The sequence below is a fragment of the Equus przewalskii genome, chromosome 13, assembly GCF_037783145.1.
Source record: "Equus przewalskii isolate Varuska chromosome 13, EquPr2, whole genome shotgun sequence".
NCBI lineage: Eukaryota > Metazoa > Chordata > Mammalia > Perissodactyla > Equidae > Equus > Equus przewalskii.
Window position 1 is genome coordinate 20,859,333 of NC_091843.1, and position 263,950 is coordinate 21,123,282.

At 43.5% G+C, this 263,950-nt stretch overlaps 5 protein-coding genes and 1 long non-coding RNA gene across 23 annotated transcripts; 4 read left to right on the forward strand and 2 right to left on the reverse strand.

Moving 5' to 3' along the window:
* Positions 1-12,291: 12,291 nt before the first annotated feature.
* Positions 12,292-137,538, reverse strand: CYFIP2 (cytoplasmic FMR1 interacting protein 2). 11 transcript variants are annotated; one of them, XM_070570390.1, is made up of 33 exons: positions 137,394-137,461; positions 136,980-137,146; positions 117,409-117,548; positions 115,819-115,908; positions 111,883-111,960; positions 110,248-110,349; positions 106,591-106,772; positions 104,711-104,807; positions 103,232-103,360; positions 100,496-100,600; positions 98,275-98,366; positions 96,358-96,475; positions 93,813-93,932; positions 93,161-93,286; positions 85,766-85,932; positions 84,857-85,004; positions 82,557-82,631; positions 81,470-81,623; positions 80,337-80,493; positions 79,685-79,781; positions 76,776-76,852; positions 73,813-73,921; positions 71,820-71,939; positions 66,493-66,692; positions 64,719-64,806; positions 49,690-49,833; positions 47,846-47,936; positions 46,572-46,702; positions 23,413-23,485; positions 22,854-22,948; positions 19,142-19,380; positions 17,445-17,592; positions 12,292-15,167 (listed from the first exon to the last, which is right to left on the reverse strand). In XM_070570390.1, the coding sequence occupies exons 3-33, from the start codon at positions 117,523-117,525 to the stop codon at positions 15,000-15,002; spliced, it is 3,837 nt and encodes a 1,278-aa protein (XP_070426491.1). In that variant the 5' UTR covers positions 117,526-117,548; positions 136,980-137,146; positions 137,394-137,461; the 3' UTR covers positions 12,292-14,999. The 11 variants fall into 11 exon arrangements, with proteins under 11 accessions (XP_070426491.1, XP_070426490.1, XP_070426494.1 ...); XM_070570389.1 differs by lacking the exon at positions 136,980-137,146 and having other exon boundaries at positions 137,394-137,538; XM_070570393.1 differs by lacking the exon at positions 136,980-137,146 and having other exon boundaries at positions 98,275-98,363; positions 137,394-137,531.
* On the forward strand, positions 59,807-64,590 carry FNDC9 (fibronectin type III domain containing 9). The gene is made up of 2 exons (XM_008514958.2): positions 59,807-60,103; positions 62,115-64,590. The coding sequence occupies exon 2, from the start codon at positions 62,122-62,124 to the stop codon at positions 62,794-62,796; it is 675 nt and encodes a 224-aa protein (XP_008513180.1). The 5' UTR covers positions 59,807-60,103; positions 62,115-62,121; the 3' UTR covers positions 62,797-64,590.
* On the forward strand, positions 136,278-151,862 carry LOC139075263 (uncharacterized). 3 transcript variants are annotated; one of them, XR_011525471.1, is made up of 3 exons: positions 136,278-136,412; positions 136,568-136,628; positions 151,736-151,862. It is a non-coding gene; the product is annotated as an uncharacterized lncRNA (long non-coding RNA). The 3 variants fall into 3 exon arrangements; XR_011525470.1 differs by lacking the exon at positions 151,736-151,862 and adding an exon at positions 138,142-144,580; XR_011525472.1 differs by lacking the exon at positions 151,736-151,862 and adding an exon at positions 138,109-138,241.
* ITK (IL2 inducible T cell kinase) lies at positions 146,467-212,846 on the reverse strand. 2 transcript variants are annotated; one of them, XM_008514945.2, is made up of 17 exons: positions 212,430-212,846; positions 190,390-190,494; positions 188,537-188,618; positions 186,632-186,760; positions 183,468-183,508; positions 179,318-179,469; positions 175,485-175,550; positions 171,623-171,677; positions 161,949-162,031; positions 159,934-160,067; positions 159,472-159,546; positions 157,364-157,535; positions 156,782-156,974; positions 155,437-155,501; positions 155,228-155,346; positions 152,296-152,453; positions 146,467-149,104 (listed from the first exon to the last, which is right to left on the reverse strand). In XM_008514945.2, exons 1-17 carry the CDS (start codon positions 212,565-212,567, stop codon positions 149,033-149,035), a joined length of 1,839 nt encoding a protein of 612 aa, XP_008513167.1. In that variant the 5' UTR covers positions 212,568-212,846; the 3' UTR covers positions 146,467-149,032. The 2 variants fall into 2 exon arrangements, with proteins under 2 accessions (XP_008513167.1, XP_008513157.1); XM_008514935.2 differs by having other exon boundaries at positions 156,758-156,974.
* An 11,849-nt stretch (positions 212,847-224,695) lies between these two features.
* Positions 224,696-227,477, forward strand: GARIN3 (golgi associated RAB2 interactor family member 3). The gene is made up of 2 exons (XM_008514898.2): positions 224,696-225,412; positions 226,215-227,477. The coding sequence occupies exons 1-2, from the start codon at positions 224,792-224,794 to the stop codon at positions 227,367-227,369; spliced, it is 1,776 nt and encodes a 591-aa protein (XP_008513120.2). The 5' UTR covers positions 224,696-224,791; the 3' UTR covers positions 227,370-227,477.
* A 15,444-nt stretch (positions 227,478-242,921) lies between these two features.
* On the forward strand, positions 242,922-248,619 carry MED7 (mediator complex subunit 7). Of its 5 annotated transcripts, none has more exons than XM_008514911.2 (2): positions 242,922-243,052; positions 247,513-248,619. In XM_008514911.2, exon 2 carries the CDS (start codon positions 247,530-247,532, stop codon positions 248,229-248,231), a length of 702 nt encoding a protein of 233 aa, XP_008513133.1. In that variant the 5' UTR covers positions 242,922-243,052; positions 247,513-247,529; the 3' UTR covers positions 248,232-248,619. The 5 variants fall into 5 exon arrangements, with proteins under 5 accessions (XP_008513133.1, XP_070426500.1, XP_070426501.1 ...); XM_070570399.1 differs by having other exon boundaries at positions 243,039-243,251; XM_070570400.1 differs by lacking the exon at positions 242,922-243,052 and adding an exon at positions 243,061-243,232.
* The last annotated feature ends 15,331 nt before the right edge of the window (positions 248,620-263,950 follow it).

A 263,950-nucleotide genomic window follows, 5' to 3' on the forward strand; every position in this document is an offset into this window, starting at 1 on the left:
GCTACCCGGTGGTAGCTTCTTTTGTAAATGAAGCCTTGTTCTCAAACTCACTACTGAGCTGCAGGGTAGAGAAGAGGTTAAGGGCAGGACCCTGGAGTTGGACAGGCTGGGCTTGTATCCTGCTTCCACCATTCTCTAGCCGCGTGCCCTTGAGCAGGTTACTTAATCTCCCTGGGCCTCGATTTCCTCATCAGTTATATGGGGACAATATGGCATACACCTCATCAGGCTAACTTGGGGGTTCCGTGAGTTAATATATGAAAAGTGTTTGGAACAGGAGCTGGAATGAAGTAAGAAGTTAGTTATCACTGTCTCTGCTGGAGTTTGCATAAAATGAAGCTCACCAGAGGGACGGTGGCACTGCAGGCGAGGTCTGCTACTTTGGAGTCTGTGGCCAGCCAGGCCTTGCCAGAGGGAGGCTGGCCATTGGCTGGTGCCTCTGGGGAGCCCCTTCTCCAGCCGAAGCTCCCAGGAGTAGGGTGCTCCTACCCACCTCCCCCTGTGGCCAGGCCTCTAGGTGCTGCCAGACCAGACAGTTTCCACGAGTCTGCCTCCTCTCCCTGTCTCTTCTCCAAGCTCCGGGAATCCTCACTGCAGTGGTCAGTTTGTGAGGCCAGACAGGTCCAGGAGCTGCGGTAAGCAGGAAGCCCTGTACAAGAGGCATGGGCTTTGGAGCCAGATGGCCCTGACACCAAACCCAGGCTCTGAGACTTCCCACTTGGGTGATTTCAGCCAAATCACTTAACTTCTCTGATTCTCAGTTCCTGCACTTCTAACATGGGGATAATAATGGCACCTACTTTCTAAGTTTGCTGTGAGGTACCAAGCAATAACAACCAATGTTTAGAAGGTGCTTACAACATGTCAGGCAGTGTTCTAGCAACCAGGGTTAGCTAATGTCATACGGATAAGACCCTGCTCTCATGGAGGTTACATTTTAGAAGCTTACGTTCTTATGCTACAAATAAGCAAATAAATAAAAAATAAATCAGAACATAAATAATAGATATAAAGAAAATAAAAAAGGATAAAGGGCAGAGAATGACTGATAAAATGGTCTGGGAAGGCCTCACTGAGGTGGTGATATTTAAACTGAGATCTGATTAACAAGGAGTGAACCATGGGAAAATCTGGGGGAAGAGCCTTCCAGACAAAGGGAACCACCAGTGCAAAGGCCCTGAGGTGTGAGCAAGCCTGGTTTGTTTGAGGGACAGAAGGAAGGGCCTTTTGACCAGGAAGGGGAGAGTGGTACAAGATAAAATCCTCCACTCCTAATATACACCCAAGAGAAGTGAGAATATGCATCCATACAAAAACTTGTACACAAATGTTCACAGCAGCATTATTCACAATAGCCCCAAAGTGGAAATACCCTAAATGTCCATCAGCTGATAAACGGATAAGGAAAGTGTAGTGCATCCATTCAATGGAATATTATTTGGTTGTAAAGAGGAATGAGGTCCTGATGCATGCTGCAACATGCACGAACTTTGAAAATCTTATGCTGAGAGGAAAAGGTCAGACACAAAAGGCCATGCATTATATGATCATATTTACATGAAAGGGGCAAAATAGGTAAATTCATAGAGACAAAAAGTAGATGAATGACTTCCAGGGGCTAGGAGGAGGGGGGAATGGGAAGGGATTGCTAATGGGCATGCGGTTTCTTTTCAGGATGATGAAAATGTCTGGCATTAGGTAGTGCCAACTGGTGCACAACTTTGAGAATATACAAAAAACCCACTGAGCTGTACACTTGAGAAGGATAAGCTCTATAGTAAGTGTATTGTATCTCAATTTTTTAAAAAATCAGAGAGCTAGGCAGGAGCCAGCTTAGAAGCTATGCTGAAGAGTTTAGGGTTGGTACTACTGTTACACCCATTTCTACAGAGGACGGTCGTAGCACACAGAGAGAGTAAGCAACTGGCCTGGGGCCACACAGCTACAAAGCGGCTGAGCTGGGATTCACCTAGGTTGTCTGGTTCAGAGCCCATTCTTTCACGCAAAGCTTTTAGATAGCACAGGGCCTGGTATATATCCAACCAGCACTCAATATACACAAGACACGAATACATTTTGGGGGTGAGGTTTCAGTTTCTGGATTCCCACCCCGTGGGGCTTTCACTCCCATTGCTAGCCTCCAATCTCTGAGCTGCCTTCCTCCCATCTGCCAAGAAGAGAGATGGAAGATGAGGCGCCTAGCCCTGCTCGCTTGGAAAGAGCCATTGCAGCTGGCGCCCTGGCCTCCTTGCTGCTGGTTAACTTTCTGCCAACATAGCCACACTGGAAATTCTGGTTTGCCAGCCGGGCCTGGATGAGAAGCGCCAAAGGAATCCAGAGCGTGGGTTAAGGTTTCTTCCCAGCTTGTCAGGTGGGGCAGGGGGCTAAGGAGGACCTCCGCCCCGATGGGGATGGGGACGCGGGGGAGGGGGCGCGGGCAGAGCCGCCCGCCTCGGGATTGGCTGCAGACCAAGGCGCTGGGCCAATAGAAAGACACACCTTTTTTTCAGTAGAGCTAAAGATCAACTAGTGATAATTATCTGCACTTTACTCCGCAAAGAAAAATGCAGTTGTTTATTTTACAGCCGGTCTGATAAAGATGTTTGTGCCTCTCCATCTCGCATCCCGCGTTCCCTGAAAGCCTGGTCTGCACAGAGTGGTCCGACCTTTAGTCAAATCCCAGCAGAACTACGAGTGAGTGTCCTTATTTTAGGAAAGCGCCTCACTGATAATTTTTAGAGGTCCCACCTCCCTTTAAGAATCTGATAAAAATTGTAAATGCTTTCCCCAGAAAGATGCACACACTTCCCTGCACACACCACTTTGCACTGAATTTCTGGGGTGTTTTGCTTAGTAAGCCTTGGTTTTTGGATAAAGAAAAAAATCCTAAAGTTTGCATGTACATTTCATAAAGAATAGTGCACAAATCTTGAAATGCTCAGCGTGATCAATGGATTTTTACGTATGTATACACCCTTGTAACTGCCATCCAGATAAGAGAGAGAACATTTCCAGCCCTCACGATGACAGAAGGAAATTTTTTTTTTTTTAATAGAACCACTCTGAGCATTTTGATGTTTGGTGTCAGTTTCTTTCCCTTATGTGGTTGCTTTTTTAAATTTAATTTTTATTTATTTTCTTTTCTCCCCAAAGCCCCCCAGTACATAGTTGTATATTCTTCGTTGTGGGTCCTTCCAGTTGTGGCATGTGGGACGCCGTCTCAGCATGGTCTGATGAGCAGTGCCATGCCCGCACCCAGGATTCGCACCCAGGATTCGAACAGACGAAACACTGGGCCGCCTGCAGCGGAGCGCGCAAACTTAACCACTCGGCCACGGGGCCAGCCCCTGACCCAAGGAAATTTTGACAACACTTTTCTGAAGCCTTCATAACATCTACTCCTAACCCAGACAGAGATAATTGCTCTCCATATTAGCACCACCCCATACACACAAGACTGTTACACTCATTACTTTGTATGGGAGCTATTTATTTAGGTGACTACCTCTCCCACCACACTGGGGTGCTTTGGAAGCCCAATCTTGCCATATGAATCCTGGCGTCCCTAGTGCTGATGACACCAGGCACCAAGACACTCAAAATGTACGTGTTGATCTAACTGAAGTCCCTCCTCTGGAATTCTTATGGCCTGCTCTGATTCAGTCGATCTTATTGATGATAACAACCACAAGGCAGTGAGTGCTAAGCCCTGTGCGGGAGTAACCTGTCAACTTTAACTCTCACATCGACCCTAGGCGGTAAGTGGTATTATCACCATTTCACACTGAGGTTTACTGAGGTTAAGGGTCTTGCCCAAGACCACAAAGCTGTCAGTGGTAGCCCTGGGATGCAAACCCAGGCCTGTGTGACACCAAAGCTGCACAGTGGTGTACGAACTGTCTTCTTTTCTTAGCTCCTCTTGCAGTAGGGGGATGAGGGCAGGGGGAGTGGGGGCAGGAGGGGGCTGAGGCTGAAGTTACAGGAAGAGGAGACTGGTCCTCTCCCTCATGCAGCCAGATCCTAGCTTCCTGCAGATGACCGCAGAGCTGTGACCCCACCCCCACTCCTTTTTTGGTCAAAGTGCTGAATTTCAGTTGGAACATATATTCTTTAAATGATAAAAGTCATACACACTTTTAGTTTAAAAAAAATAAATTGCAGTTCAGAAGAGTATAAAATGAAGGCTAAAAGTCCCCTGGCTCCCCTCCAATCAAGACACAGGCATTGCCACTAACAGATTCTTTCGTCTCCATCCAAATATTACACACATAGACCCAAAAGCGTGTATCCTTTTAAAAAATGGGATCACGTTATACTGATTGTATTTCAATCTGTTTTTCTCATTTTAGAATGTATCTTGCAGACTTTTTAATGTTAGTATTTATGAATATACTTTATTTTTCAAATACTGCATCTTTTTAGAATATTCTAATGTATGAATATTCTATCGCTTATTTAATTACATTTCTACTGATTATCAATAGGACAGCTTGTTTCAGGTTTCATTATTATAAACTCTGCTGTAACGGACGTTCTTGAACATACATCTTTATACATGCGTACAGTTATACCTATAGGAGAAATTCCGAAAATGGATTTGCTGAGTTAAAGGGTATGATTATTCAAAATGTTGATTCCTCCCAAAGGGCTTGTGGTAGGCTGAATATCATCCCCTCCCCCAAGTACCCACATCCTAGTCCCTGCTTCTGAATTTGTTACCTTACACCATAAAAAGGACTTTGCAGAGGTGATTAAGTTAAGAATCTTGAGGTGGGGGGATTAGCTTGGATTACCTAGGTGGGTCTGACCTGATCACTAGGGTCCTTATAAGAGGCTGCAGGAGGTCAGAGTCAGAGAAGGCCCTGCGAGCATGAAGCAAGATTAAAGAGATGGGGCCCTGGGCTACAGCCTCCAGAAGCTGCAAGAGGCCAGGAGGACATTGTTCCCTGGAGCCTCAAGAAGGAACCAGCTCTGCTGACATCTTGATTCTTGGTTTTGGCCTAGTGACTAAGTCAGAAGACTTCCATGTGCTGATGTCCATAATTGTAAGATAATAAATTTATGTTGCTTTAAGCCCTTAAATTGGTGGTAATTTGTTAAAGCAGCAATAGAAGCCTGATATAGGGCTGCATCCTCTCTCATGTGCACCGAGAGAGGAGGAGGGTGTTTGATTCCCCAAATCTTTTCAAATACTGGAAATAGGCTCTAAACTTTGCCAGTTTAGAGCACAAGTTGTTAACCTGTTTGGATCCCATTGAGAATCTGAGGCAATCTATGAACCACTGTCTCTAAAGGAGAAAAGAATGCACATATATGTGTGTCTGCTGTTTTCAGAGAGACCATGGACCCCAGAAGCTTGTCCCTGGACCTCTTAAGGTTCAAGCTGTCCTTTTAGGACCTCAGACTCCCCTTCCCTTGCCAGCTCCTCCAAGGCAGGCTGAGATTCACATCCATGGTCTCAGTTTGGGAAATCTCAGACTGTTGGGGCAGGAAGAGTCCTTAGAGGTCACCTGGGATACCATGCTCATTTTAAAGATGCAGAAATTGAGGCCCAAGGTAGAAAAAGACTAGTCCTGGGCCTCAGGACTCGTGGTCCTGTGTATTCTTTGTCTGCACATGCTCTGTCTGTGGGGGAGGAGGAGGAATGGGGAAGCATTCCTGGGTGAAGCCGGGGCTTGGAAACAACTTGGCAGCCAAGACCAGCTTTCTTAACTGATCAACCCCAGGAGGGAAAGGCCTCCCATGGCCTGGCTTTGCCCACTGCTGGGGTGGGGAATGGGTACAAAGACCCAGCACGGACCCCTAGCCTCAGGCTCCAGGTCCTTCGAATGATTTCTGGGTTCCTCTTGGGAGCTAAAGAGCCTGCCAAGGAGGGGCTGGGATGGGGAAATAGGCCCTGCCTTCTCCCCTCCAGTGCATTTTCTCCCCTCTGGTTTTTAGGAACAACCCAATCTAACCTCCTGGCTTCCCGGGTTCTGTGACAGTCGTCTCCAACTGGTTTCTTCTTCCTCATCCAGGCTTTTTGGTTTTTGAATCTGTTGGAAGATAGCTTTGGACTGAATGGGGAGTGAGGATGACGAAATCTCCCAAGATGTACTTCGACCTTCCCTGTGGAGTCCTGAGTGGAAACCCAGGTGGGAGAGAAGGAAATGGCACCTGGCTGCAGAGGGAAACAATGAGGGACTCTGGCTGGCTGAACCCTCTTCTCTGAATCCGTCCCAGTTACTGAGCACCAACAACATGCCAGGCGCTGTGCTTAGGTGATTTTGTGCATGCTCTCATTCAGTCCTTGCAACAGCTGCAGAGTAGGTATTATCACTGTTACTATTCTTTTTTTTGGTGAGGAAGATTGGCCCTGAGCTAACATCTGTTGCCAATCTTCCTCTTTTTACTTGAGGAAGATTGTCGCTGAGCTAACATTCATGCCAATCTTCCTCTGTTGTGTATGTGGGATACTGCCACAGCATGGCTTGATGAGCAGTATGTAGGTTCGTGCCCGGAATCCAAACCTGCAAACCCCAGGCTGCCAAAGCAGAGCACAGGAACTTAACCACTACACCATCGGGCCAGCCCCTCACTTTTGCTATTCTTATCCATAAGAAACCTGATGTTCAGAGATTAAGAATTTACTAATTCCTGGCAGAGCTGGGTTTTCAACCCTGCTTTTAACCAGTTACTCTCTTTCACCCCCATTCTTGGCTGAGAAGGGTCCCAAAAGAGAGAAAATTCACAGCACCACAAACTCCTCCCAGTAGGCTCTGCCTCCACGCTATCCCCCCCAAATCATGCCCGTCCCTTACTCTGTTCCTTTATGGGGCTTGTCCCTGTCCTTCCTGCCTCCATCCCACCTCCACAGTCTTCCCAACCCCGTGTATAGTACAACCGTAAAGCTTGACGCCAGACAATTAGTCCTTTATTCTCTTCTCTTTCATGACAGCTGCTGCTGTAAGGCAGGCTAACTTGTTGACACCAATTACATGGCCAGCTTTTTTGAGGGGGTAGGGGATTGATTCGTTCAGCAGACATAGATGGAACACTTTCGGTGTGTCACCTGCTGTGAGAGGCACAGGCACTATGATGGGGAGCAAGACAGATGCAATCCCTGTACTCACGGACTGTATCCATTCAATGGTCACGCAATAAACATTGAATTATAACTCTGATACATGGCAAGAAGGTCAAGCACAGAATGCACGGAGAGTATTTTACGGAGCAATTGGGACCTAGGCTTCTGGGAGGAAGAGGCCTTTCAAGTGAGACTTGAAGGATGATGGAAGGCCTTAGTCTATGAAGACAGGGAGGTGAGTGGGGTTGGGGGGGCGAATGTTCCTGGCAGGTGTGAGCCTCTGGCGGTGCAAGGGGGAGCCTGGGGCCCCAGGATGAACTGAAATAAGCCAGTGGTATGGTTAACTTCTATTGTTTTCTGAGTCTGGGTCCTTAAGTATAAAAAGGGAATGCTGATGGTGGTGGAGTAAATTAAATGAGAATATGCGGTAGGCGTGGATGGGCTGACCCCAGGCTGCCCTGCTGAGAGTCAGCCCCTTGACCAATGCGGTCACGCATGAGCCCAGTGAGCTTTCTCCAGCTCAGGGCTGGGATCCTTGCCAAGAAGTGTTTAAGAAAAGCCCCAATCAGGCGCTCTTTGATTTCCCCTGTTCTTGTTGGTCTGAAACTCCAGAAGGCAGAAATCCCTGGGTTTTCTTCTGACTAATGAAGGTGGAGCTTAGGGGCCGCATATTTTTAGCTCTGATAGCATCTCACAGCATATTTTCCCAGGGAAACCCTCCTCTTTCCCCATTCTGCCGGAAGCTCCGGGCTAGCCAGACGGTGCAGCATCTGGGAATGGCGGGAATAGGCTGAGAAGGAGCTCAGACTGAGGAAATCAGAGTAAATCAAACCAGATGGGGAAGTGGGGGCTGGCTTTGGGGCTGGTTACTCTGCTTCTCGCCTAGAGGGAAGCAAACGCATCTTTGTCCCTTTCCCACCTCCAGCTTTATGCTTATTAGGGAAACTGAAGGCAGGATCAGAGCCAGCCCCCTCCCACCATCTGCAGGGTCTGGGACAAAAGTACCACATACCATATGCCTCTAAATAATTAAAAGTTCTAAATCACGCTACTAAACTGTTACAAAATGTGCTCTGTCTTCCTGACAACAAAATGTATCTTTATAACACAAAATAAGGCATACGTAAAGTCATGGGTTTTATATGACTGAAAGTTGGCAAAAATACCAAAGATCACTCAATTATCATTGCATATTTCTAGGTGTTCTGTTGTTGGGCCAGTGATGTTCAGACTGGATAAAATAAAGACATATGTAATTCATAAGTTAATATGTATTTATACCACAAATTTTACTTTCTTGACTTCATTTTAGCAACATTATGCTTCATAATCAAGACCTCCCCTGGCTTTATTGAGATACAATTGACAAATAAAAATTGTATATATTTAAGGTGTACAAAATGATGTTTTGATAGATGTATACATTGTGAAATGATCGCTACAATCAATTTAAGTAACACATCCATCAACTCACATGGTTACTGGGTTTTTTTGGTGTTGCAAGAACACTTAAGATCTGCTATGATCAAGATTTTATTTTATTATTTTTAAATTTTTTTAAATTTATTTTTTTATTTTTCGAGGAAGATGAGCCCTGAGCTAACATTTGCCAATCCTCCTCTTTTTTCTGAGGAAGACTGGCCCTGAGCTAACATCCAAGCCCATCTTCCTCTACTTTATATGTGGGATGCCTACCACAGCATGGCTTGCCACGAGGTGCCATGTCCGCACCCGGGATCCGAACCCGTGAACCCTGGGCCGCTGAAGCGGAACATGCACACTTAACCACTGAGCCTCCGGGCCAGCCCCTGATCAAGATTTTTATATAATTTGTGTTCTGTTGTCAGTAATGCCAAATTAGACAACCTTTCTTGAGTCATTGTAACTCTTAGTTTTTTTTTCATTAATTTCAATTTGAAGAAATTCTGCTAAGGGGTAGAATCTGAAACTATCAATAAGATTTTTAAAGCAACACTTAAATTCAGAAATGAACCATGTTACATTCAACCACTGTACTGGGGTCACATACAATTATTGTTATTACAGAAAATATTACAAATATGCATTTTATTATATAAATCATTTATATAAATATCCCTTATATGACAATTTTCACTGTCTCATAAAGCAGTATCTAGAGCATATGGTATTTCTTATTCTTTCAAATTCTTCAATTCTGGGATTTATAAGGAAACCTCCCTAAAAGCAGTATGTGGCTCAATTTGTTCTGAACTCCTCTAATCAAGATTTTACTTTGACCTATAATGGCCAAAAAGTAGTTTGTAAACATGTTACTTTGGAATTATTTGTATGTGACTCTTCTCCTCCTTAGTCATGTAAAATATTTTTGTTTTACTGTTTCAATTTCTTTATATTTTATTGGAAGTTCATTTTGTTGTATATTTCACATGCATTTTCATTTAGGAAAGTCAGTTTCTCTAAAATTTGTAAAAAAATATGTAAAAATTTGTAAAAGTATATTTAATTATTCTTAAAATAAATTAGACAAACTTAAATGCCTTTGTTTGTAATGTGAATAGTAAACACTAGTTCCTACCAAATAGCTATAGTTAGTGTAAATTCAAAATTAATTTTATTTTCCCTCAGGACCACAACTCACTTTATTCGAGGATCTTCTGTGATTTTATTTAACTCTTTTAGTGCATCTTTTACTTTGTCTAAATTAAATCTAATTACTTTAACAGCATTTTGTCAGCAACTCCGCTGAGCGTCAGAAAGTGGTTATAATGTGAAATCTGATATGCATTCCATCAAATGCTCTTTGAACAGCTCCATATTACACATAATCTTTTATGTTCCAAAAATGGTGACATCATTAGAGACACTCTTGTAACCACATCTTCTAGTAACAAATTCAAGCTATATGCTGTACATGGCACAAAAAAGTCCTCCTGGAATTTTGGCTAAAAGTGCCATTATCATAGGCTTGCCCTTTTTCTCTTACCTACATCTTCCAAGCAGGGTTCATCCCAGGGATCAGTGGCAGCATCCACAAACCTTTATTGCACTTGGACTCTCCATCTGTGAGAGCTGTGCCTCAGTATCTTCATCTGCAAAATGGGGGTAAATAACAGCACCTACCTCCTACATGCTGCTGTGAAGCTTAAATGAATGAAGCATTTGAAGCACTTTTTCTGATGCCTGGCATGGAGAAAGCTCAGTAAATGCTAGTGATTATTACGATCACCATAGTCTCCTTCACACTCTAGTTCACTGCATGCATTTTTTACCCCTCCCATGATTTCATGAGTTCCTTTAGGTCTGTGCCATGACTAATTTTTAATCTTATATAGAATCTTGCAAGCGTGAAAATATTCAGTATTCAAGAAGTATTTCTCAAAGCAATGGCACCCCAGGGTCCCCAGAGACAGCATCTTTCTCAAATGTATCCTTCCTCTTCCCCAGTGTTATGGGCTGAATTGTGTTCCCCCCATTTCCAAATTCAGAAATTAAAGTCCTAAACCCCAGTACCTCAGAATGGACTGTATTTGGAGATAGAGGCTTTAACGAGGTAATTTAGGTAAAAAGAGGTCATATGAATGGGTCTTAATCCAACATGACTCAACTCTTTATAAGAGAAGATTAGGACACTGTCACACCCAGAAGACCAGGTGAAGACACAGGGAGGAGACAGCCATCTATCAGACAAGGAGAGAGGCCTGAGAAGAAACCAACCCTGCTGACACCTTGATCTTGGACTTCTAGCCTCCAGAATTGTTGAGACAATAAATTTCTGGTGTTTTAATCCACCTAGTCTGTAGTATTTCATTATGGCAGCCCTAGCAAACGAATACGCTCCCCTACCCTATTCTCTCCCATCATGAAAATGCTTCTCCTTTCCATCTGAAATCCTTCAGTACTTTGCCAGGTCCCTGCTTCCCTAACTGTGCCCAGGTGTCATGACTGCCTGCACGTCCAGTGGTCTTTCTGTAGGAATTTTTTTAATATCTTAAAATGGACTTCCATGTCCTTAGCCTAGTGCTTTTCAAAGCACATTCCAGGAGAGGGTCATTAGTGTTGCAGAGAAAGTGGTTTCTGAGGTCATGGCCACTAGGAGATGTGGTGTTATTTCAGGCTGATTAGGTTCCGCAGGGCTCCTCAAAGCCGCAGATCTCCAAGAGGGGAAAGCGCATGGTGTGTTCCCCAAATTTATTTGACCACTGAGCATCTCTCAGGATTAACAGTCCTCCAACTACATTAGGTCAAATATATGACCTCTAATGATGAGAATCTTTGGAGGTGGTAACACGTGGCTGGAAAGATTTTGAGTTTGTAAAGCAGTCAGGCCCCTCGAAGAAAACGACTGAGAAATTACCTAGAATCAGGATATAAGGGCTGGAAGGGAGCTCGGATTACTTTGTCCAACTTGAAGATGAGGAAGCCGAGGGCCTGAGAGATGAGAGGGCTGCCCAGGCCACAGCAGTGGGGGAGTCACTAATGGCCTAGACTATCTCTGTGGATGGTCTTCAGGAAAGCTGATGCTGTGTGAAACGAGGCTCCAAGCACTGGAGCTGGTTTTAAACACACCCTTCTGGGTTCTTCTAGTGTCATCCTTTCTGACAAGGAACCGTCAGCCTGGGAACTCCCCAGCCACCATGCTGGGCCTCTCGGATACCAGGCTCCGCTCAATCTTATTGACCCAAAGACTGAAAAGTCCAGTGACCAAGTCCCTAAGTCTAGTTTTGGGGTCTAGGCTGGCTGATCAGTTCACTATAGTGTGAAAGCAACAGGCCAGGCTTTGGAACTGGGTTCAAATCCCAGCTGTCACCTACTAACTGTGAAAACAAACACACGGTACAGCCTCTCGTCAAAGTGAGGATATAACACATACAGTGACTGCGGTTGATGCAAAGGAATGGGTGAATAGGGTTTAGCATGTCTGCACACATCAGGCTTCATTAAATACTAGTTCCTATTCTTCCTCTTAAAACTGGAGACCTAGGGTGTTGAGTTACTCAGCGAGACTGTGAAATCCCTAAGCGCAGGAAGCATCTCCTAAATCTTGCCCAGTGCACATCAATTTGTAAAGAGGCAATTCCCTCAGTGAGAAAGCAAAACAAACCATTCATCTGGGATGCACTGATCTGCTCTATCTCCATCTCCTCCCATTCTCTTTCAGATTGTTTCCTTAGTCATTAGTCTTAACGTGGCCCACAGATCAGCTAGGACTGGAATACGACCGAGAATCAAGACCAAGACGCTGGTTTCACTAGTTTGGAAGCAGTTTTAATGGAGATGGAAATGTTTATCAACTCAACACAGGTACCCCAAAATACAAAGCAAAATATCATCTTCAGCTGCATAGCAAATACGATTTAAGAATTTAACATCATTATTTGATCACAAGCGTAAATATAAGTCACCATAAATAAATGTAAATTCATTGTACAAAAATCCCCAACTCTTAATACAAATATGGTACATTTGACAGTTTCTGAAACAGATTTTTTTTTTTTAACTTTTTAAAACCTAAGATTTTTTTTCCTGGTTCTTAAGACACACAAAAAATCAAAACTGGGGCAGTAATACCAAGAAGGAAAGAATATTAAATGTAGTCGGGGTTCCTAAATAAATGCTGCTGGCGAGTCAGGGAAATGAAACGTCTCCCTCCAGAAGGTGAAGACCTCAATTTATTGGGATTAAGCTTCTTGAGGATAATGGGATTCTACCCAGACGTCAAACTCAAGGTTTTGAATGCAGGGCGGGAGGGTGGGTTGTTCTTGAAATAGCAATCTCATCAAATGGATGATGCAAATCTCCACAAAAGCAATGGTCAAGGATTTGGAATGAACTCTAGGACTGAAGAGCTGGTCATCTATCTGAAAGAGCTACTGTTCCCAGACAGGACTGAAGATTTAGAAGGCTCTGGAGCTGAGAGGTTTTATGCGGGTTTTGAAGGCATTTTCTACTGTGCACTTCTATCATGTGCTGTAACTCTCCCTTTGGCCTTTGGGACACATCTATGGTCATCAACAGGGAAAAGATAAGAAGTCAGAATAGGAAGTGGCAGCTCCAGACAGGAGGATCTGCCAGCTTCCACTCCGAACCACTTTCCTTCCCTACAAATATTTTCTTTCATGGCTCAGAGGGAGCTCAAAGCCCAAGGTTAGCAGTGGAGAGAACCTCTATAGCTGTGGTCCTCAGACGTCCACGTGGAACAGAATAACTCTGATAGCTTGTGGAAAGTGATTTCCTGCCCCTACTCCAAGAGACGCACAATCAGTGAGTTTGAGGTGGGGCACGAGAATCTGCCTCAGATGTGCTAATCTCAGGAAGTCCTGATGTTGGTGGCCTTTGGACCACACTTGGTGATCCCCCTCTCTCTCCTCCCTGTTGTGCATGAATACATTACACAAATCTCTTACTACGGACACTTCCATGCTCTTTCCATGGGGTTAAAACGGGCCATCTGGTTAATAGCAACCATTTCCGTTCATCTTCCCTGAGGGAGGGGACCATTACTGCTCTATTTTCTTTTCCTCCCTTGGCTGGGGAGAAATATCAAATGTCTCATTTTATATGTTCTCACAAGCTCAGGGTCACAGACTCCCTTTGAAGATGAGATGCTCTGTAATAAGACATTCACTTCCCAAAGGCTTCCGTCCTAAGCTTAGTGGGAGATTCTGCAAGGAATTCTGGTTCAGTCTGGGAAATGGAAGTAGACTGTCCCTGTGAGATATGCTGCATACCTCAAAATCTAAGTTAAGGAACATTAAGGAAATTGAGAGCAAAAGATAAAACGTCCTCAGAATCTTTTAGGACAATGAAAGTCCTGATTCACTAAAACAGGACTCCTCTTTGGGGGAGTATCTTAGTATTAAGAACTCACTGACAAATATTATTTATACCCCTTACCTCTTTGATCCCAAGATATTTCTGGCTTCTGCTAAAATAACTCCTTAATATTTTCTTTCTCATGGGAGTTTTCCTTGATGAGAGAGTCTGGGCAAAGAGGTGGTCCCTAATTTGGTCGCCAGCTAATGCTGTGGGCAACACATGCCTGACTTGTTCAATGCTGCATCCCCAGTGTCCATCACCCTATGTGGCTTGGTGCTCACTAAGTATTTGCTTAATGAATAAAGGACCATCGCACCATCAAGCTGATAAGACGGCTGAAGAGCTTTCTCTTTGGGGCCATGGAATTCCTGGCTGTGTTCATAAATACTGCTTCAACAGCAGGCCTGACCATCTTCCTACCCCAGTTTCACTCGGTGAGATACAGTTGTGAATGCCTTTCGAAGTTCTCTAGGAGTGCCCTGTGGTTTTTGGGACTCTATGGAAGGCCAGAACCAACACATCTACCACGGCACCAATACCAGGAACCTCATTCTCTGTACACTATGGCTCAGTGTCTGGTCCAGGAGTACTCTTGGCAGTAGAATCTCTGGTATCCAGAGCAGGAGGAGATGCCACCTGGGGAACTGGAGGGAGGGAGCCACAGGAGGTGAAGAAGCCAGAAAGTGGACACATGCCCATCAGGCCAAGCTGACATTTTATGGCATGGCCACACCCTTTTCATGATCTCTGAGACTTCAGTCCTGGGGTTACATGTGGGCACCGGGCAGGAGGTCACATCTTGGGAAACAACCATGGATGTGGGGTGGGGCCATGAGATGAAGAAAGGGTGAAACTAGGGCTCTTAACACAGCTGAGGCAAAAAAGAAGAAAAAAGCACATACTGCCATTTCTTTTCTTTTTTTTTCATTTACACTATGGAAAAACCACCATGGAGATGTCATGGGAGAGCATGCACAGGCCCAGCCCTTGGGTGTAGATGTGTTTGGGGAGGTTCTTGTTTGCTTCTAGGTCCATCCCACACGCTGTCCAGTCGGACCCTGTTGCAGGCTGGCCGTGGCCTTCTCTCTCCTGCTTCTTCTCCCTCTCCAGGTTGAGGGTCTGCAGGACTTTCCGCCTAGCAGGTGGTGGCCAAGGACTGGTGGATGGGGGGCTGGAAGCAGCGCACATGCTCCACGGTGGAACTGTCTGTCTCCACGGACTTCATGTACTTATTCAGGATGGCAAAAACCTCATTGTTCAAAATCTGGTACTTCCTAATTCTGTCTGCCATCTTCTTCAGGGGCTGTAGCAGGACAGGGAGGAGCAGGTTAGGGGTGGGAGGAGGGGATAGAGAAATAAATCAAGAGCAAGAGAAGAATTCAGTGAGGGTGTGGTCCAGGGTGCTGATGCTTCAGTGATCATGTCACTCTCCTGCTTAAAGGCCTTCTATGGGTTCTCAGAGGTCAGCAATCAAATGTTAACTTGGTGATAAAACTCTCTGAGTTTGCAAACTTACTACAAAGCTACAGGAATCAAAACAGTGTGCTAGTGGCATGAAGACGGACATATAGACAATGGAATAGACAGCCCAGAAATAAACTCTTCCATATACGGTCAAATGATTTTTGACAAGGGTGCCTAGAACATTCAATGGAGAAAGGATGGTCTTTTCAACAAATGGTGCTGGGAAAACTGGATATCCATATGCAAAAGAATGAAGTTAGATCCTTATGTTACATCATATACAAAAAACTAGCTCAAAATAGTTTGGAGACCTAAACATAAGAGCTACAACTATAAAATTCTTAGAAGAAAACATCGAGGAAAAGGTTTATGATATTGAATTTGGCAATGACTTCTTGGATATGACACCAAAAGCACAGGTAATAAAAGAAAAAATAAATTGGACTACATCAAAATTAAAAACCTGTCTGCATCAAAGGACATCATCAACAGAGTGAAAGGACAAACCATGGAATGGGAGAAAATATTTACAAATCATACAACTGATAAGAGATTAATATCCAGAATATATAAAGAATTCCTACAATTCAACAACAACAAAAAACAAACAATCCAATTAAAAAGTCAGCAAAAGACTTGAATAGACATTTCTCCAAAGAAGATAAACAAACAGCCAGTAAGCACATAAAAAGATGCTAACATCACTAATCACTAAGGAAATGCAAATCAAAACCACAATGAGATACCACTTAACACCCATTAGGATAGCTATTATCAAAAAAACCCAGAAAATAATACATTCTGGGAAGGATATGGAGAAATTGGAACTCTTGTGCATTGCTGGTAGGAATGTAAAATGGTGCAGCCACTATGGAAAACAGTAGGTTGGTTCCTCAAAAATGAATAGAATTACCAAATAATCCAGCAATTCCAACTTCTAGGTATACACCCAAAAGAAATGAAAGCAGTGACTCGAACGGGTATTTGTACACTCATGATTATAGTAACATTATTCACAAGAGCCAAAAAGTGGAAGCAACTCAAGTGTTCATTAACGAATGAAGGGATAAACAGAGTGTAATATATCTACAATGGAATATTATTCAGCCTTGAGCAGGAAGGAAATTCTTACACATGCTACAACATGGTGAACCTTGAACACATTATGCTAAGTGAAATATGCCAGTCACAAAAAGACAATTATTATAGGATTCCACTTATCTGAAGTACATAGAGTAGTCAAATTCATAGAGACAGAAAGTAGAAGGGTGGTTACCGAAGGCTGGGAGGAGGGAATAATGGGGAGCTGTTTAACGGGTACAGAGTTTCAGACGTGGAAGATGCAGAAGTACTGGAGAAGGATGTTTGTGATGGCTGCACAACAATGTGAGTGCACCTAGCGACGCTGAACTGTATCCTTAAAATTGGTTAAAATGGCAAATTTTGTTATATATATTCCACCATAACGGAAAAAAAATCCTTTATGAGGTGGCTTCTGCCTCTTCCTCCTCTCAGCTGGTCCCGGAGACTCACCCTTTGTTCCAGCCATACATCTTCACGCCTCTGTGCCTTTGTTCTGGCTGTTCCTTTTGTCTGGAACATTCTCCCAACCTTCACCCCATATTCTGCCTGGCTATTTGCTGCTGGTCATTCTGGACTTAGCCCTGGCATCACCGCTACAGGAAGCCTTTCCTGGCCAACCTTCCCGGAGGCCTCAGCCAGGTTCAGACAGCCCTCTTGATGCTCCCACAGCAGCCCTGCTTACCCCATGACAGTGCTTCTCCCATCCTGGCGCCTGCACAACTTTCGCACTGAGTGAAAGTTTGTGCAGATGAGGAAGCAGCATCAGCAGACTGTGACTGGCACTGGGAGGGTGTATTTCAGGTCTGGAGCCCAGCCCTGCCCTGCAGGTGACCTGATTCATCCCAGTGGGTTATGAGCAAGTGACTCATGGCTTCCTATGAGAAGGTCCCCCTAGGAGAAGGCTGCTGAGTGTCATTGGACCTACCTGCAGTGTGGGGTGTTGGCCTCCATAAGCAGCTCACCCTCCTTTTCAGGTGAACGCCTGCTTTCAGGCCTGGCCCCATCTCCCAGGCCCCAGCCACGAGCTGCTTACCACATTCTTAATGATTTCATCCTTCCCGTCCTGCCTCTGTACTTTTAGCAGGTGGTAACAGAAGTCAAACAGGTCGAAGCGACGCTGCTGGCCCAGCAGGACGATGATGGAGCAGCCAGCCCAGTTCAAGCCATCACCGAAACACTGCCTGGGAGTGGGGAGAAGAAGCAGCTGGAGTGAGAGGCAGGGGAGGGAGGGAGCAGGGGCCCTCATCTTGGACCAGGAGTACAGCGAGTGAGCAGGGCCCATCTCTGGGCCAAGTCTCTTAATCCGTAAAATGGATACAAATGAAGCTGCAAGTGTGGATTCACTTGTTCCAGGGACTGTGGTTATATGATAAGCCCTTCTAACTGCAAAGGGGTGTCAGCCTGTCACCCCACTGATGTAAGAAAAACTACTTTTGAAGACAAATTTGCAAGGAAAAAATCCAACCAGCCCTTCAGATTTATGTGGCTGATTATTTTGGGCAAATCAAAGGAGAATCTGTCTTGGCTCCATAATGGAGCCAGAGGGACACCTGTGAGGGGAAGGGCCATTTCAAACCAGGAGACCAACTGGCCAGCGCACGCTGAGAGGACAGGGACGGGGCCTGGTGGGCGCAGGAGCCGATGCTGCTGGCGTGAGGGGGCTGTGAGTCTTCTTGGGCCTGGTAAAGCTCAGCCTGCAGGCCCCCAACCCTCACCAGCAATTTGGGAGGCTGTGGACTCATCTCTCGGCTGTTTCTTTCTCCTGAAGCAGCAGCCACAGCCTAGACTGGGCAGAGTTTCTGGCTTCCCCATTACTGGGGCTGAAAGGGCGGCCCCAGCAGCTGCTCTGGACACAGCCTCCCATCCCAGTCCCAGCGCCGTCCCTCCAAGAAGCCTTCTCTGGCCCTCATGTGCTTCCTCTCTAGAGCTCTGGGCTCCTGGAGGGCAGGCCGTGTGTGCCCCCTTTACCACTCTGTTCTTGAGGCGTAGCTGGGTGAGCGAAGGAAGAACTGGGCTCTGTGTCTGTCTTCTCTGGGGACAGGACTGGGTTACTCTTAAAGGCCTCCTGTTTATCAGGAGGAGAGGCCTCACGAGCCAGGCCACCATGGGCAAGTTAGGGCCTGACCTCCGCCAGGGAAGCCTTTATTGTTCTATGAAGCCTGGAGTCTTGTGGGGGGTGAGGTGGACAGTGAGGTTCCTACTGACAAACCCTCACCAGAGCTCCCTCCTGCCCTCTTAACCTGCTCAGCTTCCAGTCTCAGAAAGAGAGGCCCTGATGCACACACTCACAGGCACATGCTCCATCTCTGCCTCCAACGACTTGTTGCTTTTCCTGGAATGTCCCCTTCTCCCCTCTAGGATCTGAATTCCAGGCAATGTTCAAGCTCAATTCTAGTCTGTGAATTAAATTCCTTTAACCCACTCATCTCTCTTCTTGGGCATCGGTCGCCCTTCCTGCCCTTCCTGCAAAGCAGCCTCAAAGGGTGCACCTTACATCTGTTTTTTGTCTCCCCCTGGCCCCGTAAACCCCACAAAGTCAGAAACCGTCTACTTTTGCTCAGCATTGGTGCATGTCCAGCACCCAGCAGTGACCGACATGCAGTACATGCTCAATAAACAGTAGTTGGGCAGCCCACCCCGTCCACCTCTCTGGCTGAGCTCTGGTGGCCTGATGCCTCTTGGGGGAGAAGCAGGTTGAGGGGTGACCTTGCCTTCCCTGGGGGTACTCACTCAGCTGTGAACTCGTTGGTCCCCACGGGGATGCAGTAGACGAACTGCATGGCACTCCAGAGCCGGTGGAACTCCACGCACTCGTCAACGTGCATGACGCCGTTGGTGGGCGGTGGGCCCCGCCAGATGGGGTCCTGCAGGTAGCTCCGGATGCGGGTCAGGATGACCTCGAACATGGACAGGCCGCAGCATAGCCGCTCCTTGGTCAGCAGGTCACCCTCTCGAGCGATGGCGATTTGCTGGGAACGGAAGGGTGCGTAAACCTTCTATCCTCATCTCAGACCCCGTCTTCTACCCCTCACCAGAGATTCCTGAACCCTGGAGCTGGCTGCACCTGGAGTCCGTTCACCAGGACTGATGTCTGCCCAGAGCAGGGCGCTAACTTTACAAACCTGAGTGCAGCAGCAGTGAAGTCTTGTGCTAAGTAAAACCTAATGGGAAGTAAATACCATTCATGGAGGAATAGTTTAAAAAAATTTCAACCTATGCATGTAACGAAATACTAGAGGCCACTGAAAAGACTGAGATAGACTACTGCCAGGATTATTACTACTGTACTATTATTACTGCCCTAGCTCATACTCACTGAGTGTGTGTAATACACTAGGCTCTGTTCTCAGTACTCGATAAAAGTATTGACTCCATTTATTCCTCACATCAACCCCATGAAGTAGGGGTCATTATCATCCCCATTTTACAGATGAAGAAATTAAGGTTCAGAGGCAGCCACCGGTGGTAAAGCTGGGATTTGAATCCTGTTAGTCTAGATCTGTTGGCTAAACTGTTAAGCGAATAGAGTAAGCTGCAGAAAAGGATGTATACTGCAACCCTGTTAAAAGATATCAACAACACAGAATCCCACAAACAGACACACAAAACTGTCCATGGGGTGTGTGTGTAAACCATTTTAGAAGGACTAACAGCAGCTGTGGGAGCAGACGGGCTTGGAGAATCAGGTGGGACGCTCACCTTGTACTTTAAATACTTCTGTACAGTTGAATGTGCAACAGTGAGTGTATGTCACTCTTTCCAAATTTGCCGTTGACTTACAGACTTATTTCCCTCCAATTAGAAGTCCTCTGACCTTTGTAAACGATCTCCACTAATAATTTACACTGGCTTCTCAACCGGCTTCTGGTTACTGCATCTCTAATAATCAGCTGGCTGGACGAGCACATCAGAACACATTACTGTCTGCCTTGTGAAGAAAAATGTCTAGGAGCAGAGGGCTCCAAAGCTATCTGCCACGTAAGATAGAGAGATAGACAGTCAAATCTAAGGTCAAAGTAAGGTCTCCAAATCTAAGGACAAAGCTAATGAGAGTTGCTTTCTGAGAATGGGAGGTCCCAAGGCACTCATGGGGTCAGCAGCCCAGACGGAGGTCTCCCAAGGGAGCTAATTTACAGAGCGACTTCTCCTCTATGAATTGTCTCTGTCCTTCTTCTCTGAGTTAACAAGGGAACAGAAAAAGCATCTGCGAAAATCAATTTCTGCCTGGAGGACTCGGATACAGGGAGTACCCTTTGGAGAAGGCTGGTATCTGGATACTCCTTCTTTATATAATTCCGTGTGTTTTCTGGAAGTCTTGTACTTATTTGTTCATCTTAACGACCATGTAAGGTACCCCAACTAAGGATGCAAAACAGTGATTAGCCCATTTTATAGATGAGAGAACTGAGATTGAGACATGAATTGTCTAGCACTAGATTATGTGACAATTCAGGGGTGAAGGGGGAACAAGGACCCCTGCCAGAATGTTCTTTCCATGACAGCACTGGAAAACAAAATTGGCCACCTCAATCTGTCCCAGAAACAAATGCAAACAATGCAATACTGCGAACGCCTCCTGGCTTTCAATGTGCAGCAGACTCACGCTGTCACTGACTGAGATGTTACGTTAGTCCACTGAACCCCAGCTAGCTTAGAAACCAATAATTTGTTAACTTTTCTTTGGTCTCTGGGACATCTACGTTTTAGACTAGTATTCCTTGAGGGCTGGGAGATTTACAAAAGTGGCATTTCCTCTCCGGCAGAATGTCTAGGCTTTTGTTTGTTAAATACTCAGCACTTGATAAATTGAGATTTCTATCAGTTCCAAGGAAAAATGGGGTTCACCAGAACAGGGGAGGAATTCAGTGTTCTAACTGGAAACACATGCCAAACCCTGGGTGCGAGAGGCCAGATTCTTGCAGGATGACACCAACCGTGGAGCAGACACATTTATATGTTGCTGGCTTGGGGGATTTCTCCCTAAAAGGAAATCTTTAGAGGACCTCCTCTGTTCAGCCCCTGAAGACCAAAAAAGAAAATGTGTGCACTCCACAGCATCTGAATTCTGTCTGCGGTGACTCAAAGAACCCAAATGCCACTCAACGTCTAGTCATCGTTTTCAGTAGGAAGTGGGTGGCACGCAGGGGGTCTGCTAGGGTTGGTCATCCGCTTGACACCTCGCAGATCGCGTTCTGCAATGTGCTCCAAATACTTGCCACGTTTTCCCAGAGAAGAGGCTGCCTTCTGCCCTCTGCTGAGGATGTGAGTCCTCAGACTCATACGCTTTTGTGATAACAGGAGAGAGGACGGCTGGAATGCAAGTCCAAGAATGGATTTGAATGCTAAACCTCTTAAACAGTCGGCTTTGGGGAACAAAACAAACCAGCTTGGCTTGTTTCACCACAGTGCCCTGTTTCTCTTCTTCCTGAATCCTTCCCCCGGTGCCCCTAAAATGTCAGCTTGCTTAAAGCAACTTACAGGAGAACCACATTCTTTTTGTTGTCTCTCTTTCTACCCATTTCTCTTCTTTCCTGACTCCCTGCAGAGTCTCTGAGTTCTCTGAAGACAGGGGTCCTGTCTTACTCATCTCCACGTTCACAGCGACTGGCACAGGTTTGTAAAAATTAGCTTTAATTACAGAATTAACACATGAGCTCATTCACCTTTGAAAACATTAAACATTACAGATAAAGCTGAAGTCTCCTTTGATCCCCCCAACTCTGTCTCTTTCATCTCTCTTCAGAGGTCGCCACCATTATGAATGAGGCGTGTATGATTTTCTAGGAAAAGTTTTACTTATGTGGTTTTGTTGCGTGTGTTTTAAAAAAATAAAAATGGCACCATCCTCTATGAATTGGAGGGCAACTTGCTTTATTTACCTACCCACGTGTTATGATTTATCCACAGGGATGCATCAAGATCTAATTTTTCCTTTTCATTATTATATGGCGAGTACTTAGCATTTAGATGACTTTACCACATTTTATTTAGTCGATCCTTTACTGGTTGACATTTAGGTCGTTTCCAGTTTTTGCTTTAACAAACAATGCTACAGTAAACATCTTGTCTTCCTGTAAGTGTTTTTCTAGCAAAGATATCCAGAAGTGAACTGCTGGCTCACAGGATGTGGAGTTGTAATTCTGAGAGATAACTTAGCGGAATTCTTGATACCTAACAGGGAAATAATAGATACTTGTCTGACTTCCTCCTTTCGTGGCAAGAAGGATGATACAGTGGGTAGAAGAAACAACTCAGGCCTGAGAGTCAGCAAATCTCATTCTAGACCTGCCCCTGCCACTGACAGACTTTGTGGTGTCAGACATTCTTTGTCTACCTCTCCCTGGGCCTCAGTTTCCCCACCTGTAAAATGAGGGTGTTGGACCAAATGCTCTCCCTCTGAAGTTCCCTTTGGCTCTCAGAGTCCACAGTAGAAGGATCCTACCTGAGGGGTCCCCAGCCGCTCGATCAGAGGGACCAGGTGAAGCGGGGCGTACTTGGCTTCCAGGCGTTTCATCCGGACCTCCAGACGCTCCCCCTCTGCAAAAGTAGTAGGAGGCAGAAAATGAGATTCAGGTCACACCAGGGCAGCTGCGGGAGGAAACGCTCTCAGAGGACCTGGTGATGTATTATTCTAAAACTTGGAGGAAGTGTGTAGAACCTTCTCTTGGAGCTGGCAAGTGTGATCAAGACTCACTTCAAGGAAAAAATGTTCTATTATCTCTGTCCAACAATGGAATCATCTACCTCATGGGGTGGTGAGTTCCCCATCACTCAAAGGACTTAAACCAAGGCTAGACAGAAACAAACTAGGGATGTTCTAGAAGGAGCAAGGAACAAGGCTGGGAGTATCATTTCCAATTCTACCATTCTCTGACTATTCAATGGCTGCCCAAAGTTTTAACCTTCCCCCTTTTTGACTGGAGATCTGAGTTTACCGGGACTAAGTGAGCATGAGGTTCAAACTCAAGTTGGCTACTGAGCTGCTGTTAGCGCTTTCTTACCTTTGATGTAGACTCGAGGCAGGATGTTCTGGAAGGGTGCAGCATGGAGCAAATCACAGACTTCCTCCTGAGACTGCAAACAGAGATGGGGGGAAACAAAGAGAAAATCAATTTCATTTTAAACCAGGAAGAATTTTCATTCCTAAAAACTTGAGCACTGGAATCAGCCAGACCTGGGTTCAAATCCTGGCTCTTTCACTCACTGGCTGAAGGATCTTAGGCAAGTTGCTTAACCTCTCTGAGTCTATTTATTTATGTGCAAAATGAGGATGAGAATAGTACCTATTTTAATGGGTTGTTGTGAGGATTAAGTGAGAGAATGCCTAGCCTCCTAGGGTAGTCCCTGGCACATAATGAGTATAATACATTTTCATTATAATCTTACAAGAAATTTGTTGAAGAATTCAAATGAGTGGCAGTGGGATCAAAGAGAGATGATGGGCCCCAGACTGTGTTTATCTGGTTGACTGTGAGGCCTGTGGGTTCAAAGCAGGTAGCTGGGCCAATCCTCCAGCCCACTAATCCGGGATGATTCTGTGAAAAGGCTCATGTCTAGTTGGTTTTCTCCACACAAGACTCCAACTAGTGAGAGAATAGGGACTAAAACCCAGGACAGACAGGTTTTGATGGTGACTTGTCATGCATAAAAGCAAGCTTAAAAGCAAACATAGATCACAAGGTTGGAGGGAAAAGTCTGGGGGAGGACAGGCCTAGAGGCTATGGTCTAATGGGCTTAGTGCCCCAGGACCAGCTCATGATCACTGGATTTCAGAATAGAGGGTTAGGGACAGGGACCCAGAGAAGCCACCCTCTACTGGGTTTCGGTTTTTCTTCTTTAAATTGTTGGGATTTGTATTAGGTAAGATCCAGGCTTCATTCAACTCTGACACTCTTGGATCCTAAGCATCTGAGAAAAATCAGGATTGTGAGTGTCCTTGGCTTTCTTTACCCAGGCATGGGTGGAACATGGATCATCCTAGAAATCTATAGGCCAGCTGCTCAAGAAGGGAACCCCCAACCTCCTTTCTGTAGTAAAGATCAGTCCTTGAAGTGAGGACAGCAGAGGGAGGACAAGCGAACTCTTCAGAGGGACCTGCCTAATCTGACTGACTGTAATTCTCAGTCTCTTAGCTAGAGGGGAAATTTTCCCTTTCTTAATTAAGCTGTTTCTCTCCTAACCAGTGAATCAAATAACCTGTTGCTCATTGCTCTAAGTTAGATCCTTTGACGCATCACATGACTTGAGGACTTGGCTTATTAATCATTCAGGCTATTCTTTATTAATATGGTGAGTTCTACTGATTGAGTTTTGAATGTTGAACCAGGCTTGCATTCTTCGGATAAACCTCACTTGGTTGTGAGGTGTTATCCTTTTTAAGTACCGCTGGATTTTATTTGCCATTTTTTTGTTGTTGTTGAGGATTTTTACTCTATCTTCATTAGAGACATTGATTTGCAGTTTACAAATGTTTTTGGTTTTGGTATTAACATAATGCTGACCTCATAAAATAAGCTGGGAAGAGTTTCCCTCTTTCCTATTTTCTGAAGAGATTGTGCAGAATTGGCATTATTTCTTCCTTAAAGGTTTGGTAGAATTCACAAGTGAAATCATCTGCCTCTAGAATTTTCTTTGTGGGAAGTTTTTTTTCCTTAACTAGGTATAAAATTTCTTTAGTACCATTAGGTACTAATGGTACTGAATTAGGACCATTCAGGTCATTGATTCTTTTCCTGAGTGAGTTTTGAGGGTTTGTGTGTCTCAAGGACTTGGCTCCTTTCATCCAATTTATGGGCAGAGTTGTCTGTCGTACATCTTTATTATCCTTTTGATGCCTGTGGGATCTATAGTGATGTCCCTATTTCATTCCTGATATTGGTAATTTGTGTCTTCTCTTTTTGTTCTTGGTCAGTCTGGCTAGAGGTTTATCAATTTTGCTGATTTTTTCCAAAGAACTAGCTTTTAGTTTCATTCATATTTCTCTGTAGTTTTTCTGTTTTCAATGTTACTGATTTCTGTTCTTATCTTTATTATGTCCTTCCTTCTGCCTGCTTTGTGTGTAATTTACTTTTCTTTCTCTAGATTCTTATGGTAGAAGCCAAGATTACTGATTTAACATCTTATTCTTTTCTTAATCTAACATTCAGGCTATTCTTTGATACCTCCAGTAGTCAAGAGCTCAGCACAGAACTGGAGGCAGCGCAATCCATTTTTGAACAATGATAATGGTTAGAAAGTTTGATTTTGTATTACACCAAGGCTGCCTCCCAGTAGTTTCCTTTCATGATCTTTGTTCTGCTCCAGAGCATCAATGAATGTGTTTCTCTAGCCAGTATCTTCAGGCACTCCTCTCTCCTCCTTTCAGCGATGAGCTCCTTACAAGAGTTTTCTACATCTTTCTCCATTTCCCAGTCTTTACTTCTCTCCACAGCAAACAGAAATACCATTCTAGCTATATTGCATCATGGCAACGGCAATGGCCAACATTACCAAGGACTGCTCTGTCACCAAGTTCAATGGACACCTTCCAGTCCTCATCTTATTATGGCATCTCTACTCTATTAGGCACTGTCCTTCCTCAGCTACTATGACAATGAGTTCTGCTGTTTTCCATCATTTTAGTTTCTCCTTTTTAGACTCTTCAGCAGGTTTGACTTCTAACTAGCCCTTAAATGTTGGTTTTCACCAAGGTCTCACTTTGTTTCCTTTTTCTCCTCACTTTATTCTACCTGGTTTGTCTTACCTGCTCCCAAGACTACAAGCATTGCCTTTGATTCATCAACTTTGTATTTCCAGCCAGACTTCTCTCAAGCTCCAGACTTGGACATCCACCTCCTTGCTAGATTATCTCCACTTGGATATTCCACAGCTCGACATTTCTAAAGCTGACCTTCTTCCCTTCTCACCTGTGGTTCCTTTGCTCAGAGAATGGCACAATCACCTCCTCATCTGCCCAAGCCTAAAACCTGGGGCTCATTTTCTCTCTCTTCTTCACTTCCCATGACCAATTAGTCCTCATGTCTCTTGATTCTCTCCACCTTGACCACAATGCTATGATGTTCTTAGGGGTAGGGACGCCTTCTCTATTTTTGCCTCTTAGTCCCAGTGCCTAGAATATAATAGTTTCTCAATAATTACTTATTAAATGAACAACTATTTGTTATCCCATATGTTTCTTAGATGAATAAATGAATTTATTTATCCACATGACTATCCTCCAAGTATGAGAATGCTATTACATCCATTCATCCAACAAATATTTATTGAGCACCAGGCCCTGCTCTAGGCTTTGCAGATATGATGTTGAACAAGTTAGACTAGATCTTTGCACTCATGGAATTTACATTCTAGTTGACAGAGACAAACAAAAACATGTAAACAAATCAGAAAATTTCAGATTGTGATAAAACACAACAGACAAGCTAGAGAGTGACTGGGAGTGGGGAAAGCTCTACTTGAGACAGTGGTTAGGGAAAATATTTTTGAGGGGGAGATTCTTGCGCAGAGAATGGAATGAAGTGAGGGAGCCAGCCATGTAGACATGAGGTAAGAGCATTCCAGTGCACAAACTCTGGGTGGACAGTAAACTGAACTATAACGATGCAGGGAGTCATAGCACAGTCTGAAGCCCCAACGGCAGGGAGGGACTAGATCAGAGGGGGCCTCACAGGCACGGGATGAAGTCTGGCTTTTCTTTTGAGTTAATGAGGAACTACAGAAGCATCCCACGCAGAGGATTGGTACACAAGGCTCCACTGCCAAGTTTTCTTATCTTTCCTTCAAAAATTCAGTTGCTCCTAGAAATGTCTTCTTACTAGAAAAGTTGACCATTGCATGAACTATCAACTTTCTATTTTGTTAATGTGAGTAAAATCGATCTTGGGAGCCACTTAGGGGACGGAGGAAGGGGATGAAGGCTCCGGTCCTCTCCAAGGAGAGCAATGCTGCTGCTTTATTCATTTTACGCGATGAGCTTCCACTTCAGATTTCTTTGGGGGAGACAAGAGTGGTCCATTTATCCCCCTCTGCACTGCCCCCTCCACCCTCTTACCGCAGTTTTGCAAACTGCAGGACCAGAGGCTCGGGTGGGGGTGGGGCGGGGGAGGGGTGTCTCTTCCTGTTGGCATGCTTCCTATGTGTTCCCTACCTTGTAATGCCACTTGTTGATGAAGGTGAGGAAAGAGAGAAGAACGTGGTTTCCCAATAGAGGTGGGACAGCATTTGCCTGGAAGGTCTCAGAGGATGAACTATGTGGCCATTTGCATAATGAGGTGGCTGTACACTCTGCAACACCTTTTGTGGAAGGTATTCGTTTGGCATTCGTTAGTTAGATGAGGCCATTGTGACTGACAAAAATGTCCAGTTTGGAGCACACAAAGGCTTCTGTTGGGGATCCACATAAGCTTCCATTGTGGGCACCCATGCCAATAGCTGACCTCCCTCTTGTCTAATCTCTATCTTAAAGGATCCACACTTGGCCTTCCACTCTGCCCAGGAACCTATCTAGCCGTGAAGTGCACTGAGAGTAGGTTTGTCCCCTACTTGCCCCCTGGCTCTTTCTGCTCTAGCCGGGGCAGCTTTTTGTTGTTTGAATGCACCATCTGTGCACACATCACAGAATTTCTGCCTTCTCTCTGGAATGCTCTCTAACCTCTTTCCTCTACCCGCTTTGCTTAGCAAATGTCCACTCTTCCTTCAGATCTTAATTCAAAGCATCATTCCTTCCAGGAAGACTTCCTGGACTCCTGTACAACCTCCCTGCATGTGCAGGTTCCTTTGCTATGTGTCCACAAAGAACCAAATTCTTTTCCTTTTCAGTAGTTGAACTCAATCTGTATTATACATGCCTAGGTGTCACTATCTGATTAACATCTACCTCCCCCTACTGGAATGTAACCTTCATGAAGGTAGGGACAGTGTCCATTTTTTACCATATTTTATTCCCAATAGTCAGTACAGTGCCTGACAGAGTAGATGCTCGGTAAGTATGTGGAATAAAAGTTGAATGCCTGTGGTGTGAAGGGAATCGAGACTTAGAACAGAATCTCTCCTATTTTGGGTTTTCTTACAGAAGCCTAGGTGTTTCCCCTTATCATTAAGGGAAGTATTTTCTCTTCAATGTTATTGATCGCTCTGTATGAACAGTGTGAAGTATTTTAAAGAAATGCCCCATGTAGTAAGACTTTCAGGTGTTTTTAATTTTCTATCCCTCTCTCTCTTCCTTCGTTTTTCACTAGTATGTATTTACTAAATTTTCTACATTGAACATATATTTAAAAAAATTGAAAAAAACTCTGAAAGTAACCAACTCTTTATTTTAAAATAAGGAGCTTTTGGGGTCTAGATGCTGGAATCAGAGGGAAGGAAATAAAATCCATTTGATCCAGCAAGAGTTGCATAGGTTTAATAATGTAAATGGTAGTTGTTTTTGTTTTCCGTTTTTTAGGCTACACTTAAGGAGAAATCAAAGATGCGGAACAAAATACAAATCTTACAAAAATTACAGCTGTGACGATATAAAAGTGAAAGTGTAGCTGACAGGAAGCAGGAGGTGTTAAATGTCAGGAGGGGAAGTCAGGAGTGTTAATTTCCTCCTCTTCCATGGAAAGGAGTCAAGATACTAAATAATGTTACCAAACAAACTAACAGAGGTGTAAGTGTATTATCTATGATCACATGAGAAAACAACAGAAGTAAAAAGTAACATAATCCAATACTGAGAGGAAGAGAGGGGAGAGATGTAAATGAGCTAAAATCTCATCTTTCCAACTAGGGAGTCAGTAAGTATTGTCTACAGTTGCTAATTGAGGAATAGTTTAGCCTCATATTATTAAGCATTATGGTGGTAACAAGTGGAAGAACCAAAAACAGAAATCATTAAAACAGGCTGCCTTGGGGATTGGAATGCAGGTGGGGAGAGGTGCAGTGGAGCCAAGAATGATGTTTTTCATCATAAGCTCATCTGATTATTTGATTTGTTAGCAAGTGCAATTAAGATCAGTTTAACGGAACAAAATGAAGAGGTTGGAATAAATGGTCTCGAAGGATCCTTCTGTAGAACTGAGAGTCTGTCACAACATAATCGCCCTGTCCTTCAGGGATGGAGGGGAATGAACGTTTACTGAGCACTAACTATGTGCCAGGCGCTTTTTACCCATTGTCGGCTTTGTGCTTCAGAGCATCCTGTGAGGCAGGTAGCTCTCACGACCCCAACCCAATGGCAAGGCTGTTGAGATGCTCAGGAAGGTGCAGTTTCCTCATCAGGTCTACCCAGCAATAAGGAAGCAGATGGGCTGATATGGAGACCCGGGGCCACCTCACTTCCACACCCACTGCATTTCCATGGCAGCCCATGCAGTCCAAGCTTTGGAAAGCTTGAAATATTTTTCCCTGTCATTATACATACACGTTATGAAAAAAAGGGTAAAATTATCACAAACAGAAACAGGAGAAAATTACTTAAAATCTTACCACCTAAGAAACTTTTTACCCTCACTCATATCTGATAGGATCACATCATTTGTTGTTTTGTTTACTGGGTTTCTAGTCATAGCTACTAACATTCTTTACACACAAAAAATTGTGACATATATATGCAGTCTGAAGAAGAATGAAGAGTCTTCATCTTCTAGCGGAAGAAACAGGAAATTACTGAAACCTCTGTTCTCCAACCCCCAGAGGTGACTTCCATCCTGAATTTGTGTAAACAATTTCTTTGCAGACAACAAAGTTTTGAAGATCTGCCATTGTGACTCCACGGTAAATAACCAGACCACTCACGTGGTCACTTTATACCTACAAATTCCTTCTTTCTTGATCCTCCAACCAAAGTTCTCCGTTCATTCTTATCCATCCCTCAAAGACACATTCAAGTTTCACCTTCTAGGATTCTTTCAAGTCCCTCCAGTCTACAGGTTTTCTTTTTAAAAACTGATCAGAGCCCTTATTCATTCAGGGCGCCCACCAACCTGTCTGCAGGTTGAGCTGTCTAATCTCGCCCCAGCCCAGGGTCCTGAAGTCTGTGCTTCTGATGGAGAATCAGAGCAGTGCTTCATATGTCATGCAAACACTGATTGAGAGAGAGTCTTCTCGGAGAGACCGGCCATACTCAGGCCCTGCATTTAGTCTGATATGAGAGGCCAACAAGAAGAATATGGAGAATCCAGGTATAACATTATCTAGAGATCAAACAAGGACATGCCAAATTTTGAACACTTTCATTCTGACTAAGCTATAGCCTGAACAGAAATTAAGTCATTTATTCATTCAACAAACAATAAGCATCTATTACACACAAGTCTCCTGCAAGGTGCTAGGGATAAAACAGTAAGTGAGGGAGACCTGATGCACGGTCCTTACCAAGATGATGAGGAAAACAAATAAACGGGCACTTCTAGTCAATACTACAATTGGGGTATGCATGGAGGCTATGGGAATACACAAGAGGGGCAACCAGCCCAGGGTTCTGGGGAGAATGATAGGGAAGGCTTTCTGGGGAAGGAAATGCTCGGCTCAGACCTGAACCAGGAGTGAGTGTTGGACAAGCGAGGGGGAACAGCATGTGCAAAGGCCCCAAAGCAAGAGGGACCACGATGGGTGAGGGACCGACAGCAGCTATCAGTGCTGGGGGAAGGTGACATGAGATAAGGAAGGAGGGATAAGCAGGAGGCAGATGAGCAAGGATCTTGTAAACCTCGCTTAGGCACTTGGATGCTATCTTGATGGTTCCATCAAAGAAACGGCATGATCAGTCCTGCAGTTTCACCTTCTGGTTTCAGGTGAGAGAGAAAGGATGGCAGGGCATGAAAGGGGTGTTGGGATGGCCCAAGCAAGAGATAGTAGGGCCCAGAGTAGTGGCAAAGGAGATGGAGAGTGGGGAGCAGAAATCGGAGACCCAATAACAGACTGGCTGTGAGGGCAGAGAGAAGGGAATGACGTCCATGCTCATTCACGGGCTCAAAGGACAGAGCGAGCATGCAGGCAGGAGGAAGCTGAGATCAGGTCTGGGCAAGGAGAACTTCTGATGTCTGTAGACATCCAAGAGAGGTTTAAAAGGCAACTATATATAAGGTCTGGGGCCCCGCAGAGCCTGGGGAGTGGACACCAACTTGGGAATCATCAGCAGGAGGATGGAAACTGACTCCAGGGGGAGGAAATACACAAGTGCCAGGCTAGGTGTGGGTGGGCACTTCTCAAGGTGGCCTGACCCTTCCAGATATTTCAATTCCTCTGACTCTATGAGACCAAAGAGAAGGTGCAAAGTGCCACATGAGATCAAGGGGAGACTGATAAATTCTGGGCACTTCCATGTCTACCAACACACAACCTGAACAGGATGCCAGGCCTCTTTTCGAGCTAAGTGTGGAGAAGAATGCTACTCCTGTGCATTCGGTGCTACCTCCTCCTTCCTTCCTTTAGTTCACCAAACATCTACTGAGTGCTTGCTCTGTGAGCTGACAGACACGCCCAAGACACAGAGACAAGGACGGTGTGCTCCACATGCCGCAGAGGGGCCTGGATGCTGCAGGAAACACAATGACAGGTAAGACAGGAAAAACTAGATTGTAATGAAGTGACATTACAGTGGGGGAAGACAGCCAAGGACACCTGTGACTGGGAAATAGAACAGACTCGCTAGGTGCAAGAGAAGTTGGCAAAAAAGGGCTCTGGGGATGCGGAGTTGGGAGAAGCACCACCAAGGTCCTTGCAGAGAACAGGCATCTGATAAAGTGTGTGCTGCGTAAGAGAAGTGAGGGAATGAGGGAATGATGGCTCTGAGATGGGCCTGAGAGGATGGGCAGGGTTTTGAAGAGCAGGAAAGGTACAACTGCAAATAGATGGGAGATAAGATCAAAGTCAAGGTGGCTGCTATGAAGAGAGCAGGAAGTCACTGGCTCAGCTTGTGAGGGAGGGGTGGCTGGTGGTGCAGGAGGCAGGCAGGAGCCAGGCTCTCGGGCCTTATGGGATGAGGCCAAGCCCCCTTGCTGTGGCGGAGGAGGAAAGGGGACTCCTGGTACCTGAGGGACTACCTATTAAGCTCCGAGGACTTTCTATTCATTACCCCATTTAATACAAGGATTCTAGGAAGTAGATCCTTAAGCCCAGCCTTTTTAGGGTACGGAAAATAAGGCTCAGAGATTTAATCACTTTCCCAGAGTCTCAGAGCGATCAAGTACAGAGGCAAGACTGGAACCCGGGGTTTCCAAATCCAAAGATACGCCCTTTCCATTAGAGCGCCTGGAATCAACCTGACATCAGGCCGAGACAACCCAATGTGACCCACCCTTGCCTTCTCCTCTGCGCCTCGATACCATTTTGGTCCTGTTCTGTGTAACGCTCTCTAGACTCAGTGACACGATGTCTTTAATGTAAGGCACGGTGCATTCCTTGGGAATACGCATAGTATAAGTAAATACTGTGATACTTCTTACTAATTGAAGAAATGGGTGAAAAACTGGAGCTGAGGTCTCTCAGGATTTTCTTGCTGACCTAGGCCTGGCGTGACCTGTAAGTGGGCCACGGGGCCTACAGGACAATCATCTCTTCCAAATCCGGCCCTACCCTGCTCTTTCATTCTGCTCCACTTGCTGAGTTTTACAGCCTGGATGTAGCATTGATCTTTCCTGAGAGGGACAAAGGCATGAGGATTCCCCTGGGCATGTAGCAAGTCTCAATTTGGGACTGTTGATTTTAAAACTCTACGTAGCCAATTAGAACCTGTGGGGTGGTAAATGTCCTCACCATCTGAGTTTCCCTTACTTATTAGGCCCACCGGGCCCTGTCCCCTAGAATACATCTCCCTCAGAATCATTAGATTACACACCCAAAATGCTGGGTGTTGGGAGGGAAAGGCTGGGCCTGCAATGTGGCCAATACAACAGCAAAGGCCCCAGGGAGCTCTGTTCATGGCAAATCACTGGAATGCGAAATCAGCAAATTCATGGTCTGGAACAAAAAATGGAATTAAGTCTGAGTTTTAATTGGAACAAAGATCCAGGGTCTTCCTTCCATCAGGCTGCTTTGACATGGAAACAGCTGACTGGTTCATAACATCGTTAGTGTCCTATGCCTTGCTATATGGCCTTGTTATGCTGGACTGTGCATCTGACCAAGAGCAAGTGGATATTTCAGTTGCCTCCCAGATACCAAAGCAGGACAAAGTCCAGTGCTAGACTGTCAGGGCAATCGGGCAGTGTCGAGGGGTCTCAGACCACTCTGCTTTCACTGGGAGATAAGGATACCAACTCGTCAGGGTTTGTGTTTATTTTGGGGGAGGAGGATTGATTTCCAACAGAGATGACAAAAAAGTATCACCCAGGGCTGCTGTGCATGGCTTCTGCAGACGGTGTACTGCCCAAGGGCATCCCATCCTACAGGGAGCCAAACATATAGATGTGAGAGATGGCTTGTTTATAATGTAATCATTTTCTGGCAGTTGTATTTTGTTCTTTAAAAATCAATATATGATGATAATATTTCAAAAGCAGGAGGTGAACCATCTTGAGGAAGGATACCTGTTATGACTGGCCTGAAGGCAACATATGTGCTAGTGTTGGCCCTGGGGTCATCTCATGTACCAACCATGATTATGAGGCAGTGGTTGCTTTTGGAGAGAAGTCTGGCACCACATTTGGGCTCAGCAGGATCAATTATTAATGTCTGCCTTGGCCTAGAAAAGGGGAAGTGGCACTAAAGCTACAAATTTTTTATCCTTGATTTCCAAGACCATCAACAACAACAACATTTTAGTTACTTTACATGTATTATTTGACTTGACATTCGTCATTTTCTTCTGGAAATGCACCCAATACTTAATTCACTTTCTGGGCAAAGGCTATCCTTTGAAAAACTGTTAATTTAGTAGATATGGGTTCTTTTTTCCAGCGTTATTGAGATATAATTGACCTATAATATTGTGTAAGTTTAAGATGTACAATGTGATGATTTGATACACATATATGTTGAGAAATGATTACCACAATACAACTCGTTAATACACTCTTCCCCTCACACAATTACCACTTTGTTGTTGTGGTGGTGGTGAGAACATTTAGGATCTACTCTCTTCGCAGCTTTTAAGTATACAATATAGTCTTGTTACCTAGAGGCACATTAGAGTACATTAGATCCAGGAAACAGGTTTTTATAATTGCTACTCTAGCCCTGTTCTTTTTGTTAGCTAAGCATTTATATTTATTTTTGAAAAAATAGAAAATATAAATTTTTTTTTAAAAAGGAAAAAATTTATAATTCCATCACCTAGGGGCCATCACTGATAACCTTTCAGGTTTATCCTGCTGCATTCTTCCTTGCAAAGAACACTGAAGCATCTATTTTAAAATAAGGATGGGATATAATTTACCTACTCCTCTGTAATCTATTTTTATCACTTCGTGTATACTACGAACATCTCATCACGTGCGGTGCAGAGTTTCTACTTTAATGTTTTTCTTCGGTCTGTTTTTGGTTGTTTTTGGCCTGGAGGAGTCTTTTCGGCCCCTACACCCTTTCCTGAGTGACCATCCTACCGCTCAAAATGATTTGATAAATGAATATCCACTAAAGTACATGCTCTCACAGCATTCTCTTTCTCCCAACCCATCTCAGCAGGCTTTGCATTTTAGTGGGGCTTTTAAAGATCAGATAACATTTCAAATCAATGGAGTGAGTCTTTAAGAGGAGAATTTCAGACACCGTGAGAGAAAGTAGCAGGGAGGCATATGTTTTGGGGGAGGTCCTCTTGGTGCCCCTTGAATTATAATACCAAGGAGGTAAATGTAACAAGCTTAGGGTAGAAGCCAAACACACCTTGGGCCTGCTGCAGATCTTTAGCGTGCCTCAGTTTCTCGACCTGTAACCTGACCTTCAGTCTGCTGTGTGGTTGGGCTGCACAGCCAGGGAGAGGGTGGTAATAAGAGACGGGGCTGGAGGAGAAGGCATGCCTGAATTCCCGGGCCTTGCGGGTCAAAGTTGGGAGTTAGAACATTAAGTACAATGAGAAGCCACCTGTCAGCTTTAAGCGGGAGAGTAACATGATCTGATTTATAATTGTATGAAGGTCCTTTCGCTGCTATATTGAAAAATCAGCTGTCATTTTATCCACTAATGCTTCACTTATTAGCAAATTCCACCTTTAGCAAGAAGGGAAAGGCAGTAACCCTCAAAGATGCTGGGCTTGAGACAATCCTCTTAAATTGAGCACAGGAAGAAGGCATTATTGGTTCTTTTTTTCTCTAGAAGACCCTGAAACAGAGGTAAAGTCTGCCGACCCTGGCCCACGGGAAGAGGGCAGCCGACAGCGGTGTCTGGTGTTCTCTCAGGACCACTCGCAAATCCCGCGTGGCCCCCTTCTAATTTGGACTGGCCGGCTTCCCTAGCTTCATCTGCGTTCCACGATCCTGAACTGATATTGCCTGCTGGTACATCAAAGAGATGGGCAGCATGAGAGTTGAGGCTGAGTCTGGCGCTAGCAGATGCCTCTATAAATTTAAAAAATGAGGTCAAAAGTAGCTCCTGGGCATATGTTACCAAGAATAAATCTCACCAACTAACAGAAGTAGCTGGAAAAAACCAAAAACTCTCCTAACTTTTCTTCCTCCTTATACATCGTGACCTTGTCTGCTCAGTGATCCTTTTTCTTCTTAACTTTCCAGGTTCCATGATGAAGTTTCCTTTTTCCCCTTCAAATTTACGTTAAGAAAAATATTAAACATATAAAGTATTTGAAAGAACAGTGAACATCTTTATACTCTTGATTTAGAGTCACAGTGAACACCTGCCATATCTGCTTTGACTCTTTCTGTTTTACTGAATCATGTGAAAATAAGTTGAAGTCACTGCATTTCTTCAGCCTTAAATACTTCCACATGCAACTCCTAAGAACAAAGACATCCTCCTATGTCACCTCAGTATTGTGATCACCTACATTTCTTAACATTATATGATATACAGTCATTCTTCAAACGTTTCTTTTAAACATGTTTTTTGGGAACCAGGATCCAACCATAATGAGTTTTCTCCAGTACGAATATGAAGCTATTGCTCTAGAAAAGGACCTCAGTGATTCCCGTTTGCGAACTGCCGTGTGCTTCTGCAGAGGGTCTCCCGAGGAGGAGCTGATGAGTGACGACTGCTAATTGGTGACTTGTGCACTCACCAGGTGCCACACTAATGCTTATCATTCCTATTGCTTAGGGCAAGCGCCAAGGTATTATGGTTATGGGAGAAGTAATCATTAGATGATTAATAAGAACCAAGAGCTTCTGTAAAATTGCTCTTCGTCAAATAGCAAGCAAAAGCAAAGAGGTTTTTGGCATCAGGATGCAAAAAAATTTCATTGTAAGGAAGCTACATCGGAATTCTACCAGGGACGAGTATTTTATTTTGGCATCGCTTTCAGTCTTAAAATGTTTCTTTCATATTATTCTTAATTTAAAACTGATGGACCATGAGGGATTCCCATCAAATAGCACAAAACCTCAAGAGTTCCCAACTCACTTAGTCTAGGAGGCTAACTGGGGACTTGATTTCTCCAGGCTAAAGGATACCACAAAGATTCAGGATACAAATTTAAAAAACAGGGTCCACGTGATCCTACGCATGTCAGATTCATGGAGAACAGCATTAGACTACCTTTAGGCTCTGCTCCTAGATGAAAAACTATGCACTATTTTCAGCTGATTTCCTAAAAGGAATCATCAAACCAATCTCAAAGCAACATTTTCTTAAATAATATTTTGTGCTGGGTTTTGAAGCAACAAAATATAAATAATGTTAATACTACTGCAGTATCTCTGTCAAGTGAATGCAGAGAAATGAGCGGAAAACCTGAGGTTGAGCACCCACAGGAATCCCCATTCCAGTTTTCCAGCGGGAGGGGCCTCGGGGGACAGGGCCTAGCCAGAGAGCCCAGCGTTGCCAACCTTTCCTTATATGGATGCACACCACTTGTTAGTGTAAGTGTTTCCTGCATGCTGATGCTAAGCCCCAAGGATACAGGGCCTGGGGAGCAGGCACGAAATTAGGCTTCCCACATCCACCATGACCTTTCTTTGTACAGAAAGTATGAGCTGCAGCTTCCAGCCCCTCATTTGGGACTCCAGGTGCAGCAGAAAGCTCAGCTGAGCTATGCTCCATCTGCTCCTGCTCTGTGGGCCCCTCACTTCCAGGAGCTCTCTGTAGCCCTGGCAAATAAATCAGTAATTTAATCTTATCTCATTCTCTGAGCGTGTGGTCTTTCCCACCAATCTGTGCCTCACTGGAATAATGCTACACATGACTATGTCTCACCTCCACCCCTTCCCCCACCCCTCGAATTGTCCAGGGGAAAAAGAATTGTTATTCTGGATCAGAACCATGTCTGGTCAACTGGGAGAGATCCACAGCCAAGAAACTTGCCTAGAAAGTAGCTCTGCCTTTCCCTCCAAATGCATGTCAATGTCTTCCGAGGGTGGCATGTCCCAAAGGGTGGGAACTGGGGGTACAGGGAAATGGTATTTAATGACAGTGAGTCATACTGTGAGACAGTTATTTCCTCTTCCGTTTCCTATCCATCTTTCTGACAACTTTAATGAGCAAGTCTCCATACGGAACCAGCACGAGTTAACACCTCTCTAACATTTGCTAATCCCCATTTTTAACAGAGAGAGGAAGCAGGCCTCAGCTGCAGAGGGCTGGGCAGGCAACAGCTGGAATCCTACGACTTTGCTTCATTTTGATTGAATTTATTATTCTGGTTGCTGTCTAGTGGTAGTAAGAGAGAATTTTTTAAGAGAAGTGATATAAAGTTTCCCCTTAAAATAAGTTTAAGTTAAAAAAGTAAGTTAATAAAAATATTATGTAAATAAACAGGACCAGTGGTCTGCAGATATGGCAAGAATTGTGACAAGGACACATCAATGACTAACCTTGGAAACACTAGTTCAAGAAGAGACAATCAGTGATTCTCCAACCTGGCTGCACATTAGAATCAAGTGTGGAGGTTTTAAAAAGCCTGGGCCCACTTATAAAGATTTTGTTTTCTGGGGCTGGCCTGGTGGCACAGTGGTTAAGTTTGCACATTATGCTTCAGCGGCCCGGGGTTTGCTGGTTTGGATCCTGGGTGTGGACTTATGCACTACTTGTCAGGCCATGCTGTGGCAGGCATCCCACATATAAAGTAGAGGAAGATGGGCACAGATGTTAGCTCAGGGCCAGTCTTCCTCAGCAAAAATGAGGAGGATTGGTGGCAGATGTTAGCTCAGAGCTAATCTTTCTCAAAAAAAAAAATAGATTTTGTTTTCCTTGGAGTGGAATGGGGCTCAGACAACAGGGTATTTTAGGAGCTTTCTGTGTGATTTTAATGAGCAGCCGCAGCTGAGACCCCCGACACTCCCTCCCAAGTGTTTGGAGATGTCCACTGGACAGTAACACTCAGTAAAGCAAACAAGGCATTCTACCCATTGGGATTCCTCACAGGAAAGTCATCAACACAGAATTGAATCACCAAGCTCTTATCTCTTGGCGATTATTGGCAAGGCTAATGAAATGAGCATGGCACATTTCAAGGACTGAGGTAGCTTTGGACAAAGGTGATTCTGTCTCAAACTGAACGGCAGTATCTTGAAGATTTTAGAGGATAACCAGGTACACTTCTATTCATCATCTACGACTGAGCTGAAACGCTCCTCCCTCATTCATTTAGGCCATAGATAATGAGCCCTGTGTTAGGTGTGGAGGATACAAAAATGACCCCCACCCAGGAAATCTTTCCACCATCTTCTCCTCTCTGTTCCCACAGATCAATTCTTGTTTTAGGCCATTTTTCATTCTGTTGTTGTGGACCTAGGCCGGTGGTCTCCATTTTTTTGTTTTTTTTTTTTTGCAGGGAAAGATTCACCCTGAGCTAACATCTGTTGCCCATCTTCCTCTTTTTTTTTTTTTTTCTCCCCAAAGCCCTAGCACACGGTTGTATATTCTAGTTGTAAGTCCTTCTAGTTCTTTTTGTGAGCCGCTGCCACAGTGTGGCAACTGACAGACGGGTGGCGTGGTTCCATGACCGGGAAACTCACCCGGGCCGCCGAAGCAGTGGGTGCTGAACTTTAACCACTAGGCCACCAGGGCTGGCTCTCTCCAAACTTTTCTGACCATATACTTTCATCAGTAAAATTCTGAGCAAACATCTCAACTGACAAGTATTTATTTTATCAATTCTGAACAGCTGTCATTTTCAAAGTGTGTTAATATAAACAGGAGGCTTAATTTCTTTCTTATTCTTTTTAGTAAATAAATAGTTAAAAGCTCTGAGATTATCCTGCCCACCCCCTGGAGGGTTAACTCTCTATGCTGAAGACTGAGGGTGTAGACGGTGAATGACGCCATCAGGGAAGGGACTGTGATCAACGATCTGTGAGCCCTGGAGTCTCACACACTGCCTGGCCCATGGGGGCTCTCGGTCATGTCTGCAGAGGCCACAGCTCATACCTGTCTGACCATCTTTGCCAGGTACCTGACATGCTGACAGGCCTAGCACGTTTGTTTTGCAGATTAGGACATGTCTGAAAGGAGGTAAAAATAATTAAAAACTGTAAAGTCACAGAAAGGAAAGATATTACTGGGAGTCAAGATGCCTCCTTTCCACAAAGCCTGGCTCATTTTCTATCAAGGACACCACGGGGCTCTGGGTCTGGGCTGAGAAAATGCTCATATGCAAAGGTGGAAGGGCGCTGCTCAAGGAGCCTGGGTGCAGGGACAGAATGCGCGTCCTGGGGACATGCAGGAGTCTTTTCTAGGGTGAGGGGCAAAATAACCCTGGATCTGGTAGAGGTGGCAACACGGAGGGAGGGTCTGAGATGGTGGTGGAGGCTGGGCTCTTGCTTTTTACTTCCCAAGCATCAGGATTGTTTACATTTGTTATGTGAGTATTTCTTCTTAAAGGAAAAAAGCAATAAATTCAAACAACAATTTAGAGTGTAAAGTAAAAAGTGGAAGACCCCTGTCTCCTGCCCCTGTTCATACCCCATGGAGGTAACCGCTCCTCTCAGTTTGGTGAATATTACTTTTATAACTAAACAAATAAACTAAAGCAAATATACACATGAGAAAAATTAATATTAATACGCTGGAACATAAAAACATCTGGAAGGATATCCTGTGGAATGTGAACAGTGGTTATCTTAGTGTAGCATTGTGGCTTTTGTTTTCTTTCTGTTTTTCTGGGTTTCAAGCAATGAATTTATTTCAGATATGCAATAAGAAAAGCAAAAATAAAGAAAAGGGACTATAAAGAGGAAGCAGGACATAGAGGTGGTCACATGCGGAGCTGGAACTAATACAAAAACCAACATGGCAATGTGCAGAGCTCAGGGAGCAGCTCTCTGTCACTGAGGATGCTGACCATAAGGACCTTTGGTCCTCGCCCCAACTCCCGCACTAGCTGTAACCCTGGGAAGGTCATCTCTTTTCTGGGGCCTCAGTTTCCTAGCTGCAAAATGGGCAACTGCACTAGATCAGTGGTTCTCAACAGGGGGAGGTTCTGTCCTCCGGAGGAATATTAGGCAATATCTGGAGACACTTTTGGTTGTCACAACTGGGGAGGGTGCTACCAGCACCTGGTGGGTAGAGCCCAGAGATGCTGCTCAGCATCCTACAAAGCACAAGACAGGCTCCAACAAGAAAGGGTTATCTGGCCCAAAATGTCAGTGCCCTGGATGGCCTCTGACAGCTTTCCCAGATCTGACAGCATTTGATTCTGTGAGTTAGGATTCAGACTCTCCTCGCCTCCTGTAAGAGAAGTAATGCTCTCATGATTGACCAGAGTGTGACCGTGGCCCACTCAACTATAAGGAGGGGAGAAGAACCAAACAACAGGGCCAAAGGCAGAGAACACTCAAGGCCTCGGCGGGAGGCCCTGCAGTAAAACGCAGACAGAAGGGCAGCCTCCTTCCCCGGGGCTCGGGCCCTCCCTTGCTCACATGAATAAATAGCGCCCTCCTCTGGTGAGTGGTGGCATAACAAACAATGGACTGATGGCCCGAAAACCACACAAAATTTGAAGAAAAACTTGCTGACTGTGGAGTATTTCCCTGACGACCACCTTATGATTTCTCAGGGTAGGAGACAGTGGAGGAAACACTAGTCGCCAAGAGCAGAATTCCTTTAAAAACATACCAGACTTCTAAATACATACTTAACAAATGTTGATTCATTTCAGATTAGACCCAACAAATATTTAAGAGCCTGCCATGACCAGACACTGTGTGGTTGCTTGATAAACACCAGATCACTGCAGAGAGGGGTGAAGGTGGTCTTCTCAGGCAGTGGTGCTGGGACAACTTGCAAAGAAAGAAAACTGGGTTTCTACCTCCCACCAAACACAAACATCAATTCCAGGGGAATAAAGGTCTGTTAAGTCTTGAAAGGCTAAACTCTAAAACTTTCAGAGATAAAATATCTTCCTGACTTTAGAGTAGCGAAGATTTTTTAAACAAGTCAAAAAAGCACCAACCATACAGGGAAAAAAATGATAAATACACTAAGCCTTAGGAACTTCTGTTCATCAAAAGACAGGCCACAGATATACATCTGCAATACATGCTCCATAATATATCAATAATGCCTACAAATCCATAAGAAAAAGATAACTCAGTTAAAAAACAGGCAAAATATTGAAGAGCATTTCACAAATGAGGCTGACAAAATAGCAATGCCATATGGAAAAAGGTCCAGCATCATCAGTCACCAGGGAAATCAAAGCCATAAGGAGATATCACCACACATCCCCCAGAATAACTATGACTGAAAAGATGGACAAATCCAAGTGTTCATGAGGATGCGAAGACATTAACTCCATACTTTGCTGAATGGGAGAATAAACGGGTACAACTGCTTTGTAAAATTGTTTGGCAGTATCTACTGAAGGTAAATATATGTCTACACATTGACCCAGCCATTCCACGATGAGGTAAATTTACCTAATAAAAATGAGTGCATATATCTACCAAAAGAAATGTACAAGGATAGTCACGACATCTTTATTCCTAACAGCGGCACTCTGTAAACAACCCAAATGTCCATCCACGTAAAACAGACGATTCGATTAGTCTATGCAGTGAGAATCCTGCATATTCCATATATTACTGTATATATGCTAGACCTTAATTAAAAACACGAAGCAACCCAACAACCCGCTCCTAGGTATATGGGTTTCTGTACTAATACTGCACCCTGAATTCTGAGAAACATTTATAAGCACCTAACTTAAAGAAAAAAATATACTTTTGCCCAAGTAATCAACCTTTTCAATTTATATTCCCTCCACTTACAAGTTAATGACATATTAATAATCCCTGTTAAAAACAAAAAGGCAAGCCACAGAATGAGAGAAGGTATTCATAGCATATACATCTCTATGGAACCCACAACCAGAAAGAACCCTGCAAATCTATTAGAAAAAGATGACATAGGAGAAAAATGGGCAAAAGACTTCTCACTTTGTACTTTTTGGTATCCTTACAGTTTTTCTAAAGCTATTATACACTACTTCTATTTTTTAAATTCATTTTTAGTTCAATAATAATATAGTTATGCACTGCATAACGACATTTCGATCAATGACAGATGACATATATGACAATGGTCCCATAAGATTAGTATCATACAGCCTAGGTGTGTAGGAGGTGATACCATCTAGGTTCGTGTACGTGCACTCTATGATGTTCGTATAATGAAGAAATTGCCTAATGATGCATTTCTCAGAACGCATTCCCATCATTAAGGGACATGTGACCTCACGTGAATATACTTTCCTTCTAAAATATCAGACATTCCAGACAAAGCGAAAGTCCCTGTGGACCTCTAATCCTAGTTCCCTCCCTGAACCTGGAGACAATGACTGAATTATTTGGTACGTTTTTCTCTAAAATTTTTTTCAATGCAGTGTTTGTTTTTTTTAAAGATTGGCACCTGAGCTAACAACTGTTGCCAATCTTCTTTTTTTTCTGCTTTTTCTCCCCAAATCCCTCCAGTACATAGTTGTATATTTTACTTATGGGTCCTTCTAGTTGTGGCATGTGGGATACCACCTCAACATGGCCTGATGAGTGCTGCCTTGTCCGCAGCCAGGATCTAAACCGGTGAAACCCTGGGCCGTGGAAGCGGAGCATGTGAACTTAACCACTAGGCCGCGGGGCTGGCCCCAAATGCAGGGTTATTTTGTGAGTTTTATTTTTTATTTGTTTATTTTACATGTATGGCATCACAATGTGTATCTAGTCCTAGGACTTGCTTTTTTTCACTCAACATTATGTCTTTCACTATGTTCTATGTTAGTATGTGCAAAGCTCCTCTAGTACCTTATTCTTTTTAACTGCTTCTGAGTCCTCCTATAAGAACGGATGTTCCAGTTGAAATAGCCCTTTCCCTATGGATGGCCATTAATGCTTACTTCTTTCCTTATTTCCTCCCCTCCCCCCCCTTTCCTCCTTCCTTTCTTTTTTTTCCTATTAGTACTCCTCTTTAATGAGAAAGATTGTCATGTCATTTAAATATTTATTTTATTTCAGCTTCATAAACCAAAAGGCTCCAGAAAGCTCACGCCTCATTCTAAACTCAGAGAGCATCATCTTAGCCTGGGGATTAGCCCCACTTGTCTAAGCAGAAAGCATAGCACACAGCTTTGCGGAGCCCTGATCCTTGCTATGTGTCTCACCCTCTGCCCAGGGCTGGGATCAGTACTGGAAACCTATGCTGTCATTCTTCCCCCTCTGCTGCTGATGTGCTGTGTGACCCCAAGAGTTGCTCCCCTCTCTGGTTCTCTATTTCCTCACTTACGAATGCAGGAGGTTGGAACACATATACTGTTGGGGTCTCCCTCCCTCAGCTCTGAAGGTCTTTGATCCTGAGTATCCTGTTGTCCTCAGTGATATATGCAAGCGAACACCCAGGCAGGGATGCTTGGGAAAAATTTCTCCTTTCCTGTGGCCCCACCAATAATCTGCCTCTTGGGGTCTGCACAGGCGACACTGTCCCAGCTCCTCTTGAGAGGAGGTGCTAACAGAAGACACGTCAGCACTGAGGCCTCATGGCCGTCCTCTCCCACCTCCACCCTTCTGGAGCCCCTGAAGCTTCTCTTCATCTTCCTGAGGCCTGGAGCAGAGCAACGTTTCTTCCTTATCCCTGTGACTTCTGAAGGCTCAGTTGCCATAGCAACCCAGACCCACTGAACCATGTTAAAAACCTGTCACCATAAAGCGGAACACTGAGCTGTCTCGAGAGTCCATTTGAAGGGGAACAGAAAGGCAATTACTCCTTACAAAGGATGAGTAAAACAGTGCGCATTTCAGAGGCTCTGGTGGGAAGGGTCTGCGAGAGCACTGGGCACACATCCCTTGTTGCAGAGATGGGGACCCCGAAGCATGGAGTGAACAGCTCACTGCAGGTCACAGACAATGAGAGGCAAGAATCTTCTGGGGCTCTTATTCTGAGCTCTTGCTATTATCACTTCCTTCCCACCTCTCTCTACTTTTGTTCCATCTCCTTCCTAATTCCTTTCTTTTCCCTTCCCTCTCCACGTGCTTCCTGCCTCCAAGATGATCCCTGGACTGGACAAGTGCACACAGCCTCGGCCTTCATTAACCGTCCAGTTGATTCTTCTCCCAATGGCAAAAAGGGCCTTTAAAAAGAGTAAATCAGACGCCTTCTCCCACCTTCTCCCCGCCATCTCACAGTGCTTCAATGGCTTCCTGCAGTGGCTCACAAGCCCCGGGGCTGCGGCCACCTGCCTCTCCCTCCTCAGTCCTACCTCGTCCCTTTGCCTCTTCACTCCAGCTCACTGTGTGGTTCTTTCTGTTTCTACGACATCAAGCTCCATCCTCTCCAAAGACAGCACATCCCTCCTGGCACCCATCCCTCCCCATCCTATTTCCCTGTTTATTCCTCCATAGCAAGGACCAGCAGCTGAATTCGCAGTCTTTGGTTGTACACTTCTTCAGTCGTCTCCCTCTCCGGAATAAAAATGGTAAGAATGTGTCTCTCTTATTCACAGCCATTTGCCCACAACCTAGAACTGCGCCAGGTAACGAGCGGGTTCTCAACGCCCTCTTGCTGAATGAGCATATGGAGAGACCAATGCGGGAATGGATGCCAGAAGACAGTCCCGCTGCGCCTGAGGATTCGGCCTCCCCAGGGCAAGATCTCTCTCTATTTCCTGCCACCGCTCAGGCTGTACCAGTTACCCCATGCCTGTAGGACTGGGCCCACCTGAGGACACCACACATGGAGAAGAGCAGAGACAAACTGAGCACACTGGGAAGAATGTGGAGGACGCAGTCTCTGTGCATAAACCGTGAGCGCTGGCGGATACAGGCGAACAGTCAGGTCGGAAAAAGTGTGCTAGTTCTGTGTGGTCCTGAGAGGTGGAAGCACAGGGAGGCACGCTTTTGCTCATTATGATAACTACGACCAATTGTTTAGTTCTTACTGCGTGCACTTTACGTGTGTGACCTCCTTTCAGCCTTTAAACTACCCCGAAGGGCAGAATCAGTCTCCCATCACAACAAATGAAGATGGCACTACACCCTCTTCCCTCAGCCTGGAACAGCTGTCCTGCTTCCTCACCAGGCGGATTCCTGGTCATTCTCCAGGTCACCTCCCTCACCCCCAAGACCGTGTCAGGTTCTTGGTTTTATGCTCCTGCTGGACCCTGCACTGGTCCCTCATAGCACTTGCTGTGAGTGTAGACACATCATTTCTTTGCAAATACTTGTTCAGTGCAGGTCTCTCCTCTATTGTACAGGACATGAGGCAGGGACTGGCCACTGCTATGTCTATATCCCCCAGCACAGTGCCTGGCCTAGGGCAGCCAAGGAGGAGTTATTTGTTTAATGAGTGGATAGAAAACGAAGACTCTGATGGGTCACCAAGATCCTACAGCCAGTGAAGGTGGAGCTGGGATGGGAACCCAGGTCTGTCTCACTCCAGGGTCTGTGTTCCTCCCAGTGTTCGAAAGGTTGGAGCTGTCTGAAGATGGAACGGAGAAGTACTACGTGCCCCACACTGGAAGAACATGAATCTGCCTTGCAGGGCCTCCGGGCCAGGGTGCGCTAGAGGGGCCTCAAGTATCTGGTTGGGGTGTGGGTCCCTTCCAGCCTGGAGACACGCCAATCCCTTTGGGTTCAGAACTCACCAGAGCTTGCTCTATAAGCAGGCAGAACAGGATGGCATTGCCCACCTCCCTCAGGCTCTGGAACACGTCTGTTTTGAGCTCTGCGTACTCAATGATGTCCTTCAGCTGGTGGTGGAAGAACTCCAGGATCCCTGGAAGATGAAGGGGGTGGTCAGCGGGAAGCGGACACAGCTCAGCCAGGTTTATGGGGAGTGCCAAATGAGGAGCAGCCCCGGACCTGACGCTGGGGTTGCAAAGGCCAAACCATACACCCCTCTACATGTGGACTCAGGGGTGAGACTTCTCTCAGGGCTCAGTATGCAGAAAGCTCAGGAGGCTGGCTCAAATATTTTTTGCAACAAACCAAAACACACACACACACACACACACACACACACACACACACAAATAGCAGCCCTGAATCTTTCCTAGTCCCTCTAAAAAGTCGTCTTAACTCCTAATAATAACAGGAATTAATATTTGTTTATAGGTGTTAGATACTGTGCTAAGCACTTTATCAGCACTATCTAACACTCATAACAATACCATGAACTAGCCACTATTACCCCTGTTTTCAGATGAGGCTCAGAGAGGGCAAGTGGCATGCCCATAGTCACACAGCTAGTAAGTGGGGCAGCCAGGACTGAAAACCGAGCTTTTGACCCCAGCCCTTTCCTATTCTGAATCACACTGACTTAGCATGTGACATTGTGGTTTTACAAAAAAACCACCAGGTACCAAACTCATAGACTCCATCTTTCCCCATTCCCCAGGCTCCAAATTCAGCCTCTGCTCCATTCACTATCAGGGAAAGAAAGAATTATTTCTCTGCCCAGAAGCGGGGTGGCAAAAACTCCTGTTTCCTGACTCACCTTAGAAATGTCACTTTGTACCACCACCTGGGCACCTGCCTCCTCCTAACTGGGCAAACGGAGGAAGAAATCCTGGAGATGCTGAGCTAATGAAGACTTTTACAAGTAAACTTCTATTCATTATTTAAATGCTCTCCCATTTGCTATCTTCCTCCAGTCTCCAGCAGTCCTGTGAGGCAGGCCCAGCAGGCATCACTTACCATCACTTACACTGATGGAAGATTATTGCCTAGAGGGACTGGAAATGGCTCAAGGCTACCCAGCCAGGGGCAGAGGTAGGATGCAGAGGCAGTGCTCTGCCAGCTCCCTGACGTTAGAGGAGCAGACACTCCAAGGCAGATGGCCAGAGGCCCCTTCCCACCGTGGGATGGGTTTGGATGATTTTCCCAGCACCACCCCCGCCCCTGCTTCCCCATCACCCACCTGGGGAGCCGTACTCGTGCCGGGGCAAGCGGCATATCTTGGGCATCACCTCGATCAGCGTTTTCACGTACTGGAGAATGGTGCCCTGGAGCTGACAAAACGAGAGCACACGAGGAGTGAAATAATCCTCTGCTGCTGCATTTGTGCATCTCCAGACTGAATGTGGGCTACTGGGGTGGAGGGGGTTCTGTTGGGACCTGTGGGAAGTGCTACGGACTGAATGTTTGTGTCCTCCTAAATTCGTATGTTGTAACCCTCATCCCCAATGTGATGGTATTAGGAGGTAGTTAGGTCAGGAGTGCGGAGCCCTCCTGATGGGCTTAGTACCCTGCCATGTGAGGACACAGTGAGAAGGCAGCCTGAACCAGGAGGAGCGTCCCCACCAGAACCTGCCCATGGTTGCACCCTGCCTTTGGACTTGCAGCCTCCAGAACTGTGAGAAATAAACATGTGTTGTTTAAGCCCCCAGCAAGCTGCCCAAGACAGTAAGGTACCGCTCCCTGGAAGGAGGGAGCAGCTTCTCCCCTAAAGGCGAGGGACAGCCCACTGCCCTTTATAAGGGAAAATGGGCCTTTCTAAGACAGAAAAGAGCACTCTCTCATTACTCTCTTGGGCTTATGGACTTCAAGGAGGGCAATTTCTAGGCATGGGGTCCTTCCTGGGGTTGGGGTACTTACATAAGATCCAGGTAAAGCGCTAAAATGACATGGGGCAAGGGAGCTGTGGAGACTGAGATGCATTATCTAATTTAAGCATGGACGATACATGGCATATTCATCCCTCCTGTGTCCAAGGCAGACATCTTTAATCAATTACCACATTTTCCTGTTTAACTCTGGATTTAGCTTCACAATCCATAACAACCGTTGGTTCCACACAGTTGCTACCAGATGACTGGAGTTAGCAGGTCAATCCTGTTTGCTAATCCTGACATGGTTATACATTACTTTGTTTATTTCTCTTTTGTCATCTCAAATTTTCAGGGAAATCTTGTTTAAATGTTTCAGCCTTTCTTCAACAGTGTTCTGGGAAATTAAACGAAGGTTCAGATGACTATACTTGGGGTGGGTACAGAATGTTGGCAAAGGGATAGAGAAGTCCCTTGAGGCCAGTGCAGTATTGGTAGCAGCTTTTAGCAAGAAATCCCACGGGGAAGAAGTGTGGTGATTGATTAGAGATGTCTGCCATGGGCATGGGAGGGAGGAATGACAGCCCATGTGTCAAGGATTTGCCATGCTCAAGTCAGATAACAAAGCAGAGGAGGGGAACATGAGCAGTCATTAGTAGGTCTTAAATGTCAAAATCAAGATTTCTGAGCTCAGTTATCAAATACAAGGAGTGGGCTCAGGCTGGGAAACTGAGAGGGAAAGTCATGGGTCAGAATGTCCACAGAAATGTTACAGACAACAGGCAAGAGGAACAGAGGGATAAAGGCAAAGGATTCCCTGGGTGAGGCCTACAGACAGACCCAAGGTGCCTGTAATTGGATTTTATAGGCCAGGCGAAAAGTAAAAGCAGGGGCTGGCCCTGTGGTGTAGTGGTTAAATCTGGCACACTCTGCTTTGGTGGCCCAGGGTTCATGGGTTCAGGTCTCAGGTGTGGACCCACACTACTCATCAGCCATGCTGTAGTGACGACCCACATACAAAATAGAGGAAGACTGGCACAGATGTTAGCTCAGGGCTAATCTTCCTCAAGCAAAAAAAGAAGAAGATTGGCAACAGATGTGAGCTCAGAGCAAATCTTCCTCACCAAAAAAAAAACCAAAAAAAAAGTGAAAGCAGATCTTGTTCCTATCAACCCCACCTGGGCGCATCCCAGGCCTCACTGAGGCCCCTTCTTACCAAGCTCTTGACGATCTTCAGCAGTTCTTCCATGACCACAGCGATGCCCTGGTAACCCAGGAGCCTGCAGATGGTCTTGAAATGAGGAGGCCCCACGAAGTTTCTGTAGGAGCTGTAGATGTGGCTGTAGGCAATGTTGAGAGGCTGGAAAACAGAGATTGTGGCAAAGTAAGAGACTGAGTACCAAATGGATGCTGGGGGGAGTCCTGGTGGGAGATATTTCTCTGACAGAAGGGATGGAAACCTGATGTCACCTGCACTCTCTTACTGGGGACCCCTGTGAATATGGTTGCAAGATGCTAGCCATGGAGAGAGGTGTGGTCAGTGACCACAGAATGGAGCAATGGTCGCCAGATGGAGCAGTGATTCTGTGGCACAAGAGGACAAAAGACCTCCAGGAGAATATCTTTTTTACAGAGATTCCTGCCACCCACCACTGTCACTCCACAAACCAGGACTTTCACAAATTGAGCCACGGGGTGGGGGTAAAACAGATGATTTTCTTTCTCTAGAGGCATTTTTGGTAGTAGGAACTGGCTGGAAGAACATGTGAAAACTCAGAAGCTGATTCAATGTTGTCTTCTTTCTACTTTTAGATTTCTCCATCTATAACAGGGTGGGGTCTTGGGACCGAACAGGGCTGGGTGTCAGAAGACCTCTGCTGCGGGCATGGGAAATCACTTAGGTTTTCTGAGCCCCCATTTCTTCATCAATGAAATGAGCGGGATGGACTAAATCAGTGGTTTCATAACTTTCCAAGTAGTGGTCCAAAGGAAAGATGTCATGGAAACTAGTATGTGAAACAGACAAAAGCAGAGCTGTTCTGTGTGGGTGCTGGTTGGGGGCTCAGAGACCTGGCCACTGACTGGCGACCTCCATTGTCCCCTGAACCCCATGAGATACCTTCACTGAATTAGCAGAACTTCTTTAAGATCTCTTTCTGTCCGAGAACATATAACCAAAATATAGAGCCCTAAATTGGTCTCATCTGGTTGATGAGACTATAAAATTATCATTGACTTTGTCTTTGAAATGCTGCCACTTATGGAGCACCTTGTGCCAGGCTTTGTGAAGCCCTCCCTGTGTATTCTCATTTAATCCACACAACAAACATACGGACACAGACAATTCTTAGCCCCATTTCACAGATGAGGAAACTGAGGGTCAAGGTGGTAAGTGGCTTGATCAGGGTCACACAGTTCATAGGTAACTGATCTGAACCCAGGTAGGTCTGATTCCAACGCCTGTGTTTTTAACCTCTACCTAAAACGGCAGATTTTGGAAGGTGAATTCTTATCTGAAGAACTGGACAGAGTTTACATAAGGTTTCATTTCCAAACTTAGTTCTGAGTGTAGTTTTCCTACCTGGAATTGGAAAAATCTTGTAAACGGAACATGCAAATATGGGAAGACCACATCTGATCTTGCATTAGCTGAAATTCTCTACTTGTTGGCTAACTAGAAATTCTACATGAATTGAATAGGAACTGTAATGATGATTTCCAAGGACTGAAGGCTTCTCAACTACCTTTGGAGCCATCGAGGGAAGATTAAATTATGTTCAGACCAGGTTTTGCATTAAGTATGTTCTACCAAATACAAATGATTCTAAACTTTACAAAACAAGCATCACCATTATAGTCCCCTCTAGTAACAAGGATCCATGAAGAACACAAGTAGAGTCCTCACTAATAACACGGATTCGTGAGGAATCAGAACACCCACCCCTCCAGCAGGTTGAATATAGCCGGTTTGGTAAGCTAATGCCTGCATATGGGAGGCCTGGAACGTGAGAAAGTGCAGCGTCCGCATGCAACGCTGATGGGCTGTCACAGTAGACTCTGCCTGAAGCCGGGGGAGGGATATCTTAATGCAGTTACTAGAGAATTCTCAATGTTATGGGGGAGGAATTGTTTCTGTAAGGAGGGGAACATAACTCACTTAAAACCATGATGTTCACTGAAGTCAATGTTCACCAAATCCTGGAAGTACAGGAATGGTTGAGTTTGATTTAGCCAACCGTGGGGCCAGGCCACGCCACACAATCGACTGTGTGTGGAGCAAACCATTTTCGTGTCTCTGTAACAGGCCACCCTGTCAAACAGGCTGGGACTAGGGTGAGGTGAGCGAGGTGACAAGAGCACAAAATGATAGGAGGCGTCACTCTCCTATAAGAGAGCATCTGAGTTCTGGCCCTGTAATCAAAGTCCTAATCTGTTTGCAGGGAGGAGTATACAGCAAACACCAAACAAGCCATAGCTTACCTCTGCTTGGGGAAGGAGACTGACTAGAAAGGGGCCTGGGAGGACTTTCTGGGTGACGGAAATGCCCTACATGTTGATTGGGCTGACTACACCGATGCATACATTTGCCAAAACTCAGGAAACTATATGGACACTTAGGATTTTGTATACGTTACAAACTGAATGGTTGTATCCCCCCAAATTCAAATGTTGAAATCCTAACCCCTACTGTGATGGCAGAAGGAGGTGGGACCTCTGGGAGGTAATTAAGTCATGAGGGTGGATTCCTCACGAATGAGATTAGCGTCCTTGTAAGAAGACAAATGAGAGCTGGCTCCCTCCTTCTCTGCTCTCCATCATGTAGGATATAAGAAGCAGCCTACGTGCAAACCAGGAAGTGGGCCCTCACCAGACATGTGATCTGCTGACACCATGATCTCGGACTTCCCAGCTTCTAGGTGATAAAAACGTTGGTGAAGCCACCCAGTCTACAGTATTCCTGTTACAGCAGCCTGAACTGATTAAGACACTGTATTTTAGTGTATATGATTATAGCTCAATAAAAAAGTAAATTAAAAAAAACCCCACTGGGCTATATCATAACCTAATTTACTTCCCAACATTTGTTTACAAAGATTAAAAACAAAACCATGATTTGAACTTTCTCCCAAAGATGGCTGCAGCTCAAGCCTATACAGGCACGAGGGAATGGTGACCTGATGTGCTCACGGCCATGAGGGGCACTGACAAGGCTCATGAACTGCCAGGACTACCTTCTCATTCTTCTTCTCTCCTTTCAAATATCCTATAAAAGGAATTACTGAGCAGCAGGGAGCTTTCAAAAGGATATCCCTGAAGGGAACATAAAGCAATCAGCTTCTTTTTTTCCTGTCTGATTCTCTGGGTTTTTTTTTTTTGGTGGGAAGATTGGCCCTGAGCTAACATCTGTGCCACTCTTCCTCTACTTTGTATGTGGAATGCTGCCGCAGCATGGCTTGATGAGCAGTGTGTAGGTCTGTGCGCAGGATCTGAACCCATGCCTGGGCTGCACTTAACCACTACACCACTGGGCTGGTCCCTGACTTTGCTGATTTCTTTTCTTGCTTTATCTGAGTCTACAGGACAGGCTCTGGGGTGGGTGGACCTAGGTTCAAATCCCAGGTCCATAAATTTACTAGCTAGATGATCTACAGCAAATTACTTAAACTCTCTAAGCCTTGGTTTTCCCGAAGTAAAGATAGTAATACCAACTCCCATAGGGTTGTTGGAGGTTTAAATGAGACAACATATATAAAGCACTGGGCATGGTACCTGGCATCCTGGAAGCACTCACTGCAACGACAGCCATTAATATTACTTCGTTTGATGATTCGGTAAATAAAGACTAAGAAAACACAGCTTCCTGGTCAAATTTCTTCCAGTAGCTTGGGCTACAGTCATGAGTCTCTGAATGTGGAGAGGGGAGTACATACGTAGGGTACAATTTTATCCCACATGGGGATGTGACCAAGGTCACAGCTGGGACCAGGAGATGGCATGCACCCAAAATGCAGATTTTGCTCAATAGTGACAATATTATAACAATGAGGGCTGTCCAAGAACAGACTGTGCTGGGTAGAGGCCCTCACCACTGCAAGTGTCCGTGTGGAGGCTGAGAAACACTGCACAGAGTTGAGAGAAAGGAACCCTGCCTGGGGCTCAGGGTTGGAAGAGATGCCCTTAACCTCCCTTCAGAAGCTCAAGCTGCAATGCCATCTGCCTGGATGCTCATCCTTCTTAGCAGTGTTCTTAACTCTCACTCCCACCCAAAGAGCTTCTAGTCCCAAGATTCCCTTAGCACTTCCAAGCAAGCACAAATAAAAATGTATTCCAGTGGATGGAAACTGCTCAGCAGCCCTCCCCAGTTCTAGGTAGAGGAGGTGAATAATTTTGGAATTGTTTTACCATGCTTGTTAAGGGGGTTTCAAAAAATCCCCCTTACAGACCTGCTCAGTGCACACAGGGGCCCTCTTGTTGACGTCCCCTCATTGGTCTTGGATTCTGGTCTAGGCCAGAAGTTTAGGCCTTAGTTGATGGCCCAAGCTCAGGAAGGACCAGCATGAAATGAGCAGAATTCAAAATTGTCCTAAGTCAACAAACTCCCCTCACTCCCCTCCCACCCCCAAGATACACCACACCCATGCAAGAGGAAACGCACACGCATGCTGGAAAGAACACGCACACGCACCCCCGGAGGGCACCCATCTGACCTGCTGGCTCTGGAGGAGGCTGGGCCCTATTGAGAAAATGTGGGAATATGGGAGCCTGGGCATTTTCTGAGGTTTGGCAAAGAAAAACAGGAAGGCAACAGGACTTGAGACACTGGAAACTTGCTACAAATCTCTTACACTGAACCAGTCCTACTAACTGAGTCAGGTTACAACTCTGGGCCTGCCTTTAGAAACTAATTATGCATCTTTTTTACGATGGCTCACTTAAAATCAAGCTTGTTTCAATCTACACTGCACAAAGCAGATAACTTTATGAGAGCTGAAGAAATAAACGATCTTGATTCAGGAATTAGAGCCATATTAACGTGAGACACAGATGTGCATTTTTTTAGAAAAAGGCAAAACTATTTTAAGGAGAGAACAAATAGAGAGAGTTTGATCTGGCAGATCCTGGGCACTGTATCTGTATATAGACTTTAAAAAAAATTGTGGTGAAATATCTGTAGCATAAAAGCTACGATTTTAACCACTTTTAAGTGTTGTACATGGACTTTTAGTCAGAAGGCCTCCATCTCTCACCAGATGGTAAACAAGGCCAGCCACGTCAAACAATGCGGCCTATTTATTTAGCAAACGGAATTTGCAAGCAATTTGCATCTCTGCTTTCTGGAATCACAATTGCTGTTTTCACAGATCCCAAGGGGAATTAAAACTGTTTATAATTTCCTGTTTTAGTCACAATTTCTCTAATGTTCTTTGAGCAATTTGAACACCATCAGCACATAAACACAGCTCCCTAATTCAGGTTGGAGAGCTGCGGGCCAACTCTCTGAAACCACTGCAGGTAAATAAAGACTCAGGTAAATGAATAAAACAGCAAGACCGTCCTTGTTGGGAAAGATCACAGGGTATGATGGGTTAAAGCACTGATAACTCCTGAGCGACAGGTTCAAATCCATCGCTAGGGTGTGGGTAAAACTACTCATGTGTCTGTCTGTCCCTTACTGACATCTGCTGATCTAGAGGGCTGGGTCTCCAATATGTGGGTTTCCTTCTTGGCCTGCTCAGCTCAGAGGCTGAAAGATCCAAGGGAGTTGCTGTAGAGACCTCAAGAAATGATGCTCTTCTCTTTCTTGTCTCACTAACAAAGTCCTTGGAGAAGGCAAGACGGAGAACAGGAACTGAGCCTTTCCTGTTCAGAGACACCACATCAACCCTATAATACTTAGAGATGCCCAAATTTTTGGAGGAAACCAATGCTATCACTTTGTAAATAATCTGTACCATATGATCATATGTAAGTGTATAATGTTTCTCTGTTTATGAATGTTTTTACATAATTCCTTCATAACTTGCCCAGGTATATTTGTTCTCTGTGGCTATTACAAATTTCCACAAACCTGGTGGCTTAAAACAATAGAAATTTATTCTTGCATAGTTCTGGAAGCCATAATCCAAAGTCAGTATCACTGGGCCAAAATTAAAGCATCAGCAGGGCCACACTCCCTCCAGATGCTCTAGGGGACAACCCATCCCTTGCCTCTTCCAGCTCCTGGTGGCTGCCAGCATTCCTGGACTTGTGGCTGCATCACTCCAATCTTCAGATCTCTCTGCTGAGATCTGGCCTTCTCCTCTGTATGCATGTCACCTCCCTCTGCCTCCCTCTCATCAGGACACTTGTGATGGCATTTAGGACCCATCCTGATAATCCAGGATAATCTGCCCATCTCAAGATCCTTTACCTAATCACATTTGCAAAGCCCTTTTTCCAAATAAGGTAATATTTGCAGGTTCCAGGATTAGGACCTGCTGTCTTGGGGGCCGTTATCAGCCTACTAGACCAGGGAAGGCAGGCACAATGATCCCCATTTAGCAGAGGAGGAATCGAAAGCCCAAATGAAGTGAGAGACTTGCCTGAAATACAAGATGATAGTCTGCCTTATGTACCCACTGCCAAATGACCGAAATTCTTCTAGACTGGTGGGTAAGTAACGTTGGGTAGCCTGGGAGTGGGACCACGCAGACATGGAGGGGGGGTGGCACTGCTAGTGCTGAGACAGACTCCCTTGGTCAGGCTACGTGGGAAGTGCTGGCACCCAGGAATGGCCCCAGCTGTGACGTACCCAGCTTGCTGCAGCAAAGCACTGGGTCCTCGGTCCCATGGACCATGACCTAATGGGGAAGGCACTGCCAGAGTAGGATAAATTTCTAAGGTCAAATCCTGACTCACAGGGGCATCACTTAGCAAGTGACGACCACACCAAACACAAGATCACACCAACAATTTCCAAAGACCGAAACATTAATGGGAAATTATTAGCATAATTTAAGGGATGATTTGTGCCACAATCTCTATCACTCGGAAGGCAGTTTTATGATAGACTCTATATAATTTATTTAGAGAATATTTTTAAAGTTTTGACTCATATGCAAATTTTGAATCCTGAAGCAGTTGCTAAAGGTTTTTTAGATTCAATGTCACCCCTAACCCTGAGTGACAGAGCTCTTAGGCAGGGGTACTTGGACTCCAGACTCCAGAGGAGGAAACACTTGCTGGCCATATTTTTCCAAATGTATTTGATGTTTTCTCTGTCGGCTACATTCAGGTGGCTCGATGCTCTCTCTGAGGTATTTAAGTTCCTTGCCTGTTCCCATCATTCTAGAATCCACTAAACAGCAAAGTCCTGTCTCTACCTCTCCGGAGAAGGTAACATAAGGCAAAGAGCTCTCGTTGACCATTGTTGACTGCAGAACGGCACGAGCAGAGCAGCAGCGCATCCGAGAGGCCAGCTGGAAGCTCGGGCTCTGGACCAACAGACCTCGGCTTGGAGCCCTGCTCTGCCACAACCTCGCTCTGTGCTCACGGTCAAGTTAATGAACCCCTCTGAGCCTCGGTTTCTCCCTTTGTACAATGGTGATAAGAGGGCCTACCTCAAAGAGTTCCCCATGGGTAAAACGAGAAAACATATGTAAAATGCACCAAAAAGTTCTTAGTGGTTATTTCTGAGCTGTACAAGTTTTACTGTCATCTTTGAACTTTTCTATATTCCTTAATTTATGTACAATAAGCATATATGTTTTTTTTAAAAAACAAAGCTGTTTCAAGAATAAAAATAAAGGGAAGCAAGTACCATCCAGGGTGCCAACCTTGCCCATTACAGCCTCTGGATGAAGCTACAACCAACTCAGGAAACGGCTCTGAGCCACTGACCTTCTGTTCTTAGTAATAACAGCTGCTTCTCCTAAGCCCAGCACTGCACAGAGATGGGCTCATCTCTCTGCTGCAACAACGCTGTAAGGCAGGTATTATTGATATTCCCATTTTACAGAAGAGTTAATCAAGGCACAGAAGAGTCAGGGAATTTGTCCAAGGCCACACAGGCAGGATGTGAACCCAGTCTGGGGGTATCAGGACCTGCACTCTGAACCACTACCTTCCTCTGGGTGCCCTGACATCATTCCTTCACTGCCACCTGCAGGAAGGACTCAGGGACCCCGCTCTTGGCTGATGTCCTCTGGCAGTAATTTATCACTGGTGTAAACCAACCAGGCACCTCCTGGCCAGACAGCTGAAGAGGCTACAACTTGGATCCCACAGAAGGGTCCTTCCTGATTGAGGACAAAGAGTGGGCTGGGCTGGGGTGCCATCTCCTGAGCAAGTGTCCCCAGGGGATCAGTCTCATTCACCAAGGGCTGCACTGGCTCCTCTGGGTGCTGCTGGTGAATGGTGACAGCCCAGAGGAGCAGGACAAGCCCTGGACTCGGAGTCAGGGACTCGGTTTCCACTCCTGACTCTGCCACTAATCAGGTGCGCAGCCTGAGGAACGCCATCTCTTCTCCTGGAATCTGTGAGACAAGAGAAGTTCTAGGCCTCGTGTTCTCTGAGCGTCTCGACTTCTCAAATAAAAAGCTCAGTGTCAAAATGGCATCCAGGAGGATTAAAAATAAATTCCCACTTTCGGTGGCAAAGGCTTCAGTTCTGTCTCGTCACTCCACAGGCCCCTAACTCTGGTATTTTTATTCCCCTCAAAATAACCTTTTCAAAAGGCACCTGTAAACTGCTGCCCTGGCCTTTCTGTGGGGAGGACGCTTTTACGCTCTGCAGGCAGTCATCATCAGCACGTATTCCAGCAGATCACAGACAGGCCCCTGGAAAGGCCAAACGCCGCAGGAAAGCCACGGAACAAGTGTCTAATCGAGGACGACGGACATCCCGAGACTCCAAGGCGCACAGAGAGCCCTGGCCCGGGGAGGGTCTCTGGCTCACCAGGCAACGCCCCATAACTTTCTGATTATCACAGGGAGATTTTCCTAGGTTCACGTGGATACTCTGACCAAGAACCAAGAAGAAAAAGGCTGACTTTTTAAAACACATCATTTGTGTAAAATAATTCAGGTCTAAATCGATCCGACCGAGGGGCGCCGTAACAAATGACCACAAACTTGGTGGCTGAACTTTATTCTCTATTTCAGACACGCTCTGGAGTCTCCCCAACGGAACGGTGGCAACATGTTATTTTAAGGCTGAGGGGAACAGGAAGGGGTGGAATTTCAGAGGCAGATAAACCTTTATGGGAAATGGAAACAGGCGAGGAAGCAAAGTCAGGATTCTTGAAAGAAAAGGAACTTTGGGGATCATCCAACCCAGGAACAGTAAACAGTTTCCATTTCTGGTGTCAACTCCAACTGATTGAGTGGTTAAGCAGCTTCTTGGGATGCCTGTGTTGAGAAGGACTCTGAGGCTGTGTTTCTGAGCCCAGCTGGAAGGACTGCTGTATTAGTTTCCTAGGGCTGCAGAACAAGTTACCACAAATGTGGTGACTTAAAACAAGAGACATTTATCTCACAGTTGTGGAGCCCAGAAGCCTGAAATCACGGTGCTAGCAAGGCCACACTCCCTCTGCAGGCTCTAGGGGAGCATCCTTCCTTGCATCCTCCAGCTCCTGGTGGCTCCTGGCATTCCTTGGCTTATGGCAGCAGCACTCTAGTCTCTTTCTTTGTCTTCACATGGCTTCTTCCCTTTGTATCCCTCTGTGTGCAAATCTCCCTCTCCTTCCTCTTATAAGGACACCAGTCACTGGATTTAGGGCTTCTCCTAAATCCAGGATGATATCATTTCGAGATCCTTAACTAATTAAATCCAAAAAGAGTCTATTTCCAAATAAGGTCACATTCTGAGGTTCTGGGTGGACCTGAATTTTGGGGGGACACTCAAACCCCCACGGCACAAGTGCCATGATAGTTTAGCAAGCCTGACACGGGTTCAGGACTAGGCAGAAGTAGTATTCAAATTTTCTATCTGCCATCCTGATCTCGCCCAAACCCACAGATTTAGAGATGATGGAATTGAGGTTCAGAAAATAAAGAGTCTTGACTAGTGCCACGGGAGACAAGAATAAAGAAAAAAGAGGACCTAAGGGTGGGTAGGAGGCAAGGCAGAATTTGGGGGGGGAGCGGGTAGGAGGGGATGAGGATGATATTACTGTTTTAGTTGTGGGATAACTGAGAAGGGCATCTTTGCATTTGAAACCATTGTCCAAAGAGGGTCTAGAGGGGGCAAAAAGAAAAAGATAACTAGCCAATTAGAGAGAAAATTTAGGAGCCTTGGAAGAATTAGCACTATTCTGAGGATGAGTTTGCAGGAGACTGTTTGCCTTTTTTCAGCCAAAGGGATGAGAGCTCCTCTCACTGGGCAAAAGCCTTTCCAGACTGGTCCCTGACAGCATCGTGCGTACAGATGCATGCTGGTTGCCATGGTGAATGATGCTGATCTGAAGAAATGAATAATGTGAGCGTTGGGGGCGACAGTGGGATTACTCAGACAGTGGCGAGAGAGACACCAAGGAGAGCCCAGAGCACAGGAGGGGAGAAGGCACCATTCTGACAGCTTTGGTCCACTCTGCCTCTGAGAGCTGCGCTCTATCCAGATCCATCATTAACCAGATCCACTACAAGCATCAGGTAAGGGACACAAATGGCTCTTCTTGGAAATGGAAATGGCTTTTCCTTTCACACTCTGCTTGGAGGAGGGCCAGGCAATGGTAATATGAATAGCTAAAAACTGGGGAAATTTAGAAACAGAAGCAGAGGAAGAAAAATAAGGGAAACTGACTTGGTCCTAAAAGCTGAGGATGCTGCTAGCATCTTCACAGAAAGCTCTTAAAAATGTCTGCTGTAGGGAACTCAGTGTGCAAAGACAGTGGCAGATACGAGGCAAATAGGAGAACTGATTCATGACAAGAAATGGGATTCCTGATCACTCCGGATGGAAGGGGTTTACAAAGGCCGTTGCTTCTGTATCATAAGTAAATGAATTAAGATCTTTTTTCATTGTAGTCGGAAGCATATTTATAGGGATGTGTGGGGTGCTGGGGTGGAGCGGAGGGAGTGTATGAGAAGGGGCACAAATACTCTGTCTCCTTTGCAATGACCTTGCCTGGAGGGATCTGAGCACATCTGTCTCGTCCCTTTCATTACCTATTTCTCAGGGAAGAAATTTCCAGCCAAACAGAAAGGAACTATTCCCATTCCTGAGCATCTCAGTTCACTGTCATCCTTAGAGAAGAAGAACAAGGATCGGAAAATCACTCAGTGCTGTGCGTCTTTCTGCAGCTCCACTACTCTAGGAATACGCGCACGAAAACAGAAGGTTGGAGGGAGGCAGGAAGGAGAGAGAACAGCTCATAACAGAAATCAGTTTGGCGTAATATCCAATTCAGGTTAAAGTCGGATCGACTGTTTTTTTACTATGTCACCACAATCTACAATAAAACCTGTATTTCGTGTGAGAGAGGAGGGGCAGAGAACAGAGCTGCGTGAGACCTGTACGTGAGCAGACACAGGTTGAATACGGCTGTGCCTGAATTTTAGCTCAGGGGAAATTCAGTGGAGGGGAACTGTATCTCTCAAAGGGAATTAAAGAGAAACTAAGAAGCTTAAAGATGGTGCTCTCTTACCAAAGCGAGAGGGCTGGCCATCTGAAGAGGGCTCATTTGATTTGTCTGGAAAAACAGCAAGTGGGTCTTAGCACCAGCACCTCGTTTTGCGATAACATTGTATTGCTAAACCCAGCAGCCCTGCATGTGGAAATCTGGCGGTAAAGTAGCTTTGAGTCTTGTACTTATTAACTGAGTGACCTCAGATTGCTCATCTGTAAAAGGGGGATCTAGCTCGGAGGGTGCAATGAAAAATAAATGAAATTTATTATTGTATGCCAAGCAACTAGCATGACCTGTGACGCAGCAACCACTAGCTAACTGTTGGAGGTTATCAGCATTATTAACGCTCATAGTACAGTAGTACTAAATAGCAGTTATGCTTGTATCGGGAGCTGATTATCTTGACCTAGGAAACTAATTTCCTGGGTTCCTCTGGTTTTGAACAAACAAACTGTGAGCAGAGGCTTTGGGGAGAAATCAGTTACCAATGAGTGACAAAGCAAATTTCCTCCTGCCATGAGCAACAGAACTGGGAGGCTAAAAAAGCAGTGGGCAGAATGTTCTAGATGACTGACCTCACAGCACTTGGAGAAGCCAGAGGTCCAGAAAGGAAATTTTAGGTGAAACAATTGCCTGACTTGGAGGTCACAGACCTGTGGTAACTAACATGGGGACTCTGAGTTTGTACTGATTTCTCCTTTTATTGCCTTTCTTCTTCTCTTTTTCCAGGGCTGGGAACAATGTTGTATTTAAAGGATCTGAGTCAGGGCAGCATGAGGCTAGGGGATGTGGGTGCATCTTTTTCAGCCTGAAGGTCTCCAGCTTTGGTATGAGACAACCCTGATTTGAACTTTTGTTCTGCCATTTCTTAGCTATGCCTAGCTAAGTAATGTCACCTCTTGACTCCCATTTCTTTGTAAAATGAGGTAATATCAGTGCTCATCTTGAATGCTCAATAAATGGCGGCGATGATTATCATAAATAAGTACTTAAATAAGGGGATAAGTTACTCTTCACTTTGATTCTGATTTCAGAATCAGGATGAACATCGAGGTTGGGAACGTTTCTTATACGGGAGCCATCATTTCCTGGTCGTCCTCGGAGCCCTGCCTGGAGGACTATTACCATATTATGTATAGGCCCAATTGGAACAGCATCTTCTCTGGCTATCTTCGCTACAGCTTCCACCACGAGGAGAAGGTGCCTCGATCTATCAGCTCCGTGGTGCTGGAACACCTCGCCCCTTCCACTCTCTACTTCCTGTGCATCAGCTGTAAGAAGGCTGCATTCCCCTACAGGCACTACTGCACCATGTTCCACACCCTGGATAAGAGTCCACTGGCTGCTGGAAGCTCCCTGGTGGACCCCCAAATCTCCCTTTGGGTCTTGATGGCCATTCTGCTGGCCTGCTTCACAGCCGTCTTAGCCTTCATCTGCCTCCAGTTCTGGTGCATCCGTTGCCATGAGCCTCGATGGTCTTACAGAGCTGGTCACATGGAGGAAGCCAATGGGTTGGTGAGATGGCCAGAAGAGGCCCCAGCTCTCGGTCAGAGGGAGGAAGACCTGCAGGGGCTCCCCCTGGTGGAAATGCCACGCAAGAACTCCAGAGCTGGAGCAGAACCGGAAGCCGAAGCTGACCAGGAAGCCCCGGATGTGGGTGCCTTACAGAGAGAGGGTGGTGACCAACCCGCCCTACTGCCTCATTTTGGGGAGTAAGAAGTAGAGAGGAGGCAGCCTGCATCATACAGCCTAAAGTCGCATCCCTCCCGCCACTGCCCCCCTAAGCAGTAGGTCTTCTGGCTACAGACTACTCATTCGTCTTCCCTCAACGTCAGTGTTCCAGTGAATCACCTGGGTTGGATGACTGCTCTATCACAAAGCTTCTCAAGCTGGAAAACATACACCCCCATGTGCTGAGGGAGTAATGTGGCACCTCTTAGGCAAGTCCATTTTAGGGGGAGCCAGTTAGGAATTAAAAACATTATCTTAATACTAAAACAAACATGAATATATCATGATGTAGAAAGTGAGATGTGCATGGCTTAAATAAAACACCATACTTCAAGGAAATTTTTGAGTTGAAGAACGGGCTCTTTGAGTTATGCTTTCAGTCATACTGGGGGGAGTTATTCTAGAAAGCTGTGAGGAGACTTGTTCGTGAGTGTTTTCCAACTTTCAGGCCATCACGTACCACCTTGTACCCCACCTTCATTTTTTTTTAAACCATAGACTACCTTTACTATTACGAACAATAGTTCTTTAAATTCACTTATTTTTAAAACTTCAAACTTTATTTTAAGAGATAGCCCTGTATTACTCTAAAAGTGAAAAACTAGCAGCCCACTGCTATAAATAGAAGGGAAGAGACATAAGAATAAATATAATGAAAACATAATATTAAATTTGACAGATGCTATTGCCTACTAAAGACTGAGCTTAAGGCCTGCTCTTTTATCTTCGATTAAAAGGGAGATTAGATTAGCAAACATTGGAAAGGTAGTAAGGAAACAATAGCACCAGCTTAAGTCTTTCTCCTGTGAGAAAGTCCATGAACGATCTAAAATGCTATCTGTAAGAGTCCCTTGATTTGAGAAAGTTGCTTTGACCAGATTGGTTGTTCTGAAGAAGATACCCACACTCTCCCAGCATCAGTCCAAGACCCTCTGAGCTCTACCTTAGGCCAAGCGGTGGGAACTTGTCTTGCTTCATCACACTTCCAAATCTAGGGCTCCTCGACCTAGACGAGTACTTTGTCTACCAACGTTATATTTATCCGGCCAGTTCCTCTTCTAAGTCCCTCTGTGCTTACTTTTCGCAAATGGGGTAAAAGGTGGCCATTTTTATTCCATCACAAAGAAAAATGTTGGCTTTTTTTGTTGTTGTTGACAACAGTGGCATTCTTTAGTCGGCCTGTACCAACCCCCAGGGTAGAAAATGAATCTCCTACATATGTCATCGTGTTGGTGAGACTTTGTGAACCTTGCTCCCCTGTCCCTACCATGGATGTGGAAATGGAACTTGAGGAGGGCAGGGATGATGTCTGTTTTAGTCTCTGATATATCCCCAGCATGTAGAGGACTAGAGTAGGTGCTTAATGCCTGGGAATGGCAAAGGATAGAAGAAGGCACCATTTGAGAGGTTTAGTTTGTGTTAAGATGTGTACATATCAGCAAAGCAGCAAAGAGATGGGAGAAGACCTGTCTCTTTGCTCTAGCTCCAGCCATCTGGGATTTCCTTCAAAGCTCCACCTCCTCAACCACTTCCTGTCTGCAAATCCCTTATATTTATGGAGCACAACATCCCAGAATCACAGGACAATACTGCAATCAATCAGCTGAGAAACAGGAGGAGATGGGACACCAAGACGAGAAGCCCCACACACCCATTTCCCTGCTCACCTCAGTGAAGTCCTCCCCAGACAGCCCTGCCCAGCATCCAGCCCCACCAGGTCTGTGTTAACCCGCATCCTTGCCAATTGTGAACAAATAAAGATGAATATCCTCGCAGTCATTTCCGCCTGGGTCTCACTACTGCCTCTTTATCCCCACACCTTCCTGCTTTTCTGACTCACGAACAACTCTGCTATTTGCTTTTGCTCACTAGCCCTCTTAGAAGTAGGACCGGGCAAGACTACTCACCTTGGACCCATAGAGGTAATAAGGCTGGACGTTGGCAGGTTTATCTCTTTGTGGCTCTTGGGTAAAAGGAATGGCAGTTCGGACAAAACTAGTAGAAGAAAAGAGATGGGAGGGGAGTTAACCAGGTCCTAACATTATTCTTCACAGGACATGATATAGTGGGAGCCCTTCTTGACCAGGTGTGACCTCACTATTTCTTAGGTGGTTGCCTATAAAGGTAATAAAGTCCTCTGACATCCTCCTGTTCAACTACTGCTTCCCTTCCATAGATGGGAAACCTGTAGTCCAGATTCACAGGCTCGATGCTGGGCTTGCGGCTGCTCAGAAGGACAGCAGGCAAGAAAGCGAGAATGGGCTGGGCCTGAAAACGGCCTTCTCCAGAGCTCCGTCCCTCCACCCCCAGGGTGGTTTCTCAAAAGCAGGGTTCTGCAAACTCTTTCCGTAAAGGCCCAGATAGCAAATATTTTCAGCTTTGCAAGCCAGATGGTCTCTGTTACAATTACTCAGCTCTGCTGGTAGTGTGAAAGCACCCATAAACGGGAGTAAATGAATGAGCATGGCTGAGTTCCAATAAAACTTTATGAATTTCAAACAATTTCTGCTTGTCACCCAATTATAATTCTTTGGATTCTCCCCTATTTAAAACGTCAATACCATTCTTAGCTCATGGGCTGTACAAAAACATTTGCCAACTAGATGTGGTGCGTGGGCTGTAGTTTGCAGAATTCTGCTTGAGAGGATTAAAAGTCCCAAATCTTAAGAGAAGGAGAAGTCTGTCTTGCTGAGTGTGTGGATTTATGCACATTTGTAGATTCCTCCCAGACCCTTCCATTCATTCGATGCATAGTGGCCAGGAGCCAGGCCCTGAGGATCCTGAGAAGATGTGTAAATATACATTTTTGCACATCCTTATGTACTTGTTTTGTACGTGAATATGTCTCACCCCTTCCATCAGGTTTTGAACCTCTTTGGGGATAAGAGATTAGGTGTGGTCTCTATCTTGGTGGCTGGCCTGGCGCCATGTGCCCCTTGCAGGAGACACATTCCATTTTGCCACGCATGTGTGTGCTCTGCAAATGTATGCCTGTTTTGCACACATGCGTTCACATATGTGGACCTCCTCATAAAAGTACCATCTGATCATGTCGCTCCTCCTCCTCAAACTCTGCCAAAGTTCATAAACGCTCCATCCTATGTGGCCTATGGACTCATGCATGGTCTAGTTCCTGCTTCCTCCTGTGTCCGGCCTTATCTTTCATGGCACCGTTCCCCATCCCAGCTCCACCCTCACCAGCCTCTCAGTTCCTTAGAAACTTTGGCTGGAAGATTCTTCTCCTGCCTTTTGCCTTATTTATGCCTATTCTTCCTTCGCATCCCAACTCTACCATTATATCCTCAGAGGAGGAAGCTTCCTTTGAGGTTTGCATCACTTCCTGGACGGGATCAAGTGGTGCCGTTCTCTCTCTCAGGTTGTGGGCTCTCCTCCATCTCCAGGTTGGCTGTTTATAGCAGTACATTTATCATACAATTGTTTGATCACCTGCACCCTCCTCTAGCCTGAAGGCTCCGAGAACCAGGAAGGAGTCTGCTTGTTCACTGTGGCATCCTTGCTTCCAACACAGAGCCTGTGCCCAGGAGGGGCTCCACAAGGTGCCTCTTGCAGGAGTAAACTGACAACCTGCACTGGGCCTAGTGTGGAGGGGGCAGCTGGCTGCTCCCTCGCCCCACCCCATCCCACTCCGCCCCAGCCCCCTTTGCACAGGGATTTCCTTACCGGTTGGTGGACCCATTGTAGCAGTAGTTAGGGAGGAAGTCGAAGTTCAGCTCCCAGAAGACGTGCAGGGTGATGCGTCCGTAGGGGGCAGACACGTTGTGATTGGCCTCCCGGAACATGGCATCGAAGCTGTCCAGGGTCATGTGCTTACACAGCAGCCGGTGTGTGAGCCGGTTGATCTCCAGCAACCACTCCAGCTCCTGCCCGGAGAGAGAACCCGTGGCTACTGAGGATGTTCACACAGACCTTGCACTCATGCATCACTTTGTCTTACAGATTCCTCTCATGCAGGCAAGAGCCCCTCAGACAACCTCCTGACTGCTGACACGAGGACTAGGACCCTTGTGGTGGCATGTGACAACACTCCCTTCTTTTGAGGAGTGGAAGGAACTGCCAGCCTATGCTGAGGGAGGCTGCAAGCCTGTCCCGGGAAGGGGACCAGAGACCATGTGCGAATCCCCTGTCTATCCCCCTTTGGGTAGAAAGCACGCCTACTTGCTTTCCAGATTCCATATTGCTGAGGAAACAGCTGGTCCCTCAGTGTCTCCTGTAAAGTAAAAGAGAGCTGTGACTGGCTGTCACCAGAGGCCCTATCTCCGCCCTGCAGATGTAACCTTAAGAGCTACCAACTACTAAGTACTTGCTATTAGGTCAGACCACATGAAACTGCTGTTTTTTTAGGTCAAACACTATAGAATATTAGTAATTTCATATGGTTCAATCTAATATGTATGAAGGAGTATTCTAAGCACTTTATATGGATTAACTCATTTAATGCTCAAGAAAATCCCTATGAAGTCAGTATTACGACTGTCTTTATGCATACAGAAACCGAGGCTTTGAGAAGTTAAGTAACTTGGCTTCAAATCCAGGAAGTCGGGCTCCACAATCCACATTTTTCACCACTGTATACTATAGAAACTTAAAAAAGAGCTGGAAGCAGTACACCCCCTCCTTTGGAATCCTCCTGTGTCCCTCAGTCACAGTGGGTTGGTCACACGTGTTGGCAAAGGTGCGGCTGGAAGCCGTGGACCATGGCCCTGTGTGAGCTGTGGGCCCTGAGCATTTGGAATCCCATCTTCATGCAAATAACGGGAGCTGGGTGGTTATACCCGGACACAGCAGGTCACTGCATTGGGTGGGAAGGAAAAGGAGAGTGAAACCCTTTGGGCTTGCTTTAGAATCTTGTTGCACTGCTATCAAAAAGAATCAAAGGACAGTCTTGTGCAGAGAAGACATACCTCTACGTGACACTCTAGGACACTCCTACATGGTTTTGGTTAAGCTGTCTTTTGAGATGCCCCTGTTTCATAGAGAGAAAAACTGAGGCTTGGCAGGTTAAGTAACTTGCCCAAGGTCACATAGTGAATATAGAATAGGGCTTAGGATGCGAGCCCCGGTCTTCTGATTCCAAATCACGTTTGGCCCCTGTGACACAGAAAGGGCAGTTTCCCAGAGCACGGCCAGGACATGAGATGGCCAGAGGGCCAGCTTTAACAGCTGGGGTATGGAGCTCAGCTGTCTACAGTCACAGGAAGCAGCCCCACACCAGGGATTCAACTTTATTCTCATCAGCCCCAAGGCCCCCCTAACCCTGGCTGGGGTCCAGTGTGTGGTCAGGAGAAGGCCCCAGACCATTCTTCTAATCTTGGAGCTTTGCCTCTCTGAAACTCAGATTCTATGGCTCTAAACTGGAGATAGAGAATTAGATCAAAGGTTGCACACTTAAATAGCTGCAGGGGCCAGAAAGGTCAGGTACAGAGATAAGCTGGGGCAGGCGTGAGACCTGGGGCTGGGCTGTCTGTGGCAAACTGGAGAGCCCCTGCCCAGACCAAGGCAGAGCTGGTACTTGACTGCATCTGAGGGTTGCCACTCGAAATGGGGCTTAGTGATGGCAGATCCTGCAATCTTCCAAAAGAAGGTCAAAATCTGGATTTCAATTCTGGAATGGCACACTGAGGTACCCTGTTACCAGGAAGATGAGTGTAGATGAGAAACCGAGGGATGGTTTCTGTTCTAATACTCAGCGATTTTAACAGTCTCACAAACACGTGCCAGTGTTCACAAGGAAGATGAAGGAGAGTCCTCAGCTCTGCAGATGCAGGGCTGCTGGAAAGGAAGGTCCACGTCTTGCACCTTGCAACAGCACAGGGGTTTTTGTTATGTTAATCCAAACTGTGCCTTTGCATCAGCATGTTCTTCTGGCCTTTAAATCAGGAGAGGGCCCTTGCCTACTGGCCGCAGGGCTCAGTGATGCAGGGCACAGAAGGTTTAAACGGCCTCGGGAGTGTTCAGGTGCCTTCTGAGAGGATATCAGCTTTTGATAGTGAAGCCAGTTTACTGAGGGGCAACAAAGAAGCAGAACTGGGGAAACAAAACACCCCCATGGGCAAACTTCTGTTAAGTAGTGGAAAGAGCTATGCAATGGGAACCAGGAAACCGGATTGTCGGATTGTTAATCTGCTCTGAGACCCCAGGCAGGTGAGGAGAGCAGGCTGAGTTTCAAACTCAGGCACAGCAAGGGCTGGTAGGTCATACATATGAATGAAGTGCACCAGTGGGGCTTGCAGCAAACCAAAGACAGCACAGCCCAGCTGACAGGAACGACTAGTCATTTCTAGGCAATTGTTGCCATCTGGGAAGGCTGGTCTGCAGTTTTATTCGAATCCTTCCAAATGTTAAATGTTGGCTCAAAGTTTCAAATATGCTCTGCAGCCTAAACAAAACACAGCCTGCAGGCTGCCGGCTGTTGTCAGCATCAGCTCTCCTGGAGACTATCTGCTCAGCTGTGCAGGATGAGGGCGACTGATGGAAGAAATGTCTGTAACCCTTCAGCTTGGACTCAAGCCGCCTCCCCATCTCAGATAAGAGTTTCTAAGGTGGAGGGAAGGGCTGAGGGGAGCACATTCTGCGGTTTGTTTCTCAGAAGAGGGGGGCCTCCTGACCCCACCGGAGAGCGTGTCCCTGGGGGCCCCTCTTCATGGGCTTCAGGGGAAGCGGCTACTCTCCCAGGGTCTGTTGCCCTCACCTGATAAACATGCGCTTTTGTGCTTGTTTTGATTTTGTTCCCAGCCAGAAGAACATTCAGTGCCTTTCAAGGGGTGGGAACAGGCCACGGACACATAGACACACCCCAAACCAGTGTTTCCATAAGAGATATTCATTTATTACTGGAAGACCAGAAGATACAGATGAAAACAAAAATCCCACCACTTGGAGATAATCACTGCTAACATTTTGGCATAAACAAAGAAAAATCTATTTCTTAAAATAGGTCTCCCAGAATGTGTGCTATGTTATAGTCTCTTAAAGGAAGTGACCTAGGACTGAGGTGGGCAGTGGGTCAAGTCCTCTTACAAAATGCTGAAAATTTCCCGAGAACGTTTCATTGCAGCCCAAGATTTCTATGTTCCTCTCACCTTTTTTTTCATAAGCTACTAAGTGCAAGGAACTATGCAAAGCTCTTTCGAGGCAGTCTCTCCTTTCATCCTTATAACAATGCCATGAGGTGGATTCTAATAGTTCCTCCATTGTGTAGATGGGGACACAGGTTTGTAGATGATAAGTAACTTGCCCAAGATCACCTAGCTAGTCAGCGGTAGGGCCAGGACTGGGACCCCAGGTCTTTCTGACTCTAGAGGCCTAGTTCTTAGTCCTCCATTTTTTTTTTTTTAAACCACTTTGTACAAAAAAAAAAAAAATTATTTTGAAATAATTTGAAACGTACAGAAAAAAAGTTGTCAAAACAGCAGAGTTCCTGCATATCCTTGACCTGGTTTCTCCAATGGTAACACGTTACATAACCATTGTATAATTATCAAAAGTGGGAAATTAACACTGGTACAATTCTATCAACTAAATGATAGACCGTGTTCAGAGGTCCCCAGTTTTTCCATGAAGGTCCATTTTTCTGTTCTAGGACTCAATCCAGAATCCCATGTTGCGATTAGTCGTCATGTTGCCTCAGTCTTTTCCAATCTCTAACCGTTTCCAGTCTGCCTTCGTCTTCTATGATCTGGATGCTTTTAAAAGTACCATTCACTTTTTTTTTTGAATGCCCATTCAATTTGGGGTTATCTGGTACTTTCTCCTGCTTAGATTGAGATGATATCTTTTGGCAAGAATACTACAGAAGAATACATACCAGGGGATGTGTGAATAAATCTTATTACTGGTGATATCAACCTTTGAGGCTTGGTTAAGATGGTGTCTGGCAGTTTCTCCATTGTAAAGTTATTATTCTTCCCTTTGGAGTTAATAAATATCTTGAAGGAGACACTTTGAGATTACGCACATATCCTGTTTCTTCTCAAAGTTCTTTTCATTTTTGAGTAATTTTTTTATTGTGGTAAAATATAAATAACAAATTTTACCATTTTAACCATTTTTAAATGTATGGTTCTGTGCCATTAATCATCTTTACATTGTTGTGCAACCATCACCACCATCCAGCTCCAGAACTTAATCTTCCTCAACTCAAACTCTGTACCCATTAAACACCAAGTCCCTATTCCCCGGCCACCACCATTCCACTTTCTGTCTCTATGAATTTCACTGCTCTAGGAACCTCATTAATAAGAGGAATCATAAAATATTCTTCTCAAAGTTCTGCCCACTAATTTTAGTATCCATTGCTGGATCTTGCCCACAACAACTGGAGATTTTCTATTTTTCTCATTCCTTCTACTTATCTGCTTTTGAAAGCATTAAAATTTTCCTTTGATTCACATAAAGACTGATCAATCAGGCTTATTCTAACTCTTGGAGAGAGAGAATTAGTGGACAGTACTTCAAATTGCTGTTTAAAAGGAGAAGAGAGCAGGCCTGTTCCATGCTTGTGCATTAGGACTAAGCACGTAAATTTGCAGGTCCCAGTGCAAAATGAAAATGTGGGACCATTGTTTAAAAATTATTCAGAATTTCAAGATGGCGGCAGCAGAGCATTAAACCAAGCACAGAGTCCTTCTGGGCCCTGTACTACTGCACACTCATGAAGCTGACCCCGTTGTGCATCCTTTCCTAGCTCCTTAGTACCATCCCCCTTCTTACTCGGATCTGAAGACTCCTAAGGGCAAGCAGCTGGGCCCTAGGGTTGGCCATCTCTAAAGATTTCAAGATTCCCCTCCACTCCCACACTCCAGCCAATCAGGAGGGTAAGATTACCCTCATACATTTCAAGTCTTTTTTTTTTCCTGCTCCATTCAGATGGGAAAGAGATTCACTGCTTCTCTTTAACTAGCTCAATACTAGACTAACAACGGCCCCCAACTAGGCTTCTCGTCTGAGGAATCCCAGAACAGAACTCCCACCAGCCCCCAGTCTCTTACCACGATGGAGGTCAGGTCCTCACTCTCAAAGCGGCTGATGGCCTGGTCCAAGGATTTATACATGGCGGCAGAGATGCGCTGGGTAATGAGTCTGTTCAAGTCAATAGATCTACCTAACAGCTGGATGGGAAAGAGAGAGAGAAAAGTTACTTAAGATTCGCACAGGCACATGACAACTACATGCAATGCACTAACAGGAAATTGGATTAAAAGTATAAAGGACATTACTGGACAAATGGGGACTCTATGTAGAAAGCAGTATTGTTAAATTTCCCGAATATGATAATTCTATTTTGATTCCGAGAGAATGTCCTTGTCCTTAAGAGACGTGCGCTGAGGGATTCAGGGCTGAGTGTCATGATGCCTGCAACTTACCCTCAAATGGCTAAGAGAAAAGGTATGTATATATTTTAATATATTAAATAATATATTAATTTAATATATTATTATATTTATAGGTAAATATATTTTTATAAGCTATTTATATATACTATGAATATATATTTACAGTACATTTACTGTATTTGTGAGAGAGAAAAAACACATACATAAGAAAGAGAAAGTGAAGCAAATGTGGTAGAACATTAATAATCATGAATCTGGCTATAGAGTATACACGTGTTCATCTTGTTATTCCTTCAACTTTGCTGTAGGTTTGAAATACAGAAAGTTGAGGAAAAGTACGATTCATTCAGACTGCAGGAAGAGGCTAGGATGGGCTCCGGTACCCTGTGCTATACCAACATCCTAAATTTACCCCCGATGTTTCTTCCTGCATAGGTCCTGTGCCCCAATTCACCATCACCAGGAATAGCAGCCCCTCAGCAAGGACCTACTGTGTGCCTTTATGGGGATGAGTTTAAAAGCATGAGGATGCATGGCTGGTTATAGGATGGAAAATATAGCTTATGATAATTCCCACTGGGGTACACGTGGGCACTGTTGCAGATGCTATGTAGATAGCAATAAATATTAATTGAGTACCTGCTGTGTACAGTGCACTTGGCTAGGCGCCCAAGGATTATTCTTAACTATTTTATTTTTTCCAACTTCCCTTTTGGGAGAGAATTTCCACCAACAGACTAGGGCTCCTTAGCCATCTCTTTACGTGCAGACATAAAGCCCTCAGTATTTAATGTCCTGTGACTAATTCTGGCAGCATTGGGAACTGATAACTGTAATCTTCTGAGATGCTGGAGGAAAGGCATTGAGCCCCCGCTGTTGGCTGAGGTGACAATGTTCTTTTTTCTTCTATGAGTATCCATTTCCCTGGGGTTTCTCATAGCAATGGGAATGTCCAGGGCTTCCAGGTAAATCCTTTGCTCCTCACCCAGGGCATCTTCTCAGCCTCAGCCCTGCCCCTCTTCACTGGAGTTTTCTCCACAAACACCACGGACCACACAATAAACACACAGAAGCCACAGTGTACTGGCCATTTTGCCACTGTGTGGCTGATGGTACAGCCTAGGAGTGGAGTGCAAAGTCTGCGGGAGCATCTCTTGTTTTGTCTGGCCGGCTCACATTCCTATTTTGAAGCAGGATGTGTTTCTGAGCTCCTGGCAGCATTTCCTCTACATCTGAGGTCAAATGTTAACAGAAACCAACTCCACAAACACAAACCGTCATTTCTACCCTGGGTTTAGCCTGATATGCTTCCCTTCAAAGGCCCCACAGCCGCCTTCACTCAGGCCAGCATTCGTGCTGTTCAGAGATGGAGTCACCCAGCCCCAACTGAAGGAAGGGGCCTGCAGCTTATGCTGCAAAGGCAAAGGCCTGGGTGGCCACCACTACTCCCAGAGGTGAGCGGCAGATGGGCTGAGAAGCCTAGAACTTGAACCAAAGGAAGCCCAATGCCTTTTTACTGTTTGTAACATTCTGAGGCTGCGTTCCACCTGTGCTCAGAAGTCCACATGGGGCAATACACAGGGCAGACAGTAGGCAGTCCTGATCTCAGAGCTCCATTCCCCCTCCACTGGGGCTCCTGTCATCGTACCTGCACGTGTCTCTGCTTCAGTAGCGTTTCATAGCGGTTGGACGGTGGGTACGGAATGATGACTCCATAATTCTTACATTCGGCCCTAAAACGTTTATCCAACAGGACACTGAAAGGGATAAAACTTACATAAGGCCAGTAAACATGACAACGAATGGTTTTCAATCACCCAGTCGCATCTATTTCAGACCATAGGATCTACTCATGAAGCGCTATCTTATATATTTTAAATATAATTTTTTTTCTGCTCTAGAGCAAAGTTCTCCAAATTTTTTTTTCAGCCAAAGCAGCTCAGTATGTGAAACAGAATTTCTAAGTTAAAGACAAGCAACACAGAAGTTGAGCCGCTTTCCCCTTTTATTCATTTACCAAAAAAGCAATTGAGTGCACACTTGGTCAATCCTAGGAAACACTCTAGGTACTGGGGATACAAAGTTTCTGTCCTCATGGAGCTTTGGGGCCAGTGAAGAGAGACCGATACTAAGCAACTAAGCAGAGGAATAAAATGATTTCAGACAATGGTAAACATCTGCATAGTATTTGCTATTTACCAGGCGTACACATGCACACACACACAGTCATTTTTTTTATCTCATAACAACCCTAGAACTTAGATGTGCTATTATTATCTTTCATACAGAGGCATGGATTGAAGAGTAATAAGTGTTCTGAAAATAATAAAAGGATCACTTGGGGCTAGGACGTCAAGGAAAGCCTCTCTAAAGAGGTTTTGTTGGACAGAGACCTAAATGCTAAAAATGGAAAGATCTTGGGAAAGATTCTTTCAGGCACAATAAGCTTGATTAGATGTTAGATGTTTTCTAGACGTAATTGGAAGCCATTAAAAGGTTTTAAGCAGGAAAGTGATGATCTAAATCTACGATGTCCAGTATAGATAGCAGCCACCAGCCACATGAGCCTACTGAGCACCCAAAACATGGCGGGTCCAAGTTGAGATGTGTTATAAGTATAAAATGTACACTAGGTTTCAAAGACTTAGGAAAAAACCAATGAAAACTAGCTCCTTAGTAATTTTTAAATTGATTACATGTTGAAACTACAGTATTTTAGATAGACTGGACTACATAAAACATATTAAAATTAATTTCACCTGTTTATTTTTCCTTTTTTAAATACGGCTACTAAAAATCTTAAAATTACATTTGTGGCTCACGTTTGCAGTTGCATCATATTTCTAATGGACAGCACTGATCTAGATCATTCTTTCCCTCCTGTGCTTTCTCTGACTCTCCCAACCTCTCTCAACCTCCCCCAATTTCCAATACTTTTGAAAACCACAGATCTTATAGGGAGGGGTAAAGATGAAGGATCCCATTTCTGATAAGGATATTTTATAAACTAAATATAGAGAGGACCCAGGGCTTGATGAGTCTCAGCAGGTTTATACAGACAATGGATCTGCATATTTGAAAAGAGAACTGTCTTAGAGAAGCTGGAAGCCCAGCTCACTGGTATAACCACATCCAGTTCAATCCACAGACACTTATTAAGCAACTGCTTCGTGAAAGGCTGTGTTCTCTTAGCTTTCCCTGAAATTCTAAGCTTTCTATGCTTTCTATACTTGCCATCATTAAGAGCCATTCACCTCATTTAATACACATTCTGTGATAACAGAAACTTGTGCATTCCGCACATTGACTCCTGCCTGAACTATGTCAGAGCCTCTCTAGCTGTTGAAAGCAAAATGATGCAAATCCTTTCTGCAGAAGGAAAAATAATTTATTAAGGTAAGTAACTATCCTTGAAATTATTGGTTTGTACATGTGGATTTCCAATAAGAGGGGAAACACCTATATATATATATATTTTGAGGTTTTTCTTCCTGTTAAAGGTTCTTAAAACCCAGAAATTCACAGGGGTCTAAATCAATACATATCAGCAATACCAACGAGATCTAAAACTTGACACATTTCTTAGCCAGACTTCCTCACCGGCCTCCTATCTGGCCTTCACACACCACTCCTGCTCACCTCCAATCTATTCCCCACGTTTTTACGTTTTTAAAAGAAAAACTTTTAAAAATAAAAATCAAATTGTGTCCCTGCTGCCTTCTGAAATCTTTCCGTGGTGTTCCATTCCGCCCAGGGTAAGTGCCGACCAGGCCTGCACGATCTGGGCCCTGCCCTCCTCTCCAGCTTCACCATGCAGCCCGCCCCCTCCTGTGTCTGTGTACATGTACTAACTCACGTTAATCCTCTCCACAGCCCTACGAGGTAGGCATGCTACTGTTATTATACTTCGGCCAAAGGAACTTTGCACAAGTAGTTCCTTTTGCCTGCTGTTTCCTGTCCCACCCTTCACCTAGTTTTACTTAACTCCTATCGACTTCAGATATGAACTCAACTGCTACTTTCTCAGGATACTTTTCTGTTCCTCACCCCAAAGACTGGTTCAGGTTTAACTATCATACATCCCCATATTCACATGAACTTTTCCTTCTTCAGGAGCATGTCACCTCCCTGGTCACTGTGCATTCAGTAGTTTTTTTTTTTAAAGATTTTATTTTTCCTTTTTCTCCCAAATCCTCCCGGTACATAGTTGTGTATTTTTTTTAGTTGTGGGTCCTTCCAGCTGCAGCACGTGGGACGCCGCCCTGGCATGGCCCGACGAGCAGCGCCACGTCCGCACCTAGACTTGAACCGGGGAAACCCTGGGCCACCAAAGCAGAGCGGGCAAACCCAACTACTCGGCCACGGGGCCGGCCCCCATTCAGTAGTTTTTATTGATGTCTCTCTTCCCATCTAGGCTGCAGGCTCCATGAAGTCCAGCACCATAGCTGCTTATTTTCCTTTCTCATATATTCTAGCACCCACTCCAGGCCCATGGAATTGCTCAGATTTCCTTAGGTGCTAAAGAAGAAGGGAGGTTTTGCAACAGAAAACCTTGTCTTCCAGGTGGCGATCTTAGGAAAGTTTGCGGCTCATAGCTCTGGGCTCTCATACCTGCCGGCCATGGCTTTGTAGTAAGCGAAGATCTGGTCCGCCAGCTTGTAGACAAACTGATCAAAGCACAGGTTCACCTGGAGAAGAGGAAGCAGGAAATGTCAAGAATGTCTGTCTAGCTTATCACAGAAACTTAGGCAACTGAAGAAGGCAGGATTGCCCAGAGCGTGTTGTAGGGCAAGACGTAAAGGAAAAGAAGAAGCTTCTGTGGCCAAGTAAGTTTGGGAAGTCTAGTCCTTGCTCTCGAGGTCCTCAGTTAGACATAGATAAGATAAAATTCAAAAAGCTACTCAGGAACCACCCTCCCCAGTGGTCCCCTCCTCACTGTTACAAGGTGCCTGCCCAGGGGGAAGCCAACAGATAATCTTCGTACCCTGTAATGACTCACATCAGCCTCCCCACATCTCTCCTGATAGACTTTCTGGTCTTTTCACTTCATTTTACTTTGCTTTGCAAATGAAGAAGTTGATGGTCATTAGAAATTTAATCTTTGGTTTTGAAGGAACAAGCCACCATCTTGCCATTTGGGTGGCAGATTGTGATGTTCAGGTGAGAAGAAAGTTCACATCAGAAACAGAGAATCAAAGCCAAACGCTGCAGCGATGGCAAGAGCAGGAAATGGGCGAGGGCCAGACTTTAAAGACGGGGCTGTGGCCTCAGCAGGGCGTAACTCCAAAGGAAACATTCGCATTTAGGTATTAATCTTGGTTCTTTTCTCACCACATTTGCAGCTCCATAAGGTGAAGTCTTTATTCAAAGAGCTTTCATATCTTTTATGTTACACCCCAGACTGTTATTCTGAACATAAAACCACAGTGCTGTGTGCAGTGCTGTCCTCACATGCAGGTAACCAAGGCCTCTGCCCTGGACTTTAAACTTCAGGGGTCCCCTCCAGGTAAGAACCTGCAGGGTCCAGGTAGCGATGCCCACTCATACCCTACACTCCCCTTCTAGAACCAGCTTTGAGAATGTTTGCCCAAATGGCTGAAGGTCCTTCCAGGCCTCGTGTGTTCTTCTCCCTGGGTTCACCCCTCATGGTGGACTGTACTGCAGGTCTGTGTGCCCTTGCCCCCAGGTTGGCCTGGGGGCCGCTGTTTGTGGGCTGGGGTGTAGACAAAGCTTGGGTCTCCACACACATGCACACCAGGCCCTTCATGGTGCAGAGGGGAGTTGGGGAATGGCAAGAGAAAGGGGCAGGCCACCAGCTGGGGGTCTCAAGTTGTACTTTTGCTCCATGCTCCCCAATGTTACTCAGGGCCTAGCTGTGTGCTTTCTTTTATTTTAAAAATCTCACTTTGACAGATGATACACTAGATTTCTTGTTTTCAATCTACTGGAGAACATGACCAGCTAAAATCTTGTCAGAAAATGGACTTGTCAGAGCAAAGATGCAACCAATTAGCCTGTCTCCTGGAATCTCGCTTCCAAGTTTGCGTAGTACTCAGGAGACAGGTTTGCATTGGGGTCCATCAAGGTTTTCAACTCCTGTAGAAATCAGAGGGTTTAGGAAAAAAGCAGCATCTACACTAGCTTTCCTTTGAAATATACAAACTTTCAACCTAATTTGGTGGTCATGCTTATCCCAAAACATTCGTGTCTTTCCTTTATAAATAAAAATGCCTTATGTTTTGTATGACAGTTTTACCTAACGGGTCTTACTCTGTGTTTATATACAACCTCATGCAGTTAAGTAGAGCAGAGACTATCATTCCAATTTCTAGAAGACAAAATGGAGACATTTCGGTAGTCACGAGTGCTTCTGGTCCTTGCGCGTAGTAGGACCACACTCCCTTGCTCCTCTTTGAAGGGAGGCACAGCCACGTGACTTGCTTAGACCGGTGACATGTTTCACTTCCAGGCGGAAGCTTTAAGTACCAGAGTGTGATTCATCCTAACGCTTCTCCTTGCCATGGCAACTATTGCATGTTCCAGATGGGTCCCAGATCGAAGGCCACATGGAACAGAGACCCCAGCCAACCCACAAGGGAGAAATGAATCTTTTGTTTCAAGCTATTAAGAATTTTGGGTTGTCTGTGACTGCACCATAACCTAGCTTATCCTGACCATTACAAAAATAAAGCTGTTGAGTGACTATTAAGTAGCTTAATAGGTGAGAGGATGGCTGCTTCAGTCCTACCAGCAGTAGAACGTGACTCTGTAAGCTGTATGACCTTGGGGTAATGACACTTGCCCACTTTAAGTCTCAAATTTATTATCTGTAAAATACATAGTAGCCCACACTTCTTTAAATTGTTATAAACATTATTTCAAAGGTGTCTCTATATAGTGCTTAGCACTGTGACTGGCGAATGATAAATATGTAACAGTTGATAGGCAGTATTACTTTGCTGTTATTAGCCAAGTAACTGAACCATAAAAAATCCATTAGAAAATTAATTTTACCCACATGGTCCTATCATTTGCCATTCCTTAATATATTTGAAAAAGAAAGACCATCATCCCAATCTAGATCCTTTTTGATGATCACAATGTTTACAAAAATCACTCTCCAGAACAAGTCATTGATGCCCCATGCTGTGGTCTGGATGTTTGTGTCCCCCTAAAGGTGAGGGTAAGGAGGTGGGGCCTTTGGGAGGTAATTAGGTCACGAAGGTTGAGGCCTCAGAGAGCTCCCTCACCCCCTTCTGCCATGTGAGGACACAATGAGAAGCCTGCGACCAGAAGAGGGCTCTCACCTGACCATACCGGCACCCTGATCTCAGATTTCCAGCCTCCAGAACTGTGAGAAATAAAATTCTGTTGTTTATAACCCACTCATTCTGTGACATTTTATGAGAGCAGCCCAAACGGACGAAGACAACCCCACTTTGTGCCAACAGCTAAAGATGTGAAAAGTCCAGACTCTCGGAACAAGGTCACGGGAACAAAAGGACAAGCTCTCCACTTGCCTCGGCTTCGATCTCATCGTACAGGAACTGCTTTTTGAACTTGGTCAGAGCATAGTAGGCGCTGTCGTTGTACAGATCCAAAGGGTACAGGACGTACCTGGGGAGGGAAGAACAATGGCCAGCAGCTTACGAATGATCTCTCTTACAGAAGGCAGATTTATACTTGCTCGGGAAATGGAAAGGGTTGGGGGAAAGATGAACAAGTTCAGAGTTGGAAAAAGAGAACCTTTCAGCTCTCCACGATGCTTCCAGCCTCCATTAATCATTAGGAAGGACTTACTTTACAGCCTGCCCACAGCAATCGAAAGTCCATGATGCTAATAAATCCAAGGCCTGAAAACTTAGTCTGGACTAGAAGAAATCGGGTGGTAATTGAGGATACTAGCTTCCTGATCCCCAGAGATAATCATTTTCCAAGCACAGCTATTAAGAGACAGAAAAGTATAGAAAGAGGGCAGTTGGGCTGGTAGACTTCTGAACTTGTCTGTAAGGCTGAGTCAGGTCTGGTGTGACCTGATCTTGGCCCTGAGCTCTCTCCCTGGTGGGGCACACTGCCTCATCTGGAAAATTCTGGGACGAACAGAGCTTGCTGGCAAACCACTCTCCACCTGCACCCTGGGAACCTCGTTGCTGGCCCAATCCTGCCTCTTACTCCATCATGGAAGGTTCTTTGGTTTCCAGGATATGGTCTGTTAGAATCCAGGGCATGGACATCTCAATGGGAAACTGGATTCGCCGACCCATGGTTAACTCCAGGAAGAATTCTCGGAACCAGAGCTGGGAGAGGTCGCAACACTGCTGCAGGGCTTCTGGAAGAATGATGGAAAGAGCCTTGGGTTACACATAGGAAGCACCAAAAGATCTTCATTATTGTTTTTATTAACTTTTATTGTTCTTCTTATTGCTGTGCCAGGCACACAGAAGGCACCCATAAACACGACTTGATCAGTAAATCCTGCTCTCTGGTACTGGAAGGCCAGCTTAACGTCTGTTTAGAAGACAGCATTCGTTAAGCTTCAGAGACAGCGGCACCGTGTGGGCAAAGGGGGCAGTGATGTTTTAGAGCTTTAGATGCCTGTACAATTTCCACCATCCCCCAACAAAGCCGTCCTGAAAACACACAATCTAAGAGTAAAAGTGTGCTTTATACAAACGTAGTGTCAAGACAGGTCCCCGGGTGCCAGCTTTTAACTGGACTGCAGCTCCTTGACCCCCTGTATGTGGAATTCTGGATCCCTTACTGCTCAGAGGTCTCGGAGGCCCTTCTAAGGCTGTGCTCCACGGAGACATTGGGACTGTCTGAGATCCTCTTTTCAATACCACTCCCTGGATGCTGCTCTCCCTCTACCCTGCCCTGCCCCACCTTGGCATGCATCCTCTCAGCGGAGAGGAGGAGTGGAGGACACAGGGTCAGGGTACAGCCTGGGAGCCTCCTTTGCTAGGAGTAACAAGCACGGATTGGCTCAGAGCTGCTGCTTAGAAGCAAAGACTGATCCAGTGCTGGCTGTGTCTGCATGTGTATTCCTGGTTCTCATCTCGCTCTACTAAGGACCTCACGACAAATTACCAGACAGATATTCCCTGCTAAGTCAGAATAGTTGGACTGAGCCTGGCCTTTCCGAGCTCCCAGAGTCCACTGGAAAGTGTGTACTTTTTCCCTGGTGGCAAAATGTGGCCCTTTGGGTCCATGATCACATCTCTTTGCAACTTCTGGCCTGCCAGCCCTACTTGCTATGGGCCCTGGGACCCCCGTGCTCTCCCCACTGCCCAGACACGGCGGCTCACCACTGATGTTGAGCAGGTGCGTGAAGAAGAATGACTGCTTGTGGAAGTCCTCTATGGCGAGGACAATGGGTCCGTCCAGGCTGCTCCTCAGAGTCTTCTTGGAGCCACTTTTGTCTGCGATGAGTGACTCAAGCATGGTCCGCACCATGTACAGCTTGAAAAAGAAAGTAAGATGGGAAGGTCAGGGGCTGGACTTCTGTCCTGGGGAGGGGCTGCTTTGTGTTGTATTTATAGTTTTCTTTTTTTCCTGCAAATATCTGCTCTTAAAAAGCATTGTCTTAAAGAAGCATCAGTTTAGGGTTGGAGAAGTGACTTTGGAACACGTAAACCTTCAAGAGGAAGACTGGCCAGCCCAGGAAGGAAATTCTTCCCAGGCCCAGGAGCATCCTTGGGTAGGTGGACCTGGTAATATCAGCTAGTTCAAGGCCCAGGTTCCTGCCTGCGCTGCTCGGCCAAGGGCGTGGGCATCAGAGGAAAACCTCATTCCACGTCATTCTGGAGTCACTCCCCATCTTACTGGACAGCCACAGTGGCTCCATGAGTGGAGCACTGGACTGAGAGTCAAAACACTGGGGTTTCAAGGTCAGGCACTACTGCTGACTTGCTGTGTGACCTTGGGCAACAAAGTCCCACTCTGGGCCTCAGTTTTCTTATCTGCTAACATGAGAGGATTGTACAAGATGCTTTCTCAAACAAGTCCCTTTCAGCTCTAATATTCTGAGGAACTGTGAAATGGGGTATGATCAGAACGAGCCCCCCCAACCACCTCAAGTTTCTGACCCTCAGCATTTCGAATCCATTACCGAGGGATGGCGCCCTCTGGTGGCGCCAGCTGCACAGCACAACCTGCTGAAATCCTGGTCGGAAAGCGGGTGAGATTGGTACTTACACAGGAGGCCTACTAGACAATTAACTCCTGCTTACAGAGGGCCTTAAGTGCAAAGGGCGCAAGTGCTAATCTAGATCTTTCCACATCATTTGTCTTTGAATCTTAGGGCTGGAAAGGGCCTTGAGGAGCCAGGCTAGTCCATTCCTGCTGCCTCCTGGAGAAGTGCACCCAAACCAACCCAGCCAGGCGGTGTTATACCAGGGATCGGCAGCCTCTTCGGCCCTGTGTGCCACCAGTGGGGTGAAACAAAGCCCGCGGGGACCACTGGCAGGCCTAAGACATAGATAGGAGAGAGGAGGAGGGAATGGGAGGGCAGGAGAGACAGGGAAGAGGGAGAGAGAGGAGAGAGAGAGAGAGAGAGAAAAGCGAGAGGTATTGTATACGGTGGGAAAGCCGCGGCGACTGCTAGGGGCCACTTGCCGACCACCTCTGAGATGCTCCAACCTCCCTCTGCCACCACGTCCATCCTCGCTGCCTCGGATCTCCTCTAGGACCTTACCCACCACGCACCTGGCACCGGGCTGGGCAGTGCGGCCACAGGAAGCACTGGCGCCTCGCCCCTCCCACTGCACTTCCATTCAAGGTAAAAGACCTACTGTGGCTGCTGGTTTATTCGACAGGCCACCCTCTGCAACCCCATGGATGGGCGTGGCTGGTTGTCCCTAAGAATCGAGAAGCACTGTTCTAGTGATGGCCTTTGGATTCCTCAAAGAAAGGATTCTTCAAGTCCAAGCCGCGCGGGTGTTGACTGATTTGTATCAAATTCTACCTATTTGAAAATGTGTTTCGTCCATAAGGGGGGAGCTCTTTTCTCACCTACTTTTGTGGAACAGAGCATTTAATTCACCAGAACAGTCAACATGCCGGCTGTGCTAGATGCCCATGTCTACTGTGTGCCGAAGGCTCTCACAGAGCCTGGGGGGGAGTCAGGAGACCTGGTTCTTGTCTCACCTCCACCTGTGACTCACCTTGTGGCTTGGCCAAGTCACTTCCCCTCTCTGGACCTCAGTTTCCCCATCTGTAAAATAGGGGGAGGGCTGGGACTAGTTTGTTTCTAAGGGCTCTTCCAGCTCTGACCGTCTAGGAGTCTATTCAAGGCAGGTCTGTGTCACCTGACACCACGCGGTGGTGATGGGGGCCGGGATTAAGCGGGGGTCACGCTCCCCTCTCATTTGCGTAAACGCTCCTTCCTCTCCTCTCCTCTCTCTCTGTCATTCTCTCTTCCTGTGCGTCCCCCTCCCTATCCTCCTTCTTTCCAGCTTCTCTTTGCCTTGTCTGTCTCTTCCTCTCTCAGGTCTCAGCACTTACAGAAACACCGGAAAGCCCTGCTCAGCCCCCCGGGGAAGGTCTTCAGAACCGTTTGTAGAAGCTTCCTCGGGATGTCCCACAACCAGCAGGCCAGATTAGTGCAACTGGCCCTCGGGCTGTGAAGCCAAGAGAAGTTACAATGAGGCTGCTGAGACCCCATCTCGCCCCTGTCCCTCCTGCCCGCCCCCTGCCCAGACACAGACACACACACAGGGAGGGGGGTCAGGGGGTGGGCCTCAGATGGCTCATCTCAGAGACTCATGGGCTCAGGATTTCAGAGCTGAGAAAGGCTTAGAGGTCATGGGAAGAGAGAGCTCCCAGCCTGGAGCTTCTGAGGCCTGCAAGACCTTTAAAAGCTGCAATAGGTGGATACACTTTTCCCCAATACCTCAAAAAGCCTACCAGAAGGTATTTATCCTTAAGCAGGTGGCAATGGTCTAACTAAGATGCCCAGATTCTGTACTTTGTTTTCCTGTAATTTTATCACTGCTTTGGATAAGCCACAGGCAACCTCTTGCTGTTCAGAAGCTCCAGTTGGCAACTCTGAATATCTGTGATTCTCCACTTTCTCTAAGGGATCAAGGGCTTTTGAACCTTGTGCTTTTGGAGGGCTATACAGAATAATAAAAGGGGTGTTTTGTCAGTAACATGATCTCATCCAAAGTTTTCATTTTATGGAGAAGAGATAATGAGAGCTCAGAGAGGTCAAGGCACTTGCCCAAGATCACACAGCAGGTCAGAGGCAAGACTTGTGAATTCCCAAGCTAGGATATCACTGCAGGGGAAGGGGCCAAGGTTCATTAAAGAGGGACACGATAGATGCATATAGATTCCACTTTAAACTTTTCCTACGCTTTGGAACCTGTAATTTGCCAGGCTAGGAGATAGCCAGTCCTAATATTACCCCCATTTGCCAGATTAGATAACTGAGGCACAAAGAGATTGTGTAACATGCCCAAGGTCACACAGGTATCTAGGACTAGAATCCAGGTCTCCTGAATCTTAAGCCAGCAGTCCACCCCCCCAATACAAAAATAAGATGGCAGAATAAGACTAGAGCAGCTGCTTGACCCTGCCCCTCCTGCCTGAGGACCCCCAGCCCTATGGTCCCACGGCCCAGCCAGGATGACCTACCATGGCCTGGCCGGCCGCTGAGTCAACTGAGCCGGCCTGTGCCTGGAGCCACTTACCTGTGTGCTGGAGGGCCCCACAGCACGCCGGGGCACCTTGATGTCAAAGCCACCTTTGGGATCCTTCTCCCCTCTCAAGCACGGGTCATTGGGGGGCTCTCGGCCCCCCTCCCAGTCACAGATGGTTTTCCGAATTGCCTGCAGGACACTGGAGAAGGAGGAACGGAGACAGGCCAGGTTTCACCATAGGAAGGAAGCATTCCCAGCCTGTTTCTAGAGGCCATGGGTCCCAGGACCACGTGCCTTAGAATTCCTGGGGTGCTTGGGAAACATGCTCCTTCCTGGGCCCCACCCCAGAGACGCTGGTTTAACAGATTTAAGGTGCGGTCCAGACACCTGCCTTTCACAAGTGCCCTGGGTAATTCTGACACCCAGTGGCTGCCTGAGAACACAGCTCTGAGCCCGCGAAGTGGGAGGAAACTTGAGCGAGGCAGGCTGGCTAGTTTTCTTCTTGGTTATAGGAGAGTCTCATTAGTCAAATCAGATCTCTGTATATTTCAAGTTTTATTAACAGCTCATATTTGTTACATACTTACTCCATGCTGCTGTGTGCTTGGGTCTACACAGAGATTATCCCATTTCATCATCCCAACAGCTTATGAAGTAGCTACCATTCTCATCCACATTTTACAAATGAGGGGAACTGAGCTTCAGAGAGGGTAACTTGACTAAGTTCACATAGCTGATGGATGATGGATAGGGGCTTCAAACCCAGAGACTGAAGCTTAATTCATCCCAAATGTCCCATCTCCTAAAAAGGTCTCCTAGAACTTGCTGGAAGTTGCTGGAAGGGTCTGTGTGTGTTCAGAGGCTTCCAGGAAAGCTGGCTGTGCCAGGGACTTCCTCTGTGGCCTTTACCTAGCACCCTGATTTTTGACGCACCCCTGATAAAGGCCATCCAAGACCCACCTGATGAGGACGTTCTTTTTCTTTCGCACTGCCTGCCTCAGGGGCTCGCGCAGGGTCACCTGGGCAAAGTCCTGCAGAGCCGCGTAGATGGTGTTCCTGATGGCCTGGTTGAAGACACTCTCCATCCTGCCCATGAGCACCTGCAGGCCTTTGATCATGGCGATCACCTGGCCAGGCACAGATCAAGGTCAGACCTACAGCCTCGGCACAGCTGTCTGTCTAGTACCCTTCACCACGCTGCAGGGAGGGTTCTGGGTGGGACGTCCAGAAGCACAAGGCCAGCCAGCGCTACCCAAAGGGCTGGTTCATGGCTAAGTTCAGGCAAGAAACATGTGCCAGATGGAAATCAATGCACTGCTTCCTTCATCAAGAAAGCCCTCCTCCAAAGCAACGATGTCAGCTGAACTGAACAGAGTGCCTCAGGACGCGGCTGATTTTCATCCCGGCACCAGCACCCTATCTTGTTGCTGACTGTGGCAAGTGGCAGCCAGTCCATGGACCATGTTTTGAGTATCACTCTGACTTCTGGAGGGCTCTCCACCTACCACGCACCCAGAGACCATATCAAATGCAGCTTTTTTTTACCATAACATTTTTGAAAGAATTTTTACAATCTTTGCTTTCAAAATAACTTGGCCAGTTGCTACTTGAGTCCATAAAGTAGGATTTCTGTAGAAGTCTTGTGGGGGAAGCCTCCGTCCTTCTCTTTGCCTCCTCCCTGGCCCCTTAACTCACTTATCCGTCTGCAGAGGTGGGGAGACGGGGGTCTGTGATGAGTACAGCCCGACCTTGGCGCTCTCTCTTGGGATCTGCCTGCCTGCAGGGTGTGTGCCCTCTCCTCTGGGTTCCAGCCTGCTCTTGCAGTAATCAGCCCCTCCCCAACCGAGGAAGGGAGGCACATATTTATGCAGCTGTTTTGCCTGTTTCCCAGTGGGAAAGTCTAATGGGATAAGGGAGGAATAGAAAGTCTGGTGTGGCCTTGGGTGCAAGCCACATTCTCCTGTCTAGCTTTACCAGCAACAAACTTGATCCTTTGACCCCTCATCAGCCTCAAGTGCTAACTTCTAGATTGGTTCGGAATTCAGAGAGGAAAATGTGCCAAATCAGCCTCCTGACAACTGCCTTACTTATCATACCCATCGTGACATGTTTCACTTCCTCCTTCTGCACCAGACTGTAGGTATTGCAGGGGCAAGGCCTGGCTGTGCTGTGCACGTCCCGGCCACACTGTGCATGCCCTGGTCACACTGTGCATGTCCTGGCCTGGCTGCGCTGTGCACGCCCCATCCCCAGGGCCTGGGCCCATGGTGGGCCGTCAAGAAAATTTTGTTGAAAAGGAATGAATGAATGAGCTTTGATGCTAAGCCTTTTTCTTCCTCTAAACCTTAAAGGAAGAAAAAGAACATCTGAGGTAGGGGAAATGGTGAGAACAGAGTTCAGGAGGTGAGGATTTTCACTGGAACCAACAGTGTAACAGTTTTGCTGAAGAAAACCTTTATTGTAGAGAAGTTACAGCAAAGACGCTTTAAAAGAACTTTAGGCCATAAAAGAATCTGGGCTCCTGGCTAGTGATGTAAAAAGGAAATATTGGGACAAAGGAAGGACTAATTAATAAAGAAGTTTCAGAATAAATCCAAACACAGAAGAGTGTACAGATCTGTTAGACCTAACGGAAAACCTTCGCAAATTTGGACTAAGCAGGTTCTTAGCTAGAACACAAAAACTACAAACCATAAAATAACATAAGTCGGACTTTATCAAAATTAAAAACAATTGCTCTTTAAAAGGCATCCCTAAGAAAATGAAAAGGCAAGGTCACCAATTAGAAAAAATATTTGCAACATACACATGACTAAGGACTTGTATCTAGAATATATAAAGAATTTTCACAATTCAATAAGAAGACAGAAACCCAATTTAAAGAGTGGGCAAAAGATTTCAACAAACACTTCACAAAGGAAGATATATGAGTGGCCAATAAGCACACGAAAAGATGCTCAATATCATTAGTCTTCAGGGAATGCAAATTGAAATCTCAATGAGATTTCACTAAACACCCATTAGAATGGTTAAAACTAATAAGATTGACAATATCAAGGACCGTGAGAGTATGCAGCAGCAGAACTCTTAAATATAATTGGTGGGTATATAAAATGGTACACCCACTTTGAAAAACTGTTTGGCAGTTTCTCAATAAGTTAAACATACACCTTCCATATGACCATTCCAAGAGAAATAAAAACCTATGTGCACACCAAGACTTATACTCAAATATTTAAAGTAACTTTATTCATATTGGCCAAAAACTGGAAATGGCCCAATGTTCATCAACAATTGAGTGGATTAACTAATTGTAGTATATCCACATGATGGAATTATACTCAGCAATAAAAAGGAACAAACATTGATATTCAAAACAAGGTGGATGACACTCAAATTATGCTGAGTAAAAGAAGCCAAACATAACTCATAAAATTCTAGAAAATGCAAACAAATCCAGGATGACAAAAACAGTGATTGTCTGGGGCAAAGGATGGAGGGAAGGATAGACTGCAAATGGCACAAAAAGTCTTTAGGAAAACGGAAATGTCATATATGGTGTTTGTGGTTTCACAGGAGAGTATACAACTATCAAAACTCTTTGAATCATACAATTTAAACAGATGCAGTTTATTGAAGATAAATTATACCTTAATAAACCTGATTCCAAAAAACTATAATATCCTCATGGAGATATCACATTCATGATACAAGAGCAGGGTGCTATAAAAAAGGAACATTCAGAGAACAAGATGGAGCTTTTAGACATTAAAAATATGATAGGCAAAATAAATACTATAGAGTTAAAGTTGAATTTAACAGAATATCTCACAAAGCAGAACAAAAATAAGTGACGTACGATAAGAGAGGAAAGATAAGAAAATTAGACACTAAAGCCTGGGTGCCCAACATCTGACAAACAGAAAACCCAGAAAGACACAAGAGAAAATAGAGAGGAGGAAATTATCAAAATTAAAATACAAGGAAATTTCCCAGACCTAAAGAACACGTATTCCACATTGAAATGGCCTATTTAGTATCTAAAACAATGACACAAAAGGCCCTCATCATAATGTCTCACAGTGAAACTTCAGAAACACAAGGATAAAGAGATGAGATGATAAAATTCTAGAGAGGAAAAAGAATAAAGTTGGAGGACTCACATTTCCCGATTTCAAAACTTACTACAAAGCTACAGTAATCAAAATGGTGTGGTACTGGCACACAGATAGATATACAGACAAACCACCCAAGTGAAAAAATGGGCAAGGAATTTGAATAGATGTTTCTCCAAAGAAGATATGCAGATGGCCAATAAGTACATAAAAAGATGCTCAATATCATTAGCTACTAGGAACATACAAATCAAAACCACAAGGAGAAACCGCTTCACATCCACCAAGATGGTGAAAGTTAAAAAGACAATAACAAATGATGGTGAGGGTGAAGAAATCACAACCCTCACACACTGCGGGTGGAACTGTAAAATGGTGCAGCTGCTTCGGAAAAAAATCGGCAGATCCTCAAATTTTTAAACATACAGTTACTGCATGACCCAGAAATTCCACTCCTAGGTATATATCCAAGAGAATTGCAAACATATTTCTACACAAAAACTTGTACATGAGTGTACATATCAGCATTATTCATAACAGCCAAAAAAGCTGAAAGAACCCAAATGTTCATCAGTTTATGAATATACAAACAAATGTGATACGGCCATACAATGGAGGAGGATTCCACCATACAGGAATGGAGTACTGATAAATATGCTACAACATGGATGAACTCTGAAAACATCATGCCAAGTGAAAGAAGTCGGTCACAAAGGATCACATATTATACCATTCCATTTATATAAAATCTCCAGAATATGCAAATCTATGGTGACAGAAAGTAGACTAGTGGTTGCCAGAGGCCGGAGGGATGGGGAAAGGGAGGTATGGGTTTCTTTTGGGGGTGATAAAAATGTCATAAAACTAGACAGTGGTAATGGTTTCACAACTCTGAATATATTAAAAATGACCAAATTGTATACTCAAAAGGGTGGATTTTTTTTTTAAAGATTGGCACTTGAGGTAACAACTGTTGCCAATCTTCTTTTTTTTCCCTGCTTTTTTCTCCTCAAATTCCCCCAGCACATAGTTGCATATTTTAGTTGTGGGTCCTTCTAGCTGTGGCATGTGGGATGCCACCTCACCGTGGCCTGATGAGCAGTGCCATGTCCGTGGCCAGGAGCCAAACCAGCGAAACCCTGGGCCGCCGAAGCAGAGCGGGTGAACTTAACGACTTGGCCATGGGGCCGGCCCCAAAAGGGTGGATTTTATGGTCTGTGAATTATATCTCAATAATGCTATTATTAAAAAAATTCTAGAGAGGAAAAAATAACAGGGAATCAGGGATTAGAACAGAATCTAGCTTTTCAACAACACTGAAAACTAGAAGACAATGGAAGAAAATCTTCAAAATTCTGAAAAAAACACTTTATAATTTAGAATTCTATACCTATATCTATAAGTGAGGGTAGAAGTGAAACATTTTCAGACATTCAAGATCTCAAAAACTTTCTCTCCCATAATTCCTTCCTGAGACAGCTCTTGGAGGATTTCCTCCACCAACATAAAGAAAGAGGCAGCCCTGGGATCAACAGAGAGAGAAAGGGAATCCCCAGGACAAGGATGAGGACACATCTCAGAGTTGTGGCCCGGCAGCAGGTCTAGAGACAAACCAGCTGGGATTGGAAAGAAGAAAAATGGGCTTCAGCAGCAAGGGCTTCAAGAAAAAATAATAGGATTCATAAAATAATGATTGTGATTGACTATTTTGTAAGAAACTTCACATTTTGTTGCTATGTTTGAGGTTTCCTTTTTGATAGGTTCATAGAAAACTAAATAAACAAAAAATAAGGCATTGTAAATTCTAGGAAAAACCAAAGTTGTATGAGAAATGCGCTGACATTAGACCATGTGACTCAGTGATGAACCACAGTTTCTTGATTATAATAATATAGAGTAGTTATTAATTTAAGCAAAAATTAATTAAACCAATAAACTAAATTCCCACTTTGGGAAGATGGGAAATGGGAACCGGGTGTGCTGGGAGGTGGAGATGAGAGAGCTGAATCGTTATCTCCCACAGTAGGAAATCAACAGAAAATGCCATAAATAGAAAAACCAAGAAACGGCCTCCTAAGCCTGTCACTTAGAAATAGCGAGATAAAAACCAGAAGAAATAGCTTAATGAGGTGAAAGACGTTTCTTATTTTGGGATTCAGGGAGGAGTGTGGTGGCACAGGTTACTACTCTTGCCTTGTTTTATTGTTGTTAAATGCCATGTAGAACTACTTTTCTTAAATTTTTTTTGCATATTTTACTAACAAAATAAAAATTATAAAACCTCTCAAAGTACAGTAAAGTAAGGACTAGAATAAAATGCAGCAAAATGTTACTGGTGGTTGTCTTCAGATGATTTTATGAGGCTGTGGGAAGGTGAGGGTAGCAGGGGGTTGGGAGGAGTGTTTTCTAAATTACTTCCTGTGCATATGTATCCCTTTTATTAAAGAAAGAACAGTGTACACACTTTTACCAAGTTGCATGTCCCCTCTGACTGTAAGTGTCACTTTAAATAGGTTTGAGAAGGATTTTCTCTCCTAGTGATGACGATGGGGATACTGTCTTCCTGGCTGACTATCAGCAATGGAAATGCCAGGTCACTGGACCACGCAGTGCGATGCCAAGTATGATTACAAATTGTCTCCTGCCTGAATTACACCCCTGAGCCTCAGTCCTTTAAAGTGCAGCTTGGAGATCTGCTAAAGAACATCTCTAACCCATTACATGTGTCTGACCCTTCACAGCTTTCACAGCTCATCTGCATCATTATCTCTGACAATTATTGCTTGATTCTCAACAATAACTCTGGGATGAAAGTGGGTAGAGATTATCAGCTCCATTTTACAGATAAGGAAGCTGAGACTGAGAGAGATGAGGTGACTTTAGGGCCCAGGGTAGGATGCAGGTCTCTGACTTCTAGGCTTCAGATGGTCATGAAAGAGGTAGCTGTCACTCACAACCTAGTGTGAAGGAATTTTTTCCCCCAAATAGAAATATCTTTTTGAAATTGAACAAACAAAAAAACAAATGAGAAGGTTATAAAGCAGGAAGTTAAGAGTCTTCTCTCTAGAAATTACTCCCGTTAATGGGTTGGTAAAAATGAAAATAAATACTTAAGTTCTTCAGATTTGAGCAAATATGTAAAAGTACATTAATTTCAGTGTAAACGGGATCACTTTACATGCTGTTCTTTATTTTTTTATTTCATTTTATTTTTTGGTGAGGAAGATTCGCCCTAACATCTGTTGCCAATCTTCCTCTTTTGCTTGAGGAAGATTGGCTGAGATAACATTCGTGCCAATTTCTATTTTGTATGTGGGATGCCTCCACAGCATGGCTGATGAGTGGAGCAGGTCTGCACCCAGGATCTAAACCTCTGAACTTGGGCCATGGAAGCAGAGTGCGCAGAAATTTAACCACTCAGCCACGGGGCCAGCCCCCTACATGCTGTTCTTTAACCTGTTTTTTTTAACTTAACAATATACTGTGCATATCTTTCCATGCAGCTACATCCATTTCAGAGGCTGCAGAGCATCAACAAATGACATAGCTGTACTGGGATTTATTTTACCTGGTGCCATATTAAAGAACATGTCAGTTGTTTCACACATTTTGGTGAAAACATATAAACAACACTGTGATAAATATCCCTGTACATACATCTCGGTACAGTTGGCTTATTTTCCTCGGATATATTCCCAGAACTTCTGAGTCAAAGGGAATGCACGATAAAAAAAATAGAATACATATGATCAGATTGCCCTCACAGAAAGCCTGTAAAATGCAGACTGGCCACCCAAAGTATCTGAGAAGGGCTATTTCCCACACTTCAACCAGCCAAAGGCACCACCGACCTTCTAAATCTTTACCATCCTGCCTGGTAAACACCACCTCTCCTTTTAGGTTTTATTCGTAGTTCTTTGAGCACTCAGCACTTTGCACACTTTTCTTATCTCTTTAGCCTTTTGTTTTTCTCTGCTTCTTCAGTCGGTTTCCTTTTGCTCATTTTTCTAACGGAGTGACCCCTTTCCCTCAGATTTTTAAGAACAGAATGAGTTTCTAATCATTTCTGACTAGTAACTTTTGACAGAGACGAATTCGGCGGGAGGACGGTGGACAGGGCAGTCCACGCACGCGAGGAGGACCAAGGCTGCCGTCTGGCTCAACCACTCCTGGAACCACCACAACCGAGAGTGAGCAGCCGCCGCTGGGGGCGGAGGAGACCCAGGGAGTCAGCACCCACCTCGACAAAGGCAAACTTCTCCTCGCTGGTGTAGTTGTAGCGCGTGGCTCGCTCGTACTCCTCTGCCGTGCCGGGGCAGTCCTTGTTGCAGAACTTGTCGGTGGGGTGAACCAGCTTCCAGGAGTACTGGGGAGAGTGGAAACAACCCAAATGCCCATCAGCAGATGAACAGATGCACAAAATGTGGTGTGCTCATGAGTGGAATATTATTCAGCCATAACAGGGAATGAAGCCCTGATTGGTATTACAACACAGATGGATCTTGAACACATACGAAGTGAAAGAAGCCAGACACGAAAGATCATATATTCCATGATTTACTTACAGGAAACATCCAAATAGGGAAACCTATAGGGACAGGAAGTAGATTGCTTAGGACTAGGGGGATAGGGAGTGGGAGAGGATCATACGGGGTTTCTCTTAGAGGTGACGAAAATGTTCTAAATTTGACTATGCTTGCACACCTCTGTGGATATACCAAAAACCAACAAATCGACATTTTAAATGGATGAATAGTATGGTATGTGAATCATATCTTAATACAGCTGTTAAAAAAAAAGTCCTGGGAGAGGCAGAGGCAGACAGATTCCAAGTGAACAGAGGTGAGTCCGGGGCGGGGGTGGGTGGGAGGCCCTCGGTCCAGGACACCTACCACCTCCATGACGTGGGCGCTCCACTTGGATAAAAGCTGCAGGCCCCGCAGGGCCAGGTCGAAGAGCTCGCGGTACTCCTCGTCCGACTTCTGGCTGTCCAGCCCGGAGCCTGTCACCACCTGGGGAACATCGGCTGTCACCCTCACTGTCTATGTGCCTGGCACTTTCATCCATTATTCCACTGATTCTCCCAAGAGCACTACGAGGCAGGTGCTATTGCTACACCCCCTTGACAGGTGAACTGAGGCTCAGACGGGTGCCTTCCTGAAGGCCACGTGGCTTGTCAATGGTTGAGGGTGCAAAGTGAGGTGGCGTGATGCCAGAGCCCCACTCACAGCCACCCCAGGATATCGCAGAGCAGCAGCTCTCCATATTTTCCGACTGCAATTTATAGTAGGAAGTAAATTTTATACAGTGACTCAGGAACATGTACCTACCCAGAGATATTAAATATAGACATGAAACATTTTTCCAGAAGCAATTTTACTCTTAATACATGGGATTTCCTCTGATTTTCTATTTTACTTCGTACAACAATGCTAATCACAAACCACTAAACTGATTTCACAACTCACTAACTAGACATGACTCACTGATTGAAAAGCACTGGTGAAGACAAACATCTATTTCAATGTGTAATATTCCACAGTGAAATATAATACGTATGTATGCATGGGCATATGCACGAACACACGTGTATATATGTGTGTATGTACACACACACATACATAGAGAGCCAGTCCTCACTATTTGTGGATTCCGTATTTGTGAATCTGCCTACTCCACTAAAATTTATTCATACCCTCAACATCACCACTCACAGCACTTTCTCGGTCATGTGCAGACGTGCACAGAGCTGCAAAAAAAAGAGCTGGTCACGTTCCCAGCTGAGGTTGAACAAAGCAATGCTGATTTCTTGTTTAAGCTCTGAACTGTAAACAAGTGTCCTTTTTGTGGTCTATTTAGTGCCACATTTTCCACATTTTGTACTTTTTACTGATGATTTCACTATTTAAAATGGCCCCAGTGCAGTGCTGAAGTTTGGCCTGGCATTCCTAACAGTAAGAGGGTTATGAAGTGCCTTATGCAGAAAATCGGTTTTAGATCAGCTTTGTCAGACATGAGTTATAGTGCCATTGGCTGTGAGTCAATGTTAATGAATCAACAATATGTATTACATAAGGTGTCTTTAAACAGAAAAGCACATGAAACAAGGTTACGTATTGATTGGTTGATGAAAATGTTGTAACCAGAGGCTCACAAGAACCTAATCCTGCATTTCCTCTAGGGAGAATGGTTCAGTATTTGCTAATTCAGAGTTTATGCCCACTTTATAGAACACAATTGCAGCAAATAACAAGAATCGTCTGTATACACACATGTATAAAGTGTATAATTTAAAAAATAACTTTGAGCCAGATTCATTCTTAGACCACACCAAAACTTGACAAGGAATGAAGGAGGCCCCTGCATTTAAATTATTCCCATAGCTTTAGCTCAATTGATTGGCACATATGGTTATGAAAGCCAAAGGTCTGGGCTTGATCCTGGTCCATGTCCACCAGGAGCCCTCCCAAGAACGTGGGTCACTGGTCCAACAAGCACACCACCTGCATTTGTCTGACTGTCTTCATTTCAAACATGTTGCCTGTTGATCAAAGATCTTTTCTGAGTTAGGATTTGGAAAACCGGACCACTCTGGCCACCAGCCACATGGTGGAACCAGTGAGCACACATGGGATAGTGAGTCACCCAGGACTGCCAGGGGATGAAGGCATTCAAATCAGGGGACCTGTGTTTGTTAAATCAACATGTATAGTTATTGGAAGGGTTTATGTGGGAACAGATCCAGAAGGCTATATAAACCCAAGTATTAATCATAGTTGGTTCCGGGTGGTAGGATTTCACGTGACTGATTTTCCCACCTTTTGCATATCTGTATTTTTTCTGAGGTTTGCGCATTGATCATGTCTCTGTACTCAGAAAAAGAAAATTTCAATGCTAGTAAAAATGCAATTAGTGGGATTACAGCAGATTTTTATGGCCTTCTTTTGCTCTTAATTGTTATTTTCTGGCTTATTACAACGATCATTTATTACTGTGTAGTTTTAAAATACTTAGATGGTGCCATGAGCATGAGTGTCGAGAGCTGTTTCTCTTGCCATCCAGAGTGGAGATGGTTGGATCATAAAGAGATAGAACAACGACTGGGCCATTGCTATCTGCTGGGCACAAGGCATGCTCCATGAATCATGGGTTTAATCCTCTCAATGAACCTTTCAGGATACTGTTATTACTCGCATTTTACAGATGAGGAAACTGATGCATAGAGATATTGAATAACTTGTGAAGGTCAGCAGAAGAACCAGAATGAAACCCAGTTCTGTCTGACTGTAAAATCCGTGCTCTTGGCCATTCTGCCCTCCTGCCTCTGACGGACATCCTCTCACTCCTGCTCTCCATTATCCCCTGTGAACATTTCCTTCTTGACTTCTCACCCTGGGCCCATGCAGGGCTCCACCCTGGCAGCCAGAGCGAGCTCACCTCACTGTTGCTGTAGCGAGCAAGTTCGGAGATGAAGCGGATGTGGTCATCCCGGATCTGAACCATCTGCTCGCAGATGTTGTACTGGGGGCTGATGCTGCTCTGGGTGCACGTCCACCTGGGCAGAAAATCATGAGGTCGGATGGGTCCTGGCCTTAGGTGCCTGGGCGGGACAGGCTCTTTCTACTCACTAGTTGCTCCTGGTGCGCAGCCAATGGGGAAAGCTTCCCTGGGTGGAACCAAGAGGCGTTCCAGCCACAGCAAGAGAGCCTGCTAGATCCCATGCCGTGGGGACTGCAGGCTGAATGGAATAGCCCTTCTTCCTTCCCTGAGACCCAACCCCAGGCTCTTCTAGCTATCCTGTGGCCACGGTACTTACCAGTTATATGAGCGAGGAGGGACTTGCAGCCTCTCTAGGGCTACAAAAGGCTGGAATCCAAGCAAACAAAAATCAAGGTGGGCGACCTCCCACAACCTATCTACTGACTCTGACAGCACTGATAGCCTGTGGTTGAAGCTGGCTTCGGAGGGGGCCTTTGGGGAAAAACCTAAAGGGACTGTGCCTGTTTTTCCACAGTGACCTGGCAACATGGAAGCACTCCATGTGGAGGGATGCCATGATCATTCTGAGAGGCACTGCTGGAACGTGTGCTCACACTCTCTCTCTCTGTACTCCTCCTCTTCCTCCTTCCTCTCCAATTCTTTTTTGAAAGATACCATTGGGAAAACCAATGGAAATGAATGAATGAAAACCTTCACTCTCCTTCCCCAAGAGAAAAACGACAGTACCCTTCACCCGCTTCCACCATCCCATGCCGGGTGACCCAGGAGACAGACTAAAAGCATGGGCACCAAACGAGGCAGATAAACGTTTTGGAAAGAATTTAATATTTCAAAAGAAGCCCCCAAATGGCCCTCATTAGGCTACACAGAGGGTGACGGACTTCGTCACACTTACACTTTGGTGTTACTCTGAGTTACTTGTGTGGGATGGGGACATGCTCACTGGAACCTCTGACCCCCGACCCTGGCCACATCACTATTCCCAACCAACATCAGGTGGTTGAGAATTGATGCAGGAAACATGAGCAGATGAGTTCAGCATTCTCGACTCCATGCTTTTCCCAGAAAACCTCCGCCCACTCTTGCAGTGGGCAGGTTTTAAAGAGACTAAACCACCTTTCCTTGGTGAAGGTCATTCACAGGTGCTCGAAGCTGGTGGAGTTCAAGGACACTCCATTTACGTATTTTTAAGGTGGTAACACCCTCAGCCCTGACTAAAGGACAGTCGGCCCCTCTGTACAGAAAGGCCAGAGTCACTCGGCTTTGGGAAGAGATGCAGGCAGAAGCAGCCTCCTTAACACCTCAAAGGTCAAAGGGATGGTCAAGGCTATAGCAGGATGTCCCCCAACTTCCCTGAGGCACTGACACACCAGATCTTAGCACAGATTACCTAGGACGGTGGTTTGTAAGATGACCTAAGGTGAGGCCATCAACCCACTTCACAGGTGGAACTGCAGGAACCACTCAGTGACATACTTACTGGCTGGACACAAAACCTGAGGGGAGGATCAGGGTGCCGAAGAGCGATGAAGCTGCCCTGCTCCACCTGACCTCGAGGGCCAGCCATTCCTCCCCCTTCTCGAGCAGAGGAGGACTCCAGCTGGCCACGGTGGGGCGTGGCTCCACGCTGGGACAGGAGGGGCGGGTGGCTGCGCTCTGAGCCCTTTTGAACCCCGGCAGCAAAGGGCGGATACAACCGGGCTCAGAGTGCCCTCCATGGCCCCCCTGCAGAGTTCCGATGGGATCCACTTGTCCAGGGCTCTGGGGAGGGAGGAGGGGCTGAAGTGGCCCCTCGCCCCCTGCCCGGGCTGGGCATCCTCACAGGAGCCGAGAGACATTACGGCAGGCACTCACTTGGACTTGTTCTCTTCATAGTGAGCACTGGTCTTAATGTATCTGGCCAGCTCTATCTGCATGTCGCCGAAAAGGGGCACCACCTGCAGCTGCTGCAAAGGAAGCAAACACAGGCGTGAGATGCTGAGGGAGGGAGGGGCCGGGGCTGCCTTGCACCAGGCCAGGCTGGCTTCCATGTGCCTCTGGGCCAATCCCTAGTTTCTGCTTCCCATGATGCTACCGTGGGACCCTGGGACCAAAAAGAGCCCCAGTCAGTGTACAGGTCCTCCCCTGCCTCCAACCAACCCTATGTTCTAGCAACTGAGCCCAGAGGGGCAAAGTGACTTGTCTAAGGTCACCCAGCGGGCAGAACAGATGAAGGATGAGGACCAGATGGCCTGCTCCTCAGGCAGGGTCCTTTCTGCTCCAATTTTCCTCTGGTTAGAGGACTCTTGCTGCTTCAAACATCGGACTAGGAGTGAGTACCCGGATGCGGATGGCAGGGTGTGGCCTTCCTGAGAAACTCCACAGTGTGAAGTAATTGGAGCCATATCACCTAACACGAGAGGGCAGACGACTCTCATCGGAAGGCCAGGTCAAGTGGAGGGGAGGCCGGGATTACCGTCTGCTGCTGATGCACTAGGCACTGTGCCAAGCGCTTCAAAACCAGGATTTTTAGGGTAGTGAAACTGTTCTGTACGATAGCATCAGGGTGGATACATGTTCTGCAGTTGTCAAAACACAAAGAATGTACACCAAGAGGGACCCTAATGTAAACTACAGACTTCGGGTGGTTATGATGTTATCAATGTGGGGTCCTCGATTTAACAATGTACCACTCCACTGGGGGATTTTAATAATGGGAGGGGCTGTGCATGAGGAGGGGCAGGGGGTATACGGGGAATCGCTGTACTTTCTGCTCGATTTCACTATGAACCTAAAACAGTTCTAAAAAACACTGCATTAAACAAAACAAGAAACAGTCCATACAATAACCCTGTGAGGTCAGTACTATTATGATCCCCATTTCACAGATGAACAAACTGAAGCTTAGGCAGCTTAAGGGATTTTTTCCTACAAAGTCAGAACAGTCAAGGAGCCAGCATTACAACCCAGGGCTCTGACTCACCTACGGAATCCTACCGAATCCTCCAGGGAACCCTACGAAGGAGACACTCTTAGCATTCATATTTTTTCAGGCTGGGGAACTCAGTTTCAGAGAGGTTTTGTAACTTTCTCAAAGTTATCCAGCTATTAAGAGGCAGAGCCAGCCTAAAACCCAGCCCGTGTGAGCGAGGTGGAGTTCCCCCACCCCACCACCATCTCATCCGCGCTGACTTCGGGCAGAGGCAGGTTTTCTAAGGGTCTCGTGAGACAAGCCCTGTTTTCATTCCGGGCAGCTCCAGAGATAAGTGAAAGTTCTAGCCTCGAAAAGAAACCAAGCTAAGCCACAGGATGCCTTCTGGTGACTTATTTCCCCTCGCTCTCGAATAGTCGGGGGACCCTGGCCCAGCCTGTATCCCCTCTACACCACACCGCCGAGGGGTTCTGCTCTGCATGGTAGGCCTGGCTTTTCCATGTCTGACCTGAGGCTCCACTCCCTGCCTGAAGTGCCCAACACTGGAACAAACTGACAACATGGAATTCAATTGCAAATAGGAAATCCCTTTGCGAAAACCTCAAAGGCTTAATCTATCCATGAGGTTTTATTTTTAAAGACTCGGGGCCAGAAGATCCCATCTCTGAGGCACTGGAATGGACAGAGCGTGTGATGGACGCTGATAAGGCATTCGGCCCAGAGGCAGGGGCAGCAGAGGGGGCCTCAGCTTTTCGCAAATGTGAATCCATTTAAAATCCAGTCTTTAACTCCTGCTTCTGTGACTTCTGATTTATATTAAAAATTAAAGCAGGCGCTGTCTTCTGGGATGCACTCCTTTCTTTAGAAGGCAAGGGATTTCAGGAATGGGAAAAAGCACTATGGGAAGAATCGTAAGGCCTCCTGGCTGAATTCCAGCTGAATCCTGAGGCTGGGAAGTGTCTGACTTTCGGAATCAGCCTTCTATCGTGTAGATTCCCCTGCTGAGGGCAGCTGGAGGCCCTGTCATTCTTTCTCCTCCTCCTCTCCTGGTCTTTAGAGCTACAGTGCAATCAACAGGCCCCACTGCTTGCTGGCTAATTTCATTCCTTTCCCCAGAGAGACCACCCCCGGGCGCCCTGCCTGGTCCCAGCTTCAGGCGCTGACCTTAAAGAACTTATCAATTTTGCTGAGGTTGATTCTCTTCTTGGCATCCAGTTTGTAAATGTTACTGACATTTCCATCCATCAGGTAGAGACCAAAACCCATTACCTGGAGCGAGAAGGGGCAAGCACAGAAGAAAGTCACATCCACTGGAAAAGTTACAAAATCAAAAACAGTAGGTCTGTGCATGTGGACATGCACACACCTTGTAGAGAGACATTCTTTCTTTCTTTCTTTTTGTGAGGAAGATTGGCCTTGAGCTAACATCTGTTGCCAATCTTCCTTTTTGCTTGAGGAAGATTGTCACTGAGCTAACATCTGTGCCAATCCTCCTCTATTTTACATGGGATGCCACCACAGTGTGGTTTGATGAGCAGGGCTAGGTCCGCACCCAGGATTCGAACCTGTGAACCCTGAGCTGCTGAAGCAAGGTGTGCAAACCTAACCGCTACACCACCAGGCCAGCCCCAAGACAGACGCATTCTGTTATAAAAACCCACGCATCTTCAAATAAAGGACACATAGGTCTCCTTTCAACAAGAAATTTGATTTCTGTTAAGAAATGCAGACAGCCCTTTAGTAAATTGTGACAGTGGCCACTACTTGAGTCCTTACTATGGGCCAGAGTCTGTGCTTAGGGCTTTTAACAGGCATTGTCCTTAATTCTCACAACAATCGTGAAGTTCTACACAATAACCTTATTCTATAGATGAAGAATTGGAGACGCAGAGAGGTTAGGCAGCATGCAAAGGTCACACAGCTAGTAATTTGCAGAGACGGATCTGAACCCGGACCCAAATGACAACAATGTTTATGAACTCAAGAGGCTTCTTGAGACAAACGAATGAATCTTGCTCATTGTTGCATCCCTGGGGTCTAGCAGTCACAGGCACTTGACGAAAACCTGCTAAATGTTGAATGAATGTGAAACATTCATCTCTTTCCCCAAGGAAACTATAAGAATGTAAAGATTCCTAAGGAGCCATTGGTGACTTCATTAAAAAAAGTAACAGTTTTACCTGACAATGCTCTACAAGCAGGCTGATAGGCCAACACTTGATATTCCAGCCCATTAACAGTTTTCTGAATGCTGGCTTGTTTTGCTCTTTCTGTCAAATGTACATACAGCAAGCCTGAAGGGGGTCTGAATAACCAGGCTACAAGCAGCTTCTCTTGGCTCACAGGTGCTGTGTGACTGTGGGTAAGTCACATAAGGGAGGGGATGAGAGGACTCTTAAGGTGGCTTCCCCCTTAGCTGCATTTTGTGGTTCTGCCAGAATTTTCCACTACGGGTGAATGGCGCCGCCTGGTGGCACCAGAGTTCACTAACACAAACTGCAGAGACCCGTGAAAAGCAAAACTGTTGGCGACCAGACTGAGAGAAGGAAGAAGGCTGGGAAGCTGAGATGTGGAAGGATTAAAGGCAGGTGAGAGAAAATGAGGGCCTGAGAATTTGATGGCAGCATCTAAGAGCGCTTAGTGGACTAGAATTAGCAACCTAGTTTGTAGAAGCAGCAGGTCTGAGCAGAGCTGCCATAACTGCCCAGGATAGCACTCGGCAAGAGGGGCCACCGGACTGTGGGCGACTTCTCTGGATCTCTGTGCAGAGGAAGCCAGAGCGAACAAGCCACAAAGCCGTCCTGTCCTGCAAACTTCTCGAGGTGCTATGGAAACCGTGACGAAGGGAACACCAACAGGGCTGGATTCTTAGAACAGCAAGAGTGACATGGAGGAGGAGGAAAAAGTGAACTACCAGGAGGACCTTGAAAGGTGAGGTTCTGGGGAAGAAAGAATCACAAGGGGCTAGGCAGCGTGTATAACGAACATGGAGAGGCTGCTTGTTTCCATGCTATTGCTTTCAGAGAAATCAGAAACAGCCTCAGCAGCTAACAATAGAAGAACAGCTACAGAAATGAAAGCTCATCCCTAGGACATTACTTACTGGCTGCATAATATTCCAAATACATTTACTAAATGGGATAAAAATTACAAACACACATAATCTATGTATATTGCATATGTTGAAAATATACAAGCTTAGAAAAATTAGAAGGAAATACGTCAACATGCTAAAAGTGTTATCTCTGGATGGAGAGATTGTGAGAGATTAAAATTTTTTGTGCCCTTCTGTATATTCCAAATTTTCTACAATAATAAATAATAATTTATATTAATAATTACAAGTTAATAACAAAATATTAATATACTATATGACAGTATATAATAAAAATATAATATATTAATGATAATATTAATAATAATAACTATTACCTGATAATTTAAAAATGAAACTTGTAAACTAATGAAACAAATGTGACCATTTTGGCAAAACAGAGCAAAAGCTGGAAGATTTTACCTTCCCTCTGAGTTGGCAATTTCCCCTCCAGGAACTCTGACCTGACAAGCGTATGTTCACAAAGACTGTGCTACAAGAGTGTTCAACGCAGTTTAGCAAACAAATATCCAATGACAGGGGATTTGTTCAATAACAATGTCCCCAGACAATGGAATCCTCGGCAGCCATTAAAAGTTACATTGCAGAAATATCCTTAATGACATACGGAAGGGTGCATATGACACATTAAAGGAAAAAAATCAGGTTACAAAACTATGTGCAGTAAGATCTGTATCAGTGTTTAAGTAAGAAAAAATAAATACTACATTTTAAAAAGGATTTTAAATAAGAAGGAAGTCAGAGGGCAAACCCAGGTCCTGGGTGTGTGACGGCGGGAGCTGTACCTTGAGGAGCATGTGCTTCTCACTGGGGGTCAGGTACATCTTGTTCTCGTAGTAATCCACGCAGATGTTGACGATGTCGGCCAGCAGCTCCTCATAGCCCGGGATCACTTCCAGTTGCTGATGGAGACACTGAACAGCAGCACCCCGCTCTGTTAGCCCCCTCCTGCATCCTCCTCACCCACACCAACGCAACACAGAAGGCCCACTGCTGGGCGGCGGTGGCAGCGCATGGCCCATTGACTGCCCCAGGTCGGGGGACCCTGCATCCTCTCCTAATGTCCCCACAGTGGTTGGTCACAGCTCCTGCACATCTGCATGGCATGGAACTCTCTCCACTTGGGGCCCTCCATTTTATTTGCTGACACTTCTGATGGTTAGTAAGTACTTTCTTGGGCTGAGCTGAAAAGCAGTTCAGCTTTACAGAAATAGGCCTGTAGTAATCTTGGCTTAGTTTTGAGGGTGCGGACTTAGCCATGAGGTCTCCTCAGACAATGGTGAGAAGATCCAGCCCAGTGGAGGAGAGCTGGGCTGGCAGGTGTCCCCCTCCTGGCAGGACACAGCAGTACAGAAACATTTCCCACAAAAGAAGGGTCTGAGGTCTCCACCTCAGGCCCTTTCTCTCCAAAGGGACAAACGGAGCCCATGCAGGGTATCCAGTGGAAGACACTCGCAAGGAGGTCTCCACAGGCAACATGAGGCTGTGTGCCCAGGAAAGCAACCTGGCGCCTCAACGCTGAGCAGCCTTCTGCACGTAACCAAGAGCAGGAGGGACCCCGTGAAGCCAGCAGCATCCCTGAGAGAGATCTGGGCCTGAAAACCCTTTGAAGACGGAGGGCCCTCTCAGTTTTGGCCTGGGTTCTGCTGACATTCTTGCTGGTGCCTGTTTAGGTTGAACTGCCGGATGAGCAAGACAGGTCATGGTTACGTCAGGCAGAGCGTGGGAGCCACAGCTGAGTGGGGGTGCCTTCGCAAAGCAGTGACAGTCATAATAGCTACATCTTCTTATGTCCTAACCATTTGTCAGGCTCTGCATGCTAAGAGCTTTTATTTATAGTATCTCCTTTATTTCTCACAACAGTCCTGTGAGCTGGATTCTCATTAATATTCTCAAAATAATGGCCCCATATTACTGATGAGGAAACTGAGGCTTAGACCTTGCCTGAGGTCTCACAGTGGATCAGTGGGGGTTGTAGGATTAGAAATCAAGACCATCTAACTCCAGAACCCATGCTCTCTCCAGCTCCACTGACGCAGGGCCAGAACACTGGCTGGGAAGGCTTTCAGAGAACAAAATCCGGAAAGGGTGAAAGGGAAGTCTGTGGTTGGAGGAGAGACTTAAGTCTACAGCTTAAGTGTCCAGTAGGGTGGTGGGGACAGAAGATCTGGACTGAGCTCCTCTGCTCATGGTCCACCCAGCCTTTAGGCCCCTGCCTGTGATCCTGGATGCCAGGCCAGGACTAACAAGGAGTCTGCCATCACCTGGGTGATCCTGTTGTGGTTGGCCAGGAACATGGAAAGGTTCTGTGACTCCTGGATAGACTGGGGGTCCGCCATCTTCCTCAGGAACTGTGCCGCCCTGAAATACAGGTGTTGTAGAGAAGATGCTCAAGCACAGTCAGCCTAAACCAGGCCTCGTGGGCTCCCACTCCCACCTAACCCAGAGTTACGCTGTCCCCCGGGGGTTAACGAGCGCTGAATATCACAGGTGACTCTGACGTCAAAGGAGAGTGTTCTGGGGTCACATCCTTCAGAGCTGTTTACACCCTTCTGATAAGGGTACTTGAAATAAAGAGGCAAGAACGCACTGAAGCTCCAACTCAGAAAGTGTAAGGGCAGCTAGCATCCCAGCAATCATCCTTGTGCCTCACAGTGACCTCCAGTGACACTGCACGGTGGTCACAGAGAAGACTCGCAGGCAGGATGTTCTGTTTTGTTGAGCATTCTGTTATTTACAGGAAAATCTCAAAGTCTCTAAAGCAAAGCATTGTATGGAAAACAGAAGTCCACCGCACTTAACAGGATAACAGGTGAAAGGATGATGGGTGTCAGGAACTCGCAGGACTTAAAGGGAGAAAAACACAGTGCCCTGGACTTTTCGAGCCTAAGCTGTTGTTGGTGCAGCTGGTGTCATGACAGACTGTGAAACACAGACAAGACACCTGCCCTGCTCATGACCCTAGCCGGTCCACAGGGCATGTCCGTTGGGACCACAATGGGAGGAGTTGACCAAAATGGGGAAAGACTAGGGCAAGATGTAGTACGAGCTATCTATGAAATCTTGGTGGAGGCTGCCATTTCTGGGTCAGACTTGAGATGGCACTCTGGCTGCTGGGCATCCCTAGGCTTCACAGTTCACTCAGGAGGATAAAATTTTGCAAATCAGTCTGTTGTCTGCTTTCTCCAGTTACTTGGGAGCCCCTGGAGGATGTGGTTCAAGGAGGAGGGGCCCTCTTCATCAGTGACACCAAAAAGTCCTTCCCACGAGATATGTCCAGACGCTTCAGAGCTCATCTGAGCTCAACAAGATAAAGGATATCTGTTGCTTTTGACTGCCCTCCCCCCAGTTTAGGTGGCTGTATCATAATTTCTGGAGAGGAATGACCTCCTCCCCCACTCTCAGTCCTTCTTTTTTGTGAGCTGACACTGACCCCAAGGGTGAGCACCTGGGGGTGCTCCAATCAGAACACCCCAATCCCCAAAGTGACTGAGGGAAGGGTTAACACTGAGCAGAGCTGGAGCAATGACAACCCTCCTTGGGACTTTTGCAAAAGTATTTGCAAGGAGGAGCATCCTTTCCTTCCTTTCAAGCTGGGCTTGCTACACTGGCCGGAGGGAAGCTCAAAGCTGCTGGGGGCCACCCCAGGGCACGAGCGTGCCTGAGAATGAGGCTGATACTGAGGAAAGTCGAGCTGAGTGACACAGGGAACCAGGCCAACGACATCTGAGGACCTGGATCCAGGTACACCGGGGCTTCTCAGTTCTGGGAGCCAATCCAGTTCCTTCTTTTACATAAGCAGTTGGAATTGGCTTTCTGATTCTTGCAGGAAATGAGTAATGTGACCATTTTATGATTATCTTACTGGTCCCGTATTGAATGGGGCAACAGAGAATGTGCTGCTCCATGGGTGGGGGAAATGAGGATTCCATGTTGAGACAGAAAACCCTGCAAAGACCCCATTCTCCAAAGGTTCAGCTCTGCATCTTATTCCTCAAACCGCGAAAACAGATTCAGGCCCAACCGCGCCGTGTTCGAGGAATGGCCAGTTGGTGCCGGCGAAGGCACCCATTGGAAGGGCTCCATCCTCTTCCTTCCCTGGGCTGGCTACGCAGGAGGAGGGGCGTGGCGAGGGGGCCCTGACCTCTTGTAGGCAGAGTGGTCGTTCTTGACGCTGCACTTCATATTCTTCAGCTCGTCCAAGACAGCGAACATGTTGATGAACTTGCCCAGGGTCAGGAGGTAGGCCTCGGAGACAAAGTCCTTCCTCCGCTCGGCGTGGCACAGCCGCTTCACCTCGCTGCAGAACCGCTCGATGGCTTTGCGCTGCAGGCAGAGGGGCGGTGAGTAAGGACAGGGTAGGCTGGTGGGCAGCTCCCTGCACTACATGCTGGGGAGCAGGGTCAAGGCTCCCTGGGCCCTAGGGGAAGCCTGGGCATTCAGAGAGAGGCAGATCTGCCAGGAGGTCTTTCTCAGAGGAGGCCCTACATCCAAACCTGATTTCTAGAGGGAAGCCTGGCACCTGCCCCCAAATGAATCAAACGGACTCACTCATTCACTGCAACTCTGCTGAGCAGCCTATGTCTTAGGCATGTTTGTATCCCAGTGCCTAGGACAATATCAGGCACTGGAAAATAAGGGGGTAGAGATGGAGAGTGAAAGAGACATTCAGAGGAACAGGCTCATTCATCCAATAAATAGTATCTACTGAGCACCTATGACGTGCCAGGCACTGTTCTAGGCATTGGGGTAAAGCAGGGAACAAAATGGAAAAAAAAAATCTCAACTCTAAGGAGCTTATACTCTAGTGAGGGAAGACAGAAAACAAAATAAACAAATTCTCTATGTTAGATTATGATATGTGCTCTGGAGAACAGTAAAGCGGGGGATGGCGGGGAGAGGGAGGGCGGGAGGAGCTGTACATTTTAGTAGGAAGAAGATCAGAGAAGAAATCACCAAGAAGTGACCTTTAGGAAAAGAGTTTGAAAGAGGAGAAGAGAGAGAGGGGATAACTGAGGGAAGTGTATTCCAGGCAGTGTGAAGGGCCAGTGCACAGGCCCTGAGGTAGGAAAGTGACTGAAATGGAATGAGCATAAGGAAGGAACCAGAAACAGGGTCAGAGGGAGGCTGGGGCCACTGGCTCTTGCAGGCCATTGTGAGGGCTTGGGCTTCAACAACTAAGCAAGTAGAGGGGATGTGGGAGGGTTCTGAAATAGGATAAGGTGGTCTGAATTATATTTTAAAAGGGTCACAGTGGCTGCTGTGGTGAGAAGAGACCACAGAGAGCAAAGATGGAAGCGGAGAGAACAGCTGAGACCATTACTGCACTTAAAGGTAGAGTTGCCACATGACCCAGAAATTCCACTCCTGGGCATCCTCCCAAAAGAAATGAAAACCTATGTCCACATAAAAACTTATACGTAAATGTTCATAGCAGCACCGTTCATAGTAGGCCCAAAGTGGAAACAACCCAAATGTCCATCAACTGATGAATGAATACATAAAATGTGGTGTATTTGTACAATGGAATAGCAGTCATCCACAAAAACAAATGAAATATTGATACATACTCCAAAACACATGAACCTTGAAAACATGATGCTAAGTGAAAGAGGCCAGGCACAAAAGGCCACATGTTGTATGATTCCATTTATATGAAGTGCCCAGAATAGACAAATCCATAAAGACAGAAAGTAGATTCGTGGTTACGTAGGCTGCGGGGGAGAGGAAAGATGGAGCTATAATGGGGTGACAGATAAAGGGTACAGGCCTTCTTTTCTTCGGTGATGAAGATGTTCTAAAATTGGTTGTAGTGATAGATGCACAATTCTGTGAACTTACTAAAAACTACTGAATTGTACACTTTAAATAGGTGAATTGCATGGTATATGAATTATATCTCAATAAACGTGTTACCAAAAAAAAAGCAGTTGAACGACAACAATAAAATGAGGCTACTGCAATAATCCAGAGAAAGGAGGAAGAGGAGGAGGAAGAGGAGCGAGGGGGAGAGAGAGAAATGACTCCTTACGTATGTGATCTCTCCAGGGGCCTGGGATACGCTACCAGCCAGACATTTCTCTCCTTCAAAGACCAGACCAAGCCACACTTTCTCCTTCCAGAGTCTAAGTCCAATAAAACTTTCTGAGATGATAGAAATGTTCCATATCTGCACTGCCCAATACAATAGTTACTCAACTACTGAGTGGCTTCTGAGCGCCTGAAATGGCTGGTACAACTGACAAACTGAATTTTAAATTTCATTTCATCTTAATTAATGTAAACAGCCACGTGTGGCTAATGGCTACTGTATTGGACAGTGTAGTTCCAGATTATTCCAGATCCTCCCTTCTGTAAACATCTCTTGTCAGGAGGCCCTCAGTTTAGCACTTAGTTTCTAGATAGTTTTTCTTTCTTGGACCTGCCGTCCCAAAGAGACTGGAGGCTCCCTGAAGGCAGGTCCAGGAGGCTAATAACAGCAGCTGTGGTTTGTTAAACTGATGTAACAAGGGCTGTACTGGGCCCGTGACCTCATTTATCCTCACCACAAACTGGTGAACTAGGCATTATTTCCAAGGTGCGAAAACTGAAGGTGTCAGAGATGTTAACTCACAGGCACACAGTCAGAATGTGGCCGACCTTTGGGTTCCTCTGCCTCCGCAGCCAGCGTTCCTGCCCTGGGCTGCATGCATAGCACCTTCCCCAGACATTCCCATCTCCTGCCCCCAGGAGGCCAGCACCGAGCTGGGAACAGGGCGGACATCCGACCAGTGTTTGCAAGCCTACTTACGAAGCTCAGCTCTTCACTGGAGCATGCGGAGGGCAGGTATGTGGCATGACTCCCACCCCAGGGTGCAGACTGGTTTTAGAATGTTCAACCTGAACTCCTGAACAGCTTCCAACATAACCATAATAATCAACCTGTTTGCCTTATTTGTCCTCTGTCACTTCTGTTTAACTAGCTTGCCCTCTTACCTTTCATTCATGGAAGCCCTTGGCTCTCTTTTCTCTTGTCCTCCTTTAAATGATCACTCTCCCTGGCTTGCCAGCTGGTCTCCCTGCTGGCACTCTTCTCCCCTCCCACCTTCCATACCTGTACTGCCCCCATTTCCCATTTGCCACACAGTGGCCAGAACGTTGTTGTAAAGCCTCAAATCAGATCATGTCACTAGAAACCTCCAGGGGCTTCTATGGTGCTTGAATAAAATCCACATATTCTCTTCATGGCTTACAGTGCCCTATATGATCCGGTCCCTGTCTACCTCCCCGACCTCACCTGGTGTCACACCCGCTTCTCACTCTGCAGCCTCCTTGGTTTCATCCTATTTCTTAAACACGTCAAGTCCTTCAGGCCTCAGGGCCTTTGCCTTTGCAGTTCCTTCTGCCTGAAACCCTCTTCCTCCAGGTCATCAGACACCAGCCTCTTTCTCACCATATGGATCTCAGTTCAAATGCCACCTTCTGAGAGGCCATCCCTAAAGCTACACCCACGTCACAGACACCTTCTATCCCAGAGTTTTTCAAAATTTTACTCACAGCACTTAGTATGCCCTGAAAAGTGTTGTGTACTGTTTATTGTCAGTCTCTCTTCCCACCCAAAACACACTCATATGCTCACTAGGATGTAAATTACATGGAGAGAGGGGGCTTGTCTGTCGTGCTCACCCACGGGTGTGTCGGGGGCTCCCAAAGTATTTGCTGAATGAATAAATAATATGGCACAAAAATCCAGACCCCGGTGTCTAGAAGAGCAGGGGGCCTTCTCAAGTCTCCTGATCCAGATCCACCTCTGAACCCTCACCTGAAAGTACATGAACTTCATGAGCTTGGTCACCTCTGGCTCCAGCACCTCCACTGTCTTCTCATAGATCTCCACTCGGTTGGGCTGCTCGTTGCATTTCACCTGCGGGGAGAGGGGGTTTCATACATTCTGGTTTGCCCAGGCAGTCCTGGTTCACCCCTATTGTCTTACTAATAGAGCCCTTTCTCACTCTTGAATGCACCTCATCTAGGATGATAAAAGATATGGTCACCCTAGCAAGAGGAGACTGGGATAGCCCTGTCTGACAGGTCTGACTGGGGGCAGAACTGCTTCCCAGACATTGGCTGCAGGAAAGAAACCAGCAGGTCCCAAGAAGAGAACCCTCCTCCCCTTCCATCTCTTCTGTGCCCTCACCATGAGCTGTACACACATCCACACTGATCTGCAAGGTCTCCCTCCTTTGGACTTTTCCCCACTCCTACTCCAGTGCAGCCCCACTGGATGCTAAACAGAGAAAAACACTCTGTCCATTGCTCCAGATGCACCTGGGGCAAAGCCCCCTGGCCATATTTGGGCCCATCAAGAAACCCATTTTCTCTGCCCAGTGGTTTTCAACACATCAGAATCACGTGGCAGATGTGTTCACAGCATGCACACCCAAGACTGCCAATAGCTCGGCCCAAACTGAAGAGTGAGCCAAGGGTGACACAAGGACGTTCTTCACACTGTTGTTTAGAAATTCTTAAAATGGTAGCAACGAGCTAAATATCCATCCATTGATGATTAAACGGATAAAATATGATGCATTCATGCAATATCATTATGTAACTGATAGAAGGAAGGAGACAGATCTAGGTGAACTGGCATGGAAAGACGGCTACCATTAACGGACAGTTGCAGGACAGTAAGTGTAATTTAATCCCATTTTTGTTAAACAAAAGTGTGTGTGTTTGTGTGTCCGTATATAATACAGGCATAGAAAATCCGAAACAGTGCAAACCAAACAGTTAATAAGTGATTAACTCTGGGGGTTGGGATTGGAGGAAGGGAGAGGAATAGCTGCTGCTTACTTTACACACCTGTGGTTTGTTGATTGTTACAATGGGACCCACAAATTATATGATGATGATAATATAATATAATATAATATAATATAATATCCATGTGTATCAACATGAAAAAAGTCAGTAACAAAGAATTACGAGGAAAAAAGTAACTGGTAGAATAATATAAACAAGAAACAACACACGTTTGTAAATGATAATAATTTACAAAATAATATTCACAGGAATATTCATGATATTAAATGAAAAAGATCCAGATGAATATGCAGCGAAGTGTCCACAGTGACTACGCTTTGGTGGGAGGTGAGTTTGGGTGGTGGGCTGAGGAGGTGTGGATATCTTTTTACTTTATACCTTCCTGCCATGGTTTGGGTGCTGTACAGTTAGCATATACCACTTTTGAAATGAAATATATTGAACAAATTTTTTTTTAAGTTGTTGTCAGTTTTATGGGAAGCTCTCTGAATGTCTTCAGCGTGTCCTCTTGGATAAGAGACCCTGCCTCACTCCCTGCCACCTAGAGGAGACCAGCAATCTGGAGGGGGGTGTGGTGGAGGGTGGTAGCACTCTCTGGAGGGGCAGGAGACCCACTCGGCAAGGACGGTCTCACCTGGGGGATGGCCCTGGAACAGCTACGCCAGGTGTACAGCATGACGGCATACTCGTGCCCTTCCTCCAGCATTTCATTCTGAAAAGCAAAACACTCTCAGCAGGGAGAAACTTTGCTGGTGCCACAAGGCTTCTCAACAGCCGCCCCAAATCCTTACTACTCACAGTGTGGTCTGTGGACCAGCAGCATCGACATCACCTGGAGGCTTATGAGAAATGCAGAATCTCAGGCCCCTCCCTGGGCCTATGGAATCAGAATCTGCATTTCAATACAATTCCCCCCTGACTCATACTCCCAGGTGCATAATACATTTAAGAGGCTCTGGCCTAATTATCCTCAACAGACACCTAAGGGCTCTACAAGCAGGCCACATTTTTGAAAAATGGATGGCCACCTTAGAAAGAAGAAGGCAGATCTATTTGTTCCAACAGCAAAAGTTCTCCCAGATATACTGATAGCAAGAAAATAAGCAAGTAGCAAAACAGCATATATAGCAGAGAGGTTAAAAAAAACAAACAAAAAGTAATAATTATGAGAGCATATTATTGAGTATTGAAAAATATTTTGGTGGAATATATACCAAGCTATGAATAGCAAGCTCTCCATGGGGCTGGATAAATAGAGGCTTTCACTTTTCATACCATACAATACTATAATGTTTGCACTTTTCTAAGAACCCATCTTACTATTTCATAAGCAGAAAAATGATTGAGATCAATTTTTAAAAATAATATAGAGCAGATGTAAAACCCACAACGGCATGAAAAATAAATCTGAAAACTACAGTGATGACTCACCTCACCTAGTAAGCGCTACTGTGGAAAGAGCCCTAAAAACTCAGGGTCCAAATATGTGGGCTCATATCCCAGCTTCATCATTTAGCCCTTTGGCCTTCAGGAAGTCACTTAACCTAAAATTCTCCATTTGGTCATCTGTGTAATGACGATGACAATAACAACCTCAGAGAATTTTATGAGAATTAAATGGAATATACATACACATGCACGCACACTAGGTAATCTGCAAAGGGAGTTAAGAGTATTATTACCAAGAAAGACAGGCTGGCAGTTTCTCAAAAAGTTAAATGCAGAGTTACCATATGAGCCAGCAATTCCACTCCTAGGTATAAACTCAAGAGAAATGAAAACATACGTGCACACAGAAACGTGCACACTTGTTCATAGCATTATTATTCAAATAGCCAAAAAGTGGAAACAACTCAAATGTGCATCAACCAATGAATGGTAAATAAAATGTGGTGTATCCATACAGTGGAATAGTATTCATCTATAAAAAGGAATGAAGTAGTGACACATGCTACAACATGGATGAACTCTGAAAACGTGCTAAGTGAAAGAAGTCAGACAAAAAAGGCCAACATTGTATGATTGACTTAGATGAAATGTTCAGAACATATAAATCCATAGAAACAGAAAGTAGATCAGGGTTTGCCAGGAGATGGGTGCAGAGAGGAACTGGGAGTGACTGCTAAGGGGTTTGGGGTTCCTTTTTGTAGTGATAGAAATTAGTGGTGATGGTTGTATAACATTGTGAATATATTAAAACAGAGTGAATTGTACACTTTAAATGCTGAATTTTATGTTATACGACGTATATCTCACCAACTACAAGAAAAAAGAGTATTACTAGACCGTCTCTTTTATAAATGTTTCTATTGATACAAAAATGAACATTGACTGATTTATCTTTTATTCCACATATCATACCTATTTCATAATGTCGTCCTAGCACATGATCAGATTCAGTTTGGAGTTTATTATTTTTTATAGTTTTGTTTTCAACAGCAAATGTCACACTTTCAAAATGATGAGTCACACTTTCAATTCTTAATTTAGAGGACTTTTTAAATCAGTAACATGTTGTCCTTGAGACCAGAGAGAACCAAGATCAAGCCTGTGGGTCTCCTGCTGCCATTGCTTCAGAGCACGTGCCAAAAAAGGGAAGTGACAGTAACACAGGGAACAGGTGTCTACTTATTAGCACCAAACTGCCCACCAGTAGGTGTATTCCAACTCACTCATTCAATGAAGGTTTTACTGAGCACTCACGGGTCCCAGGCTCTGTGCTACATGCTAGGAATAGGGTGGTGAACAGGAATGATGTGGCCTCTGCCCTATGGACAGTTAGGTGACCATCAACCAGTTTGTTGCATAAGTACGCCTGCAACATAGAGGTCAGGACAGTGGGTGGAAAGAGCCTCTGTAGGGCCGCCGGAGACTGAGTGCTGTTCCTGGCTCTGCTTGGGCTCCACTTTTACCTTGAAAATGTCATGGTTTTTCTCATTTCGAGGTAAAGAGGCTCTTTTTATCACTGGTTCTCAACACTGGCTGCACAACAGTCACCTGGGGAACTTTGGAAACTCCTCATGCTCAGGCTGTGCCCCACCGGACGTCAATCATTATCCCTGCGGGAGAGGTCCAGGCATCTCCATGTGATTCTGATGCACAGCCTAGGTTGACAGCTGCAGGACTAAGGATCTCCAAGGTCCTTTATATTTATAAGAGTCTGTAAGTCCATGACTTAAACCCAATGCGAATTCAGCTCTAATTTCAGGGCTGGTAGTGACAGATTGTATCCCTTAGCACTTACTTTGGACACTCAGCTCCCATCTCACTTTCAGCAAAGAACCCTTGACCGTTTGCCGTAGCTGGTCAATTATGTGGTTTACACACTTTCTCCTCCTTGTCTGGCTATGCTGCCCTTTGAGAGATTCACCTTGCCCAAGTACGGGCAGGAAGAAATACAAGATGAGCATCTAATAAGCCACTTTGCTGCTGATCAGCTCCTCTAGAGAAAGACTGAGCAAGGTACAAGGTGGAAATTGTTGATTGAAGTGACGTTTTGGCATCATCCACGAATGTCAACAGTACACCCTATTCTTGATCCCATCCAAAACCATGTCAACACTACCCCTGTGTTGGCAGAATAAAGATGTCCATATCCCAATCCCCAGGACCTGTGAATATAATATCTTACATGGCAAAAGAGACTTTGCGGATGTAATTAAGTCAGGAACCTTGAGGTGGGGAGGCTATCCTGGATTATCTGGTGGACCCAATGTAATGACAAGGGTCCTAATAAGTGAAAGAGGGAGGCAGGAGGGTCAGAGAAGGAGATGTGAGGATGGAAGCAGAGATTGGAGTGATGTGATTGCTGGCTGGAAGGGGGGCTAAGCCAAAGAATGTGGGCAGCCCCTAGAAGCTGGAAAAAGCAAAGAAACATTCTCCTCTGGAGCCTCCAGAAGGAATGTAGCCCTGTGGACACCTTGATTTTAAGCCTGGAAGACCCATGTCAGTCCTCTGACCGAAAGAACTGTAAGCAGATCAATTTGTGTTGTCTTAGGCGCTAAGTTTGTGATAATCTCTTACAGCAGCAATAAGAAACTAATACAATCCATCTCTGAAATAGCCCCTTCTTCTGACTTCCCTACTGCTGCCCCTGACCTGGTAAATCTAGGAAACGGCAGTCAGTGTAGGTCCCGCTCCCTCAGCTCCAGCATCCAGCTGATTGCTAAGCCAGGCAGAGCTAACCTCCAGGGTCTCTCATATTCATAATCTCTTAGCCATCCGCCACGCCAATGCCTCTAATATCTCCAGTGTAGATAACGTTAATGATCTCAACCAATTTATTCACCTCACTCACTCCTCCTTACAACTAATTCTACACATAACTAACAAATGAAACTTACTACCCAAGCAGAGTTCTTTTCATATTTCTCCCATGCACGGAACAGTATGCCCTGAGGCACTGAGAAGGGATGGGGCAGGGTATGAGAATGGGCTTAAGGAGACAGCTCTGACTGAGGTAGGGGCTTCCTGGAATAGGAGAGCACATGCCCCTGGTATGAGAAGCTGCCCACAGCCCCTCCTGCCCTGGCAGGGAGCACATCTGTCCATGAGGGTCACAGAGACTTACCATGCTGGAGTGGACCGTAGCCTGCTCAATGTACCTTGCAATGCCTGTGACAAATGCATTCCTGTCCTCGAAGTTTGTGTCAAAGTTAGCCTGTGGGAATGAGAGGACAGGAACTCTTGGTTGTTGGAAAACAGGTTCAAAGTGGCTGGGTATCCAGGCAACAACAGCTGCCAACAAATGCCACAAGTTCTCTATGGAAACCTATCTCCACATCACGCTCTCATCTTCCCCCCAAGAAAGCCCACTCTGAATCACGCTGGGCAGGAGCTGGCTATAGACAGGGCCCGAATCTGCTTCCCACCGGTGGTTAATCAGGTTCATGCAGCGAGCCTCAGAAGTAAATGCTGACACTATAGAAGCCCAAATAGCTGTGAAAAGTTAAGATGTGTATTGCCTTCATCCAGCAGTTGCAAAAACACTCACCTGAGGGTGCAGACACACATATACAAGGATAATAACTGCAGCATTTTTTTGTGATAGAAAAAACTGGGAACCATCCAAATTCCCACTAACAGTGAAAGGCTAAATAAATAACAGTATATCCATACAATGGACTCATAAGCACTATGTGGTAGTTAAAAATAATGTGACAGCATTGTAGAGTTATCATGGAAAAATATCCATAACAAATTTTAAGTTAAAAAAAAACCAAATCATAGAGTAATATATACAGTATATATAGTATGATTCCCTTTTGGTAAAAAAAAAAAAATATGGTAAAAAGATGTGTATGTATATATATAGGTGTAGTTACAGGGAAATTTTTATGTTAAACTTTTCTGTATTGCTTGTAATAAAAGATATCTACATAATTTAAATACTTAATCTGGGTTAAAAAATGTGAATAAACCAAGTATATGAGTTGAAACTTCAGGCATATGCTTAATAAATCTAACCATTGAATGAAATTAAAAACATATTATCTATTTATATTTAGTCTCATTTAGCAGTCCAAGAACTTTCAAAAGGTCAAATACAGCTAAAAATCTCAAATTAACTTATTCTTTCCTAGCATGGCATAGGCGCCCGGCACACCCAGACAAGGGGCTATTTGCAAGGTGGACTCCAGCTGCACCGATGTCCTTCCTACCAGGACCTGGTGGGATCACAGTTTGAGCAAACCGATTGTGGTTTATCACAAGCTCTCCTCTCTCAGCAAAAGCAAACAACTGGGACGGCTTCCCCGAGCCATCAGCTGCTGTGGGGAGTTACAGAGCTCTTCACACATACATGAAGGAGAAGTAATTACCCAGGCAGGCTCTAGGGGTTTCTAAATTGCAATATTTATTTCATGAGGTCAGAGCTGCCCAAACCTTGGTTGGTGCCGCAGCAAGAACAGCTGGGAAGGTATTTGGGGTCAGAGCAGATCAACAAGCCTTCCCTGGGGAAGAGAAAGAGCCCTGGTGTCCATCTACTAGCTAATCTATTCCTCACTCTCAGCTCCACCAGTGCACAGGGACTCCATCAGCTCACGACCTCTCACCTTCTAGATGCACACCTCCCACGTCCCTCCGCCTTCAAGGCAAACCCTCCTAGGGGGTCCCCAGAGCTCCTGAACCCCCTCATGCCCAGTACTCTGGGAGAATTTACCTGGTACATGATGGAGGAAGGTGGGGGCTCGATGCATGGCTGCTGGTCAGGGAGGGGCAGCTCTTCCAGCAGGTCCACGTTGGACAGGGCATCTTCCAGGGTGACGTGGGTGGTCATGGCTGCGGTTTCTGTATTTTGCACTGAGGGAAAGGAAGAGAAGGACAATGGAGAGTTCCAGGGACCTGACCATTTCTCTCAACCTCACCCTGTCCAGCCTCCTTCCGAAAAATAAAAGGAGTTCATATGCATTGAGACCACTTCCACTTGCTTCTTCACGTGGTGCCCTCAACCTGCACCTGATAGCTGAGGATCTCTTTACAGTTTACAAAGTACTTTTTTATGTCTATTGTCTCGACTGAGCCTCACCACAACCCTCTGATCAACACAGCAGATGGTGTTATATCCACATAACTGATGAAGAAACAAGGCTCAGAGAAATTATGTGACACCCATGCAACCACAGTGACCAAGCGCAAAGGACTTCAAATAATGCCTGAAGCTCGGACATGGGCAATGGTCAGCCCCCAATTTTTGTTCTGCATGAGGATACTTATCAGTTCCACTCAAATTATTGTACTGCACAAATATCCATGATTGGGGCAGCCAAGATTATCAACTTGAAAGCAGAGCCTAGGTTTTACAAGCTAATTAAACTGCGACCAAAAGAATTCAGACTCCAGCAAATTTAATCTTATTTGCAAAGATGGAAAAGTCTCTGTCTTCCTTGGCCTGGATATGTTTTGTGAGATGCACCAAACAAATCAGCCCTAAAAGGACATTTTTGTGTCTCAGATGCTGGCAGAGTGCAGTGGCTTTCATGAGAACTTTGCCAGGTAGTGAAGCTGAAGAGGATTTGATCAGCACACTCAGCCAACTTAAGCTAATTGCTATTTTAAGAACTCAGCACCTAGCAAACAGAATTACTTTTTTTTTTTCTGCTGAGGAAGATTTGTCCTGAGCTAACATCCATGCCAATCTTCCTCTATTTTTTACGTGGGCTCCCAGCATAGCATGGCCACTAACAGAACAGTGCAGATCCATGACCAGGAACCAAACTCAGGCCACCGAAGCAGAGTGCACCAAACTTAACCACTAGGCGACCAGAGCTGGCCCCAGAATACTCCTTTTTTAAGCATACATGAAACATTGATAAAAACATTATAATTTAGGCCACAAAATAGGTTCTCACAAGTTTCCCCAAATATGACCTCCCAGAAGTCACATTCACTGATTACAGTGTAATAAAATTAGAAATCAATAATGCAAATTATAGCAAAAAAACCTCATACCTATGAAAACTTACAAAAACACACTTCAAGGTTATTCACAAGGAGGAATTCAAATATAAATTATAAAATATTTAGAACTGAAAGAGAGAGAGCATGAATAAACATGTTAAATGCATGTAGTAGAAAATAAGAAAGCGGAACTAAGTGAACCGAATTTTCCACTCAAAAATCTAAAGAGAGCCAGTCCTGATGGCCTAGAGGTTAAAGCTCGGTGCTCACTGCTTCAGTGGCCCTGGTTTGCTTCCCAATTGTGGAGTCACATCACCAGTCCATCAGCTGCCATGCTGTGGTGGTGGCTCACACAGAAGAACTAGAACGACCTACAACTAGCACATACAACTATGTACTGGGGGGCTTTGGGAAGAAAAAAAAAAAGATTTTAGTTCAGGGTGAATCTTTCCCTGAAAGAAAAAATTTAAAGAAAGAATAAAAATCAGGGGCCGGCCCTGTGGCCAAGTGGTTAAATTCGCGCACTCTGCTTAGGTGGCCCAGGGTTTTGCCAGTTTGGATCCTGGGTGCAGATATGGCACTGCTCGTCAGGCCACGCTGAGGTGGTGGCCCACATAGCACAACCAGCGGCACTCACAACTAGAATATACAACTATGTACTGGGGGGCTTTGGGGAGAAGGAAAAAAAAAAAAAGAAGATTGGCAACAGTTATTAGCTCAAATGCCAATCTTAAAAAAAAAAAAAAAGAATAAAAATCAACCCAAAGAAATGAGAACGCAGGGATTGATAACTACAGAAGCAGAAAGAAATGAAGCAAAAAACAAACAGCAGACTAGATGAGCAAAAATCTAAAAACTGAGTTTTACAAGAAGATTAATAATAAGCTAACCCTTCAGCACATTTGAATGAGGGCAACACCGAGAAGGCCCACTGAGCTCCTCAGAGAGCCCGCCCTCCCCACACCCAGTCCCAGGGAGGGGTGAGACCAGCTTAAGGGCTGGAGTCAAGGAATGTCAGAGAATTTGCCTTGCTCCTTAGGAAATGTGGCATCAGAGACCAGGGCAGAAAAGGACCTCCGACACGAGAACTGGGTCCGGGGCTGCGAAGGGCTGAAAGACCTGCAGTGCACCCACCGCGTGCTGTCCCCGAACTGGCGTCTCCTTCAGGCCCACGGGTGGGAGGGCAGCCGGGGCTGAGCTTCACACTGCGCCTCACACTTCACTAGTCAGCTCACTCCCTGTCACGCACCATGGCAATGGCAACGGCCACATCCAATGAGGGCACGGGGAGCTCCGAAGTGACATCCCCCTCCGCCCTCTGCAGGCACCTGGCCTCAGGGGGTGGTTTCAGGCCCTCTCCACACCTATGCTTCTTCCTCTTCTCTCTACTCTCCTCTGAATTCTAAGTGTGGCATTCAGTGCTACAGCAAAACCATTTGCCAATCCATGGAAAAGACTGTCTTGTTTTCTATTAAGTCTGTTTTGCAGGAGGGGTTAATGACTTTACACAGCATAACAATCTATAAGCTCCAAAGCCCTAACAATTCTCTTAATTCAAATGTAATAATAATAATAAAACTAACATTTTCTAGCCCTTACTCTGTGTCAGACACTCTGTCAAGTACTTGACTTTTCTTTTTGGTGAGGAAGATCGGCCCCGTGCTAACATCAATATCCACTGCCAATCTTCCTCTTTTTGCCGAGGATGATTAGCCCTGAGCTAACACCTGTACCCATCTTCCACTATTTTGTATATGGGATGCCGCCAGCATGGGTTGATGAGCGATGCACAGGTCCACACTTGGGATCCAAACTTGCAAACCCTGGGCTGCCGAAGTGGAATGAATGAACTTAACCACTAAGCCCCCAGGCCGGCCCCAGTACTCAACTATTTTGATCTTGCGTCAACCTAATGAAAGGCAGTATGACAACAGTCCTCCCTCAGTATTGGTAGGGGATGCAGATACCAAAATCCTGTGATGCTCAAGTCGCTTATATAAAACGGCACAGTATTTGCATATAACCTACACACATACTCCTGTATGCTTTAAATCATCTCTAGATTACTTACAATACCTATTACAACGTAAATACTATGTAAATAGTAGTTATACTGTATTGCTTAGGGAATAATGACAAGAAAACAAAAGTCTGTACAGTTTCAATACAGATGGAACTATTGTAGTCCTTTCAATCTACGGCTGGTTGAATCTGTGGATGTGGAACCTGTGGATACGGAGAGCTGACCGTTTTCCCACTTTACAGATGAGCAAACAGAAGCTCAGAATTTGAGTAATTTCACAAGGTCAAGTGCTGGCAGGTGGTGGAGCTGGGGTTAGAACTAGGTTTGTCCTCTAAGATTAAAGGCCTAGAAGCAGCTGACTACCGGGGGGGATGTGGCAAAGGGATCCAGGAAAGCAACATGAGGTACTTTCTGCTCCCAAAAGATGGGGCAATGTGAGCACCAATTACAACTCAATGCACTTGAAACAGTATCAAATATGTGTAAATCCACGAGATCATAAAGACACAATAAAAACATGGTCTTTATCACTTTGTTACTATTGCAGGATGCCTGTGAACCAACTTTTATGTTGAAAATCAGTAAATAAAAGGAAAGCAAACATTTAACCTGTTTTTCCTATACAAACTGTAGTGCTGGATAACCAAACTGCAGAAGACAGGGACGGTTCTTTCTATAAAAATATTTTTTTCTACCAGAAATAGACAGAATTAAAACATTCCTATTTTCCAATCCCTAATGAAAAAATAGATGTAGGCACTGATCATCAATGGCTGCTAACATTGATACCCGCTCAACACAAGGTTGACATAAGAGAAGCCATATTGTAGAAAGGAAAAACATATTGTAACTTTAAATGACCTCTGACTAACTAGCCCAGACATGTTCTATAGATTTTGTGCCCCCTCCCAGCTGCTTTAAGATGATAACTTTTGTTATTTCGAGTTCCTTAGGAATATGATGATCCCCAGGCAGAGAGCCCATGCTGATAGCCATCATCAATGACAACTGAAAGATCAGGGTATAAGGCCCGTTGCTCCATTCTCTGATGCATATCCAGTATAACAAACGACTCTCAGGAACTGGGACCAGATGTCTGCCCCAACCAGAGGCCAGCCACCTCCCCCACCTGGAGACCAGCCCCGTACATAACTGGCCTGTTAGGCTTTGTTCTGAGAGACGGTTCTTTTGGACATGAGTCGGCCATCTTCCCTCTTGCTAGCAAGCTGTAATAAAGTCCTTTCTTTCCTACCACCTTGCCTCCTGACTATTGGCATGTCTTGTGGTGGGCAGACAAGCCCACTTGGGCGGTAACAACATCACTAAATGAAAGACAATGAGACATTATGTGTCTCCCAATGGAAAAACACACCATCACCTTATGAAGAATGCCGGACCCAAAACAAAACACTCGAATCTAATTGAGCCTTTGATACAGGAAATACAGAGGACAGAAGAACGTGTTAAAATACACCACAGTGATGGAATCAGTAAAATACCATCCATGGGAAACTGCTGGACAAACGACTTAGTGCCTTCCACAAATAAACTGCAAGGGAAAAAAAGAGAGAAGAGGGGAAGCTACAGACTCTAAGAGACAAACTATTGTAATGTGTCAACCTTATTTGGATCCTATTTCAACAAACCACCACAAAAATAACATTATAACCCTTACAAGAAAATTGGAAAATTTGATGCTGACAGGATATTTGATAATATTAAGGCAAAGGTGTGATAATGATATCGAGGTTATGTTTTAAAAAGAGTCCTGATCTTCTAGAAATACCTACTAAAATACGGAGAAGATGATACAGGGGTTTCCTTCCACATAATACTGGATGGGAGAAGAGTGAGAAATAGAACAAAGTCAGCCACGAGTTAATAATTGTTAACGCTGTGTGATGCTTACGTAAGAATTTATTACATTTTTTTCTATCTAATTTTATATATGTTTGAAATTTTCCATGAAACCCCCAGCTCAGTATACACACTCCCAGGTCTAGTCTGTCTTCCCTCACTCCTACTTGACATGGCCTTTCCCTTCTCCATTCTCCTGTAACCTGGGTTTCTTCTGGGCTTCGCAGACTTCAACGTACTCATTTACCAGAATAACCCTTAAGGTTCCCCCCTTTTCCATAACAATACTCCTGTACTTCCTCCAGAGAATCAATACGTAAATAGCTAAAAGCTAGTAAATTAGGAGTGTTTATTTTCGTTAATGCAACCTTTCCATTCTCCTTGTAAATACAGCTTCTCTAATGGATTTCTGTGTTTGTAGATCATTCACTGCCTAAGGGAGAAGGAAATCAGGCATTTTTAACTCAAGTGCTGGAAGTCACTGCCAACTCCACATCAATCAGAAAGAAAAAAACGTTCTGGAAATTTTAACAGAGGTGTACATGAAAATAAGTCCTTTTCTGGCCCGAATGTCCTGCCTGTTATGCAATCTTCTAAATGAGAAGAATTCTTTATATTCAGTCTATGAGCACGTGGCCATTCTGTCACTTTGGAAGAGAAATCAATGAAATATTTAAAAATTAACAGTGTTCTGGGAGCGTCATTTACCAGACCCAGCTGCAGCCTCTCAATGTGGGACATTCAAGGCATATTTAAATTCAGTGTCTTTATAACAAACTCAAACTCAGTGGCCTGATTTCACCGAGAAGTAATAACACTGGGCTCACAGGCAATTTGTGTGCATGTGTGTCGGGGGGGCACAAATGCAGGATGGGTGCCAGGAGCACCTGGATTTGGGAATGCAGGTTCTGACTACCCATACTCTAAAGCCTGCTACTCTGTAATCAAAGGATTTGCACTGTCATTTTCTATCTGACTTTCTAGAAGGAAGATAAATAAAAGTAAGATAGTTTTAGTGAAGTAGAATGCTAGGCTAAGTATAGAGGTTAAGCTTGAGCTAGGTGTTCAGATCCATCAGCTCCCACTTACTGCCACTCATCAGCATATTACTTAACCTCTCGGAGCCTCAGTTTCCTTATATAATTAATGACAGTCCCTGTCCTCAGTGATTTATTTTGAGGATAATATAACATTAAGGCATACAGACTGCTTAGCCCAGCAGGAGGCATGGAGTAAGCACTTGAGAAATGTTAGCTAGTCAGGTGGGCTCTTTTTAACAGAGCGAATGGATGAATTAAACATTGCAATAGGGGCCGGCCCGGTGGCTCAGCGGTTAAATGCGCAATTCCGCTTTGGTGGCCTGGGGTTCTCCAGTTCAGATCCCGTGTGCAGATGTGGCACTGCTGGGCAAGCCATGCTGTGGTAGGCGTCCCACATACAAAGTGGAGGAAGATGGGCACAGATGTTAGCTCAGGGCCAGTCTTCCTCAGCAAAAAGAGGAGGATTGGCAGCAGATGTTAGCTCAGGGAAAATCTCCCTCAAAAAAAAAAAACCAAAAACAAAAAACATTGCAACAATTCTCCTAGACAAAAGAAAGGCATTATAATTATTACACTAATATCTCAACTCTATTGACCTTTCATACTGTTTCCTCAATCACAACTACCCTGCAAGGTTGAGAAGACAGGTGTTATTTTTACTGCTGAGGGCATGATGTTAACTGAGAAGTGAAACTTTCATTCAAGGTCACATGGTCAGCTAGCACTGAGTTGCGGCAGAAAGAGGGTATCGTGACTCTCAGTTCCATGCGCTTTCTTCCAGAGCACAGCTCCCTTTGTACCTTTCTGAAAGGTACCAAGCTCTTTTTATTACTTTTTTTTCCTCCAGTTTGGCTGCCTTTCCTTTCTCCAGAAGAACAAGACTCTGCCAAGCTAGAAAGATTAGGTAACTGTCATCTTTGGGTTTCCTGAACATCAAGAGGCCAGGAAATAATTTCCCTGTCTGTAAATCTCTCCAGCTAAAAAGCAACTAAAATAAATAAACCAAAACAAATTCAAAAATTAATAAATATATGTACATTTATATGTAAATAAAATATTATATAAGTAAATACATAAATTAATAAATTTGAAAATATATAAAAGGGGGGCTTAGACCATCTCCCTTAAAAACATTTTTGAGCAGCATTTGACTGAGCAAGGAAAATCCAAAGAAGGAATTTGGAAGGTAGCCCGCTTTTCCATCACAGGTGTAAGCTGAGTGTGTTTGGAGACTGTGTGGGGACCAAAGTGTGCAGTGACAGGATGTGGCTCCCCAGTGGTCCCCCCACCGCTGAGACCCTTTCACATGTCAGAGCCAGCTGCTTCACCGGCATGGGGGCTAAGCAGGGACACAGTCCCTTGTGCACATCTTACAAGACTTACACAGAGTGCACCAAATAGACCATGTAGCTTATCCTGCACAGGGTGGGAGTGGAGAGTTTCACAGGAACATTCCACTTATCCGGTGGTCAGACCCTATGGCTCCAAACCCCACAGTAGCCACCTGGAGCCACCTTTAGAGTATTACCTGTACCAATCTGTAAAATAAAGCACAGGCTAGAAGCAGACTGGATGCTGACAGCAGCAAGCCTCACAGTGGTGCTTGGAGAGGAGAGACAGAGCTGCACAAGATGGGGAGAGGAACCAGAGAGTCTGGGCCACGGAGTACAGGAGCAAGACCTCTACGCATTTCAATAGCCTGTACAAGTGTCACCGATATCGTACACAACAGAACTCAACAAATACTGCATACATTGCCAGAATGATGCTAGAGCTCGGAGAGACCCAGGAAATGGTTACCTCCTTAAGAAGCCTTTCTGACTCCCCCACTCCCTGCCTGAATCCACTTTCTCATTTGGTCCTCAATGAACCCAGTATGTGCCTTCTCTCATGGCATCTATAATGCTTTATTACACAATTTACCACGTTTTCTCTCCTGCCCTAAACAATAAACTCCTTGAGGGCAGGAACTGTGTCTAATTCACACCCAGCTCCTAGCACAGTGCTGAGCACACAACTTGTAGCCAAATAAAGATTCGTTCAATGAGTGGATGACCAACGAGCCCAAGACATCAAGAGAGGCACTGCTATGTCCAAGACACCATGTTTTTAAAAGCAGGGGAGGAGGAGAAGGAATGTAAATAGCAAGAAAGCCATTTATAAAGTTTCAAAAGAACTCCATCAAACTGGTTCGAATATATACGTTAGAGCACTTTACGTGAAAAGCTTCAATATTCTGTAAGCAGTTATCTATGAAATAAGATCCCTGTCCTCTATCTGCACATCGTGATTTCACTCATCCTTCAAGGTCTCTGCCCTCTGTGACGTGAATGCTCCTTCCTTGGAACTCCCAGGGCTTATGAGCAGCGCTGGTGAGGACGTGAACCATCCTCACACATTGTTGGTAGGAATGGAAAACAGTGCAGCAACTTTAGAAAACAGTTGGGCAGTTTCTCAAATTTTAAAATGCAGAGTTCCCAGATGACCTCACAATTCCACTGCTAGATATACTAGCAGCACCTCTCTTCTGACACTTTCTGGCTCAGAAGGGTCCTGAGGAGTGCTACTTCCTCTCCCCAGGCCAGGGCAAACGTTGCTTACTGATACTGTCTCTCTCTCTCAGTAAGTCCACAGGCAGCCCCAGAATCCTTCTCATGACACACAGCATTCCAGGCAGCCACTGGCAATCGATCTGAGTTTAAGCATGAAATAAAACATATATGCCCTCCCTAGAGTAGAATGACGCATGCATGTGTAAGTTCCTTGAGGTCAGAGACCATTTCTCACCTGTCACTGAAAACCTCGGAGACCTTAGCAGGTGCCGAGGATAGATGAGGCATTGAGGAGGTATTGGATGAAAGAACGCAGGAACACACCTGAATCCCCTAACAACATAGGAGGAATGAGATGACGTGAGGTTGGCCAAGACTTCATTTCTAGTTTTCCCATTCCGTCTTTTTCACTTTTAATCATACAGACAATTTAAATCAACATGGAATACACAGTCATATCCATAAACTGCTTGTACAATTATTTACTTGATATTTTTTAAGAGACTTTTTGTTTTTACTGTATAAATACAGTTTAGAAGGAAGCTTTATATTACAATCACTAGTAGAGAACCAGTATTGCTTGTCATAGAGGGAAACTATTAAAAATAAAAATGGGGGCCGGCCTGGTGGTACAGCAGATAAGTTCACATGTTCTGCTTTGGTGGCCCGGGGTTCACCAGTTCGGATCCTGGGTGCGGACATGGCACTGCTTGGCAAGCCATGCTGTGGTAGGCGTCCCACATATAAAGTAGAGGAAGATGAGCAGGGCCAGTCTTCCTCAGCAAAAAGAGGAGGATTGGTAGCAGAAGTTAGCTCAGGGCTAATCTTCCTCCAAATAAATAAACAAATAAATAAAAATAAAAACAACGAAAAACACAGGTCTGGGTGTCATCTGAAAATCACCGCACGTCCACCAGTGATATGTTCATGAGAGGCAGTTCAGTGTGGTAGTGAACTCGAGTTAGAATCCTCACTCTGCCACTACCTGGCTGTGTGACCTTGGGAAGATGACATAATGTTTCTGAATCTCACTTTCCTCCTCGTTGTTATGAGGAATAATTACAGTTCCTACCTCACAGGCTTTGGAAACTAAATGAGTTCATCCATGTAAATGGTGTCAGAAGAGAGGTGCTTGGGTAGGTAAAAAGTACTCAATAAAATTTAGTTCCCCAACAAAACCAAATTCAGCAACATACAAAAACATACATATATCATCACCAAATTAGATTTATCCCATGAATGTAACATTGGTTTAACGTGAACATCTGAAAATCAATTAATGTGACACGCCACGTCAATGAAATAAAGGGTAAAACCCACAGAATCCTCTCAATATATGCAGAAAAAGCATCGGACAAAATCTCGCACTCCTCCATGATAAAAACACTCAGCAAACTAGAACTAGAAAGGATCTTGCTCAACCCATACAGAGGAGCTACAAAACAACCCACAGCCAACATCAGACTTAATGGCGAAAGACTGAATGCTTTTCCCCCTAAGATTAGGACGAAGACAACCAGGTCTGCTCCCTATTCAACATTGTACAGCAGGTTCTAGCCAAGGAAATCAGGCAAGAAAACAAAATAAATGGTATCTATATTAGAAAGGAAGAAATAAAACTATCTCCTTTTGCAGATAACATGATCTTCTATGTAGAAAATCCTAAAAAAATCCACTGAAAAATTATTAGAAGAAACAAACATGTTTGGGGAGGTTGCAGGATACAAGATTAACATGCAAAAACCAATTGTGTCTCTATATGTTAGCAATGTGCAATCAAAAACGAAATTAGGAGAAAAAATTCTATTTATAATAGCATCAAAAATAATACAATACTTAGGAATAAATTTAGCAAAAGAAGCTCAAAATGTATACTCTGAAAACTATAAAACTTTGTTGAAAAAAGTAAAGACGATGCAAATAAATGAAAAGATATCCCATTTTCATGGATTGAAAGACTTAATTTGTTAAGATGGCAATACTCCCCAAACTGATATAGATCCAAGACAATCCCTATCAAAATCCTCAATTGACAAGCTGATCCTAAACTTTATAGAGAAATTCAAGGGACCCACCCAGAATGGCCAAAACAATCCTGAAAAAGAACAAAACTGGAGGTTGCATACTTCCCAATTTCAAAACATACTACAGAGCCAGCCCGGATGGCCTAGTGGTTAAAGTTTGGCAGGCTCCTCTTCGGCAGCCAGGGTTCAGTTCCCGGGTGTGGAACCACACCACTCGTCTGTCAGTAGCCATGCTGTGGCAGTGGCTCACATAGAAAAACTAGAAGGACTTACAACTAGAATATACAACTATGTACTGGGGCTTTGGGAAGGAAAAGAAAAAAGAGGAAGATTGGCAACAGATGTTAGCTCAGGGCAAATCTTTCCCAGCAAAAAAAAAAAAAAAAAAAAACTTACTACAAAGCTACAGTAATCAAAACTGTGTGGTGCTGGAATAAGGATAAACATACAGATCAATGGAACAGAACTGCGCATCCAGAAATAAACCCTCACATTTATAGTCAACTGATTTTCAACAAGAGTACCAAGACAATTCAATGCAAAAAGAATATTCTTTCAACAAACGGTGCTGGGACAACTGGATATCCACATGCAAAAGAATGAAGTCGAACCTCTACCTCACACCATATATCAAATTAACTGAAAATGGATCAAAGACCCAAATGTAACAGCTAAAACCATAAAACTCTTAGAAGAAAATATAGGAATAAACCTTTGAGGTTGGAATATACAATGATGCCAAAAGCACAGCAATGAAATAAAAAATAGATAAACCAGACAGCATCAAAATTAAATTAAAAACTTCAAAGGACATCATCAAGAAAGTTAAAAGACAATCCACAGAATGGGAGAAAATATTTGTAAATCATATATCTGCTAAGTATGTAGGATATACAAAGAACTGTTAAAATTCAGTAATAAAAAGACAACCCACTTTTAAAAACAGGCAAAGGATCTGAACAGAATTTTCTCCAAAGAAGATCTACATTGGCCAGTAAGCACATAAAAAGATGATAATATCCTTAGGCATTAGGGAAACGCAAATCAAAATCACAGTGAGATATCACTTCACATCCATTAGAATGGCTGCAATCAAAAAGACTGATTATAACAGGCGTCAGTGAAGACGTGAAATTGGAACCCCCATACACTGCTGGTAGGAATGCAAAATGGTGCAGCAACTTTGGGAAACAGTTTAGCAGTTCCTCAAATTTCTAAACACAGTTACCAGATGACCTAGCAATTCCACTCCTAGGTATATTCCCAAGAGAAATGAAAATATACATCCACACAAAAACTGGTAGGTGAATGTTCCCAGCAGCATTATTTGTGATACCCAAAAAGTAGAAACAACTCAAATATCCATCAACTGATGAATGGATAAATCAAATACGGCATATCCATACAATGGAATATTACTCAGCCATAAAAAGGAATGAAGTATGGATACATGCTACAACATAGATGAACTTTGAAAATATTATGCTAAATGAGAGAAGCATAACATGCTTTTTAATGAAATGTCCAGAATAGGAAAATCTACAGAGATATAACATAGATTAATGGTGGCCTGGGCTAGAGGTGAGATTTGGGGGGAAACAGATGGTACTGCTAAAGGGCACGAGGTTTCTTTCTGGAGTAACAAAAATGTTAGAAAATCGATCATGATAATGGTTGCACAACTCTGTGAATATACTAAAAATTAATGAAATGTAGGCTTTAAACCAAAAAGATGTTAGTATTTGTATGACTACTTTGGGAAAACCTTGGCTATAACCTAAGCAGCAGTGGTACAAAGAGAGACAGAGCTGGAACAGGAGTTTGGGGTGTGTGGGAACTATGATGCTGCCTCTACAAACAGAGTCTGTGTTGAATAAAAATCAACAGAGAACAGACAGTAGGAGAGGAAAAAGAGAGCAATGGACACACCCACACTACCCCATGGAGCAGACCCCTAGACTGCAGGGTGAACTGGACCACCTTGGGGCAGGGCCAAAAGTGGGCACCACCTCCCGTCTTGTTTTTGTTACACCACCATCTGTCAGGTCCTGGGGCTGCCCCTCCCAGGAGGAGAGACTCCTCAGATGACAACAACCTCTGGGTGGGGCCATGGGCTTTGAGGTTTAGAACAGCCCAACATGGGTCTCCTGCTCTCCTCCTACCTGAGCTCTCTTTCTATTGTGAGGAAACGGAGGCTGAGAGACAAGAAGGACTTGTGCAAGGTCACTTGGCTAGTTAGGGGCAGACCTGGGGCTAACACCACAACTTCCTTATAAGACAAGGGGACCCAATACATAACAGACACGACAGAGCTGTAAAAGAAAAAGAAGAATATTAAATAGAAAGACAGAAAGAGAAAAGATGAAAGAATTAATTCTAATTCTGTGATAAAAACAAAAATCTACGTAAGAAAGGAATTACAATCAAAGGACATTACTTGGTTCTCTCTTGATCATCATTTATACATCTTAATAATATAGATGCTTTAAAGATGACTCAGGTTAAAACAGAGCTCTCACTGTATTGGGAGATGGGGGCAGGGAAGGGAGGGGGATGGTGTCAGAAAACGAAATCTTCATCCATCACAGCAGGAAGTAAACAGACAAGGTGTAGAACAGATAAATCAAAAAACAGCAGCGTAAGCATATCATTTAGAGATCCGGAGGCAACTACTGGAAGAAAGGGCGAGTTTAAGCAGCAGCCGTTGGGGAGAGATGTGCACTGGATGACTGTTTTTCATTTTGAGTCTTTCAGCATGTTCTTGCATCGCTTTGACCAAAAATTTAAAATTTCCTTTAAAAGACAACAACCCAAGGCCTCCCTACTAGCATTCAGCCATCTGGCCGGTCCACAGCACTGTCTCCAGGCAGTCTTTGCTATGTAAGTGCCTCGCTGCGGCTCTTCTGGGACCAGAGGCCCCATCACCTGCAGCTTCTCCTGGCACAGGGGACCTGAGGTCAGAGCAGAGAAGTCCAAGTCAGCCTTGACATGGGCCCATGGAGAAGGCCTATCCTCCTCTTTGTTTACTGCAAGAAAAGATCCTGGCGGGGCTGAAGGGTTTGCCACTCCATTTGCCGTTGCACTCAGCTGCTTCCTGTGTTGTCAGGGGTGAGGGGGCCTTTCTGTTGATAACCCAACCAGGCAGATGCCAGCCTCTCCGGAGGGGAGGTCATGCTGCCTGAGGCGACTCACCGATTTCCTCCCCTGGGGCCTGTGACAGGCCACCACATGAAGGGCACCGACGTGACTTGGATCTGGGGAGAGGAGCTGCCTCTCAGAGGCACCTGGTAAAACCCAGAAAGGGAAGCCACTGCACCTGCTGTGGAAACAGGAGATTTCACGTTTGGCCACCAGATCGGAGCACACAGACCTCAGCTTCATCGACGTGAAACTGCAACCTGAACGTGGCTCAGTCTGAAAACAGACTTAGGCCCCCAACTCACATTTTCACTCACTCTAAAAGGGCAATTTCCCTATCTGTAAAATATGGAGGTTGGCCCGGCAGTGGTTCTCAAAACCTCCACTGTGATGTCAAAACTTCCACTGAGAAGGTTGCTGCAACAACTGTACTAATAACGGTTTAAGTAGTGAGGCTTGCAAATGAGGTGTTTTTATTATATGTGAAGGAGGGTTCATGACATCACTGCTTGCATGTTCCGCTCTTTTGGGAGAAAACAGGGTAGAACTGGGGAGGGCACTGGCTGTTAGGTGTGATGCATTGAGCATCATTAGTACTAAAGAAAAACCAAAACCAAAAACAACCAGTTAGGAATCACTGGACTTGAGCCTCGCTCAGGGCCCTTCCAACTCAAAAGCAAATGACTATGACTATAGATGAGACACTGCAGACAAAGGGCTTCCCTCAAGACCACACTTCCCAACATGGCTATCCATTCTTGCCAGGGTGTTTAGGGGGCCATAAACCTGTCCATGGACATTCTTGCCTTGTGCCTTTGCTCAAACTCTCTCCCTCCACTCCTTAGTGGACTGTCCTCTCTGGTTCTCAAATCCTACCCTTGACCATTGTCAAGGCCCAATTCAAGATAGATCTCCTCCATGAAGGTCTAACCAGCTGAACTCCACCACAACCTTCTTTTCTCTGAATTCTTAGAGCACTCACAGCCTAGAGTCCATAATTTCCTACTGCATTATAAACTGATTCATATTTCACTAATTCTTTTTTTTTTTAAAGATTTTATTTTTTTCCTTTTTCTCCCCAAAGCCCCCAGGTACATAGTTGTATATTCTTCATTGTGGGTCCCTCTAGTTGTGGCATGTGGGACGCCGCCTCAGCGTGGTTCGATGAGCAGTGCCATGTCCACGCCCAGGATCCGAACCAACGAAACATTGGGCTGCCTGCAGCAGAGTGCACAAACTTAACCACTCGGCCATGGGGCCGGCCCCTCACTAATTCTTTGAATCATGAAAATGACTGGGAGAATCATCTTTTTGGGGGGTTTGACCAATAGCAACTAGCACAGAACTGGGCACATACTAGGCATTACTTGCTTAATTAATACTTCATGAACAATCTGTTGAATGCACGAGCCAATGGCCAAAATTCATGACTTCCAGTTAAAAATAATAATGATACAAAATTTAAAACATCACAGTTGTCTAAGGAACCATATCTAACCCACCTTACTACTATAAGAATCTAAGGAGCATCTTTTTAGAAAATTCTTGTCATACAGTTTCCACCTTAAACCATAAAAAGCAGAACCTCATTCCTCTTTCCCATATGAAGATACAGGAGACTTGGAGGTTGATGGCTCACCTCGAGTCTTGAATTCTTGCCTCACCATTTATATCTTGACAAAATCAGTCTTAAGTCATCACATTTGAAAAGTATAAATCGAAAATAGTTCTCAGGTGTCCCTTCACTTAACACTGAGTTATTGAGTGTCTTCTATAAGGGTCAGCCCTGCAGGTTCCCTCTGATCCTAGCTGGGCCTTCACTGAAGTTAGACAATCCTCTCATTCATCCCCAATTGATTTCTTATTCCACCCACAGAGGCAGCTGTTCCAAACCTCTGGAAGTTGCCTGAACTTTCCTAACCCATCCACCACCTTTCCTTTCTGCAGAGGACCTCATCTCCTGCCTTATTTAAAAGACAGAGACCACACAACGTGGCTATACTAAACACCCCTCCATTCCACGAAGAGATTACAATCTGAGCACCACTGCTCTGTGATGACCTAAAGATGACGTAAACACAAAACCAAAAGGCCTACAGATGAAGTCATCACTGGGTCTTTCTCGGGCATCTCTCCAGAAGGTCATGTTTACTTTTTGCTCTCCTTGCACTGTTTCTGCTTTGTCGTAAGTCTATCAAAATGCCACTCAGCCAGAATGACTTCTGCAAGAAATTCGGCCTGAACCCAAGCTCTGCCTTCCAAAACAACTTCTTTCAAGAATTTGCGCCCAATTTGTTTTCTCCTCTGTTGTCAAGGGTCCAAGAGGGTACAGCCTAAATGGTAGTCCTCTGAGGCACATCACACACAGCCCTTGGCATAACGGCCTTGGCTAGGAAGCCGATATCCAAACTCTTTGCATCCTGGGAGGCGCCCCACACCCACTGACTGAATTCTGAAGTGTCTTTGTACAGACAAGGGGCCTTGACAGAATCTGTGAATCATAAAGTGTCTTCAGTTTCCTGTTGGCTCCATGGTACAGAGAGGCCAAAGATTTGTCTTCTTAAATTGACACACAATATATAATTAATAAATTGTTCCTTTAGGAGCGGAGAGCAGTCATCCAAAAGAGCCACACACTCCTCCTCTCCTCTATTTCCAGGGCCCTTTCTTCTCAGACTGGGATTTAGACATTATCTCACCCGCAGGCTCCTGTGGGGGCAGGCAGGTAACAAGAGGGCAGGCAGGCTGCTTTCTGTGGCCTGGTTTTTAAAGTCAGAGAGGCAGTGGCTGATTTAAAGGCACACAGCAAGTCAGGGACGCATCCTGTGTCCTCAGGCCACTGTACTGCTCTGTCTGCCTGGGAAAACAAAGCGTGCCCTCAAAGCTTTTGGTTGGTTGCAAAATACTGAATGCAAGCAGAGGAAGAGGTCCTTCCTGACCTCGGTGTGTTGAAATGTGAGAACCACCTCAGGGCTTCTGCTCTGCATATTCCCTCCCCCTTCTCTCTGCCCGCTCAAGTTACACCCACCATCAGGGTGCCACTCCAGAGCACTGCCTACCGGACGCCCTTACTGACACCATGTCTCACCGCTCCTTCGGTTGCCTTCTGCAGGTAAACCTGGGGCTGAGTTTCTTGGTCACAGAGACCAACTCCCCTGGGAAAAACAAAATCCAGGGAGGCTCTGGAGGTCGAGGGGTTGGTAAGAGCTGTGGGTTGACTACACACGTGAGCCACATTCTTAATGATTACATAATTAATACATCATAACAATAAATATATAAATATAATAGTACTTACTACTTTCATGCATCCCCCATTTAATAAGAGCACCCCATGAAATACTAGCTGCTTCCCCACCACTGCTGGCCTGCCACTCACCGCCGAGAAGGCAGCAGCGTGCTCCACTCCCCTGCCCCACCTCTACTACTAATGCAGGGTCCATCCTCTGGATCCTAAACATAGCTTTGTTCCTCAAAACAACAGGACCAAAGGTCTTTTACAAAGACCCCAATGAGGTGACTGATGTCTGGTTTCGTCAACTACAAGTGAATAATTAATACATGCCAGTAAAGAAATAGACTCATTGTTATGGTGGCCACATGGAGGCTACAAAAGGCCATTTTGTGACGCTCTTGGTGGAACCCTGGGGCTGACAGCGGCCCAAAGAAACAGCTCTGAGAGTGTGGGCCGATCCTCAAACGTGGAGACTGGAGCTCTCACTGTTTTCCAGGAGCGTTGTCCCCAATATTAATTAGCTTGTGGCTTATTCATGACCTAATTCAGCTTGCTGGTCAATGACAGCAGTGGAGGCTCAGCGAAATGCACACAAGAAGGCGTGATTTATCAGAGGGGACATAGAGTGTTCTCCTGGGGCCCTTTCCCAGTTTTTAAATTCATGCCTATTTCCTTCTCTGGGCCAGCCTCTGATCCCATCTGAGTAAAGCTCTCCACTCTTACTGGGTTTAAGACCCCACTCTTGGCCCAATGCCTAAAGCAAGTTTTTCCTTTCCCATTTCCAGCAGGGACTGAACAAGGCGGGCTTGGGTGCCTATAAAACCGGTCAGAACTGGCCGGGAAATATAATAAAGAAGCTTAGTGAGCAGAGAGCGAATGCCTCCAGCCAGAGGCTCAGTGTGCAGAACTAGCCAGAAGCACTGGCTTTGTAAGCAACAACACACTCTCCTTGTGGCCTAGTAACTGTCTTGGTAGACGGCAGCCAGCGCCATCCCGTAGCTCTATATCCACAGGAAAGTTTCACCTCCCCCAAGTGGACACTGGTGCTCAATAAATGCCTGCTAGCGACAGTAACCCCTGACCAGTTACACAAACACACACTCCCACATATTTCTGCCCTCAGGGCCAAAGCTGCCCTTACAGCAATCAGAGCTGAGAGCTGCTAGATATTTTCATTTCAGAGTGCTGTTCCCCAAAATTGCTACCTAGCTCCCTACTCCCACTTCCAGCCCACTGCCTGAAATTCCACCAGGAGAGACGTCAAAAATTTTGACTTAAAGCTTTGTTTCCCATTAACATGCCTCCCAGCCTATTTCCCTTCTGGTCAAATGACTTCTGAAGCACCTGCTCTGTACTGAATAGGAAATCTTTGTGTATTTAGCTCTTGAGGATATACACTTTCACTGGCTCTTTTCTTGAAAACAACTTCTGACACAGGAGAATGGGGGCAGCACAGGGCACTGTATGGCAATGGAGCTGGGAGGCCTCAGGGACAGTCACAGAGAAGATCTGATGGTGGAGAAAACAACCTTCAAGGCACTCACAATCCTGCCCAGGGACATGGACCTAGATTTTTGTCCTCCAACATCTGCGATCTCCAGGGTTGCCAGCATGGCTTCCAACAGGGGCTGTGCCCAAGAGTAAGAGAAGAGCCCTCACCCTAAAGGGGACACAGGCTGGAGGTGGAAAGGGGGAGCATGGGAACCAGCACTGTCACGTGATTTGCCCCTCAGGCCCGCAGGACTGCCCCAGTCTCCCTGCCTATGCCATGAGGGCACAGGCACCCACCAGCTGGCAGGAAAAGATCATTGCCCTCTTCTTGGCCTGGCTAGAAGGGGAGCTGACGGCCCATCAGCCCTTGGGTTTCTGCTGTGCTGGGGAAACTAGGCAAGCACAGGTCAGATTCCTTGGTCCGGGGAGGGCACCTGGGCAGTCCTAGTGACCTTCCCTGCCAGGTTCTCCCTACAGAGAACAATGCTCCTGATGGAACATGCTTCCCGCCCCCACCTTCACCCCAAAACAGAGAGCACCCCCTTCTCTTCCTTTTCACAGAGGCGGTGTGGACCCACCGAGGGGGAGGGCTATCCTGGAAAACAGAAGCCACAACAGACAGGTAGGCATCTTCCCCATTCTTCAGAGCTCAAGAAAACCCAACCTTTTCCCCAGCAGTCAGCCCACTCGTCCCCTTCCCCCCACCTCCTTCCCCACCCTCAGCCAGCCGGAGAGAGAGAGCGATGCTAGTCTAGGCCAGAAGGCTTCAAAGCGGGTCAGAAGTGCCTCCTGTCTCATTAAAGCCCCCACACCCAAACACCGCCGCTTCGCCCCTCGCCCCACCCATCGCACGTTCCCCGCAGGGCGCTGTGTGCCCCAGGCGGCTGCCAGGCGGGTCCAGGCGGCTCTCGCTGGCCCTGGGGGAGGCGATGGTGGCCGCGGCGCAAAGGCGGCGGCCGGCGCTCTGCAGTACCTGGGCGCGGGGATGTCGCCGCCGCCGAGCTCGCGGCCGCTGCAGGTGTCTCCGGTGCTCGGGATTAGCGCCGCTTCCTCTAGGGCCGGCGGCTCCGGCCCAGGCCGCGCACCTGCTGATGCCGCCGCCGACGACCCGCCCGAGCCCCGCTGTGTGTCCGCGCCTTCCTGCAGGGGGTCCGTGCCGCGGGGCCCGGGGTGAGCGGGAGGGGGAAGGGGCCCGCGTAGGGCCTGGGGTGCCGTCTCCGGGGGCTTCCGGGGACCCCAGGCCGCGCTAGCCCGGGCTCCACGCCGAGCGCCCCCAACGGGCTGGGAGAAGGTGCGCTGGCCCCTCGCGCATCCTCATGGCCACATCGCTGTCCCCAGCAGCATCCCAGTCCCTGCGCCGCCCCGGAGGCCTGCGAGCGCCGCTTACCTGGGTGTGCGGCAGGTCCAGGGGAGGGGCCCAAGGCTACGGCAGGGCACCGCGCCCGGGCACAGGATGCTCTGCCCGGCTCCGCTCAGCCGGCCGCCGCGCTCGGCCCCGCCCTCGGCCCCGCCCCTCCGCTCGCCGTGGCTCCGCCTCCCCGCCGGTGCCCGGCCCCTTCGCTGCGCGGCGGCCGCACAAAGAGCAGGAAATGGCTGCGGCGAGGGGCTCCCGGCTCGCCCCTCTCTGCGGCCCGCGCATCCCCGACCTACACCCCGGGCTCCCGCTCCCGGACAGCCAACTCCCCTGCTCTGGAGGGGAGGACTTGCGCCCAGACTCCCGTGCCTGGGAGCCACACCTGCAGCCGTGGGAGGACGGAAGCTTGGGGATCCATTTGGATCTCATTGATCTCACATTATTTGCAAGCGCTCATTTCTCTACCGAATATTTATTGAGCAGCTATTTTGTTCCAAGTACCGTGCCAGGAGCTGGATGTGCACTGGTGTACAAAAGACAGGGTCCCTGCCCTTTTGAAACTTGTTTATCAAAGAGGGCATACGTTAAACCAGCAAAGGTCCCAGTTACGGCTGGGAAAAGTCCTGTGAAGGAAGGAACCGGGTGAAGTGCTAGAAAATAAGTCTAGGGGTGGGAAGAGGGGCCTCCGCCAATCGAGTCTGGTCTCTAATGCTGCTCCTCTGCTCAAGAACAACTCAATCCCTTTCAGTTCGAATCCCCGAAGCTGCCATCTCTTAAACAGGGACCTGCCTCAACTTCATTCAGGACGAACTGCCTAACGGACGAAAAGGAAAATATATCGTGACGGGAAGGATTTCCTGGCCAAGCAGAGAAGGACCTGAGAGGATAGGCATCTTTCTCTTCAAGGCTTACCTGCCATTTAGGGCTCTCCGAAAACGGGTCTCACTGAGATGCAGCCGCTGAAGTCGGAGCACACCAAATCCCAACCTTGGGATCCTTTAGCAAATCGCTTCACCATTCTATTCCTGGTAGGCCCTCATATCTATAATGTGGGGAATAATAGTTGCCCTTCCGACTTCATAGGGTAAATAATTTGAAGCAGTTGAGACATTTCAAGATGTATATAGATATGAGGAATAAAGTCCTGCTACAAGGGAACCTTTCTGAAGTGTTTCCATGAGACTCACAAATTTACATAATATAAAATGTATCATTGCAACCATTTTTAAGTGTATAGTTCAGAGGCATTAAATACATTCATAATGTTGTGCAGCCGTTGCCACCATCCATCTCCAGAGCTCTTTTTATCTTGTAAAACTGAACTCTATACCCATTGAACGCTAACTCCCCAACCTCCCTCCCCGAGCACCTGGCTACCACCATTCTGTTTTCTGTCTCCGATTTTGACTAAGTATCTCATATAAGTGGAATCGCAGAGTATTTGTCTTTTTGAAACCGCTTATTTCACTTAGTACAATGTCCTTAAGTTTCATCCATATTGTAGCATATGTCAAAATTTCCTTCCTTTTTAAGGCTGAATAATATTCCACTGCACATTTATGCACATTTTGCTTATCTGTCGTTTCTTTGATAGACACTTGGATTGCCTCCGTGTTTTAGCTATTGTGAATAATGCTAGAGCTCACAAATCTGTATTTAATCACTCAGCTATTCCTATCAGGGCCTATTTATAGAGGAGCCACATTACTCATGTCTCAGCAAAGAACTTGTGAAAAATCTTTGCCCTCACTGATCTCGTGACACTTCCCAGGCACTCAGAATTCAAGATCCTTTGTGGTTTGGTGTTAGTTACATCACCCGCTCTAATTTAAATTGCTGTTTCAGAAAGTATGACTTAGATATATCATAATATAGAGATATATATAGATATATATATGGACACACACATGCATTTCTGTCCCTGATACCATGTGAGAAAGCTGTGGGGGTGTTTGTGGAGGATGGCTTTAAAAACAGAATTGAGGTTTCTCTCTTCCTTTCTTTTTTAAATTTTCCATTTTCCACTGTGATCCTTAGGATTTTTAAGTGTCAGTGATTACAAATATGTAACAATGAGAGATTGGATTTTCATTCTAAAGGGCATACCATTTTGGATATTGTAGATTTCTGGAAGACATATTTGTCCCTGTTGTTCCTTCCCGGTCTTTTCACTTTTCAGGAACAAGTTATTTAAAAACAAAAAAGATGATGACATATATATTTAGATAGAGCTTAGGCAAAAATAATTCCCTGACCCCTGAATTCTATTGGCTTATAAGGGGAGCAACGTGGTCTGGTTGAAACCACTGTGTTGGAAACCCTGAGGCTTGCCTTTTGCTCCTAGTTATGCAACTAAGCGATCTTAGGCAAGTCACTTCACCTCTGTTTCCCCATCTGTTTGGTGAAGTAGGTTGGATGCACTCCAGGGTCCCTGTGCATGTGGAAAATCGCCTGAAGTAAAGCAAAGGACAGGCCCCTGCCATACGGAAAGCACTTCCCGAGCTCCCCACAGCTCTCACCATGGAGTCCCAACTCCTTATCACGGCCTACAGGGTTTTCGTGATCTGGCGGCTACCTCTCCTGTCTCTTCTGCTGTGAACAAGCTTGCTATGCTTCAGCTAACAGGAACCTTTTAGTTCCCCAAATTTGCTGTCTTCTCTCTTGCGTTTGGCCTTTGCACAAGTTGGGCATTTTGCTTGGAATTTGTCTGTCCTCGTGTCCCTCCCCTTCCACCCTTTCTCTAGTTTGCCGCCTGACTTCTATTCATCCTTCTTGTATCCACTTAGATGTCTCTTCCTCCATGATCCCTCCACATCTGGGTTAGGTTAGGGTTAGTCGCCTATGCTCCCCTAGCCCCTGGGCTTTCTCTATCATACCGCGTGTTATGCTGTGTTGTAATTGGTTATATACTTGCTTGCATACCACCATGAGAGCATAAAAATCTAAGAAAGCAGGGATGTCTCTGTCTTGTTCCCCGTTGTATCCTCAGAGACTAGTACCAAATAGAAGTTCAGTAAAAAATGTGTTGAATGAATAATCAAAAATGAAATCTTAGGGGCCATTCCGGTGGCGCAGCAGTTAAGTGAGCACTTTCCACTTCCGTGGTCCGGGGTTCGCCAGTTTGGATCCCAGGTGTGGACATCGCACAGCTTGGCAAGTCATGCTGTGGTAGATGACCCACATATAGAGGAAGATGGGCATGGATGTTAGCTCAGGGCCAGTCTTCCTCAGCAAAAAGAGGAGGATTGGCAGCAGATGTTAGCTCAGGGCTAATCTTCCTCAAAAAAAAAAAAAAAGAAAGAAATCTTAGCTTGTGCGTTTCCAGGGAAATTTGTTGCTGTCTGTCTACTGCCTTCAGATTTCCTTCATGTCCAACCCCAGGCTGCACCATCAGCAATAAGAGGATTGAAGCTAGAGGTGAGAATTGCTTTGCCTGTTGCAAAGCTGTGGCCCATGCAATGTGGGTTCCATGTTTGACAATATTGCCTTGTTTTTAGAAAAGCCTCAAGTCGCTTAGGACGTCTAGGTCTCTATTTAAAATCCATCGGCAAACCCTGCTTCAATAGAAACCAACAGTGGAGGATCTAGAATGGGCATGAGAATTGGTTCTGGAGAGAGAAAACACAAATACTAATATTAATAATAATGGCTAACATTTACCAAGTGCATTATCTCATTTAACATTCACAATTATCCTGTGAGGAAAATATAATTGTTAGCCCCATTTTGCAATTGAGGAAACTAAGGCAGGCTAAATAACTTGCCCAAGTGCAACCAAAACTTATGCTTTTAACCAAAATCACACACAGCCTCATTTCCCCCCCTCCCAAACGGAATCCACGTATTCATTAAAACACCACCTTATTCTAAAAGCATATTTATGCAAGTTACATGGATGCATTACATTAAAAAAATTTTGAATTAGGAATAAATTTTTTAAAAGAAAGGAGGAAAAGGGTATGAGTTGGAAAGAAAAATTTTTTAAAAATCCCTCTGTGCTGTGGGTTCCCTACAATAGGCTCACACATTTGGTTTGTGTAGTTAACATTTGTGTAGTTAGCAGGAAAAGAGAAACTTGATGGTCAGTTACCCAATTTATTATTGCTTAGATAAAACCTGACCATTACTCAAAATTGCCTCATTTTATAGGTGAAACAACTGAGGCCAAAAAAGAAGGGTTGCCCAAGGTGACTGAAGCCAGACCGAGGACTTTCCATAGGAAACTGGGTTGCTTATTTCCTTCTTTGAATCTGAAATAATTTGTTAAAGCATATATTTCTAAACTAACATTTATTGGATGTTTATTTGGGACCAGCCTCTATGCTAAGCACTTTATGTGGATGGCTCCTTTAATCCTCACAAAATCCTAAGAAGTAGCCCTCTTATTTTATAGGTAAAATATTGTGGATTTTGGGGCCTGGCCCAGCGGCATAGTGGTTAAATTCATGCTCTCCACTTCGGCAGCCTGGGGTTTGCTGGTTCGGATCCCAGGCATGGACCTACACACAGCTCATCAAGCCATGCTGTGGCAGCGGCCTGCATATAAAGTAGAGGAAGATGGGCACAGATGGTATTAGCTCAGGGCTAACCTTCCTCAAAAAAAAAAAAAATTGAAGACTTTTTGTGGCTGAAACACTGCAGCTCTATCCTGGGCCATTTGGAAACCCATTCCTTCCCTTCTCTGCTGTCTTTCCCTCACTTTGCTCATTTCCCACAACTTCTGGAGAGCTGGCCTCCCTTGAAGGTCAGATCTTTTACACACAGCTTGATGGCAAGTAACATTTCATCTTTATTTAAACAAATATTATTTACGAGAATTCTGAAAAAGAACTGGTAAAGAGGGTCTGAGCATATTCTGAACTGGATTGGGAATCAACAACATAGCCGAGGTGAGTGCTGCTGTATTCTCAGAGGCTAGCATGAGTGGGCCTATAATGCGCCCCATGGAACAGCTGGGAGCATGGAATTCGGGAACAGACAGGTCTGGCTTCAAGCCCCCATTCTGCCATTACTAATTGTGGGACCGTGAATGATTTCTCTAATTTACTGAGCCCTGCACTGCTCATCTGTAAAAGTAAGATGATCATAATTGTACCTATCCCTTGGGTTCCTGGGAGGATTAAATGAAAGGGTAAATGCAACACACTAAGCTGAGTCTGGTACATTGTTAAGTGTGCAAAAATGGGATCGTTTATTATTATTATTATTGTTGTTATTATTAACATGGCTTGAATTTTGATGTGATCTCTAGGAAGAAGGTATGAGCCTTAGAGTAAGATCTGAGTTCTAATCTCACTTGTGTTACGTAGCTCTAGAACGTCAGGCATGCTCTCTGTGCATCACTTCCCTTTTCTTCAAGTGAGACCTCCGGCCCCAATGTCCATCCCAAAGCTACTGTAGAAATCCAACGTCATCTTGGATGGGAAAGTACTTTGAGATACAAAACAGAAAAACAAGTGAATGTATAGCTTTTCTCAGCTTATGGACACTTGTACTTACAATCAGTTTGAGAAAATGAAAAGGGACAAGAAATTCCTTAGTAGCTCTAGACAGGTGTAGAGCAATTAGGTGGAGGTGAACCTAGAAGGTGAGGAATCAGAATCCACTTGACTCTTTCAACTAATTCCCCTATGAATGTGGTCAGTGCCTGCTGGCTTTGAGCCTCAAGGCTCCCAGTCCTAACATAAAAATAATGCAATGGAAGTAGGTGGAATAAGATGTGTTTTTATGCATGCCCGTTTCTCTGCCTGAAATGTCTTTCCAGACCTTCTCCTTCTTGGGAACTCCTATTTACCTTTCAAGACACAGGTCAAACGTCACTTCCTCTGTGAAGCCCTCCTTGATCCCTTGTGTATTTTCACCTCTTTCTCTGTGCTCTCACTGTATTGTGACCACCGCTCCATCAGATAACCTACACCATTCTTTTGTAATCACAGTTGATTCTCATTATTTGGTGGTTATGTTTTATAAAGTCACCATGAACACAGAATTAGTGAATGCTGAACCAGTGCTCCCAGGGGAGATACAGGGTTAGGTTCCTGTGAGCCTCTGGTCACAAAATTTTCATCAACAATCAGTACATAACCTTGTTTTATGCACATTTCTGTTCAAAGACACCTTATTTAATATATATCGTTAACTCCGTAACATTGAACTCACAGTCAACAGCACTATGACTTGTGCCTGAGTGAAACTTATCTAACACACATATTTTCCTCGTAAGGCACATCACAGCCTGCTTGCACTTAGGAACACTAGACAGCACTTCAGCACTATGCTTGAGGGCCATTTTAAATAGCAAAATGACCAGTGAAAAGTACACAAGTGCAAAAGATGTGGCACTAAATACACCATGAAAAGGACACTTGTTTACAGTATGAGAGCTGAAGCAAGAAGGCAGACCATCGCCTTGTTCAACCTTAACTGAGAATGTGTGTGTAGAATGACTCAAATTTTTCACTGCTCTGGGCCTGAACATATCATGAAATGACTGGGAAAGGGCTGCAAATCTTGATTTGGTGGTTACAAATAAATTTGAGTGAGTAGACAAAATTTGCAAATGTGGAATCTGCAAGAATGAGGATAAGCTGTATTTGTTTATGTGTTGGACTTTTTTACTACTTGAGAGTGTCTTACAGGAAGGGTTGATGTCTGTGCTGGACATCTTCTCTTTGCTCTTCCAGATCCACTCCACTCTTCTCACCCTGCTCTCTGGCCCTGGAGACTGACCTCTGTGGACTACCCTACTAGGGCTTCCTTGTTCTCTGGCCAACAAGAAGCCCCAGCAGTTGATGGGGGGACGGGAAGAGAGTGTGGTCAGCATATTTATTCCTCTGGTTTCCTTCTTGTGATGCTGCCTTGGGCTCCCTCTGTCCCTCACTAAAGGTCCTCTCCTCTCAAGTCAACCTTCTCCAGGTGACTTTCTGCTTCCACATTCAAAATGACCCCTCCCTGTCCTCATCTTTTCAGGACTGTGGGTGGTAACTGCGCCTTGGCTGTTATTTTCCTCTGTACTACCTCCTGTGGCTCTCCTAAACCTGATGCACACTGTTTTAAACAGTCCTTTTGTAAATAAGCCCTCCTTGAATTATCCTAATTTGAGTGTGATGTGTTTGGTCCCTAACTGCCAAGGTATCTTCTTCATCTATGTACCTAACACAGTGTCAAGCAATGGCAGGCAAATGGTAACTATTCATAAAATAAATAAGTCATCTCTGAAACTCCTTCTAACAGTATTTCTATGATTCTGTTATCTCACAAGCCAACTACACATCATGCCTTGGGGAGAATCTCAAAGTCATTGAAGACACACTCATACACATAAACGTGCACACACATGCACCCACACTGATACACACATGCACTCAAACATACACACACAGTGCTGTTGCCAAGGGGTGGCTTTGGGGAGAGGGCTTTAGTGCACCAAATTTCCGGTACCTGCCTCAAAGCCACGGCAAATAAATATATAGTCTACGTAAAAACATGTGCCTTCTGTGCGAATGCAGCTTGACCTCCAACCCTCTCTGATCAGATCGCCTTTCTGAGCCCCTCTAACCAGGAAATGCGCAGCTCCCTCTGCACATGCTGACACACAGACACACTGCCCACCTTGCCGAAAGGGGTATGTTCTGTCTCTTCCTCAGAGTGGTGGACTTGTGTATTGGGAGATTCCAGGGAGAGTAGGGTCTGCAGGATGAATCCTCTAAAAAGCGAAGCTGTTCATCCAGTCCATTTTAGAAGTTTCCTATCTGGATCATTTGTCAGTGGGAGTAAAGCCCAGAGGTGAGTCCCACAAAGGACCATGTGGAAGCCACAAGCTTTCTTACCAGTACCTAGTGGTCCTCTGGTGCATGAACAGGCTCCTACCGTGGACGCGGGCATTGATAAACTGAAAGGTACAGGGAGAACTCAACACGCCGAAACTGTAATAATCCTTTTATTTCACCAGGATTTTAAGAGGGAAGGGAACAGCTATTCATTGCTGTCCAACTGTGACTGAAGAACTCAGAATTACAATTTCCACGTCACCCACACAGCAGATGACAGTGAATGAATATGAACAATAATTTGGTACTAGGAGCAAAGCAAAAATCATCTCCAAATTGGTTTCTCTTCCCCCAGCTTCATCTCTCTCAAATCCACTCACCACACTGCAGCCAGAGTATATTTTTAAACGCACATTTGACCTTCTCCCCTTGCTCAATGACATCTTTTCTGTCTATAGGTACAGTTCAAACTTTTTTTGTCTTTTAAAACATTATCCTTGCCTGGATTTATAGCCTCAGTTTCAATTTGCCTAGTCCTATCATCCTCACTCTTGTCAAGACCACACACACACACACACGCGCGCGCGCGCACGCACGCACCCCTTGTGCTGTAGCAATGGCAAACTGATAATTGCTTCCCAATACATTGTTTCCTTTCTCCCTCTACCTGGAAAGTATTTCTCTTATTTCTGTCCACTTGCTTAGCAAAAATAAATAAATAAATCCAAACATAATTCATCTTCAAAACTGAGTCAGACATTGTTTTCCACGGCAGTGCTTCCCAAACTTTAATATGCATATGATCACCTGTGGATCTTGTTAAAAGGCAGATTCTCATTCAGTGGGTCTCAGGGTGAAGCCAGAGAATATGCATTTGTCACAAGCTGGTCATACTGCTGTTGCTGGACCATGGACCACACTATGAGTAGCAAGGTTCTAGGAAGTTTCCCCTGACGGTACCTTTCCCCTGATGGTAACTTTCCCCTGATGGTACCCTTCCCCTGACAGATTCCATCACTTTTTTCTGAGCTCTTCTCTTCTTTGACCATACTTCTGTTGTTGCTCTAATTGCTCTAAGAATCCTTGTTTATATGTCTGCCTTCCCAACCATACCTGGAGATTCTTGAAAAAGCCCTTTTCATCTTTGTTTTTGCAGCACTCAGCCCAGCGGATCATAGAAAAGTCAGAAGCATTTGATGTTTACTTGTTGAACAAATGTTGTCGAAGGACATATAGTCTTCACTTGTCTGTGGAACAGGAAACCATGTAACCATTTTTACTTAAGGAAAATTTTTGGTTGTTTGACATTTGGATAAATATGGAACCCAGGCCATATATAGCATTTTTATGAAAATATACAGCTTTATTTGCTACACCCAACCTTTAACTTCGTGTGCTTTACAAAGGGTAAAGGATATTGGTAACATTTTTAATGTGAACACTAGCAATGACTGTACACTAATAAATATTCAATCTATCCAAATATAAATACATAGTCTCAAAAGGTACAAAATGCAAAATCTATAAAACCCAAATAGAACCAAAACCTTGTATAAGGGAATTCCCTGTGACCACATGGCACCATTTTCATGTGAGAGGAAAAAAAAACAGGCAGGAAGCCCATTTTGCAGGATATGACACTGGGAGGTTAACTATCCTCACATGTTGGGTTATGGCCCCAACAAATCTGAGCTTGAACGAGATAATATCATGTAAGGGGAATTTTCTAAACCAGACCATAGAAATCAGTCAATTCCCATGTTTTCCTTCCAGGCTGGATGTTCCAGAAATTATCTCTAATTAAGGGTTCCAAAAGAGAATGTACAAAATGTGTGAAAGTAAATAACGATGATTTTGGATAAGTTGAATAAAATCATCTTCTGGATGTTAGAGTTTTATCTTGAGGCTCCCAGTTTCACAATAATCATAGTTAAAAGTTATACATCTGAATCTCCAGCCCGTCAAAATGTCACATGATTTAGAGAGAGCCAATTGCATCACCATCCAGTAATTCCTCTAAAAGTTTTACCTGAATACTGTGGGAAAATTAAATCTCTCTTACATCAGGGAATACCCTTGCCCACAAAGTGTTCAAGAAGACTGCAGCCAACTCAAAGTTGGAATGATAATTAAAGGAAGCATTTATATGCTGCAGAAGAATCTTTTAAAGCTGCTTTGAAGCTCACCTATAAATGGCTTCATGCAACATGACTCTCATGGGTTGGGTGAATCAAAGGCTTGATTAACTGAGTAACTCCAAAGTCATTAACTCTGACCAAGGTGAGAATACCGACGAAGAAAAAGAAGATGCTATTCAAGTTGGAGGGCCACACCCCCAACCATAGGTGTCTACGCAGGAGTGACATTACTCGCTGCTGATGCTATGTTGAAGTCTTTACTGGCTTTCTGTCTTTTCCCTCTGCTGTATTTATCTCCTCTGCAATTCCTTTCATTCCCAGTAGGAGACAGTGTTGAGTAGGAATAAAGAAACTGCATTGGAGTCAAACAGATGTGAGCTGGAATCCTGGCTCTACATTGCCCTGCTCTGCCACTTCTGGCAGGTGTCCTGGCTTTTTAAAGCCTCAGTTCCATCATTCGTAAAATGGAAATAATACTACTATCTCATGGGGTTGATGTGAACTCAGGGTGAACTGAGATTCTACAGGTAAGCCTTGTAGCTCAGTACATATTCACTTTGCATATTTAAGCGCTCAGCCAACAGTAGGCATCTTTGTGTACCTTGGAAGCACGCAACTCAGTGCCTGACTCAGTTTCCATCCAGATAGTTTGAGCAAGAACAGACCCCTTGTTCTTCTCCTAGAATTGTGGGAGGCTTCAAAGCCTCAACCTTGAAGTTGCAAAACTCTTGAGCTTAAAAAGCTTCAATTTCTCTGCAAGGCCACACTGCCCAACATAATGCTGCCCTCTGCTGATGAGGGTGGAATAGTGCAGAGAGGGGACTGATTCCTGGAGGCCACAAAAACCAAGAACGGAGTCCTTAGTCAGTCAGTGTTCAGAAGTAATCATTCCTCCCAGGATGCCTGCAGAGGCCTTCAGTGCAGAAGGGGAGGCATAGTCACCTGCCTGGCTCGGTACTAACGGTGAGCATCAGAGTGGTGACAATGTAAGGCCTTTCTTTGTACCAGTAGGTACCCCACCATCAGATGCCCTCTTCTTGCCCAGGTACCACATACCCAGAGCTCCAACCATGGGCTTAGAATTGTTCATCCCAGTTCATTATGCTCCCTTCAAGGAGAGAGGTGGCAGTGCACTCTACGAGTAAAACCTCAGAAAGCTGCTTCTCAGAATATCCGGCCTCTGGTGTGAGCCGTTGTCCCATCATCCTCTATGGCAGGAAGCTGTGGCTGACAGCATCTCAGTGGCAGAGCTCACTCCTTCTGACCTTAATTAGCTCACCAGTTCTCCTCGAAAAAAAGTCATGCTCCTCATTCCTCTTCCCCCGTATCCTGGGGTTCCGTATTGTCAGGCTAAGTAAAATGTCCTTTGACCATAAACTTTAGATCCATGTTTAAAGTACCAATAAAAATAATAATCGGGGGTCAAACCCCCGTCTCTCCTTTTCGCTAAGAAGAAGTGCAAGAAGTGTTGCCTGAAAGCTGTCAGATAGAGGTTTGTGCACCACAAGAGATAAGAGGCTGAAGGGAGGGTAGAGACATCGCCGCTGGTCTGGCCCCACTCCCAGTTCAGCGGCTGAACCTCCTGCCTGTGGCCCGGTGCCAGCCTCTGTCAGGGTGCTGCCTCCATGGCAGCTCAGGGACTAGGGTGATAGGCCAGCTGTCTCTGGGGAGTCCTGGGCTGGTGGCAGCCATTAATGCTCTATGGAAGGAGGGCCTCCCTCCCCCACGCAGGATCTGCAGCCCATGGCTTGCCATTGAGTTTCTGCTAAAGTCCTGATTCTGCAATTTCAGACAGTTGACTCAAGAGTCTGGAGAAGGGTGGTCGGTCTTCTGGTTTCTAGAGAAGGAAGAAAAGAACTCTGTGAGTTCCTTGTACTTGTATGCCACAGCTAAATCCAAAGCAAGCCAGAATTCAATAGCAATAGCCCCTGCTGATTTTTAAATATGCTTCCATATATATTGTATTTGAGGCCATTATGTCTTGTTGTTGGCAGCAGCTTTTCTGGAATCAGATGGCCTGCTTTTGAATCTCAGCTTTACCACTCATTAGCTATGTGACCTTGAGCAGGTTATTTAACCTCTTTGAACCTCAGTTTGCCATCTGTAAAATGCAGATAATAATAGTATCTACATCATAAGATTGTTGTGAGAATTGAATAAAATCATGTATAAAAATGCATCATAAAATAAGTGCTATATAACACCAAAAAAAGAAAATATTTAGGTATAAATCTAGGAAATTATACACAGGATCTATATTAGGGAAAATATAAAATTCTAATGAAAGAAATCAAGAAGATCTAAATAAATGGAGAAATATTCTACATTTGTGGATAGAAAGACTCTGTATTGTTAAGATATCAATTATTTCCAACGTGATCTATAGACTCAACACAATCATGATAAAAATCCCAGCAAGTTATTTTGTAGACATTAACGTACTGACTCTAAACTATATATGGAAAGGCAAAAGACTCAGAATAGGCAACACAATACTGAAGAACAAAGTCAGAAAGCTGACACTGCCTATAAAGCTGTTTATAAAGCTATAAAGCTGTATATAAAGCTTGATTACTATAAAGCTACAGTAATCAAGACAGTGTGGTATTGGTGAAAGAACAGACAAATAAATCAATGGAACAGAATAGAGCCCGTAAATAAACCCATATAAGTAAAGTCAGCTGATCTTTGACAAAGGAGCAAAATCAATAGAGAAAGGGTAGTCTTTTCAACAAATGGTGCCGGAACAATTGGACATCTATATGCAAAACAATGACTCTAGACACAGACCTTAAACCCTTCACAAAAATTAAATCAAAATGGATCATAGACCTAAATGTAAAATGCAAACTATAAGACTTCTAGAAGATAGCATAGGGGAAAATCTGGGTGACCCTGGGTTTGGCAATGAGTTTTTAGATACAACACTGAAAGCGCAATTCATGAAAGAAAAAATTGATATTGAATTTCGTCAAAACTGAAAACTTCTGCTCTGCAAAGACATTGTTAAGAAAATGAAATGACAAGCCATAGGCTGGGAGAAAATATTTTCAAAACACATAAGTGATAAAGGACTTATATCCAAAATATACAAGACCTCTTAAAACTCAACAGCAAGAAAACAAATAAACCAATTAAATAAACCTAATTAAGGCCAAAGATCTGATCAGACACCTGATTAAAGAAGATATACAAATGGCAAATAAGCAGGAGAAAAGGTGCTCAACATCATATGTCTTTAGGGAGTTGCAAATTAAAATTAAAACAGCAATGAGATACCACTACACGCCTGTTAGAATGGCTAAAATCTGAAACACTGACACCACCAAATGCTGGTGAGGATGCAGAGCAACAGGAACTCTCATTGCTGATGGGAATACAAAATGGTACAGCCGCTTCAGAAGACAATCTCGCAGCTTCTTACAAAGCTAAACACAGTGTTACCATCTGATCCAGTAATCACACTTAAGTATTTACCCAATTGAGCAGAAAATTTACATCCATACAAAAACCTGCACACAAATGTTTATAGCAGCTTTATTCATAATTGCCAAAAACTGCAAGCAACCAAGATGTCCTTCAGTAGGTGAATGAATAAACAAACTGTGGTATATCCATACAATAGAATATTATTCGGTGATAAAAAGAAATGGGATATAAAGCCATGAAAAGACATGGAGGGATCCTAAATGCATAGTGCTAAGTGAAAGGAGCTAATCTGAAAAGGCTACTCACTGTATGATTCCAGCAATATGACATTCTGGAAAGGGCAAAACTTGGGCCATAAAAAGATCAAGTTTCCAGGGGTTTGGAGAGAAGGAGGAAAGGATAATTAGGTGAAGCATGGTGGATTTTAGGGCAGTGAAACTCTTCTGTATGATACAATAATGGTAGATACATGATATCATACGTTTGTTAAGACTCATAGAACTATACAACGCAGGAAGTGAACCTTAATGTAAACTATAGACATGAGTTAATAACAATGTATCCATAGTGGTTGACAATTGGAGTAAATATCTCACACTAATGCAAAATGTTATTAGTAGGGGAGGAGGGTATATTGGAACTCTCTGTACCATTTGCTCAATTTTTCTGTAAATCTAAAATTTCTAAACAATAAAGTCTATTATTTCAAAAAACAAAAAAAGTTAAAAAAGAAAAATGTGCTAAATAAATGTCAGCTATCATTATTATTACTATTGGATTTAATTCTTGCGAAGAGGATTGGATTTGTTTTGTGCCTTTACATCTTTATTGTTTGTTTTTCTGTGTCTGATTATAAAAGATCTATGAACTTACAGATAAGCATTATTTAATTCCCTTACCAGTAAGAGAAAAGAGGTTCAGAAAATTGTGCAAGGTCAATGACTAAAATGGCAAAGTTGAGACAAAACCCAAGCATCCTGTATTTTTTCAATTCCACCATGTTACCCCTCAATGATCTGAATTTGTATTGTTATTTCAGGAACTTTTGACTTTCATTGAAATTTACAATGTTCTGACTCACCAAAGGACATCTAAGACCTGTGCTGTTGTGACTCAAGGCACAGCCTGTAATCCAAACATGGGATAACTGAGACGTCTGGGGTGGGGGTACAGACTCATTGGCTCCCCATTCTGAATTGTTGCATGAATAAAATGAACTTTAATTAAATCATTTTCGTATTTTCACAGTCTAAGTGAACTTTATGAACGTTTAATGGTTCTTTGATGATACAGATTTTTTTTCCTCAGAAAATTAACATCTTGACGTATAGATAGATAAAACACACCCCCTCTTCCTCTCTGACAGTATGCTTATGGTTTTTGACATTATGTAGCAAATCAAATAATATTTAAGGTCACTGCCAGCTCTTTTCAGGATGGGGGACCTCTCTAGTTAATAGATGCTCAAAGTCACCTTCCTGCTTATCTATTTTAGTCATCCCTGCTGTCTCGTCCTCTAAGAGAGTTCCTTTCTCTAGGAAAGAGGGCAGACCCTGAAGTCATAGATTATAACTCGGGGAAACCACTTCCTATACTGACCTCTTTCCAGCAATGATTCATGATTTGGTAGATATGTGAGGAGGCTAATCGGGGTTTGTATAACCGAAATCCGGTAGTGATGTCTTCCACCACCTCTGAGTTGCTTCTGTTTTCATACGGGATTTTGCCTTCACTGAAGACTTCCCACATCAGCACACCTACAAGAAATGGTGAGTACAGCACAGCTTATGATAAAGTTCAAAAATAGCAAATAAACAAACTTATGTCTAGAAATCACAGATTCCTTGGCATTAGGATTCAAGTCCCTACCCCCAGGAAGTACAGTATCAGGACACCTGTGGCTTGTTACGCTTGTCCTATTTCTAAAGAAGTGAGATTTCCCAACCTTCCCAGTGGTGAAGAACTTTCAGGCTCAGCCCTTTGTTATACCTAACTCAAATGTTACTACGAAAAGTTGCACAGGACGTGAACTCTAATGTCTACACATGATGTAAATGAATGGAGTGGATGAGGTGGGCTGTAATAGGGACTAGTGAGGACTGTGGAAAACTGGAGGTCAAAAGTTCTGTCTTGAGGGGACAGCTGTGATTTGGCTCCAGCCAATGTATGGCACATGAGAATGAGGGCTCAGGATTGCCACATTTTCTGATTTTTAGAAAGAAGTCATAAATTGAGAGTTTTAAAATATAAACTCAATTTGATTTTTAAAAATACTATTTAGACCAAGCAAACACGTCTTCAGGTTGTCCATTTTTGACCTCTGATTTAATCTCTTCCTCTTCCGCCCTCATAGAAATGTCACACCCGGCTTTGTTGTGTGCTGATATATTAATGGGATGTCAGAGTGGGAACAGAGCTTGCAGATCACCTAACCTAGTGGTTTTCAAAGCATATTTCAGAGAACCTTAGGGCAGAGATTCCAAAAGGATGAGCCCTACACATCTGAGTAAAAATCACCTCAGAAGTTTGTTCAAATGGCAGATCCTAGGCTCCAGCCCCGACCTCGGGATCAGAATTTCTGCTCAAACCTGGTTTGAAAACAATTGCCTTAATACAAACCTTGTAATGCATTGATGAGAAACTGAGTCAGGCCAAAAGAGGTTACTTCACTTGCTTAAAGTAGCTCAGCTAATTAGGGCAAAAACCTTAAAATGCATGACCAAGTCCAGTGGCCTTGAGGCAGGCGCCGATCTCTCGGACCATTGGACTTTCTATTTCTCCGGTTGCCACACCAGATTTCTCACCCTTTCTTCATGGAACCCTTTCTACTATGCTTCCATCAGTCAATCTTATCTCTGGATTCTTCAAATGATACATCCTAGGCAGGGGCAGACTTTAGCCCAACCCTCTAATTGTAGGATGCTGCGGAAAATTCCCAGGTTGACAACCTGTGGCAGAATAAACCACATTCAGAGTCAGCAGGTGAATGTGCCAGAGTGGCCACGGCTGCAAACGTCTCTTTACGGGCTGGGTTCCAGGTGCCCAGCTGCATCACCTGCAGGGCTGCACATCAGCCCTACCCTTCCTGGTCATGCGCACTGGGGAAAGGAGAAGCTTCGGAGAACGCTTCAGTGCACTTAGATTTCTTCCAAGTTCACTCCGTAACTTAAATTTGGCTAACAAAGTCATAGGTGGGCCTGTATAACGGGGGAGCTGTTTCAAGGAACAGTTCAGAAGCACTCATGATTAGCAAACCACTTGGTTATTGGAAATGGATATTCTAAAATGCTGGAGAAGACTTTAAAATCAGTCCTGCTCCTAAGAGACTTAGCTTCTCCCTGGTTTCTACTACTAGTCAATATACTTGGCAAATCTTCCTTCAGACAGAATGGCCAAACCAAACTCCAACCCATTCCTGTCCAAAGCATCATCCTTCTTGTAATCCAAATCAAAGAGGGAGGTAGTGCACACAAACTATGGCTCAGGATGACATGACAAATCCAGCAAGAATATTTAGTACTAGCTGCCACACCAGCATCATTCTGTCTTTCATTTGTGCCCATTTTCATTTCTAATTAGAATTAGAAATTCTAATTCCTTATCACGGCCTGTGGACTTCACTGCCTCCTGTTCTCCCACTAAATCACTCTCCTTCTTTTTCTTTGGACACACCAAGCTTTGAACTTGCAGGTTCCTCTGTCAGGGACACTGTTCCTTGGATCTTTGAATGGGGACAGTTCCTTCTCCAGCTGAACACAGATCCAGGCCCAATGGGAGCCACAAGGCAGGATTCTCTTGTATGGAGCCCACGGTTGCTTTTGGGTGCAATCGGCAAAGGGGAAAAAGGTCATTCATCATTCAGGTCTCTGCTCAAGAGTCACTTCCTCAGAGAGACCTTCCCAGATCATGCTGTTTAAAATAGACCCACCTTCCATCCTAGTCACTCTGTATCCCATTACTGTTTTGTTATATTCATAGCACTTACTTATCACCACCTGACGTTATCATATACACATATCAGTTAGGTTGTTTGCATGATTGTTGTCTGTCTCTCCTCCTCCCTAAAATTTAGCTCCAAGAGAATAGGAGTCTTTTCTATCCTATGCACCACTGCGTTATAAGCACCTAGATTAGCCACTGGCATGTAGTAGATGCTCAATAAATTGTTGTTGAATGAATGAGAAAAACATTTATTGAGGGTTAAGTGTGGGAATATTGGAAAAAACGTGGTCTCTTTCCTCAAGGAACTCATATTCCAATCTCCTGACTCCTCTAACTTTCGATCTCACAGCAGCTGTCACCATAATCCTTTTTCCACTTTTATTTTTACCCCCTATTTCAAAGATCTCCAGGAACAAATACAACAATGAGTCCCCTTCACACTTTTCAGGGCTGCTCTTACACACAGAGTCTCAGTGTCATGCCCTTATCATCCAGTGTTCAGGGCAAGTAGGGTTGCCTGAATCCAACAAATAAAAAGGCGGGCCCACAGTCCCAGATCACGTGGGTGTGGTGCCAGAATGACACTCACCAAATGACCACACATCTGACTTGCTGCTATAGCGATTGAAAGAGAAGACTTCCGGGGATGCCCACTTCACCGGGAATTTGGTGCCTGTGGAACAGGTGTATTGATCATCAAGGACGAACCTGGGGAGAGAGCGGGGGGAGAACATCAGCATGTTCTGGAGGCCTGAGTCCCATTCCTGACACTTTGCTGGCACCACATTCCCCTATTACCTTGTCATCCCAAAGTCGGACACCTTGATGACTTGGTTTTCTCCCACTAAACAATTCCGGGCAGCCTGGAGAGGAGACAGGCGAACAACAGGGAAAAGATAACTGTGGGCGGAGAATCAGAAATTAAGGAGTCTCCTATAATCACGTGCTTTGCTTTTCAATGTGCTTCGTACAAGGGCATGGGGAGCTTTACAGCTGCTATTTAAGCTGCACTAGCACCTGTTGGAAGCCAGAAAGCTGAATGTGTAAGATCCTTTATCAGGATGAGTGAGTTTGGTCTTTTATCTTCATTCCTGGGACCCTAATTAGAAGAGAAATTCATGGTGTTGTCTAACCAACGACATGCTCGAAAGCATCCTGATGTGATAGGATATGTTAACTTTAGAGATGATGTGAAGAAGCCGTCGCCCATTTGACTAAAACAAGAATGTTTTGAGATTGCTAATCCTCTTAAAACTATTCTTTGATTGGGCCAGCCAGGTGGCTCAGCAGTTAAGTGTGCACATTCTGCTTCTCGGCGGGCCGGGGTTCGCCAGTTCAGATCCCGGGTGCGGACATGGCACCGCTTGGCAAGCCATGCTGTGGTAGGTGTCCCACATATAAAGTAGAGGAAGATGGGCACGGATGTTAGCTCAGGGCCAGTCTTCCTCAGCAAAAAGAGGAGGATTGGCAGCAGATGTTAGCTCAGGGCTAATCTTCCTCAAAAAACAAAACAAACAAACAAACAAACAAACCAAAAAAACACAAACTACTCCTCGATAGCGAGAGTATCTGGTCCCCAGTTAATATCACAGAATGTTGCATCGGAAGAACCCTTGGTAACAAAAGACTGCAGAGCGTCTCAAATTTTAATGTGCCCACAACCACATGGGGGACATTTAAAAATGAATATTTCTGCGCCCCAATCCCCAGAGATTCTAGGATGGTTTTAGGACCATCCCAATGTGAATCTGGTAGATCCCTGGATAACATTTTGAGAAAAATTGTCCATTTCCCTCATTTTACCAGGAGGAAACTGAGGCACAAAGAGGTTAAGAAGGAGAGGCTGTTAGCTTCATTTTGGAAGAATGTACACCGAAACTCAGAAAGCGAAAGTTAGAGGCAGGGCTGAGGTTAGAGCCGAGATCTGAGTCCTCATGAAGCACTTTCCCACTAGGACATCCCGGAGTGGGTGGAGGAAGGAAGACATTGAGATGGGAAGGGCGACGGCCTGTGACTTATTATTATTGATTAATGCATTCCTAGCCTTGGTAGCTCTACATTTCAGTGGGTCATGCCCCTTCATCCTGGACCTGTCGCTGTTTGCCCCTCTCCCTCTTACCAGGTCTCTGTGGATGACGCACACCTTTTCCAGGTAGGCCATGCCCTCACACACATCAAGGCACATGCCCAGCAGGGTCTCTGCAGCAAAGAGCCCCCGCTGGTTGCGCAGGTAATCCGACAGGCAGCCGTGTTCCATGAACTCAAACACCAGGCAGATAGGGGCCTGCTCCAGGCACACCCCATAGAGCTGGACCAGTTTGGGGTGAGAGAGTTTCCTGGAGGAAAAAGGCAAGGGGTGAGGTGGCCTAAACTCAGCCTCCCAAAAATGCACCCCCTGCCCAAAACAAAAACGTGCCATTTGAGCCTAGACCTAAAGTATGGCAGGGAGTCACTTGCTGTGTATGAGGACAGATGGAGGCCAGTATGGCTGTCATGTCATGGACCTGAGGAGAAATGGGCAGGAGATGAGTTTGGGGAGTGGGCAGGGCCAGACCGTGGTGAGTCTTACAGACCATGGTGAGGAGTTTGATTTTATTCTCTGTGCCATAGGAAACCAACACTGGATTTGAGCAGGTACAACGTGGCATCAGAGCGGTATTTAAAGAACACAGCACAGAACATCCTCCCCAAGGCATCTTCACGCATCCTTGTTTTGACCACTCACATCATGACTTCAGCCTCCTCTATGAAATCCTCCTCCGACATAGCCCCTTCCTGAATGGTTTTGATGGCAACCTTGTCCTTGTTGAGCCAGTAGCCGAGGTGCACCAGCCCAAACTGCCCGCTGCCAATCTCCTGCACAAAAGTGAGCTCCGAGGGATCGATCACCCATTTGCCTGGAAGAGAGAGAGGGATTTGCACGGTTGCTAAGCAGTAGATATGAGGTAGAGGGCAGCGAGGAGACTGTGTGGCCTTATGTAGAATGTTAGCCTATTGTTACTATCACCCAAAGATGGCAAATGGTATAAGCCCAAGACTTAGAACTGCCATAGATAGATACAATTATTCTTTTTGTCCAAATAATAACATAGGATATGCATTTAAAACGGTGAAAAATGTATGTGGCAGAGATTACGTGGAAAGAGGAAGTAGGATGGCATTACTCAAGATATTATAGAAAGTAAATGAAAGGGTTCTTGTAAGGTCTCAACCATTTTCTACACCTGATTGAAAAATTTTTATTGTCATTTGCCATATGGAGCAAATTTCATTTGAGCTGGTGATTCATTCATTCGTTTATCCATCAAGAGCATCCACTAGGTACGCAGCACTCTCCTAAGCCTCAGCAGGGGTTGGGGGTGAGGAGGTGGATTCCAGAGGACTGGTGCAGAGGTACAAAGCAGCACTGTGCCTGGCACATGGTGGGCTCTCAGTAAATGTTCAGTAAACAAATAAGAGGATCTGAGTCTCAGTTTCCGTGTTGACAGAATGAGTGGATTCACAGTGATCACTGAGATCCCATCCAGCGTGGCCACGTTAGCCTCCTACACATATTAGAATAACTTTATCTTCATAAGGAGGCTGAAGAGGCACTTTCTTTTCCTGACACTGGGTCTGGTACCATAAACAGCTAGATTTCTACCTCTTTGAGGCAGAGACTCAACAGAAAACAGTGCTGAGTACCTATTCTGTGCCAGATATGGTGCTGATTGGGGATGGAGAGCCCACGACAGTGTTTCTCAAAGTACTACTACCCTCTCACCACCTGTGTCAAAATCACCTAGGGTGCTTGTTTAAAATGCAGACTCCGGGACCCCACTATCAAGTTTTGTGTTTTGGTACGTGTTGGGGAGGGTCCGAAAGTCAACATATTTTTTGCTTTTACGAGGAAGATTGGCCCTGAGCTAACATCTGTTGCCAAACCTCCTGTTTTTGCTTGAGGAAGATTGTCAATGAGCGTAAATCTGTGCCAATCTTCTTTTATTTTATGTGGGATGCCACGACAGTGTGGCTTGACAAGTGGTGCTAGGTCCACGCCCAGGATTTGAACCTGTGAACCCTGGGCTGCTAAAGCAGAGCGTGTGCACCTAACCACTATGCCACTGGGCTGGCCCCTGTGAGCCAACATTTTTAATAAGCATTCCAGATGGCTTTAATCCACACTAAAGTTTGAGAACCACCAGTCTAGGAGATGTAAATTTATACCAGCCTTCTTAACCAGCACAATTTGGACCAAGGGATGCAAACTCAAATGCCTTCAGGCTCCAGGCAGATAGTCACAAGTAGGTGAAGCAGTTCCTTAAGACAAGAGGAATAGTAAGGACTGTGGCGCTGGAGATGCATGCCCTGCCTAAAGGTATCAAAAAATTTTAACACTGTGCTATGCAGACAAACACTTCTGGATGCTGCCAGCATATAGCCCTTGCAACGAACCCATTCCTAACGAAATAGATAATACAGAAGTTCTAGAAGATAGGTAGGAACACAATTCTAAGGCATTGTTTTCTAATATTTTTTCCTAATAGCACTTATTAGAGTGCAGTGTACAAAGTAGGTGCTCAATAAACGCTTTATTGACGAACTCTTACCTAAAACCAATGGACAATGATCTGGCCTAGATGAATTGTTGAGTCTCTGCTCATATATACACTTGTCTTACTCACACACATCATAAATGTTCATTTGTGCACACCTTCTCCAGATATACAGTGAACCCGATTTTAAGTCTGGGGAAGAGTTAGACTCATGGAAGGTCCATTCAAAATTTGCCCCAGACCTTTAGGGACATGAGTTGTAGTGCAAATGCACAACCTTCCAGAAGGCTCTGCTCACCGTATCGCAGCCCTGCCGTGACTGGGGCTTTCTGCCTCCAGGAGCAAACTGGATACCGGAGTCTCGTGACCAGGCCTGGGTGGATTAAAAAGTGAAAGTCAGTGGTTAGAGCTTTACTGTAGCAACCGTCTAAGTTAAATCAGTGGGGAAAAATATAATCTGATGTAAAAGCTCCTTTTATTCTGGAAAACAAATCCCAAAGCCCCATCACAAATATTACACCCACCCTGAGAAGAGTCATGAACACATGTAGGGAGGGGGTGAAATCTCATGGTTTTGATAGCAGAATTTGCTACTGGAAAATATGTAATATAATCAAAGATGGGCATCCTTTTCTATTTGTTTATTTAGTTGTTATTTATGGTCAGCTTGTCTGAGATGAAGAAACCTGGCTGGGTGTTCGTCATTTTTCTCCAGGACTCCCTGCGAGGGTCCCCCTCTGGCCTGGTCCTTAGCACTCACCTCCTCCATTGTGTTGGTGATAATTGATGAGGAGAGGGATGGAGTCAAACACATACTTTTCAGCCACATAATATCGCTTGGGGTTCTCATTCGTTTCTTTGATGTGATAGTGCTTGATACAGGGGTTGTTCTCACTTAAACAAACGAAACATAAATGCCGTGATTATGAAGAAGCAATATTTAGACACAAAAATGTTGACTGGCATCAGATTCCTATTAGCTTTGATTTTTACCCCCTCACAAGGATGGCTGATGCATTTCAACTTGTGTGTCAGTCTCGACATGTTGGCCCTGGGTGCTGTGTTAAGAAGGACTCTGAGGCTGCATGTGGACCCAGTTAGAATCAGTGCTGTGATGGATTGGTGATGTTCCTTCCACAATCACAAAATGGGGCATGGTCATGTATGTGCTGCATGTTTGCCTTCCCTGCTCTAAGGATTTAATTAATTGTCAGCATATGTTAAGGAAGCATCTTGGGCCCCTTCATACCTATTTGACTTTGTGCAGCAAAGAGTTAACACAGCAGCCATGACTGCTTCCTTAGAAAGGTCTGGTTGCAAGGGTGGCCCTTGGCTGGCATCTGAGAACTTGGATTTCAGGCGGGCTCTCACCATTCTCTAACTGATAAGGGTGGCCCCTGTGCCGAAATTGTTTGTATCAACAATGGGGTTTATGCTCAATGTCTGCTTTTCATCTGAGAGTCTGGACTTTTGCTATCTGCCAGGCAGAGGGTCCCTACGTGCCCAGCCCCAGTGAAATCCTTGGGCCCTGAGGCTCTCATGGGCTTCCCTGGTGGACACCATTGCACCCCTGTTGTCACAACCTGTTGCTGGAGGAATTTGGCGTGTCCCGTGTGACTCTCCTGGGAGAGGACTCTTGGAAGCTTGCGTTTGGTTTCCTCTGGATTTTGCCTCCTGTGCCTTTGTCCTTTGCTGATTTTGCCTTTCGAGGCAATAAAGCTTAACCTGAGCACAACTAAACGCTGAGTACTGTGAGCCTTCCTGGTGAATCACCAAACTTACAGGTGGCCTTGGGGACCCCCGACATGGACTTTCTTTCTCATTCCTTCTCCATTGTACCTTATGGAGTTGCAGGTCACTCTCACCACTGTCCCCTGGCCATGGCAGCGGTGAGGCCCCTCTGTGACGTGCACTGTGCTCTTTCCCACCCCTGGACAGCCCCGTTCCTCCTGTCTAAACCCTGCTCCTGCTCTGATTCTTGCTCATGTCCTCTTTGCTCAAACAAGTAATCCCTGAGGACAGCTTAATTATTATTTTTCTCTCTTCTCTTAATTCTTACTGGACTTTGGTCATTGCCAAACTGCTTAGTTCTTACTATTTTTCTGATTAGAAGAGAATTTGAGACTTGGAGAGGCTCTTAGACACCCTTTTACAGAAGGAAACAGAGGTCAGGAGTGGGGCAGACCAGCAGTAAGGGTCTTGCAGTTGCCGGCTGGAGCATGAGTGTGGCTTGACTGCTTGAGCTCCATTCCTCAGGGAGGGCCCGTCAACTATTTGAGCCTCAGTCTCCTCCACGTGAAATGAGCACAGTAACTCCTGCTTTCGGGGCCTATTAGGATTGGAAGTGGTCTGTAAAATTCTGGCACACACAGAGTAAGGACTTAATAAGTGGTAGGTAGATTTAGTAACAGAGCCAGAACTAGAACTCATATCTTCTCCTTTCCAGTCGGAAGTATCTTTTCTCTTATTCTATGTATTAAATTATAAACTCATCAAATACAGGTGCAGGTATTTTATTTCTTTAGAACTCTGTACTCAGGGATGCTAATGGGGAAGAGAACCTGGCATCTGGCCCCAGCTCTGTCACTTTCCTGTTAAATGACTTCAGTTCTGTTCTTAATCTCCCTGGTCTTGGTTTTCTCAGGAGGATCAGGGAAAATGTACCCTTTCTAGTGACCCCTCTATTTCTTGTACTCTCTGACGTTGCTGAGCATGCCCCCTTTCTCATCCACCTCAGGACTGTCTCTCTCTGCTTTGCTGACCTTAGCACCATACCTTACGATGGCCTTGGTAAAAACAGACACGGTGTATGTTCCTGGAGTCCTGGAGTCTCGTACCATGAAGGCTCCTTCTTTGCCCTGGAATGGTTAGAAAGAATGGAAGGTTAGTGATCCCAGGGAATCAAGCTCACATATCAAGCTCCACTTCCCTGCCTATGAAAAGAGGAAATACTGTAGGCTAGCCTGGCATAAAGCAGACTTCCAGCAATAATGGCTACCATTTAATTTCTCATTCAACAGATATTTCTTGAGCTCCTACCACGGGTCAGCAACTATTCTAGTGCTGATGTAAGCAGTGAATGAAGATAAATAGACAAGTTCTGCCTTCTTGGAGCTTACAACGTACCAGACTCATTACAGATATTATCCATCCCTAACCACAACACTGCAGTCTAGATGTTATCTTCCTCAACTCACCAATGAGGGTACAGATTGCCAGAGAGCTTAAGTGATTGTCTCACGATCCACAACTAGTAAGTGGCAGACCTGGGATTCGAACCTTGAATGCGGCATGTGAGCAAAGCCCATGCTCATTCTCCTATTCCATGACGCCTCCACTCAACAAATGTCAGAAACCACTTCTCCATTCCCCCAACCGGGAACAACACTTTCTGTCCTGGAAGCTTTGTCAGTTCCTGAATGGGAATATTTTCTTAGGCCCATTCCAGAGGGCTGACTTTGCTGCAGGGCCAAAGAAGAAAGATCAAGAAGCTCCTGGTTGTATGAGGGAGGTGGGGAGAAGGGAGTGTCCTGAGAATGTACCCTTCACCCCTCTGACAATTTTGTCAGCTCTGGTGAAATGAGCACAAGCAAATGGATACACCAGTTTATTCATTACTGGTGGGAATTTTTAAATCTTAACTCTTTTTTCAGTACTTCATATCTAACACTCTGTTCCTACCCAGCTGTGAATCTGTGCTGGTGGGTAACATTTGCAAAACCTATTATTATGATACTTAACTTAGATGTAGTGAGGGCCATGAGTGAAGGCCAGAGATAGACACGAGCCTCGTGTGGAGGGCATATATTTATAGTATATGGAGAAAGCATATACAAGTTAAAAAACAACGTGAGCCCCTCCATCCCCCAAACCCAAAGGTAGGCTGTCTACATATAACAATAAACACACAGAAGGCCATGCTAATCGTCTGAATCCTAGCATCTCAGGGTTAGAAAGAACCTTGTAATGGTTATCCAGCCCAAGGTTACCCCAACCTCAGCAATATTAACATTTTTGGGCCCAGTGATTCTTTGTTGTAGGGGCTGTCCTGTGCATTATAGGATGTTTAGCAGCATTCTTGGTCTCTATTTACTGGATACCAGACATTGTCAAGTGTTCCCTGGGGGACAAAATCACCCCTGTTTGAGAACCAGTGATTTGGTCAAACTCCATAAACCCCTGTGTCCCACACTTTGTTGATTATCACAATCACAGGCACAAAACTAGACAAAATAAAACAACCAACAGCTGACCGTGTTCCACCCGATACCTACACACTCAGAATCCCCAGGATCGGGAGTCTGGTGCCTGAACTTTTTAAAAACTTGCCATGCGATTCTTCTAGACATCCGGGTTTGGTTCTCACTGACTCGACCACACGAGCAGCTTTTACTTATAACAGTCCTGACAAGTAGTCTCTTGTCTCTCAAAACTGTATTAAAAGTTAGAAATCTCATCCTCACACAGAGACATCACCTGCTTCCTCTGACTTAGCCCTAAATCGGCAGGGGTGGGGGACGATTGGCCCTTACGTCATTGTGCATTCTTGTCAAACCCATAGTTTACCACACAAACTTTGTGAAACTCCCCAAACTCTTTGTACCTCCGCTGGGAGTTTCAAGAGTGTGTTTTGAAATTTGAGGGGGGTGGAGGGTGGGAGAATTGCATGAAGGTGGTCAAAAGGTACAGGATCCCAGTCATAGATAAGTTCTGGGGGTATGCAGTACACCATGGCGAGTATAGTTAACAATTCTGTATTGCACCTTTGAAAGTTGCTAAGAGAGTAGATCTTAAAAGTTCTCGTCACAAGAAAAAAGTTTGTAACTATGTGAGGTGATGAATGTTAGTTAAACTCATTGTGTTAATCATCTCACAAGATGTACACGTATCAAATCATTATGTGGTACACCTTAAACTTATTCAATGTTATATGGCAATTATATCTCAATAAAACTGGGAAAAAGAAAGAAATTTGACGCTGAAACCTGAATCTTCAGGTCTCTGCTGTTCCCCTGTGGCCTGCCTTTCCCAAGGCTGTGGGCTTGGCCTGCCCTGGCTCAAGGTGGGGGCAAGAATTGAGGAAAATGCAGGAAGCTACTACATTCCATTTTGTAAGATGTCCTGAAACAGACCTAGCATTCTGTCTCTGTACACACAGAGTTTACTTTAATGACTTTGTATTTCATGAATTTTTGTTAAATTCAAGAAAATGACTTATAGATCTTTCTGGAATAATAGTGCGATCTTGTACCCACATCTCTACAATGCCCTCTGTGCAGAATCTTGGGCATGGGGAGGACAGAGGTGATCTAACCAGATGCTTATTTCCCTTTTCTCAGATCTGAATGTAAGCTGTCCATCCAATGAAATATTAAAGACCCTTTATCTTATGTTTACATATCACCCTTTAAAAAAACTTGATTTTCCAAAAATTAGATTTTTCTCCCCCGTTTGGGTTAGTAATTTATTTAATTTCTGAGGTAAAGGTCTGTGTGACATCAAAAATCCAGATTAGTTCATTAGATTTTAAAATAGCTTTTGAGGCATAATTTACATACCACAAAATTTTCCCATTTTAAGTGTACAAAGTTGTGAAACCAACACCGCAATCTAATTTTAGAACATTTCCATCACTCCCAAAAGACACCTATCTCATCTGTACCCCTGCCATGCTAATAGGCTTTCTGTTTCTATAGATTTTTCTATTCTAGACATTTCGTATAAGCAAAATTCTACAATATGTAGTCTTTTGTGACTGGTTTCTCTGACACTGCGTAATGTTTTCAAGGTTCATCTAAGTTACAGCATGTGTCAGTACTTCATTCTTTTTTATGGCTCAATACTATTCCGTTGTACAGATATATCACATTTGTTTACCCATTCATCAGTGGATGGACGTTTGGGTGTTTCCACCTTTTGGCTGCTGTGAACAGAGAATTGGTGTCTGGATTCTTTTGCTAAACATCATGTTTGTGATATTCATCCATGTACTACATGTAGCATAACTTGTTTTCAAAGTTTTTCCCCTTTTACCAAATATTGAAGCTTTTGCCCCTGCCTTGTTGAAATGTGATGGGTTAAACTCCAGGCATGGACAAACAAAACTTCAGCAGAAGCAGACTTTATCCACATACGTAACTTACTCTAAAGGGTAAGAAACATAGACCAAAAAGACCAGAAATTTATCAACTGTGAACAGGGGAGTGTAAATATCCCTTCTATTTAATTAAGAATGTTTTGTTTGCACTCCCACCAGCAGCGTAGGGGAGTTTCCTTATCTCCACATCCTTTCCAACACTTGTGATTTCTTGTCTTTTTAATAACATGGAGATTTCTTGGAAAATTAAAAATAGAAATACCATATGATCCCGCTATTCCAATTCTGGGTATTTATCCAAAGAACATGAAAGCACTAATTCGAAAAGATATATACACCCCTATGTTCATAGCAGCATTATTCACAATAGCCAAGACTTGGAAGCAACTCAAGTGCTCATCAATGCATGAATGGATAAAGAAGATGTGGGGTATATATATACAATGGAATACTACTCAGCCATAAAAAAGAGAAAGTCATGCCATTTGCAACAACATGGATGGACCTTGAGGGTATTACGCTAAGTGAAATAAGTCAGACAGAGAAAGACAAATACCATATGATTTCACTTATCTGTGGAAGACAAACAGACACCTGGATAAGGAGAACAGATTGTTGGTTAACAGAGGGGCAGTGGCTGGGGGAAGGTCAAAAGGGGTAAAGGGGCACATATGTATGATGACGGATAAAAGCTAGCCTATTGGTCGTGAACACGATGCAGTCTATACAGAAGCTGAAATACAATAACGTAGACCTGAAATTTACACAATGTTATAAACCAATGTGACTTCAAAAAATTGATTTTTAAAATATTGTTGTTGTTATTCTTTCAAAGAAGCCATTATTTTCTTTTTTGAAAAATATTTGTAATCAGAGCAAAGCCCAACTGTTAACAAGAATAATTATCGATAGACATCAGAAAAGAGAGCGGTCCTGTTTGCAGTCAACTCTGCCGATCGTGGGAGGCTCAGAGCTCCTCCTCCATTGCAGTGGCTCTAGGTGCCATTCAGCGATGGGGACAGGAAACTCTGGTTTGGGGCTGAGGCAGCCTACAGTTCTGAGGAAAATGAGGCATCCAGCATGCACCTTACCACCCACTTCCTGCAAAGGGCTCACAGGAAGTCACAGCCACCAAGAACATTGGAGCCTAAAGGGTCTTTGCTCATATCACAACCCAGCAAGGGGGTACTGACCTGTGCAATGCAGCCAGAGGGGGCCCTTGCTCCCTTGGGACATATTCAAAGTCTCAGTCTACCTTTTGCTACTCTATCTAGAAAAATAAAGAAGCAACTAGAGGGGTCGCTGGGTGGTGTACTGGTTAAATTCGTGCATTCTGCTTCTGCTGCCTGGGGTTTGTGGCTTCAGATCCCAGGCATGGACCTACATACTACTCATCAAGCCACTCTGTGGTGGTGTCCCACATACAAAATAGAGGAAAATTGGCACAGATAATTAGCTCAGGGCCAATCTTCCTCAAGCAAAAAGAGGAGGATTGCCTACACGTGTTAGCTCAGGGCCAATCTTCCTCACCAAAAAAAAAAGAAGAAGAAGAAGCAACAATAGAAAAAAATCATGCCAAGGAGGTGAAATATATGGATGGGAGAATAGAACTTAACTCATATGTTCCCTTATTTACTGTGTGTGTGCATGTGTATATGTGTGAAGAAACACCCCAGGTCTGGTCCAGACTATGCCGCTGATTCATGCTCTGAACTTGGCTCCAGTTTACTCCCCTGTAACACAAAGGGATGGATCATATGTTCTTTAAAGAGAATTCTAACTCTAACCGTCTATAATTCTGTGAATTCCAGATGTTTCCTGGTTAAATGTATGAGCTTCAGTTTCCTCACCTGTGAAACGATGTTTGTAAGGTTGTCAGGAGAATTAAAGTGCGTAAAACAGTTCCTGGAATATGATACCAGAACAAGGGCTATTAGAGCTATTGTCAGCTATTATTATCACACACTATGGTATACCATCTGCTGAGGTATTGATCACGTTACTTCATCTGCCTTCATCTGAGGTATGTTGACCATGTTAGGAGTATATGTCTTTCTTTCTGTCCACATGATTTGAAGGTCATCTTACAGAAGACAATCTCAAAGTAGTTGAGTTAACAGTAGTTGCAATAACAGGAGTGATTGCAAAAAAGACTGACCGGTAATTCATAACCTTGTCACCCTGCATCATGCTTTAAGTGTCTCTGACGCATAGTCACTCTTCACTCTGGATGTTGTTCTTTTCTTCTCTTGAAACAAACCCATTATTAAGTCAATATTGCATCTGTAACTAATGGCGTCTTAGAATCATGGAAATATGATAAACCAATGTCTCCAATCAGGTTCCTACTTGAAATTCAGGTCACTCAGTGTATGCAATGCTGTAAGATATGGAGTACCTGCTTGCAAGGAATTTACCCTCTACCTAAACGGGTTAAGATAGAAGATAAACTGCTGAGGTCCAAGGCAGAGTGAGAACAGTGCTATTGAAAATGTAATGACATTGCACCATAAGTGCTCAAAGGTGGGGAAAAACACATTCCATGGCTAGGGAGAGGGAAAGCATGAGAGCCTTCCTGGAGGAGGTGTTACATGAAGAATCAGTAGGATGTAGTAGGAGATGCTTTTCCAACGTTCTCAAACTTGGGTAAGCCCCAGAATCACCTGGGTACTATCTCCAGAGGTTCTGACTGGTGAGGGCTGGAGTCCTGGAATTCGTATTTTTAAAAAGCTCCCCCAATGATGTTCATGACCAGCCAGGCTCTGTTTGAGGTTAGCTCTTAGTTTAAATGCATTTATTAAGCATTTGATGTATTCTTTCATTTAACAAATATTTATTGAGCAACTGCTTTGTCACAGATGCAGTTCTGGCTCCCCAGGTAACAAGATAAAGGGTTTATATTCTAGTGGAGAACTATGTAGGGGCAGACTATTGGGAGCTTTAGTTAATAAAAATGAAAGAATCCATTTTTCACTAATAAAAATGAATCAATCCTTCTCTTAAGGGTCCTAAATTTGTTAGATAAGGAGACAATAAATACACCCGTGAAACAATTGGGCTATTGTTTTAAACAGCACACACTACAGGGACCCACTGAAGTTTCCCCTTTTAGTACCTAACGAGGCAAAGAGGACTTGGGAAAGTAGTGCAGAATATTAGTAAGGAGGAATGTTTCATCTGCGCCAGCAAGCAAAATGTCTTCAAGTGTCTCTCCGAAGGACTGCTGTAAATTGGGAGTCACCTTTAGCTAGTCATTACTGTGGGCTGTTTTGAGTGTTCCACAGGCAACACTTTATGAACCAATGTGTGATTGAAAATAACAGAACTGCGCTTGTTTCAACTCATTATAATTCAGGTTTTTAATTAATTTCACACTCCTCAATTAGTTCTTATTAGTCAAGCTTTACTATGTCATCCAATGACATAGGTTGGGGGAACCAGGAGCCAAGCTGGCTGCATATGCATCACAAGTTTGACTTGAAAAATACAGATTCCCAGGAACTAACCCTAGAAAGTCTGATTCTGTAGGTCTGGGGTGGGGCCTGGGAATCTGTGTTTTTGAAAGTTTCCTACTGATTCTAATGTGTGGTTTATTGGGAACTGCAGGAAATGATTAAGCGCTGAGTTGATGGGGAACCAAGGAAAAACCAGAGTCCGGTAATGACTCAGCTCCACTCTTCTTTCTCCATGAAATCTTTCTAACTCCTCTAGAGTCTTCTCTGAGCTCCAAAACCAGCGAAAGACTGCCTCATATCCTCTAGCCTGTTCTTCAGAGTTTGTCTTGTTTCCCAACAGATTCTAAAGCTCATGAAGGTTAAAGATCCTTTTTTTTTTTTCTGAGGAAGATTCGCCCTGAGGTAACATCTGTGCCAATCTTCCCCTATTTTGTACTTGGGTCACCACCACAGCAGGACTGCTGAGGAGTGGTGTAGGCCTGCGCCTGGGAACTGAACCTGGGCCCCTAAAACAGAGTGCACTGAACTTAACCCCTAGGCCATGGGGCCAGCCCCAAAGATCCTGTCTTAAGCACCCCTAAGTGCTTGGTCCCATGCTCAGCAAAATGGTAAGTAAGGTATGTGGGTTTATACTGAGAAATTCTAATGAAGGAAATGGTGTAGACATACCATAATTGAAATGGGTGCTAATTGAGACGGCCAACATAATATACACTGCCTGTTACACATCCCTCGCTGGGAAATGCACAAAGTCTATTGAGGAATCCATAAACAACTGAATTTGCTCTCTTTGATGAGAACAAGCTGCCCGAGGGCAGAGCATCTCACCTTGTCCTTTTTGCTAGCTGCCTGCTAATCAGCAACTTACCCAAAGGAGAAAAACAAAGTTCACTGCTCCCAAATGTGACTGTGGGTTTTCCTTCTCCCCTCTGCTTTTCCTCTTACGGAAATTATATTTTTGTCTTTGATAGAATGAATCAATCTATTACCAGCTTCCTTTACACGAAAGTAAATAGCAGGTTAATAATTAACTCCATGCCTTTTAAATTATTCTTTAACAATATTTATCATCCCTCCACCTTCCCATCATAGCCTTTCTTTCCCTTCCTGACATCTTTCCAGGTCCCCTTCTCTAAGGCTCACTCCTAACCACTATCCAAAAGAATGGATGGTTTGGGTGACCAACTGTCCCAGTTTGCCCAGGACCAAGGTGGGGAGGTGCCTTTTGGGACACAGGACTCTCACTTTTAAAACCAAGACAGTCCCAGGCAAACCAGGATGAGTTGGTCACTCCAGCTTCATTCCATGAAGGAGAGATTTGCAGTTTCATTTAAGATTCTTAAAGATAAGAAATACCTTCAAACCGTAACTAGAAAATGGCATATGGGGAAACGGCAGGAATACGGTTGGCATTTTGGCACAGGGAGACTAAGGCTTCTATCAACTCATGCCTGTGGGTTACTGGTCTCACAGGTAGGGTCAGTGCCGGGCATTGGTCATTAACATCGTCTGAATATTAAACTCCCCTGGAGAGATTTTTCTCTACATTGCTAACGCCTGGAAACTACAAACTAGAGATTCTGATTTAATTAATCTGGGTGAAGCCAGGTATTGGAATTTTTAAAAATGTTTCCCAGGTGATTCAAATATGCAGCCAGGCCTAAGAACCACTGCTCTAGACATATGTGCTGATAAATAATTGATTGCTCTGTGGAAGGCTTTCTCTTGATACTTCCATGCATTTGGTTTCTCTGCCAGAGCCATAAGTGCAATTTTCAACGCTACTCAAAGTGTGGTGTGTGGATGGGCGCCAGTCAGCAAATCATTACTGATCTACCAACAGACAAAAGGAGAAATTGAGAGTAAGCATTTAGAAACCTTTTATGGCAATCAGAGTCAAGTTATGTTTAATGAATCTAATAATAATAATAATAATAAATTGGACTTGCATTTTTTATGTCTTTGCTTCTCTTTTAGTTTTTCCTACTAATTCATTTTTATTGTATTTTGCAAAATGTAAATCCCTGACAAATTGGAAATTAAAAACAAACCACAAAAAGTGATCCATCATCACAGATATTTTGAGAGGCACTGCCCTAGGATAACAAATGATCTTCCAGTCCAGGAAGAGAGGGTTCATCGTGGGCACCAATCAATAGGTGGCAGCTGCCTGAAACACTGTGTTGAAAAGAACCCCAAGGCCATCAATTATGATGAACGGTGTCAGCTGTAAGACCAGAAGCAGAGGGTGGCAATGTGACTACTGGGTAATTGTCATCCCTGATTGAGTCCGATGCTCATCTTGTACTCATTGAGAAACTGAGGCCCAGAGGAAGAAGAGATGTCCCCAAAGACACACACTGAGTTGGTGACAGATCAGGAACCAGGACCCAGTACTTTGCCCACCACACCATGCTTTCTCTCTTCTCATCCCCCTCTCCCTTAATCCTGATGTCCCTGGGTAAGATCAGTCCTGCTCCTCACGCTGCATGGATCTTGAGAACTGTTGCTTGAAAAGTAAGTTAAAACAAGTGCTGTACTTCCCCTGCACCCACAGGCTAACCAGGCAGAATCTGAGTCACAGCCCCGCCTGACCTTGCCAGAGAAATAGGCAGAGAAGACTGGCCCCGATGGATCCCCGGGGTCAGCCATCACAGCTGGAAAGAATACCGCGCCTGTGGTGACGATTGCATGTCAACACCAAGGCCTTTGACCCTCCCTAGGCTTGTGCTGTTGTATGTGAGTCCTGTAAATCACAAAATATTTTTACACGACACAAAAACCACTGTTAACCCAATATATCAACTCATCGCATTGGCATATACCACAGCATGGCTGAAAGAAAGAGCACAATTCGTTTTATTTTAAAAGTCAAAAGGCAGGTTAGAGAGACTTACTGTGTCCAAAAGAAGTTTTTCAGCTTTGTCTCGGCTGATACTCTTATTGTACCACCTGAAAGCAAGAAAAAGTTGTATGTCAATGACATTTTAAAACTTTTTAATATTTTATTATTTTTTTATAAAAAAAGAAAATCTAAAAATTTCTTTTTATGAGAAAATCTGAGATCCAACGTGGTGAAGAAACTTGCCCATGGTCATATTTTATTATTTTATTATTCACCTATAAAAGATAACTAATGCCAGAAAATTGTTTGGTCATTTTCTGTTTCTACCAGTGCTTTCAAACTCAAAAATGAAGCCAGGAACCATTTCCAGGTAATAAAATGTTTAATTGGAAGGGGATAAATGAATCAGAATTGATAAAATATTGATAATTGTCAAAGCTAACTTCTGGATAAGTGGAGGTTCATTTATATTCTTCTCTCTACTTTTGCGCATGTTAGAAATCTTCCACAATAAAATTCTAGGAAACATTTATCTTCTGCTCCATTTCATAAGTCAGTGGGTGGTTTTAAGTAGAATGATGTTAGGGCAGCTATAAAAACTTAGTACAAATTTGAATATATAGAAAATATCCTTCAAAAACAATTGCAATATTTTCCTCTTTGACTGGTTTTCAAGATCTTCTGCAAAGCAGTTACATTATTTTTATAATTTTGGTGTCTGGTGAAAAAAACAACTAAAAAGTGGTAAAGAAGAACATGAGTGATTTTTAGAGATAAAGTGTTTGGACGTTATTGTTAACACCGGAGTCACAGCCTACCTCCCTGGCCACTTAGTACATAAGAGGAGATAGAACCAACCTCAGCTAACAATCAGTTTTGGAAACTAATAAACCCAGGAGGAGAGAAGTTCTGGGTGGGGAATGAATACCGCTTATGCAACTTGTTTGGCTAGGTGAGAGTGGCCATGAATAAAGGAATTAGTGGATCCATCTGAGCTTTTGAATATCATACAATTGAATGGTACTTTACACCTCAATGGGCTCTTAGAGCTTATCTAGTTGAGGGCTGGCAAATATGCTCTATTTCATGTGCAAACTCTGATCAATTAATAGTGCTTGCCTAGAGCTGTGCGTCTGGGCTCAGCGGGTGTGTCCCTATCTAAGAGTGATGTGTGCCCTGAGTCCAGGCAGGGGGAGGGAACGTCAGCAAGAGTGCCATAATTTGCTTCCTTCATCTTGTCTGACCCTTCATTTTAAGGAAAAGGGATCTGAGATCCAACCTGGTGAGAAAACTTGCCCAAAGTCATGCCCCTAAACTAAGACAGGAGACCTGAAGCCAATCAATGGCTGTGGGTTTACCAGCCTGTGATCACATTTTTGAGTTCTTATTGCAGATATCAGCTGAAACTAGACAATATTAAGTTCAAGGATAAAAAATTATATTGCGTATTTTTTATATACCTAGATAAATACTATCTGGACATTTGTGAGCCATTTTATTTTCTAGCCAAGAGACTATATCTGAAAAATGCAAACTGACAGTGCACAGAAGAAACAGGGCTCACAGACTGTTTTATTTGTGTAGTATAGTGTTTTACTTTAAAAATGACTTAAAATACCTTCAGAAAGGAAATATACTTTTTCATTTTTTGGCCCCAGGCTCCACCATTCCCTATTGCTTTATACTCTGTTGGAATTTTGAGTTTGCCCCCTCTATCGTAAATGAAGAGATTCTGATTAAAAGCGAAAACAAACAAACAATACTTCCTAGCCTAGGGATCCTTTGAAATAAATGCTTATTTTTCCTGAAGGCATTGACTGTAAAATAAAATTATTTTATTTTATTTAAGCCTATCTCATATCTGTTTCATTGCAGTTCAATTGTTCTTGGAACTGATGACTCTTCTGTTAGCTGAGGGAGGGACTACTCTCACATATTTGATCAAAACAAGTCTCAGGTTGAGAGACTTTTCAGAAAATGATAGCTCTTCACTACAGAATCTATGAGAATTTCAGCAACAAAGAACTTGACTGAATTTGAACTAGTAAGAACCCAAACGAATAAATAGAAGTCTTCATTACCTAGTATTCTTCAGCGCTGGTATCTTATATATTCACATAAACATTTTTTATTTTTAAAGAATTTCAAATTTACAGAAAAGTTATAAGATATTATAAAAGAACTTCCACATACACTTGACCTAGTTGAACCAATTGCTGACATTTTACACATTTGCTTTACCATTCCCTCTAGATAGATAAATATATTTTTTTCTGAGCCATTGACAATAGATGTTTACTCCTAAGTACTTCAGTATGTATTTCTTAGAAATAGAATATACACTTACATAACCATAGTACAATTACCGAAATCAGGAAATTTAACATCGATACAATACTATTATCTAATTTCAGCCTTTATTCAAATTTCATCAGTTGTCCCAATAATGTGTTTTGTATTTTTTTTTTTGTGGTTCAAGACCCAATCCAGGATTACTAGTGCATTTAGTTACCACATCTCTTCAGTTTCCTTTAATATGGACCAATTTCTCAGCTTTTCTTATCTTTCAGGATATTAACAATTTTGAAGAGCGTAGGCTACTCATTTTGTTGACTATCCCTCAGTTTGGATTTGTCTATTATTTCCTCATGACTAAGTTGAGGTTATGCATGTTTGGGCCGGAATATCACAGAGGAGATGTTGTATCCTCATCAGTGCATCCCATCGAGAGACACATGTCTGTTTGCCCATTATTGATCACTTAGTTAGGATGGGGTCTACCAGATATTTCCACTTTGTTATTAAGAAGTGATTTGTGAGAAGATGCTTTGAGACTATGTAAATATCAGACCGTCACCCTCTGGTTATGACATTTACTGAAGATTCTTGCCTGAATCTGTTGATACTTTAAGTTACAAAATGGTGATTTTTAAACTTTATCATTCCTTCTACCTTCATTAGTTGACACTGTACTATAAGAAAGAGCTCTCTCTTCTTGTTTGTTTGTTTGTTTACTTATCTAGTGAGGTATTTCTTATGGATTCTTATTTTATTCAATGGATTGTATTCCATTACTGTCATTATTCATTTTGATACTCATTGTCCCAGATTTGAGCAGAAGGAGCATTTTTAAGCTGACTTCTGTGCTCATTTGACATGCCACATCATTTAAAAATTTGGGGAAGGGTACTTCTTTACTTTTTGGTGCAAGAAGACAAGATGTTCCAAGTTCACCTTACTCTTACCCTGTCCCAACTCTGGATCCCCAAGCCATTTCTCCGAGAAGTCTTGGTTCTTTTTAGTGGGAAGTGTTATTTAGAAACCGAGATCTGGGTGTGCACATTGCTACTGTGGTGTTATTGCTTCTGAGTCTTTCACCAGCTGAGCTAGGAAACACATGTACATGGTGAGTACTTGGTGCACTACAATTGGATCTTATTAAACATTAGGTAGTTCTGTAAAAAGTATATCCATGTGAACTCTTATAGCTTGAAATAAATAACACAAGCTAAGCAGATATTTAATATCTATTTGTCTGTTACTTTGTTATTGGGAGTATTGCAATGAACCAAGTTTTAAATCAGTTTATATTTGATCCAGTGTTCATAGTGTTTTTTTCCTTCTCAAGTAAGACCAGTATTTCTGGGATTCCCAGAAGAACTTTTTTCCTCTTACTACTATCTGTGCAGGCATCTGAGAGTCATCCCTCTGATAAAAGGGGAGGTGAGCACACCCTCTCCCTTTTCTTATTTAAAGTGCTCCTTTACTGTTTATTTAGGGACCAGAGTATAGGGGAGAAGAAATTGAGTCAAGAAGAGAAAATGCCTGGTAATTTGATAATCAACCAATGATTCCCTCCTAATCTAAGGAGGACTCCTTAGTAACATTTTTGGAAGACAAATAAAATATCTTACTCATAGGTTTCCAGGTTATTTGGCGACTTTTCCACCAGATAACTGCTTGGTACATATCCTTCATGCCTGTTAAAAGGGAAATTAGTGTTTAGACTGATATAGAACCAGTTTTCACATCTCCATATTTTAGGTTTAATCCACTAAAGTCATTTGAAGATGGGAGAGTATTGGGCATTCTGAATAAGAGATTTTAAAGTTTTAGAATAAAAGAATTGCTAAAAATAACAACCTGCTATCTGTTAAAGACTATAGATTTCACACTTAAAATATAAACCATAATAAATAAGAAGTGGCTATTTCACTTAAAAAGCTATGCTTGCTATTCTCCTCATCGTGAAATTTCCTCTACCGGAAAAAAAGATTAACGTTCAGTCTCTATTTTCTATAACGAAACATATTTTTTTGTGTGTGATAATCATTATTTTTTCCACTTTAGTGCTACCATTTTATAGTCAGGAAACCAAAATAATTAAAATATAAAAATTTGCTTTCCAACCACAGGTCCCAAAAGATGCTGCCAGTCAGCATTGTAAGCTTGTAATTCAAAGCCTCCCTGATATTTTTTTGTTGATTGAACTCCTTTGGACATAAATGGTAAAACATGAGAACAAAAGATAAAGTCATGCTGGATTTGGGGATGAGAGTTTCTTTTGAGCAGGAATAAATAATTGCGCATAAACAAAGACATATGGATAAAGAGACTAACAAGAACATCAAAATACTTTACATTTGTGTGTAGCTTTGTACTTTTCAAAGCACTTTCACATTCATTATCACATTTGATACTGCAAGGTGCGAATAGTGCCCCTTCCAGTCTCCTGGCCTCAGGCTCCGCACCTGTAGAATGAGGGACCTAAACTAGATTTCACATAAAATCCCTCCAGACTCTACTAATCTATAAAAAGATGCCTGAGAATTCTTGCTCTTTACCTCACAAAGTGTTTTAACAATTTTTGCATAACAAGGCCATTTTTCAATCCAGTGGTTATGTTTAATGGGGAATTTGTAATCTATTTCACAGAATTGCTTTGAGGAGTGAAGAAATAAAAACTGGAGAATCCAAATATGGGATGATGCTCTCATATCTTGTGCCCTTGGCTGACATGGCTAGTCAGGTATGGCGTGCTCTCTTCAAAGAGTTGGCCATTCAGCCTCAGAATCATCCTTGACGTGGTGCTCAAGGCAGTCAGTGCCAATTGATGGGTGTTGACTTGTTCTGAAATTTGCTATTTCTTTTATATCTCTCTTTTGGAATTCCTTTTAATTACGTCGTTTTTCCCACACCATATGTTTACAATTGTATTAATAGGTCAAATACTATTTTTGCTTTTGAATAGAATAACTGCATTTTAAAATGCCAACCAAAGCTGGGTTATGTCCGCAAATAATAATTCTCTTCACTTGTATGTGGATACAGAATTTGCAAAGCCCTTTCACTTTCATCATCTTATAGATTTTTCTCCACACTGTGAGATAGGCAAAGCTGATATTAGCATCTGCATTTTACAGGTAAGGAAATGGATTAACAGAGGTTAAGTGACTTTTCCAAAGTGATGCACAACAAGAGCAGCCGATACTAAAATGCAAGTCTTCTGTCTCTCCATCTTGAGTACTTTGCTCTATACCGCACTATTTCAAAGCAAACTGGGGAAATTCCCACGGTGCTGACTGGCTTCTGGGGTGTCCTCTTCTATGCCCTTTGAAGTGCAGAGTTGAACGTTTCCACAGGCCACTGAACAAAGGGCAAACCATCATTTGGGGAAGTGAGACCTAGGAGAAGAAATTTCCTGGCACATTAGGTGTGCTAAATACATGTTAGTTGATTGAGGGGATGAATTTCTGTGTAAGTTCCTCTGGTGTTTGTAGAGCCAGGTGGTTTTGAATGTATTTCTGATAAGGGCCTCCCCATTACTGGCAAAGAGAAGGTGATGTGACTGGCCTTGTTTGCTTCCACGAATCAACCAGAGAGGGAGGGTCCAGATGAGGGGCTCTGGGGCCTGTTCTCATCGAGCAAGCAATACTGTCCCCCAGACGACTGTTCTTGACCTAATCATATTTTACAGTCCTCCCTCCCTCACCCTGCAGGGGTGCTGAGAAAGCTACGTAAAGAGAAGATGCCTGGAAAATATAAACTTTGGTGTAGGTAAAGAGTAAAGTCTTAACCTTAAAGATCTATGTGTATCTCTTTTTTTAATCATCAGATTGGCTTTTTTTTTTTTAAAGCTTAATGATACCCAGTGCTGACACTCTCATACTCTGTTGGTGGGAATGTAAATTTGGCAACCTTTTTGAGGGAGTTATCTACCAAAATTAAGATGTCACGTACTATATAGTTAGAAATGTGAGACATATAGATATATAATGTTATATTATTATATGTAACTTTTTATCAAAAATACGTATACTTAAAAAAATTATATATATTTTCCAAAAGATTGCCAAGATGCATGAGCATGAGCAAAACAAGATCTTCTTTGCAGCCTTGTTCAAAATAAAGAAAACAACTTCGAAACTAAGTGTCCCGCCATAAAAGATTATTAAATACTTATAATAAAGCATACATTCAAAAACTACGCAATTATTTAAAAAATGAGATAGATTTGTATGTGCTGATATAAAAAGATCTCCAAGATATAGTATTAAAGGTTAAAAGCAAAGTGACAAGCAGAATGGACCCCTTCAGTGCAAACAAAAACCTGATGCATTTGTTTATGCATAACTTTTTTGTCTAGGATACACAAGAAAACGTTAATAATGATTACTTTCGGAATTGATGTGGGCGCAAATGGAGGGTGGCTTATTTTTCATGTATATTTCTTTCTACTGTTAGTTTTTTTAAAAATAAAACATTGACATAGGCTATTCAGATGTTGCAATAATGGAGTGTTTTCTTTTTCTTTTCTGTATTTTTAAATTCATAATAATCTCATACTTTAAAAATGTTTAAACACTTAATATTAATATACAAGGACATTAATTGCAGTTAATATTTGCAAAATATTGGAAATAGCCTAAGTGTCTAACAAGGGAATTTGCTAAATTATGGTACATTTTTGTATTGGATTTGTGCAATCCTTGAAATCATATTCTGGAGAACATTCGAGGGCATGGGGAAATACCTCTGATATATTCAAAAGAAAAAAATAAAGCCTTATAAAGCAGTGTGAATCTGATGCCTTTAAGCTAAGTACTAGTATCTAAGTCACACATCCCAGAGCATGCTGAAGGTTATTAACATTTTGTTGTATTTCAGATCAGAGAAGGGCTCACAAGATTTTTTCTTTCAAAAGTCCCATAGTGGTCAATTGGTATTTGTGCAACTTTATTTTCTCCATGAATCATTTGGATGGCTAGTTCAAGATTATTGGTGTAATTAAATCTTTAGTATCTTCTTTCTGATGCTTCTTGATGTAACTGCTGTATCCACCATCTCTACATCCCTTTTCTTTCCACCCAAACTAAGCCCTTCACAATGGGATGTACCTTCAGTCTGACTTAAACACTCAAGAACAATAGGACTTTGTGGAACAAGTTGCCAATCTCAAAACTGTGGATGTCAGTGGAAAGACCCAGGACATTTTTAGATGAGTTTTGGGGCCGGGGTGCTTGATAGGGTATAGGGAGCAACACAGCAAGTGGCTGCCTCCTAGTCACTTCTAAGAAGTGGGAAGATGTGCCTCTGCTACTTCTTTCCTCCTCTTCCTTCTGCCTCTGCTCCCCTCTCCTAACTCAGTGCAGTAGTCACGCTGAGAGAGGCAGGACCAATCATCCCAGTATTTTCTTGTTCCTACCTCACCTCAAATGCTGAAATACCAATCACAAAGATTCCTTACCCATTCCTATCTTGAACTCTCCACCAGTGAATCTCGGAACTGTCCAGCAGGTAGTACTCATCATTGCGTTGGAGAGTGAGTTCCTGCGGACCGTTTGCTTGGTAGTCATACAAGGCAATGACCAGGGTTTCTTCAGGTTCCTGAAGTGGTCGCTAGAGGAGGGAGACAGTAAAATTAAGAAAAGATATAGGAAGGACATAAACTGAAGAACACAGTCAGCAAGTTCCTGAGCCATAAGCTGCTCCTAGATCTATGCCAGGTCAACACACCAGTGCCTACAATCCATTGGGGTATTTGCTGAGACCATTTGCCGCCTTCTAGTTGACTTTCTGTATGAGTTATGATTATGGTGCTGACTATGACACAAAGACATCCAATACCTGGAATTCATTGCCCCTCTCATCCTACGTGGTAAATTCTGACCACAGTGAATTCCAAGCAGCCATATTCTTTCACTAAAGTCTGCTGGTTTCTCTACTCGCACCATGTCACACGTTGCACCTTCTCTGCCAAATGCATCACATTCCTGGTGAAGGTGATGCAATCATCACTAGATTATTCAGTCCATGCTTTTCTGATTTGATTTGTGGGTTTGTCCAGATCCACAAAATCGTAGACTATCAAAGCTAGAATGCCTTTGAGAGCTCCTTTAATCTACTCATTTGTTTCGAACGGGGAAAATGAGGCCAGGATGGTGAAATGGATGTGGCCAAATTTCACACTGGAATTGATCTTACTGCTTTCTCCACTATAGCGCATGGTCTCCTTTCTTCCTCTTTAGGCTCCTTTGCTTATGCCTCTACTTTGCAGTACCTTTCTTAAGATGAGATGCTGAGGACGCAAAGAAGGGACTGTAAGGCAAATGGTCTTAAGACTTCAGGACAGGCACACCTGCTGCAGCTTGGCAGATTTTGTGAGGGAGTAAATATGGGAAGAGATTGAGATTATTCGCTAGAACGAGATTTGGTGTCAAAAGTCAAAAGTTTTCTGAGTACACTGAAGCATTTGGCAGCATAAAAATACTAGAGTTAAAAAAAAAGGCTGTCACAAAGATGCAGTATGTCATCCCAGCTGAGCCCAGATTAGAATTTGAAGTCTGGATATCTGTAGAGCTTGTGAGGTGGTATATTGGGTAATACTGGGTCTATGGGCCTGAGGCTTCCACCCTAAGAGCTAATGGAAGAAGGAGTTTGTTCAAGGGCACCTGAAGATAAACGAGGGATATGGCATGGTGTTCATCTTGCTATAGGTCCAACTAACTGATGAATCCCCATGAAGAGAAAGTCAGCGCAGGGTTCACAAACCATGGTAGTATCTTTCCAGAGGGGGCATTTTGGAATCTACAGGGGTATTTTGAGTGTTACAAAGATTGAGGTATGCTACTAGCATTTAGTGGGAGAGGATGAAGACTGCAAAACTCTCTGCAGTATCCCACATCCTGTACAGATTCTGAATGTTCTGTTAGACATTCATGTGGTGAGAAATCTGCTTACAATAATAATTTACAGTAATACTCTGAGCCTAGAGGCTACCTCCACCCCATACAAAGTACTTGGTTTCCTAGGAATGGAACCACCTTTTCCACTGAAGGAAGATTTACACTTGGTTTAGTTCAGAACTTTACCAGGAGTTGTTCACCATTTTGGAAAATCATATCACAGATGGTAACAAATTCCTGTACCAGTTGCATCTGAGATGCCAGATCCCATGGGATTCCAGCTACAGGTGCAAGCAGTGGACTATTTCGTTCTGTCTTCCAGTGTAGCCATGCTACAATATTTATATAGAGGAACATATTATTTTGTGTAAATTATTCTTCTTTCCTTTTAAGTACTACGGTTAGAAAATTTATTGATTCTTTTAAAAAGTATGTGTTGATCTTTTTAAAAGTAAGTTGCATTATCTATGAATTTATTTTCATGATAACAAAAGGGGCTTTACAAGATATGTGCCATAAAAAGGGAGTATGAGGTCTGATAGGGTTGGGAACCACTAGATTAGAGAGAGAAAATGAAGGGGTGGCATTTGGAGGAACTGAGACTCTGTGCTCCAGAAAGGTTGTTGGGGGCCCAGGAGAGAAGCTAAGTTATGGAGGAGATAAACGGCCCATATCCTGGCCACTCTGCTTTAGGCCTCATAACAGCCCTGGTTCCCAAGAGCTCACCTGACCCTGGCTGAGAAAGGCCCTCCCAGAGAGCCCAGGTAGCAGTGGCAGGGAGAAAGGACACAGGCAGACACATTGCTGAGTGGCACCTCAGGAAGCCCTTCTGGGTTGACAAGGAGGGCCCTTGAAGGAAGGGCTGAGTTCCTGTGTATGCAGGGTGGCCAAGATTTGCTGAAATTTGGGCTTTAGTGTGAAATGTGCCCTCGTTTTCACCCACAGGCTAGAGAGACCTGGGATTGTCAGTTACTCTGATCATGGATATTCTTCATCCTGACCAAAAATAGCCACTCTCAACCCTCTGGAGGACTGACCCTATTCCACAGTTTCTCGTACAGAACATCAGGCCTGTTAGTTCAGATTGCATGAAAAATATAGCTTCTCTAGATGTCAACTCAAGATGCTGTCACTCACTAGAGGACAGAGTGTGAAGATGAAGGGCGAAATGAATTCAAGTGGCTCAAGGTAAGAAAGACATTGCAATGGATTTAGACATGTGGTTGAAACTGGAACAATGACTCCCAAAACCCTGTGGTCAGTGTGCTACAATGGTATCAACGCTGCTTCTCTAAAAAGTCTGAAAAGCCAAATGGCAGAGTCCAAGGAGAGATGCAAGAGAGATGGATGGACGGTCAGTGTTTTCTGGCTTTCACCTTTATGATAGTGAAAATAAGATATGAGCAAACCAGCTCAAGGTGCAGACGTATGGGTTTAGGTGGGACTGTGGGGGACCATCTGTAAGCCAGGGCAGCAGGATTCCGAACCACATCTTCAAGGACGATGATGAAATATTCTTTAGAAGATCAATGAAAGAAAAGGGAAAAGAGTTCATTTTCTGCTAGAGTTTAAATATACTTCTTTCTTGTCATTAGGGAGTGGGCTGAAGACAGATCTAAAAACCAGCCCGTGGTTTTGAATGATTTAGAACTTCTCGTATGGGGAGACTGACAGTTTTTGAAATGTCACCATATTGGTTGGAGAGAGATAAAAAGCAGAACTCATTCTTCAGGAAGAAGTATGAGGAAGCAGAATCAGTAGGTTCTGGAATAAAGAGAAAGCTCTCAAATATGGATATTGGTGTTAATATGACCATAAGGTGAGGCCTGATCTTTCTCCTATCTATTGTTTTTTGTCTTCTTAACAGAATGGCTTCCCCAGATTTGGCTCTATGCTGCCTAGATCTTGTAAATCAGTATACTAGACCAGTTGTCAAATTTGAGTGTGCCTCAAAATCACCTGGAGGTTTATTAAAATGCAGATTGCTGGACCTCTCTCCAAGAGTTTTGGATGTAGAGGTCTGAGGTGGGGGCTGATAACCTGCATTGGAGTTCTAACATGCTCACAGGTGTTGCTGATGCTGCTGGTCTATGGACCACACTCTGAGAACTGCCACTGGAGTTAAATACCACCACACTAAGACCTCTGCAGCCACCTAGCTTGACTACTAAGTGGCTGAATGGCCCTGGGAAAGCCTCAAAACCTCTCATGGGACTTGATTTCCCAAGCTTTAAAATGAGAACACAACTATAACTCCATTAAGTGGCTAGAACTGATAGCAAGTTTTGAAGTAGTGAAAGTATGACAGTGCTTTGAAAAATATAAAGTACTATCAAATGTATACTTCCAAAGTGCTTGTATGTCAAGGTGTAGAGTAAATCCACCATTTTATACAGATGTCGGCTGTTATTATACCCCAAAGTTGTTAGATGGCTGGATGCACAGTTTGATACCAGTAAGTATTTATGGAGTGAATAAACTAAGGTGAAGATTTAGCAGCTGATTGGTCCTTTTACATGGACAGACCCTTGAGAAATTTCAGGCCCAAGAAACCTGATTCAGTTGAGTTCAGCTGAATCATGACAGTCTGCTGTATTTGCCCAGCGTTTGAGAAATCTGGGCAGAAGGGGAAAATGCAAGCGGGCAGAAGCGAGTCAGGCAGCCTGCAGAGCTGTGGGCCCACCTGCGCCCAGGGCTTGAGCTCTCACTCACCCTGTTGTCTTCAGGAGTAGGAGGAAGAGGCTTCTTTGAAGCTGAAATGAGAAAAACAGAAAAAGAAAATGAGCCTGAAACTGCATGTGCCCAACAGACAATGAGCAGCCAGGGAGCTTTTCAGAGAAAAGGGGCCCCAAGGAGAACAGCAGAAAGAGATGATGAGACGTGGAGAAAGGAAAATTAGGCTTTTCAGAATCAGTATTTTATCTCTGTATGCCTGCTGGGTCCCGATTTCATCTTCTAGGAGACGTTAGAAACTTCTAGAAGTCAATATTCTGGGTCCCTCTTTCCGTATTCCCAGGAAAAGCCTAATCCAAAAGTTGCCGACAGAGGGGTTAGGCTGCGTTCTCTCCTGCAGGCATGAAGACTTCCATGAAGGCACCTACCACCTGCTAAACCCAGGAGTGGGAATTGGTGACTCAGGGGGACTCTGACTCACTGGCTTCCTGAGGCTGTTGTGTGCTTGAGGAGGTGGTGGATGAGATGAGAGGTCATCATGCTGCTTTTCGAGAGGACTGGAATCCACTTTTAGTTACCTTAAGGCCACTGAATATTTGTTCTTGCTGCCTCCTCCAAACAGCACATTGTAATGCCTTTCTCTCTCTCTTTCTGTGTCTCCTTGTCTCCCTCTCTATCTCTCCTCTCTCTCTTCCTCTTTCCTCCTTTGTCCTCTCTTTCTCTCCCTTTCCCTCTCTCCTTCCTTTCATGTCTTCATCTCTGTCTCTATTTCTTCTTTAAGGCACTGGAAAGGTCAGGCCTGGAATCAATGGACCAAAGTTGTGTGCCTGGGAGTGTGTGTGGCATGGAAGGCAGCACTTACTCTTCCACTCAATTCAAAGACTTCTTTAACAATTAGAGGTAAGAAGTGAATGGGTTCCATAAAATGGTGGTGAGCTCCTCATCTCTGCAGGAGGTTGACTTGAAGTTGGACACCCTGAGCTGGGGGTATGGTAAGAGGAGATTCACTCATTGGCACTAGAGCCTAGCCCCTGTGCTAACTCCTTCAGGAAGGACAGGGTGGGGTGTTGACTTAGGTATGAAACTGACAGAGAAGGATGACAGACATCATAGGAAGCATGGTTCCTATTCAGCATTCAACTTGGAACCAGGAGACTGGTGTTCTAACCCCAGCTCCACCACATACGAGCTGTGTGGTCCTGGGCCTCTTCCAGCCCTGAACATACTATGACGGGTCTCTCTTTATCCTTCCTCTGGTCCTGCTCTTCCCTTCCTTCCTCTCCCTCTGTGTGAAGTTGGTATGTGGTGACATCAGGGCCTGTTCTGGTTGCAGAAATGAGTGCTGCTGTGGGTTGGGTATGGCAGAGTATTTTTATTTAACCACGTCTGCTGCTTCCCAGACACACAAACACATGTACTGCTATGTCTTAGCTTCAGATTCTTCTGTCCACAAATAAGAAAGACTAGTAGACACAGTTGCCATTTATTGAGAGCTCAGTAAGTGGAAGCTGCTGTACTAAGAGTTTTCCACAACCCCATTGTTGCAACACAAAATCAGGACCATTAGCAGAGCAACTGGACAGGATCAGGCCCTGGGTTCACGTGGGGAGGAGCTCAGCATGACCAGCCCTCCCCAATTCTTGTTCTGATGAGTCATTCAGATGCTCCTCACACCTCAGTCATGTGTCTACGACTCAGTGGAGGGAAATACCGTGTACCCTGAAGAGGAACAGCTGTGACAAGCATGGTGAAAACTGCAAAATGGAAACAGATTCAACGAATTTGAGAATTGGAAGGGGGCTTAGACATTATTTCATCTTAGACCCCCTAAAACTTCCCCTACCATTTTAGAGATGAGGACATGCCATCCTGTTATTGTGGTAGATTCCATCCATATTAAACCTTCCATTTCTTTTTCATTAGACACTAGCCTTGGTGAATATGGTCAAGAGGGCTGATGCAGAAGATCACTGGCTTCTAAAACTAAGTAAATATTATTCTTCTGGGCCAAGGGACTGATAACCTTGAACTTTCTCTCCCAAGGTGGAGGGTGAGAAGCAGTGGTTTTTAAAGTGGTACTCAGAGGGGCTGTGACTCAGGAAGCCGCGGAAAACCCAGCCATGTGTTACATGTAGCACATCCGCCTTGGGTCGTCAATCTGAGGTATCAGGTTTTAGTGCAAAAAAGAAACTGACAGATGAGAAAAGTAACTAGGGTAAGAGGTTGAGAGGAGAGGGAAGTAAAGCAACATAAGCCACATGATCCATCATTCCTATTCAATGACAGCTTTGCAGAGCACTTCCTAGCTGTGTGACCTGGAGCATACTGAACTGCTCAAGGCCTTCTGTTTCCTCAACATCACACCATCTACCTCAGATGGTTGTGAGGAATGGGAGCATAACCCACATGTAAGTACATTAGAGTGGAGTTCTACTTCACTGGGGGTTCAAGTCCCAAGGTCATCGCACAAGATCAAGTCCAGTTGCACTCCAATCCCCAGGACCTGGGCCATTGACCTCAAAGGCCAAGAAACAATGTCTTTTGCATTTAGGCTGCAGCCTCCTTTTCTCTGAGGTTGTGGTGGTCAAGGGCAAGTTTGAAGGGGAGGAGGAGAGAAGCCACAGAGTAAAACAAGCAGTGTTTTTGGGTTTTACCTTCTTCTTCCTCCTAATGTACAGAGTTGAATTTGTGTAATCAAACACATGTGTGATGTGATGCCACAGGAATAAATAATATTATATACCTCCTAAGGCTGTCTCTACAATTTAAGATTTGAGTAGACCATGCCATTCAAATTTCCTAACTTGCAAATTATAGCAGTGCTTCTTAAACTTTATTCTGTCCACAAATCTTCTAGCGATCCTGTTAAAATACAAGTTCTGATCCAGTAGACCTGGGATAGAGCCAGAGAATTTGCATTTCTAGCTAGAAGCTAGATTTCTAGCTCCCAGGTGATGTTGATGCCGTTGGTTCAAGGACCACATTTTAAGTAGCAAGGAGCTATAAAGATACCTGCTTTGAGGTGAAAAAACCTCAACAGACTGGTGGTAGAGGTAGATGATTCCTCTTAGAAAATTCAGAAAATGTAGAATTTTGCAATCAATCTCTGATACCGCTGAGGATGGGAAGCTGAGAGCTTTTACTTCCTACTAGTGGGGGGACAGTCCTCTTACAAACAAGAAAGGGAATTCCCAGTCTCTTACCATTCTTGGTTGGATCGTATTGGGCACAGCCCACTGCAAGCTTCTCCAGCTGAGCGCAGCACCTCCACTTCCCATCCATCCAGAAATTAGGATGATACTTGGGCACCAAACTGTTATTATTCCTTGTTTCTGAAAGGGGTTGGCAAACCATTAAAAGAGTTATTTCCAGGTCAGTCTATCAGGGACCACCAGCTTTATAACTCCTTGAGAGGGGACCCTGCCGTGTGGGGTTGAATGAATATTACCCAGACTAAGTCAGAAAAATGGCCTTTTCTATGGGCATATACATTTATGGAGTAGTGTGTGTTAGATTTAGGCGTCAGCAGATGTGGGTTCTTATCTGGCTCTGTCTTGGGTTAGTTGTGTGTTCTTCAGTTGGGCAAAACCCTCATCTGAGCCTCAATTTCCCCACTGTGCAAAGAGGTCGTTAGACTGGATCAGTGGGCCCCACAAAAGTGCCTTAGGGGTAATGGGAAGACTGAGTAGGTGGGATTCCCACCCCTCCAACTCTCCCCACTTCACAGCTATTTTGCATTTATCCCTTCTAGATTTGTGACTTTAAAGTAAAATTTTGGTAGGCAAAATCTTTTTGCTGAAAAAAAAGTATAAAAAGCAGAGAACTAGACAGATCAATTCTAACGCTCCTTCTAGCTTTAGCATTCTATGAGTAAAGCCCCTTCACAGAGGGAGAAGGGCCAATGAACACAGTTGGGCCCTTTGATGATTTTTCACTTCAGTGTTTATTCTGTGCCCCGGGACTGCTATACTTGAGAGCACTTTCCAGTTTACCCAGCACTTGCCTGTCATATTCCATTTGAGACTCACAACAACCTTGGAAGAAGATAACACTGGTGTTTTTACTCTCATTTCAGATAGAGGCACTGTGGCTCCCAAGATTTCAAATGGCTTGCTTAGCCTTAGTCCTCATGGCTAGAGACAGATTAACATCTGCACCCAGTTCTCCTGCAAATCCAGGGCTTCAGGCTCAATAACAATAATAGTAATCCTGATTGAGCACTTTCTTCGGGTATTCTTTGAAATGTTTGACATGTCCTAATCATTTAATGCTCACAATAACCCTATGACTGACTATCAGTCAGAATTTATAGCTGAGGAAATGGAGACACTGGAAGGTCAAGGCATTTGCCCAAGGTCACACACTATTAATTGGCAGAGCTGGGATTTTCGCCTTAGCCTGGCTTCACGTTTCACCAACCCACACACTGTGCTGGTTCTAATTATGCCGTCAGGAAGGGGAGCCTTAAGAAATACCCTCACTGATGGTCTGAAAATCTTTAAAGCTAGCTAACATTATTGGGTTCCAGCTAGGGGCTGGGCTAGATCCGAGGGCTTCACCCCCAGCCGTTCCAGAGGCAGGCACTATTATTATTATTCCCTCCTCCTCCCCTTTTTTAATAGATGGGGAAACCGAAGCACAGGGCAGTTAAGGAGTTGCCCAATCACATATGGCTAGTAAGTGACAGAGCCGGGATTTAAACCCAGGTCATCTAACTCAAGGGCTGACACTCTTATTCTGCACACTCTGCCAGGAGTCAGCCAACTTGTTCATAAAGGGCCAGATGGTAAATATTTTAGGTTTTGCTCACCAGCAGGCAAAATAGATATATGATGTAGGCGCTTATATAACCCTTTAAAATGGAACCATTTAAAAATATAAGAACCATCCTTAGCTCAGAGCCTTACAAAAACAGGTGGCAGGCTGGGTTTGGCTGACCCTGCACTGTGCTGGTTGTTTCCTCTTGGGCCCGGGGAAAATAGTTGGAACCTTCCACCAACACCAAAAGGGAAAGATGTTTAACCATCAGCTGCCCTTTATTCTACTGTGGAACCCAAGCCTACTGGAGGATCAAGGGGTCTCAGGGACTCAATCGCACAGGAGATTACCTTCTTTAAGGGCCAGCACCCAGCGCTGCCGGCTCTCTCGGTCTGGAGCGAATACATACAGGAGGTAGTTGTCATGTACAACCTGCAGACACACACAGAGTCCAAGGTGAGCCGGGAGATGGATGATGGACAGCAGGCACATCTGGCTCACTGGGACGAGGCAGGGTCTCAGAGGTTCATGGTCAAAAGGGCAAACATTTGGGTGAGTAGGGGACCAGTGTCCCTTTCATCCAGATGTTTGGGTGCTGTGCAGACACAGGGTGAATTTCTACAGCTTAGGCTACTTGTCTCAGATTCCGTGTCACCAGTAAGCCATCATTAAATTGAAACAGCTGGAGAGAGTTCTCCACTTGACTAGACAGCACATTTATTTCTCATATTTTTCAGTGATTAAAAAAATCTTTCTGGAATGTGAAAGAGAAAGATATTAGATGACAAATATATCATCGAGATTTTTGAAACTTCTTATTTGAAATAATGTAAGACACTCAAAAAGTCCAAAAATAGTACAGAGTTCCTGTGTATATTTCACCCACCTTTCTTCACTGATAACATCTCATGTAACCATAGTACATTTTCAAAACCAGGAAATTGGCTTGGTCTAATAATATTACCTAACTACAGATCTTCTTTGAATTTCACCACTTTTTTCATGCACTCATTTAGAATTGGAATTTTAATGATGGGAAAATACATGTTATTCCCTTTGCTTTCAGTACCAAAAATTCCAACTCATAGAGATCACCTTTCTAGTAGGAAGAAAGTCCTTTTCTATGCCACACTAAAAGTGAAATATTTTCCCCTCAGATTAGCAAACGAAAATGGTACCCTAGAGGCCAGCCCTGTGGCTGAGTGGTTAAGTTCTCACGCTCCGCTTGGGGCGCCTGGGGTTTTGTTGGTTCGGATCCCGGGCACAGACGTGGCACCGCTTGTCAGGCCACCTGAGGTAGCGTCCCACATGCCACAACTAGAAGGACCCACAACTAAAATATACAGCTATGTACTGGGGGGGTTTGGGGAGAAAAAAGCAGAAAGAAAAAAAAAAGATTGGCAACAGTTGTTAGCTCAGGGCCAATCTTTAAAAAAAAAAAAAAAAAAAAGAAGAGTGTCACCATAGGATATGCAAGGGAATATCCACTCCTTCAGAGCCACAGATGCCAAGAGCGGTAGCAAGATTGAGACAATGTCATGACCTAAAGACTAAAGATACCCTCCACCAGCTCTGTCAAATAGAACTTCCTGCAGTGATGGAAATGTTGTATAATCTGTGCTGTCCAATATGGTAGCCACCTGTGGCTACTGAACATATGAAATGTTCATTCATTCAGTGTGGCTCAGTGTGACTCAGGAGCTGAGTTTTTAACATTGTTTTGCTTATGTTAATTTACATTTAAATTTAAACAGTAGAGGCTACTGTATCAGACTGCACAACTCAAAACAGTTCTCAGATTGTAAAATCTGAGTCTTTTTACCCCAGAAACTTGAAGTAATTTCTAACCAAGGATTATAATCTGTTGCCCCAAACCATAAGTAAACTGTACTTAAAGAACATTAGGCTTGGGCCCTTGGTAGTTTTTTCCCTCCCCCAAGAGCAATTAGGATCTTGAGGTAGGGAAAACATAAGGGAAAGGGGAAGGAGGAATGACAATTTTTTCGGGATTTTGTGCTTAATCTTTGTTGAATGAAAAAATGAATGTCGTTGATTGAAAGAATACAGCAGCTTTCTCATGGGATTGGCCAAGTTCTAACTGTAATCCAAAGTCACCCATTTTTGCTCTTCTCTTACAATGACTGAGGATTTCAATCACTGTCCAGGGAACAGGAACCAGTCCCCTCAGGCCTGACGGACTTACCTGAAATGGGTATTTATAGTGGCACGGGATGCTAATGTCACTTTTCACAATCTCCACACATTTGATTCGGGAGAGTTCAATGGAGCCCTTCAATGTGCGCTTCTTCTGTGGGGAGAAAAACCACACCCCATTTAAAGAAGAGAGAAGACAATATTTTTGTCTAGGTTGCTTCTAGAAATCCATTACTAGATAAGATCCCTTAGCTTTGTAAACCAACCCCCAAATATCCAGAAGCTACTTCTTGACCCTCAGTGTCCGAGAAGGACACTCTGAGAAGACTCCTAGGAGAAACATGCTCTTTGTATCATCTTCTTCGTGGCCACACATTGAGCCATGGCATCTTATATCCCAGTGACCTTGTGACAAATAGCAGCATGTGCAAAACTTGTAGCTGGGATGAGAAGTGCAATCGATGGGAAACCAACCACACGTGTGCCAGTTTTCTCTGTTTTGTGCCTATCCATGGCCTTATTAGCATAGTAATTGAGCTCAGGCCTGACCTGGATGGTAACCTATACCTTTGGTGGCACCTTCTTCTCTACATTTGGGTTCTCCATGTTCCTTATGGTTATCCACTGTCCCACCGTGACACCTTGTAGGACATTCCTGACTCTGCCTATAACCGTCCCTTCTCCACATCCCCAGTAAATCTTATCAGCCCCATGTCTCATTCCCTTGCATGTTTGTTAGATGTATTTCCTTGATAGCTAATTCACGTGATGGTCTTTGTGATTTATAATGATGCTACATGTTATCCATTTCTAAGGGTTCTTGTCCTTGAGAGTCAATTCCAGGGAATGTTACCCAATGGGACTATCAGGGGTTCCAAGGAAGGCTAATTAGGGAAAAGCTTTTGGAAAGCAGAAGCCTTTCACAGGTGCCTAGAATTAGGCTTCCAATGAGAATAGAGGGTTTAATTCAGCTATGGAACCAGGGGCAAAACACTTCATTACGCCTTATCCCTTAGAAAGAGGTAGCAAATGGTGGGGAATTGGGCACAATGTTGGAAAGGTCTAGGTTCAAAGTTGGGCTCTAGTCTAACTAGCTCTGTGACCTTGGGCAATTCATCTAATCTTCCTGAACTTTGATCTCCAATCTGATAAATGAGGATAATAATGCCTACCTTTCAAAGGTTGATTGGAGAATAAAATGGGAATATGTAAAAAAAATTACCTGGCTTATAACAGGTGCTCTCAACAAAGGGTATCCTCCCAATTAAAGAGGTTAAGGAAGTCCTAACTGTGGCAAGAGAGTTGTGATACATGAGTGCACTTAGTTGGTATTCAGGAAGCCAAGATGTCATCAAATTCTCCAGAAGTGAGCTCAGTCTTTACTTTCTATTTTTTCATACCCAGCCTGGTTTCTGGCCTTTGCTGTCATAGCTGAGGCACAGAACTCAGATGAAAAAAGTCAAGATGTGAGAAGGACCCCCTGTCAAATAAAGAGAAACTTTGTGTTCTTTTTAAAAATTTTCTTTCTAAAAACGACTTTATTCTCTTTTTTTTTTTTTTTTTTAGGAAGATTAGCCCTGAGCTGACATCTGCCGCCAATCCTCCTCTTTTTGCTGAGGAAGACTGGCCCCTGAGCTAACATCCGTGACTATCTTCTTCTACTTTATATGTGGGACGCCTGCCACAGCATGGCCTGACAAGTGGTGTGTAGGTCCGTACCCGGGATCTGAACCGGCAAATCCCAGGCTGATGAAGCAGAATGTGTGAACTTAACTGCTGCACCACCAAGCCATCCGCACAACTTTATTCATTTTTGAAAGTAAAAAATCTGTCCATGTTCCTTGTCACAAATCAAACAATATGGCGATGTATGAAGAAAATATTTATAGTGTCTCATTATCCTACTCTTCTCCACAACTCTTAGGTAGCCAAGGTTAACCATCTGGAATGCATTTGTCTTTTCCACACACATTTATAGGATATATATACAACAAAAATGAGCATCTGCTCCGCAGAGTGGTCCACAACTTGCTTTTGTAATCTAACGATGGAGTAAGAGGTCCAGTCTTCCCTTAAAAACCTCTGAAAACATGTGCCCTTTGGACTCAAACTATCTTCTCATTTAGAGTCTCCCACAGCTGGAATACACGCCCTGATCCTGCCCATAATCATAGTCTTTGGAACGGTTAGTCTGTTTTTCAAAAACACAAGAGCACAAGAGAGCTGCCTTTCAGCAACCATCTGCTGCTGCGGGTAAACAGGCAGTCTGAGCTTTGAGGTTATCTTGTTTTCCAACCTCTGTTGGGTTATTTCCTTAGTAGTGTACACAGCAAAATGCAACAAAAGGCTCATGGCAGTAACATGAGAACTCCGTCTGCAGACATTTTTGTCCTTGGAACTCACTAAGTCCTGCACTCCCGGAGAGTAGAGACCAGGACATCAGTCACCGTATCCCCAAGGCCTATCTCAGTGGCTGGCCCACAAGAGGTGCTTACTTAGGATGATATGAATGAAAGGCACCAAGTTGGAACACTGTTTGAACAATCTCAATCAGATTTAAGGCTAATACATTGAACCATTCAGGAAAATATTTATTGAGGGCCAGCTGTAGCTGTCTCAGCTGTGTGAAGCAGGAAATAGAGAGCTGAACACAAAAGACTTTCTCATGGAGCTCACGGTCTCTTTGGAAGGCAGACACTATAAAAAAGTGCTCTAAAGAGATTAGAACACGTTAATGTGATCAACTTGTGGTCAGAGCAGGCCTCCCTGGAGAGAGGGCATCTGAGAAGAGATCAGAAAGTTGAAAAAAGAGCCAGACATGAGAAGCTCTGGGGGAATGAGAATCCTAGGTGGAGCGACTAGCAAGAGCAAATGCCCTGGGGTAGAAGTGTTCTGGATAAGTATCGCCTGTTAATAGCCTGAGATCATCATAATCAGGGTAGAGAGTAGAGGTAAATATTTACTGGAGTTGTGAATACGGATACAGATTCTACGTGAGGTTCTAAAGGTGCGCTGCCCAATACAAACATATATGTAATTTAAAATTTTCTAGTAGCCACATTAAAAACAGCAAAAAGAAACAAATAAAATTAATTTTAAGAATGTATTTTGTTTAACCCAATATATCCAAACTGTTATCATTTCCACATGTAATCAACATGAAAAATTGAGATAAATTACTTTTTTGTACTGTCTTTGGAATCATGCATTTTACAACACATCTCAATTTGGACTTGCCACATTTCAGGAGTTCAGTAGCTACACATGGCTGGTGGCTACCTTAATGGACAGTGTGGCTTCAAGAGTTCCAAGAAAGATTTCTCCTCTAAACTCAGATGATGGCTTTTGATTTCTTAATACTCGGTGGGCTCAAACATGGATTTTTTTTTTTTTTTTAAACAGAATGATGCTATAGGTACAGAATGGTTGTCAGCTTTTTTGTTTTTTGAAGATTGTCATCTGAGCTAACAACTGTTGTCAATCTTCTTTTTATTCTTCTCCCCAAAGCCCCCCAGTACATAGTTATATATTCTAGTTGTGAGTGTCTCTGGTCATGCTATGTGAGACGTCGCCTCAGCATGGCCTGATGAGCGGTGCTAGGTCCACGCCCAGGATCTGAACCCGCGAAACCCTGAGCCGACGAACCGGAGCACGCGAACTTAACCACCCAGCCACCAGGCTGGCCCCCTCAAACATGGATTTTAAGAGACATTTGTGCCTTAACAGTCTGCTGTTAGGTCTGCTCTTCTATTGGAATAGATTTCATTTTCCACTGTCAAAACTCACTCTCATCACCAAATGAGTGTTCGGGTTCCCGCACAGTCCATCCTGCATGGTCAGTCCCTCCAAAGGCCCTGAGATGCATTCTCCTCAGATCTCATAAGATCTGACACGTTGTGAACAACAGGGCCAGCTGTGCATTCCTCTAGCTGGGCACCGGGGAGCAGCGGGTCAGCAAGCTAAACACGGCTCTCTCTCTGGGAAATGGTGATTGCCTGTAATCATCCCAAATAAATGTGCTATTTCTGAAAAATGCCAGGGTAAGCCTTCCAAGGAAACCACACAAGAACCACCAGAGAAAGAGAGCCACCAAGTAAAGCCTGCCCTCATCCTTCCTTGTTATTCCATCTGCATCGCTCCGGGTGAAATGAAAGTCACAGGACTATTCTTGGCCATGTCCCTTTTCTTGGCCATGTTCAAAGCTGTCCTCATTTTCCAAAGCTTCACCCCAGACATCTGATGTGTGTCAAACATGATCCAACAAGAAGCTGACGCCCACGTATTTGGACAAAGGCAAGCTTACGCAAGCGGCTTTTATATCTCCTTTCTTTTTATGTTAATATATTGTATGAGACAGAATTTTGGATTGTGAGTTTCAAAGAGAGAGACAGGAATAAACAAAATAAAAGATAATAATGTTTTTGAGCACATCCTATATTTCAGGCACTCAACGAGCTATCTCATTTAATCATGATCCCCTAAAGTATTATTCCCCATTTTATAGGTGAGAAAATTGAGGTTCAGAGGAGCCAAGTCTCTTAATGAGTGGAAGAGCAGTGTACAGCTCAACTCTGTGACTCCAGAACCTGAACGCTTAACGACTGTGCTTCACGGCTTTGCATTTGCCCCAATTTTCCACAGAAGACTTTCATTTCCCAAACCCAACACCGAGCCATCAGTTGCATGACTGATTTTTCCAAGTCATGACCCAGCAGAGATTTGTTTCTGTCCAATTTGGTCATGGGATGCTTATGCTAAATTTGAAAAGGAGAGCACGTTCCCTGGTTCCTCAGAATAACGGCTCCTTTTTCGTCCTATAACATTGCCTCCTTGACTGCTCGGCCAATATATCAGTGAGAAGCTATGTGTATGATCCCCATGAGAGAAGACAGCTCCACCCCTCTGAAGAACAGCAGAATTTCAGCTTTCTGTTCTGGGGAGGCAGAACGCGACAGAAACGAGCTTCCAGGTCGGGCAGATCTGCATTCGTCTGACCAGCTCTGAAAGCTGAGGCCAGTGTCTCAGCTTCTTGGTTGCCTTGTTTTTCTAAAAGTGGGACTGGTAATAGTCCCTGAATCATCAGTTTAATTTAGAGGACTTGAAAGAACTACATAAACCTACTAGCAAAACAAAATCATTCAAATGATAAACAAATCACACAAGTGTTATTTCTTTGCCTTTCTTTCTCCAAATGCTGCCTGCAAAATAAGACCTTGTTCTCTTGTCTTGATGTGTCCACATTTTCTGTGGGGATTTTCTTTCGGGCAAATATGTAACCAGGAATAACCTTTTGGGAAGACGACGTTAATTTTTAACTGGTGATACGGGTGATTTTGACATTTCGGAGTCATTTGTTTATTTTGTCAATTATTTATAAAATCAGGGGAAAACCACGAAAGGGGCTGATTTCCTGGTCTCCCTAATTTGTCACATTTGCTCTCACTTCGTCAAATGTGAGGGTTTATCTTTCTGCTTCCCCTCCCCCCTGTCCTGTCAAAACCTTCCCCCAAAATGTCATTCACCAAAGGTTTCACTTACTGATAGCTTAAAGCTTGGCTGTTTCAAAGTAGTTAGGATTAGGAAAGATATTAGAGACTTAAGCCAAGAGGGAGCTTTGATAATGGAATTTTAGGCGTCAGCTGAGAGAGTATTTTTCAAAGGGAACCACCTAGGGGAGTAATGCCTTTAAGACTTTCCTGGATCACACTGCCAAAGTGGCCACAGGCTGCCTTTATCAGAGCCTCTTTAAGATGAGAAAATCTCTCTGATGATTCTTTTAACAAGGCATTTCAAGTATTTTGCTCATTGCCTCTTCTGGGGTATAGTAGAGCCATTGTACCGATCTAAAAATTGTCCAATGACACATTGAAATTAAAACTGAGATTATATGAGATGAAACTTAAGTGACAGATTTGGGGTTTTTCCCCCTCCCCCTAGCAAGGTGCAGAATATCAGTTCTAAAATTGGTTTTAGGGTTCTTCCTGGATTCTAGTTTCATCCCCTGTGCAAAACATGCTGGAAGTTACCCACGAATTCCCTCCCAGGCTCCTAACTCAGTTTTCTGTCTCATAATAAAGGGATCCCTTGTGCTGCAGGGGAGAAAAATGCAGACTTGGGACTGGGAAAAGCCCTGGTTTGAATCCCTAGGGTGACAGGCCACACTGGGCAAGTCGTCTCAGTGCTCTGAGCTCAGTGCTCTTAGCTCTTCTTAATCTCGCAGCTCTTCGGTAGTAACGGGGATGCTGACAGCTGCTGCTCAGGGTTATTATGACCTGAGCTCCAGGAAGGCACCTAGCACATTGCTTGATACCCAATAAAGAAGGGACCATTATTGTCTCTATGGGAAAAAGTAGCATCTTCTAACACACCAGTGCGATTTGTAATTGGCTATTGCTGGTTCCTCCCCTCCCCCAGCCCATCTTTACCTGGACGTACTTTCACTAAACTTTGAGGTTCTGGGAAGATCTGGAGCTAAGGTAGCAGACTTTGAGGCTCCCAGAACGACTTAAAATCAGGAAACTATGATGCATCCCACACCTGTCTTCTTTTCTTTCCTCTTTTCCACAAGACCTCTTAGTTAGAGTGAAACCAGAGTTGACTGGCTTTCCTTACCTCAGAGTTTTCACACTGCGGTTTACGATGGGGCTGGTCGTGCTGTGGGGAAAACACTTCGTGTTCTTTCAGCCTGCCATTTTGTCAATAGTAGTACCCTGACTACCCGACAGAAAAAAGAGAAGATTTTACAAAAAAAGAAGAAAGAGAAAGAAAAGAAAAGAAAAAGAGCTATACTCTCATACGGTTTTCACAGGGCAATTTGGGATCCTGTCTTAAAATTACAAACGTATTTTCACAAGAAATTATGAAGAACAGATACTCTTGGGAGTGGTTCTGGGGTTTGGGAGTGGGAAATAGGAAGAAAGGTTCTCTTTTCACCTCATATCCTTTAAAACTGTTTCACTGTCTTACCATGAACATGCATTTCTTTTACTGTATTTAAAAACAGTTTACTAAAAATAGATGAATACATTTCCCTTATAGGATTTATCCTATGGAAACATTTGTTCAAAAAGTATAAAGATGTAGGAAAAAGGATGTTCATACTGGCATTATTTATTTACTAAAAATCCTAGGGAAATCTAAATATCCATCAATAATGGATAAATGGTTAATTTAGTTAAGGTTCATCTATTCTGTGACTACTCTGTAGCCATTAACAGAGTAAAGTCAGTCTATATGGAGGGACAAAAAGGTATATATATATATAATGTAAAAAGCAGGTTTAGAGCAATAGATGGAGCATTGTCTCAATTTTGGAAAAAGAGAGAATAAAATACATAATAGTGCATGCAATATTCAAGGAAGTGGTACAAGAGGGAACACTGCTACACTGACTCTTCCTTGCGGATGACCCTATGGCAGACTTTCACAGTGTAAATTATATATTTCTATAACTTTGGAAGTTTTTAGAGTGAGCATGTAAACTTACTAAGCAGAAAAATGGAAATAATATTTTAAAGCAGTCAGAAATTTTGGGAACACCACACTGTAATACAGCTTTGGCAGACGACTGTGGGAGAGGGCCAAGGGATACACAGCAAACGCTGGCTGTGTAAACGATGCAGCTCCTTGCCCTCGTAACCTCATACCTTATTAGCAATAAGTGGCAGCCAGGCAGCACTTGTCTCCTGCACGGAGGTTCAATGTTGTGACAGCTCCTCTCAGGTTCTTCCTGAGTGATAGCCATTTTCTTCATAGATGCTAATAAAGCAACTCAGTGTGCTTTTATATGGGTATATTTACCTTCGAAGTGCAGCAATAATTTAGGAATAATTTCCAAGCCTCATTCATGTTAAATAAAGGTATTAGTGATCCTAGCCTGAAAAAAAGCATGTTTGGTTAAATTTGCTTACAAAAGTGGGCAGAGAGAAAAGGAAACTAAGAGTAGGAACTAACTGCTATATGCCGGTACGAAGCAGATCCCCAAGGTGCCTTACACATTGTGTCTTTCAGTGTTTTTGGTCGGTGAAGCTTTTTCAAAGCCCTCTTTCTTTCTGGAATAGGGCATATGAGATTTTTAATGAGTTTGAAAGAATATATTTTTGTATCTCCCTTTCAAGCACTGAAGAGCCAGTAGCCAAAACATGTAAATTAATAACACTTGATTGCATTTCAGGAGGTAATTCCTTGTACGGAGGTGATGGTCAATTAATATTTGTAATTGGTTGATTGACGGAACAGCAGGTTAGAACAAGTGTGCAGCAGAAAGTGATATTTGGGGATCCTGTGACAAAACTCTTAATAAAAATGATTTGAATAAGATTTCCAGAATGATTGGCAGGTGGATAAAAATCTCTCGACAATTGAAAAGTTAGTTAAAACTAGTCTGCACAAAAGGTTTAGCTAACAGATAAAAAGCTATGAAAAGAAGCTCAAACTCACTACAATAACAGAAATGCAACTGAATTATTGAGATACCATTTTTTAAAACCTATGAGACTTGCAAAGATCAAAACGTGATAACGACATTGGCAAGGTTTTGAGAAAAGGAGCATGTCACACATGGCCCTGGGGAATGTTTATTGCTACAAATTATGTGGAGAATAACTTGGTTGTGTTCAACGAAATAGCAGATGCAAATATCCTTTGACACAGCAATTTCACTTCTTGAAATGTTTTCTATAAACCAGGACTTCAACCTTGGCACTATTACATTTTGGGCTGGATAATTCTTTGTTGTGGGCTTGTCCTGTGCATCTTAATAGGCTTAGCAACATCTCTGGCTCTACCCACAAATACCAGTAGCACCCTCCTCCCCAGTTATAACAACGAAACTTTTCTCCAGACATTGCCAGTGATGGGCAGAATCGCCCCTGGTTGAGAACCCCTGTTACAGACATGCTTGTACATGTAAACAGCGACAAACCCACAAGGTTATTCACTCTCTGTTATTTGTAATGACAGAAAAATTTGGAAAGAGACTAATCGTCCATCAAGATAAAATTTTTATCCATACAACGAAATATTATGCAACCATACAAAAAGAATGAAGAAACTCCTTGTGTATACATGTATACGTAACATGTATACATGTTATGGATTTGATCTCCAAGAAGTATTGCTAACCAATCAAAAGAAAGGTTAAGAAATGTGTGTTGTGTATGCTGCCATTGTATAAAAAGGAAGGAAAGAAGAACGTTTATTTGCATTTGTGTATACATGCATAAAGTATCATGGGAAGAACTGTTAAGAAAATTATATTGGTTGCTTTCAGGCAAGGAAGTGGTGTGGCTTAGAACAAGGGTGGGAGATTGGCCACTGCAGAACATTTTCTAACTGTTTTTAAAAAAATTATGTGAATGTATAATATATTCAAGAATTTTTTTTTGAGGAAGATCAGTCCAGAGCTAACATCTGCTACCAATCCTCCTCTTTCTGCTGAGGAAGACTGGCTCTGAGCTAACATCTGTGCCCATCGTCCTCTACTTTATATGTGGGATGCCTGCCACAGCATGGCTTGACAAGTGGTGCATAGGTCCGCACCCAGGTTATGAACCGGCAAACCCTGGGCCACCGAAGCGGAACATGCAAACTGAACCACTGAGCCACTGGGCTGGCCTCTATATATTCAAGAATTGTTTAAAAAATTAATCTACATTTTGCAGAAGATTGCCTAACAAAAGTAGCTATTAATAAACAGAACTGCAGTCCCACAGGCACAGAGGCATAGGGGCAAGAGGTCATTCTACCAATAGTTAGTTCTGTTTTGTGAACCAATTATATCAATTTGCAACACAGATGAAAGCAAAGTAAATTTTGCGCTAACCTAATGTCATTGAGATTTACAACGTACTTTTTTAGAATTATGACAGCTTTTTCTTGAAGTCAGAGAAATTTTGAGGTCAGGCATTTTGGGGCAGCAGGCTCACTTGCCCCTGAGTCAGACTGTCTGGGTAGAGCGTGGGGGCCCAAGAAGACCTCTTTTGCATGTCTCTTCTGTGCTTACCTCTCTAGGTGCCCTGGTCTCTGTGGATGCCCCTCTGTGTCTCTAAATGTCCGGTGAAGGTTATTATATTTCACTTTCTGAACTATTTAAAAACAAATAATCATGAATGATGATGTATGTTGCTATCCTGTGGATTCAGTGTTTCAGGCTTCAGTTTGCAACCCACACATGCAATTTCCACCATAATCTACTTCCATCAAATGGCATTATGTCCTTAATATTATTCTTTAAATTGATTTACCTTTTCATTTAAACAAATTTATTTTAAAAGGAAGTTTTAGATCACCACCATAAGTTTAAAAACACTCTTTTGCTCTTTCTGGTGAGGAGATTGGCCCCAAGCTAACATTTGTTACCAATCTTCCTCTTTTTGCTTGAGGAAGATTGTTGCTGAGCTAACATCTGTGCCAATATGTGGGATGCCACCACAGCATGGCTTGATGAGCATTGTGTTGGACCACACCCGGGATGTGAACCCATGAACCCCAGGCTGCCAAAGGGGAGCACATGAACTTAATCATGACATGACTGGGCTGGCTCCTAAAAACTCTTTTTTGTTTTTATTTATTTTTTTGGTGAGGAATACTGGCCCTTGAGGAAGATTGTTGCTGAGCTAACATCCATGCCAATCTTCCTCTATTTAGTATGTGGGATGCCACCACAGCGTGATGCTGAGCAGTGTGTAGGTCCATGCCCAGGATCCAAACCTGCTAACCCTAGGCTGCCAAAGCAGAGTGTGTGAACTTAACTACTATGCCATTGGGCTGGCCCCACACTCTTTTAAAACATTAATTGTAATAAACACATAACTATTAAATTAAAAACGTATCAAAATTAAAAACGTATAAAAATATGTACCATCTTGTCTGTGCCTAGTGGTACCCCATTTTGGGAAACAATTGAATCACTGTACATAAAACTGGCCATAGTATGGATTAAGAGAAAGGGCCAGGTTTGGTGTTAGTACTCTCAATCTCACTTTCTGGGCCCCTGGTCCTGGCTGATATCCCTTACATGGTGGTCTTCCCTGTATTACCACTCTGGATATAGGATTCCCAGAATGTTATTCCCAGAAGGTGCCCAGTGAGGGGTAGCTCTTATTATGATTACCTAGTCTGATAAACCAAGTAGAGCTGAGGCTTATACAGCATCTTTTCTTGGCAGAGGTTTCCCCAGGATCAGACGCTCAGCTTTACAAGTTCAGGAGCTCATTTTTGTTGGCCTACAGAGTCCAGGTGGACAGAAGTACACTATGCAAAGTCACAGGGGACTGGTGAATTCCCAGACTCTCAGTAAGAAACAACGGCCAAGATGCTTGTGTCAGTTCTTCAGAGAATTCTCACAGTAAATTCTTCTTGGGCAAGCAAAGAGATACAAGAAAAGGACACCCTAATGAGTGTGGGATCAAAGTATGCCCCAAGGCAATCACTACATCCCAAGGCAAGGTGTTATTTTTACACTTACTATCCTGTTGTGACTTTGGGCACATTGCTTAACTTCTGTGTCTCAGTCGCTTCCTCTCTAAAACAGAACTTGACTTTTATCTTCTTCAAAGAATTGTGAGGATTACACAAGAAAATCCATAGGAATATGTTCAGTCCTCTCCCTGTGATGATGCTAGTTATTGTTAATGATGTTGTTTGTGCTGCCATCCAGGGGTCCTGTGCTGGTCCCCACTCAGGACCTCCATCAGTTGGAAACTCGTCAACGAATCCTTGCCCCAACTTTCCCTTATCAGCCAACACAGTTTCTATTATAAGACTTAGACCCAAACAAGTTAGATCTGAAAATACCCATTGAAGAACATTTAATCCAACTTTTAATATTTGTCCCAGATGTGTGACCTGGGAAAAGATACTCAGCTTCTCTAAGCTTCTGCTTTCTCATTGATAAAACAGGACTAATGATAGAACCTCACGCATGTGGTTATTGTGAACATTTATGACATGCTACATGAAAAGCACTTAACCTGGTGCGCTGAAGCACAGCAAGAACTCTTTAAAGATTTTATTTTTCCTTTTCCTCCCCAAAGCCCCCAGTACATAGTTGTACATTTTTAGTTGTGGGTCCTTCTAGTTCTGGCATGTGGGATGCCGCCTCAGCATGGCCTGACGAGCAGTGCCATGTCTGCGCCCAGGATCTGAACCAGAGAAACCCTGGGCCACGGGCTCCTATTATCTTATGTTGGTTACATTTGAAATGACTGCCTTCCTTCTTAAGTTGTATTCTTGATGTCATGCTTGGATTTTGACAATATGCATGTCTTATTAGTCACATAGGTATTAATTACCTCTTAGATGTATTACTTCCTTGAAAGCCTTCCATGTTTTGCTGATCTCCATATCTATTTGTGAATTCCTGATATCATTGGCAGAGAGATACCATGACATAGTTTGCACTTTTTTGAGCTGGATGGCTCTTTAGAGATCATTCAATCCAACTTTTTGTGTTAGAGATGAAACCTCCAGGTGAAATGCTTTTCTAAATTGGCTTTTGTCTTTTCATGTCTACAATTACATTTATACCCTGGGGAGACTGAGGTTGTAGAATTGGAAGGCACCTTGGTGATCACTGCAGATCAAGGGACAGGCCAAGAGGGTAGGGTTCTGGGCAGCCTCTATGTTCTCCCTTCAACCAGAGCACTTCTATCTGCTTTATGTGTGGCGATGGTGATGACTCATATAATTTTGTACTACAAGAGTGTTCTATGCTTTAGAAAGGTAGAAAACCACTGATCCAGTCCAATCCGTTGATATTATGGATGAGAAATCTAAGTCCAACATAGAATAAGACACTGACCAAGGTCACGTAGGTTAATTAGTGCCAGGTCTCCATTCTATTAAGTGGCCGTGTTGTTGTTTCCTCTCCTCATCCCACTTTTATAGAATTACAGAATTACAGTCTTTCTGAGACTTTCCATCTTTAAGGCCCCACCTAAAGTGAGAACTGACCTCTATGGAACAATCAAAATGGTTTATGTGATACCTGCCCTGTATTTCATTTGCTTCTTGATAAGGACACTTGACGATCTAACCCAAAAGCTCATTCATGTGAACCTTTCAGACCCCCTAAGATGATCAAATAGGGGGGCTGATATTTTGCATGGTAGAAGGCTCTTTGGCAGCCATTAATCCTACTATGTAGGCGGTGGCTGGGTTCATCTATGTATTTATATAAGGCTGACTTTAATCAAATCATCTTACCCATGTATAAAATATTATATATTTTCCCTCTCTCTCACCATGACATTCAGAGCCTATAAAAATAGTTTACTTTAAAATCATCACAACAATGAGATTCTTTCGTTTTTATTAGTTCCTTGTTAGAAACATAATCTCTAATGGTTCTGGTAACTTTTTGTGGCCCTGTGCATTTCTTCAGCCTCTTAGGAAGATGATACAGCAACAAATGATAGAGGCCATAGCGTGTTCTTATCCTAGGACGCAATTATCCCATGTGTGGTACTCTATCCTAAGGAGCTGATTTAAAATGGAGACAGTCTTGTGTTAGGTGTACTATTGTTTTTCAGTGTTTTCATTATACCTAAAACCACCTGAATGTCGAAGAATAGATAACAGATAAGTTCATCAATTTGTTCCAGTACATAAAATAGATGAGTATGTCTCTGAAAGGAACCATCTCAACCATTAAAAAAATCATATGTATGAGAAAATGATTACTTTGGAGGCCATGTAGATATATGGAAATTCATCTACAAAAGAATAAATGAAAAAAGTAGAATAGAAAATTGTCATGCATTGTGATTATAACGACGTGAAATTTACGTCTGCATGAGAGAAAAGATCACTCTCGCAGAGACACTAAATTGATGTCTTTAGACAAAAGAGTAACGACGAACATTTTGGGTGCAATTGTTTCATTGATTTTTTTAACAGTATGGGGATGTGAAGATTTGTTGCTGTCTCTTGAGATTCATCAAAGTGGATTTAACCTGATTCTAACTTGTTTTCAGTCTTTGCTGCTAAAAGCTGCCTGAGCTCAGTGTTGGGCCGGAGGCAGGGTATACACCAGGCATTTTTCCACCAAAACGTGGAGTAGGATGATTCTGGACAAAGTATCCCTGGAAGAGGGGTGCCATACGATGTCAGCAAGAACCCCTCTCTTGAACTCTGTATGTCCAAGTCTCTGTCCTTCACACAGGCCAAACCTTTTCCTACCTCAGGGTCTTGACTTTTGCGGTTCCCTCTGCTTGAAATGCCCTTCCCATTTCTTCACTTGCTTGGCTCTTTCTCATCCTTCAAGCCTCAGCCTAGATGTTAGTTCCTTCTCTTCACACCCTTCTTCCCAACTCAGCCCTAGCTACTGCTTAGTCTTTCCACAGAGCCTACTACAGTTTATATCTGCCCCACGCATTTGTATCCTCCACTAACACGTAAGCTTATGAAGACAGACACCTTGTCTCTATCATTTTCCACTGTATTCCTACCATGTAGCACAGAGCCTGGCACATACTAGGTGCTCAAGAAATGTTTGCTGAACAAATGAATAGGTCTAAATATACCAATATAGAAACATTTCCTCGATACAGTGTTAGGTTAAAAAAATAATAAAAAAAAGCTTTGGCAAAAAGATATGCAGTTTTGGGGGGGGGGTAAGTCATACATTTGATTTTTCTTATAACAAGAAGATATAGTTTCTGTGACTTTGGAAATATTTAAAAAGGAAATGTAATGAGAAGCCTACTTATAAATAACCTTAGCTTAACGGGAATTATATGGCAACATAAGTCTTTGGACCAAGTTCTTATTCTATTAAAATATTGACAACTTTTACTAAAATTTCAAGGAACTGAGCAGACATTTGATCTAAAATGGAAATTTTATATGCTTGGGAAACCATTTCAGAGTTTGATTTCCTTCTCTGGATCACTTTAAGTGAGGCCCCCGGTGTCATGATGGTGAACCCAGACTGACCTCTGGATGAAAATTAGGTCCTGGAAGATCTCCTCTTTCCAATAGGACTAAAAAACTCATGGAATGGAAGGAATTGTTACTAGTTGGTTAAGGAAATTGGGGCCGGGGTGAGGATTTTCTATTTGGCCCATGAAAATTTGAGAAGAGCTTTAGAATAGTTTACTGTGAGGTGCATTTCTGAGTTTGACGTGAAGATGTCTTGTTTCACATGGATCTCATAGTTTATGAAACTGAGCTCTTCTGCTTTCCAGTTAAGCCTTTGTTCCAGGTTGAATCAGAAACTAAATCCTCACATTCATAGTTTTGCTCTGTGGCCTATTTTTACTGTGGAAACTGATTAATGGATTCACCAGTCCCTGAGCAATAGGTACCAAATCTAATTTTAGTATTTGCCTCTAAAACAAAAATTCTCTATCCAATGGCTTTCTCCATAAAATATCAATGTCACATCACACAGGCAAAAATCAATTTATGAAGAAACTCCATTAAGGCAGACATGGAAACAGAACATTTTTGGCCTTGAATGGCCTACATTGCATCCTTACTTTTCTTTTCCAGGCTAGACAAGGCCCACATTTTTAGCTCCCAGATGCTCTTCTGAATTCAATTTGAGTTATGTGAACTTCACTCATTCACTGGGTACTTAATGACCACCTGCTATGTGCCTCACACTGTTCTAGATGTTGGTGATACAGTGATGAGGAAGGCAGCCAAGACCCCTGCTCTCATGGAACTGATCTCCCAGTGGATGTACAGACAAGGAAGCATGCTAATAAACCCAATAAACAAGTGCAGATACTGATGTATTGAAGTATCTATATGCCAAAAAAAAAAAAAAAAAAAAAAGAGGATCCTGGAAAATATTTGAAGAGATGAGAAATAAAAAAGAAACAATCCTGCAAAAATCTAGGGTATTCCAGACAGTGGGAACAACTAATGCAAAGACCCTACACTTTCAGGACCCTGAGCGTGATCACTCCCTTAAGTATGCATCTCACTTGCCTCACCCTAGTCCTGACCTTGTGCAAAGGCCCCAGGGAGAGCAGGAGCTTGGGGTGTTCAAGGTTCAGAAAGAAGGCAGATGTGCTAGAAGCCTGATGGATAAAGGGAGCGTGGTGAGAAATGAGATTGGAAATGCAAGTGTGAACCACTGAATGAAGAGTCTTGTAAGCCCATAGTTGAGAATTTATTTAAATACTCTTCTAAACAGCCACAGATGGCTTTAAAGTAGGGGGTAATATCTGACTTATCATTTTAAAAGTTCATTCAAGCTGTTGTGTAGATAACAGATCATATGGAGCCTCAAGCATCAGTGGGAGCCTAGCTAGAAGGCAGTTCAGTCCCGTAGGAATGAAGTGCACAGAGATCAAGACTGATGAAAGTCTCAAGCAAAAATGCTCAGGTAGCTTTAAGAATATTATCTACAAAGGGTTTAGCTCTTAAAGGGAAGGAAGGAAGGGTAAGGCAGAGTGGAGGAAAAAAGAGAACAGAGTTACATGGTTCTCCTAAAAAAACTGGGGTGGGGGGAGGGTGCTGGGGGGCTGGTCCACCACTTGGTTCCTATATGTGCCTCTCTGGCCCAACTCTTAAAATTCCAACCACCTGAATCCTCCTTTTCCTTGTTCAAGGCTAGGATGAACTGATGCCTCCAGGAAGTCTTATTTACTTACTCGCACACCCAGGAATCTCCTGTTTGAAGTCCCATATCGCTTGCTTTGTTCTCTACTCTTTTGACATTGAGCCTTGTTCTGTTAGGGGTTCATTTGTGCAACTTCAACCTCTCCAACTGTACCTATACCTCATTTCTTTCCTCTTTCCCCTTCTTCTCTCTCGCGTTTTCTTCCTTCCACGAATAATGAATAAGAATGTGCCGGGCACTGTCCTAGACATTGGTGATGCCATCTTTAGCAAGCTAGGTGCCAGCCCTCAGAAAACTTACAGTCTTATGGAGGGTGGGGTGGAGAATTACATCATTACAATAATCATATTAATAAATGGGTAATTACAAATTTGGCATGTGCTCTGAAGAAAGGGTACATGTTGCTATGACAGAGTATAACAAGAGGAGATGATCTAGTCTAGGGAAATCAAGGAAGGCTTCCCCAAGTAAGTGATATTTAAAATGGAGGCCTTAAAGTTGAAGAAAACCTTGTGTGATTGGAGCCCAGAGAGATGGAAGAAAAAGGGACGTGAGCTGAGATGGAGGAGACCATGTGATAGATTCTGGTGTCCACCCTCAGGGCAAAGGGAGAACTGCTGAAGGGACGTGTCAGCTCCCGATGAAGGTCGTCAGGACAAGATCACAGTCACCATGTGACAAGCTCACATTGGCTGCTATGTGGGGAATGGAGCGGTGGTGGACTAGGGTAGAGTGGGTGCAGGGAGACCATTAGGAATGGTGAGAGCTGCTGGCAGCTTTCATGAGGAAGGTGACTGTAGGAAATGGAGAGAAGTGGACAGATTCTAGAGGAACTTTAGGAGGCAAAGTTGCCAAGGCTCTCATTTCTTTTTGGGTACATAGTGGGGCTCCCCGACGTGAATGAAGACAAAGATCTCTCCTGGAGTGGACGTGGAAATGATAGACTCATAACATACTTCATTGTGGAAGACCCAGGTGGCATGAGATGCTGGTTTTCAGGACCACCTTTTACAGGAGGACTTTAGAGTAAGTAGGCATTGCACACTTTGCTACAACCCAGAAGAGTCTCCAATTACCTATGAGTAACAACTGCCAATAGTAATAAGCACCATTTAGTAGGGAAGCTGTGTAGGCTCTGGAGACATATGGGAGTTATATAAACTCTCCCCATGCAAGTTGTTTAAATTCTCTTTGCCTCAGTTACCTGCTCTGTAGATTAGGGTAATAATAGTCCCTAATTTACAGGGTGGTTGTAAGGATTAGATGAAATAATCCACATATAGCACAGTGACTGAAACACAGTAAGTGCTTAGGAAATATTGGTTACTATTATTATTAGGATAATAGTGACATCCATCTCATTAAAAGGACACAAGATCAAGAAACAAAGTTTAATCATTGTAAAAAATGTAAATAGCTTTATAGAGCTATTATTTATAGAGGTTCACATAGCATTAAGCGACTCATGCAAAGCCACACAGATCTTAAGGAATGGAGCTAGTTTTTGACCCAGATCTGTCTGATACCAAAAGCTGTGTTTTTGACCACTATGCAATGATGCTTCCAAAAGCCAGGAAAGGGGACCATCTCCTCACCTGCCGTCTTTAATTTAGGAAGGATGCATGCTGCAAGAGACTGTAGGCTAAAGGGAAGAGTCCATGATGAGTGGAGACCCTCAACTGGACACTGACTAGAATGATGATCTTGACTGTTTATCCTGCCCCACGTAAATGGTAATGGCTCCCACACCATGGTGGGCACAGAAAACTTGATTCCCAACGTGTCAAATCATGAAAATAGGGAAACCTTTCCAGTTCTCCCAAGGGCCTTTCAGAAGATAGAGATGGTACTATTAGGGCCAAGCTTATAACATTCTTTTCTCATGAAGTACGCAACATTGCTTGAGGTAGGTAGTATTGGGGTTCTTACTTTACAAAGAGGAAACAGAAGCTTAAAGAGGTTCAGTATCTTGCCTGAGGTCCTATATCTAGAAAGTGACAGAGGCAGCATTTGAATCCAGCTCTAGTTGGCTACGCTGGCCTCACCAATTTGTGATGCTTGTCTCCATCTATGCTGCCCCTTCTGTCCCCTCCCTACTCAACCAGCCCAAGGCCCTCCATTTCTCTCTTTCCCCCTACTGAAAAGGATCTGATATCCATCACGTGCAACTAAGCACGTTGCTTAGTCGGCAACTATCTCTCCAGAGATAATTTGTACTTAAGCTGCCAGTGGTGTGCTGGAGTCAGTTTGTACTGGCCCATGAGAACTGATTCTAAAATTTTCAGGAATTTTGTGAGCAGTACGTATCATGTTGGTAGTTTGAACTTGGCTATCATGGGAATATTTACACCAGAGAAATTGGCAAACACTGCGAATCAGGGTTCCCCAACACTCTCTACTGCCACTACACTACAATGGTTGTTAAACATGTACCAGCACGCTACCGGGCCCTAATCTCTCACTGTTTTTTGTTAAAGAATGCCAGGCATCAGGGACCACTTTGTAAAGAAATTGGCAGGCACAAGGGAGCATCTGAAATCATGCCTGCGTGTGAGCCACCACATGCTAGCTCTATGCTTCTTTCTGGCCCACTGGTCCAGAGGGATGAAGGAGCTGCCTGGCCCCCCTGAAAACACTGGCATATCCCAGTAGAGGAAATAGGCATCTGACATAGAATTAAATCCATGTTAAAATGAGAGGCTCAGTCAGGATGATAATGACAATAGGCATGGATATCTAAAGTCAGAAAAAACATACTTAATTTGCAGATCTACAAAGTTTGTTCCTGAATAGGTAAAAGAATTATTTTTCATATGCTGTCATAAATTTACAGAATTTTAGAGCTGCAAGGAACATAAGTTTGCAAATGAGGAAAAAGAAGAAGAAGCTGAGACCCCCAAGAGGGGCAAAGGATGGCCCAGCATCAGACACTTCATGATGCTTGTATATCTCTCCCCACAGACTTGTATTTAGCCACAGAATAGAAGGAACCAGGACCCTGATGTTTGCCTGACTTTGAAGAATCCTTTAATGTTTCCCTTCATTTGAAATTAAATGTGCTATGCCACCCTGTTAGCTCCTTCAGAGATATTATAGTGATACAAATAAGAGCTAAATTTGACTAGTTGATAGGACTCATGCTAAGTACTTTATATATTAAGTTGAACTACACGAAATTGGCAATATCTGGCCTTTTTTGATCTACCAAATGGTAAATTCAAATAGTTCAGTCTAAATACATTCTGTTAAGCTTTACCATCTTCCCACAAAGTGAGTACTATTATTATATCCATTGTACAGATGGGAAAGCTGAGGCTTTAATTTCGAAATAAAAAGTTTATTCCCACAAGTGTAATGCTATTCTTATTTACGGGCGGTGCACAAGGCACTCATGTGCAAATTGATGGCCCTAAACAATGGAACATACATAGGACATAAACCATGATAACTCACATATCTTACCCTTCTCAATGACCTCAGATAAACTTTTAACAAATAAATTTCTATAATATCTAAAGTAATGACTTAAAATGTTATTTGTGAATATAAGCTATGGGCATTAGAAAACGGGAAATTCGATGTTTGAATATCATATATCCGCTATATCCCACATGGAAATCTTAAAAACTATAGCTCAGGGCTCCCCAGAATAAATTAATTGTCCTGGAATTTTTCGTAACATTCAAATGAAGAAGCAAAGTGATTTCACAACATTGTCTACATGCAAATTATAACCAACAAAATTCTGAATCAAGACTATTTGGTTGTGTGATTATTTGCAGATAAGATGGTACTGAATTCACAACCAAACAGTTCCCCAACAGCAATGCTGCTCAGGAATGATCAGTACTAACTAAATGAGATGATGCTGTGTTGGGTCAGGAAAACAAGTCGGTGAAAACTGTAAGATGGGCTTTGAAAAAAAAATATTTAAAGGAAAATGATTATTCTTTCAATGTGAAACGAACTTCTAATATCTCATTCATAAAAAGAAAAAAATGGACTGATGTCATGTGGATTATCGGCTCTATGTGATGAATACTCTAAGTTCAGAATGTGACCTCTGGCCCTCTATTAATTTAGTCAACAAATACTTATGGGGCACTGAACAGAGAGGCCTTTCCCATGGGTAATTCCATATGCTTTCTGATTGATTGGTTGATTGTTCTTGGTAAGAGGCTGCTGAAGTCTCTTTTCACCTCTAAGGCACGTCTTTTCACCTCTAAAGAACAGGCAGTACTATTTCACTTGCAACTTAAAAAACCAGGCATCCATAGAGTTCACAGCCAGCCTGGTTTCACTCAGGACTCCATTCCACTGAACAGTTCAAAGCCTGGCTCTCTAAAGAGTGTCTACAAAATCACACCCACACCCACTAAGTCAGATCCCAACAAGGAATTGAGTGCCTTTGTCTCTAAGTGATCATCTAGCACCTAATGTTATTTCCCCTTCAGTAAAATACAGGTGAAAACTCTTGCCCTTCTACCCTACTGACAGAAAAACAATACAATGATACACTATGAAGTCATTGTGCTTTGAATAATTGCGAGAAGGGCTAAACAAGTGCTATTTTATAGAAACAAAAGAGTTTTAAAGAAGAAATAAGTATTGTAGGTGGTATTTTCAGTCCTTTCATTTTATAAAGAAAGAAACTGACACAGAAGGTAGAAACATTTGCCCAGGATAACTCACCTAGAGAGAAAACGAGTTGGTCTCTGACCCCTTGCTCAGTGCTTTTTGTACCAAACTACATTGTCATGATTATTCATGTTGCTCTTATTCTTACTGATGTTATGGAACATAAGAATATATTTAGTTACATAAAAAAAACTGACCTAGCTTAGCAGCTGTAATCATCTGGATAAGAACCAGGTCTGTACTGCATAACACTTTGTACGTGGTAACTCTAGTCTCCTGGGAAGTTCTCCAAGGGATGAAGAGGTTTACCATCGCGCCTTGCAAATTTTAGACAATTAAATGCCCAGGGAATATTATTCTAAGTTATTAAGTGAGCGGTGACCATTGAGACAAATAGAATTTAATTCGTAAAAATGTTGACTCTGGACCCATCACTGAACCATTGTAAGTACCAGTTTCATCCACTATAAATTAAGCAAACTGGGCTAGATCATCCCTTAGCTCCCAGTGAATGCTAATATTTTATTAATCTATGTTCCATAAAACGCAGTATATTTCGAATGAAATTCAAATCCTATCCAATCATAACATTTGCCACATGAAATATTATAATTCAAAATTAAACTTTCGGGGGAGGGGAAGCTAATAAATATTAAACTTACTCTTTTACAGATTTTAGAACTGAAATCACCTAATACAACCACCTCATCTCTTGACTTTTTTGCACATTTCTCTTCTGATTACTCTTACTGTACTTTTTAGGTGTTATAACAAGCATGCACGTGTTCCCTGTGTTCTTATTTTATTCTATGGATTCAGCGCAGTCTAAATATAAAATATTGTTTAAAAAAAAGAGAAACAAAGTGCTCACATACCCCATGACGATCCTCAAAGTACGCCAGGCTGGTTTTGGTTAAAACAAAGAAACGGACTTTAAAGTTCGAGGGAGAAGTTCTTCTCTTTTGTTGGGATTTCTTAATTAGCTGTTCTTCCAGGAGGATAAAGTTGTTCATGATCCAATTCTTGAAAAGTGATGCGCCCAGGGCATCACCCCTTAGCACAACCAGAGGAAACAGCTTCGGCACAAGGAATGCGATGGGGAGGCAGTTGATCTTCAGAGCGTTGTTCAAAGGCAACTTGCCTCCAACGTTATCTTTCTATCAATGTTCAGTCAACATTGCGGAGCCTCTGCTCTGATGTCAAAGGCCATAACCACATCCTTTCGAAATTCACAAAGCCAAGAGGCCTATGTAAAAAATATACATACCCTTTGCTGTATGGTTTGAAAATGAAGAAATGAAAACCCTTAAACTCAAAATGATATGAAGGATTGGAGTTTAATCTTTGTAGTTCCTGGTTTAGCCCATCCAACAGTTAAGGCATGTAGCACAAAGGGTGGGAACATGGGCCCATGGAGCCCATGAGCACCGCTTGTGTATTAGTTTTCTGTTGCTGCAGTAATAAATTATCACAAACTTAGTGGCTCACAAATTTTTTTCTCTCACCGTTCTCTAGTTCAGAGGTCCAAAATGGGTCTCATTGGGCTAAAACCAAGATGTGAGAAGGGTTACGTTCCTTTCTGGAAGATCTCTAGGGCGGAATGTGTTTCCTTGCCGTTTCCAGCTTCTAGGACAACCCGCATTCCTTGACTAGTGGCCCTCTTCCTCCATCTTCAAAGCCAACAACAGCAGGTCAAGTTCTCTCATCCATACAACTGTAACCTCTGCTTCTGCTTCCCCCTTACATATTTAAGGGTACCCTTGAGATTACCCTGAACCTGCTTAGATTATCTAAAATTATCCCCATATTTTAAGGTCATCTTATTAGCAAACGTAATTCCATCTTCTACCTTACTTTCCTTTTGTCATGTAACCTAACATATCCACAATCCAGGAATCAGGACACGGATACCTTTGGGCAGCCATTATTCTATCTGCCACAGTTTGAATTCTGGCTCCACCACCTAACTAGCTGGGAGACTGTAGCCAAATTACTCAAGAGCTCTGAGCCTCAGTTTTCATCTGTGAAAAGGAATAACAGTGCCCCCACACAAGGCACTATAGGGCTGCTCTCTGGCTTCCTTCCAGTCTCATCTCATTCCTTGTTCATGCCTTCTCATGTACTCACTCCAGCCTTCATGGCCGTTCTTCACACCGCTTTGAACATCTGCTTACTTTGCCTGAAAATATCTTCTCTCCCCTACTTTGCCTGGTTAACTCTAAATTATAAATTCCTTATGACCTTTGTAATTGTACATTTTGGAGGGTGATTTTTGGATTAATGTTTGTCTCCCTCACTGGTCTCAAAGCTCCATGATAGTGAGGACTGTGTGTGGTTTTGCTCACCATTATATACTCAGCCACCATCACGGTGCTGGCACATAAAAGGGATGTTTAAGAAAAATGTATTGAATGAATAAAGACCAAACTGGATCAGACAATTAAAAGAGACAATGACCATAAAACACTTAAGAGAAATATATTGAAGGTTTTTATTTTTTTATTTTTATTTTTTGAGGAAGGTTAGCCCTAAGCTAACATCTGCCGCCAATCCTCCTCTTTTTGCGGAGGAAGGCTGGCCCTGAGCTAACATCTGTGCCCATCTTCCTCTACTTTTTATGTGGGACGCCTACACAGCATGGCTTGACAAGCAGTGCGTAGGTCCACACTCAGGATCCGAACCAGTAAACTCTGGGCTGCTGAAGCAGGACATGGGAATTTAACCACTGAGCCACCAGGCCAGCCTCTGAAGTTTTTTATTTTTTAAAATTTAAATGAAAGCTCATAGAAGTTTCTCTGCGCTGCAGAGAGATGATTGCTTTTCTATCCCAAAACTTAGTGGAAGAGTAGAAAATAAATTCTTTACAATGGCACAACAAACAAAGCATGTATGGGCTCTGAAGACAGACGACCTTATGTGGAAATCACATCTCTGTCACTTACTAAGCTGTTTCTCTTTGAGTAAACTACTTATCCTCGCTGATCCTTAGTCTCCTTGTGTGAGTCCTTTTGAGGGCCGAATCCCATAAACTCTGTGAGTGGTGGGTGCGAGTCATGTATCTTGCCCTAGAATTAGTGCTTAGTTGAAGTGAGTCCTATTTCTAGCATGAAGTAAATAGCCAAGAAGTCTCGGTGTAAGCAGAGATGGCATATACTGGTCAGGGACAAAGAATGAAATAAAACAACCATTATTGCTAAAGAAGAGTTCAATTATCTAAAATTTATTTTTTTAGTGCAAATTACCAGACTACAGTTTAAATTCATTTCATATATTAGATGTCCTGGCATAATCAAGACACTCGGGAGGGTGGGGGAGGGGATAGTTTAAATGATTCCCCCTCCCACATTCGTAGGTTTTAAGGCATATATGTGGAAATACACCGCCCAAAAGATGGAGTATTTTTTTTCCTCTTGAATATGGGCTTGAGACAGGGATTGCTGTTTTCGCCAAATATCTACTCTCCCCTTCTTCTTGGGTAACTGACTTCCTGAAGGTTATCTCGGCATCTGGCCAGCTAGAATAAACACTACATTTTTCAATCATGTGACTGTTTTTTAGCCAATGGAACATAGCAGAAGTCATGCGCACAACTTCCAGGACATGTTCTTAATGGTAGTCATACTCTTTTCCTTCTCTTTTTCTTCCTTCCTACTGACTAGAATGTGGATATGATGGTTGGAGCTGGAGCAGCTTTCTTATATCATGAGGTGAAAATTGCATCTTGGGGACAGTGGAGGGTAAGATAGAAAAATTCAGGGGCCCTGAAGACTTTGGATCCTTCGTGCCAGCCTGAAATCACATTTTTCTTTTTTAACATAAAGAGAAATAAAATTTTGTTTTCTAAGCCCGTTATTTTGAAGTTCTATCATGAAGAACAAATGAAATTCTAACTAATACAGTGCTATATTCCAAACTAGATTGTAAACTCCTTTGAGAAGGGTAGATTTATTCTCAAACTGTTTTCATTGGGAAAGCTAAATACTATTAGTAGCTGTTGTAATAGGAGCCTTTCACTTGCGAAGTTGCCATGGAGTACAATCATAAGTAATTTTATTCTCCCTCCATAGAGCCTTCAAACCCACTCACTGTGCTTGGTCTTTGTTCCCACCTAAGTGTAACCTTAAGAGGCCCAATATTTCCCCATCACTTCCAGGAAAACATACATAAAAATAAATAATTCCTTTGTTTTGGTTTCTGAAAGTCCAACTCACGGGAGCTAAATTCAACAAGCTCTCACTTTCCAAAGATGGAACAATTTGGGCATTAAAATGAACCATAACTGCAATTGATTGAAGAACAACTGAAATGTTAAAATCATGAGTTCATAAGATAGTTGAAAAAAAATCCCAACCCATTGGTTACTTTCAGAGGATGCCAGAAAACCAATTTATTGTTCTGAAAACTAGAAAACAAAGGAAAAGAATAAAATATATTTCCTGTTTTTTCCTTAAGAACTATACCTCCATTTAATAATCAAATATTTAATGAGGGAAAGTCCTTCTTTAGAGAAAAATTCCAATGAATAAATGAAGGAGTAATAGAAATCACCTTTTTGCAATCCTAATGACATAATTGATCTAGGCAATGATCATCAACGGCTGCTAAAGTAACTATGTGAAAAGCCAATAAGAAAATTTATGATTTATACATTAGACTGACAACACTGTATCACACTGATCAATCTTAACATCACAAAAAGAGAAACAACTAGACATGACATGTCTCCTGATGCAATGTAATCGGAAGTACACAAAACCACCTAAGCAGAACTCTTGCCAAAAAAAAAAAAAATCAAATATTAATCTCATCAAACCTCTAGATGTAAATCCGAGTTTGCAGGAAACAAGAGAGATAAAGGAACACGACGAATGACACCATGGAGATGCAATTAGATAACTCCAGAAAACAGAAAATGCTAAAGACAAATGATCCTGTGTCTGCAACAAATGAGTCAGAAGGAGAAGCAATAGATTAAGAGAGTCTTTAAGGGACATATTGAGCATGTGGTGATTTTTGGATTCAGATGCAAACAAGTTAATTGTATAAAGACATTATGACACAATTGGGAAATCAGAACACTGACTGCATATTTGATGATTAAATTATTACTGATTTTTAAAGGTGTGATAATGGCACAGTTCTTATGTTAATAGTGTCCTTATTATGCACAGAAACTTACTGAAATAATTATTGTTAAAATAATAATGTGCTCAAGATTTGCTTTGTTATAATCCAGGGGAAGGGGAGAAATAGGTAGGGGAAGAGATGAAAAATCTTTGTCCATGAGTTTGTCCGTGAGCTGAAGCTGGGTGATAGGTAGGTGAAGGTTCTTTATTCTATTATCCTTACATTGCTGTATGTTTGAAAATTTCCATAATGGAAAGTTAAGAAAAGATAAAGACTGGTCCAGATTAGTGTAATAATCAAAACTCCAAACATACATTAATGAATGCTTTTTTTCTCAACCTAAGCATAGGTCTTCTTCAGGCTTCGATGCATGTTGCCTTTTCCACTACGTCCTAACTCCTCCTCCTTCCCTACACACTAGCCTGGTTCCTGATCCACCCTTTCAGCCTCAGGTCTCGGGGAAGAAAGGAAAAAGGCACAGCATTCAATGAGACTACAGCTGTAAGCTTGGGTTGATGCCCTCTGCATGTGGTGAATACACGCTCATTACTTTTTCTTTCACGGGAAGGTTTTGTCATGGTCATTATTTTCAGAGGGCTCTGACAGCAGTTCTCTTGGTGAAGGAGATGCCACTCTGACTGGCCAATGAGCCCAGCCCTCAGCTCTTGGGCTTCTGCTGGTCCACCTACCACGTGCCTTCTACTCCTCCAACTCTGATGGGGTCCCTTTGCCCATCTTGGTTGTCGTTGGGTGAATTTTCCTTGAAGATGAACTGCACGTCACTTATTCCTTCCCATGGCTCCAGTGGAAGACTCAGGCATCCTTGTCCTGCCATTGACGGATGTACCACTTGCCCCAAGTGCAGCATCTTCTCCCTCTGACACCAAATAAGCAGCTCGTCCCTAAGCTTTCACCATTACATTTCTCTAAATGGGATTTAGACACCAGTCCTTGTCTCCTAAACTCTCTAAGGCTTATGTCAAGCTCACGGAGGAGCCCCTTAAAGTCCCTGTCCCTTGGCTTCTGGCGGATGCAAGCACCCCCTCTCCTTCTGCCTGGGTGGGTTGTGAGAGGAAATGCATAGCACACCCAAATCTCTCTCTTGATTTTTCAAGTCTTGTTTTCTAAAGGCTAGAGGTGGGCGAACACTATTACCGGCAGAACCTGTTTTGCTTCTTCTTGCGTCAAGCATAGAAGATATAGTCCTCTATTTTAAGATAGGAAAGTACTTGATTCCTTTAATTATATTATTGTAGGTCTTTGTGGCGTCAACTGAAACTAAGTTGGAAAAGCCTCATTTAACATCTTATAGCAAAGAAAAAACCTATTCAACCTGGCACTACTGGATCCAGGTGCTTAAACAATGACATCAGAAATTTTGATTTTCATTTCTTAGTTTTGTATTGGTTTCACTCCTGGGCAGGCTTTCTTCCATAACAGCAAAATGGCTGCCAGGAGTTATAAGTTGACATTTTACTAGTGAAACTGGATTCTTTTTCCTAACAGTTCCAGCGAAAGTCTCAAAACTGTGAATCATTGGCCTGGCTTGGGTGACATGGTCCCACGTAGCTCAATCATTACGGCCACGGCAATGGAATATTCTGTTGTCTATTTCGAGGCTGCGTCCACTCCTGGATTTGGGGGTGGGACAGAGTCAGCCCTAGCCAACCACATGGGCTGAGAGTAGGGAGAGGTGGTCCTCCAAAGGAACCCCAGGGTATTGCCACTAGAGATGGTCGAATGGATGCCAACACATCAATAAATGATCTCACCCTTTCACTGACCTAAAGCCCATCTTCGTTGCTTTATCATTTGAGGCCCTACAATTCCAGTCCTCTTCTCTGCTCCAGGGAATAGCCATTTAGATAAGTGAAGATGCTTCTTATATAACTCCAGAGCCCTCTTGTGTGCAGGCCAAAGAGATCCTTTAACTGTCCTCTTAGGACGTGGCTTTGAAGCCCTTTAATTTCCCTGTGGTTCTCACCCAAGCTTGATCGTTTATTTGTATCTGTTTAAGAGCAATACCCAGAATCTTTTGGTGATTATGTAGTCTCTTTCTTCCGAAAAAGTAAAAAAAAATCCTTATTCCTTCTAGAGCTATCAATCCTAGAGAAAAAAAATAGCATGAGCACGTAGAGATATATGCACAAAATGTTCAATGCAGTGTCGTTTGTAATGGAAATGATCTATGTGTGCATCACATGTGTTGGTTAAATAATCTATGGTGCATTCATTCAATGGAACACTACAAGATCATGAAAATGAATAAAGTATATCCGTAATGTATTACCCTAAAAAATTACAAGATACATTGTTAAGATAGAAAAGGTGCAGACCAATACTCATGGCATAATCCTATTTTTACACCAAAGCCTTTTTTGTTTGTATTCAGGTATATGTGTATGCATAGGGCAACGTCAGGAAGTTTACATATCAAACTCCCAATAAATGGAGCTGGAAATGTAGAGAGATGTTTCACTTTTTAACTTATATAATTTAAAAAGACAATATTGTGGGAGAATTTTTTATCTTCCAATTTAAAATAAAAGAAAAATATGTTTTTTGCAGAAATCCTTGGATTGATTAGTAGAAGACTGATAACTGAGGTGGCCAGGAAGCTTAGGGCTAATTTTTTGAAATATGTATATACTTCTGGCTATGAAAGTAAAATATACTCTCTTCCTGGAAAAAGACCCTCAAACAGAAAAAAGTAGCAATCACTTCTGGTCTTATCCCTCAGAGAAAATCAATGTCAACGTTTATTGTACGTTCTTCTAGTATTTTCTCAGAGTCAAATTCAATATTTAATTGCAATAATCATCTTATCCCATTTCCTGGGTCGTTTATCTCTCTCTACCTACATACAGTTTTTGATTTTTATTTTTAATGTTAACTCTTTTATTACTTGTGCGTGTATTTAATTGCAAGCTTCTTTGGTATAACATGAAAGAAATACGCACATAGACTGAGATGGGACATTTCATGGCTTATAAACTTAGCAACATTGGAAGCCGAGAGAGGGAAACAATTATAAGTGATGAGCAGGACAGAATTTGGTCTCAGAGTGACGCTAAATATGGCTGAGCAGGACAGAAACAAGAAGGGAACAGATAGTGTAGGAGGGGAAGAGATGACGCTAGCTGGATCACAATGTTGAGAAATAAAATTATTTACATCACCTGTCTGGCTGCTTTTATGTATACCAGCTCATTTTCTTTTCAAACCCAAGGTAGAGGCAAACTGCTTTGCATACCGGCCCTCAGGGGAAGAGTCTAGGAGGCTGTGGTCTTTTTTGATAGCAGAAGGTAAGGCAGAAATCAGGTTGGCTTCCTGAAGTCCTAGGTACCTAGGCTAACCGCAGCTCATCCCACGCCGCCTCGGCTTAGCAGCATCGACATAAAAGTACTGTGGATTATATTTTAGGCTGGGGGATTTACCCGGCAGACACATCTTGTGTACAGTATGGAAATCTCCCCACCCTCACATCCTGCCTAGCTCACAGTGCCTTCTCAGGTGGCATACTCGTTGAAAAGGCTATGTAGCTGCCTGCTTGTCTTGTTTTTCAAAATAATAGATGAGGAACAAAAGTTATTGACTTGAAACTTCTTCCCATGATAATCATGCAGACTTCAACCACCCATAATTTTGTATGTCTATATATTCTCCGTACATCGTGTACAGTGTTTTGTGCTTTCACTCTTCACATCTCGTCAATCTTACACCAATTTAAAACGCACAGAAAACCATCTTTAGAATTGTGGTTTCGGCAGTTTTTCTTCTTACACAACATTGTTGGTTTTAAATATTGTGATGAGAATTATTAGATCTGCCATTCATTCAACTCATTCACTATGACTCTATCACGGATTTAATTGTCCTCCTGTTTTGTTCTCTGTTTCTTCAGTGTGTGTTTCTGTTGGATGGTAAGCTTTCTGAGCTTAGAATGATGGTTTATACATGCTCTACTATATTCCCTGTTCAGTAAAATTATCCAAAACTTGTGAATAAAAAAATTGTAAAGCAGGAAACATGTACTTTCAATGTCATATTAAAACATTATTTAACATGACTGCCTGAGGATTATTTAATTATCTAAGAGAAGGAAGTAAGACAATGTGGTTGGATCAATAAGTCAAGAATGAAGTATTGCTATTTATAATTTTTAACAGCTTTATTGAGATACATTTCACATACCATGAAATTCATCCACTGTAAGTGCACAGTTCAGTAGCTTTTAGTATATTCACAGACTAGTGTAACTGTCACAACGTAATTTTAGAACCTTTTCAACACCCCAAGAAGGCTATTATTGATTAAAGTCTCAGACTCTGTGAAGTTCTATAATAACTTACAGATTTTCGTTTAGAAGAGATGCAAATGATTTCTATCGAGTAGAAAAGATAACCCCAAAGGATATGATTTTATGGCCCTGTAGAAACTTAACCAGTTTGTATCTAACCTGGCATTATTAGCCCACATTCTGTCTCCACTGCCAATGTTTACTCCTCTAATTCACCTTTGAACCAGCTTTACCATCCTGCTGACTCCCTCACTGATGACTTAATTAAATCTTTGAAATGTTTTCATTCCATATTTGTATGAGAGTCATGTTTAAAAATTTTTGAAACGTATTTTGACAACCTAAGTCCTCTTAGCATAATGATAGTCACACAGTGGGCAATCAATAAATACATCTTGACTTACTGATCTCTGTTTTTTTGATAGGGAAGGTGTCAGACTTTTAAACTTTGGGGGTAAAGACTAAATTTTCAAAAGATCTTAAAGAAAACTCAGAAAATGCATTTTGAATGATATTTTGTATTTTGCTTCTCAAATTCTGAAATTTTGGGGCAGAGGAAGTTAAATTTGAATTAAGCTATTTATTTACTTCTTTTCTAGATCAAGACTTGAATTAATGAATATTCTAACAATATAATTTTACTGGCACGACATGATAAATATGTAGACTTCAACCATCCATAATTTTGTATGTCTATATATTCTCAGTACATCATGTACAGTGTTTTGTGTTTTCACTCTTCACATCTCTTCAATCTTACACCAATTTAAAATGCACAGAAAACCATTTTTAGAATTGTGGTTTCGGCAGTTTTTCTTCTTACAAAACATTGTTGGTTTTAACTTTTGTGATAAGAGTTATTAGGTCCGCCATTCATTCAACTCACTTACTATGACTCTATCATGGATTTAATTGTCCTCCTGTTTTGTTCTCTGTTTCTTCATGTCATGGCACGACATTATATAAATCTATAAACTTAAAATATTATTTATTTTTGGGTAAGTAGTATATACAATGGAAAAATATCTTGAGGGTATATAAGAGAATGCCCTGGAAAACTAAGTCTCCAGCCCACCGTTTCCCTTAGCCAACAAGCTGCTCCTCTTACCAGTTTTCTCTGCATCCTCTCACACGTACACACATACACACATTTTAAAATCTTTTATTCAAAAATATATGGCATACCATATGTGCTGTTTTGCAACTTGCTTTTTTAAATTACTAATATTTATTGAAAATTGTTCAACATCAGCATACATAATAATTGCCTCAATCAAAACATGTCTAGTAGCTGATCTCTTCTCACTGCTTTCACCACTACCACATGTCTTACCCATCATCGTCTCTACAGGAGTCACCCAGTCTCCACTTCAGACCCCCTGCACCTGTACAATCTCTTTTCAACATGGCGGCCAGAATGATCCTCTCTCTCTATAGTTCAGATCACCTCCCATTTAGAGCAAAGCCAATGAGCTTGCAATGCCCTACAAGGTCCATCCCATATGATCTGCTCCCCGCCCCTCACCACAATTGCCTCTTGGCTTCATCTCCAACCACTCTCCCTCACTCCACTCTTGTCACTGTAGCCCCACTGGTGTTCCTCTAACACATCAGGCATGCTCCTACCTCAGGATCTTGGCCTTTGCCATTCCCTCTGACTGTGCGGCTACTGTCCCAGACACCCGTGTGGCTTTCTCCCTGACTTTTTTAGGTCTTTGCTCAGAGTCACTTCTTGTTGAGCCTTTTTTGACCACTGCCTCCAGCTCCCTACCCCTTGCCCCCACTCCCATCCCACTTGCTTACCTAGTCTTTTCTTTATAGTGCTTATCAGCATTGGGCATACCATATATCTTACTCATTTATTGTATACATGAAGCTCCATGAGAGTGAGGATATTTGTTTTGTCCACTGCTGTATTCCTAGCACCTAGAACAGAACCTACTACAAAGTAGGCACTTAATAATATTAATTAAATGAATGGATGAATTTATGCTGCATAGTGCTTGTGCATTTGTGTTCTGTTTGTGTGACCAAGTCTAACGTAGTTTAACCATTGCCACATTTGGGGACTTCCATATGCTTTTGGTCTCTTGTGACCTTGATGAAGTTGATTAACTTCTCTGAGCTTTGATTTCCTCCCCTATAAAACAGCAATGGTAGTTGTACCTACATTTTATAGGGCTCTTGTGAGGATTAAATTTTTTAAAAACCGTAAAGTGGTTAGCACCATGCCTGGCTTGTAGTAAGTTCTGAATAATACGATTATGATTTCTCTCATTATTAATCATTCATCAGAAATGAACTTGAGAGAAGAATATGGTTGAGTATAATACAGAAAAAACTTACTTCTTATTTTTAAACCTAATAGTGTTAACTTTTAGTAATTATCTCCATATAGAATACAAGCCACTTTGTTCTATTTTGGAGAAATCATTTTACATCTCTAGAAAAACATTTTAGCTCTTCAGAGCTAGAGAACTTTATCTTCACACTTCCATTTTATAGCTGGTCCCCAAAATAGTACTTGCTCATTAAATTTTGTTGACTAAATGAATAGAAGAATGGATTTCAGTGGGTACAAGCAAGTTCATATTAATTGAAAAGCTGCCATGTGCAGGTACTGCAGTAGGCACTGGGGATAGAAAAAAGAACATTATGGGGGTTGAAGTTAATTTCAAGACCTTCACATAGTAATCGTTGAGTTTGGGGGATATATTTTTATTTCAGAAGTTGTTTTCTAACTGGGGGAGGGGGAATTTGGATTCATCACCTTGTAACAAAGAAAGAAAACTCCAGAAAGAGGTCTTTGCCATATCTCTCTGAAGAGCTTTTCAAAGAAACGAAACATCAATGGTTTCTCAGGTAGACATCAAGAGCAAAGCAGCAGGCATACCAGTGTGGGAAATCCTATGGTGATTCAAGACCTCTACGAATTCCTGTGGTTCCCAGTAAGTCCCCACGCGTACTGCTAACTGCAAATGATTCCATATTTGGTGCAGAATGAGAGCGAAATGGTGAGCCATGCAGCTTGAGACAGAGAAAAAGCCCTTACCTGAGTCACGAGACCTGGAATTGAATTCAGCTGTGCATTCGGACCCCGAGCAAGATCATCCTGAGCCTCAATTCCTTGCCATAAAATTACAGTTTTAAACATTAGCTTCCATCAAATGATAAAATGGGTGAGAAAATCGTCCACACCCTGGAAATCACTGTGCAAATGGGACTCTGTTTCTTATAGGTAGCAGAAGCCCCTTTGGACCATTCATTCAACAACTTTTTCTGAGTTCTGGCCAGCACCAGGCTATGCACTGTGAACATGGACAACAGCAACCCCGAGAGGATCCTTCCCCTTATCAAGCACACAATCCACTTCCAGGATTTTATCCCTAGGAAATAATTCAACTGATGCAGAAGCATGTTTGCAGGAAGATGATCATTGCAGGGATACCAACAACAAGGAAACTGGAAACAATCCTGATATTTACAAAAGTGGAACGTTTTCATATATTTTGCATCCCAACATTGTGATTAGAAAGAATATCCAGTCTACCCACGCCTACACCCTGGCAGGGTCAGCCTGTCCCCTGTGGAGCTGGTGGTTTGTTTGAAGGGAGGCTGGTGACCCTGCCCCAGGGGGTGGCTGCTTAGAGGGACAAAGGGATGTGTGATGGTGACAGGTCACAAAGGACAGCGGAGGATAAATGTGGTGGTCTGAGGAGATGTAAGCAGAGCCCTGCAGGGAGATGGGCAGTTGCCTTCACTCCAGCTCTCTCTCAGGGACTTAATTTGCGCCTGGCGGAGCTGTCTGAAATGAAGAGAACTATGAGCAGTGAATGTTTGTTACCTTATTACACAGCCCAAAGTTACCGTTCAATGGGCGTGTTCAACACCTCCATGGGAGATCTGCAGCGACAACTGAACAAGGGAGGAGAGTATGATATTTTCAAGTACGCACCAATGTTTGAGAGTGATTTTATCCAGATCAGCAAAAAAGGAGAGGTGATTGATGTACACAACCGTGTCCGAATGGTGACTGTGGGCATTGCATCCACCAGCCCCGTCCTTCCATTACCTGACGTCATGCTGCTGGCCCGACCAACTAAAGTCTGTGAGGAGCATGCCAGACCCGCCCGGCCCACCAGGAGGAGAGGTCACAAGGCCACAAAGACCCTAGAGCTCACCAGGCTGCTTCCCTTGAAGTTTGTCAAGATCTCCATCCATGATCGTGAGAAACAGCAGCTGCGCCTAAAGCTTGCCACTGGCCGTACTTTTTATCTGCAGCTGTGTCCCTCTTCAGATGCACGAGAAGACCTCTTCTGCTATTGGGAAAAACTTGTCTACCTCCTGAGACCACCAGTGGAGAGTTTCAGCAGTACGCCGACACTCCAAACTACAGATGCAGTGACCACAGATGATGACAAATGCCTAGTGGTAAGCATCTACAGAGACTCAAGAAAATGAGGCAGGGTGCTTTGGGAGGGCAGCTCTAAGCTGGTCCCACAAAGCCTTTGGTGCTCTCTGAGGCTCACCTGGGAAATGTACTCCATTTTCTAAAAAGCTCAGGGCCAAATGAGCCACCACTACAGGACTCACCACTCTGGGGAGGTTCCTAGTGCTTCTCTAAATTGCCCCACAAGGCCAAACTTCAGAGACCTTAGGTATCAGCTGCTCTGGTCTCATACCCAGGGTTGTAATCCCTTCTACAGCATCCTGATTGCCCAGTCTCTTCTTAAACACTTGCCCCAACCTGGGTAGTCTCCTCAGTTGTGAAACATCATTAACAATTAAGAATTCCTTCTTTCATTCTGTCTCCCTGTGACTACCATGTGCTGATTAAAATTGATACAACCTGCATGTGTGTCTGCACATGCACAATTTGTTTTAGCAGCCACCAAAATGTGAAATGTGTAGATCCTGTGACCTAGCAATCCCACTTCTAGGAATCTGTCCTGCAGACAGATAAGCACAAATGTGTAAAATAAAGGTGTATGAGGATAGGGAATTGCATCAGCACTTTTCCTAGCACTGGGATTGTTCAAGCAAAACTGAGTGACCCTTTGACAGGGTGCTCTAGATAGGATCTTGCATCCAATGGGAGATTAGACTTGATTTCAAAGGCTCTTCTAATTATAAGCCCTTGATTTGCCCAGCATCAGGATGAGAGAGGAGCAGACAGTTCTGGTCTCACTTTCTGTCATCTCTATTTTACCTGCCTCTCCTCCCCTTGGCACAGACCACAGAGCACCACGGAGAAGGAGACCAGGATGAGTTTAGACTTCACAAGCTTCGTGACGTGTCTGGAGCCAGCTCTTCTGCTTATGTTGGAGGAGAGGGAATCCCTCATGCCCCTCAAAGAATGACCAGGTCACCTATAGACATGAAAACTCCAGGGACGGCCAAAGGGGCAGCCACAAGCGTGGCAATAGCAGGGACAGCAACAAGCCCTGCAGCAGGCGCTGTGAGCCTAGCAGCAACCAAGAGTGGAGGTACAGGCCAGGTAAACACGGCCCTGGCAGGAGCCGCCACCAAGGGTCCAGGAGAAAGTGGATCTAGCAAGGCCATTGCAGGTGCTGCCAACATATCTTCAGAGAGTACGAATGTGGTCTTGGTGGGTGCTGCAAGTACATCTTCGCTAGGTACTTCCACTGGAACGACGGGGGCTGCCAGTGTCTCCCCAGAGAGCAGCACAAGTATAGTGTTTGCAGGTGCGCTGATGACCAACAAGCCTGCTGCAGAAAGAGCTGAAGGCCCCGCAATAGCACCCCTCGTGTCAACCTTGCAGAGTGAAGGCTATATGAGTGAACGGGATGGAAGCCAGAAGGTCTCCCAGCCCAACACTGAAGTCCGGAAGGAAAGAAGGGAGAGAAGAGAAAAGAAGGACAGAACTACCACTAGGAAAACTTCCCGTCACCACAGGACAGGTGAAAGTCACCACAGGACAGGAGGGGACAAGTCGACCAAGAAATCATCCTCCCACCGTTCCTTATCTAGCCATGGAAAAGCAAGAGATGACAAAAAAGAAAGAGGACAGAGCAACAAAAGGGGCAGAGGACGCAGCTCTCACAAGAGTGCCAGTCACGGCTCCACTGCAAAGGAGTCAAGGAGAGCTCACAAATTGGGGAAGAGCAGATCTGCAACCAGTTCAGGAACTGTAAGTAAGCAATCCAGTAGGATTGGCTCTTTCTTCAGGAGCTTCAGAGTCATTCCTGGTTCAAAAGCAGTGGTCACAAAACGCGATACAGAGGTAGACATTGTGGCTAAGACAGTAGAGAAGTGCAACATAGAGGCCAAATTGGAGAAAACCCCGGATGGCAAGGATGTGGAGATCTGCGGTACCATGACATCTGAGACGATGGAGACAATAATCATTGAAGCCAAATCCGTTTAAATAGGAGTCAGGGCAGGAAGCTGCAATGGAGAGCGGCCTCAGGGAATATCCCTAGAGAGTCAATTCCAGCTTTCTTTAATAAAGGAAATCGTACAACTCTAAAAGAAATGCTATCTTCTGTTTGAATTTCTATGCCCCCTAGTCTGGTAGTGACCTCACAGTGGCTTCTGTGATGTGAACTGTGCTGCAGCCTGAGACCCCAGCCTCCCATCAAGCAGAACCCCACCTCGCATCCATGCCCTGCAGAGCCAATGAGCGCACTACCTTGCCTCAACCCCTTGCTGCCTTTGGTTTCCCCAAGACTATGGCTGCAAGTCACAGACTATGAGCTGGCAAGCATCACCACTACCATGTCCCCATGCCCTTCTTCCTCTCCACCCTGCAGGTCCCTGAATATCGACATTCAGTCCAATCTTTACACAGGGAAGACAGAACTCATGTCTCCTCAGGAAATAATCAGGGGAGGAAAGGCGGGGTGCAATAGCATTTGTATGCAACCAGAATAGTGAAGGTTCTAGATCAGGAATTGGAGTCTGAGGGCCAAATCTTGCCAACTGCCTGGTTTTGTAAATAAAGTTTTATTGGAACATAGACAAGAGCCATTCATTTACATATCATCTATGGCTACTTTCACATTAAAAAGACAGATTTGAGTAGTTGCAACAGAAATTATACGGTCTGAAAAGTCTAAAATATTTATTATCTGGCACTTCACAGAAAAGGTTTGCCCACCCTGGATCTAATCTTAACAATTCTCCTTCCCCCTGGGTATATACTCTGGAGAAACTCTCACATGTGCTTGCCAGGAAACAACTAGCAGAACGTTTATGGGAAATTGATTTGTAATAGCAAAACTCTGGAAACAGCCCAAATACTCATTGAACAGAATCAATAAATTGTAGTATATGCCTACCGTGCATATTATGCAGCAGTGAAAACGAACAGTAGCCATACATGTTGCCCTGGGTGACTCTTACGTAATGGTGAATAGAAAAGCAAATCAGAAAAATACGTACGATACACTTCCACTTGTAGAACAGTTCAAAAACAAGATCAAACAATATGTTTGGGGGTACATATTTGCTAAAAGTGTAGAGAAGAACAAGGAAATGAGAAACACGAAATTGTATATAGATATCTATAGAGTACAAAAGAGGGAGGGGTGATCTGGGAGGTACACACAAAGAGCTTCAACAGAGTGGGGAGTGTTCTATTAAGCAAAGGGGTGAGTCCATGGTAATTTATTATTGTATCTTTTTTATTTTAACCTCTCCGAAATCAGGCTGGTTTTCAAATTGCTGTCAGCCAGGTGGCAGTCACTGCCTTAGAAACAGCCAGTTTATCTCACTTATGTTTTCCTTTTAATATATGCACAAGAGAGATAGATGACAAAATATCTGTCTTAAAGCTATCTTTCAACAAATATAAAATAAAAATTCTAAGTGACAAATACTCACAATCTAGGGACATGGAAAAGCTTTAAATATATTGTTAAGAGATAATACAATAATCCAAAATGCTGTGTACTAATGAACTATGTAACTTATGTATGCATGGGGAAAGTAATTCCAAAAATAAAAAATCATACTACACTAGAAATGAGATTATAAACTGTAAAAATTGTAAAAAAAGAAAGTATGTTGTCTTTTCAATTTAAAAAAAGTTGTAAATAAATTTCACGAGTTTATGAAAATCATTAAATTGTTAACTGCAGATGACAAAAGTTGGATTTACGAAAAATGATTCTGAGAACCACGTGTGTTTATATGACCCTGGGGGTCATCTGCCCAGCCTTGCAATTCTTTGCTCATTCTCCTCTGTGTGAATAGTGTCTACCAGGATGGAATTTGGGTTTCCAGTAAAATGAAGGGACTTTCTCCACAGAGCAAGTGTGTGTGGTAGAGGGGAGGAGGTGAGAAACAAGGCACTCCGGGAGGACTAGTGGTTTGGGAGTATCAGGGGAGGCCCTTCTTGGTTGCTCTGGTGAGTGGTTGGAAAATCCCACCTTGTGATTTCTGATATACAAAGACCAATAGATACTGGGGATCAAGGTGTCCTTGGAGTTGACTCTTGAAGCAGTGGGCACAGGTAGAAGGAGAGAAAGAGACATATTCTCAAAGAGCTTAGAGGGGCTTTGGGGAAGCTTTCTGGGAATGCGAGAGGTTTTAGGGTAGAGGAGAGAGACAGAGGTGAACTCTTTCCAAAGCCTTTCATTCAGAGCCCCAAATTTACACTATGCCAGAGGCTGAATTATCCTCGCTACATATGGCTTGAACTCATGAATCTGTAGCCCCTGGCTTTATCGTTCGTCCTTCTCTGAGCTTTGCTTTGTACACTCCCACTCCCATACCCCAAAGGGCTTCTTTAACAGGAACCTAGTTTGTCCACCATGCAGGGTGTTAGCTCAGCAGACCCACAATTTATACAAACGCCACTGAAGTAAAGTGGAGGTGGGGACTTGCCCACCACAACGTGCTCTGCCAGGCACTTTCTCTGCATTTCCTTTTCTATCTGACAGTTCATCAAGAGATGTATGCATATAAATACCTATGTATTTCAAAGCAACAGCTCTCTTCCTCTGGAGGGAGATATCAATTGGGGTATACCCTATCAGATACCCTATCAGATAAAGGCCAATATTTTTGACAGCAATATTCATCACCATGGTAGCAATTTTGCTGCTGCATAAACAAAGACATAATGGATGGTTGATTAACCAGTGTCCCAAACTTAAAGTTTGGCACACATACACACATATATACAAAAGATGAGAAAGGGATCTTTTGCCGAAAGCAAAATAAGGTCATTCAGGGAGCTGCTGTGATGGAGTGGAGTCTTTCAGATAGAAGAAAGATGTGCTATGGTGGGAAGAAGTAAGGTGCCTCAAAATATCGAAGGCAGTATCATGACTGGCAGGGTAAGAGTGATGAGGGAGACGCTGGAGAATGCAGCAGGGGACAGGCCAAAAAAGGCTTTGAGGTTCATGTAAAGGATTTTGAATTCTGACCTTAAGGTAACAGGATGCCACTGAGATGTTTTAAATAGAGGAGTGGCTTGATCAAATTTGTACTTTGTAAACGGCACCGTGGTGGCTGTGAAGAGAAATATTTGGGGAGGGATTGTTAATATGTGACCTTATGTCATGTCCTGTCTTTTGCCACAGGATCTATAAAATGAGGAGATTGGAGGGGATGTTTTGAAAGACACTTTTCCTTTTGAAATATCCATATGGGTTGGACAGTTCTTCAAGGAGGGACTTGTGGCCCCAGCTGCAGGGAGTGCTGCCCATGGACAGCCTTCAGCTGGTAGTGAGTTTGGAAATTGCCTCGGCTTCAGAGAACTCCCTCACTGAAGGTAACGCTCTTCCCAGACCGCACAACAAGAACTGACTGATGTGGAGAGTGAAGGTCTGGCCATCTTAACCCAAGGCAGACCAACTCTGAAGGGCCACTCTAGTTTGAGAGCTCCCCACAGAGCCTGCATCACAGCTTGACTTCTCCCTCTGTGCACCCCTGCTTCCAGCACTTCCCTTCCACAGGTGCTACTCCTAAGGGTACTTCCTAATAAACATCCTTCTCACAAAAATCCATCTCAAAATCTGCTTCTTGGAGAACACGATCTGTGACACTGTGCTCCTGTAATGTGCTGTGGTCTCCTCCTCTGACTCCACTAACCTTGTGAAGAGAGTTGGTGATGGGCAGGAAAGGAATAATGCATTGTATATGGTTTTGAATTTAGATAATTTAAAAATAAAGTACGTTTCTTTATTGCAAAATTGGGTCTATTTTAGAAAGTTTAGAGCGTGTAGATATAATAAAGAAGGAAACAAACATCCCATTGATTGCCTTGCTAATTCACTGTTTACTCAAAAATGGACTGATTAGACTTATGCTTCCAGAAAGATGGAGTACACATATTTTTCCCTATTCCTCTCATTTGTACAACTAAAGACCTAGGACATTGTATATAAGACAAGCATTAGAAGACTCTGAAAGGTGGAGGGAAGACACACCAGCCAGGAAATGAGGAACAACATGGTGGTGAGTTCCTTGGATTTCCTTTTTGCCTCATACATCCCAGACTTGGAGCTGAAGAAGCTGGCATTCCTGAAAATAAGTCCCAACAAAAACCTCTCTCTAGCCAAAGAACCAGGAAAGGAACAGCCAAGACAGACAGAAACCTTTTAGACAATGACTGCTCTAATTCAGCCAAAGATCACATGCCCCCCATTCCCCACCATGCAAGCAAAGGCCAAGTGGGCACTCTGGACTAACATCCTCGTGAAGCTGTAGCAAGACCTCCAATACTCCCCCTGGGTGGTGTCATAGAATGAAAGGAAGGGAGCTAGGGCTTTTATCCAGCTAGCTGGTAGTAAAGCCCCTCTCCACTCTTCCCTCTGTCATTGGAGACCATGTAGGGAGTCGAAAATCTCACCCCTGCCTAGAAGTAATGAGAAGCCCCCACCTCTGGGATGTGTGATCTGAGGCCAAGCGGACAACTGACTTCGACAGCAGTAATAAGATGATACCCACACCCCATTTCTCTGCTGGAGTAGTGTCAGAGGAAGCCTGTGAAAAGAAGTTTAAATAAGAGCTAGAGTCTCTTCAGATGATACAAAAATGTTCAGGCTTCAACCAAAAAATCATTTGTCATACCAAGAAACAGGAAGATCTCAAACTGAATGAAAAAAGACAATCAGTAGATGGCAACACCGAGATGGCAGATGTTAGAACTAATGACAAAGATTTTAAAACATCCATGAAAAAGCAATTAGAAATATGCTTGAAACAAATGAAAAAATAGAAAGCCTCAGCAAAGAAATAGAAGAGAAAAAGAATAACCAAATGGAAATTTTAGAAATGAAAATACAATAACTGGAAAAAAAAAAAAAGCTCAGTGATTGGGCTCAACAGCAAAATAGAGGAGTAAGAAGAAAGAATCAGTGAACTGAAAGATAGAACAATAGAAACTACCCAGTATGAACATCACAGAGAAAATAGACTGGACAAAAAATGAACAGTGCACCAGGGACCTGTGGGACCAGAACAAAATATCTATTATTCCTGTCATTGAAGTCCTAGAAGAAGAGGCAAAAGGGTGGGCTGAAGAAATATTAGAAGAAATAATGACTGAGAACTTCCACAATTTGGCAAAAGACATAAACCTACAGATTCAAAAAGCTCAGTGAATCCCAAACAGAAAAAATCCAAAGAAATCCACACCAAGACAAACCACAATTAAACTTCTGGAAAAAAAGAAAGAAATCTTGAAAGAAGCCAGAGGAAAATGGTGCCTTACCTATAGGAGAAAGCAATTTGAATCACCGCAGATTTCTCATCAGAAACCAAGGAGGACAAAAGGAAGTAGCACGATGTTTTTCAAGTGCTGAAAGAAAAGAATAGAAAACTCAAAATCCTGTGCCCAGTAAAAATATCCTTCAGTAAAGAGCATCCACAAAAACCTCCAGTAAACGTTATATGTAGTGGTAAAAGATTGAATGCTTCCTTCCTAAGATCAGGAACAAGACAAGGATGTTCACTTTCACCACTCTTATTTAACATAGTGCTGGATGTTTTAGGCAGTACAATAGGCAATAAAATTAAATAAAAGGCATACAGATCAGAAAGGAAGAAATAAAACTGTCCTTATTTGCGGATAACATGACTATCTATGTAGAAAATCCCAAACAATCTACACAAAAGTTCCTAGAACTAATAAGTGCAGCAAGTTTGCAGAATACAAAATCAATTGCATTTCTATATATTAGCAATGAACTTGTGTACACCAAAATTAAAAATACAATACCATTTACAATAGCTCAAAAAATAAATATTTATGTGTAAATCTAAAAACACTTGTACACAACTTGTATGCTGAAAACTACACAATACTGAGGGAAGAAATCAAAGACCCAAGTAAATGGAGAAACATATCAGGTTCATGGATTAGAAGTGTCCACATAGTAAAAATATCAGTTTTCTCCAAATTGATATACAGATTTAATACACTGCTTATCAAAATCCCAGCAAGATATTTTGTATATATAGACAAGATTATTCTAAAACTTACATGAAAAGGGAAGGAAACTAGAATAGCTAAAATAATTATGAAAGAGAAGAATAAAGTGGGAGGAATCAATCTACCTAATTTCAAGACTTATTACGTAGCTACAGTAATCAAGACTCTGATATGGGTGGAGCAATAAGACACACAGATAAATGGAACACAATAGAGAACCCAGAAATAGGCTATACAAATATTCCCAACAGATTTTTTTATTTTTTAAAGATTGGCTCTGAGCTAACATCCATTGCCAATCTTACTCTTTTTTTCTTCTCCCCAAACACCCCCCGGACATAGTTGTATATTTTAGTTGTAAGTCCTTCTAGTTCTGCTCTGTGGGATGCTGCCTCAGCATGGCCTGATGAGCGGTGCTAGGTCTACACCCAGGATCTGAACTGATGAAACCCTGGGCCGCTGAAGTGGAGCATGCAAACTTAACCACTGGGCCATGGGGCCAGCCCCCAACAGATTTTTGACGAATATTCAAGAGCAATTTAAAGGAAGAAAGATAACCTTTTCAACATATAGTGCTTGAGTATAATAATAATCATAATAATATAGTAATAATAAATAATAGTAAATAGTAAAAAACAAAATAAATAAAATAGTAAATAAACCTTGACCTAATTTCTCTTTATCAGAAAAAAGAACTCAAAATAGATCACAAACTTCAGTAAAATGTAAAACTATAAAACTTTTAGGAAAAAAAACATAGCAGATAATCTTTGGGATCTAGGGCCAGGCAAAGAGTTCTTAGTCTTAACACCAAAAGCATAACCAACATAAGGAAAAATTGATAAATTTGATTTCATCAAAATTAAAACCTTTCACTCTTTCAATGATCCTGGTAAGACAATGAAAAGACAAGCTACAAACTGGGAGAAAATATTTGTAAAAGATATATATGACAGCAGATTGTTATCTAAAACATACAAAAACTCTTAAAATTCAACAATAAGAAAGCAAACAACTCTATTAAGAATGGACCAAAGACTTTAACAGACACCTCACCAAAGAAGATATACAGATGGCAAATAAACATATGAAAAAATGCTCCACATCATATGTCATCAGGGAATTGCAAAGTAAAACAACAGTGAGATACCATTACACACTTATTAGAATGGCCAAAATCCAGAACGGTGACAACACCAAATGCTGGTGAGGATGTGGAGCAAGAGGAACTCTCATTCATTGCTGGTGGGAACGTACAATGGTACAGCCACTTTGGAAGACAGTTGGGTGGTTTCTTACAAAAGTAAACATACTCTTACCACAAGATAGAGAAATCGCACTCCTTGGTGTTTACCCAAAGGAGTTGATAACTTAGGTCCACACAAATCTGCACATGATGTATGTAGCAGCTTTATTCATAATTGCCCAAACTTGAAAGCAGCCAAGATGTTCTTCAGTAGGTAAATGGATAAATAAACTGCAGTACATTCACACAATGGAATATTATTCAGGAATAAAAGGAAATGAGCTATCAAAACAAGGAGGACACACAAATGCATATTACTGAGTGAAAGAAGCCAATCTTTAAAGGCTACATGCTGTATGATTCCAACCGTATGACACTCTGGAAAAGGCAAAACTATGAAGACAGGGAAAAGTTCAGTGGTTGTCAGGGGTTCAGGGGGAGGTAGAGACGGACAGGTGGAACACAGAGGATGTCTAGGGCAGTAAGACTATTGCGTATGATACTATAATGGTGGATACATGTCATTATATATTTGTCAAACCCCACAGAATGTATAACACCAAGAGTGAACCCCAACATAAACTATGGACTTTGTGTAATGATGACATGTCAATGTTGGTTCATCAATTGTAACAAATGTACCACTTTGGTGGGGAATGTTGATGCTGGGGGAGACTCTGAGTATGTAGTGGTTGGAGGTATTCAGGAACTCTTGGCACTTTCCACTCAATTTTGCTGTGAACCTAAATGCTCTAAAAAATAAATTCTATTTAAAAATTCTACTTAACTTTTTGGTTGTGGAATTCCAAAGCTTTCCCCCAAACCCCTGGGAAGAAAAGCTTTTTTTCCTATTAGACATGACTTTTCAAATGCTCTTTGAAATGTGTGCAATTTCTAGGTCTAATTTGTATTTATAATCAACAATACAAACAGAGGGAGTTACTAATAGAACAAGTCAATGTCAAAGCTTAAGGAAACTTAGAGACCCTAAGATTCAGTGGTTTCCAAACTTTTGGTACAGTTTGACCTTTAAAAAAATTTTTATAAGAAATCTTAAATGGACCCTAGTGAACAAAGAGATGAAGGTGGAAGTGTTCTGGTTGAAAGTGGGGACAGGGCGAGCAGCCTGAAGTCCCACCAGTTTGGCTCCCCTTTGCCTTAGTGGACACCGGGAAAGCATTTCCCTGACTTAGAGGCTACTGATTTCTCCTGAGATTCTCATTTTACTGAGAGAAGATATGGCTTGCTCAAGGTTACCCATTGGGTTGGTTGAACTCCAGTCTATTGACTCTTAGGCCAGAGCTTTCTCCACTCTCTTCCACTCTGATTGAAAAGGAAGGTTCCTTAGCCCAGGATAACAGATGCTTGAGGACAAATTGGGCCTCAGGTGTCGAGAGGTGGAAGAGGATAATAAGGAAACAAAGAAAGTAGATTCAGAAGGAAGATAGCCAAATCCTGTGCAAGTCACAAAGACCAGAGTGTGTATTGGGGAAAGGAGGCTGTAGGGGTCTGAACTCATAAAATCTGTCTCTGTCCTTTGGAGGTCCAAAGTTCTAAGAAAAGTTCATTTTGGACCTGAAGCAGATGGAACCGTGGATAAAGACTTTCTCAGACAACTGCAGAGAAGCAGTTTCTAGGCTTGCATTGAGTTGGACCACTGTTTTACAGCCCCTAAGACAGTAGCTGGCATTTAGTAGATGACCAATAAATAATGGATGAATGAATAAACTTTTTTTTATTTTTTATTTCTTGTGAGGATGCTTTGCCCTGAGCTAACATCCGTTGCCAATATTCCTCTTTTTTTTTTTTTTTTTTGTTTGAGGAAGATTAGCTCTGAGCTAACATCTGTGCCAATCTTCCTCTATTTTGTATGTGGGATGCCTCCACGGCATAGCTGAGGAGTGGAGTAGGTCCACACCCAGGATCTGAACCCACGAACCTGGGCCACCAAAATGGAGGATGCGGAACTTTAACCACTTGGCAACCAGGCTGGCCTCAGATGAATGAACAAATTTATTAGAAAATGAAAATGTCATTAAACTCTAAACTGCTGTCTAAGAGTGTATTGCCACCCATGCCTTCAGGAAAATAATTCTAGTCTTTGAATGATAGAGTTCCACGGAAGGATCTCTCCTCTTTAAAGGGTGGTATGTGAACTACTGATCCTGTCTTTATTTAAAATTGTAATATTTTGCCCATTATGGATTTTTGCCTTAATTTTTATCTCTAAAATATTGCATTAAAATATTATTTATCTTGCCTACTGAGTTTTGCTCTCTCTCCTTAATTTTGCAGCTGAGGCAAGTGCCTTGTATGCCTTGCCCTAGTCTCAGTTCTGAGGTGAAGTGATACTGAAGGCAGGCAGCTCATATTTGTACTCACTTGCCATTCGGGAAACATGGAGTTTTTCTTCTTTCTCTTGCTTTTGTTCAATATCCATCTTTCAAAAAATACCAGCACTGGCTATGTGTGAGGCAATGCTGGGAGCTGTCAGAGCTGATGCCCAGACAAGTCAGGAACTTAGCTATAGCCACAGAAGTACAGCAGGTGCATAATTATACCTTACGGTAGAGAAGTGCTGTAAGTACAGAAAAGAGGCTATGAGTGGGTATGGAGGTAATATTTATTTTGGTGAACTTGGAGAAAACTTTTGCAGAAGGTCACATTTGAGATGAACCCTTAAGAAGGATCTTAAATGGGTTGGATATAGTCCAGATCCTTTTGGGAATGCATAGGAAATAAATCAAGCAACCAATAAGACGGGTTGATTTGGGATGATTCAAAAACAGGTATGACAATATCATGGATACTATTACACTGGTGAAATTCCACATAATAATGTAAATGTGGACTTTAACCACAGTAACAGCTACAATAAAAAATTCAGTAGGGATTACCTGATTTTTGTAGGATTTTAAATCCATTTTAAGTTTTTCAGCCTGCAGGAGATAAAAGATTTTGTCCTCCAGTGGGATCTCATGTGTGAGACACAAATCTTTGTTTAAATGAAAGTGTAAACTGGGATAGTTCCCAAATGCCAGGGTTACTGCTGCCCCCTGCTGCTAAAGACAGGTGTGGCAGCCGAAGCAAACTGGGCATCCTGCCCCACATCTGCTCACACAGGTCTGGGTGTTGCGATTGTTGTTAGCGATAAGGTCATTAGCACCCATTAGACAACAACAAGAGCGAAAATGGTGATCAGCAATTGAAACTATACAGTAGACTAAAGGGAACAATGCATTAGCAATGACTCATCCAAAGTGCGTTGTTTAAACACTATATATGAGCTGACAAAAATCATACGATAGGAAGAAGCAGTGGCTGGAGATGAAAAACTTAATCTGCTAGCTTTCATTTCTTCTGCCTGGGCTGATTAACAAGTAAAGATACAAGGTAATTGATTAATAAGACTTCAGAGATTATTATTTATGAACCTGTCTACCAATGACAGAGGTAGCAAGACCAAAAAATCAAAATCAGGGTAAATGGCACTGGAACAATTGGGCTCCCACACGCAAAAAAACAAAAAACCCCCAAGTAATATCAACTCATCTCACACCACATATAAAAATTAACTCAAAAAGGATGTTAGACCTAAATGTAAAACTCAAAATTATAAAACTTCTAGAAGAAAACACAGGGGAAAACTGTGACCTTGGGTTAGGCAAGGATTTCTCAGATAGAACACAAAAAGTATGAACCATAAAAGAAAACAATTGGGGCTGGCCCCGTGGCCAAGTGGTTAAGTTCGCGCACTCCGCTGCAGGCGGCCCAGTGTTTCGTCAGTTTGAATCCTGGGCGCGGACATGGCACTGCTCATCAAGCTACGCTGAGGCAGCGTCCCACATGCCACAACTAGAAGGACCCACAACGAAGAATATACAACTATGTACCGGGGGACTTTGGGGAGAAAAAGGAAAAAAATAAAATCTTTAAAAAAAAAAAAAGAAAACAATTGATAAATAGGACCTCGTCGAAACTAAAAACCTCTGCTCTTTGAAAGACACTGTTAAGAAAATGAAAAGATTAGCCACAGACTGGGAGAAAATATTAACAAAACACATATCTGATAAGGGACTTGTATCCAGAGTGTTGTTTGTGTGTGTGTGTGTGTGTGTTGGTGTGTGTGTGCATGCTCTTACAACTCAATAGTCAAGCAAATAAGCCAATTAAAAAATGGGCAAAAAATCTGGACAGTTCACCAAAGAAAAGATACATGTGGCAAATACGTATATAAAAGATACTCAACACATTTGGGCCAGCCAGGTGGCATAGTGGTTAAGTTCGCACACTCCACCCTCACAGTCCAGGGTTCGCAGGTTCTGATCCTTAGTGCGGACCTAGCACCACTTGTCAAGCCATGCTGTGGGAGCACCCCACATAAAATAGAGGAAGATTGGGACAGATGTTAGCTCAGCGAAAATCTTCTTCCAGCAAAAAGAGGAAGATTGGCAACAGATATTAGCTCAGGGCCAATCTTCCTCACACACACAAGATGCTCAACACTAGGGAAATCAAATTAAAACTACCACATAGCTATTAGAATCACAAAAAGTAATAATAAAAAGGAAAATACCAAGTGCAGGAGAGGATGCAGAGCAACTGCAACTCTTATCGTTTGCTGGTAGAAATGAAAAATGATACAGCTTATTCAGAAAACTGCTTGACATCTTCTTATATAGTTAAACACAACTATTATAAGGCCCAGCAATTCTGTTCTTATGTATTTATTCAAAAGAAATGAAAACATATGTCCATACAAAGACATCTATATGAAATTTATAAGACTGAAAATAACCCAAATGTCCATCAGTTAGTGAATGAATAAATGAATTATGGTACATCCACACAATGGAATATTCCTTACCTATAAAAAAGAAGAAACTATTGATACATGCAACAACACTCATGGCCCTCAGAAGTTTTATGCTAAGTAAAAGAAGCCAGACACAAAAGTCTACATGCTGTATTATTCCATTTATATGACATTCTGGAAAAGGCAAAACCATATGAACAGAAATCAGATCAGTAGGGGCTGGGGGTGATGAGAAGGGATTGACTGCAAGGGGGGAACAAAAGAAATTGCTTGGGGTGATGGAAATATTCTGTATCTTAATTCTGGTCGCGGTGGTTATATGACAGTACATATTCATCAAAACTCATCGAACTGTACAACTAAAGTTAATTTTACTCTAGGTAAATTATAGCTCAATAAACCTAAGCTTACAAAACCAACAGGGTGGAGAAAAAGTGTGACTATTTCTGCTTGTCACTTAGGGTGAAATGATAAATAATGATGTTCTTTATAATGTGCCAAGCTCCTAACAGGCAAGATGCCGGTTACCACGTACCCCTGCCTGTTTCTGCCCCTCACCTCCTCTCAATCTCCCTTTGCTCATTAGCTGTAGAACTCACAGGCTCCCTTTCTGTCTCTCTAACTCAGGAAGATCATGGCAGTCTCAGGCTCTTTGCACTTGCTGTATCCCAGATCTCTGCACAGTTGACTCCTCGTCACTTATGTCTTGGCTCCAAGGTCACCTAGTAGAGGCTACCCTGATCACCCTCCATAAAGTAGCTACCCCCCAACTCACATAGCTATCACATTATTTTATTTTTTCCCCCATAGTCCTCATCATTATCTTAAATTGTGTTTGTTTGCATGTGTGTGTCTGTGTCTCTCCATTAGAATGCAAGCCTTTTGTTCGTCTTTTTTACCTTCTAGAACAGTAGATGCCCAATAAAGATTTGTTGAATGGATGTATTCCTCACTAAGCTATAGAGAGCATCTTTAAGGAATAAACTTTCCATTCAGATTCTGGAAATGTAGCCACCTAAATAATGTTTATTGCATGTTATATTTTCACTAGCCTCTCTCATGATATAAATTTCATACCATTATTCATTTGTAGTTTATTGTAAAGAACACTAGACTGAGAGTCCAGAGTGCTAGTTCTATCCTTGATCCTTCCACTAACGGTAAGACCTCGCACCTTTGGGTCAAGTAATTCCATTTCTAGAAATTTATCTCAAGAAAAAATATTGGACACACGTGGAAACACATATGCACCGGGATGCTCATTTGGCGTATTAACAACAGGGAAAATTGGAGGAAGATAATTTCACACAGTGGGGCTTTGGCTAAATAGACTGTAGTTTATACATCAATGTCACACTGTGAATTCATTTGAAAATGATGATTATATTCATTGAGTATTTGCCAATTTCAGGCACTGTTCTAGGTGCTGAGAATGCAGCAGTGAGTGAAAAAAAAGCCTCCCACTCATGAACCTTGTATTTTGATGAGGAAGAAAGACAATAAAAAAATAAATCTACTACATAATATGATATCAGATGATAAGTTCTATGGAGGAAGGATAACGCACAGTAAGGGGGTTGGGGCATCCCCCATGAGAATGATTGGGGACATGCTATTTTTACAGAGAGTGACCAGGGAAGGCTTCTCTGAGAAGGTCACATTTGTCCAGAGACCTAAATAAAGTGAGGAAGTGACGCATGTGAATTTGTGTGGAAAGGGAGTTCCAGGCAAATGCAATGGCCCTTAGCAATCTTGAGGGAAAGAAATAATGCCTGTGGCTGGAGAAGAGTGAGCATGGAAAAGAATGGTAGGAAATAGTATTGGAGAAGTAGCCAAGGACCGGATTTTGTAGCGCTTTATGTAGGCCATGGTGAGGACATAGATTTTATCATAAATGTGATAAAAAACCTTGGCAAATTTTGAATAGAGAAGTCAGTGTCTCATATTTTAAGACAGTGTGATAAACAGGCTAAAGGAGGACAGAAGTGGAAGCAAGGAAACCAGCTAGGAGGTATTTCAGAAGTCCAGGGGAGATAATGGTGGCATGGACTAGGACTGTAGCAGTGGGGATGGTGAAAATGTTATATTTGGGACTTTTCCTTTTTGTAGATAGAACTAACATAAAAGGCCGGTATAGTATACTCCTATGCTTTGATGGAGTGTAAGGAGAAAGAAGAGTAAAAGTCGAATCTTTAGATGTGAGCCTTTGCAATGCCGTGAAGTGCACTTGAGTAACGATGTGCAATACTGTTGGGAAAAGGGGTCTGAGTGCAAAGGAGAGGGTGTTGCCAAGGTCTGGAATCACCTGGACATTATTACCTGGATGAGTCCTGGGCAACTCGAACGATCAAATGTGCCAAATGTTGCTGAGAATGGAGTAAAAGGAAGACTGAGAATGACCATTGGAAGTCAGGGGTGTAGGTCACAGTGGGCTCAGTAGCAGGGAGAAAAGCCTGATTGGGATATGCTCAAAAGTGAATGGATTTCTTCAACAAATAAACTGATGTGGGGGGAAAATTGAGATGAGGGAAGAAACCTATCGATTAACAGGTAATTAAAAGACATCAGCCAGTCACAAATGGGTATGCTTCACTGGATCCTGAGACAACTGGTATCCAAATATTGACTTGATTTTGGTGATATTAAATAATTATTAATTTACTTTTAAATGAGACAATAGTTCTGTGGTTATGTGAAAAAAATAAGTCCTTATTTTTTAGAGATGCATGCTAAATGAAATGCAGATAATTGTTCAAGTCGGGTGATGAGTACACTGTTCTACTTTTGTGTATGTTTGGAACTCTCCATAATAAGTTTTTTAAAGACGAAGTCAAAGAATTTTATTTTAAAGAGGTAAAGTTGAGAGCTTTTATCAAAATAACCACCTTACTTTTTAGGTGCAACATGCTCTTCTAAGATTCCCACGAATTTAGAGATTTGTGACACTTCTTATGAAAGTAACATCCAAAAGAAAATTTTAAGTCTGATTTTTTTAAAAAAAAATTGTTAATTTATTGCTTGGAAATATAATAGACATCGCTGGATTCCTAAATGAAAATAAAAGTAAATGGATGATGAGGAAATGGAAATGGAGAATACATTATTGACTCCCAATCATGTTCACAAATATTTCCACACTAAAAAATATATAAATAGTATATAGAGTCCAATCTCATTTCTTTAAATGTTATTTTTGACAGTGGGGTTAGAGTCGACAGAATTTTTTAAAATATCCGCTTACCTGTATTTTCTAACTTATGTAAGGCACATGGATGGATGCCTTGTTTAATTTTAAGCGTTAAAAAACAAAGGAAAAGAAAAAAAAAAAGAACGAGACACCACCGGCTGCTTTTAGTGATACAAAATACAAAGACTCTCCCGCCAACTCCCAAACCTCCGCCGAATTCCGGAGACAAGAAGAGAGATATGCGCAGGCGCAATAGCGAGCCATCGGTCTGAGGCGGGACTAGAACCTCGGTTAAAGGACAGCTCTCTCAGCCAATCCAGGGGCAGTGTCAGTGGCTTCTTCCTGGAGGAGGAGGCCGGAAGTCGGGTTTCGGCTGCGGTGGCGGAGGCGCTTGCCAGTGTCAACCCGCCGCGGAGGTGAGTGGGCGGCGACGGCGAGTGGGCGGCGACGGCTCGGGGCTCCGTTCTCCCTGCGTTTCTGCCTCCGGACCCCGCGGCCTCCTCAGGGCGGGCTGGGAACGCGGGAGGCCTGGCGCGGCGTGCCCTCGGCCGCCTTCCTCGGAGAGCGCGGCTTTCCAGCCGCTCGTGGAGCCCCCGGTGGGCAGGCAGGCAGCAGGTGCCCTCAGCGCGGCGGGTTCGGGCTTCCTCCGGGTGGGGAGGCCGAGCCCGACCGGAGCTTGGGAGACCTGCGTTCGCGTCCCGCGCCGCTGGTTTGCTAAGCTGTGTGGCCCTGGCGAGTCATTGGCCTCTCTGCCCTTTGTAAGATGAGAATGACCCTTCCTCCCCAGGGAGCCATCCTGAAGTAGGCTAGTTACCGGGGCCGGGGGAGGAGGTGGAGCTCCAGCCTGACGGCAGGCTCATCTGGAGAGCTTCCAGCGGGCCCGTTCACAGTAGACAAAATGAATCGAATGTCTGGGGGTGGGACCGTGGTGTACCTTTCTTCTTTTGGGTAAGCCCCCCGGATTGGAACAAACACTAGAAAGTGGGTCTTGATTCTGATAAACCGGCCATGCTGGTTTTGCTAAACATCTCCATCACCTTTGATAAGTTCAGTCCAGAGACGTGATAGAGAAGTAAACATAATTCTGTAATATGTCAGGTTCTTTTTGTGCGCTTGGAGGCTTCATAGTTTATCGGTTTAGAAGAGCTTGTACTTTGCAGCCCAAAGGACCAAGGGTAAAAATTCCTGCTGTGCCGCTTACTGGCCTTTTGATCTGGGCAAATGCTTGCCCTCCCCTTGAGATTTGGGAGCCTCATCGCTAAAATGAAATTGATAATAGTACTTAACTCATAGGATTGTTAGGAAGGTTAACTAAGCGAGGATGTAAAACAATGGTAAAACAATGGTACTTGTCACGTTCTTGGCCTTTGGAAAATGGCAACTTAAATAGATGGTGCTGGGAAGCACAAAACAGTGGAGGGAAACCTGGGCTGGCTAAAATTTATTTTGAAGTACCAGTTCAATGCTGATTCTCTGATTTTGGTAATTATGTGGTTATAAGAGAACATTATTGTTTTGGGGATACACACTGAAGTATTTAGGGGTAAAAGAATGAGAGACCAGTAAGGCAAATGAAGGAAAATATTAACATTTGGAGAATCTGAGTGAAGAATATGGAATTTGCTTTGTACTATTCATACAATTCTTCCGTAAATCTGAATTTATGTTAAAAAGTTGATTATAACTATTTGCAACTGTAAGTGTATTGTAAATAAATGAAACAGTACGCAGCGTTTATAACCCCCCACCCCATGCATTTTCAGCCCTTTTTCCTTAATGGCTCTATTGTATTATAGAGACAGATTTTATGCAGCCCTCATATTGATGAAATCATGAGTTATTTCTGACTTTTCCTGCTCTTTCAAGCAGTCCTGCATTAAACATCCTTATACACATTTTTGTGTACTTGTACCAATATTTCTACAGGATAAATTTCTAGAAATAGAATTGTTGGTTCAAAGAATATCAGCATTTAAAATTTTGATACTGCCAAGTTAAATTCCAAATATGTATCTGTTTCCTTTCCTGTCAGTTGTGTATGAGAATTCCTCTTTAGCTGGTACTGATCTGCCACCTAAGAGGATTATGCGGAGGTGGTGATGGTGGCTTCTGTGAGAGCTGAGGAGAATGGATGCTCCACCACAGAAGGCTTCCCTGCGAGGCCAGAATAGCCAAGAGCCTGCTTCTAAGACTGGAATGACCACCCTGCAGAAACTGAGAGGGAGTGTGTGACCTCTGGTGGAGTCTAGGGTCTGCCACATAGAAGGCATGTTAATATTTGTTGAATGATGGAATATTTGAAATCTCGGTAGTCTGATAGATGAAAAGTACTCTTTTTTTTTTTGAGGAAGATTAGCCCTGAGCTAACATCTGCTGCCAATCCTCCTCTCTTTGCTGAGGAAGAGTGGCCCTGAGCTAACATCCGTGCCCATCTTGCTCTACTTTATATGTGGGACGCCTGCCCCATACCGCTTGATAAGCGGTGGGTAGGTCCACACCTGGGATCCGAACCAGCAAACCCCAGGCCGCTGAAGCGGAACGTGCAGACTTAACTGTTGTGCCACTGGACTGGCCCCGAAAAGTATTCTTTTTAAAATTTACGTTTAAAAGGGTGTTAGTCTGAATATTTCCCTGCCTTTATTCAGCATTTGTTTTTACCTCATCATCTTTTGTCTAGTTTTCTATTTTTTTGAAAACTCATTCAGTGAACCTTTATTGAGGATCTAGCACCTTCTAGGCATTGTTGAGCTGCTGGAGTTAGAGTTCTGAACAAGACAGGCAATCCTGGAGTTAGTGCTTTCCTTCTAGTGGAGATGGAGTTGGAAAATATGTTTTTAAAAAATCAAATTAAAATTTTTAGTATTTGCCCTTTATTAGCTCACAGGCATTTTTCTCCCAGAAAGATGGATTGTCTTTTAATTTTGCTTGTCATATTTTCCTGTATGGAACTTTTAGATTTATTTTTGATAGATATGTTGGTTTTTTGCCTTGTAGTTACTTATTTCTTGTCTGTTTTCCTTGATAGATTGTAAGCCATATTAGGATGGAGACACTGTTTCTTGTTTATCTTTGAAAGATAGTGTAGTGTTTGAGATCTTTAGGCTCTAAATCCTTCTACTATTTACTCTGTAACTTTACACAAGTGGCTTAACCTTTCTGAGCCACAGTTGTCTTATCTCTAAAATGGAAAGAGCACCTTTCTTTTCTCAGATTACTTACAGCCATGAGAAGAGCATTTAGAACAGCGTCTGGCACATAGTATGCACACAAATATTGTCTATCATCATGGTCATCGTTGCTGGATACTCATTGTCATATATTAGACAATAAATATTTGAAGGAGTGAATATGTATTGAGGGTGTTTGTACCTGCTTCCAAATTCCCGTTGATTAGAGCCCTCTTGAAATGGATAGCGCTGCTCAACAAATGTTTAGGAAGCCCTTGTGTGCAACGTTGTGGCTGCAGTGAGAACTATAATAAGAGTCCTTCCTCTCATGGAGTTTATGGCCTGGATGGGGAGACAAATGAGATACTGGTACAGAGAGAAAAGAGAAAGCAGCATCTACTTTTGATAGAGAAGTTGTGTCTTTAGAGGTGACATTTTAAGCTAGTGCCTGAAGCAGGCAGAAAAGGATATGAAAGACCCAAAGGCAGAAGACGTTGGTATAAAGAATTGTGAAGAATGCTAGATTGAGGGGCCAGCCCCATGGCATAGTGGTTAAAGTTCAGCGCACTCCACTTTGGCCGCCCAGGTTTGCAGGTTTGGATCCTGGGTGTGGACCTATACCACTCATTAAGCCATGCTGACATGGTAACCAACATACAAAATAGAGGAGGATTGGCAAGGATCCTAGCTCAGAGCCAATCTGTCTCACCAAAAAAAAAAAAAAAAAAGCTATGGAATTGACTGAGATCTTCCAAGGGAGACTATAAAGTAGAGGTCTAAAACTAGTGGCCAGCAGACCACAAAGATCGTTGTGGCTAAGTTCTTTTTGACTCCACAGTACTTGACAATTTCTGGAATTAATTACCCGTGTTTAAATATTGAGAGATTTCACCTAAAAATCTGGATTTTGGCCCTCTCTTGAAAAATTAAGGAACTGAGGAACAATAAATCTTCATTTCCACGTGAAGGCTAATGGCTGGAGTTGTTGAGATCTGGCCAGCCTGTGCTTGTTAGTTCACCCTAATCCCTGCCCCAGAGCACTTCAGTCGTTATGTTGCCTGCCTTTCCCTTTGATATTTGAGTTTGTGATTCCCTACTTTAGAGAGAGAAGAGGGCCCAGGGAGCGTTCTGCAGCACCCCGCTGTTAACATTTGGGTAGAGAAGGAGAGGCAGTAAAGGACACTGAGATGGAGTGGCCATAAATGCAGGCTCACGGAAGGTGAAGGAGGGGGGAGTGTGTTGGGAAGGAAGAAAGTACTGCTGAGAGATTGAGATTAGAAAAATATCCATTGGATTTGGTGGTATGGTGACTGTTGATGACCTTGATGAGCAGTTTTTGTGGAGGTAGGAGGTTGAAGCCAGATTGGATAAGGACAAAAATGAATATGCAGAAGGTTAGTAAAGCAGCAAATTGCGGGTTGGTAATTCACGATGCCACTGCCACTGCCTCATTGACTCCCAGCAGCATCTCATGCAACACTGTGGCTTGGTGGAAACTCAGGGCTGCCCGGTCCGGCGAAATACATGGATGATTGAGGATGTAACGTGAATCAGAAGAGGGTGGCAGCCTTTCCCTGTTGTAAATATTAGTTTTAGAAACTAAGGAGATCATTTTGTCTCAGACCCCAGACTGCTGGGGGAAGAAAAGTCAGCCAGTGTGACTGGTTTGTTTTGTAGCTCTACTCTAAATCTTTGGTCTATTTTTATAGGTTCTGGATCTTCCACAATGGGTGAGCCACAGCAAGTAAGTGCTCTTCCGCCACCTCCAATGCAGTACATCAAGGAGTACACGGATGAAAATATTCAGGAAGGCCTAGCTCCCAAGCCTCCACCTCCAATAAAAGACAGCTATATGATGTTTGGCAACCAGTTCCAATGTGATGATCTCATCATCCGCCCTTTAGAAAGTCAGGGCATCGAACGGCTTCATCCTATGCAGTTTGATCACAAGAAAGAACTGAGGAAACTCAATATGTCTATCCTTATCAATTTCTTAGACCTCTTAGATATCTTGATAAGGAGCCCTGGGAGTATAAAACGAGAAGAGAAGCTAGAAGATCTTAAGCTGCTTTTTGTACATGTTCATCATCTCATAAATGAATACCGACCCCACCAAGCAAGAGAGACCTTGAGAGTCATGATGGAGGTGCAGAAACGTCAACGCCTTGAAACAGCTGAGAGATTTCAGAAGCATCTGGAACGAGTCATTGAGATGATTCAGAGTTGCTTGGCTTCTTTGCCTGATGATTTGCCCCATTCAGAAGGAGGGATCAGAGTGAAAACTGAACCGATGGATGCTGACGATAGCAACAATTGTTCTGGACAGAATGAACGACAAAGAGAAAATTCAGGTCATAGGAGAGACCAGATTATAGAGAAAGATGCTGCCTTGTGTGTCCTAATTGATGAAATGAATGAAAGACCATGAAGGGTGTTTCTTTTTCTTCTTGCTTTTCTTTTTTCTTTCCAGTAAATAGCAGCGTATATTAGTTAATTTGCTCTTGGAGAGTCTTAAAAGAGATAGAACTAGAGGTTATGTAAATGGCTTGACTCTCCAACTTTATCAATGATGAGATGTCAGGCAGTAATTTCAGTTTATGGCAAGCATAGGCAAATGAGTGTGCCTATATTAAGAGTAATCACCTTAAAAAGGAAGATGTTTGCTGCTTTTCTGTTGAATCTGCTTGTTTTTGGAGTTTCAGTAAACATTGGAGATATCCTCAGTAATAGCAAGCCTTCATCCTTGTAAAGTAGATTTGTCATTTGCTTTAAGAATGATGGATAAATAAAGGATATCAAGCTGTATAAGTGTGAAATTATGAAGTCTTTAGATTTATTTCACTTAAAAATTTACTTAATCTCTGAAGTAGTGTAACATGTTAAAAGAGAGGAACCCCATAGTTATAAAACAGCGATTTTATTTTGTCTTCTTTTGTGTGTGTGTGGAGAAGATTGGCCCTGAGCTAACATCTGTTGCCAGTCTTCCTCTTTCTGCTTGAGGAAGATTGTCCTTGAGCTAACAATCTGTGCCAGTCTTCCTCTATTTTGCATGTGGGATGCCACCACAGCATGGCTTGATGAGCGGTGTGTAGGTCCACACAAGATATGCAAACCCACAAACCCTGGGCTGCTGAAGCAGGGCACACAAACTTAACTACTATGCCATTGAGTCAGTGCCGTATTTTAACTCTTGACTGCTCCTGTAAATACACTATCTCAGCCTCTTGTTCCTATCCTGGCTGGATCCCATAACTTTTTTCTAGTCACTCAGATAGTAAGTCCTTTGATCACTTTTAGTTACAAACATTTAGTAATTAAAATGTCTATGTAATTAGCTATACATTTCCTTTAAAGCTAAACTCAGGCTTGCTCAAGGCTGCAAGCCTGCAGTGGGAAGGGCATTTGGTGGCAGACTGTGAGATGTGCTCTGGAGATTCTTGCTGCCCTGAGATATGGCTGTCCTGCCAGGGACTACATTTCCCAACTCTCCTTGCATCTGTCTAAGGCCATGTGACTAAGTTCCTAGCCATGGAATGTGGGTGGAAAAATCCAGGCCTGCGTCAAGAATATCTTGCATGATCCTCCATTCTCTTCTCATTTGGTTGCATGGCCGCACCCAGGATCACTTTGGAAGCCACTTGAAGATGGTAGAGGTTCAGTTTGGGTCCTTGAATGACTGAGGACTAGGCCCTCCTTTCATTAACTCCACCCCCAGCCTACCCCAGCTGGTTCAAGTTTATATGAGCAAGAAGTCAACTTGTCTTGAGTGCTGAGGTTTTGTTCTGCACTTTCTTTTCTGCCCTCCAGCCTCTCCTCCACCAACGTCTTGGTGTAGAGTCTGCCTGATGTCTGAGATTCACTGCTGGCCTTTCCTTAATGTAGGCCAGTGGTTCTCAAAGTGTAGTCCTGGGCCAGCAGCATTAGCATCTTTGGGGCACTTAGAAATGTAAATTCTCAGGCTTCATCTCAGACCGACTAATCAAACTCTAGGGGTGGGGCCCAACAAACGTGGTTTAAGAAGCCCTCAGGGGATTCGGATGCATGCTTGAGGTTAAGAATCACTGATGAAGGTCATGCCTTTTCGCAGATGTCCACTTGTGAGTCTTCCCTCGTCCTGGTTTCCAGTATACCACCCTTCAGGGATTTGCACTGTGAACGTTTCCAGCTCTAGAGCTGGCGAAGGCCAATTTAAAGTGGCCACAGGCCAATTCTAAATGGGAAACACTCATGTGTTTCTTTTCTTTAAGAATCGGGAGTGTAGGCTGTTCCCAAGTAAACACCTCTCTATTAGAGAGGCAGCTAGCTGGCCAGTCGTCTTTTTTTCTGGTATGTGTTCGGTATAGATCTTTGGGCTCCAGAGGCTCCAGAAGACACAGTCCTGGCTCTCTTAAGTTTAAATTGAAGGGAGAGGAGAGCCCCCTCATCCGCTCTTGGGATGGGTTAGACATTGCATAACACTTGAGCAACTCTGCAAAGAGATCTCCGTTTTCACCTACTCTTTTTATAATCTTGAGGGTTTTGGGCTTAGAGGTACAAAACCAATTTTTGGCTTCTTTGCAAATTCTTACGTGGAAGTAACTAATTGAATCACATTGTAATGTCATTGCAAGTCATGTCATTTGTTTATGAATTTGTGGATGTGTGTGTGTTGGTGGGGAGGAGGATTAAGGGATTAAAATTCTTAGAGGAATCTTAAATTCTAATTTTGGGAGTATCTGATCTTGCGGTTCTGTGGGTGGGAGCTGACATAAAAAACTTTTTAAAAAAGATTTCTGATGTGAACTACTATTACAATGGGATGAAGGAGCTTCAGGGTTCTGATAGTTGTTACAAGTTTAAAAGTTTCTGTGCAGCTGGCCCTGTGGCTGAGTGGTTAAGTTCATGTACTCTGCTCCTGCTGCCCAGGGTTTGCTGGTTTGGATCCTGGGCATGGACCTACGCACTGCTCATCAAGCCATGCTGAGGTGGTGTCCCACATAGAAGAGCTAGAATGACTTACAACTAGGATATACAACTATGTACTGGGGCTTTGGGGAGAAAAAAAAGGAGGAAGATTGGCAACAAATGTTGGCTTAGGGCCAGTCTTCTTCCCCAAAAAGAAAAGGTTGCCTTAAAAAAAAAGTTTATAGAAAGTCTTTCAATCTTGTGAGGAGTAAAATACACCTCTGCACTCCTGATTATAATGAATATTCCTGATAGATTGAGGCCTCAAAGTGAAATATTTGGAACAATAGCCTGAGTATCTCTTGAAATTACCAGTGCCCAGGCCCCAGACCAAAGAGATTCTGATTTCATTGTTCTGGAGTAGGGCGTTGGCATTAGTTTTAAGAAATCTGTAGGGGCTGGCCCTGTGGCATAGTGGTTGGGTTTGGTGTGCTCTGCCTTGGGGGCCTGAGTTCATGGGTTCGGATCTGGGTGTGGACCCATGCTACTTGTCAGCCATGCTGTGGCAGTGACCCACCTACCTACAAAAAGTAGAAGAAGATTGCCACAGATGTTGGCTCAGGGAGACTCTTCCTCAAGCAGAAAAAGGAGAAGATTGGCACAGAGATGTTAGCTCAGGGCAAATCTTCCTCAGCAAAAAAAAAAAAAAAAAAAAAAAAAAAAATCTGTAGATGATTTTACTGTGCAGTGAATTAAAGGAGTATTGCATTAATACTTTCTGCTTGAACTAGTTTAAGCAAAAAGATGAATTTATTGAAAGGATACTGTGCTGTCACATGATTGAAGGATAAGTGGAACCTCCACACTATGAAGAGGACTAGGAGGGACTCTAGAGCAAATGGGACTCAAACTCCGGACCCCCTCTTGTCTCTCCTGTCTGGCCTCTGTTAGCTTCATTCCCTTTGCAAACCAAATGCGTTCATGGTATGGGTGGAGAACATGGCTGCTAACAGTTCCCAAGTGTTCAGTTTTTCTGCACCACTGCCTGGGAGTTGCCCCCCCCCCCCCCAAAAAAGGAAGACTAATTAGCTAGCCTGGGAGGAGGGATTAGGGGTGGCATTCCTGATTGCACCTGGGCCACTCAGGGGGGGCCTGTAAGAGTTGGACAGTCCTGAAAAGGTCCATGCATGGGAGGGAGGTAGGCCGCCTGTCAGGGGAAAGGAGTTGCTGAGCTGACCATACTGTGGATGTCCACCACAAATTAAGGACATAAATGAACTTTTGATATAACTAGCAAAAATAAACAGGTGTGCCAATTTATATTCCTTTTATCTGTGTGAGAGTGGTCACCCCACCACCGTTCATTCATTTATTCTTTGTATTCAGTTAGTGAAGATTGTGGTCCTCTCTATGCCTGACACTGGTTTAGTTGCTGGGGGTCTGGAGAGTGGGGAGGAAAATGAAAGATAAGAAAACAAATGAGTTAATTTTTGAAGACGTAAGTTCATGCATGTAACCATGCAGCCATTACAACACTCTGAAGAATCTGGATCCAATTATAGCTCTTGCTACCTCAAAATGCCTTGTCCACATGATCTTTTCAATTTAGGTTGATGTGTTCACATTTAAGGGCTTTGGAAGGCAGCTTCAACTGTGCTGCGCTGTATTTCAGAGAAGAGGCTGTACTAGGCCCCAAGGTCACTGGAAACAGCAAGTGCAAGCGTCTCCTGAGGAAATAAAAATCGGCATGATTTGAGTGAGAAAGGCGATTATGTTGGAGCCAGAGAAGCCGATGGAAGGCAGATTACGGGATATTGAAGGTGAAGGGAAGGAGTTGGAGATCGACAGCAAACATGTTTAGGGCTCTGTTGGCACTATTCTAATCTCTACATACATCGGGTCATTTTATCCTCACAACAACCCGATGAAATCAGTCTGATTTTGACACCCACATGACAGATGAGGAAGCAGAGGCTCAGAGAGATTATGTAATTTACCTAAAGCCACCAAGCTAGTGGGTGGCAGAGCCAGGATTGAAACATTCTAGTCTCAAAGCCTAAGCATTCAACCTCCATACTTGACCACCTCTCTACTGCGTCATGTAGTTGAGAAGTCATAGGTAATAAATAGTGGGCCGAGAGTGGAATCCAATATTTTGACCCTAAAGTCCACACTCAAACACTACATGATACTGGACTGAGGCGGGAGCGGATTTGTAGATGGGACTTAGGCGTTCCCTTTGAACACGTGAAGGCATTTATGCCTCAGACTTCTGTGGCTGTCTTGAGATACTGTGCCTATAGCGCTAATCTTCCTAAAAACCCCTCTTGGTAGGTATTATTCCCACTTTACGAAACTGAGGACCAGTTTTGTAGTTTGCCTAGGTGGCATATTCAGATTAGAATCTAGGTCAGGAGTTGACGAACTTTTTCTATAAAGAGCCAGTTGGTAAGTGTTTCAGGCAGTGAAGACCATGAGGTTTCTGTTGCAACCACTCAACTACCGTGGTGCAAAAGCAGCCATAGACGATATGTGAAGAAAAGAGCGCGACTGTTCCAGTGCAACTTGTATGTGGACGCTGAAACTTGAACTTAAATAATTTCCACATTATGAAATATTATTCTTTTGATTTTTTCCAACCATTTAGACACCTAAACTAAATCTTAGGTTGTGGACTGTACAAAAAAACAGGCAGCCGACTGGATTTGGCCAGCAGGATATGATTGATCTAGGTGTTTGGGTTCTAAAGCCTGGAGTGTTTTCACAAAACCACTAATAACCACAGAAATGAACATTACAGGATTGTTCTAAGGCCTAAAGGAGATTATGGCTACAAACACTTAGAACAATCTCTAGTACTTAGTAAACTATCAAAGGTCAACTAGTATCCTTCCTGCTAAGTCTTTTTGTCCTGCGTTTGGCATTTAGAATCAGATTGAAGAGCTGGTTTCAGACTTCAATGTGATGAGGCTAACAGTAGGTGGCACTCTTACCCCAAGTTTAGGAGCTGCATCCCCGTGGCAGAGGAGGGGAGTAGGAAGGAGAAACTCAGAGGTGCTGCTGATGATGTTGAGCTTTTTATTCAACAAGTGAGATTTGCTGCCTGTGCCTGTCTTTGGTCTACAAAATCTTTTCTCATGGAGAGAACAGGGTGTGAATTTTTCAAAATAATCAGTGTTATGTTGTGAATAAGAGTCTTTTGATCAGAACCTTTCTGCCAGGGCTGCCTGGACAAGACCTGGGGAAGACCCAGGCATTATTGGTTAATACTGAGTGGATGATGACAGTAAGATGCTTCTCACATTTGCTTAACACATATGTCCAAGTTCTAAGAAGCTGCTGGTTCCCTGCCCCCAACTCTAGGTTTGGAATATGGGAAGACAGTCAAAGGATGGGAGTTGGGTGGGGACATGTTACATTGTACTAGAACTACAAGGAAAGATGCCCTTTGGCTCTTTATTGATTTTCACAATCATTCATTCATTCAACAAACATGAGGATCTACTATGAATACCATGAAACCAGTAAGAGCCATTAAGAAGAAGAATACTGGGGCCGGCCTGGTGGCATAGCGGTTAAGTTCACACACTGTGCTTCAGAGACCTGGGGTTCGCTGGTTCGGATCCCGGGCATGGAGCTGCACACTGCTTGTCAAGCCATGCTATGGCAGGTGTCCCACATATAAAATAGAGGAAGATAGGCATGGATGTTAGCTCAGGGACAGTCTTCCTCAGCAAAAAGAGGAGAATTGGCAGTGGATGTTAGCTCAGGGGTGATCTTAAAAAAAAAAAAAAAAAGCAAAAAAAAAGGAATGAGAATACTGACATGGAAAGATATTTTAGATACGATAAAAGTAAGTTTCTGGGTATAGTCTGAACCCATATTTGTATCTATCATGTATCTATCTAGCCATCTATCTATCTATCAATGCATAGTCAAATTGGAAAAATATGTAAAAACTATTTTATAGATGAGGAAATTGAAACTCAAGAATGTAACTTTCCACACACCAAGGACACTTCAGCTAGGAAACGGCACAATTAAAACTTAGGTTTAAAAGAAAAGGAAAGAGAAAGAAAAAGATCACAGCACGGTAGAATTCGGGCTCCACCCTTTACTAGCTGTGTAGCCTTAGTTGAAACTCAATTTCCTTACTTATGATAATTATAGTACCCATATCGTAGGGTAGGTACCATCTAATATTGAGAACGAAAGAGAAGATACTAGTTCTTTCCGAAACTTGTTTGTCCCCAAGCAACATACTCAGTTGGGTCTCAGGCGTGCTAATCATCCGTGCAGAAGCATCTGAGCTGGAAGGGCCGAGTGGGTCCTGAGCCTGGGGCTCGGAAACACTGCTGCTCACAGGGGAGAGTGATAAAGAAGAGAGGAGGAAGGCACAAATGACCAACAGCAGAAAGGAAAAAGGGACAGGACTACAGATTTTATAGACAGAAATAATGAAAATGTTATAGATTACCAATAAATTTGAAAATTTAGACAAAGTGGACAAATTCTTATAAAATTACCAATATTGGTTTAAGGCTATGAAGCTGGAATAACTTTTTAATGATTAAAAAAAAATGACCAGTGGTCAAAATCTTCTCACAAAGAAAACTTCAAGTTCAAACAGCTTTGCTGGCTAGTTCTACCAAACACTGCCAGAAAAAAAATTATATTATACAGACTCTTTCAGAGAATAGAAAAAGAGGGGATATTTCCCAACTCTTTATGAGACTAGCGTAAACAAAATATTAACACATTGAGCCTAGTAATATGTAAAAATAAAAGGTAATGTGTCATGGCCAATCTGTGTTTATTTTAGGAATAAGAATAGAAAATTAGTTAATGTAGTCTGTCACAATAATAGATTAAAAGAGAAAAATCATTTGATCATCTCAACAGATGCACAAAAGGCATTTTATAAACTGTAGCATCCATTTATGAAAATGAAAAAGAAAACAAACCGTTTAGAACATTTAGGAATAGAAGAGAACTCCTTTAATCTAATAATCCATAAAACCTATAGCATGTATTATATTTAAGGTGGAAAGCTGAAACCTTTCCTTTAAGAGCTGGAATGAGACAAGGATGCCTGCTATCAAAACGTCTATTAAATATGTGCTAGATTTCCTAACCAGCATGGTAAGAAAAAAAGGTAAGATTGAAGAGGAAGAAACTAAACTGTCATTATTTGCAGAAAATATGATTATCTACATAGAAAATTCAATATAACTCCAGATAACTTATTAATAACAGGTTTTACTGGTTGGAGGAAAAAAATCAACGTTCAAAAATAAAGTGCTTTTCAGAATACCAGCCACAAGCAGAAAGTAAAAATTTAAAAATAAGATACCATGTAAAATAGCATCAGTAATATGAAGTACCCAGGAAAAAACTCAAGGAGTAAGTTGAAGACCTCTGTGGAGAAACTTTTGAAATTTTATTGAGAGGTATTAAAGAAAATCTAAATATGAGGAGAGATAAAACATGCTTATGGATTAGAATACTCAATAATATAAAGAGATCAAATTTATTCCACATTGATCTTTGGATTCACTGCAAGCCAATCAAATTCCCACCAGTTTTTTTTTTAATTTGATAAGGTGATTCTAAAATTTATAGGAGGTATAAAGGACCTAGATAGCCAAGATGCCCTTGATAAAAGGACTAAGTGTCGGTGGGGGGGGGGGGGTGTGGGTTAGCCTAGTGGTGTAGTGGTTAAGTTTGCCCACTCTGCTTCAGCAGCCTGGGGTTTGTGGGTTTTGATCCTAGGCGCAGACCTACACACTGCTCATCAAGCCATGCTGTGGTGGCTTCCCACATACAAAATGAAGGAAGATCAGCACAGATGCTAGCTCAGTGACAGTCTTCCTCAAGCAAAAAGAGGAAGATTGGCAACAGATGTTAGCTCAGGGCCAGTCTTCCTCACACACACACACAAAAAAGGACTAAGGGGAGGATTTTCCCTATGTGCTATCAACATCTCCCATAAAGCTGCAGTAACTAAAACAATGTATTATATTGACAGAAGGATAGGCAAATATCTCTCTATATATTGGTACAGAGTAGAAAATCAAGAAACAGATCCCAGCCTATATTATTTTCGAAATATAGCAGAGGTGGCATTACAAAGTAGTGGGAAAATGCAGGAATTTTCAATAAATGGGGCTGGGGCAAAACATACCAGTATAAATTCTTGGAGGATTAAAGGTCTGACAGTGAAAGACAGAACTATAAAGCTTTTAAAGCTAATGCGGGTGAATATTTTCATAACCTCTCAGTAAGAGAAGAATCCTTAAATAAAATACAAAAGTACTACCTACAAGAAAAGGCTAGTAAATTTTACTATGTTAGAATTAAGAAACTGTGTTCAAGAAAATACACCATAAATAAGTGAAAAGCCACAAAGTGGGAGAATATATTTACAACAGATGAAACCAGCAGAAGACTAGTATCCAGAGTATATAAATTATTCATATAAATCAATAAGAAAAAGTTGAGAAACTCAACAGAAAAATGGGCAGAAGACTTGAAGAAGCATTTGTTTCCCTACCCTTCCCCAAATCCAAATGGTTCATAAACAAAAAAAAGGTGTTTATTAACCTTGTTAGTAGAGAGAGAAATGCAAAGTGAAGCCACGGTGAGATGCCATCGTATACTTACCCATTTGGCAAAAATAAAAAAAAATTCTGGAAATACCAAGTGTTGATGAGGATGTGGAATAAGAGAAATTCCTATACAGAAGGTGAAACGTTCCTCTAAAATAGAATAAACACATAATTGGAGGCATATCCATTCCCAGGGAAACTATTCAGTAATAAAAGCAAACAAACTACAAGGATATACAAAAGTATGAATGGATCTCACAAATACGCTGCTGAGCGAAAGAAACAAAACATGAAAACCTACAGACGATGTGATTTCATTCATATGATGTTCAAAAACAAGCAAAACTATACATATAATTTGGGAATATGTACATAGGTGGTGAAACTATAAAAAAGACAAACAACTGTTGCAAATTTAGAATAGTGATTACCTGTAGGAGGGGGAGCCTTTGTGATCAGGAAGGGACACATGGGCTTGGAGTCGGGGTGGAGGGATTTTAGGAGACTGGCAATGTTTTATCTTTTGTTTTGGGGTCCAGGGTACTTGAGTGTTTGTTTTGTAAGTATTAGTAAACTATACATTTGAGTTTATGCAACATTCTGTACATTCGTTATATTTTCCAATAAACAATGGTTTAACCTCACAGCCACAAGGTCATATCATCATACACCCATCATATTGGAAAAAATTAAAAAGTCTGACAGTGTTAATATTGCAAAGACATGGAACATCATAAGAGTTCTCACAGCCAGTGAGAATGTAAGCTGGAATAAGCACTTTGGAAAACTGCTCAACCTTCTCTTATAAAGTGGATGCCTATGAGAAGAGAAAAATGAGAATGTGGGTCAGGGACAAAGGGGGAGAATAGTAAAATGAAAAAAAAAAACTGAGAGAGACCTCACCAGGACAGATGAGGAGTATGTCCCTTGAACTGAGGAGTATGATTAGCTTCACCCTCTCAACCTGGAATAAAAGATGAATAACAAACCAAAAAAAAGAAGAGGTGCCACCACGGAGAACATGCTCAGGATGAGTGATCATTCACACAGGTCCGCCAGGGGCATGGCTTCTGTAGGAGGGAGAGGGGCCTGCATTTTCAAGATGAGACAGCACATAGGAGTTCCTGCGGTGACTCATACGCAGTTCAACAGTTTCCTCGCTGGTAGACCCCTTCTCAGTTGCATCACTGGAAGCCCTGCTGAGTTACTAAGGCTAAATGATTTCACACCCCTCCCCATTTCCTCGACTCTGAAGAGGTTTGATTAAGTGGGCAGGGGCACATTAACTTCCCTTAGAAGTTACTTGCTGCATAAATATTGCAGTATCTCAAAATGCAGACTTGTCTTCGCTGGGCCACTGTTTTCTGTGGTGTGGGGCAAAGAGCACTGGAGAGGGCTCTGAGCTGCCTCTTGCACTGATTTGAGTGTGACCTCAAGCTTAATCTCCCTGGCATTCATCCATAGTTACTAAATATAAAAACTCTCTATAGACATGAGAGCTCCTTATCATCTTCCCAGGGTTGTGAAGTGTCCTTGCAAGTTAAAAAGTACTGTATTAGTAAAAGGTCATTTTTGTAAGAAAAAGGACCATACATGTTTGGAGGGGCAGGTTTTCTCTCCCCATCTCCCTGCCCCATCCCTTTCTGGGAGGGGTCTGTAGTGAACATTTGCTTTTGCTGCCCAGCATCCATTTCTCCTCCTGGAGTGCACTGAATATTTTCTTTAGGGGAACAACCCTTCTCTCACTTTCAGAACATGAGGTTTGAGGATGTGACCCAGGCATAACCCAATTAATCCTTTTTGACCCCGTGGACACAGATTGTTCGGGAATGAGACTATGTCCCAATTTGGACCTTTGAAGAATGTAAATCTGCCTGTGTGGGAGCAGCCAAGAGATGCTCTTTGTATATAGATTGGTGCTCTGCAGCTACAGGAGAGGGACACCACATAGAATCTGAGGAAGGAGCCAACACTGGAGAGCCAGAAACTAGGTCCCTGCTCACCTCACTGGGGCCATTGAACCAAGTCTTGACTGAAGCTGGGCTTTTCAATAATGTCAGTCATAAATTCACTTTATGGTTTAAGCTACTTTGAGTTGAGTTTTCTGTCATCTGCAGCATAAATAAACTAAGGGTCTTTGGTGAGAGGAGAAGTATTTGTGGGCATAAGAACACACCAGGATCATTCTATGAGCGGTGGTCAATAGCAAGGGGGAAATTTATTTGTCTTGGAAATGACCCTGAAAGACCTGGAGTTCCCTCCTGGGATGCCCAGGATCTCAGTGGTCTGAAGTAGCCCTCTCAGTGCTGGGACCTGGTGGGGAGGACAATGTCAAACACAACTTCATGTAAATGAGAGCACTGAGCCACAAAAATAAATGTAAAATAAAAATAAAAAGACTTCTATCTGAGGTGGAGTCTATGAATGGACAGGTGATTTAATGGAGAGTGTAAAGAAGTGTTTTGTAACTTCTCCTGGATCCCCCTGTGTTTATGATATTCACAACTGTCCACGAGTGAGACTTTCTTTCTGGTGATATACCCTCAAGATGTCCTGCCTTTACATTTTCGCATGTATATAAAGGTATGCAGAAAAATATCTGAAAGGAGACCCATTGTGTTGATAGTGGGTATTTCATGGTACTAGGAATATGGCCTTTATTTTTATGCTTATTTTATTTTTCAGAGTTTTCTGCAGAGAATATGACTTATATAATAAAAAAAGGATTTTCAAGTACTGTACAGACACACAGGTTACAAGCACTCTTAAAGGGAAGTCACATGGCTAGCTGCAACCTGGAAGTCAGAACATCTAGCTCAAAAATGCTTAACTTAACCTCTTACTCTTAATATCCAAACTTGGTGTCTCCCTTTGCAACATTTTGGGACTAATGGTACATGGAACCTCGCTGAGATGTCGTGATTTAAATAAGAGAGGGTTTTTGATTCAAATCAAGGCCATATAGGATTCCATCTTTAGTGGGCATTGTGGTTATCTCCCCAGTATCCATCCCACTGCAGCTCCTCCATTGTGTGGGGTAGATTCTAATTGCACTGAGTTCTTCCAGATGACCCCGTCTATACCACCCGTGTTTTCCTGTCTCCTGACCTGGGTGGAATTCTCTAACTTCCATTTTCTGAATTTTGTCAAGTGGCCCCATAATTATAGCCAACATTTAACAACTACCCCTTAGGAAAATTCGTGATGCAACTTTCTAAGCACAATTTAGAATCTAATTAATTACAATACAAAAGTCTTCTTCAACAAAAACACACTCTGGGCTCCTTTTAAAAAGCAAACTTTCATTGCACATAATTAAAGACTCATAGGCTGGGGCTGGCCCGGTGGCACAGGGGTTAAGTTCGCACGTTCCGCTTTGGTGGCCTGGGGTTCGCCGGTTCGGATCCCAGGTGTGGACATGGCACCGATTGGCAAGCCATGCTGTGGTAGGCGTCCCACATATAAAGTGGAGGAAGGTGGGCACGGATGTTAGCTCAGGGTCAGTCTTCCTCAGCAAAAAGAGGAGGATTGGCAGCAGTTAGCTCAGGGCTAATCTTCCTCAAAAAAAAAAAGAATCATAGGGTGAGCTGGGTCTTTTATGATCATCTTTACAAATAAACTGAGACATGAAGTGTCTATTTCAAGAGGATGATATCTGTTACTGTCACCCAATGTTTTTGTCCAATGGGATCTATGTAGCTTTCATAAAAAATGAGGACATTCTATATGAGCTGAAATGGAGAGATCTTCAGAATAGAATGTTAAGTTAAAAAAGAAAGGTGCAAGCTGATCCCTCTTACCATCTCTAGATGTGGAGGGACCAGACAGTTGTGATGGAATCTGAAGCATGCAGCACCAGCTGTGAAGAATTCTTGCCCAAAAGTCGAACCTGAGTCTAACCAAACCTCACTTATAGGAAGTACAAAGAAAAGAGAAATAATTTAACTGCCGCCACAAGGAAGCAGACACACCCAGAATGTGGAAAATTATACAAAACCGGTTTGTACAACCAGTCCATGGCAGAGGGAAAGGAGGGAAAATTGTCCTAGATTAAAAGAGACTGAGACGTAACAACCCGGTGCGGTGTAGGGAACTTGTTTGGGTCCGGATTTAAACAAAGCTATTGTGAAAGGACATTTTTGAGATAATCAGGGAAATTTGATTATAGACTGAGGAATTAGGTGCTGCTAAAACATCATTATTAATTTTGTCAAGAGTGATAGTGGTATTATGGTTATGTAGCAGAAGGTCCATTTTTTGAAAACAAAATGCAGACTAAAGTCTGTAAGGGTGAAATAACATGATGTCTGGGATTTGTTTTAAAATAAAAGTTTGATATTTTTGGATCTGTGCTTTGGGAACTTGTACTATTCTCTCTGGTTTTGTATATGTCAAAAATTTTTATATAAAATAATAAGTAGAAAATGCAAAGTGCAAAACCACGTATATGATATGATATTTTGTCTAAGAAAGGAGGGAATAAGAATATTTATTTTAGGGGCTGGCCCAGTGGCACAGTGGTTAAGTGCGCACGTTTAGCTTCAGCGGCCCGGGGTTTGCTGGTTCAGATCCTGGGTGTGGACATGGCACTGCATAACAAGCCATGCTGTGGTAGGCATCCCATATATAAAGTAGAGGAAGATGGGCACAGATCTTAACTCAGGGCCAGTCTTCCTCAGCAAAAACAGAGGAGGATTGGCAGCAGTTAGCTCAGGGCTAATCTTCCTTGGAAAAAAAAAAAGAATATTTATTTTATTTCTTGTGTTTGCATTGGGAGGATACACAAGAGACTTATGAAAATGGAAACCTAGAGAGTGGGTGGAGAAATTGGTTGACTTGGAGGAGTGAGAACAAAGCTTCTTAATATATGCTTTTTATATTGCTTAAGTTTTAGCCATTTGGATGTATTACCTAGACAGTTTATTTTTAATAAACAATAAGTAAAAGTTAAATGAACAGGAAAATGTTCAGAAACAGCTCCCTAAACACAGAGAAAAAGAAGGGAGTTGGAGTAGATTTCTTGGCTCCTTTATGTCTAGACTTCAATGAACTAATAAATTGTTCATGTTTTGTAAAGCTGGTCCCAGCGGCAATTCTGGAGATGCACAGAAAACAGAGTAATAACAATAAAAAGCAAAACAAAACAAAAAAACAAAACACAAAATCTGATGGCTGAACCTTTTAAGGGTGTTGCCTGGAGTCATGCTCTTAGTAAATATGACCCCTGACCCCATGTTTAATCCACTCCGCCTTACACTTCAATATGGGCATTTACTGGTTGTTATTAGTTATGTGGGCAGACATGTTAAGGGCAAATATGAAATTCATGGAACGTATATATATAGTTTATAGTGGAAAAAAATCTAGAGCTTAGGGGACTAGAGTTCTCATTTTGAAATTCCCAATCATGCACCTTTGGGCAAATCAGTCTTTTCAGGCCTCAGTTTCCCCATCGATAAAATGAAGAAATTGACTATGGTCTCTTTAGTAAATGCTAGCTCTGAGGTGCTATGGAGGTACACACACTGAACACGCTGGATATTTATGTTAAATGCATTTAATGGCATAAAGGAGAGTGACAAGGAAATTCAGGAAGGAAAGATAGAGGAAGGCCACCATCAGGTTTTCAGAAACTGTTTATGTGAGCTCACTTCCCTTTTGTGAAGAATTGTTGGCTTTTAAGCCAACAGAAGTCACTTTTCCAGCGCTGAGAACTTTTGGGTGTGAGATGTTACCTTTGTGATGGAGAGTGTGGCTGGAATTCAACACTTTCTGACAAATTATGCCTGAAGCTCCTGGGGTAGGAGCAGAGGGGACATCTCGTGTATGTGAGATGAGATAGAATACTGAAGTCCCCTCACTTCTACCCACGGTAGGGCGAAGAAGCATTGCAGAAAGAAATGTCTTTCCTAAGCGAAAGAGTTTGAAAGTTCTAGTCAAAGCCAGAATATTAGAGCAGGGAGCTGTGCCTATACCATCCAACACAAGTTTCTCATTCTGTAAATTTTGTAAGTGAGGAAACTGAGATCCAGCAAGGTCATACGATATAGCCCAATTTATGTTAGAACAAGGCTAGGAATTAGGCTCATGATTGGAGTGGAAAAGGCCCAAAAATGTGAAGATAAGGAACACATCATTCATTATGGTATTCTTCATCTCCTAGTCCACTGCCTGACACATGGTAGGTGCTTCATTAACATTAGTCACATGACTGACCAATTGACTGACTTCTCTGAATGAATGCATGGATGATATGTTCCTACCTTGTGTTCCGTGGAAACTAGCTGGACCCGTACCCTGCCATTTCAAGCAGAGGACTATTTCATCAGAGATATTAGAAGTCTCTCTCTGCTTGCTGAGACACTTTTTTTTTTTTGAGGAAGATTAGCCCTGAGCTAACATCTGCTGCCAATCCTCCTCTTTTTTGCTGAGGAAGACTGGCCTTAGCTAACATCTGTGCCCAACTTCCTCTACTTGATATGTGGGACACCTGCCACAGCATGGCTTGAAAAGCAGTGCCACGTCCGTACCCGGGATCCAAACCGGCGAACTCTGGGCTATTGAAGTGGAACATGTGAACTTAACTGCTGCGCCACCAGGCCGGCCCCTCAGAGAGACTTTTTTTTTTTTTTTAAAGTCTTTTATTAAATATTTC

Excerpts from the sequence above, each read along its gene's own strand:
- FNDC9 (XM_008514958.2), top strand. The coding sequence starts at position 62,122 with ATGAACATCGAGGTTGGGAACGTTTCTTATACGGGAGCCATCATTTCC.
- CYFIP2 (XM_070570389.1), bottom strand. The coding sequence starts at position 117,525 with ATGACCACCCACGTCACCCTGGAAGATGCCCTGTCCAACGTGGACCTG. Across the intron at positions 85,933-93,160 it reads AGAAGTTTGCCTTTGTCGAG|GTGATCGCCATGATCAAAGG; the intron begins GTGGGTGCTGAC and ends GTGCCTGGCCAG. Across the intron at positions 71,940-73,812 it reads TGAAGCAGAGACACGTGCAG|CTGTTAGGTAGATCTATTGA; the intron begins GTACGATGACAG and ends TTTCCCATCCAG.
- ITK (XM_008514935.2), bottom strand. The coding sequence starts at position 212,567 with ATGAACAACTTTATCCTCCTGGAAGAACAGCTAATTAAGAAATCCCAA. Across the intron at positions 186,761-188,536 it reads GGTGCTGGCCCTTAAAGAAG|AAACAAGGAATAATAACAGT; the intron begins GTAATCTCCTGT and ends AACCCCTTTCAG. Across the intron at positions 160,068-161,948 it reads TTTACCAAGGCCATCGTAAG|TGAGAACAACCCCTGTATCA; the intron begins GTATGGTGCTAA and ends CGTTTGTTTAAG.
- GARIN3 (XM_008514898.2), top strand. The coding sequence starts at position 224,792 with ATGAAGAGAACTATGAGCAGTGAATGTTTGTTACCTTATTACACAGCC. Across the intron at positions 225,413-226,214 it reads ATGATGACAAATGCCTAGTG|ACCACAGAGCACCACGGAGA; the intron begins GTAAGCATCTAC and ends CCCTTGGCACAG.
- MED7 (XM_008514911.2), top strand. The coding sequence starts at position 247,530 with ATGGGTGAGCCACAGCAAGTAAGTGCTCTTCCGCCACCTCCAATGCAG.